General features: G+C 37.7%; 25 protein-coding genes and 1 pseudogene across 41 annotated transcripts; 11 read left to right on the top strand and 15 right to left on the bottom strand.

The window, feature by feature from the left end:
* Positions 1 to 6,452: 6,452 nt before the first annotated feature.
* On the bottom strand, positions 6,453 to 8,732 carry LOC6556741 (protein commissureless 2). The gene is made up of 2 exons (XM_001985447.3): positions 8,070 to 8,732; positions 6,453 to 7,395 (listed from the first exon to the last, which is right to left on the bottom strand). The coding sequence occupies exons 1-2, from the start codon at positions 8,533 to 8,535 to the stop codon at positions 6,845 to 6,847; spliced, it is 1,017 nt and encodes a 338-aa protein (XP_001985483.2). The 5' UTR covers positions 8,536 to 8,732; the 3' UTR covers positions 6,453 to 6,844.
* Positions 8,733 to 26,503: 17,771 nt separating this feature from the next.
* LOC6556705 lies at positions 26,504 to 28,495 on the top strand. The gene is made up of 5 exons (XM_001985448.3): positions 26,504 to 26,718; positions 26,782 to 26,926; positions 26,991 to 27,122; positions 27,183 to 27,338; positions 27,402 to 28,495. The coding sequence occupies exons 1-5, from the start codon at positions 26,591 to 26,593 to the stop codon at positions 28,344 to 28,346; spliced, it is 1,506 nt and encodes a 501-aa protein (XP_001985484.2). The 5' UTR covers positions 26,504 to 26,590; the 3' UTR covers positions 28,347 to 28,495.
* Positions 28,496 to 30,843: 2,348 nt separating this feature from the next.
* LOC6556760 (protein commissureless 1) lies at positions 30,844 to 37,964 on the bottom strand. The gene is made up of 2 exons (XM_001985450.3): positions 37,194 to 37,964; positions 30,844 to 31,921 (listed from the first exon to the last, which is right to left on the bottom strand). The coding sequence occupies exons 1-2, from the start codon at positions 37,729 to 37,731 to the stop codon at positions 31,263 to 31,265; spliced, it is 1,197 nt and encodes a 398-aa protein (XP_001985486.2). The 5' UTR covers positions 37,732 to 37,964; the 3' UTR covers positions 30,844 to 31,262.
* An 84,493-nt stretch (positions 37,965 to 122,457) lies between these two features.
* Positions 122,458 to 122,876, top strand: LOC122322615 (prostatic spermine-binding protein). Its single transcript, XM_043215553.1, has 2 exons — positions 122,458 to 122,507; positions 122,579 to 122,876. Exons 1-2 carry the CDS (start codon positions 122,474 to 122,476, stop codon positions 122,815 to 122,817), a joined length of 273 nt encoding a protein of 90 aa, XP_043071488.1. The 5' UTR covers positions 122,458 to 122,473; the 3' UTR covers positions 122,818 to 122,876.
* Positions 122,877 to 122,975: 99 nt separating this feature from the next.
* Positions 122,976 to 129,759, bottom strand: LOC6556781 (calcium channel flower). 2 transcript variants are annotated; one of them, XM_032741393.2, is made up of 5 exons: positions 129,651 to 129,759; positions 129,276 to 129,396; positions 126,814 to 127,021; positions 126,616 to 126,723; positions 122,976 to 123,774 (listed from the first exon to the last, which is right to left on the bottom strand). In XM_032741393.2, the coding sequence occupies exons 1-5, from the start codon at positions 129,651 to 129,653 to the stop codon at positions 123,624 to 123,626; spliced, it is 591 nt and encodes a 196-aa protein (XP_032597284.1). In that variant the 5' UTR covers positions 129,654 to 129,759; the 3' UTR covers positions 122,976 to 123,623. The 2 variants fall into 2 exon arrangements, with proteins under 2 accessions (XP_032597284.1, XP_032597291.1); XM_032741400.2 differs by lacking the exon at positions 122,976 to 123,774 and adding an exon at positions 126,070 to 126,308 and having other exon boundaries at positions 129,651 to 129,747.
* A 2,940-nt stretch (positions 129,760 to 132,699) lies between these two features.
* LOC6556736 lies at positions 132,700 to 138,102 on the bottom strand. Of its 2 annotated transcripts, none has more exons than XM_032736930.1 (5): positions 137,097 to 138,102; positions 135,134 to 135,939; positions 134,847 to 135,065; positions 133,885 to 134,751; positions 132,700 to 133,836 (listed from the first exon to the last, which is right to left on the bottom strand). In XM_032736930.1, the coding sequence occupies exons 1-5, from the start codon at positions 137,281 to 137,283 to the stop codon at positions 133,126 to 133,128; spliced, it is 2,790 nt and encodes a 929-aa protein (XP_032592821.1). In that variant the 5' UTR covers positions 137,284 to 138,102; the 3' UTR covers positions 132,700 to 133,125. The 2 variants fall into 2 exon arrangements, with proteins under 2 accessions (XP_032592821.1, XP_001985489.1); XM_001985453.2 differs by having other exon boundaries at positions 132,700 to 133,827.
* A 357-nt stretch (positions 138,103 to 138,459) lies between these two features.
* Positions 138,460 to 142,249, top strand: LOC6556773 (kelch-like protein diablo). 2 transcript variants are annotated; one of them, XM_001985454.3, is made up of 6 exons: positions 138,460 to 138,805; positions 139,135 to 139,959; positions 140,029 to 140,720; positions 140,794 to 140,983; positions 141,054 to 141,241; positions 141,381 to 142,249. In XM_001985454.3, exons 2-6 carry the CDS (start codon positions 139,189 to 139,191, stop codon positions 141,403 to 141,405), a joined length of 1,866 nt encoding a protein of 621 aa, XP_001985490.2. In that variant the 5' UTR covers positions 138,460 to 138,805; positions 139,135 to 139,188; the 3' UTR covers positions 141,406 to 142,249. The 2 variants fall into 2 exon arrangements, with proteins under 2 accessions (XP_001985490.2, XP_032597301.1); XM_032741410.2 differs by having other exon boundaries at positions 138,461 to 138,805; positions 141,054 to 141,599.
* Positions 142,250 to 143,382: 1,133 nt separating this feature from the next.
* Positions 143,383 to 145,151, top strand: LOC6556791 (zinc finger protein 1 homolog). The gene has a single exon (XM_001985455.2). It carries the CDS (start codon positions 143,480 to 143,482, stop codon positions 144,812 to 144,814), a length of 1,335 nt encoding a protein of 444 aa, XP_001985491.1. The 5' UTR covers positions 143,383 to 143,479; the 3' UTR covers positions 144,815 to 145,151.
* A 156-nt stretch (positions 145,152 to 145,307) lies between these two features.
* LOC6556702 (probable ATP-dependent RNA helicase DDX52) lies at positions 145,308 to 147,318 on the bottom strand. Of its 2 annotated transcripts, none has more exons than XM_032742607.2 (3): positions 147,208 to 147,318; positions 145,767 to 147,154; positions 145,308 to 145,709 (listed from the first exon to the last, which is right to left on the bottom strand). In XM_032742607.2, exons 1-3 carry the CDS (start codon positions 147,268 to 147,270, stop codon positions 145,346 to 145,348), a joined length of 1,815 nt encoding a protein of 604 aa, XP_032598498.1. In that variant the 5' UTR covers positions 147,271 to 147,318; the 3' UTR covers positions 145,308 to 145,345. The 2 variants fall into 2 exon arrangements, with proteins under 2 accessions (XP_032598498.1, XP_001985492.1); XM_001985456.3 differs by having other exon boundaries at positions 145,767 to 147,151; positions 147,208 to 147,317.
* A 150-nt stretch (positions 147,319 to 147,468) lies between these two features.
* Positions 147,469 to 148,904, bottom strand: LOC6556665. The gene is made up of 2 exons (XM_001985457.3): positions 148,473 to 148,904; positions 147,469 to 148,419 (listed from the first exon to the last, which is right to left on the bottom strand). The coding sequence occupies exons 1-2, from the start codon at positions 148,854 to 148,856 to the stop codon at positions 147,520 to 147,522; spliced, it is 1,284 nt and encodes a 427-aa protein (XP_001985493.2). The 5' UTR covers positions 148,857 to 148,904; the 3' UTR covers positions 147,469 to 147,519.
* Positions 148,905 to 149,117: 213 nt separating this feature from the next.
* Positions 149,118 to 151,948, bottom strand: LOC6556733 (arylsulfatase B). Its single transcript, XM_001985458.3, has 5 exons — positions 151,805 to 151,948; positions 151,555 to 151,714; positions 151,013 to 151,501; positions 149,530 to 150,426; positions 149,118 to 149,472 (listed from the first exon to the last, which is right to left on the bottom strand). The coding sequence occupies exons 1-5, from the start codon at positions 151,931 to 151,933 to the stop codon at positions 149,285 to 149,287; spliced, it is 1,863 nt and encodes a 620-aa protein (XP_001985494.2). The 5' UTR covers positions 151,934 to 151,948; the 3' UTR covers positions 149,118 to 149,284.
* A 651-nt stretch (positions 151,949 to 152,599) lies between these two features.
* Positions 152,600 to 155,523, bottom strand: LOC6556762 (arylsulfatase B). The gene is made up of 5 exons (XM_001985459.3): positions 155,333 to 155,523; positions 155,084 to 155,243; positions 154,542 to 155,030; positions 153,026 to 153,922; positions 152,600 to 152,957 (listed from the first exon to the last, which is right to left on the bottom strand). Exons 1-5 carry the CDS (start codon positions 155,459 to 155,461, stop codon positions 152,773 to 152,775), a joined length of 1,860 nt encoding a protein of 619 aa, XP_001985495.1. The 5' UTR covers positions 155,462 to 155,523; the 3' UTR covers positions 152,600 to 152,772.
* Positions 155,524 to 156,030: 507 nt separating this feature from the next.
* On the top strand, positions 156,031 to 157,155 carry LOC116806482 (annotated as a pseudogene).
* A 236-nt stretch (positions 157,156 to 157,391) lies between these two features.
* LOC6557831 (battenin) lies at positions 157,392 to 163,685 on the bottom strand. Of its 2 annotated transcripts, none has more exons than XM_032742522.1 (6): positions 163,609 to 163,685; positions 159,601 to 159,824; positions 159,407 to 159,543; positions 158,672 to 158,830; positions 158,276 to 158,609; positions 157,392 to 158,213 (listed from the first exon to the last, which is right to left on the bottom strand). In XM_032742522.1, the coding sequence occupies exons 2-6, from the start codon at positions 159,808 to 159,810 to the stop codon at positions 157,779 to 157,781; spliced, it is 1,275 nt and encodes a 424-aa protein (XP_032598413.1). In that variant the 5' UTR covers positions 159,811 to 159,824; positions 163,609 to 163,685; the 3' UTR covers positions 157,392 to 157,778. The 2 variants fall into 2 exon arrangements, with proteins under 2 accessions (XP_032598413.1, XP_032598410.1); XM_032742519.1 differs by lacking the exon at positions 163,609 to 163,685 and adding an exon at positions 162,500 to 162,646.
* A 2,220-nt stretch (positions 163,686 to 165,905) lies between these two features.
* Positions 165,906 to 176,077, bottom strand: LOC6558150. Its single transcript, XM_043215311.1, has 18 exons — positions 176,068 to 176,077; positions 175,580 to 175,758; positions 175,162 to 175,518; positions 174,456 to 174,592; positions 173,796 to 174,402; positions 173,242 to 173,741; positions 173,050 to 173,087; positions 172,386 to 172,480; positions 171,981 to 172,322; positions 170,456 to 170,592; positions 169,779 to 170,385; positions 169,197 to 169,480; positions 168,991 to 169,145; positions 168,426 to 168,604; positions 167,720 to 168,213; positions 166,995 to 167,610; positions 166,269 to 166,549; positions 165,906 to 166,199 (listed from the first exon to the last, which is right to left on the bottom strand). Exons 1-18 carry the CDS (start codon positions 176,075 to 176,077, stop codon positions 165,992 to 165,994), a joined length of 5,226 nt encoding a protein of 1,741 aa, XP_043071246.1. The 3' UTR covers positions 165,906 to 165,991.
* LOC122322364 (ionotropic receptor 75a) lies at positions 168,891 to 170,483 on the bottom strand. Its single transcript, XM_043215590.1, has 4 exons — positions 170,456 to 170,483; positions 169,779 to 170,404; positions 169,197 to 169,480; positions 168,891 to 169,145 (listed from the first exon to the last, which is right to left on the bottom strand). Exons 2-4 carry the CDS (start codon positions 170,397 to 170,399, stop codon positions 168,926 to 168,928), a joined length of 1,125 nt encoding a protein of 374 aa, XP_043071525.1. The 5' UTR covers positions 170,400 to 170,404; positions 170,456 to 170,483; the 3' UTR covers positions 168,891 to 168,925.
* A 5,752-nt stretch (positions 176,078 to 181,829) lies between the features above and the next one.
* LOC6559018 (gamma-aminobutyric acid receptor alpha-like) lies at positions 181,830 to 191,050 on the top strand. 2 transcript variants are annotated; one of them, XM_032736867.2, is made up of 7 exons: positions 181,830 to 182,470; positions 182,588 to 182,651; positions 182,870 to 183,629; positions 185,926 to 185,993; positions 186,184 to 186,487; positions 188,955 to 189,335; positions 189,408 to 191,050. In XM_032736867.2, exons 3-7 carry the CDS (start codon positions 183,167 to 183,169, stop codon positions 190,367 to 190,369), a joined length of 2,178 nt encoding a protein of 725 aa, XP_032592758.1. In that variant the 5' UTR covers positions 181,830 to 182,470; positions 182,588 to 182,651; positions 182,870 to 183,166; the 3' UTR covers positions 190,370 to 191,050. The 2 variants fall into 2 exon arrangements, with proteins under 2 accessions (XP_032592758.1, XP_001985499.2); XM_001985463.3 differs by lacking the exon at positions 182,588 to 182,651 and having other exon boundaries at positions 182,695 to 183,629.
* An 88-nt stretch (positions 191,051 to 191,138) lies between these two features.
* LOC6558989 (glycerol-3-phosphate phosphatase) lies at positions 191,139 to 192,426 on the bottom strand. Its single transcript, XM_001985464.3, has 3 exons — positions 192,330 to 192,426; positions 191,450 to 192,140; positions 191,139 to 191,382 (listed from the first exon to the last, which is right to left on the bottom strand). Exons 1-3 carry the CDS (start codon positions 192,424 to 192,426, stop codon positions 191,226 to 191,228), a joined length of 945 nt encoding a protein of 314 aa, XP_001985500.1. The 3' UTR covers positions 191,139 to 191,225.
* A 201-nt stretch (positions 192,427 to 192,627) lies between these two features.
* On the bottom strand, positions 192,628 to 194,545 carry LOC6558967 (glycerol-3-phosphate phosphatase). Its single transcript, XM_001985465.2, has 2 exons — positions 194,302 to 194,545; positions 192,628 to 193,633 (listed from the first exon to the last, which is right to left on the bottom strand). The coding sequence occupies exons 1-2, from the start codon at positions 194,396 to 194,398 to the stop codon at positions 192,780 to 192,782; spliced, it is 951 nt and encodes a 316-aa protein (XP_001985501.1). The 5' UTR covers positions 194,399 to 194,545; the 3' UTR covers positions 192,628 to 192,779.
* Positions 194,546 to 194,708: 163 nt separating this feature from the next.
* LOC6558923 (mediator of RNA polymerase II transcription subunit 19) lies at positions 194,709 to 196,813 on the bottom strand. Its single transcript, XM_001985466.2, has 3 exons — positions 196,002 to 196,813; positions 195,819 to 195,936; positions 194,709 to 195,762 (listed from the first exon to the last, which is right to left on the bottom strand). Exons 1-3 carry the CDS (start codon positions 196,437 to 196,439, stop codon positions 195,296 to 195,298), a joined length of 1,023 nt encoding a protein of 340 aa, XP_001985502.1. The 5' UTR covers positions 196,440 to 196,813; the 3' UTR covers positions 194,709 to 195,295.
* Positions 196,814 to 196,869: 56 nt separating this feature from the next.
* LOC6558017 (dihydrolipoyl dehydrogenase, mitochondrial) lies at positions 196,870 to 199,117 on the top strand. Its single transcript, XM_001985467.2, has 4 exons — positions 196,870 to 197,102; positions 197,400 to 197,927; positions 197,983 to 198,861; positions 198,930 to 199,117. The coding sequence occupies exons 1-4, from the start codon at positions 197,061 to 197,063 to the stop codon at positions 198,993 to 198,995; spliced, it is 1,515 nt and encodes a 504-aa protein (XP_001985503.1). The 5' UTR covers positions 196,870 to 197,060; the 3' UTR covers positions 198,996 to 199,117.
* A 173-nt stretch (positions 199,118 to 199,290) lies between these two features.
* LOC6557638 lies at positions 199,291 to 202,294 on the top strand. The gene is made up of 3 exons (XM_001985468.3): positions 199,291 to 199,630; positions 199,745 to 200,172; positions 200,813 to 202,294. Exons 1-3 carry the CDS (start codon positions 199,424 to 199,426, stop codon positions 202,227 to 202,229), a joined length of 2,052 nt encoding a protein of 683 aa, XP_001985504.1. The 5' UTR covers positions 199,291 to 199,423; the 3' UTR covers positions 202,230 to 202,294.
* A 641-nt stretch (positions 202,295 to 202,935) lies between these two features.
* Positions 202,936 to 256,418, top strand: LOC6558055 (rab11 family-interacting protein 4B). Of its 11 annotated transcripts, none has more exons than XM_032743427.2 (12): positions 202,936 to 203,022; positions 216,857 to 217,007; positions 217,090 to 217,417; positions 217,498 to 217,566; positions 219,064 to 219,108; positions 231,370 to 231,408; positions 231,879 to 231,993; positions 253,283 to 253,417; positions 253,502 to 253,958; positions 254,036 to 254,184; positions 254,432 to 254,470; positions 254,821 to 256,418. In XM_032743427.2, exons 2-12 carry the CDS (start codon positions 216,875 to 216,877, stop codon positions 254,947 to 254,949), a joined length of 1,638 nt encoding a protein of 545 aa, XP_032599318.1. In that variant the 5' UTR covers positions 202,936 to 203,022; positions 216,857 to 216,874; the 3' UTR covers positions 254,950 to 256,418. The 11 variants fall into 11 exon arrangements, with proteins under 11 accessions (XP_032599318.1, XP_032599321.1, XP_032599320.1 ...); XM_043215673.1 differs by lacking the exon at positions 202,936 to 203,022 and adding an exon at positions 209,930 to 209,954; XM_032743430.2 differs by lacking the exon at positions 219,064 to 219,108.
* LOC116806532 lies at positions 220,621 to 221,281 on the bottom strand. Its single transcript, XM_032743436.2, has 2 exons — positions 221,005 to 221,281; positions 220,621 to 220,947 (listed from the first exon to the last, which is right to left on the bottom strand). Exons 1-2 carry the CDS (start codon positions 221,242 to 221,244, stop codon positions 220,678 to 220,680), a joined length of 510 nt encoding a protein of 169 aa, XP_032599327.1. The 5' UTR covers positions 221,245 to 221,281; the 3' UTR covers positions 220,621 to 220,677.
* Positions 256,419 to 256,502: 84 nt separating the features above from the next.
* Positions 256,503 to 258,017, top strand: LOC6558016 (ejaculatory bulb-specific protein 1). Its single transcript, XM_001985470.3, has 2 exons — positions 256,503 to 256,691; positions 256,756 to 258,017. The coding sequence occupies exons 1-2, from the start codon at positions 256,661 to 256,663 to the stop codon at positions 257,634 to 257,636; spliced, it is 912 nt and encodes a 303-aa protein (XP_001985506.2). The 5' UTR covers positions 256,503 to 256,660; the 3' UTR covers positions 257,637 to 258,017.
* A 1,806-nt stretch (positions 258,018 to 259,823) lies between these two features.
* LOC6558567 lies at positions 259,824 to 261,052 on the top strand. Its single transcript, XM_001985471.2, has 3 exons — positions 259,824 to 259,869; positions 260,005 to 260,778; positions 260,847 to 261,052. The coding sequence occupies exons 1-3, from the start codon at positions 259,848 to 259,850 to the stop codon at positions 260,912 to 260,914; spliced, it is 864 nt and encodes a 287-aa protein (XP_001985507.1). The 5' UTR covers positions 259,824 to 259,847; the 3' UTR covers positions 260,915 to 261,052.
* Positions 261,053 to 285,186: the final 24,134 nt, after the last annotated feature.

Raw genomic sequence — 285,186 nt, 5'->3', positions numbered from 1 at the left:
CGAGCTAGCACCATGTTAATCTTGAGACGCGAAGCTTATCAGTAAAACAAACCTGCAAGCAACCTACTTTATATGTGAATGTATCTCAATCTGTAGCTGTAGCTGTAGCTGTATCTTTTGCCGCGTCTGCATCTGCGTCTGCATTCGTATCTGTATCTGTGGCTGCTGTGGCTGCTCCCAGTTTTGAAAAACCCTTCGCCCCTTATCCAACTGCTGCGCTTTGATGTCTTCTGATGCAAGCGCCCAGATAGGAACAGTTAACAGTTAGTAAGGCAGTTAACCCTCTCCCTTCGACCATCTCTCTGTAACTCTATTTTTTATGAGTTGGGTTCACGTTAAAGTTGGACGGGCATCTTGCGGCATGCCCATAACTTTGACTCTCATGTAACTTTTGTTTGCATTTTTATTCCTCTTTTTAGGTTTCTCAGAACTTTTAATATGCTGCCTGCGGCAACTAATTTTATTTGTTGACTGAAACAAACGTATTCTAAAAATGGCTAAGTAAGCATTAAGTTAGTAATTGCAGCACATTCGCACATTCTTAACAGATTATTAACATGACGAACTTGACCTTATTTGAGACGATAATTGTGCGAACGAACTTTTAAGCCGAAGCCAGTTGCATTCGCAACAACACTTTGCACAATGTCAAGATTGTTGTAAAGCTTGTATGTAACATTGAAAGCTTGAGGCAGTTATGGGTTTGAAATCGGTACAGCTGAAGCTTTAAAGTTTAAGCAAATTGCGAGCGAAAAGACGCATTCATATCTGAAAATTTGTGATTACAAATGCCTCACAGTAAAAATCACATAAAATAGTGAAATGCGTTCTTAATACATCAGTCGTTGTTAATAGTTATTTTTGCATTTTTTTTTTTTTACACAAAATATAAAGTACTCATTACCTAACAATTAACTAACAAGCTTGTAATAATGAGACATAAAGCAAGTAAACTGTTATTCACATTTGCATAAGTCATTTGAATAATAGTAATTACTGATTCTTCGTAATAAAGCCATTTGCATGATATCGATATAACATTCAGGTATACTTTTCCATTGAGTAGTTCTGGGCTATCTGCAGTTGCAACTTACTTACTTTAAAGAAAAGTTCTCAAAAGCTTTTAGTACAATAAATAATAATTGTTAAATATTTATTCATGCGACACATTCGCCTCCACATGTTAGATAAGCAAACAAATCAAATCAAATGGCAAAATCTTTGCCATTTATTTCTGTTTGTCTGTTTGTCTGTTTGTGTTTTTGTATTTGTTTTTATCTAAACCTTTCATTCACATTTTTTAGGTCATAAAATACGTGGAAGTTAAATAAATGACATGTAAATTCAGCAATGTCAAGTTGTATTCTAAAAATGTTTGCTCAACTTGAAAGGGAAGAGATAAACATTTTAATGCTGAATATTTAAGCGTATTAACCTAAGACTTTTCAAAAAATCCCGGTGCGATATAAAAACATTTGGGGAGAGTGTCACATTAAATGTGAATGCAAATAAAATTGTTTAAAGAGTTTAGTTAAATGATACCTAGGTAGGCACATATAAATATCTACTAAAATGTGTAATTTCTCAAAATACTTTCTGGTTGAATACATTAAGCCTTGTATAAAAAAATGTGTGCACAATTTTTTGTCGATTATTTTTTAATTTTTTAATATTTATGACTTGTGTTATAAGTACTTTTTATTACTTTTAGTTTTTCTTTAAACAGCCAATTTAATTTCAGCTTCTAGTTATTTAATTCTCTGGACTTTGCTCGAATTTAAAATTTATATATCTTGCGCAATTTTTGAGCGAGTTTCCCCATTTAATTATACACTAAACGATGTATATTAATGGTAGTATTTGCACATATATATATATATTATTTTTTAATTTTTTTTAAATTTATATATAAATTTGCAAATATGCTATAAAACTATGTTTGTAGAATGTTTATTTATGAGCTCGCTTTTGGCAAATAATGTGAACAGTTTGAAAAACTGGCTTGCCAATTTTTTTTGTATATTTCTCTTCTTTTTTTTTGCACCACCTATAAAAAAGTGGGTCAAATGTTGCGTATGACGTCGTCCAATTCGGATTCAGATTCGAATACGTCGCTCGACCGGTTTTCACTTTCAAAAGTCGGCGGCGTGGCGTCTGCAGCTTTGATTCCCGTGCTGCGTTCAACGAATTTGGCGCTTAATTGAAAATTCATTCAACTAAATGCCGCTGCCGTAGGACGGGCTTAAGCCAAGTTTAGTGTTTGCTCTAAGCCGTGGGTTAATGTGCATTTTATTAATAAATTGTTCGTTTCATTAGGCTGGCCAACAGATACTCCACAGGGCAACTTTCTCTCCATCTGCATTTCGTGTATGGCTTTTTAATAAATTGTTTGCCCTTTGGTTGCGCTTTCTTTCATTCGCCTGCTCATCAACTGAAGCTGCCTCTGCATTTGTATTTGAATTTGTTCATTTTATTTGAATTGTAAGCTAATTATGTTGTTTATGTTGTATAATATTTTGATATGCTGTCCGAACAACACATGTTTTGTTGCTCTTGCAACAAACTTCGAGGCGTGCCATATCAAATGCAAATGAGAACTCTTCAGATGATATTTCGATACGAGTAGATTTCACAGTCAGCCTCAAAGCGTGACTTAGGTATTAATATTTAAAGCTATAACCTTAATATACCTGGTAGCTCTTACATCAACTATTACGCTACAAATCCATTAGTTGAGCAATTAGTTTGTATAAACAAAAACTCATTAGCAACAATCTTAAGTACGCACTTAACATGTGCGCTTATTGATTGTTATTGAGCAAACGGCTAGAAATATCGAAGGAATTTGCGACTTTCATAAGGGTTGGTATATATCATTTTCGCAGTTATTAATATACTGAAATTATAAGTTCAGTCATTGCAAAACATTTAAAAGCAATCAGTCTACAATCAGTGAATGTGAATGCAGTTCGTTAACTGTTCGTCTTTTGAGCTTATTATTATTTATTCTTAGAAAAAAAATGTTTATTCATAAAAAAAAAATGGAAATTTGAAAGCATTTGATATCAAAGAAATTCAACTTGTTAGTTACTTGCTGACTGCTATTTCCAATATTAAAGTATTTCAAAAATATCAAAATAAGACTATAATAGCCGGATTCCACTATACTCAACACTTCTTACATTCTTTCAAAACCTCCGTTGACGTGGGAGTGGCAAAATTACTGCTGGAATTAAATAAAACAGCTAATCAGCGAACTGTATAATAAAACAATTAATTAAAAATTAGGACAGGTAAAACTACTTTTCTGCAAAAAAACCAAATAAATAAAACAAATAAGAATGCTGTAGTTGACTGAGCTCGACTACGAAATACCCAGCTGTTAAATATATTTTAGAACTTCCCCTTTAAGTATTTTGAGTGGGATTGCTCTCATTTCTTATGGCAGGCACATGTACTGAAGAGTAAGAATATCTTTGTCGGTCGGAGATCGGAGATGATTCCTTCAGCTTGTAACAAACAATAAACCCTTATACCCTGTTCACAAATTTGCATTCATTATAAAAACAAATATCAAAACTACTCGTATTTTATTTCTTTTTTGCTTTCAGCATTAAATTATAATAAATTATAAAAAATAAATAACATTAATTAAATTCTAATAATAACAATCGCTTAATTTCGTGCAAATTCAACTTTTTATGACAGTTAATTTATTTTATAATAGTATTAACAATAAACGCCTGAAAAGATGTCATGTTTTGGTCGATCCACATGAACTTTAAATAAGTTTAACAAATTAGTTATGTAACATATAAAATTGTAGAGCTGGAGTAAAATTAAAAATGTCATTTGTCATTTGTTCAGATTTAAGACAATATCTGCTTTATTACTTGCTATAACTATACACTTATTATTATTATTATGTTCATGTCGCAATATCTTATCAGATAAGTCATAAACAAAGATTAATAAATATTGTATTAATTTTTATATATTAATTAAATTGATGTTTATTAAATAAAATTATAATTTTAGCTATGTGAATACCCAAGGATTCATAATTCAATCACATCAAAATATTCAATAATTTTGCTAAAAAATTATTTAGCACAAAATACGTCGCACTGCCAATCTTTTTTTCACTTCCTGGTAGTAGACTCCATAAGCACACAGCATAGATAAAATAAGAAAATTTATTCAGAACATGATAACTTATGTTGAATTAGTATAAAGATTTTTTGTTCTAGCCGAGAATATTATTAACATATAAAAATAATAGAGAATACCGCTGTTCGTATTTGTTTGCGAACGGAAAACACAATCAATTTTGGAACGCAAATTGAGGCTACGTGAGTGGATTTATTATACATATGTTCATATGTGTATATAGAGTTTATAATAGGAACTCAGTCTGGGCACGCTTTGATTTGGCACGCGCATGCGCAACATTTTTGGAATGTGTTTTGCGTTGCTTGATTTCGATGTCTCGGGTAATCAAATAATTTGCACACAATGTGAATGCTAGTTTTCTTTACTTTTGTTTATTTATTTTTTGGTCAGCAAAGTGTTCTGTGAAAACAGAAAGCTAACGCAAGTCGGACTTTGTGGTGAGTCATTGCTTCACTTCAATCCCAACTCAGGGGGCCCACTTAGAATGCATTGAAAATATCATAAAGTGTCAAATAAAGTAGCGACTGTCATAAATTGCAATTACAATTAAAATATATTATTTGCACGACTGCAAAATGTGCAACCATATGCAAATTGCAGTTGGCACCTTTTCGCACATGCATATCAAGTGGATCCCCCTCCAATTGAATGATTAATGTTGAGTGAAATAATTTTTATTATCCACTTTATAGTTGTGCAAAGTAATTGGCTTTGCGCTCACCTGACCTGCCCCATAAGTTTAGTTGACAACGTTTTTATATAAATGTTTCGCTATTCTGCAGATAATTTGTTATTGTCACAAACAATAATCGCAAAGTGGATTGCACAGATAAGCTTACAAATCGCAATTGCCCAACTAAAAATGCGATAGTGAAAAAACAAATAAACAGACAAATGCAATAAATGCAAACGGCAATCGAATGCGCTTTGCAATCGAATAAACTTTGCATACTAACGCTCTCAATGGCAATGACATTCTTGATAGAGATAATCTTAGTAACTATCTGCTACACTCAGAAACTGGCAAATGTTCTTGATCTTAGAAATAATTTCGAAATATACGAAAAAAACATTTTTTTAAATTTCAAAGGGGTTTTGTTTCTGTTTTTCAAAAACATATGTCTTAATCATTAGAATTATAAAAAGTAGAAATGTTAAGCCTTATTATACCTCTAGAAGAAAGCTTTTCTGAAATTTTGCAAATCGTAATGAAAGTTGGTCTCTCATCTGTGATCCTTCTTCAACGAAGGATTTTGGGTTCAAACTTGCCTGAAATCATTTGTATTTTAAAATCATATTAAATGAATTTATAAACTATCAAAATGTTTGTATGTGTGAAATTAAAAATCACTAACAATTAATAATAATATGAGCAAATAAAAAGCACCTTGTTCTTTAGAACAAAGACTATAGATATACATATACATATACCTCTATATCTATCAGCAGCTTTTGATACAATCGTCCATTTTAGAAATATACTTACTGCAGAATAAGGCAACTTACCATTTGCGCAAAAAAAAAAAAAATGGAGAATTTCTAAAATGTAGTTAAATTTTTTCTGAGTGTAGCTAGAGCAAATGTATTAAAAGGTATATTTTCATTTTGCTCACGGTTGAAATAGATATGGAGTCTGTCGCTGTCGAACTGTTGCCAACTCAATATTTTAATTTATCTTAGAAACTAAGTCAAACTGGTTAGCGAATTTATTTAGATATAAATCTAGTCGCTTTATAACATAAAAACACATTTTATTTTTCTTTGCTGGACGTTTTGCAGCGTTTAACTGCCTTTTTGTATTTACGAGTATTATATTTCAACATCATTATTTATGTGCAGTTTAAGTTTAACAGATCACAACTAAACAGATTTACATAGCTGGACTCAGCTCAGGGGATTTAGTGATACAAATGAGTAGAAAAAATGCCACTGCAAGCTTAGTTTACAATAGTGTCTAGCACAATTCCACAATATTTTTATATGCAGCTACTCACGTGGCACGTACTTCTGCTCAATGTCAAAGTCAAACTGTCTTCATCTGTCTGTCTAACTGTCTACTACAAGTATCTCAATCTAGTTGGACACAGCTACTCAATTTATAAAGCTCTACAAAAGAAACGCTGGGAAAGCCTTTCATGGCATCCAATGCAGACTGCGATTAGACTCATGCCACAAATACTTATTGGTGTCAATCACATCAGTTGCAACTATGTGAAAATCTCTAATCGATAGTCATATAATATAAATGCGAATGCAAATCAGCCACTTACATCATCAGGTTAAAGTTTTCAAATGTATTTAATCAGACTTAAAAGTGTTTAGTATAATATTTGTTTGTTTGTTTTTTGTTTTTAATTCATTAAATTGGTGTCTACTTAGAAGCTAACAACAATTAAGCATTAATCGAATCGAATTTATATCGAGCGTTTAAGTATTCATAAGTACAGGTAATGGTATATATCATTTCTTACGAGGTGTCTATATGTTTTTTCTTTCTTTTCTTTTTCTATAATCACAGCGCTTAGTTGATTCTAAGTACAAAAGTATCATTTTGTTAGGGAAACTGGGCAGCCCAACAGCAGCAATTATCACAGAGCACATTTTGGTTGGTGTCGTCCGAGAGCTCAAACTGAGAGCTGATTTCAGATCTCGCTCCCTGGATAGCCATTTCTTACCATTTATCGCTATGGCCTTTTGTCTGGTTTTGGTGTTGGCTTTGGCAGCTCAAAGATTTCTTCTTCTCGTCGACGGTCTTAAAGCCAAATACCTCAGCATAACTGGGCACAAAATTGGGCTTAATGGTTTCGCATGTGGGTGTGGATATTGCTGCTGCTGCTGTTGTGGCTATTGTTGTTGCTATTGTTGGCAACAGTGGAGTTGATGCCTCACACAACGACAACGTCTGTGGCAGCGTTGCTGTCGCGGATTCCACAACGTCTGTTATGGCTGTGGATGTTGTCGCCGTTGTTGCTGCTGCTGTTGTTGCTGTTGCTGTTGCTGTGTTGGGTCTCTCATGCTTATTGAACACATTAAACACGCTCGGATAGACAATCAAGCACGACGATTGCGGCGTTTTGTGCAACAACTCCAAGGCAGCCTCATAGCTGGGCAGGCCGGAGACCAGTGTGTATTCCGGAACCGGATCTTCCAAGTCGGGCTGCAATTTCAATGCCTCAACATCAATAATTGTGCACTGCGATGAGCTGTTGGCATTATTATGATCTGCACAAGAGAATAAGAAAAGAAAATTTGTTGATTAGTGTTTGCTTTTATTTTGTAATACTTCTTTCGAGCTGCTTAAGCATTTCAGTGATTTGTTTTCATGTGTGATTTTTTTTTCTCATAAAGTTTATTCACTTGTTGCTTGCGTTGCAAAAAAACAGCAATTAAAGAAAATTGTGAAAGCAAGAAGAAACCAAGGCAATGGTTTTGTGCTAATTCTTTTGAAGGTCAAAGCAGTTTAAAAAAAAGTAGAACAACACGTAAGGTCTTGAAGAGCAGTCTAACTGTGGATGCAACATAATACTCTTATTGAAATAAATCACCAAGTCTAATTAAATTAACATTCAGACTAGAGTTAGCTGGCTCAGATCTAACAATTATTTGGAATTAATCCCAATTGAATTACTGGTGTAAAATGAATAATGATAATAATGATAATTCTCATTCTGATTGTTTCACAATCTTAAGACACATCTGTGATTCATTCAAAAGATATGGGTGGCGGGTGGGTCACTTTAGTTAGTATTGCTCAGCAATTTATCAGGTAGACCTCATTCGAAACACTAATCACAAATATGCGCAATTAAATGCCGAAAAATAACTAACTGCTCTGATAAGAACTAATCGAGGTTTGACAAAAGCTATCTTTGAAATACTGATATGTTTTTACTTACAATTGCGTTTCCAGGTGCGAAACTGGTGGTAGAGGAAGCAGGAGCAGATGCAGAAGACCATCGAGATCAAGATTAGCGTGAAGACAATGCCAATCCACACCTCGTTCATGAACTTGTCGTACTCCAGCTGCTGCTGCAGTTGGTCCACACTGCTGCTGTCCAGCACCACACGATTGGCTGCGAAATCGAAGTCCATGGACATTTCGCTGGAATTCCGTGCGTAGTTGGCTTCGTTTATTTTCTGATGCTTTAGCTGTATCGAGTTGAAGATGGTTTCCCCAATCTTTTGCAGGAAATCACTATTGGTCAGCACATCCAGTGTGCTGATGGTTGGCGTTGAGGCTTCGGCGGCTTGTACGGCAACGTTCTTGCCGTTATCCAAAATCTGTTGTGCGGCGCCGCCGAAATGATCGAAATGCAAATCGTGCGACAGCTCGTAGTTTAATGCGCGTGGCAAGTCGTCCATTGCTTTTTATGTATTTGTCGTTCTCGGATTCAATTACGAATATTACACGCTACACGGTATCGCGTATCTTTTGTTGTGCGGCTCACTTTCACTTTATCCGTAACTGTATCTCTTTTTCCCTATCTGTTTTCGTATCTGTAGCTGTGTTCTGCTGAATTTCTGTGCTCTCAGCGCTGCACACACGTTCAGCGCTGACGACGTCTGCAAACAAACTGATTAGCGCTCAGCACGTAAAACAGCCGATGGCAACTCGGCTCGATCGTCAAGCGCGTTGTCAACTCCACTCAAGAGAGGAGTGTAGAGAGCCCGAGAGCGCAACGGATCGAGAGAGTGAGAGAGAGAGCGCGCTACCTGGCTAAAGATGCGCTCAATTGTGCTCAATGTGTTCAGCCAGCAAGCGGCTTTTGCTCATTTGCCGCTTCGTTACGCATCGCTAAGACCAGAGACTGTGTGTATGTGTGTGAGATTGGGAAATGATCTTCTTCTTCTTCGTTTTCTTCGGGTTTCGTGTAATGCTCGCTCTCAGTTCGTCTTTTGTGCGCCAGACAACAATGCCTTCAAATTATGGGCCCATAATTGGCGTTACAAAGCGGCGCACATGTTGCCTGCCTGACTGCCAGCCAAACTGCCTGACTGCCTGCCCAGTTCCAGTCGCAGTTCCAGTTCTTGTCCCAGTCGAACTGTTATGGAGCATCGATCTTCATTTCTGTTCTGTTCTGTTCGGTTCTGTTCTGTTTGGTTGTGTTTAGCTGTGTTCTTCGATTTCGCTTTGCCTGGCAAATGACATATCTCTACATTTGTATTGTTCGCCCGCCTGCCTGAGAAAAGAAATTATTGCTGTGTAGGATAATGCTATGTGTGTGTGTGTTGTATGCGTGTGTGTGTGTTTGTAGGTGTGTGTTGCTTTTACGGGGCATGAGACCATTTCTCGTTTTGTTGCTGCTTTTTTTTTTTAGTTTTTTTTTTACATTTTTTGGTGGGGTTTTAAATTACAGCTACGTGCAGATATCTTATTTCGGGACTCGAGAGCAATTTGTGGGCGCACAGCGGAATCTTTACTTATTATGCATTCACCTGGTGGAAGATGAATTTGATGTTGGCGTCAGGTAGGAGACTGAAATTGGTACAGCACACCGAGTTGCAGGAGTTGCTCAGATTGGGATTGGTTGGATTTGATTGTAATTGTATGAAGATGAGTTAAGTGAATACGAGAAAGTTGCATTTAAAGATAATAGTAAATAATCGCACTGTGTATATATATTTAAGCTGTGGTAAATTTGTAATTTCTTTTTATTTAGGAGCCGACTTAATCAAAATGCGGTATTTCAGCGAATACATAAAAATTTAACATTATAGCAAATAGTAGAAAAGAGTACGGAAAACAAAGTGTAAGAAAGTAATAAACATTTACATAGTTTTTTCATCTTCTTTGTCTAGTTTTAAGTTGAGGTATTCTCATAAATTGGAATTTCCACTACAAATGCTGTCCATAAATCAACAGTGATCATTGGCCCATTAGACGACTCTCTCAGTTGCCATTTTTCATTAAGATTGCGATAAGAAATCACATACATAGTTATGCAGGCAACGCAGGCACTCAAAACAAAGCCGGATAAGATCAGATTCTTTTAGGCCATAGACATAGATAGAGAGAAGCACACTGCAAGTAATGAAATTGCTTTTCAACGAGGTTCGTCTATGATAAATTCCAATGCAATTTATAAAGGGTTGTTCGCTTGATGAGCTCATCGACTGCACAAAAGAACATTCTTATCATGATCGGCTAATCTCTCTTCGCAACGAGCGAAATGAATCAGCACAAGAGACGGGGATGAGGATAAGAATGAGGATGATGATGAGGATGTTGATGATGATGATGAGACTCTTTTGCCTGGACTCAGATCATCTATTAAGAGGGACAGATTAGCAAATTTTGTTGGTTGGGTTGCATCTTCTGTCACAGTTGATGACGATTTTTTTCAATTTCTTTAATTGTGGAATTTGCGACAGTTGCGGGTAACCGAATAAATAGAGACCTGGCCAGGTAGCCGTCGCTTATACGTAGTTCCCTAGACCTATTGCAATAATTTCTGCCCAACTGTCACACACAGTAAGACAATTGCCATCTAATTAGGTGAACCCGGTTGCCAAGTTGCCGCTTCCCTGCCCGGTAGTTGGTCTGTGGCGAGACGTGTCTTTGCAGCCGCTTCTGCTGCTGCTTTCTTTTGGCTTCTCGCTGACCCTTTGGGGCCTGGTTGACCGAGTTGCGTTTGCTGGCTTGTTGGTAGCCCCCAAGTAGCTTTAATTTAAGACCCTAATGAGCCATTTAGGCATTCTGCATTCTGGCTTTGTATTCAATGCCGACTACTGTGCTGAGCCCCACAAAAATTAATGAGTCCACGGCCAGCTCGACACCGAATCCGCTGCCTTTGGCTCTGTCTTTGGCTTTGGGTCTGGCTTCTTGTGGCTTCGCATGCGGGTGATGGCACTGATAAAGCCGCTTAATTTTTCACTGGCTATGGGGTCCAAGTCCGAGTCCAATTCCAAGTCGATGCGCTGCTTTGCATAATGCACCAAACGATCCAAAACTTAACATAGTTTATTAATTTTATTTTCGTTGTTGTTGTTTCGCTTTTTTGTTTTGTTTTTTTTTACATTTTTTTTTTTAGATATTTTTTGTTTTCCATTTGAGCTGGTCATTCAGCTATTGGCTGGGGGCTTGTCAAGCGCTTCTGACATTCATAAATCGGCTTAAATTTGATCTTGAGCAACGTATTTCATTTCTAGGCCCAAAGCTCAACGCTCTCAGCTGCACTGATTGTGTGTTGACCTTATATGTAATATGTATATATATGTGTGTGCTTGGCTATATGTATGTGTCTCGGTGTATGTGTTTCACTCTGCTCTAAATTAGTACTCCACTTAAAAGCTACTTTTGTAGTTATCGCAAGAATGCTGCCGTAATAAATGTAAAACAGTTACGTATATTATTCATTGCAAACGGGTAATTAATCTTTTTTTTTAATCGACGGCAACGATTTATTAAGAGGCTTTAATTGCATTTAAAACAGCTGCTGGTATGCAAATAATAATATACAAGGCATTGATCACAATCTACATTGTATCTAACAATTAACTTGACGATTGCTTTAATAACATAGGAAAATTATGAAAACTTTCATTATTTGTTGCGCCCCTAAGAAAATGAAAAAATGTTTCTGGATTGGCAATTTATTTATTATATTGCACTAAATATGTTACACAATTTAAAAAAAAAAAAAAAAAAGTGAACAAATTGAATTAAATTAAAGATTTAATTTATTCTGGCGGAATTAAAATGTTAAATGGTCCAGCATTTATTGTAATAATTGAGAAACCCAATCAGTTAAAGTTTGTAATGCAATAAGGAATAATCTAAATAGTTTTTTTTATTAATTAATTTATTTATGATAAAGTGCTAAAATTGTAATTAAATTCAAAATGTAAAAATATAAAATAAATCAAAAGTATGTAATACATCTGGGGGTTATCGTATTATTTAATATTTAATACTATGTTTTTGAGTTATATAACCTGAAACATGTTCGGCTCGAGATAAATAAGTTTATTGATTTTATTTCGTCATATTTTTGTTACATTTTTATTACTTCGCGAGCCTTGTTACATGCTACTTTGGGTTCCATTACAGTTGCACAGCTGCACATCACTTTTGAGCTCAGCGGGAATTCCTTTTCACTTAGCATATGTAATTTGTGTTTTTTTTTTCGAACGGATGCGGAATTGAGTCGTCAATCGAGTTGTTTTGCACATGTGAAAATCTTTTCACAATTTCCGCATAATTACATGCAACAAAAGTGCATTTCTCACACCCTAATTGAGTAATCAGCTGCAGCATCGATTTAGGCCGGAAAAAAAGAGAAGGAGGGAGAAGGGTAGGTATCGGAAAAAAGTAGATTTAGGTACACTTGACACAGCCAGCATCGCAATAACTCCTGTGGTGGACTGTGCGCCATAAAGTCAGAGAGACCGATTACCCCAAACGTCTCTCGACATCCTGCCAGGCCATGTTAACTGGAAGCACTTGTTCCCTGACCCCGGCAAAGTCAGCAAACAAGGCACTGCTCGGAGGCGCAGCAAGACGCAGCGGACGACCAACTGAGCTGTGACGCCGGGAGGGATCTAAAGAATAACAATAATCATAATAACAGCAACAGCAGCAGCAACAGCAACAAATGCAGCAACAACTCCAACAACAACAACGAACAAGGCAGGTAATTGTTGCAGTCGAAACGCACTGATGTGAAACATTTGTCATAGGCCGGGAGCTGCCCTGGGAAAGTAGTCGTTGTCAGCGTCTTCGGAGTCGTGCTGCCTGGTCTGGCCTGGCCTATGTCTCTAAGCTGTGATATAGGTCATGCAACCCTCAAGGTTCCGCGTAGTACCGTGTGCGCCCCCTCTTGCCGCATGCCGCATGCCGTTGCATTGTCTTTGGCTTTTGAATTCGTAGAAATTACGCGCGAGCATGCAGCACTCTGCAGCAACTGCAACAGAAAGTAGCCTCATCTCAGCTCGTCCTGTGACTAGTCATAGTCTCTTATTATGTTGCTGCATGATGATTGCCACTGTGTGTCTGTGTGCAACTAACAAGTGCATTTTGAGTGCCGCTTTCATTGCATGCACAATTAAAAACGCAGTTGCTCAACAGCAAAAACAAAAGCAAAACAAAACAGAAACCCCAACCCGAGCTATACAACAACCCCAACTGTCAACCCATTCAATGTCAATGAACCGCAGCTGTCAACTCAGATACACAGATACACAGACACACACACACAGACTATGTTGCAGGCAGTTGTCAGTTGGATTGAATTTTATTCCTTATTTGTTTATGGTTTTGCCCGCCTCAGATAATCTTGGGGCGCGTTAGCTTCAAGTTCGTTGCGCTTGGCCAGTTAACTCCTAAAGCCCATACTCGTAAGTATGTATCTATATCTACATGTCTATATCTGTATCTGTATATAGCTATAGCCATGCAGTACTTACGATGTCATTTCCATTTATTGTTGTTGTTGTTGTCGCGTTCTTCGTTCTTGTCACCGTCTTCTATCATAGTTTATACCAATTTTGTTTTGTTTCTTTTTTATCGCTTCAAAGGTTCTTCTATACTATAACAATTCATTGAACATTATTAGCACTCAAGCATAAATTTTTTCGACATTCTAGTCAGCCAAGTGGCTTTATATGGCAGTTGATGTGTGTTTTTTCCTTCTTCTGTTTTTTATAGGTGCAGCTAAGCTTTGCACCCCTCTCTTATTGAGGTGGGAAAGGGCTACAACATAGGTCTTAAAAAAGCTGTTGAGATATTGATTGCTTAGGAAATTTGTGTAATCGTTTTGTGGCATAGGTGAAAATGTTGTTATGCTACATTAAGCACTACTGAAACTTATCAAATTTGAACACTAATCTTTAGTTAGCCCCTTTTGTACATAGCTGTGCAATCCAACAATTTGATTTTGAACTTAATCTCAACAAAGATAGACCTAAATATTTAACAAATATTGCTTAAGCATTTTGTTTATTTGTCTGATAATACTTTATTACTCATGAGTGAGATAAATTTACTTTGGTTATATGCAGAATTATAAATAAATAGGGAACAGACCAATTTTAGTTCAGGGTTAGAAATGTTATTATGTTTTTGTTCGTTTAAAACAAATTTAATTAATATGTTAACTGTTTAACGACTGGATGTGTAATTAAAATTCTTTTCTTATCAATAACAATTATTTCAGGCGTTGACTAAACCAATTTACAAACATTCCATTCTGTGCCTCAATAATAGTAAAGTAAAACATTTAATAAATCAAGTGAGAACGTTGCAGTTGAGCGTAACAGACTGCGAAATACTCTGATCCCATAGGTAATATCTGATGGCAATTGCCTTTGAAGGAAATTTCTAGTAAAATTGTATGAGATATGTGGCTTAATCGATTTGCGATTGTCGATTTAATCGATTTCCTAGTCACCTAGTGGACGTAGCATTCCAATTCATGAACTGTATCTGACTCGGGCACATACCAGTATATGTGTCTCTATCTTTAAGGGTGTCGAAAATAAAAATTGGTTCATACAGACCAATATACCATGGTATCAGAGTATAAAAAAAGACACATAAAACTAATCTGAATACTGAGTAAGCAGAAATGTATTTGTTAATAACAATAGGTTCAAGTTTAGATCAAAGATTAATTCGTTATTTTAACGTCGCGACACTTCCAATGAATTCAGAACTTGAATCATCGTGTGCAAAAAGTTAAATAAGGAAAAAATACCACAAGATCTATTTTTACATATATCTCAATAATTGATGAATAATTGATCGATGCCATTTGCAACTCTGCTTATGCAACAGTAGCTAGTGGAATTGATAATTCATACCCGAGAAGCATATTTACGATATGAGCGAATATAAATAACAAGACATATAATAAGCGAGTTTTAAAGCTATGCAAATAGCTACACGATTAATTACAAATTTGAACAGCAGTCGTGCTATAAATCAAAACAATAAACAATATGGATATTGTTTGATTATATACTATTAAGTATGCAAAGCGATTTAACTATTGTTCATAAGAATAGGATGCAACTGGTTTTCGCGTCACACTTGATTGCCTATCTGCAAATGTTTTCAACAATTTTTCCAGCCAACTTGTGTGTTAATTATAGTTTTGGACAACGTGTGAGTTTTGCATGTCGTTGAACTTTAACGAACGGAACGAGTTTCCCGAAACGACTCTTGCAAGACGAACCCGTGCTGTCCATTAGAACCTCAATGTGCAATCAAAGTGTTAATAGTTTTCATATCCAGTTTCTTTTAGTAGTCTTGTGAAAGCTCTTGGGTAATATCTACTGGATATGTGTGTTGAAAATATCTCAATTAACCCTAATTTCGCACTTGGCGCCAAACCCCACCGACCGACCGACCGACTGCTCGGACGACCTCAATTAACGTCTTGGGATTTTACTGTTTTACTGTACAGTAAAAACGGACAAAAAACAAGCGTTGTGACTGGGCCCATCAATAAATGCATTTTATGATTGATTCCAGCGCTGTGCTTGCATTGGGAAATCAGACAGAGTGGCTTATCGGCACCGGTCTTATCGCTATGTTGAGGTACCGTAAAATGATATGCAAGGTGCTTGGACTTGGCTATCTGGATGTATAGTTGGGCAATTCATCAAAATCCATCAGCTATAAACTTTCAATTTCGAGAACTACCCGACGCCCTGTCGGGCATGTCATTATTGACATTACAAATGTTATTGATTGTACTCAGAAATGCGTACTATATTGTGGAGCGGGCACTGCACAAGTGTGTAGTTGTGGCTCCATTTCGTTTTACTTTTCGACGGGCTTCTTTTCTTTTTGTTACTTTTTCATTTCTTAGGCTCAGCAAGCCTCAAGTCACGAAATCGAAAGTACATGTTAATTATTTCCACATACAAGCAACAATCACCTGCATTCATTGTGGAGGCCCGATCAATTTTCACTGATAAGCGCATTAGTTTTCGAGTGTTACTTGTACACAAATAATTTTCCCGCTCGCTGTACATCTTGGTGTCAATCAATTCTCATTTGAGTCCCAGTCTGAGTTTTTTCTTCTTTGTTGACATTTCTTTCTGCCTCGTCAACGTTGCATGCAAACAATGAAATAGGTTTTTATTTTTCTATTTTTTTTCTTTCTATTTTTTTTTTTTTTTTTTTTTTGGAGCACAAGGTAGCGGGGGCAACATCATCAGACTGGCGACAGTAGCATTACAAGGCGTTTGCTTTTGGCTTTGTGGGTTAGCAATTCTCGGTAAGTGACACAGCCGTGCTTTGTTTTGCTCTGTAAGTGATATGGCCAAATGATATTGGAATGGGGTAAATGGGGCAAAGAAAGACTTCAATTTCGAGTCTCCTACAAATACAACCAATACTGCAAGTAATTCAACAACGGTCTAATCAAAAATGTAATAGAATACCAGAGAAAGTAATGAGACTAAAATTATTGGAATCAACTCTTTATGTTTAGCTCAAGTTTTATATGGAGAGAGTTTAGACTTTGTTAAATTTCAACGGAATTTTTGTAAAATTTTCTTATATTTTTCTCTTCTTTTTAATTCGCAAATAATTTGCATTCCTAATGAGGTTAACAGCCGTCAGTTGATTCTAACACTTGGAATATACCCACCACTGCTCTAATTACATGACTTGGTCTCCTTTCGGGCTCGCAACGACAGCTAACACCCAACCATTCATACATAAGTACATTTAGCTATCCACCCAACCATCCATTCATCCATTTGCCCATCTGTCCATTACAGTTGCTGTAGTTGGAAGCATGACAACCTACAATTAATTGCATGCCGAGTTGTTGATGCTACCTTATGAAAATTAGTATATGGAGAGATTGCCTCAGGCACACAATAGCAGGAGTGGCAACAACAACCAGTTGCTGGTGTCGTCGCAATGAGGCAGTCGCGTATTTAAAGTCCAATCTGCAACAATTCAATTAAGCCAATAACAAAACCAATTTGTAATGCGCTGAAGCTTTTTAGCTACTGCCACAGAGAGTGCCAAATGGCGATGATGACGATGGCTACAAAACCCTCGAACGACTAGGGGAAGTAAGAAGGACAGAGAGGGAAGCAAATGGCAAAGCTAATGTCATAGAGAAAGACAAAAGCCACGCGTCAGCGGGGCAAATCCAATTAAAGCGGTGACAACGATGTTGCAGCTAAAAAAGGGGAACGCTCTGGAGTGGAGGGTGGCGGGTGGAGGGTGAAGGAGGTGCTGGTGCTCATAAAAATTGAATAAAGCGCAATTTGAAATGGCTCTGTGGACCACGAAACACGGAACACGGACCGCGGACCACGGATCGCGTACGTAAAGACCATGGAGCAATGCCACCTGCTGTTGGTTTACATTTGCCAAAGTCGACTTCAAAGCAATTGCGACATAATTAAGTTGACAACAACAGCAACAGCAACAGCAGAAACAGCAGCAACAATAACAACAAGTAGAGCCAGCACAACAGCAGTTAACGATTGACACCAGTGACCCAGTTAAACGGGCCGGATAAAACTGGACGTGGCTCGGGCCTCGGCTCTGTCTCTGTCTCCGACTCTGACTCTGACTCCAACTCTGTCCCTGGCTCCTTCTGTGACTGGAATAGACGCCGTCGTCATCGTCATCGTCGTCGTCGCTGTTGATGTCGTCCGTCGCTCTTAAAATTGAAAATTAAAATTGTTAGACAGCGTGTCGCGCTGTCGCCTGTCACTAACATTTGTTCAACATATAATGTATACGTATACGCTGCTCTGCTCTGGACTTTAGAAATTGCCTTGAGGCACTGTAAACTTAATTCTCTGGGGAACAAAATGTATAAAGTTAGTTAGCTTCACAGTTGGATATCAGTTTTCAAATAACCATATTATGGAATTTCTAACTAATTTTATACATGTACTAAATAAATTAGTATTCCCCCAAATATCTTATTGTTTATTCTATCATTTTACATTTTAACTTAAGCCATTCTATTTGTAAGTATAATTTTAATTTTAATATTGCCTATTGTATATTTATATTTTCATTTTATGTTCTACGATTTCATATGAGTTCCAAAATAAAAATTATACTGGAATTTTAACTAATTTTCTTTTATTCATAAAAATAGATCAGTATACTCCTTATATTATATTTAAATTTATTAAATTATTTTTTTGACTTTGATTTGAATTGCCCTTTCATTTTATATTTTATTAAAAAATATGAAAAGCTTTTTGAAAATTGTGTTAACATAAAATAAATAAAATTAAATTTTATTAATCCATTTTATAATAAATAAGACATTTATATATTTAATCATAAATGCATAAATTTTATTTATTTATTCTTAGCAAAAAATAAAATATATATTAATATTGTGTTTTGCATTTCTACAATCTTAAATTCAGTATTTTCTATCATAAGTGTATTTTAATTTCATTTTATTTTTCAAATTATTTTATTAACCAGGTGCAGCGAATATTGCAGTTCATGAGGCTGATCTTTCCACAAGTTGCGCATTTTTTGGGTGCTATTTTAACGGGTTTTTTCAGCTGCCTGCTTGTCTGTCCGACTGTCTGACTGTCTGGTTGGTTTTTAGTTGGTGACTGCTTTTTAACTTCACACCAACGCCGCCAACTGGCGAATGCTTTTGCGGTGCTTTTAATGCTTGTGCTGGCAGCTATGACGACAAAATCCAATTAAAGAAATTATATTTACACAAACATAAGTGTAAGAAACCTGGTCACATTTGCGGCAAATTGTTATTAAAACCATTACAAAACAACTGACAGCAGGGGCAGGCAGAGGGAGGCCGGACAGAGCACTTAAAACGTTGACGCCTCAACCGCTTGCAAGTATTTTTTTCAGGCAAGTGGTTTGCCAAGGATCTGTGATTGTTTTCAGAGGATGTGCTGCTAAAAGCAGGAATAGCATGCGGCTACATAAATCCACGTCCACACATGCTTAACTTGAGAGATTCTCAACAAATTTTGTAGTGTAATTCCTACGAAAACACACATACAGCATCGACAAATAGTTTTCCAGAGTATGAGACACCAGATACAAGATACAAGATACTATTCACTGGCCGCTGGCCTCATATTGTATAAGGCAGAATGTTGCCAGCACAGTGCAATTTATGAAAACAAATTGCTCAAATTACAAGAGGTTCTCCATTTTCCACCATCTCTTTTATACTTTTTACTATATGTTTGAATGTACTTGTATATTTTTTTGTGTTCTGAAGGTGCATGTGGGAGGAGAACTGCTGCTTAAGTGCATTTTGGTATGGATTACGCCTTGAGCCAAAGGACAATTGCATGCAGCACGAGGAATTTATATTTAATGGTTTTTTTCTTTGCAAGAAAAACTAAATTGTAATTTACTTGTTTTAGCACATTCTAACCATTTGAAATGTTAAAAACTTTAAATTTATTTTGTGGAGCTTTTATGAGCTGCCCGATCTAAGATAACTTTATCTCAATATGATTCATATCAAACATGCGGCTGAATTAGTATTTGTGTGAAATTAATACTGAAGCAAAGGAATGATTCATATTATCTAAATAAGACTTAGATAAGGATTACAAAACGCATGTCATCTGCAGACGTAATTGGATGAGTAATGTAAGTTAAATATCATGCAAATACAGTTATTTCCAACAGAAATTAATATTTACCAATGTGAAATACATCCATTAAATATAATATTTATACTACTAAAATAGATACATTTATTCTATACAAAAAGCGGACTTCAATAAATTATACTTAACTATAAATTCATTATAGTCATTTAAGAAATCTGTAAATTCAATTCGCTGTCAAAGCTTTGTAATTGCTTTGAATATTCCGCACATAAATTGTTTCTCTAATTACCATTTACCATTTGATTTTTACCGACTCCTTGTCCGCACCCTTCGACCGCCATAAAATTTTAAAATCTCCAAAAGCGCATAAATCTAATTTGGCTCTTTGGGTCTTTTATGATGCCCACGCAGCAGATCATTTCAAACACAGAATTGCAAAATGCTGCTGGTGCTAACGCTGATGATTTTGTTACTGTTGATGATGATGATGATGATGACAATGAGCTATCTAAGCGCCCAAAACAGAATACTCCAAATCCATTTACACACCTTCGCGTAAAATAACAAGCGAGAAAGGAAACATCCAACAATGGTCAGCTATAAAATACCCTGAAAATAGTTCAAATATAATTGCAGCAACGGCTTTATTTTATTTTATTTATTTAAAATTAGTCGTCATACAAAAATAAATAATTATGTTCAATTGAAAAACAATTAATATTTATAAAAAGTATAAATGAAATTTAAAAAATATGCAATTTCTGATGTTGTATAGAAAAGAAAAGAAAAGATAAAATTGAAAGAAGTAATTGGAGAGTCTAAATAAAATACAACAATTTTGTTGTCTCATTAATGCAACAGCGTTCATAATTTCGTAGCTTTACTATAAGCGTAACTACTACCGATTGGCTAGCACATTGCATATACACTTCAATACTGGAGTTGGCAGGGTATCAACTGAAAGTTAAAAGCCATTCAACTTTGCCCGCAATAAAACGGCAAATGCGAACGCGAAAATTTTCAACGCGCACACCAAAATTATTTTATGATGCTTTTAAACTAATTTTCTGGAAAAAAACAACGTGCGAAGATACTTGAAATTGGCAGTGAAAACAAAAAGAAAAACGGACTGTTGACGGGACGCGTGGGCACGTACAAATTGTATTTACCTGCAACCAAATTGCTGGTCGGCGCGTGTGGCAGTCGCGAGTTGAGCAGTCGTCGTGGCAAGCCAATTTAATGTCCACATGCGGCGGGCGTAACAGGTTAGCATATGGACTCGACTTGACTCTCTGGTAGTTCTAGCACCGTTATTTTGGCCACAGTTAGTACGCTTTGTGGCCTCTCGTAGTTGCAGTCACGAACTAGCCATAAAATTAGCAAAAAGGTTCAGTTGCTCGAAGGACTGTGCAAATTTACTCGCCTATTTTTCCACACTTTCGCTCGCCCATCTGAAGGGCAATCAATCTAAATTACAGTGCGAGGCATTAAATTTGAGACGATATCAAAATTTGTAAGCCTCTTTTGGCTTTTACTTTGCAGCATAAATAAAAATGTTTTTATGCCTTGACATTAAGACGACAAATTGATTTATCTGTGCTGATTTCGTTTGATAGATCTGTGAATTGTGCTTGAGTTGCCGCAGGAAGTGAGCAGTTGCAACATTTTGGCTCAGCACCAATCCAAAAAAAATTGACAATTACAGCATAATGAAGCGATCAATGGCAGGCACTGGCAAAAGACACAACAGGCCAAAGAGCTCAACCTACGCCTATTCATAAATTCTCCATTTTCCTGCTGATTTGTCAGCACCAGGACTAGCCAGCCTTTGACATTGACATTGTCCTCAGATGAGTCGGAGTACTAGGATAACCAAGGACAACTGAGTTGTGGGACTCAGGTAGCAACTAACTCGCATTCTACCTATTCATCTTGCCCCATCCCAAGTCTGGGCTTTGTTTTGCTCCTTTTGCGTGTGTCTTGTGTTTGCTTTTGCAATTGACAGCCAGACAGTAAATTGCAAGCGTGAGCATAATTATACTCTTCAATCTATTCCCGGAATTTTTCAGCAACTCAATTCAACTCCCACACACTGTGCGGAATATTAGGGTTTTGTGCGTAGTTACTAAGAAATTTTCCTGCTGCTCTGCAAGGCATTCAAAATTTGTTGATGTCATAAATCTGACCTGAAGTCTCTCTCAAGTCGATATAGCTGCTGCTCCTGCGGCGCAGAAAATGAGTCCTTGAGGTGTAATGCTTTACTGGTTGTTTTGGCTATCAATGAACAGCCGTTGAAACCCTAAAATTGCCTCTCATCATTTAACTCACTTTCATTTAATGTGGGGTATATATTAATTCAGAAAATGAACAACCATTTATATTCATAGTTGGCTAACCTTTTTCATATTATTTACCCAACAGTAGCCTGTCAATGACATATCATATCTCAGGTTTGTTTTTTACGACTCATGCCAACGCATTTCCTTAGCAAACAAGAATGTAATTTCCTTTATTATTTATTTACTTTTAAGTACTCGCTTGATATACAAACATCAATAATATTCCCGGACTGCTCCTTGAAAAACTGGCGCATCATGCTGTAGAAAATGTCCTGACAACAAACTCATTCATAAATCAAGGCAACAGCGATTGTTAATTTTCGATATATTCCTGCCATGTTTTTATTTTTTTTAGGGGAAACTTCTCAAGTGTTGCTAGTTAAAAAAAGAAACTGCTTCCTCATGGTTATTTCAGTATTGATGTATTGGAAATATGATAGCACATTACTTCGAGCTACAGACAGCTGACGAACAACTGAGAACTCCTAGTGCTTCCTGTAGTTGTATTTTTTCACTGTATCTCAAGAGAACATTTAGAATTTAATTGTTGATAGTTAAATTCAATTTCCTATGGACGGTTTTAGTTGTTATTTCTAAAGTTCTGTTCAACTATAAAATACAAATAAAACGCCTATCTGTATATTCTACTGACTCACTTTTCAACCTATAAAATCTTTTGCTAGATCAATTACTAATAAAAGTTGAAATGGAAATCGTAGTTTTGTTTCGAAAATTTACAGAGAAAAGTTCTTAAAACGTGGTGCAGCCATAAATATCAATTAACTTAGATAAAAAGACCGAGGCGAGACACGGTCAACGATTCAAATATGGGAAAGCAAGCTAATTGCAGTTAGCCGGTGGTCCGGAGTCGGGGAAAGAGAGCTCCGAGTGCTCCAAGTGCCGAAGTGCCAGCCAAAGGAAGTCGTAAAATTGATAAGGACAAAGCATGAAAATGCGCTGCAGGAAAAACTAAGTGATTAGGGAATGTCAGCAAAGTGCCAGGTCACGTTCCATTTTCGACTGAGGCTGAGATGACGCACACAGCTCAGTGTTCACAGGTCTCTGCGCTTATCAGCTGACACAGAGAATGCCGGCGAGTCGCCTCCGACTCCCGTTAATAACCAGCAACAAATTTGATGACGCAAGCGTCGACGACATCCACGTCCCATCTAGCCTAATCCCAGAGCATTTCTTGGTAGTTGCTGCCTCTAATTTGTTGCTCACTTTGTTTGATGATGTGACGACGCTGTCATCGTCGGCTCTTTGAACTTGCCCAGCGGCATTTTATCTCCTCTGTTCTCTACTCTACTCTACTCTACTCCACCCTACTCTCTGCCCTATCACGTCGCGCTAGCCTGGCCGGTGTGGTCCTTATCTGAGCATCGTGTGCCTAACTCGGAGGTGGGCTCAACTCATATTTGCATTTGACTTAGTCAAACAACTAGTTGGCATGACTGGCTTCAGCATTTGTCTGAAACTGTGACAAAGGCAACAATGGTGTTTATCTAGCAGCAACCCGACCCTGACCTAAGTCACGTTTTCTACATAGTTCAGATATGCGATATCTCTGTGAAATCTAATGTAGATCACACTTGTCTCGTATCTATTTAGATCATTGTCATAATGCATGATATAATCGTGTTGCTTTAGATAACATCTGCTGTTGTAACATCTGCAAATTAAATAACACATTTTATGAATAAAGATTCTAATTATTTTCAATTTTGCTTTATGTTTAGTATTTAGATTAAAATATCAAAATCTCTCTCAAAATTCATGGTCTTTTTATAATAAAAATTTAACATTTTCATTACCAACATTGTACAGAAGACAAAGACAAATAAATCAGTTTACTTAAGAATTGTTATTAAATAATTAGTATAAGGCATAAGTAGCTGATATTCATTTCATGCATTCTTCTATTAATGGGAGCAACTTTGTTAAGAGTTCTCATGCTTTTGGAGTTGTTTGTATTTCATATCTGAGCTTTATTCCCTTCAATTTGGCCATACTTCATATAGATTTACTTATCAAATGCTTGCAGCAGGAGCAGCCTCAATTTTACGGCCAAATCATAAACACAAAGCAGGGCTGATTAAAATTTCATTTCGCACTTTCGACTGGGTCGCTGTGATTGTGAATTTGGGTGCTTGGGTGCAAAGTGCACCCTTTTGTTGTGGCAGGGCGGGCAGCCCAGTGTTGCAGCAGTCGCAAAAGTATTGCTCGTAAAAAGTGCAGCAAAGAACCGCAACACTGCAATGCAGCACCAAAAATGTCAGCGCTGTTCCAAGTTTTATGGCCTTCTGCCGCAAATGGCTGTGAGAATGTATCTAAACTGAGGCCTGGTCTGGCACTGGCTCTGGGTCTGGGTCGGGGTCCGAGACCGCGACTCTGTCATTCTGCTTCTAAATTCGGTTAGGGCTAAAACGTAAAAGTTTTATGGTTGGCGCAGCGCGCGTGGAAGAAGCTCAGCAAAAGGCAGCGACAGCAACAACAACAGCAATAACAACGACAAATCCAACATCAACGTCAGCATCGTAAATAAATTTTGCTCGTAATTAATTTTGCATGCAAGTCAGATAGAGACAGCGAGATGGAGACCGAATCGACCGTGCCTATATAGTAACAGGTATATATAGTATATACACTCAAAAAAAAAGAGAAGTTAAGACGCTCTGAAATTTAGAATATTGCCTTAAAATAAAATGACACCTGGCCATTTTTCTGGTTCTTTGAATATATTTCAAAATAGACGAACAAATTTCTAAAAGTTTGAGTCGATTTTTTAAATTAATAAAAAGTAGAAATGCTAATTAATTTTCAGAAAAAATTCTGTCTGAAATTAAAAAAATAAAGTATATTTGCTGTCTCGACAGAGGATTACGAGTTCGAATGGCTCTTAAATCGCATAAATTTTTTAAACTTTTTTAACTTAACTGCTAAAATTTTGTGAATTTATAAATTATGTAAAATGTTTGAAATTTAAAATTCTAAAGCTGAATTAATTTAGTAAGTAACTAAAAGGGCAAAAACACGCAGAAATGTAGAAGTTTTTTTTTTGTTGTAAGCCCTGTTTTTATAAAAATACTGAATTACATTGGCGCTAAGTGTATGAAAATGTTCTAAATTTGTGGGTAATTTTTTTCTGAGTGCATGTATTTAGTGCGTAGTCAGTTGGCTGTACGTCAGTTTTGGAAGTTAATAAACGACGCACACGGCAGCTGATTTTGAATGCCGCATGACGTTTAATGATGGACCCGGCCATCCAATTTTGTTATGCCAAATGTGTCGCTAAATGTTTCTTTTTTCTGTCTGTTGACTGCCTCCCCACGCCGACAACATCCCCACCCACTCTGTCCCTCGCACTGTTTGTCCGTCTCTCTGTCTGTCCGTCTGTCTATCTGGGTTGCGCATACGTCCCGTGTGACAACGCAGCTTTCGACTGGCATTAGCTTTTGAGTTGGCTCCGTTTCGGTTTTTGTATGCAAATTGAGTTTCAATGAGGGAGGGGGGTGCTGCTGCTGGTGGTGCTTGGCTTGTTTGCATACGCCTCATGCAAAACTTTGTCTCTGACAGATCGAGAACTGTGAACGACGTTCAAGTTTTGAGTTTGCATTGCATTTTCAAGGCAACTCATTAGTGTGCTTGTTTGTTGTTGTCTTCATTCTTGTTGCTCGAGCATTATTTATTTGACATTTTTAACACTTGCCGCTGACGATTATGCCGTGTTCTCTGACTTCACATTAGTCACATTATGTTCTCAAATTTGCCAAAAGGCGTAAATCAGTTTCCTGCATTGAGCTTAACTTGTTGTTGTTATTATTTTTGTTTGCTTTGCATCTGCAGTTAATTTTTGTTGACTTTACGTGTTAGCCGCTTGCTTCCCTGTCTGTCTGTGCCCCTGTCGCTTTGTTTGACAATAGGTTCAGTTGCAATATTCACAGTAAAGTCTCGCAGCTGTGCTTTGACAGCTGACGACTTCACAAATAGCTTAGATCAGCAGATGCGCCTAGGTTAAGGTTAATGAAACTTTTTGAAAACGGCTGGGAAATATTTTTATAGCGCATTAACAGCATTATCGGCTGACTGATTATATGAAATTAATCTGAAATAAAGCAATATTATATAACATTACATTACGTAATATTGAACTGATCTGAGTATATTTTACATTATTTATTACACACTAGAAACAATAAATTTGTAGAAGATGTCTCATTCAAATATACCAACTACTAATTACGGGGAATACGGTTAAAGGTATAATGTAATTAAAGAAAGTAACTTTATAAGAGTGTCCGACTATTTATACTGAAAGTATATAAAATTATGAATTATTTAAAGGTTTATTTTAAAGAATTTTCTCAATAATTGGTTTGTTGAGTTATATTTGCTTCCAGCTTTTGTTTGTTTTGAGATCAATGTCAGATATATTGTGAATAAGTATTGTTAAATTTGCTGTTGATTTTGATTTAATTGCCAAATTCGCAGTAAGTTAGTTCAGTTAGGTTCTGTCCGATAAATGGTGCATCATGGAATCCGCTTACGACAGTTATATTCGATACAAAAATGCTCGGAACGTGTTTGCTCTCAAGACCTATGTAATATTGTTTGTCTGGCTAATTTTGGCTCTGATACAGTGGTCCATCATATGCCTCGTGTAAGTCGCAGATTAAAATACTGATAAGTATTTAATCATGGAAGAATTATTTTTTACTTTCAGCGAAGAAGCCAGGGATGTATTCCAGAATCACTATTATATCAGCTTTGTGACTTTCTCTCTAGCGGTTCTGCTTTTTGGTGTCTTCATATTTTTTGAGAGCCTGCGTTACATCAACTTTTTAAACTTTCTTATCAGCTTTATAATTGTGAGTTCCTGATTAAGTCTATCATGTCAATAGTGTTGCTAGCAATTTTCTGGTTTTTCTCAAGGTTGAGCTGCAAATTATTTCAGTGTTCGCGGTTGTCGTTTACTGTCATTGGACCGAAGTACTTTCGTTCTATGGAATGTGTTTTGTGCTCCTCTGGGTGTTTATTTTGATTGGTACATTTCTTCCCAAAGAGGTAAGTTTGCTAAGTTGTAATCACTTTTAATTTGCTTCTTATTTTCAAAATGACTTTCAGATTGACTTAACCTTGGATGTGGCTGTACTTTTTATTTTGGGTTTCATTTTCCTGATTATCGCCGTCTACTTTGTCATGATTAGATTCGTGTTAGTCTCCGATGAGATATATCCATATATTATTATTGAGATCGCCATTAGTATCATTATTCTATTTGTAAGTATGAACTAAATAACCGAAGGATAAATATGTGCATTTCTCCTTTCCCCTTTCCTTTAGTTTGTCATGTATCATGCACAAACTATCATCGGCAGTCGATTTGCAGAGATGCGTCTAAATGATGCCCTTCTAGGATCGTTAATTCTATTCCATGACTTCCTCATCCTATATTGGCTGACTTTCTACTGGCAAATCTTGGAGAGACCCATCACGCCAGATTCTTGGCTAATGACGTCGACGTCAACGGAGGATACAATGCAAACACGACACCCTAATATGAGACACGTGCGATATGAAGATTACGAAGAATATGAAAATAAAGATCCTGATCTCATCGACTCAGAAGTAGAACAAGGAGGAGGACATCCATCCAAAAGTAGAACAAGCAATGCACCTACATATCAAAGACGGGATCATGATGAAGAATATGGAAGCACTGGTGGATGGGATTCTCGGGGCGCTGGTAGAGGCCGTCACAGAAACCCGGAAGGCTCGTCTGCTGGGCATAGGGAGAATGCAGCTGAATACCCCAGAGAAAAACCAGAGAAAAATGAAGCTGTTGACGCAGGAACTGACTTAAGTAGAGGGGATTTTGGTAGAGGCTCTGGTAGACATACCGATAGCTTCAGTGAAAGTGCCGATAATAGAGTAAATTCCAGGCTAAGGCCAGGAGTTTCTAGACCAGGTGACGAACGAGTTTTATCAGGCATAGACAATAGTGAAGACTCAGAAAGATATGACAGTAGTAGAAGCGCAGCTAGAGATGCTGAAGGTGGTGAAACCGTTTCAAGAAATGCAGGTGGAGTACACAATCCTGGTGAAGATGTCAGAGACGATGCAGCATCAGGAGGAATCCTTTACGGAGGCATTAGTGATAACCGAGCTGACGAAGTCCCCGTACGCCATGAAGGGATGCAGAATATTCGTGTAGGAGGAGACGAATCTGGCGGGAAAGTCCCGAAAGAAGTCCTGGAAGAAATCCCTGAGGCTAGTCCAACCGTGTAAAAAGTCTATGTGTTATGGTGTTATGAGAGATGTGTCCTCTTTGGTCAACCAGAGTATCTGTTCACAAGCACTGTGCGTGTACATCAGAGCATGTGAGCAGTTACTCTTGGTTGTTGGCTTATAATTGTCAATATAATCAGTTAATAGCACTCACCTTAACAATTTGGCTGTCATTTAACTAGCAGGTGACTTACGAATGATTGCTCCAAAGATTTATCACTCGAAAGTCAAATCACAACAACCTGTTCAACGAACCCCAGCCGAAAACAAAAGAAAACCGTTCTCTCAATTACGACAAGAACACGTGCAGACCCCATAAAAACGTACTCGTACTACATAGATATATGTATGTATATATATATATATATATATAAATACCGTAACACATACTTGAACGTACTTACTTGAGCTTGCTTATCTTTGAGCTGGCTGAAATGTCATCAGCTGTTGGAAGTTTATCATCCAAATACCTTATAAAAGTGTTGTGAATATAATGATAAAATAATAATTTTCTGATGATCTTTCGTCCATTTCTAGCCAGGCAAAATTCAATGAATTTCGTAAATTACAAGTACCAAAATTACCTCTGTATATATATTAAAGATTTTGCTTACCATTTAATATTTAAACACTAACTTGTTAAACTAAAAAGTTTGTATTATTAAGCGAAGTTTTAAGCCAAATTAATTGCAATTTTTTAAATGTGAAATTTAATCTAAGCTTGAAAATCTTTTCGTAAAGCACAAGTGCCAAAACTTCCGTCAAATAAAGAAAAAAGTTTATATACAAAATTAAACTACAAAACTGTTTCAAATCGTTGCTAATCTGCACGGAAAAACTGAATTGAAAAACTTGTATTGATCATTTTCCAATTTTTGTAAGCCAAGTAAATTGCAGTTGCTTGCATTCAGCTTGGCATGTTTTATGACGGAGTAGCTAACTTAATTTTAGTTGATGCAACTAAATGAATTTTTATAAGGGTATTCAGCTGTCGACTTCTAAAAAATTGGTTCGGTTTCTTTCTGGTTTTTGCTGTGCATAAAGCAAATCATGAACAAGAACGCAAAACACGACCGCGACACAAACCCAACAATGACTGCAACTGCTGCTGGTGTTGATGTCAGTACCAGGTTCCAGGCCCTTTCCCACCGAACCGCCACCCCCTGGCCTAGCAGCCAGTTTAGCTGGCAGTCACTCATGACTGTGACCTGAACCAGATACACGATGCACGATAATATAATTTATGGCCCTGTTTTTGGTGTTTGTTGTCTCCGATGCGCGTTATGGTATGTTTGATGTGGCGTGCTACGACGTCCGTTCCGTCAGTTAGTCAGTTAGTCAGTCCGTCTGTCAGTTAGTGAGTGCAAGAGTCGAACTGTCTCTCGTCGACTCATCAACAAATCGTACATTTGAATACAAATTGCAGCATTACGAGCTGAGGCGCAAAAGGCTTTAACAAAAGTGTCAAATTTGACATGAAATTATTTATGCTTGCACGAGAACTTTACCTGGTTATATATTCCATTTGTTGCTGTTGCTGTTGCACGTGCCCCAGACAGCGAGCCAACCAAATAACAGTTAGGCGAGTTTTCTTTAGGTTTTCATACTTTTTCGTTTTATATATTTGCATACATATTTAAGTTGCTTGCATTTCTGTTACCATAGTTGACAATATTTATTTGATTTAGTTAATTAAGTATTTTGTTTTAGATTTCGAGTTTCTCTCAGTGTAAATACTATGTAATTAGTTTCTGTAATTGTTTATTCACTACTTATGCACGTAGTCTTAGTAACTGCAACATTTTATGAACTAAGTGTGCTTAATCAAGAGGTGCCACTGTATTTGAAACCAAATTACAACAATTTTATTGCTTTTCCCAACAAAAAAAAGTTTAAATAATTACAATTCAAGAAATACAGCTGCTAAGAATATATAATATGAAGTGCTGTTGGAATTTAAAAATGTTGAAAAATGTCTGAATTCATTGTCAAATGTCTGAAGTAGGATTTTCATGCTGCAGAGTTTTAGTAATAAAAATATTTAATAAAGCAAGGTCTTCGAAGGTCATCTTCAGTGATGAAAGTCCACAGCAAGACAAAGTTTGGGCCAAAACCCTTGGGAATAACAAGAAAAAAAATTATTACGCTGCTTATTTGGTTATTTGTTTGTTTGTTGATGTGATAGCATTAACCTGTTCAAATATGCTTATCCAATTCACAAATCTTGAATATCTTGACCAGCTATTGTTTCTGGTAAGATTAACTGGCTGTTGGAAAAACAAGCAAATACTTTGGGCCGCACACGTGTTGGCTTGTGGGTTCAAGCCAAACGGCACGTACGCAATTTTGGGGAAAACAACAAGCAAACGAAATGCAAATATTCCAGTTATTTTGAAGGAACTTGGAAGAATTTTGAAGAACGTGGCAGCTGGTGCTGACAAACTAAAACAAAAAGTTACAAGTTAAAAGTAAACAAAATAAAAAACGTGTAATTTATATGATGATTGCTTGAATGGTTTTTCAAGCGTGGATTTTAATATTTTTTTTTCGTTATTTAATTTTTTGTAACATTTAGGCTTAATCGATAGGCAATTCGTTTAAATTACTTTATAGATACAATAAATAATACTCAGTCTTGCATAATACATGATATATATATATAACAAATAACTAAAACGAAATCAAATCATTTACAAGGGAGCATCTAAATAGGATCTGTTGTTGCTCTATAGGACTCTACACAGATAGACCCAAATAGCTGGGCAGCTGGATGGATGCGGCTATTTACAAGTGACTAAGCAAGTGACTATGATCTCTACCCCTCCCCTTTCCCATCCCCATCCCCATCCCCCTTCCACTTATAGCCTATACCCATGCCCCTGCAACACACCCACACCCAATTTAGTTGCTGGGCAATCACGCGGCAACAACAACAACCAATGAGGCGCAATCGTCGTCAGCTGCCGCAGCTGGCAGCAAAGTTTGTGTCGCATCTGTCGTCGCGACAGTGGATGCCACATTTCGAGGCTGCCTCTCATTCTGCATCTCCTGCTCAGCCGGCATGTTAATGCAAATGGCTGGCAAGGCTTTGTCCTCCAACTGCAACTGCGCCCTCGTCTGCTCTTCTGTTGCTGACAGTTTGCACTTTTGCAGCTTATTTGAACGTTGCTGCTGCCGTTGCCGTTGCTGTTGTTGTTGTTGCTGCACTGCGTCCTTCTCCCAGTTTGTGATGCACGCACGCTGATTGCTGTGATGATGATGATGATGATGCACCGCCGCCAGGCTGGGATACACAAACTTCATGCCGCAGGCAAAGTGACGCGGCTGATGATGCAACGCCTCATCGTAGCTGGGCAGCCCGGTGGCAATTGTGTAACAGGGCGGCGATTCAATTTGATAGAAGCCTGCCTCATTGCCCCCGGCTGCTGCCGCTGCTGCTGTTGCAGCATTATTGCTGCCACTGGCAGGCAGCTGCTGCAGCAATCGGCTGGCATCGCAGCTGATCAGGTGATGACTGGCCCCATGCGAGGAGTACGAGTCATTGGCCGCATGGATCTGAGCGCGTATATCCTTGTCTGCAAATAAAAAAAGAGGTAAAGAAAAATAAAGTTGGTTAGTTGTTTTTCAGTTTTTATTTATTCTTCTTTTTTTTTGCGAATTGTTGGTCAGCGCTCAAACTTTGACTTTGACTTTGACAGACGTCTCATTAGTTTGTTTGTTGGCCCACACACAAAGCACACTTGTTGTATCCGATGGGTGGGTGTCGGTGAGGGGGCGCGGCAGAGTTGGGCATTAAATTCAATTTAGCGTAAAGGCGCAAACGCTTGAACTTTGTGAATGGCAGGACATGAACAGGAACCTCAGGTTCTTTTATTGAGAAGACACAAAAAATGCGAAAACAAAACAAAAAACAAAATCACGAAAGAAAATAAGTTTTTTTTTTTGTGCCGACCGGAAATGCCTGCGAGTTTGACCGGACAGGAAAAGTTTCCCATTCGCAACAAGCTTCCGACCGACCGAATGGCTGGCTGCCTGACTCTCCGTCTGCCTGTCTGCCTGACAGACAACAAAAGCAACAAGAACAACAACAACAAGTAGGCAATAACATGGCGGAAGTGCGCGCGTGGCACAAACGAAACGAAATACCAAAAAAAGGGGGTAGAAATAAATATTGCAGAAGATGCAGCAATGCAGAGGGAAAGGGTTCCGAAAAGTATGCAACAGCAAATGTTTCATTTTTATATAATATATATGCTTGTATTTTAAAGAAATTTTTGGCAAGCATAAACACTTTTAAGCCTAAAGAATCCCATAGACAATCTATTAAGCTGGCTTAAAATCAAAATAAAACGAAATAAATCCATTAAGTAAAAGTTGTATGCAAAAATATGTAACAGATAGAAGCAGGCATCTCCGACACAATAAAGTATATTTATTGTCGATCAGGCTCGACAGCTTTGCTCAGTGCCGGGCCTGCCATAAGAAATGAGAGCACTTCCACGCATGCTTACATTTAAGTGTGCAAAACCTTTAAAGGGAAATTCGGCAATAAAACTAGAATATGTTTTTAACAGCTGGATTCAGGGTATGTCGCAGTCAAGCTCACCCGACCACAGCATTCTTGCTGGTTTAGTTATTTTATGGCTTAATTTTTTTTCTTTTACCAATTTACAGTAATTTTTATTGGTATCAAATTGTTGGGTTTTTATTAAATGCGATTTAAGCGGCATTTTTTGAATGAAAGTCGTCATGTGCCTTGTGCAATTGAATATTGCGATTTTAAAACTCTGAACAACATTTTTAATTGTTAGCGCAACAATTTGAGTATTTTTTTTTTTATGTTATGAGTTTTAATTGCTTTTTTTTCGTATGTGTATTTTGTGTTTTCCATTATGTTGCTGTTATGCTAGAATTTCGCATGTGTAAATATTTTGGCCAAATGGTTTTCCATTAAAGCGAATTGGGCTTTTGCTGTGCGGGTGTTCTTTTTGTACTTTTGTTGAAGTCGTGGCAAAACAAAAAGAAAAAAATTGTGCGCATTACAATATTAAAACACAACCAAAGAGTCACACAGCCGGAGTATCCGCACTGGTACACATACTGGCAGCAGTCAGTGTGCTGCTGGCAGCAGTTGTTGATTTATTGTTATAACTGTAGCACCAGCAGTTCGCATATATTCTTTGGGTGCTGTTGGACGAGAGCCATTTGACTTTTGTTTCGTTTTTTGATAGACAGACGGCAAATACGGCCACAGTGGGCGGGGCACTCACTCACTCACTCACACACACACACACACATACTACGGGGGGGTTCATATTTTATGCAAGTGTTGGGGCATGCTCTGGCAGCATGCAACAACTGCAGAGTAGTGCTGAGTATCCCTTGGGCACCCTGAGGGGAGGCCAGGCAGATGGCAGCTGCAGTGGCTGGGTAAAAAAATTAGCACGCCATTTGTTTTTGGCTTTTGTTACAGTTGGCAGTTTGGCGGCTCCATTTTTTGTTTTACTGGCTGCTGCGCCCAAATGTATGCAACAATTTAAATTCATTGCAATGAGCTGACGAACGCTGAAGCACCAACAATTGAGCTCAACTGGCTGTCGCAACTTTTTTTTTAATATATTTATATATATGTTTGTGTTTGTGTGTGTGAATTGTTTTTCATAAATGTCTGTTAATTTTTTAACACGCTTGCGGGTTGGGGGAGGAGGGCTGTCTTTTTGGGGGATTGGCTCAGCATTTTTATTACATTTAATCGCTCTCGCAGGTGATATCAATGCAAACCGTGTGTTCAGTGCGGCTCAAATTAAATTTATGCGGCTTGGTTTGCAGTTAATCACAAGTTATACGGCATTAAACACATAAGCCAAGTTCAAGCTGCGACTGCAGGAAAACTGCTCAAATATTAGCAAGCAAAACACTTTGCCAGATACAACTAAACGTTGCTCGGCAACACAACAATTTGCTTAATTAGAGCACTCAATTTGGCGTTGGCTAACTGAAAACCAAAAGGCAAACAACACACAAAAAAAAGTGTACAAATACACACACACACACACACTCACATATATATATATAGTTAACAGTTGCTAGTTTTTGTGGCAGCCACAAAAGCTATTAAAAATTGAAAGGACTGCGACGAGCTGTGGGGGCAAGAAGTTTTTGGGACAGGGCAGGGGAAAATTTGTGTGCCATGCTTAATTACATTTTTAACGCAACTATATTATGCACAACCTATACAACATAATAAACAGTGGCAACGGCATGTCCTGCTTCGTCCAGTTTCGTCCTGTGCCTTAATTTACAAGTGCCAGCGAGCAACGCTGCCTGTTGTCATGTTAATAAATTCAGTTGTGTGTGCCGCTCTAATTGATAACAAGCCAAAACTTGTGTGCAAGTGTGTGTGTGTGTGTGTGTGTGTGTGTGTGTGTATCCTTGCTTAATAAATAAACTCTAAGACCAGGCAGTGGCTGTTCAGCATCTCAGGCTCGTTAAGTATTTATAAGGTAAGAACACTGTGTGCATATGTGTGTGTGTGTGTGAGTGGCAGCAACAAAGGCAGCAGCGGGTGAGGGGTGGTGGGGGAGGTATTGGGTAAGCACACGTAGCCAGCATTAAACGCAGAAAAGCGTGCTACGAAAATCGAGCAGACTTAAGCCAAAGTTGCTTAATTATAAATGACACACGTGTGTTTTCGTGTGTGTGTGTGTGTGTGTGTGTGTATGTTGCAACGTTACCACAGCTAGCACTACATCTATGTATATTTATATCTAGGCACCGTCTATCTATCTATGTAGGCCAGTCTAACACGTAACACAAAAAAAACAAAAAACAAAACAAAACCAGGCTAAAAGTAAAACCAACACGACACTAACGAAACTAATTAGACGCACAGACGCCCAAAAGCTGGCAATGCACACACACACACACACCCACTCGCACACACACACACACACACGCATCGCTCAAATTGATATTTTACGTAGTGACCCCCCCTACTCCACTCCGCTCCTCGACTCTCCTCGCTCGCCCTTCTCCCTCGTTATTGTGGAGCGCAAAGTTTTTAAGGCTCGTTAGCACGAAATTGACAGTTTGACAGTTGAGTTGGCCATACTTTAATGCCACGGCCTTTGCCACTCTGCGCCCCGTTTCTCCATCTCTCTCTCTCTCTCTCTCTTCTTCACTTGCCCCTCTCTAAAGTTTAGTGCTCGCAACTCTCATCTGGTTTGCTGTCGCTGGCCTAAATAAATCATTTGGCTAAATTGGTCTGCAAAAAGTTTGACACTTGAGTTGAGACTTGTTTAGTTTCGTACTTTCATAGTTGGCCCAGGTTGTGTGTGCATGTGTGTGTGTGTGTGTGTGTGTGTGTGCACAGCTCGTTTACTTCCAATTATGTGTAAAGTGCCTAAGCATATGATTTACTTTTCTGTATTTGTTTACATCACTTAAGCAACAGGTTTTTTTTCCCTCAGAACTGGATTTTAATTATTGTTGTTCGTTATAATTTATGACTAAATTTAGCATAGATATTTATATATGCCAAAAGTTTCCATTTGTAACATTTTTAATGCACTGGGAACTAAACTTTATCTTTCTAAAATAACTATTTTTTCTTTTGCTTTTAAAAAGCATTTATTAATCGATTTTTGAAACTTTCAAAGTGCAGATTTTGAGTATTTATATAATTTGTTATATGTAGAAATTGTAGAAAATACTTTTGTCATGTTTAGTGCTCTGCGAACTAAAACTTTTCACATGTTCAATCGAAATTTGAAATTATAATATTATTCATATATTTAAGATCTTTAACAATTATTTGTAGAAACTGCAGAAAATACATTTGTCATATTTTGTGCACTAGAAATTGAAATCTACTGAAACTCTATTTATTTATTTTATTTTTCTTTGAATTATTCTATTATACATATATCGAACTCGATAAGATTGGCCAAAACTCTATTTAAAAAATCAACACTTCAATTTTATTTTATAATTCTTTTATATAAGGCTTGCGAAAACTCTATTTCTTTCTTAATTTATTTTTTAATCAAATTTGTGTTTTATTTTAATTATTATTAATTTATTTTGTGTTTTTGACTAACTAAACCTTTTTAAGAAAGAATCTTAAGCTGAGCTCTTTACGCCCATTTCTCTCGCGCTAAGGTCTTAGTTTTGTGGCATTAATATGTTCGTGGCTGTTGCAGCAGCAGAGATAAGTGAGAATGGCCACATTATCATAATGCCCATATACTATTACTCATCTGACTGTTTATCAGTGTCCACTCCACGGGAACAACACACAAAAATTTCACGCCTTTTTCGCCCAGTCACAAAAAGACAAAACAACAACAACAAATTGTACAAATGGCAACAAAAACAAATTTCGCACAGCTTCCACATAATCAAGCTCGTAAATGGGGGCGTGCAGATAGACGGGGGCAGAGGGCTGGGTCAATTTAATATTATAAATATGCTGCACATATATTTTGTGGCATCATAAACTTGTGTTGTATCTAAAATTACGAAGAGCAACAGCAAACCACGGGAATGCAAAGAACGCCTGACAATTTCGAAGCGCGCCAAAATTTATGAGACTGTCGGCCATAACCAGTGGGTGTAAGTGGAGGTGGGGGTGGGTGGTTGGTTGAGTGGGTGGGGGATGGTGCGATGTATTCTGCATTTTATATTGTTTAGCCTGGCAGGCAAAACAGCTGAATAAATGGCCCGCTGATAAGGGCGAACCCAAAAAATAACATTTTGATTACAGCAGCCACAAAGTCAAAGCGAACATAAAAAAAAAGGAAGCGAATTTGAAAGGGGGCGGGTTGGGTGGGGGGTGGAAATACTTACTGCACTTTTTCCATGTGCGAAACTTGCGATAGAAATAGCAGCTGAAGACTATAAAGATGAGGGAGAGCACCACCAGCGAGGTGACGACACCGATCCACAAATAGTTGACAATCGCATGCATGTCAGCATCGCCAAAGATCTGTTCCCACCACGACCAGGAGGAGTCGATGGCATCCTCGGCATCGGTGTGCTCCCGCAGATCGGCCAGATCGAGCACCACCGAATTGGAGAGCTGTTCGGTGCTGATGCTGCCGGCCGGTGGCAGGGAATCGTAGCCGATGCGTTGCAGCAGCGTGTTGAACGAGTGCAGTGCATCGATGTGGCGCAGATCGTGCGCCGTGGGTATCTCGAATGTGATTTGATTCTGTTGCATGTGCTCCGCAATGGCAGCGGGACTCATGCTGCTTGCCGGTGCCGAAATGAATTCCGCATACAACTCCGACCCGCTGCCAGTTGCTAAAGGGGCAGCCGTTGTTGTCTCCGTCAGCGAATAATCCATTGGTGTTGTTGCTGTTGTTGTTGTTATTGCTGGAGACATCTTTGCCCAATTTGTTCTCTTTTCTTTATTTTGTCGTTTATCACTGATTTCGCTGTTGTTGTTGCTGCTGCTGTTGCTGTTATTTAGTTTTGTTGTTGCCACACACACGCGTCACGACACGTAAACAAAACGCAGTCTATAAATAGTCATTGGTCGAATTTGAATAGTTCGTTAGCTCGAAACACGTTATTTGGCGTGCGCACTGCGTCCGTTCGCTGGAGCGGCTCGTTGTTGACTGAATTGGTCTCTCGGGCGGCGAGCGTAAGGTAAACGTTCCCACTTTCCAAATGCACTCGTTGAGCGTGGCGGCTGCACTCAGTGCGCTCTCTCTCTCTCTCTCTCTTTCGGTAGAAATGTTTGCTTCGGGGGACATTTTGTGACTCACTCAATTGCCGGCTCACTCACAATGTTGAGTGCAACTTGCGAGTCCTTGTCTTTAAGAAGTGTTTTTTTGCAAATTTTGGCCGCATGTTATTTTTTATATAAAATGTTCAGTTGACCCAGTTTGAAGCGGTTCACAAAAGCAAAAGTCGTCAACGCCGCTTTGACTAAAGAAAACTTCGCTCCGGTCACGTTCGTGGCAGCTTTTGTGGCGTTTAAAGTTCTCAAGTTTTTTGAAGCAAATAGCAAAAACTTCTCTAAAAAGACAAGACTCCAGGGGCAAAGGGGAATGAGGCAAGGGGGCGTGGAAGGAGTATTAGCTAAGCTTGAGCTTGGTTTAGGATTTATGAGCCAGGATCTCGTTTACAAAGTTTGCAGCTGTTCATCAGTTGCTAAAGCACACATAAATTGAACGAGCTCAGTTTTGATAAAAATATAAATCTGAAGATTTTCGACTTGCTTTGTGGTAACAATCAGAAAAGTTGGCAATGCTTAAATTTCAGCTCTAACTAATAATAGTCTTTAAAAATCTCAATTAAATTTGTTACAGTATAAATTATATTAATTAATCAAAAAATTGTAGGAAATTTTAGACTTTGTGGTGAAGAATGGCTCAAATCTTAACTCTGACTAATAGCAATCTTTTATGACAAGAGTTAATTTAATTTAACTATATATTCTGCCACTTCAATAGATTAATTACTCATTAACAAATAGTAATTAATTATTGAAAAAAAATTCCATCATTTACTTAAATTATGACATTTTTGATCTATTTTGTGGTGAAAAGTTTATCAGTGCGCAAATCTCAGCTCTGACGTAATACCAATTTTTATTAAATTAATTTAAGTTGATTTAACTATATATATTCTTCATCCTTAGTAAATTTACTTATTAGTTAGTTATTTATTAAAAATAATTATTAACCAATCACTTCTTTTAACATTCAACCAGGCACGAGCAATCATTAAATGGCCCACATATAAAAATTATGTAGTTAAATAGAGTGTTAAGATTGTTAATTAGCATGTAAATATCGTTTGGATCAAATATATATTTTGTTCAAAATTGATTATATTTTTTAAATACGTTTTTATGAATATTATTTACAGGAAATAAAATTATTAATCCTAGTTTATGCTTACAAATCCGACCCTTCCTTTGTGATTTGAATAAATATTGATTGCAACACTTTGCCGTTATATTTATTTCAGTCTTAAGCATTGATTAATAATAAAATAACAATTAATTATTAAAAATTATTCAATGTCCTTCAGCATTCACTTCATTTACGACGCAGCCAGGCGCAAACGAACTTTAAGTGGCCCAAAATATAAAAAGTACTTTATAGTTGAATAGACTTGAAATCTCGGCCATTATGTGTCCCTTGGGCGAAGGGTTGCGCATTGCTTCCTGGCCGAAAGTTGTTTTGCTTGGTGACCATTGCAATCAGGACGTGAACGTGAATGTCCTGCAACTCAGACTCAAATTGACCAAAAGCCGCACTCAACCCAGACTCAATGCACAAAGGCATCTTCGTGATATGTTGGCCAAAAAAAAATACGTGCTCAGAAAGTGGAACAAATGCACACCAACTTCTCCCTTGCCATTCCGTCTACACGCTCTCTCACTCAAGCCAAACCGAAACTCAACAGTTTGAGTGTCACTCGAATACCGGTTTGGCGTGGCGCATGAGCGCACTCCCTGAGAGTAAATTCAGTGAATTGAGTAAAATTTCCCTCGGCTCGCCTGCTCACGAAAAGAGCGCAAACCTAGAGTCGAATTGCTAGCATTCGCCTTTGAACTGCGCCCGGCTAAAGGTCAGACCGTGTGGGCGCTTCGTCTATACGCACGTAAATAAAAAATAAGTACGTAAAACTTACAACCAGCAACTGGTTTTGGGCCAATTTTGGGCAATTTTGGTCAGGCAAGGGGCAAGGAAACGAGTGCGGTGTTGTAAAAGCTTGTAATTGCTGCAGGAAATTGAAATAGATGCCCGATAATATGCACTTAGTTGCTGCTGCTGCTGCTGTTGGCAAATTCATTCGATAAATGCATTAAAACTTTTCGAATGCTGCAGCAAAACTTGGGCCTGTCTCTGTGTGTGTTGCTGCTGCAGCCTTAGGCAACAGCCAAACGCTTATCGTTAATTAGCTTTCGACTAATTTTCGAACTTTAACATAAGTTGAACGGCGAGCGACTTAACGTAGATTGCCGCTGAGATTTATGTCCACACGATAAGGGAAATTGCTAGCGCGAAAGAGAGACAGAGAGAGTGAGAGAGACGGAATCCTTAGTTAAGACTTAACTGTGAAATTGAGTTAATTTGAAATAACTGCAAAATTGAAGACCCGAAATTGTCAAAGTAGGTAGAATAGTTATTTCGAAAACACAAACTTATTTGTTAGTATAAATTCGTTGAATACATATATCTTTTGGATCACATATACATTTATTTTTTGATTTACATTGTTAATATTATTTATTGCTTTAATATGTAATATGTAGTTAAAAACTACCAAAACTAAATTATTGTTTGCTCTTATTAGAAGAAAAATACGATTTTATATAAATTTAATTTCGATATTCAGCTTTCAACACTTTGCCGTTATATATCTTTCATTCTTCTTTCGACAAGACAATTAATTTTAAAATGAAGAAAATCAAATTAACAACGGAACTTGCTAAATATGATATTTAAATAGTTTGAATCACAAATAAATGTTCATCAAAGTTGATTAAATATTTGGTTGATGATTATATGCATTATATTGACAATATTATTCACTGCAAGTGATTAAAAACTATGACAAATCTATTTAACCCAGCTTAGACTTAAAACCTGCACCGTTCTCATCTACTGAGTCATTTAGAAATTAAATAAGCTACAACTGCTTTGTGATAAGAAAAATACAATTTTATTTGAATTGAATTTACCTATTGTGCTTTCAACAATTTGCCGTTATATTTCATTCATTCTTCTTTTGTTTTAATCTAATTCCAAGCGAATGGGAATTAAATTCACAGCACTTGACTTGCCGCATTCAATTTGCAACTTTGCTGCCTACGCCCCTGGATCAGCCCCCTCAACAGCCCTAGCCATGACTGGCATTTAGCACACTCAGGTACACACACATACACAGATACACACATACATACATGCATACATGTCACTATAGATGCTCCGTCATGTCCTATCCTGTGCATCGTTGCCAGTCTGCCTGCAATACATTGGGTTGGCGGAGGGGGGTGGTGTTGCTGATGGTGGTATTCGTGGCTAGTGAGGCAGAAGAAGTTAAGTTTTATAAACAAATTTACACCTTTCATTTTGTGCACGTTTTTAATATATATTTTCTAAGAAAATATGAAAGCTGTCAGTGCTTATGAAGCCCAGGCAGCATTCATGCCATGTATTCCATGCATGCAGATGCAGATGCTCTGTGACACCGAACTAAAAGTAAATTCATTAAAAATTCCATCATAAAGAATACCTGCACACACAGAGACATGAAAAGATGATGAGAAATAGAGAAATAGAGAAAGAGAGAGAGAGAGAGAGAGAGAGAGAGAGTGAGTGAGACAGAGAGAGAGAGAGAGATAGCGAAAAAGTTATGTATATATTTTTTGCTAACTAACTAAAAAGTAAACCATAGAAGCTGACAAGTCAAAGCCGAGAAAGATGGCAGCCAGATACTCATATCTACAGCCTGCTAACTGTGTCTATCTCACGCTTTCCTGTGTGCTACTCGTTGCACTTCGCAAAATTTGAGTGTTCTTAAGTAACACCAAAATCCTACAAATGTCAAAACGAAATGAATAAAATTCACAGTTTAAGACGTGTATTTTTTTAGTTCTGAATGTGCGAACTAAAGTAAAATTCTTAAAAAAATTAGCTATAGTTTCCACAGTTCAAGAATTTAATTTAATATATTCAGCAGCTTAACTCAGTAAATAAAGCTCTTAAGTCAAGAAATTCTTACATTTTTTTTATATATATCAAATTTTAAGTTGTAGTAACTTGAACTTGTTTAATAAATTCTTGTTAATGCAAAATAATAATTGGACGAATTTGAAATTAATAGGGACTTAGGGAAAGTTCTAAAGCAAAGTAAATTAAAAAAAAAAAAAACACAGTTTTATTGTAATGTAGCACTTAGATATTCTCTGAGTGTACTCGATGGTTGTGCAACAGCCAGCTTCCATCACACTTCACTTACAGGCTCTTTAGCATGTCAACATGACAAAAGCTCGCCGACTCTCTTCCATGCCACCCACTCACTTACTGTCTGGCTCCTTCTCAGTGACTGGAAGAGAGTGGCTGTGTGGTGACATAGTGACATAATAAAATGTTACTTTACTTGAGCTTAGACACATGAAATATGCAGAGCGTAAGTAAATTTCGGAGCAGTTCTTAACCAAAACTACAGTTGGAATTGCCTGGAGCAGACAAGGCCAGCATTCATAATCACATTAATGAAATATGCAATTGGCATGCCTTTAACTTTTGTGTGAATTTGCATAATTGCCAGAGGCTTAAGGATTAGCATGAATCAATCAAATGGAAACCCAACGAATCTCAGTACATTTCAGAAAGATAGACAGAGTGAAGGCGAATTGTGTGTGAAATTATGCAGAAGGGCAACGGTTGAAAGAAATGCAAAGAATGCAGTACAAAGGATGCAAGGAACCCGGCCTGAGGCAGCAGAGTTTGCTGCCTGGCTAAACAAATACAATTGCATAAGTCCTGCCTTTGTCTGCACACATGTGCATGTACACTCTTACATAAATATGGAGTTGTGTGTTTATCATATGTGCGCTTGATTAGCGCTGACAACACATGCAGGCTGGCAGCTAGGCAGGAAACTAGCCAGGCCACAAAAGGACTGCACAGGACAAACTATTGACAAACAAACAAGTGCTCATTTTTGTGTGTGTGTGTGTGTGTGTATGTTTTTTTCATCTCTGCTTTTTTACTCCTTGTTTTCTTTTGATGCCGAGCTGCATATTTTCTTTTGGGATACTGGCACAACAAATATGGCTGAGCTGCTTGTTTGTCCTTGTTGCTGTTTGTGGCATGTTGCATCAGGACAAAACAAAAGACAAACTGCATCAGAGCAGTTTAAAAGGATTTGTTGCCTGATCTATGTATGTTCAGTACATTCCTTAAGATACTTAGCCACAAACCAATGCTTATGCACATTATGTAAATAGGAAAGACGCCTGCGAAAAGCACAATTTCAAAGCGCAAAAAGAAAACATTTTTTTAATTGCTTTGCATTTATATCAAAAGGTTAATTTGTATATATAGTATACCTAACTTAATTTGAGTTGAATCTGTACTTTCCAATCATTTTCTTAATTTATTTATGACCCATTCAATATAAATATTTGTTTCCAATAACCATCGATAATCCATTTACTTTATTCGAGCAAATCTTCTCTTCCTATAGTTTTTCTCAATTTTTATTCGGTTTTAGTATATTTTTATATAAAAAAATAAAACATATTATATATTTTTGTATTTTTTAATTGTAACCTTTTTTTGCTTTATATATATTTGTACTTAATCAGATCAACACAATATTAAAGTAAAATACATATATACTTGATTGTTTCCTCCTGCAAAATGCTTTCAAAGTTATAACTAATTTCCATAACTTGATTTGAAATGAACTTATTTGTCAGGAGCTTATGCTACCATTTTGGATAATATATCAGTCCAAAATTTCATATGCAAAATAAATAGCTTCAGCTGGCTCACAGGCTCAACTAGGGCAGCTGCAGGGGCTGCGGCGAGGGCGATGTGGGGAGACCTAACCATCTTTCAGGGCCCAAGTGGAACTACTTGTAATTAATCTATTTCAGTTTCAGTCGCATGCCTTGCCATTTCGACCTACATTAATTTTGTATTCATTGCTGACTGGCTTGCAGCATCAGCTGTTCTGCACAACACTGCGCTACCCCCACCCCTCCTACCCCTCCCACTCCCTGTTAGCCCCAACCCCTTGCTTTGTGAAGCTCCCCTGGCCTATCGCGTGCCATTCGCGCATATTTTGCGCACTTGAAAAGTTTCTGTGCCGTTGCTTATTAAGAGGCAGCGAGAAGAAAACAAACCGACAACAAACCGAAAGGCAAAAAAAATTTTCAGCCATAATTCAAGTGCGGCTCACAAATACCAAAGCGAATACTAAAGAAAATACAAATACAAATAGGAATAGGAATATCCAAAGCCGTGACATAGCCGTGGCTGTCTCCGGTGCGGTGCGGGGGGAATTTTGTGAGCCTTTCGCTAACCGGAAACTGGCTGCATGCTTCCGTTTTGTGCCTTGAAATTAATGAGCTGACAGGGGCACTGGGGGCAGCGTGGCGGCGTGGCAGCGCCGGAGTTGCCACACTTTTCGCAACTAATTCCGAGCAAGTTGTTACAGGCGAGCAAAACTTTTGGCACGACCGGAGGCAGGACGACCTTCGTGCCAGTTCCTGCCGGCGCATCACGCCGCACGTATCCGCATCCGTATCTCTTTTCCCATCCAACCAACAAGAACATCAACATTAACAACAACAACAACAACAACAGCAGCAACGGGCAACTAGACCAACAAAAAAATGTAGAAAGCCAACATTATTTGCGCAAAATGTTCGCTTCAAAGTTTGCTTATTGTTTACGTGCGTTGCTTCATTAAGAACTGACGCACGGGCGAGGAGCGAGGAGCGAGAAGAACGAGAAGAAAGAGAAGAGACTGCCTCAGCGCTGCAGGGGCGTCACTTTTTGCCGCGAGGGTTACTTGACTACAGTCACACATTGCTACAGACTTGAATTGGGTCAGACAGTCGACCAAATGAGTGTTGCAGTTGTCGTTGCTGCTACTTGTAAACTCTTCTGGGTCTTCTAGTCGGCGAGGGGAGAGGAGGCGAGTGTACGTGGCCAGTATAGGGTTACTTTCAAGAGGCGCGTGTTTATTTGCTTTTGATATAGATTGGATTGTTTAATAAGTGTGCAGGCAGATTATTTGTGGTTAAAGTTATGAACTGTGTTCAATTTAGCTCGAGCGAGTTTAATGGGAAACTCTCATATTGTGGGAAAGAAGAAATAGCGTCTGTCTGCATAGTAGATAAACCTGGAGTAATTAGAAACGGAGTAGATATTTATATACCCATGCAGATCGCAGTCAAAATTATTACAAGCTTAATAGTTTATTTTTATCAGATATAGACAGTTTCTTTATAATGTTAGCTTCCTGATTTGGTTTTAGAATTGCTGATATCTGTTAATTAGAGGCATTAAAAAATCAGAACTTGTCTTGTGACCTTCCCTTCCTGTTAATATGGCAATTCAATAGTGATAACTTTGCCAACAGTACTGATGTATTTCAAGCTTAATCAATAATACATAACACGAATATATATAAACTATATTTAAATCAGATATTCTAGTATGTTAGAACACACTCTGTTTTTAATCAGGTCTTAAAGATCTGTTAGCATTTAAGTCAATTAACTTTCAACTAGCAATCGTTGCGATATTGAACGGTCTAAACTAATTTCGAGGTTTTTTCAATGCCAATAAAAGAACTTCCCCCACTCAATGCCATTTTATTTAAAAATGAAAAAGCCAATCGAGAGGAATCGTTACGCTCAACAAAAAACACAAAATCAAGAGGCGGAAATTGAATAAACAACTGAAGCAAAAAAAAAAAAAAAATATGAGAGAAAACAACAGCAACAAAAGCGTTCAAAGAAAAGCATTAAATAAAAGCCAAATGCGAGAAATGTGCAAATGGGCAAATGGGAAGGGGAAAAACTGACGCCTGCCATTCAAAACAAAATCATTCAAATCAGTGAAGCTCGGAATCAACAGAAATCGGTAGAAATTAGCGCAACGGCAGTCAAAAGTCCAGAAATTAACATTTCCACCAGAGTCAACAAACAGCAGCGAAGCCAAAGCACCGAAAACAAAACCCCCAACATAAAAATGGGAAAAAATAAAAAACTGCTTTTGCAAATTGGTTTGTGGGCTGAGGGTTGAACTTGTGGCGGGAGGGGGGAGGGGGGGTTGGAGGTAAATGATCAGCCCACAAGATATGCAGAGAGAGAGAGAGAGTGAGCGAACTTCTCTAACAATATACGAGTATTAAACAAATTTATTCGATATAATTAGAAAACTTGGCGACTTCTGAAGTAATTCGCTTAATTACTTTAAGTGCGCAAACGACGACGACGACGAAGAAGTGACTCAGTAACCAGCCCACAAGGGGCTGTTCCAGCTTCAGCAGCAGCAGCAGCAGCAGCATCAGTTCTGCCAGCAGCTGGTGCTGGTGCCTGGTGACAACACAAAAGGCGCCACAAGCCAATAAAAGTTGCGCCAACTAAATCGCAAAATTTGCTCTCAAGTGCTGAGTTTGACGTGAATAATGTGCAGCACGAACAATTCTAAGAGCAGTGTGAAATTAATTGAGGCCTGGAAGCTTAATGGCAATCGTGTTATGAAGTGAGCAACCATGGCGATAAAGTCTGTTACACAACTAGCGCTTAAGATATTATTGAGTATTGTTGACTGACTGTCATGGTTTGGTTTTTAGCATACATTTTCATTGCTTGGCCAGCAAACGGTGTCTACATATATAAAATATATATTTGCATATATTTAATATTTTGTATTTTCTTTTCGACACTAAATAAATAAATTTAAACTTGTTTTTTATTTTAATATACCCCGATTTTTAAAAAATCCTCTTCCGTTTGTGGAGTTTGAAACTGATCGTAAATAAATTATTAGATATATAAATGTATTTTTATGTTATGTTTTTTTAACCAACGCGAAATGTTCGTAAGCCACCTAAGAGCATAGGATTAAATATAACTAAAATAAATAAATATAACTAAAATAAAATAAAAGTAGCTATGCTGGTTATTCTTATTCAGCAACATTTTGAATTATGTGAGACTTTGCCGAAAACTGTGGGAAACATGTCAGTAAGCCTAACCACTCTGTCAAACATGGATATATTCGACTAGAAATCTGTAGAATCAGGCTTACACTTATACGAACAGCAGGGCGAATATCACACAAAACTCATCTACTATTTTTCTCTCAGTCTTAGAATACAAACAAACCCAGTAAAAATCTTGAGTTTAATTCCATACGTCAAAGCATTGCAATAAAATATCAATTATAGCTAAGCCAGCCTAAATCTAAAAGGAACCATGCTGAAACCTGACCTTTCGCCATGCTACAGCCAAAACACAACCGAACCGTAACCCAGTCATGATATTAACAACAGAAGTCGGGAAGCGCGAGTGTTCCGGTACAAACTTGAAAACATAATCCCACATCCGGTAGCCACAATTTCCGGCAATATGAAAAAGCCACAATAAGTGTAACACCAACACCAACACCAACAACAGCAACAACAACAACAACAACAGCAGCACCAACAACAACAATGATAAGCACAAAAACAAAGCTCTCTGCCACGTTGAGCGCTGGCAAAAACCATGTCCTTTGGCTGGGCCGGACTTGAGCAGAAATTTGTGTAAATTTGATGGCAGGATTTGCGTGGACAGGCGGCAGGAAAGCGCGTCTCTAATAAAGCTGAACGAGCAAAAATGAAGATGCGATGGCAATAAGGATAAGAAGGCAAAGGATAAGAAGCCAGCTACTTATGTCCCTTGTATACATTCGGTAAATGGTTGAGGCTGCATTAGGCATGCGGCCAGCTAAGCATCCAAACGACGGCAATGAAATGGCTAAAAGCAAAGGCGTTAAAAGCCAACAGACAGCAGACAGGACAGCACAGCACAGCACACCATAGCACAGCACAGCACAGCATTGACTCTGTCAGGATACGCTGACTCCTGTCCAGGAGAGGGATGCCCGATAATGATGTTATTAACATAGAAATTCACATTATAAGCCACAGGCAGAAAATCCAGCTGGAATGGGACAGTGGGTAGGTTGTGTATGGCTGTATGCAGCTTAATAAAAATTAATGTTTATTTCGCGCTTTTGCTTTTAATTAAAAACTGTGACGCAAGCAAATTGAAAATTAAATTTTCTGCAGTCCACAGTTGACCCAAAAAATGTGTCACGATTTTCGTCGAAAAGTTTTTGCGATCATATTTCGCTTACATAACTGAGACGGCTTCTTGACTGGTGTCGTCCTTATAGCTTCAAGTGTTTTTGGGCCATAATGCAAAGCTTTTAGCATTAGCTTTGCTTTGCTGTGGCTGCCACACCCATCGACTACACTCTATGGCCCCCATCCATTCCCTGCATTGTTTCTTGTCTAGCACTGTCGCAAATGGCAAAAGTTTCAGCTTTAAATAATTGGCGAGCCAGGGAAGCCAGGGCAGGAGGAGGTAGTTGGGGCAGCAGAGTCCAGGCGTTAGTTTTAAATATTGTTGCTAATTTGCCACATTGTGCGTGAACAGCAGGCGGCAGCTGGGGGCTTTGGGCTCAAAACTTTGGGCAGCGGAGCATGGGGGCTAAGAGCTGGATTAAAATTATGAGCTTGCCATATTTTTGAAGTGAGCGCGACAAAAACGTCCGACGATGATGATGGAAGGCTGACAGGGACGAAGAACAGGCGACAATTGCGGAGCCATGGCAAAAGTTTCCTTCAAGTGGACAGAAAATGACGAGCAGAGGCTGCCAAGTGGGAGAATTTACTATAACTGCCTTTTGTCTCTGTATCCCTCTTACTAAATTAACTTGAAAGATAGCTTACAGTCACAGCAGAGCCGTTGAGAGGATAAAATATTCTCCAGAATTAAAAGATACAGAGCTAAAACAATTAATTGTACAAGGTATTTAATTATCTATGATAATCAATTAATTCAAGTTTGTAATGTCGTTGTTTTAATATTCATACAAAATACGCAAAATTATTGCCAATTCAGATGTGTCCCACATTTCCTGATAAAATATGATTTTTTTAAATTCCGATTTGTGTAGACCAGATACGTTAAAATAATCTACAATAAATCAAATGACAAAAAAAAATGAAATAGTTTTTATAAATAAAATATTCTATTTTACAGTTATTTGAAAGATACGAGTAAAACGCAAAAGGACACAAAATTATTTATTTGTATCTTGACTATTTTATTTATTTATTACTTTATTGACAGAAGTTAAATTTGTATAAATGTTTAAAAAAATGTAAATCTAATTTCAGAATTAATGTCATGAATTAATGATTCATTATTTAAAATTGAAACTGAAAAGTTCAATAAAATAAAATAAAAAATATAGAGCATATACAAATAAATAAATTTGAATGCACATTTTTAATACATTTTTTTAAATATATCAACTCATTTATTTATTTTTGTTGTTGCAGTTGTTAAATAACCAACTTACACAAAACTCATTTACTAAGAACTGTTAAAGTTAAATGACTTAGAGAAATTGTGTAAGTGCTAACGTTAAAATGAGATCCAGTTAGAGGCTCTTAAGAAAGTTGCAAAGCACAGCAAACAAGAATAAAAAATTCAAAATTAATAAATGTTCATTAAAATAAGATAAGAATATAAGAAGCAATTTCATTACTATTTTCTGAATTTCAGAAAGGGTTTTTCTGAATATAAAATCTTGCATATTTAGAAATAATTGCTTTTAAGAAATTAATTAATGACAAAACGATAAAAAAAAAACATATTTTTCGTATATCTAGAAACTATTACTGAAAACTAGAACAACTTTCTAGTTTTGAGTGCAATTTTCTAAATTTCAGGTTGAATTTGCAACTAACTTTAGATAAATAACATAATTATATATGAATCATTTTCTTTAAAACCGCATAGCTTATCTCCAAGTGCAGTAAAGCGTTCCTTAAAGCTCCGTTCGTCTGTTCAACCTTTAACACACATACTCTATTTGGCTACTGAGGTCTGCAAATCTAAGTAGCCTTCCTGCAATGCAAATTGACCACATGCAGTGCTGTGAGTTCATACTCGAGTACCTCAATGGAGCGGACCAAAAGCTCAACTCACACATTTTTAGGTTGGCGTCCTGTTAAGCTATTGTTTACACAGCCTGTTGTTATCCTGTGGCCTGGGGCTGCTAGCTGTTGGCCAGGCCAAAACCGCACAACTGTTTTGGCATCTTATTATGGCCAGTTGACAGGTGCATGACATTTTGTGGCTGCACGCACCGAATGGACAGCTCCGACAGCTGGCGACGCATGCTATCCACTTCCTTCCTTCCCCCTCCCCTTAGCTAGCTCTGATTCTGTATATCTGTGTGTGTGTGTGTGTCCTTGTCAGAGGCGTCAACGCGCGAAAAACAACCCAACCGCAATGAGCAAGGACAACACGTATTCTTTTGGTCATGTTGACTATGCTATCAATTGCCTTCGGCGTCCATCAAATAACATTATGGCACAGTAAATACCAATGCTGAATTTAATATGTATATTTGCATATACATAAATAAATATATATTTTTTTAATCATAAATATATGCATTTTTTTAACCAAAAACGATTATTAAAATTGGCAAACACTTTGTCAGCTCCTCACCTGCCATATTATTCTTTCTTCTTTTTTTTGGCTGAGCGCCATTTCGCGAATTGTTGACAGCTGTCATGGGAAAGGGAAAAAAGAGGAAGCCCTCGGCATGTGAGGCATGACTGGGCTCCTCTTTACGTACAGTGTTAAGCGCTTTAGTCCTATGTGAAAACTACATTTCAACGTGGCACCTGAAAACGTGGCGTGAAAATAAATTAAATTCCAAATTTAAGTTTGATGTGTGGTCGACTGCGGAATTACCTTTACCTTAATTAATATAGGTAGAGAAAAACAATCATTCATTTACTACTCGGGATATGAATGCTCTACTCTCTCATTTCGCTCTACTCTGTCAATAGCAGCAGCAAGAGCAAGCATATTTCCATTCTGCTATTCGAATTTGGGTAACATTACGCAAAATAATATTTTTTGAATTCGATCGAGAAACGTTCATCAAGATTCAGAATCCAATTTTATCTTTTCATATTTTTCTTTATTTGCATAAAATATGTCGCATTTGAATTTGTAGGTTTTCAAGCATATGCGTGTAATCTACTTAAACATAGATTTATGGATAACTTTAATGGGTTTCCAGCTGAGGCTATTCCATAGTTACCCTTAAAAGTGAGGCAACCACTTTTTTTTCATATTGCAGAGCAAAATTTGTGCTGTCGTGCAAATAATTTCAAGTTCAAAATTCAGACTGTCATTTGGCTGACAGCCTTTCAGCTCAGCCATCCTGGCAGTCTGTCGTCCTTATTTGATTTCTCACCACTGCCAAAAAGTTCATACACGATATGCAACCGGTTCCAAATCCAAAACCAAACCCACAACCAAACCCAAACCTTTGGGCTGTTATCTAGAGTCAGTCGTCTGTCGTCTGTTGTCTGACGTCTGCACTGTCTATCTTCATTTGGGTAGAGTCGATTTGCTGGCGAAAACGCGACCGCTACGTCGTATTGACATAAGTCAACGGATTTCATATTGGTCACGTAGTGCGCCATCTGCCACAGCCACGTCTACAGCGAGTCTCGTCGGAGCTGAGATGCCGCGATTCCAAGAGGCCGCCATCCACACAAATGTGTTGTGCTGTGTATGTTTTGGCATATATGAATTTGAATTTTTTGTAAAAACTTAGACGGTTTGATATGTGTGTGCAACACCCAATTAAAAAGTTTTTTATCACCCCATGCATATATGACAGTTGCTGGCTGCCCACAGTATTTGGGGCCTGGAAATGATCGCCTATAAACACATCAGCTCACAACTCAACGCATAAATATGCAAATTTTATGGGTTTTTAAATAATTTTCTTGTTTCGAGGCGTTTTTCCGGTCGCCTCATTGCCAGCCCACGCCGACAGCAGCGTTTTGATTTCTAATTTTGGATTCGATTCTAAACGGGTTAAAAGTTTAATGTGATCATCGATCAGCTTAAATATATTTTCTGGTTGCTATTTAGAAGAAAGTTTTTGTGTGTGTTTTTGGAAAGTTTTCCAAATGTTTGTGCTGCTCTTATGGCATTTAGATTGGGCGTTTATGTGTGCATGATTTGAGATATGTTTATGATACGATTGCGATAAACAAATCTAATCAACAAAACATGATTCAGATCGCTTACATTTCTCGCAAGATTTATAGCATGTTAAATGTTAAAAAATATTTAAATATGCGCCGAATAGATATTTTAAAAATGAATAAACTAATAAAAACCACCATATAAAAGAGTTATCAAAGCTATAAACAATTTTTAAGATACAAAATGTAAATAACTTTTAAATTTACAGTGGAAACACGTAAACTTCAACAAAAAATTGACCGTTAAGCTAAGCTTTATGGCAAACGAGTATTATCCTTAGAACCCTCAAACCGCAATAGGCGATTTTACGAGTATTATTTTATTTTTATTACGAAACACTTAAATGAATTACATCCGCATGTAAATGTTTCTTTTGTTGCTCTTTCACATATTCAAGGGGTATGCATTAAATTAATTTTATTTTCATGATGACGCCACCACAATGGGCAAAGTTTTTGCCAACAGCCAACAGCCAAAACCAAACCCTTTTTTTTTTTGTCGAGTTCTTCCTTTAATCAGGCAGCTGGAACCAACGGAACGCATTCAAAGTGCGTACTTTCAGCCAACACATAATTAAGCTTAATAAATTTCTAATTATCAGATGGCCGAGTATTGGGCGGCTAAGTGAATAAAAAAAGGGTCTAAGGACTCACTCAGCAACAGGAATAGGGACAGGGACAGAGAAAATTTGGTAGCACATGGTCGGCCCTCGTGCAAATTAACCCTTTCTTTTTTTTTTCTTGGTAGGTTGTGCGGGTCTTCGGACAATTAAAAGTACGCTCATAAAATGCCAGTTTTATGTTCATCCGCAGACTGCAGTTGAAATTTGAATAAATTGTACAAAACTGCGACGAGGAGGAGCTACTGCCTCCTCATCGACTGCTGGCAACAATGCTTCCCACGTCCACCTTTTACGACCTGACCAGAAATTAAAAGTTTATCTTGATTTCCCTCTAAACAGTTTGATGAACAAAGACAAAGGCGTTGACGAGACAAAACGAGACGAGACGAAACTAAACGAATCGAAAACTGTGGAAAGGGAGAGGAGTCAAGCTGCATAATTAGACACCCGTTGGGCTCATCGAATGTCCCAACTTCAACGTGTCCAGCTATATATGCAAATGGATCTCTCTCTCTCTCTCTCTCTGCCGTTGTCTCTGTCTCTATCTCTATCTGGCTGTCCAACAATTGTTCACGCTTAGTTGACCACCTGTGAGCGGCATGAGACAGCTTTGATAGCTTTGCTCGTTACGGTAAAAAAGAAAAACAGAAGAAAAAAAAACACAGCAAAAGAGAAAAATAAAATAAATAAATAAATACTGAGAGCTGGCGATTGTCGTCGACTTCATCGCGTTAAGAAAATTAACATAATTGAATTAAGCATTGATAAGCTCGTCGCTCATTTCTCTTCGCTCTGCAGCGCGCTCTGATATCATTAGCTGCTGCCGTTGCTGCTGCTGCTGCTGTTGGTGTCCCCAGAGTGGGAAACACACACGCGGAGGCAGGTTGTGTCACTCGATGCTCATGTTTCAACTTCATTAATTTAACATTTGATAAGCCCAAAACCAACAACTGCCATTTGGCAGCCGTCTAGTGTCAACATGCTCGTAGGTTGTGGTCGGTGAGGGGTGGGGATGGGAGGGGGAAAGGGTTGCATGCAAGTGGCGCCGTAATTGCCAAAATGTCAATAAACGTTTTACATTTTTGAGCCCTTTCAGTGACTGGCACATCAAAAGCACCGCATAGAATTGATTAGCCAGAGTTGTCAAGCAGCTTACTGTGGGATGTGGCTTAAGTACAAATAATAATTGATATAAATTAAATATGAAGGAAGGAACCCAAAAAGCCAGTGCTTAAAAGGTACTTAATTCTCGTTGTAGGCTTTCCCCGCAAATCCATTGATTATATTAAATTCTTAATTCATCATTATAAAATATGAAACAATAAATTAAATCTAAATTTAATAACAATTGTTACTTGAAGTACGTTGAGTGCCAATCTGCAATGGAAACCGAAAGAGTAACAAAACTAATTGGCAAGTATTGCATACATGTAATTTGAATCAAGGATTCATTTGTATTTTGCATTTAAGATTATCCTAAAGAGCACAAGATCTGACGTCTTTCATTGCAACAGCTGACCACTCCACCTCGTTTCATCTGCTTTCAGAAGGCTTAACAAATACTCCTGGCAACCCTACAATGCCAATTCAGATGATTAGCACACACCCTATCCAACCCAGAACGAACCAGTTGGCTTACAAGTGCACAGCCTTGTCTCAAGTCACACAGACAGAGAGACAAACAGACAGACGGACAGACGGACAGCCAGACAAATATTTGATATTTAATCTTATGAAATAAGTAAGCCAAACAGAGCAGGAAAGACTCATGAAAAGCAGCGGGGCTGACGGAGGAACGACGATGTCTGCTCGAATTAAACAGTCAGCGCATAAAATTGTAATTAATTAAATTTAAAGTCAACTCTTGCAGGCATTGTTGGCGGTGGTGGCGCTGGGAGGCGGGCGTGAGGCGGTACGAGCAAAAGGATTAACAAATTCGAAAACAATGGGCAACAATTTGACGCTTAAACTGTTCCCAAAACCGAATACAAAATGCAAACAAAAACAGAAGCAACTGACAGCAAAACATGTATGTGCCGGGGGAGGGGAGTTTGTAGGTGGTGAGGGGCCTGGCTGGGGCCCCAAAGTGCTTTTAACCTACTTTCTGTTTACACGACAACTCAAAGCACACACACACACACATACATCTATATGCATAAATAAACTTAACCTCCTTCGCCCACCTCCAACCACTCACAAGCGAGCACTTTGAATATCTGTGGAAAAAAGTGTGGACCGCACTTTGTTGCCGCCGCTCGCGTTGCTTTCAACAGAATTTAATCTCATTTACACACCAACACACACACACAGGCACACACACACACACTTTAGTCCGTAATCCTTTAAATGAGTTTAGCGTCACGTTCGCACTTATGCATTTAACACGTGTTTTTGCCCGGCATTATCCTTGCCTAGCACACAGCACACAACAAACTGAGACACACACACACAACACACACACACACACACTCGTCTGCCCACTCCCCGTGCGTTATGCAACGCTTTTTTGCACTCTACTACTGCACAATTCAAAATGTCAATTGAGGCATGCGGCCATGTGGCAGTCCAACAGCCCTTGAGTGCCACATCAGCCCTACCCCAAACCCAACTGCCCTGCTTCCTTATGTACCCCTGATGTTGGACCAGACCCTGATGATGCAAATGCTGCACGTCAAACATCCAACGACAAGCGCCGCGAGCCGGCTTCAGTTTAGTTCACGTCGTTGCACCTACAACAACTGTCGTGTCGGGGGGCGTGGCCGAGGCGGCACTCAGTGCGCTACGTTGGCTCATTAAAGTGGCATATTTCACACATAGCCCCATAGTAGCAACAACTGCCAAACCCCAAAACAACTACATTTACACTCTGCATACAGCAATTCTTATACCCTGTAAATTCAGACTTGTCAGTTATCGGTCCAATAATATGTTATACCTGTCTATGTATGCTAAAAATAAAATATGTTTAAGATCGCAGTTTTATAGACCAAATTGGACAGTCAACAAATATTATATCTTATTTAAGCCAATTGTTTTTATTTTTTCATTTGTCTTTGTAAATTGAAAAGTCAAAGATTATTTAATGGACACAATTTCTTTTGATACACTCTCTAGGCTAGGGTGTCTATTATATCTACACAAAAGTAGTGCAGCTTTTACCAGCTGCTGTTGACGTCAACCATCTAGGCCAGGCATTTGGTTAGCCATGTTCTGAGCCAAGTTCTTGCCTGAAAGTACAGTTGGACACTGTCAGCGTTAAGTGCTGGCAATTTGAGCCTTTTGTAAAAACTTTGTTGCTGCTGCTGCTGCCTCTTATTGTACATAGTGCATTGCGTCGGGGGACGTGGAGAGTATGTGGCAAATTATTTTAATTGTTTGGCAAGTGCTTAGAATGCCGCCAACTTAATGGAGTTTTTGAGGCAAGCGCACAGTCAATGGAAGAGGAGGGTAAGCGGCTGTGAGGGGTCTGGGTGCGTTCGCTGAGGGGTAAATTAATATCAAGGGAGTTACACTTTTGGGTTAGATTAATATTCTTTGTTTAGTTAATTTTCGAAAGAGGTTTTAAGGGCGTCGCACGTAATGCGGTTGTGTCTAATTTAATTGGTTAGGCACCTGAAAAGCCAGTGCTGCAAATGAACTTAATGATATAATCAGTCGACAGGCACTTAGCCATCGTTATCGGTTTTTTTTTTTTTTGCTCGCCAAAATCTATTGATTAAATTAAATTCTTAATTGAGCGCAGCGAACGTCGTTTTACATTTTATTACTATGCATACAGAATTCACAAAAAGCAATTTGAAGTTTACAGAAAATTAATTCCGCGACACCATTGAAAGAGTCCTGAAAAATATTAAATGGTAAAATAATTAAACATATTTAAGATTGGGAGACATGCAGCATAATAATAATAAATAACGCGTCAGCGAGGCGAAATCAATATTAAACGCATTGAAGCGTGTCATTACTGAATGTGGGCGTTTCACAAGGGGCGTAGCAGCAACAAAATAACCGCATGACGTCAATCGCTACAAGATTGTTAGTGGCTGTGTGTGTGTGCTTGTGTGTGTGTGCTTGTGTGGGTGGCAATGCACAACATACAACGAGGCATATCAACAACTTGCCGCAGTGTTGGTTAACACTTCAATAATTCGATAAACGCATCAAACAGAAAAGCTGCTGCATAATTATCGACGCACAGGCGGCACTTTAATTAAATTGCTGGCGTATCTGTATTAGTGATGCATTTTCCCTCCATCTCTCTCTCTCTCTCTCTCTCTCTCTCTGTCTCTGTCGCTTTTTCGCTCGCCGCCAGGCATTAATCATAAAAGTTGCAATCAATTGGCAAAAATTTAAATGGCAGCCAGTTGGCTCACATTCCACATGATTTTAAGTTCATTTGCATTGGGTACTTTAACTATAAGCAACAATGTAGCTTAATTTAAATACAAAATAAGTTGGTCGAACTGAGACTCCAGAATAAACTGTTCACATATTAATTAAATTAATATCACATATAAATTTGGCGTTAATTTCTATATATATTACTTGTAGCACTTCTATGATAAAATGATTCATATAAATAAATTAGTAAATAAAATGCATGCTGCTTGCAGTCATTTCAAAACTATGATCGTGGGTAGAAGAATTCGAAACCAGAATCTGTTTATATCCAATCACACTAAGAACATTTAAATGTCGGCTTGCCTGTTTGCCATTCCAAGTGAATGGGCACATCAGTCAACGTTGATGTGGTTGATGATGACGACGATGATGATGCAGTTGGATAAGGAATACCGCAGTCAGGTAAACTGTACAGCCAAATGAAAATTAAGTTGGCAAAGCGTTCAACTGCAAAGAACGCCCCTACACACACACCCACTTACACACACACACACACACATAACCGCAAACACCCCGCTGCTCTTTGGTGTTGTTAACTGAAGTTGCTGCACGTGACCGACAAACGTTCGCCTCGTGCTTGTGCCAGTTCCAATCCGGATCGCAATCCCCAACGTAATCCCAATCCGAGGCAGAAGTTGCAGCTGCCACGTGTCGTCAGCGTCAGCGTCAGCGTTGGAGCACTTGTCAGCATATGTCGAACGGGTTCGAGTGCCACTGGAACTGCAAGTGGCACAGTAACTGCCGTTGCTGCAGCAACTATGTGATGGCTTTTATGGGGCCACCAGTGGGTGTCATTAAAAAGATAGCGTACAACTAAGCCAGCTAACGGTGCATTCTGTAATTATACCCTGCCAGCTATGCTTTCATTAGTTGTCCTTTCTGCTGTTAATATCATTTGCAAGTTTCCCTTACACATTTTCTCTCTACTTATTTTTTGCTTGCGAATTTTGTTTATCACTCAGTTTGTTTGTTTGTTGGTTTGTTTGTTTTTGTTGGGTGCTTGGATTATTTAATGCTGTTAAATGCATTGCCATTTTTATCTGTTTTGAAGTTTTTCCCTCGGCTACGTGATGTTGGCGCTTTGCATTTGAAGCCGGACTTGCATATCCGGTCGCATATCCTGAATGCCAACCAACGTGCCATCCCAGGTCCTGCTCCTGTCCCATTCCGTTATCTGCTGGTTTTTTATATCAAGCTGAGAATTTTCTCATTAATTTCAACGTTTTTGCTGTTTGCCGCTGCTTCTGCCAGTGCCACTGCCGTTGATGTGTTTTGTGGTTGTGGACAGTTGTCGGTCTCTGTGGCAACGTCCTGTGCCACAAGCCTCGTAAATGAGTGTACGATGTGGCACAGACAAAACTATTCACATTTAATGATATGTAAGCCCTGCCACCAGATATGTTGGACAAGAATTTCGCTCCATTTAGAATGGAATTGCAAATTGTTGACAGAGAAGGGGTTTAGTGATATCTAGCAATTATATCTGACAGTCTCTTATGCTAACACAATTATTGGATACGATCGAAATACATTTTATATTAAATGCAACTCTTGATTTATCCACTTGCCATTTTTTGTACTAACAAATACCATATTTAAGTTCAATTTGCTGCTATGATGTATGCTACCGACGAAATAAGAATTGGAAATTGGTTCTCTTCTAATTTCAGTTGCCTATGAAAGTCAGTTTTGATTTCGGCAACTTTTTGTAGATCGTGTTAATACTGTTATTAATCGGTTTAATCTATTACTACAAAAATGTATTTGAATTGGCATTGATTTGCCGACATTAAATTACAACATAAACACAGCACAATTAGCACCATTTTTCATAGAATATAATTTACAATTTTTGTTCCAACTATTGCCCCGTAATCTATACCCTTCATGTTAGTATTTAAGATGTAAATTGTTCCTAGCAAAAGTGTAAAAAGTACTTGAAGACTGTTTTTTAATATTTCTCACGCCACATTTCTGATGAGCAATCGCACTAGGAAAGTATTTCCTAAAAGTCAAGGAAGTTCACACAAATTAGTGCAGAGGTCATGATAGGAAGATCGAGAGAAGAAGAGCTAGAGAATAAGTGCAAGACAAACACCAATTAAATGCACATAATGATAATGTTGTGCCGAAAAGTCATTTGGAGCTAACTAAATTACAACTTCCACTTTATATTACATGGTACGACAGCGGAACCTCAAAGACGACCCCGGCCCCGTCCCCGACTCCAGACCCAACCTCAACCTCAGCCGCAACTGCAGACGACGACCTCGACCTCGCCCAAGAGCTCGCGCATCGTTGTGTGAAACGGAACTGGAAATCCACACAAATTAAAAGTCTGCGGCAGTTGCAAGTAAGAACAGATGGCTACTGCAACCTAATGAAAACACACACTTCCACAGCAACAACAACAGAAAGAACAACAACTGCAAGAACTAAAAAGAAAACTCGTGTCTAAACTGTAGCTGAAGCCATTTTCAAGTTGGTTTTTCGGCTTGGCTGACTGGCCGAAGTTCAATGGACAAGTTCATGAACTTGGAACTTGCAAAGGGTTTACGGGTCGCTCCACTGACTGCTGACAGAGCAGTTTATAATTAGAAAGGTGGCAAGAAGCAGAAGCAGAATGGGACAGAACCGAACAGAACACAGCTCAAAGACCGACGGTTTGACTTGCTCAAGTATCTGACAAAAAGTCAAGTGGATTTCGCCGGCGAAACTTGCATCGCCTTCGACGCTCAAGAGTCTTATCAGCTCTCTCTCTCTCTCTCACTCACTCCTCCATCCCTATCCATCTATCTATAGCGTAAGGCACAGCTCCCTCTCTCTCTCTGGGTTACGTAAGCCCACGTCCCAGACCGTAGTTGATGATGATGATGATGACGACAAGTGCGCATTGCTCCTGCGATATTGACAGAAAACAAAAGCAAACAAATTGTCGGTGTGTAGTCGCGTATGTAAATAAAAGACAAGAAACCAACTCTAAGAAATGAAACTTGTGTACGAATGTGTACGAAAATGAAATACCCTTTTCATTTACACTAGTGTAATAATAGCACTGCGTAACTAAACAAAATCAATAACAATATAAATATCATTTCATATAATGTTTACACAACACACATGAAAGTACATTTTGGGGATTTTAAAATATTCTATTAATTAAATTGATAGTTGCTTCATATTTACTTTTAAATATAAAAATACTTTTAAATTATAAATTAAAATATATCTTTAAAATGTTTGTTGTATTTCTCAACTGAATTATTTCTTTTACTTATACATATATAAATTGTTAAACTTAAAAATATTTAATATCATGTTACAAAGAAACATTGACTTAAAAATGTACGTAATTTATTTAGAATTCTGAATGTTTGAAATCTGAAACATACAAAACACTAAATACTTAATATAAATTATAAACAGTAAACAAAAAAATTTTAAAAATAATATGTATCTATCACTTAAAACTTAAATGCGTACATCCTTCAAAACAATTAAATCTGAAACTTATTTTAAATATTGCTATTTGTTAGAAAATTATGTATGTTTGTCGAATATGCGGACTTTTTATAGTTTATATTAAGCCTTTAAGCTTGCTTCTATCTTTCAATTTAAAAAATTTATATATATATATATAAATTTATCTATATATTAATATTTGTATATATATATATCGTTAGAAATTTAATTTTTTAAAGTATGTTCGAACCACATCTAAATCATTTTAAATTCATATCTAAAACTTATGTTAAGCGTGAGTAAATTTCTCTGGATGGCTTATAGTTCTCATAAAGACACTGAATTTGTATTTTTATTTTTGTTTTATAATTTTGACTTCACATCTTCGACATGCTTCACACAATTATAGTGTATAAGGAAGTACCAAACAGTACTTGGAACTTATCAACGCTGAAATTAAAATCCGTTTAAGAATAAAAACCACTAAAACAGAAAAAAGGAAGCGCGAGAGACTGTTTTCCATTATAAAGAGGTGAGCGCCTTTTGTTATTGTGTTCAGCAGCTTAAGCAATGTTTAATATTTAACAAAAATAAAGCCGAAACAACAGAACAGAGCCAACAATAACAATAGCAAAGAGAGCATTCCAATTTCAACAGTAATGTAAATACATACGTATATGTGTAGATAGCGACGTGTATGTGTACTTATGTGAAGCACTGTGGACTGAAACCGAACCTTATTTCGTTATTTCGTTTGCCGTGCCCCGTGCGCTTTTGGTTAATCTTTTAAGTGTGCCGAGCTCCTACCCACCCCTCCCCTCTCTATCCAAACTCTGTGTGTCTGCATTGCATATGTTTATATTTCGATTTAAAATTTTGTGCACGCGCGCTGCATTATATTTTCTATATATATCGAAATTCTGATACTCAACGGCCTGTCGCCTGTTTGTTTGCTTTTTCATACGTGTATGCAAATAAATACAAAATATGTATAACGATTATCGTATAAAATGTACAATGGCAAACAATGCTTTTAAAAATAAATACAGTGCAAATATCCCCACATTTCATACTACACCCCCTCTCCATAGCCACTTCTGTTTCCATTGCTGTGTGGTCAATTGATAAGCAGACCGAACCGAAATCGACCTCAGGCAAAATGCATAGCAATAAATTACAGGAAATGCATTAAAAAACGTTTGTTTTTTTCGTCATAAGCTGTCATTTTTGGCATTTGACTGTCCAATAAATAAAAATGCAATAAACAAAGGGAGAACCTCAAATTATGCACAAAAAATTGAAAATCATTGAGGTAGGCAGTTAAATGCAGTGTAAAACGGATCAATAAAACTAAACTAATAATAATAACTATAGATATGATTTGTGTTATTTATTTTTTCTACTTACTTATTACATTGTTTACTTTGCTTCTATTACTTTGCAATTACAAATACCTCTATTCTGTATATTCCTGAAATGTTATAAATTTAAGTACTTATGCATTTTATGCAGTTAAAGTTTAGCTTAGCGTATATTGAAATAGTCAAGATTTTCATAATGAAATTGATATTCGAGTGCATCTCATCGAATTTGTACAATCAAATTATTAACGGAAAGGACTTTTTTCAGCAGTTTCCCTGTTTTTTGAAAAAACCCAAAATAATTATACAATTGTTAGCTGGTTAAAATGCAACAAGGATATTAACAACGGACAATTGTAAGCGCCTCTTTGTTCGTTTTCTAAACTGTTGTGAACATTCTGGCCATAATGCTTGCTAATATTTCTATCCTATGTGTCGACTTGGACTATTACTAAGACAAACATCGGGGCTATAAATCCTTCGAAGCGGCTATCTGCATAATGCATTTCTACGCAGACCAAAAACAAGACCAGCCAGAGCTTCATTTATCACATTTATCGCTGCAGGCAGCTCAGCACAGACCAAATGCAATGCAAAAATTCTATTACAAACCAACAGACCGAGTGCTGCCTCAGCTTCCTTCCTTCAAGTCCCCCACCTCCCCCTGCATCCTGCAGCCAGGAGGCATGACCTGCAGGAAGCGACGCCGGCAGACCATTAAAAATTACAATGGCAACAGAGACAGTCGAGAATCTGGCATATCATGTGAGACTTGCGACATATGCGATAAATTTCCCGAAGAAGCAGAAAACTGCCGAGCAAAAAGGCACTGCATCATTTTCCATTGTGCACAAAGCAACAAGAAATACAAAAGCTAAAGAAAAAATCAGATTATAATGCACATGTCGAGAGAGTTTCTTGAGATTCAAAGATTTTTTCCTCTCGCTGCACTTTGTTACAATTTATCAATGTCCTGGAATTGCATTTAAGCCGCGTCCATAAGGATCAATAAGGATAATACGAATATATGTCGTCATGTCGTGTAGGTAAACGGCGATTGTAATTATCGTTTATGCCGCAACGTGGCACGTTTCGAATATGGTTTGGATTTAAGATTGAAATTGGAATTGGAATTGGAATCGGGTATGGGATTGGGCTTAGAATTGGTGTTAGTATTTGTGTTGGGGGAGTTGTCTTTAATTTGTCATGCCTTTTAGCTACACATGTGTGTAGAGTGTGTGCTGCTAGAGTGTTTTTGTATTAGTGTTTGCGATGTGATAAGCACATGTTATGGTTTTTCACACTCACCCATGCTAAGAGGGGGAGTTGATTGGGGGAATCGGATTTACGTGCTATCGATTTTGCCTTTTCGAATTTCAGTTGCCATTGCGGTCGTGTTGCAACATGTTTTGTGCTATCAGAATTATGATTAATTGAATGCCTAGCATTTCAGCATTTCAGCAGCTATCGGGCCAAGCAGGGAAGGGCGCTGCAGGAGGTCACGCCCCTGCAATTTGGGGCGGTTCACTAGTTGCGGTCAACGCACTGCATCCCCATTTCCCACTCTACCCCTGTCATATGGAAAGTGGGAGCATTTCCAGGGAAAAGCATTTAAAAGAATTCTGACACTTGCCACAGCCTCCGCCTATGTGTCTGCCTCCGCATCCTACTCCAACGATGACAAACAGCTGGAGGCCGCTGACGTTGCATCAACAACAGTCAACAGCAAATGTGCAGCTGAATTGACAGCAATAACCAAATATAAGCAACGTTTAATTGGCACTTGAAAGCCAAGCAATAATGAGCACAAATTAGACGAAGCCTGAATACCCTTCAATTATTGCAACAAGCACGAGATGGAACGCACACAGAGGAAATAGACTTTCCTTACATTAAAATCATTCAAAATTGAATTTAAATAATATTAAAATAAAAATGAGTTTTAATCAGAATGTGAAATATATTGTAAAAACACAAAACAAAATAAAATTATTTAGAATTTGATATCATGAACGATTTTTATAACTCAAAACATTTACTATCTCAATAAATATTAAATTGGAATTTTGAGAAAATATAAAGCAAACTATTAAGAAACTTTAACTTAAGGATACTGTCATTTCTATAAACATTTAGTTTGGTGTATTTAATAAAATTGCGATTTTTATATGGTCTAAATCTTGAAACATAAGATTCGGAATATTATTTGACAGCTAAGTAAGATTTTGATAGTAATTTTTGCTTATAAGATATTGCCAAAGCCAAAGGACCCCATTAAGAAATATATGCAGGCAGTGAGGCAGTGGGAGGTTGGGGAGACTGGGGGCTGAGTCTGCGGTTGTGGCTGCCACAAGTGCGCTGTGCAATCATTTAAATAGTTATTGCACTTTTCTTCCAACACACTCACTTACACAAATACACACACGTCAATGCAATTAGTTTAAAAGGCCAAAAAGAGAGCGGCGAAAAATGGAGGAGGAAAAGAACGGAGAATCTTGACAGCCTGACAGCACAACAAACATGCCAGCAGGAAAAACGAGAGCTACGAGCTACATGGAAAAATGTCAAAGTAGAAATAAAGCCATTAAATGAACGACAAAAGTTGCTTCCCAAAGAAAAAGAAAAAAAGAAAAAGAAAAATGAAGAACAGAAGCAGCAAAAGGAGGCAACTGCACCCAGTGCCGGTGGCAATACATTTCTCACCCGCAGAACCGTTGCCAGTTTGGCGGGTGTCAGAAGAGGACCCACAATGTTTGACTGGTTCAAACGTCATCGTCATCGCGGCAGTCCGCAGTCCACAGTCCGCATCATCATCTTCCTCGTCATCATCAGAATCTGAGTTGGAGCTGAAGTCGGAGATGAAAATGGGAATGGAGGCGGGGTCTCGTCTGCATCGTAAACGTCAACATCTTTCACGTGTGTACGGCTTGAATGTTCGCCCCCTCTCGATGTTGATGGCAAGAGTGCGGAATACAAAAAAAATTTTGGTCCAGGAATAGTAAGTACGAAAAGCTAAAATAGGGTTGTGGCTGAGTCGAAATTTTAATGGGCTACTGCAAATTGTGGTTAGTGCATTAAGTGCAGGCGGCAGTGTTTAATGTGGGTCCGGCTACAGGTGACGACTGCTAATGTAATAAGTGGTAATAATCCAACGACATCAGAAACTAAAGAAAGCAGCTAAAACACCACTGCCCGTAATTAAAAAATTGTTAAATCGAGCAAATCTTTAATTGAATTGGTAAAACTCAGTCAAGCTCGAGGTCAGTATTAAAAGTATGCTTATAAATACTTTAGACAATACTGATTCTAAGCATTTAGACTGTATAGGTATACTAAATTTCAACTATCATCAGTAGACTTTGTTATCGACTACAGCACAGTAGGTTTCTTAACTTCCAACTGTTGCTTGGCAAAGAGCATACTTTTGCCTTACCTACAACTATTTTCCATTCGTCTGATTCAATTAACTTTCATATGCACAAGGACGGCTTCCAATCAACAATACCTAAAGTCTAACAATCTAACAATATGTAGTTAAATGCTTGCTGGGCTACGCAAGTTGAGCATCTCTTTGTTAGGTAATTAGCTTCAGCAATTAATTAACAGGTAGCAGCCGACAGCCGTTTACTGCATAAAGCCCTAAACTTAACAATAAGTAGGTTATGCTATCAATTTCCATATTCCAAATTGCATGGGCCCGTTTTTCGGAGGGAGTAGCGCAACGACAACTTTGCCAAACAGCAGCATGCCAACAAAACAAACTATTTCTGCATTGCCGGATGGGGTGGGGTAGTTGGAGCGGACAGGACGGGTGGAAGGCTCTGAATCTGTACAGGCTGCGGGCGCACAGAACACGTGAGGTTCTGCAACATTTTTGCAAAGTAATTGCTCATTTTGACAGCTCGTGCAACGCCCTTGTTTGCAGTTGCAGGGCTTTGCCAAGCATCGGCTTGTTGCTTCCTGCCACCAGCAGCAGCAACAGCAGTAGCAGCAGCAGTGGCAGCAGTGGCAGCAGTGGCTGAAGCCCGCAGCAACCTGCAGCATCAACTTCGCGTAGTTCTTTACATGCGAGAAAGCAATAAAATCTTATGGTTTGTTTTTGTTCTCTACTACTGCTGCTGCACATGTGGCAACCCAACACCAACAACAACAGCAACTTATAACGGTGACAACGACGACAATGACGACACTGACTACAGACTGTGCCCTGTCAGTGACAGGCTGTCAGTTGACAGCGAAGAGAGCGAGTCCGAGGTGTCCCCCACTTGTTGTCAACTCTGAGGCTCCTTTGCTCCATTGCTTTCCATACCCTGCAATTTAATGTAAGTGCCGTGGAAAAGCACATGGAATGCACGACAACGTTTAGAATCTACAAAATATCAATCAACACAGACTGCAAGCAATCTAAAGATAATCACACCAATGGAATGCTAAATATCAATTAAACATTATATTTATATTTATTTAACTATTCACTTTAAATTTTATATCATCCACCTTTAATTTTAAATTCTAATTAATTTAAATATTTATTTTTTAAACCTTTTTTAAACCTGTTGAGCACTGTTGCAGTCCAATTCAATTTAATAAAAAATAAATTAATTAAAGGCTCAGATTTCTGACTTTATGATAATTCAATTTAATATATTGTTATTGTTACAATTATTAAGGATTATATTAATTTACAAAACTATGTCCGACATTCATTATGACCTATTAATAATTATAAAATAGTGTTTAACAATTTATCATGTAATCAATTTGGATAACTGCTTGCTAATGTATACTTACTCTTTTTTAGTAGGAATCCCGAGAAACGTTATAATCTTTTTAATTTGTATTTTCATTCAAAATGCATTTTAAACATTTTTGGTTAAATTTCATTAATTTTTTTATAGTTTTCTGTGGCGACTGACATTGGTCCACAATGAATAATTAAATAATGTGGCTAAGTAACTAAGTCTGACTCGCAAGTAAATTTAAAATTTAACTATTAACTTAAGCTACAAAATATGTGCAATTGCGTAGGGTATGTGGTAGTCGCCTACTTCCTAAAGCGCCTTTAGTCAATGCATGCTATTGTTGTCGCTTGCATTGTTGCAGGGCTTAAGTGCAGCTATTAAATGCGTTTCACAATAGTTGTCGATGGATTTGTTATTGTTAGCAATAAAATTAATATGCATGCTGGGACAACAGTTTTGATGACAGTCCGAACTGCGAAACATCAGCAAACATGCAACGACACATTGCGACATCTGTTTTGCATATTATCAGCAGCGCAATCGAACGGTAGCAGCAACATCAGAAGCCGCAGCAGCAGCAGCACCAGCAGCTTTTTTGCGTCTTCCATGGTGCAATAGCTGCTAGATTTGCGCCATGTAAACAGAATGTATTACTTTTTGTTTGAAAGACATTGTCTAGCAGAGGATGCGGCCAGACAGCAGCACTCGTTGACGGGACGTTCAATTTTTTCTCTCAATTTAAACGCATGACACGACACAAAAGTGTCAGTCAGGCGTAGATGCAGCGGATAGCGGGGGGAAGGAGCGGCGAGTTGAGGGGGTTGAGCACTTCATAGCAATCTGTCACAATCAATTAATTGCCATAGAAATATCAACAGAGCACATCAAACAGAAACTGAAGGCAAGGTAAACGGCATGCGGCACGGCGCAGATGCCTATCCGTCAGATACAAGATACTCACACAAGATACAAGATACGCAACGACTGTGACTGCCTTTGGCTTTTATCAGCACGCACGATCACTTCAAAGGAGGCAAACAGAACCAGTGAAACGGAAGTGATTGCATTCACACCACTCAGCTGGCCCAATTGGGGCAAACCACAGAGCCCACCACTCTTACCACTCGTAGCAGTGTATTGTAGATCTGGCGGCACTTCATTTGATCAACAGTCGATCGCATTTAGCAGATACTTTCCAAGGAACATGTCAGGCCGATAATTTGATCATGTGTGTCAGCTTTATGCGCAGGTATTTACACACACATATATATATATATATATACATTTTAGAGATGTCATGTTGAGGTTAACTGGAATTCCCCGGCGACACGCTTTGCGGTTTGTGCTCTGAGGCGTGTTCGATATGTGATTCTACTAATTGATAGCAACATATTTTTTCGGGACTACAGCAATAAATTCGTATGATCTAGAAATTAACTGACTGGAAATACAAAGCTTGAGAAGAGTTGAGAGTTTTCTTGAGATGGGTATTAAAGTTGAGTTATGACACGAGAATATATAAACAATTTCAGAGCCTGCCTTAAGTTATTTAAAAAACCATAACTTTCAACTGAAGTTGAAGTTTCCTATGGTTGCACTGAGCAAGCAAACAAAGAATTGCATATGAAATTCACTTTGGTAGAAGCAATAAAAAACTTGTGCTATTTCTTGACAGTTGCTTGCATAAACTACTCTCGAGTTAAGTTTTCGCCTTGTCTCTGCAAAACTATAATATTCGTTTGTTCTGTAAGATAGAGTCTCAAATTGGGTAATGGAAAGCGAAGTTGCCACTTGTTTCGGTAGCTCTCCAAATTTTGTTGACATAAATTATACTCAAGTTGCAGTATTTTTGGTTCGTGGAAAAATGTTTTCATATATGGTCGGCATATAAGATAAAAGTTTGGTAATGAATTTACTTTTTCATTTCGTATCAAGTTGTTTGCTTAAAATATAGTAAAACTTTACTGCACTTTGCACTTTCAAGTGTTTTGTGTGGCTTCAATTGCAGGAAGCAGTAAAGATGAAGTGACTGCAGTTTGTGTTTAAACATTTTTTAACTCATTTGATGCGGCGTGGCTGTATTGAAGCAAGCCACATTTACAAATTTGTCCTCTGGGAATTAATGCATACAAATCAATCGTTAAAAATTTGAAACTGTAACTGAAATGAATTTTCACTCATAAATAATGCGTTGACAGTTTGTAATTTTCGAAAGTAATCAAGCAAAGCTAATTAATAACAGCAGCACCAGCAGAGTCAACTCGCAGAAGGTGCATACTTCAAATAGGGGCGTGGCAAGCAGCTAACGATGCGCCCTAGTAAATGCGATGAGAAATGGAAAACTGAGTAGGAAGTAGGGAGTAGGGAGTAGGGAGCAGGGCGATGCCAATGAACATACATATAGAGAAAGTCCAAAGACTGACCCGCCAGCAGCGAGCACTAATGAGAAAAATATGACACAATTGTAATTATCTTTGTAGTAAGGTTGACGTTAGCTGCTCTTAACATTTAATACCAATATGACAGACCAAGGGCCATAGAGCCAGTGGCACTGACAGTGGCGGTGGCAGTGGCAGTGGCAGTGGCAGTTGCAGTATGTGTAAGATGAATGAGCATGAATTATAAACACATAAAAAACAACAACAGCACACAATGCGAACAACTCGGTGTTGGCCAGTGAAAATAGTTGTTATTGCTGTTGTTGGAACTGCAGCTGACATTTCAGTTAATTTTGATGTATGTGCCTGGGTCTGTACCAGGAGGGGGAGGCGTTGCCAACATACACGGAATAGTAGAATAGAGGATGTAACTGTGGCTATGTGTGGGTTCCCTACTACCGAGCAACTAGCAACTCGCAACTAGCAACAACGATGCCCGAAGCTGTTGTTAAACCAAACGGATTTGCCCTTGCTGCCTGGATGAGAGGGGCTGAAATGAACGCTTGAAATAACAATAACAACAATGAACAGGAATGATATGTGGGCTCGTAAATGTTCACGTGCAAGCAGCTACACCTGCCGCTTAATTGCGAACAGGTAAGCGAGGCGCCTGGCGAACACACAATGTTCGCTAACTCTAAAGTAGGCGCCATAAAGTTTCATTAAGCGTGACGTGTTTTATAATTTTTGTAATCCAAACCGCCCCCGTAGAACCAACTATCAAAGAGCCATAACTGATTAACTAAATGCACATAAACATGAGAAACAACATGAAAGCGAAAGGAAAACAAGAAAGGGAGAGTGCACAGGACAAGCCACGTAGGACATGCCACGCACGACTAGCAGCATCCCAGCAGCGGCAACCCCTATTAAAAATGATCTACTGCTGACTCCCAAATTGTGAAAAATATTAGTAAATTTTTGGCTTGTTTTCATGGGAAAATTGTTTTTCGAGGTGGTCTCTCTCCCACTAACAGTCTGTGGGTGGTAATATCCTTTGGGCATTACTTGCTATTTTTGGAGGGTTTTGGGCATACAACAAATTGTTGTGTCATTGCAGCGGCATTCGAGCGTATGCTCTAGGATCTGTCAGGATCATTTAGTTGGGTGAGAATGCAACAAACCAAACTACTGTTCGTAACTTGAGTCATGAGAAACAATGCACAGATGAGATCTTTATCAGTGAACTGTGACCAAAACTCAAAAGAAATTATTTGCTCACAGTCCGCAGCTCCCAGTTTTGTTACAAAATCGAACTTAAACTAAAACTACAAATATCTTCAAATTTTTGATTGAATGAGAGCAAACAAACTCAAATTTTGTTGACCCAAATATCAGGAATATGTTCATAAATAAGCAAAAAAAAAATGTGTTCACAACATTCTGTTGCCTAACAAATTTCGCAGACATATTTATGAATGTAAATCTGGAATTGAATCAGAAACAGCAACAGAAACAGAATCTGTGATGTGTTTACACAAGAGACGTACACGAAAATCGAAATGTGGAGTGAAAATTCAAAATACGAAATTTACGAGGCAGCCATCCAACGATTTCTCACACTGTTTATCATAAAAAAAAAAGAAGAATCAGATTCGAAAGGAGAGCCAAAAATCAGTGAGAAAACTGGGCAAATGTTTACACAAATTGCATTTCCCTGATCCACCTCAGCTGCCCCTCACCAACCCCACTCTTTAGCCGGTTGACTGTTGGCATATTTGAGCGGCTACCGTATTGGAAAATAAACCAATTGGCTGGTGCATCTGATAGATACAGAGATACATAGATACATATACACAAATGCACAGACAGGACGTGGGAAACGCGCAAACATGCCAAGGCTGACAAACAGTGTATGTCAGGCGATAATATTTTTACAACATGGCCAGTCATATAACACAAGCACATATGTACTTGAATATATTTAAATGTATCTACGTGAGTGCTTGTATCTATGTATAACATATATCTATTGGTACGTACTACGTAGCAAAGGGAAGGGTAAAGCGGACTGAAGGTGTTAAATGGGCATGAAACAGCTGCATTGCGACGAGGACGAAAGGACAATCACCAAATAAACATGCACACAACGTTAGCATATATACAGAGGTCCTGCCGTCCTGTCTGCCTCGCTGCCTGGCTGCTTGACTATGGAAAAGCTCAAAGGACATGTACAAAATTTCCCAATTGGTAATGCAGGCGGGGCACATTGATCGGTGCTGTAACGACATCGTGCAACGGGACATATGTAAATACCAATTTACGCTACGAAACGTCAACAACTACGATTACAACAACAACAACAACAGCAACGATAACAGCAACAACAACGAGGGTTGTAACGAGACCCAGGGGCCATCTTAACCCTTCATGTTTATGCACACAATGCGTAGGCAGCTCGTCCTATGTTTAATTTTAATTTCGTCTTTTTCTGCTCTGTTTGTGCATATTAATTTCCATATCGATCAGCAGCAACTGACCGAAGAGACCTGATTCTCACATACACATACATTTTTTTTTGTTTTGGCCCATCGGCCACACCCCTGCCACACCCCTTCGTGGGCAGCCGTGACCCAAATGCAACTAATTGAGCATGACGTAATTAGTCAAGTATTGAAAATTATTCGCAGGGTTGCTGATGTTGTTTTGCTTTATTATGAAATGACCATGGGAAATATTATTTAGCTTATGGGAAATGCATTCAAATACCCAACCACAAACTGCGAGCATGATGGAAAACCTCAGTGCACTGCTGACTTTTTCAATTTGTAATGCCTTGGGGCAATAATTTGCACAAAATGATTTTCGCATACTCTTTGAACTCAATTACTGGCTAATTGTGAAAATTTGAAAGTGTGAGAAATTATATGTCGAATGGAAGGATGTGGAAACAACTATCAAATTGGTGTTAGCAAATTTGTACAGCGGAAATAAACATTTGCACAATTAGACATTTTGACATCCTTTATTCAACTGCATTGCAAATGAAATTCAAAACAAATGAATTTAATTAATAATAATTTTATATAAAAATAATTCAATATTTAAACAAATTAAACAACGCATATAAGCAACAAAACCCACATTAAGAATTTAATTAATGTCTTTTAAGTATAAATCAGATAATTAAGCTGCAATTGGATTATACATTTTAAAAATCACATATGTTTGTTGATTCTGTTATGCAATTGCAATTGCAACAGGAAAGCAAATTATAAAATTGTACACAATTTATAATTGAAATTAATTTCAGCTCAGCTTTGGACCTCATCATTCAGTTGACTCGCTCCCAATGCCGCTGGCAGCTGTTGCTTATTAAATGCAGAGCTGAGCTAACCAGAGAAAACTCATTTGTTACGGACAACAAGCAGCTACAAATCTTTTAAACCGAAAAGCAACACCCACAACAGGAAAGAACCACAAAAAAAAGTGGCAAAAAACGACACAGATGAAGCCAAGGAAAACCCCATTACCGAAATGAATTTATGCACATTTCAAAAAGAGCAAACAAACAACAAGCTCAGAGCTGTGAGCTGTGTGCTGAGAACTGAGATAGTGTGACCAGGACCAGGATGACGACGTTGCGGATGTGCTGCAGATGATGATGTTGATGGGTTGCTGCTGCTGCTGCTTGTGCTGGAAAACTGCAAAGATAAAACACTGCAGAAATACACAAACAGTGGTGCATGCTGTGAGCTCTATTTCTCTGAGTCTCTGAATCTCTGTTTGTTTTTGCTGTTGTCGGGAATTGAATAACAAATTGTCGGAGAAAACTAACTAGACCAAATATTTATTTTTTAACACGTTAATCTCTCAAATCCCACAGAAGTGCAGCAAAAACAACAGCAACAACAAACCACACACAGTTGTCTGTGTAAACAATGTGACACCAGATACGCACCACAGCCGCAATGAGTTCGAGTTTTTCAAAACTTTTTATACAGATTTGTAAATCATCGTCGTGTCAAGCATAGTTTTTGACTGGACGCAGGAGTCTAAGCAAACAGTAGCCCAGGCACAAGTACTGTCGGCAAGTGCTGGCCATAATCAGCCGCAGGCCCTAACAGAACCAGACCTGTCACCACTTGAGTTCCCCTGACTCTAGTGCCATCCCATCCCGTCCCGTTCTGTCCTGTCCTGTCCCGTCACCAACTCCGACTCCCAACTCCAACCGCACATTTTCTCATGAAATGTGACGCAGGCGTCGCGGCCTGCTGACAAAAATGTCGCGACCATAGAAAAAAAGAAATATCAAATCTGTATTTTACTTTTCTCACCACGAAGATGGAATACCTTTGGAACGCCATGCTGCGATACACATATATGATTTATGTGACCCCCTTTAGAGTTAGAGCTCATCCATCAATTTCGTCGGTTTTCCAGATATTTGAATTCAAATATGGAATACTTTAACTTAGTTACAACTGACTGCATATTTTTTACAGAATTATTTGGCTCACAATATTTAAAAAATTTAGCAAGTAGCAGACTTAATCAGTAGTCGACAATATTATATATCTAGTGAGGGCATAGTCTGAATTATTACTGTAAATTCAATTTTGTCTGAAAGGCAACAGAAAAGGCAAAGACAAAGTATAAATTCCTCTTTTTTTTAGCCACTCGACGTAGTCGCCTCTTCGGGCCTGTTCAACTCAACTGTCAGGCGAGGACGTTGAGTTTTTTCTATGTGTATATGTATGTGTGTGTGGTCCGCTCTTGACGCGGTTCAAGTGCCCGAGCCTCATTGTGTTTGCAGTGGGGCCCCAAACGGCAACAACGGAAGAAACTCAATGGGTGGGCCTCACTGAGATTTGTGGGCGGGAATCTCTCTATCCAATTGTGTGCTGGGTTCTGGTCAATGCGAGAGCTTGTTAATTATGATAACCGGGCGGCAGTGGAGCGGTTAGGTCAACACAGTGGCCAACACGATGTAAATGCAGAACAGTTGCCTAATTAGCTTGCCACTAAAAGCCTGTTCCTAATTTACAAGCTCTTAAGATCTCCAACGGCGACTCGGACACAAGCTACTTCATTAGCGCCCATTAGCGAAAACTAAATTTCCGTTTTGCTGATGAAGATGAAACACATGCCAAAAACAAAAGCAAAAAAAAAAAAAAAGTATCCACAAAAGTGAGCAGTACAAGCGGAAACCCATCGAAACGCCGCAGGTGATTTAAGTTTCATTGCAAAGAACAACAAAAGCCAAACCCACCCGGCAAAAAAAATAAAAACAATAAACAATAAACAAAAAACAAAAAAGAGAAAACAGAAAAGAACAGAAAACCTCCAACAAAACACGCAGCAATATAATTAAGAGCCTCAAGTGTATTTAAATCAACCAAAAAATAAAGAAACGAAAAAAAACTTTAAGACGCGTCATAAAGGAATTGGGTCTGAGTCTGAAATGATTCGATTTGCAGGCAGCTGTTGCTTTGGGTTCGCCTTTGTTTTGCGCTTAAGAAAAAAATAAATAAACCGCTTGGATCCCGAGATCCACTCGAAACTGAAAGGGAATCTTTGAAATTTCGGCAAGCTGCAAAATTTTCAATGCGCTGCACAACAAACGAAAAGGCATTTTTTTAGTTCAAAGTGAATTATGGAAATAAGTTTATTGGAGCATTCGTTATATACAACATTTATTGAGTAAGTAATACTTAATAACACAGCGCATACATATTTAAAAAAATAAAAGAATATTTAAATGTAAAAATAAATTTAAATATAAATTTCTAAACCTTTTGAAAAAATGATTTTAAGCTTTCAACTGCATAAACAACCAATAAAAAGAAAACATGTTATAAGATTGACAAACAAATTTGTTACGATTATGAATGTTTTCTGACTAAAATACTTTTAAGAATAAATATTTTTTTTTAAGGTAAGAACTATTTAAAGGAAATGCTTTTATTTTAATTTTACTTTTTCAAGTAAAATATATTTACTTACTTTTAAATAAACAGATTATGAATGAGAAAAACACATAAACAAATTTGTTAAGTCTCGGCTTTTGCAGTGCTAATTTTATGGCATATTTAAAAAAACATAATTTTCATTATAATCCAAATGATTCATTCACAATTCCTTTGGAAATTGTAAAATACGTATGAACACATATATCACATGAAGTCGTCTGCAAACGAGCCCACATAACGATGATAGCCCACTATTTGTAGCGCCCCAGGTTATGTTGATGGGCGACTTTAGCTGTAAATATCGAAGAAAAATGATGGCAGAAAGTTTACGCAGCGGGAACTGGTGTGTTTTGGGGACTGGCAGCGAGACTATACCATGGGGCACACCTACCCAGAGTGCACTATGTTATCCCCCAGCCAATATGGAAATATGCCAGATACGCACACGCGAATAACTCGCATTCACATTGTCCATATCCCCTCACACCGCACCATCCGTAACACCGAGCCCCAAACCCCTGTTGGGGCCGAGCGTTGCGTGTGATGTGCGTGAAATGCAACTAAATCATGCCGCGAAATATTTCAGGGATTTCAGAAACGCATACAAAAGAAATGAGGCAAGAGCTGAAAACTGAAGGGCATACATTGAGCATACACACAAGAACGTGCCCCGCCAGGCGGCAGATGGCCCGAGTGGACGGACGGCGAGTTGTGCTCTTGTTGTTGTTTTTGTTGTTGTTGTTGTTGATAACTTAAATGCCACATTTAGATACAAAATTTCAGTAAAGGCGGCGCATAAATCAAGCGGCAAGATCACCAGAGGCTGCCCCCAGACTCAAAGCTCAGCGGAAGCAAGGGGGCGTTGCTGGAGCCGAAGACGAAGTCGAAGAAGACGTCGAGAAGCTGTGCAGATGAGCATGGAAACTGGAAATAGTAATGGGACTGCAACTGCAACTGCAATATGATCGCCAATGGGCGGGGGCGCTGCGGCAAGACGGAAGTGGACAAAGGGGACGCTGAGGAAACTCGTTAAAAGAAAGAAGTGCCATTTGAATGTGTCCCGTGCGTTTAATTATTGTCATTTTTTTTTGTCGTCTTTGGGAGGCGCAAAGGGGTGCTTAGTCACAGCTCTTTATCATCATTCGTCGCCCTCGTCGACGTCATTGGACACTTTTCTGACATTTTTATCATTTAAGTCGCATTCAGTATTTGTTTATTCTCAATCAGACAAACAAAGAACCGACATACAGCACCCTTCATTTAGCTGGCTTATGACAGCATTTCAGTGCCCCCAACTACAACAACAAATAAAGATATTTTATTGTTGCCCAATTCAGTTTTATATTTTGTATTTGGTATTTTGTATTTGGTATCTATGCCTTAATGAAAGTGTTGAGTTTTAGTTTTCGTTGCGCTTTTTTAATTGTTTGTTTATAGTCAACGCATTCGGAGCGCGCTCGTTAAGAGCCCCATGATAAATTGCCAGACGTGAAATGAAAAGCCATTCAAAATACGCCATAAAAAATTGTTGTAAAATCTTTTACTTTCCGACTGTGTGCACTACTCAAATTGATTTAAGTTGCCAGCTCTTTGTTGAAACACGAAAATCTATAAAAACGTACAGTTACCTTAAACAACTCTATTAAAATGTACAAGGGGAATGGGAATGAAAATGGGAATACTCAAAGAGTACCTACATCAAACATTTCAAAACACATTTCCTCAATGAGTTCTTTTTTTAAATTCTAGTATTGACTAAAATGCACGAAAAGAAGCGAGCAAACAGAGACATATAATAGATTTCCACTTCAGTATATATAATAAGTGAACTTAAATAAATAAAATAGTTGATTATATATAGGCAAACCAAGAGTTCCAAGAGTTAACCTGAGGCATTTGCATTTTCTGGTCAACATAAATTTACAACAAGCCCAAACTAATTTATAACATTTATTACATTTATCCAAAGCTTCTGTTCACCTATATATTTATTTATTTACCTAAATGCACTTAGTTTGCCTTCAAGTCGTTGCATTCTAAATTGATTTCAGTATTCAATAATGGTTCTTAGAAAGCCACCACCAGCGCAAACTGCAACAAATTATACGTTCTTATAAATCAAATAGACTAACAACATGGCCACTATAATTATGGGAAATTTATAAAAAATTACATAATATTTACAAGATGTTATCGGGGCTAAGTATAGGCCAGCCAGACATAGCCAGACAGCTGCAGCCAGAGTTAGCCGAGTTAATTTGTCTATTAAGCGCCCTTGGGTCGGGCATTTCTCCAAGAGAGAGTCTCCTGGTCTCCCTCTCTCCCTGTTAGCCAGTTTATCGGTCAGTTGAAAAACGGCAGCCAAACGCAGTCAGACAAAAATTTGTAAATGAGTCTAATCAGTCAGGCAAAAGGGTAAGCCTATAATTTGGTAATTACGATCACTGCGAGGAGCAAAAAAAAGAAGAAGGAATTAACATCGGGACGACGAATAATGAAGGCAATAAGTCAAAAGTGGTTGCATGTAATGCATAATTTTTGGTATTTATATGATCTCAAGTATATTCCCAAGCAGCTCAGCCTGCAGATATAATTAGCAGTTCCAAATGGGCTGCCTGCTGTTCAGAGTCAACATTTTGGTGGTTGCTTACCTGAGGTTTTGAGTTAAGATAAGGTTGCGCCAAACAGTAGCCAGTTTCCGTTCTAGTTGCAACCTTTATAGAGACATCAACAGCTGTATTCCTTTTGACATTTTGATTTGTGGTTTGATGATGATGAACATGTTTATGATTGCGCCATATGTCTGACTCCATCGAAGACCAGACCTAAAAGCAGCTAAAATCCTAAATACAAAAAAAAAGCAATAAGAAATTGTTTAGAAATATTCTAGAGACCGCAACATGTAATTATTAAACAGATGACAGCAGCAGTTGCAACCGCAAAAATCAGTTTTCTTTTATATGTATTTAAACGAGACGTAAGCTTGTACATATCGCAATGCCAAAGTTCAGAAGCACCTCCCAAGGGACACACTTGACCAACCGAAACATGTCCTCCTTTTATCTATGTCTCTTTTGTGGAACCTTTTCACTTTTTATTTATTTTTTATTTTTAAAGCTCACGCGCCTACGCTTTGTCGAGGGACATGCTCACGCACTTTGACGCTTTATCTAAAAAAATATTTACTTGTCGAACCAAATTTGTAAACCATTTTTAAAAATACAAGCTCCCCCGCACCAACCACCGAGGAGCATTTCTCTCTCTCTCTTTTTTCCACTCAACTCCCCACATATGCTGTTGTCGTCTATGTCAAATTACTGTTTAACTTTTATGGTGTTTTGTCGTATTGTGTCGCATAGCTATTTATATACATATATTTCGATTTTTTCCTATTTTTTTGTAGCTTTTGCAGCTTATTTCTTTGGCATTTTTCGGCTGTTCGGCATGTGACGCAAATGTGACATAAAATTTTAGGGTAGAACATCCCTCATTCCACCCAAAACAATATGGCGCTTCTCCGACAAAGTTGTTGTTGTTGATGTTCTAGTTGTTGTTGCATGGCATGTTGCGTAATTGCTGCAATCTGTGGAACTCTCATTGGAGGTGGTATGTGTGGTGTAGCTGAGATATTGGGGCCTTGGCACATGTTGTCGCAACAGCTTTTAAATTGTTATTGATTGGCAAAGCGGAGTCGAACAAGCCAGTGAGTGAGTGTGTGACATGTTTTGGGCCACATAAGAAGTGGCAACGAAAGCGAAAACAAACAAATTAATATGTACAGTATATATGTACTTATTGGAAATTGGGTTACGATAATAAGTGCTCATGTATCTAAGGGATATAACGACGTTGGGTATGTTTATAAACCACACGAATTTTTAGAGTCGGAAATTAAATTAGTACACACAACAATTTTCATTTGCTCTAATTAGAGACAATTATCAAAGTAAGTCGGGTTATATTATAGTTGTCATTAAGAAAACTTATGAGACAATTTGCAGTAATATCTTATTGAAGACATGCATATATGGATAGATGAATTGAATGCGTCGATTTTTGTGACAAAATTAAGAAAGCAGGAATGTCACTTTGGCAATTGGCAGTGAAGTACGAAGTAGAATAAATTTGTTAAAACTGTGTATGAAAATAAAACATATTATAAAAATAATTAGTGTAATTTTAGATGATGAACGTATCTGTAGCCCTCTAAAATGTTAAAGATAGTTATTAATTTGTTTCTTTCTCAGTGATAAGAGTAATAAGAATCCTCAATTTTTGAAAAGTTTATTCAAAAAATAAAAATCTTAAATTACAATTAAAGCTCCAAATTAAAAAAAAAAAAAAAATGCCGGAATTAAATAAAAATTTTATATTAAAAAAAATTAGGTTGTGAATGATGATCTATAAATGCTTAACTACAATTTAATATAATGTTTCTATTTAAATAATTTATGTCTTTCCCTTAAAATGTGCATTTAGTAGAACTGCCACTGCCAACAGTTTTAAATTATGAGGAATGCAATTCCTAAGTAATTAGAACAGTAGAATATTCCGGAAACTGTTGGTTGCTTAGCTGTCGGTAATATTTTAATTTAATATTCACACAAACAATAATAACATAAATTCATATCAAATCTTAAATTCAACACAGCTATTTAATCAGCGAATGAGTAATGCACATTTTAATGTTTATAATGGTTATTTGCACTACAATAAATTCACTATGAAACCATCTTTCTTACGATTATTAAACAAATAATAGCAATTTTCGCTATCGGCCAGCTGCAGTGCATATTACACATGTCATATGCACGTGTCTGATGCGAAGAAGAAAAATGAACTGAGCCTGGGAGAGGAAAAGCGCCCAAAGCGCCCGAACATGGCCACTGCAATGCACTTTTCTTATCTAATTGCATTTAAAGTCAATAAATTAATAAATAGCAAGCAATAAATTTAGTAAAAACAAGCCATTAATAACACTTTGGTTGACACAACCAACTCGACTCGCTGGTAATGTTGGTGGCTTTGCCACTGGCTGTGGCTGTGGCAGTGGCTGTGACTGGGATCGTTTGGGTCAGGTCAGCCAGGCGGAGCCAATAAGTCGCCAAAAGGTCGAGACGCGTCCGACGGTGCTGAAAAGTTGAAAAATTAAGCGCACAGTGTTTTTGTCACCAGCGGAAATTCTAAGAAATATGGTCGAATGCGAGTAGTCAGTCTAATGCAAGCAGCAAATTCGTTGCACTTCGTTGAGTTGCCACATTCAGTAATTTAACAACAAATAAAAATGGTATAGGTGTGGGCGATTTGTGTCTGACAATGTGTGGCAATTACATTTTAAAACTATTTAAATCTGCGCCGCTAACAATTGAAATTTGTATTGTGAATTAAATTTGATGGGCCAGCACAGCCCGCATACCGGTATCAATCCTCAAAGCCCAAATGCCGGAGCTGAACGCGTGCCACTTCCCATTTTTAATACCAAACACAACGCCAACTGTTTCGGATAATTTGTTTAATTGAAAAATCGTAAAATGCCATTTCATTTTATATATTTTCAAATGCCTTTTTATGACACACGCAATTGACAATTACGGATATATCGGAAATTTACGATGCACTCGTGCTAAGCCTTTTATTATTATACTTTGTGAAAAGGGAAAAGTACTTAAACATTGCCACTGGCTGAAGTTTCGAAATAATGTGTGAAAATTCATGTATATACATAATTCATGTGTGCTACTTGGGTAAAGTCAAAATCTAAGGTCATGAGCTCACCCAGTACAGCCAATTAAATCAGCGGATCTCCCAGCTGCTCACTCCCACTTCAGGTCGGGGCTATTAGCCAACGTCACGTAGCACATTTTACTAGACAGAGATGGGGACTCAGCTTCCAAGCACTTCGGCCAGAGTGCGTAGGCAATCGGCCTCCACAGTGTAGGATAACTTGGGAGACCACCGGCAAACCACAAAAATGCACGCAACTTCAAATTGTATGTTGTGTGTGTGTGTGTGTGTGTGTGTGTGGGAAATGGCAGAAAAAGTAGGAAAAGTGGTGAAATGCTGGCTGAAACGTGTGTGTCTATCTAACTTGCTGACTGACATGCCGACTGTCCAACTGACTGACAGACAGACGGACTGTCAAACTAACGACCAACGAACTGCGCTCCAGAGACAACAAATAGCATTTGGACACGCAATGGGAAATTTATGTTGGATAATGCTCGACTGCCTCGTGCTAGTGTGTCTCTGTGTGTGTGTGTGGTGCCGATCTGGAGATAAAGTTTCAAATTAGTTTTGTGGCTGGTAATTAAATTTAATTTTTATATTAAGGCCAACCAGATAGAACAATGGCATCAGAGTTGATACGGCTTAAATAGCTGCTACCGATTTATAAGATTAAAATAAAAGTTATGCTTGAAATTCTGAAACGAATTTAAAATAAAAAGAAATAAGTATATTTTTGTAGTTTTAGTCAATTAGTTTAATGTTTTTTATATACTACGATATGCATAAAATTTCCTCTTCCATGGCGCCCGTCCATGCAGTTTGAAACTAATAAAGTATTTTTAAAAATAAACTCAACAGAACAAAACACAATGATTCAAAATATTTAACAAAATTCAAATGCGAAGCTACAGTAACGAAATTGACAAGACTAAACTAATAGAAATATATCTAGAACCATTTATCATACAACATGCTGAGATGCTGAGCATATCTTAATGACAAAGCTTTTTACTTAAGTATTGTAATCACAATTTTCACAATCACAAGTTTAAGTTGAACGTTGGCCACATTTCCAATTTAACTTATTTGCATACCCTAAAAGCATTTGGCTGTAGTTGGCAGCATGGAGACGCCTCAATTTGATTACCATTTGATTCGTGAGCTTGCAACTTGGTTGTCAGTATGGTTGACTTGATGACTCGTATCGACTGCTTGATAGATTGATTGATGACTTAAGGATGTGTAGGCAGCGGAACTGCCAGATGCCATTTGCGAGTCAACTTTAAGCAGAGCTCCTAAAGAGGGATTTAAAGGTTGAATGCCGGCAGCCGTTCGAAAACTTTAGCAAGAGCAACCTGTTAACCCAGAAATCTTGCTGCCAAGGAGTGTGCTAAGTGAAAAGTTCCTGTGTATTATTGTAACCGAAATTTCTGACAGCAACACGAAAAACTTCCAGCCAGGTAAACGCGTAAACAATCCAAGCGGCTAAAACAATATCGGAAAGGCGAAAACGAAAAATAAGTAACGAAAAAATATGCAGCTGGGGCTGCGAGTGAGAGAAGGCACCAAATAAAGTAGCAAACAAATTGGAGCACATACATATCAGAGAGACAAGACATAATCCAAGAGCAGGGCCTGGGTGCCTCGGTTGCTTATGATAAAGTGCGAGAAATTCCTGAGGTTGTCTCCTTAAGGAAAGTGCCGCCAGTAATTGAAATAAGCGTGGAAATTTATAAGGCTCAAAAAAGTTGGTGGAAAAAGCTTTTTACCTTGTTGTTTATTTTCTTGTTATTTTCGTTCATTCCTTCTCTGAAATGTATGCGTGTCTATTAATTATGATTTTGGGTCAGGATGGAAGCCCAACTGAGCGCCCACCTGTGCTGGAGGCCTGGATAATAAATTCAATTTAAATGAAGCGTAAAATTCAATCAGGTCGTGGTCGAGGTTCAGGTCGAGATTGGAGTTTGAATTTGAGTTCAACTTTGAGGTTGAGGTTTGGTGGTTTGAGGGTTGAGGTTGAGGCTACTGCGGCTGCGTCTGTGGCTTCTTAGGTGGTAAATTGTTTTGGTCGAGCTAGGAGCCCTCGACAAATTCTGCGAAATTAAGGGCAACGCAACGCAACAATAAAGAAGTCAATTTATATAAATTTTCCACTCGCCAGGTCTCAAGACTCGGCATCGCACTGCGGTCTGTAGCTGAAATGCAATTTACGAACTGCCTTACTATTGTTTTTTTTATTTTTATTTTTTTCGTTTTTCTTCTTTTCCTTAAGTCATGTTCTGTGTGTGTGTTTTCAAGTGGCTTTTCTTTTGTTTGCCTGTCTGTTTTTCTTACATTTCCTTTTGTGTAATATAATTTGAAATTAGGTAGCATATGTTTTGCGGTCTAGAGTCTAGAGAGAGGGCCGCAACTGGGACAGTATTCAATCAAAATGATGTTGTTTTAATTTCAGAACGGATTTGCGTAGAGAATTTTTAATAAATGCTTTTTTATGGGTCTTTGAGCGTTTGAGCTACCATAAAGAATGGCCTGCGGTTGCCAGCTTGCCTCTATCCTATTAAATTCTATGCTGTTCTGTTCTGTAATGTTCAGTAATGTTCTGTACTGTTATGTCCTGTGCTCTAATTTTATTGATGGCGTTTCATGTGCAGTGAATTGTACAGACATTTGTAAACTGTAATTGCAGTTGGGTTCCGCACTCAGTGTGCTCGACTTTGGACAAGACGCAGATGTAGTTGAATACTATAAATGCATATGTTTTGCAGGCTCGACTAACTTTGGCACAAGGCAACCAAGCAAGAGGCAGCTGGGCAGACGGAGCGGGAGTGCGAGTGAGAGAGACTGGGTTGCGAGAACAACTGCAAAGGGAAATGTGTTGAAAGCTGACGGGGATTAGATAAATTAAACTAGGTCTTAACTACAACTGTGCCAAGAAATGAACTTTGAAATGAATGGGCTTAACGTGCGTTTTCGATTGCTGCATCGCTTAAAGTAAGCTTGAATATTTTAATAAAAACCGGTAAATTAAGGATTGAGTGTGAGCATGTGATTAAGTAGTTATGCGACTAGTTACTATGTATAACACTAAGGAAAGGTAAGCTGCTAGCAGGCTTTATAAGCCCCATACTTGAGAGCCGTACAACCCACCGGCTTTACACAAAGGCACAACAATCTAATGGCTACAAAGCTTAAGCTTCAATTTGATAAACCTAAATTCAACAAAAGGAAACTCAGTTACCATTTTGTGGTAGCGAACCCTCAAAAGAGGGCGCCGTTGGCGACGTTTAGGCAACCCTCATCCTCAATCACCCGCCAGGTGAAGCGATAGAAATGCGAAATCAAAAAGGTGTCCCTAAGCAAACAAACACATACGCACAAAGACACCTATGTATGTTATATAATGTTTGCTCTGCCTCGCATTGATTTGAACATTTTCCTCGTACGGTTTGCTTACTTAACCCCTGTGGGTGGACGGATTGTCGTTGTGGGGGGTTTTTGACTAGGAGAATCCGCAACTATTTAGAAAATTGAGACACCTACGGCTAGAGCAGCCGCCAAGTCTATTAGAAGGCTGTGTTTAGAAGCTGTAAAACAAAATATTTACACGCGTTTCAACATAAAAGCAACTCAGCACGCAAAGGCAGCTGCGACACAGAGTAAGCACCGCAGCCAGAGCCAGAGCCAGAGCCATAGCCAGTGCCAGTGCCGGAACCAGGACACCCACAGGACATGCGAACGAGACATTAAAGCCAAAGGCACCCAACAAAACACTTGCCACGGCACAAGAGCAGAAAGACATGAGAGCCGAGAACAATTTTTGCCTCGAACGCTAAACATTAAACTGACAGGCGGGGCATGTCCCGCGCCAGCTATCCCACTCCCCCTTCTGCTCCTACAACTCAGCCACGTCACGTCTGCTCGACGCTTTTAGTCTAAATAAAGGCATTTAAAAGATTTAGAGCAAATGAACCTAACCTCAAACATTCGCCGTCTGCCATTTCTCGTCAAGCTTAATGTTGTGGAGGGGGCTGTGGGGGCGTGGCGCATAAAAACAAAAGACACGCATGTCCTTGTCCGTCTCAGACCTCTCTTCGCAATGTGTGTGACACTTTTATGGCAAATTTAAGACACGCAACTTCTTTGCTCTCCTCTACTATAAATACATATATATATACATATATATATATAAATAGATATATTTTGCTTTATTTTTTTCGTTTTGTAATTTGTCAGATGTCTCTTTAATTTCTTGGAGTCTCTGTGCCAGTTTGTTGTGTGGTCTCATGATGACAAAACGACTCAAATAAAATGCTGCTGTGCATTTCCTGATGCCTTCTTGACGTCTGAGTATATCCTGTGTATCTGCGTGCATGTAATTGCTTAATTTTTTATGTCTCTCTTGCGATATCATTTTTATTTATTTCGCTCTTTCGACGCACTTTTATTGGATTCGGCTGCAGATTTCCTGTTAATTTTTGCGCTTGATTTTTATCTCTGCCCCGTTGAAGTTAATTAAGTTATTAAGCGTCCCTTGAGCAGTTCCGTCCGCGCAGTATATTATTATATGTATGTATATGGCCTATACATATACATTTTTATGGCACCTAGATCAAGTTGAAAGATATTAAACCCCATTGGGTATTAAATACCATCTGCTGCCAAGGCTTTTTAGCTAATTAAACGGGCACCTCCTAGTGATGCAGTTAATATATATAATTAAATATTTTTTGCATCTGAGATATTTATAATGTGCTCATAAATTTTGTATTCAATTTTTGCATAATTTATGGCATATTGAGAAGCTAAAATGATGTTCAGCTTTTATTTGATAACATCAGTATGTAGAAACTATTTAGGTGGCCACTCCTGGTCTAAAAAAGGTTGAAAATACTATTGCTTACACCGAAAATCTTTGCTTAATATTAAATCAGTTTTCCACTCAACTTTATAGGTGTATTTACTATATTTGAAGACCAAGATAAGTTTCATAAGCCAAGTCTTAGTCTAGTTTTCATATTGTAAGCCCAACACCTACACAACTTTTAGCCAAAACTTGTGATGCAAATGAACATTAGCATTTTATATGCTCTCTTCCTAGACAATGGCATAACATTAAGATGCTCTGAGAGCTTCTCCATTGTTATGCATGAAACTCCAGCGTAGACCAAGCCAAGACGCTATGCATAATTCAGAATGGTCGTCTAGTTGTCATAAAATGCAATAGCAACAAAGAAACTGAGCAAAAATTAGCTACCCAAAAAGGAAGCAACCAAAATTTGGCTCAAAAAAAACTAATGATATGCAAGAAAATGAGAGAACAGCTAAAGAGCTGACTGAGTGACTAGCTGATTGACTGAGTGAGCGACTGACTGAATGACTGACTGACTGACTGACTGACTGCCCGTGGCACTCAGCTACAGATTCAACATTCAACTTATTGCAAATGTAAATATTTTGTTTTAATTTCCGAAATGATAAAGACAACTTTCATGCGGGTCTCCATTCTCTCTTGAGCAGACACAACTGATAGCATCAGCCAAATATGAAACATTTTCAGAGTTTCAAATATTTTGAGAAGTGACGGAAACATGAGAGCTCTCTAACGCAGTGATATAAAATTATGAGAACTAATTATAGGGGTGCATACACATGCATGCATGTATATACATATCTACTGTATTCGTCGGGTTAGTTTCGTTAGGGATGTGCATGAGGTGTGTCTTCCATACGGTAGCTCTCACTATCTATCCGTGTGCCGTGGCACGCAAACGTTCAAGATAATTAACCACTTATGTTTAAACAAATTTTAAGTGGTACGCCAGCCCAGGGGCAACCCGGAACCAACGTGGGAATAATCACAAGAGAAACAATAAACTCGAAGTGCAATGATGTTGACGAATATCAAATACCCCAGCAAAATCAGTTGCAAAGTGTGAAAAGAAAAATGTCATTTTTTCTCTGCAACAGCTAATAAAATTAAAAGAGGTATTAAATATATTAAAATAAACCTCTCAAATATTTTCACTGGTAGTATAGTATTATTAAATTTATAACAATAACATATTTTGGAATGAGTCAGTATAAAATATGATTCTATGATGCCTTCTGCTGTGTAGCATGGCAATTTTTGTAAGCTCTCGCATATAAAGAGTGTATAATAAGCAGGCAAAGGCATTGCAGGACTCTGGGCTTACTGCAGCAATGCGGCGAAGTTTAAGTGAAAAACTTTTTGTTTTTGCCGCAAAGTTTTACAGCATAGCGCAGCAAATTTCAGCGGCTGCTATTACAGCAACAGGGAAAATCGCTGTAGAATACTAGAGAGAAGGTGGAAGTGCGGTAGGAAACGGAACCAAGGAATGTTAACCAAAAACAAACAGCAAACAACGCAGTGACATTGATTTTTACGTGCCCCCCTTCTATAGTCCACCAAGGAGCAGGAAACGGGTCCGGGATCAGGCCACAAATAGCAGTTCAAGTAATCATTAACACGCACCGCCCTTTGAGCCATGCCCACTTGGAGCCGAATTTAAGCAGCTTAACGCAGTTGCATGCAAACGGAAGCACATTGTGGCTGCAGGACCTTAAAAGGACATTACACCCAGGACACATCAGCAACGGGCCAAAAACTACAATGTACTCAGACACGCAGACTTTCAGACAGTTGAACAGTTAAACAGTTGAATAGTTGATACTTGGATAGTTGCAATTAAAACCAAAGTAGTTTCGCCTTTTTAAATAGTTTCCTTTTTGGCAATAGCCTTACGAATCTGAGAGCCTCTTTGCCCAACTCCCTACTCCGCCTTCGCTCCTTCGTCAATCTGCCATCTTCTTTGTCTCGTCCTCTCAAGGGCAAAGGCTAACGCAAGTGCCAAAAATGTAGCAATTACTTTAATTATTGGCGGCAGGAAACGGGTTGACAGACAGAACAGCAACAGAGCTGCAGGACCAAGCAGAGGGGGAGAGTGCGAAAGTGGAGCAGTCTCAGCATAGATAGCGAGAACAATCGGGAAACGGCGAGGGGTGTGTGAAGACTTAATGCAATATATTAATTGGGATTAGCAGCAAATTAAAGTTTTAAATTAAAATTAAAAAAGCTAATCAAAATTTAAAAAATAAGAAGAAAAATGTAATAACTAAATGGAAGTAGAAATAATATTGCAGATTATAACGTTTAATTTCTTGTAATATTGTTTTCTTTGTAATGTTTTTAATAACATTTTCATAAACGATTAAATAACTCTCTCTTTCTTTCAATACATTTCAATACTTTACTTATGTTATAGGTTTAGAGATTTGCCTATATCTTATTTATTTTCTCTCTCACTCTTTATCTTTCTCTCTCTCTCTCTCAACGTTTTACTGTCCTTATTACTACTGAGAGCCTGATTTTTTCTAGATTTCTAAAATCCTTCTAATACATCTAGGCTTATATCCCTAAGTTTAATTAAAAAAAAAAACATTTCTTAAACGAATTTTTAAAAAACATTTTTACAAATTGCAGACTGTTTTTTGGTCTAAAAAGCATTCCCACACCTCATAACGGCTCTAACATAATACATATTCATTACTATATCTTATCATATTTATCGCAAATGTGGAGAATCCGATGAACATTCATCACCTTCCACACCTGCGTAGTCCGGATAAAATTTCGTTTGGGGGTAATAACAGCAATTATACTGATCAAACTATATCTCTCTGATTTGCTTCAGCTTTTCGCTTAAAATACCAAGTTCTTATACAACCCTATTCTTGCTTCTGCTTGGTATTCTTGCAATTTGCACGTTTCACTACCACCCACCACTGCCCCTGCCTTTCAGTTACATCGGCAAATAGGAAGAAGATAAGGGAGCAAGGGTGGGAGGGGAGGGGGCAATCTGGCAATCGCATTCGCAAGAGCAACTACTACAAAAGAACATTTCTTTGATTTTTGTCTGGCATTACATACTTTTTGGCGCCTTGGTCTGATTTTCGCGATGTTCTCTGTTTTTTTTCTTCTTATTTCCTTCGCAGCTGATGTAAGCGTCACGTAAAAAATTAGTGACCACCCGCTGTTTGTTCTCTTTTTCTGATTTCTTTTTTATTCATTATTTTTTTGTGATACCACCCAAGGTGTCTGTTCAGTGTGCGTTGTTGGCACGCCCTGAAATGGAATTCTTTTCATTGGATCACACTTCTGCTATTCTTGGGCAAATTGTTTGCACACGTTCTATGCAAACTTTAATCATGATAAATGAATGTGCATGATTTTGTTCACTGACTAGTGTTGTTGTTGCAGTTGCTGTTGTCGCTGTCAGGCAATTAACTTCGCCTTCTCACAGAAATTTTTTATTGAAATGCATTTTCAACCACCGCGCACGCGACTCGCACGGAACCCAACCCAACTGAACCGATCCTGCGCTCTGAAAAATCTCATAAATAAAGCAGTCAACGATGATAGGGATTGTTAGGTAGCTGATAAATAAGCAAGCCCGCATCCCTCAAAAACTGGACACAGTAGCTGCATTTTGATTTTTTCATTTATTTTTTTATTTTTTGTTGACAGCTTGCACAAAAAACTGAAAAAATTGAGTCATAATCGATAGTTCGATATGACAGCACCTAGAAACTAACGCATATTATGGGTATTATTTGAGTTTTTTTTTTTTTTTTTTGTTTCTCCCGCTGACAGGCACCACCATAAATTGTCAATCAAAGTGGTAATTCTTTATAATTTCCAGACATACACCAAACATACGTACGTATAAGTCAAAGCCCGGTTAAATCCAATCAATAGCTTTGACGTTTGCATTGTCGTCTTTACAATTTCGGAGCCAAGACCGAGTTCTGCAGCCAATTTGTCGGGATTTTGGGTACCAGATAAGCGGCTTACTTAGTTTATAAATGGAAATTGCAGCCAAGGCGCGTTCCTGTTTATGATGATGATGATGATGATAATGATGATGATGACGATGACGATGGCGATGATGATGATGCCGAACATTGTCCGTCGTCTTGATGACGTTGCATGCAAGCGATTTGAAAAATCAGATTAATAACTTCGATTGCACGCGGTTGCAAGACGAATAAAGTAAAGGAAAACATGAGAAGAGGAAGACAAGTGTCGACAAAAGCAAACCAAGCTTCAAATATTTTCTCTACCTCTCTGCCCGATAATTGGCTCACGTTCCAGGTAAATACTCAGAGCATATGCGTTGCAGGGGATTTGGGTTTGCTGCGCTTTTGCTTTGTGCCCCTCTGGGTGTGTCTGTGGATTTTAATTAAAATCTTTCACTGCGCTTTGCTATTTGATTTGAGAAAGGCCAAAAGTGCAAATAGAGTATCAAGAAATAAATGATTACTATCGTTTATTATGATAAAAAAAAGGAAGAAAAAATACAATATGAATAAAAAGTATTTGAATCAATTTAAACTTATTATAAAATATATAAAGAAAAATTCTACACACATTTTTTCCAATAGATGTGTAAAACTTTATTTAAAAATTCAAAAAGCTGCGATAATAATTGAATTAAATATCTAAATTTACAGTATTGGTAAACATGTATGCATATAAATATAGAAATGTACAAATCTTAGATTCACAAAGGAAATGTCAAAGCACCGTATAAAGATAAACAAACCAAATTAATACAGTAATTGATATTATGTAATATGCAGAATATACAAACTCATCTGCTTATGCTAAAAAAAGATTATACTTTTTATCTGAACTCATTTAATAATTTAATTAAATCAAATAGCAAATCAATAAACAAACAAAGGGTTCATTTCAATGAGTCTGAAAACACAACTATTTAAAGGAAACCGAATTTTGGTATTTGGTATAAACGATATCTGAATAGTGAATATTGGCTAAATTATGGTAAACATTAAATTTATTGTTATTGAACATTCTGCGTTGAACAACAATTTTGGTCAAAAATCAAATTAAATTCTACATTTATTTTAACATTCCATTCTGCTAGTTTTGTAAAATATATTTACTGTATGTACATTCATTTATATGTATGTAAGTATGTATATATGTCTGCTAAACGTATTTCTTTTATATACGGTATTAACGAATCAAACAATTTTCGTAATTAAACATTATCGAAACTAATCCACTTTGGCTGCTTATCCATCACAGCTGGCCAGTGAAATAAATAGAAACGCTGGTCATTTCGTTTAAACAAAATTAAAGTTTTATTACCAACTTGGGAGCCGTCACACACACACACACACTCGCTGAAAACCCAATGAATGAGCACCAGCATCGATCCAAGCCTAACACACTGAAAAACTCAATGACCAATGACCAGATAAACAGACTCGGCTAAATTAAGAAATTAGTACCAAATAGAAAACAAATTAGGAAAGGGTCCACTCGATAGACCAGTGCCCAGCGTCTAGTGCCAAGTTGACTCCAGACCAGGCAGCGCTATAAATGGCAGACACGCACGTAGCCGGGGACCATGAAATGAAAATCAAAGTGATGGTCAGTTTATGATGGTCCAGTGATGGTCCCTTGGCTGGTGCAGCCCGCACGTCAAGGGACTGATAAGACAGCAAACTCAATACCCGATACTCGATACAGCTGCCATAAAAACTGACCACTGTCCGTGGCGTGCAGGAAATAAAGAAAATTTGATGCTTGATTGCTAAACCATCGTGTCGCCTGCAAAACTCCAACCACAGCCAAATCTAACGCCCAACGCCCAACTGTCAATTGTCAATCACGATGATTTCTTTCTAGCGATAATTTAACTATAGATATCGCTCTCCTCTATATATATATATATATACTCATATCGATAATGAAGCGTTCATATGTCGTGTAGTTTTTTCAAGTTTCTGGCTGGCGAGGCAAAAAATCAAATGTGCTTTGCTGATTGCTTGGGGACCTCGATTGTGGGGTGTGTACTCATGTCGGTGTGGTATGTACGTGTGTGTGTGGCAATGACTAAGCCAAATTTTGTGCTGATGCTGCATGTAATTTCATTGATTAACTTTCTATGCTGGTATTCTGCATAATTTCGTGTGCGACAAGTTGTCAAAAATTGGGTTAGGCATGCGTAGAATTTCCTGGGGGACTTACAAAAGGTAAAAGAGCTTTATGAAACTAGCACTTAATTTAACATAAAACATAAGGAATTTAACAAGAAGTTTACTTAAATATCGAAATTCAATTTATTTAAGCAGATACTCAATACCAAAATATAACTTTGACATTACATTTGATTGTGTCTTTGGGTTCTTTTTCAATCAATAGGCTTTATGAACCTTTAAACATTAAATGCTTAACTCATATTCGAGTTATTTAACTTTATGATTCCTAATAAAGTCATAATTATGCCATAAAATAGTCCAAGCGATAACACAATGCCTTAAGAATTATTCAACCCCAGTTTGTGATCTTAACGGGCATTGATTTGATTAGCTATATTAATATCCAGCATAAAAGGAAACTGTGTTCATATTCATATATGTGAACGCAACTTGAGGCCAATGATTAATTTTCGACGACAAAAGAAATGTCATAATAAATCTTTATCAAATGCCAGGGAAAATATGACAAATTATGAGCCAAGTCCAAGGCATAATAAATCATCAAATCAAATGTGCGGCTGAGCCGATGAGAAATTTGCCTGACAGCAATTAGAAATCATTTAATTGCAGCAACAAAGTCATAAAAAAGAATTTAATTATGCCAGAAGGGGAGAGGAGGAAGGGAGAAGCGGCAAGCACGCAATAGTTCATCAATATCAATCATCAAGTTTGATGTTTAGTGAAATTTACATGATTTGGCCATAAATTAATGGTGAAACCATTTGCATAGGGGCATTCACATTAATTGGGGCGTCAATTTGAATTTGATTGCTCAAAGTTACGGTGTCGAAGACTTAAAGAACTTTAATGCTGTGAAAGGCTAAAAATCAATAGGCAACAGAAGTTGCCCAGTATCAGAATGCAATTTGCTAAACCAACACCTTTCTCAAATTTTCCATCTCACTCTCTTTCTCTCTCTCTCTCTCTCTGTCTCTCTCTCTCTGTCTCTCTCTCTCTCTATCTGTCTCTCTCTCTCTCTGGTTGATATTCAACAAAATTTCGATGCTCTTGGAAAGCCATATTTCATTCGCTGCCAGTCAAATCGGACAAGTTAACAGACAGATGGACAAACAGTCAGAGCTGGCCATCAGCGCCATCCGAAATTGTGGGAATAACTTCCAATGAAACAACAAAGATTGAAACGCACACTGCATACCCGTATAGATACGAGTATTCATACACTCGCTCACACACACACACACACACACACACAGACACAGACACACACCACCCCCAACGCGCCCATCCAAAAGTAATTTAACTCCACTTCAAAACTCCAACGAGACTCCAAGTACGTGGCAGGCAGCGGCGCTTGGCTTCTGTCACTGATTTTCCGCTTCATATTTATATAATATATATCTACCATATATATTTTACATATATATATATATATATATATATTTGCCGCACAAGAATACATATTCAATGCCTCTAGAGAGACAAAAACAGTCGTGAGCTGAGCTGAGCAAAAAGTCGAGAAAAATTGTGTTTATTTTTGTATATACGAGATATAATATAAAGCCGGCAGCCAGGGACAGATTTTTGTTGAATACTCCACATGTATGTAAATTTATTTATTTTCCATCTTTTTTTTCCACTGCCACTGCCACTGCCACTGCTGCTGCAACCAAATGAGGCAAGGCTGGGAATTTTCTTCTTCTTTTGGATGGCCTGTGTCTGCTTTATGTTATCTGCGTGCGGGATTTGTAGTTGACGTGAAAATTGTCAAAGGGCGCTTAAAGTCTTTGGCTCGCCTGTTATTCTTGTTCAAATTAAAGAAAATGTTATTTTTAGGCTTGACAACCAAAGGATTGAAGTGGAGATTTGCTCTACATGGCACCTCAGTACGAGGGGGTTGGCGTTGGATTTGACATGCTAATGGTTTGTTGGGGTGCCACGGAAAATGCAGTGAAAATTGTCGAGCAACGCCCTCGTCTACAGTTACGGCGTAGTTGGTTCTCACGCCCAGACAGATGATTTACAGGGACCAAGCGAAAGTTGAATAATGATTTTATAAAACGTCCAGAGGGAGTTTAACATGAGACAAATTGTGATATATTAAAAATTTGAAATGTATTCCGTTACCTATGTAGCTCTCTGTTAAGTTAACAAATTGAACACAAACTTTATATTAACTTCTATAGCATAATATTTTTGCATCACAAATTTTATATCAAATTTAAGTTTCTAGAAAAAATAGAAACAATTAAAATGTATAATAAAGGATATCTGAGTGATGAATAGGTTTACTGGTCCTACCACACAAAAGAATAGCAAATATGTTGTGCGGCGAGTGTGTGTGAGTGTTTCAGTAAAAGTAGTCACAGCACATTCACATTTCGCTGATTTCGATGTCTTGCTTTTATGAGTATTTTCAACATTCCGCACACCCCTCACCAACACGCACTTGTTTTATCGTTTGTACTATCACATTCCTTTCTTTCATAACAATGGCCCAGTCGCGCAGTCCAACACATTTCGGTGATTTACATTGATAAAGTTAATGGAATGGAATGCGTGTGCGCTTGCTGACTCGACTTCAATTCCGATTCACAACTCCGGCGACGGCGACGGATACGGCTGCGGCTCCGACGATGACTACGACTACGAGTGGAGTATGTGCAGAAATTTGCATTTCTTGCCAGAGTCACACGCCAAACGGAAGTTGTATACAAAGAGTTGCACTTAAAAGCTACCCAGAAAATGTTCCAATTCATGGCCAGAGTTCGCTTCTTACATGCACACATGCAATTTTTATGGCTTGTAAGCTGGCTGCCATTTCAGCCATCGAAAATGGCCATGTTAAAAGCTGCCTCCCATTACCAACCGACCCAACCACACCAGATGATATGGCCAAAAGTGTTATATTTTTGTCGTGCCGTTTTTTCTTCCTTTTTTTTTTTGGTTACTCTAGAGCGGAAATGAAATGCGCCTAATCTAACAAAATTTCGTGCCAATTTGGGTCAAATGCGGATTTGCATAAATTTGCCGGTTACCGTTGCTGATGGCTGTTGCCACCTTATCAGAGTCCATTAGAGTCGGCTCGACATAATTTGTTGTTGGAACAACAACAACAACAGCAGCAGCAGCAACAAAAATTATTTTCTCGGCATTTAAGTCATACTGACACATGACAAATTCCACATGAAAGTGCCGCCCCCCTCCAAACAGGCTCCAACATCGCGTGGGGGCCGATGCCAGCAGTCATTAGCCTAAACACCCAACACTTGTGCCAAAACGGCTGGCCAAATGGAATTTTGTCATAAATGTTGTTGTTGCTAATGCTATTTATCTTATTGTTGTTGTTGCTGGCTTTACTGACATAATTTCGAGCAAAAAGTTCACGCTTATGCATATTTAAATCAGACAACAAACATATATGAAGAAATGCCATTAAAATGGTAAGGCAGAAATACCCTAAAATATGCACTACTTATTTATTTATTTATTTAATGTGAACTAAATACAGTCCAATTGAACAAATAATATTAAAAAATAAAAATTGTAAATTAAAAGAAAAGTTACAAAGGCTAAAATTTAAAATTAGAAAAATATAAACGATGTAATAAATCTGGGGGTATTAAAATGCTAAGCGGTCCAATATTTATGGCAAGGATTGGGGAAACCAAACAGACGACTTATAAAAGTCAAATAAAGAAATATTTATTGGTTAAAATTGTTGTTTTTTGGTATGAGACAATCACAAGAAGGTATTCTGAGACCAAAAGCATACAGAAATTCGCACCTTAGTCAACTAATTAAAGTAATTAAAACGGATGTGTAAGTACTTAAAGAGTATATTCAATTTCAATGAATACCAGTCACGTTGTTACTTATTACAATTAGTACTTAAATAATATTTTTAAGCTGATTGAAAATTATTTACAGTTGTAACTATATATATTTTATATATATATACATATATAAAAGATGTTAATATGAATTACACGCACAAATATAATATAATATATATATTATTTTTAAATATTTTTATCTGTAGATAAACAAAAATATTTATAAAGTGAAGAAAAAATTAAATGTTTGAATCGATATATTATCAATTAACATACAATATTGTAAAATATCCAAGAGTTTTATTTTTTTATTTTTATATACTCCGATATATTTCAAATAAAAATAAAAATAATTGCATATAAAATATTAAAAAATAGGAGGTATATTTAGAGATTAATTAATACAAAAACCCAATTTAAATCAATCCAATTACTATGCATAAAATATGTATCTTTTTATTTAAAACACACATAAACATTTAATATACCCGCTTCCAGGGTATTAGGAACATTTTCGCTGCCTGTGTCTGCTGTGCTATCAGTGTGGCTTTCGCCTGAAATGCGCTCACAAAATAAGACCCCATATTAAATATTACCCTAGGATAGCAAACACGAATCAAAATCCCTTAACAGCTGATAACGTTGGCTTTTTAAGCATTTTTTGCACTTTGCAGCTGTCCAGAGTGCACATCAATCAAATGTCATGGAGCATTTAAAGCAAGTATTTTCCTAGGTTATTATTTGACTCGAATATTTTTGGGGCGTGTCTCTGCCACGCTCCCCAACCGATACAGCGAGTGCTGCTTACAGAACTAAGTGGAGAGTTGCGTGCCAGGCGTGCAGCACACACGCCTTGTTCGGTGCGAACGCCTCGCCTCAAAGGTGTAAAAAGGGGCGTGGCCATTGACTCGAGTCCCGACTTTGACGCCATGGGGCGTCCAGTCGGCAATTTGGTTTAAATTGTTGCCATTTGTTTGGCATGGCGCTAAGCACAACACAAAGTTGCATAATAATTCTTTTGTTTAAACTGCTTTCATGTATTGTACAAATTATGGAAATTGCTAGAGGACCAATTTGTGTTGCTGCGGATATAATTATTGCTATATTTAAATGCATTTGAATGATTGAAGCACGAACACAAAAGAGTCGTTAACAAATTAAGACGACCGTGATTCCAATTCGCTTATACTTTATATAAATAAATTGAAAAATAAAAAGTATTCGTATATATAATTCTCAGTAATTCCATTCTGTGTTTCTTTGAATCATTCATTCGTAAAGGCTATCAGAGAATCAATGTATATATAAGGTCATGCTTGCATATGTGCCAATTTTAATGGTTATTTTTTCAATTTATTATTTATCAATAACTTTTCTTTCAGTGCAGCGAATGTTTCATTTAAGCCGCGCTTTTATCATCAGTTGAATGCACCCATTTATGGGAAGTTAACCTCGACTGACCTGGCGGCCGGTTTGGCATTGGTTTCGAAGTACGGTTTGTGACCTACTGCAAAGAGCTCAAATGCAATTTCCTTTCTCAATATTTTATATGCACATTAAGCGTCTTTTTACATTTCAATTTCCAGGGCAAAGGCAAACCAACGTGCCACCTGCGCTGTAAGCATATAAAAATTAATATTTTACAAGTAGCCCAAAAATGCCGGGCTAAAGAATCCAACTGCAGCCGAGACGAGGTCGCTGGCTTTGTTATGATGCTGGGGCTAAAGAAGCTAGGGGAGCTCGAGGAGCTGGAGAAACTGAAAGAGCACTCAGTGCAAATCCAAATGTGTGCTTAAAAATGCATGAGAATTCAGTGAGCTGGAAAACTGGGTGAAAGCGACCCCAAAAATGCTCTAGAAAAAACGAGTTTATTTTAATTTAAGTTGTACATTATATAAGAGCCTTTTAGTTTTGCTTTATTTTCATGTGGCACCTACTGGCGCCAGTCACAACAGCCCGCCCACTGTGCCGCTGTCATTGCCCCAGCTACATTTTTGCAATTGTCTCGAAAGAAGCCACAAACAGAAATTACTTTGTGCCAGGCACAACGCACAAAGAAAAAAAGAAAAAATAAAAAATAAACCAAATCAAAAAAAGACCAAAGTGAAAATCACATAAATTGAGTCAAGAAAAGTTCTCACGCATCGCATATAGATTTCTCGATTTATATGCACATACACCTGTGGTTAGACTCACCTCTCCGCAATGCTCTAACAATAGGAGTTGCCCCTAAAACGTGGGTCACACTCGCACAACAATAGGCAGCAGACACTCAGACGTCTCGCGGTGCAGCTTCAGCTGCACACAATAGGAAAAACAAACGACAAAAACAAGCAAAGAAGAGTATAAAAAAAAAAAAATAATATCTCGTTTTCCATTTCTATTCTTTTATAACTACAAGTTGTACGCTGCTTGCTTTGTGTTTGTTGCCACTTCTGCTTAAAAATGGGTTTGACATTGTCTATGCCCTAAAGTGTTGGGCCACATGGCCACAAAAGAACCACGCAACTCACAAAACTATCGCGTTAAACACACGTCGATCTTTTGTAAGGATCGTGTTCTAAAATTGATTACACGCACATGTCGAAGACAAAGAACCAGCTATATATAAAATTTATTATATGATTTCTATGAATATCAAAACAGTCCAAACATGCCAGACTTGAGCGGAGTTACTGCGTAGCAAGTTAAGTTACAAACTCCCATTTCCTGCTGGAAAAATGCATTTGTGTTAAGAGGCTGTTGTAGAATGCACATAAACTGAAAACTGCCTCAAACATTAGTTAAAGTGCGTTGCACAACTGTTGCAAATTTGCAACAGCCCCCCTCAGAAGAACAACAATAACAACGGCAGTTTCACAAACTGTGAAATGTTTGGAAATATTCTCGCTGTCTCTGCTTAGTAATTAATCGACAATTTTGCAGCACAAAATGTTAAACGGGAAGAGAGAGAGGGGACTGAATGTTAGTTGGTAGTATGTGACTATAACCATGGCAGGTTGTTAACTCGGACAACACATTTGGACAAATCCGTTTTGCGTCTAAGGACAACAAACAAACAACTTGTATACCAGTACATGCTGAACAAGTCCCGTGCCGGTTCAACATCGAAAACACATGCTACGAAAAATGCTCTGAAAATTAGGTCAGTTCCAACAGGGCCAACAGTACAGCACAGACCCAAATGCATCAGTTGTAATCGTTAGAAAATTCGAACATATTTGACAGAGCGCAAAAGTAAACAGGATTTTTGGCAGGCAGACAGGCAGCCAGGGAGAAAGGGAGAAAGGGGGGTTGATTGGTCCTCTACACTATCGTCAGTCAGCAGGCGTCGAGTGAGAAATGAGCAGAGCAGAGCAGAGCAGAGCAGAGCAGAGCAGAGCAAAGCAGAGCAGATCCCAAACAGGCAACACATCCAACAGCTTGTTGAGCGATAAAGCAATTAGAAGCAAAATGGGATTTTGCATTTGAAATGCAGCTACAATAGCAACCAGGCGGGGGTGGTAAGAGTCTGAGGGGCGTGATGTGTGTGTTTATGTGTGTTATATGCATGTGTAACTGCACAACATTGTTTACACAAAAAGGATTTCAGCGCGCTCTTTAAGTTCCAACAATGACAGACGAGATAAGGCGAAACTCCCTTAACTGACCTACTTCAGCAGCTTTGGCTTTTGTGTTGTGCAGGATGCAGAATGCAGAATGCAGAATGCTGGATTGCAGGATTGAGGTTTCGTCAAGGAGCTGCATTTTCATGCATTTGGCGCAGCTTGAAGTGTTAAGCCGCATCCTGAGGACAATATGTGATATACGTCGAGAGTTGAAGATGTGAGATTGCCTTGCATAAAGATAGAAAAATTCGCTTCGTTGCCACTGAAAGTTTTCATATTTGTTTGCCTCGTCGAACTTTGAGATTTTCTGCTTGTGCGTGACAGCCAATTTCTGGTATAGACGATAGTGTGATAAGCCATAAAAAGAAATGAGACTCTTCTGGCTTAATGCTGCAGCTAAGGGAGAACAACAACAACAACAGAAGCAAAAATACTATTCTAAAACACTTGTGCGATAAGGGAGTTGAAATTATGAACTTGAAACTCGAGTGAAGAAAAATACATATTTCAGATAGGAAACCAAGAAAATTCTTCACAGCAGCTAGTTTGGTTAAGATGTGCACGAATAGTGGTAGTCAAACCTTGCCACATTTTCGCTCGCTGTACTTCAATTTCGAACTCCAATAAGCTGAGATTGTGGACACCAAATCAATGTGCGACAATCACGACACCAAAGAGCAAGTTCAATATATTAAGTTAGCCTGGGGAGCAAAATTTTGATATGCTTGTGTTGCTTAGAAGTTTTATATAGTTTCATTAAAAGTCACAAACTGTCAAACTTACTATTAAAATAAAATCACTAACAAATAAGACTTCTCAACATTCGTAGTCTGGATGTAGTCTGGATCGAAGCTGCTGTAGAACCTATTACATATTTAGTATTAAAAAACAATAATTTAATAATAATCGTTCAAGACAAATATATTTCTTATGACCCTAATTCAGGTTTGGTTATTAAATGAATATTCTACTTTTGGATATTTATATCATAGCAAGTAAAAACAATTTTTTAATACAAGAACAAATCTTTTTACCGATTGTTCCTATGAAGACTATTTAATATATTTTTCCGATCTGATGACCTCTGATGCCATGAGTAACATAATACTGGCCAACATATATTTATAAACCAAACCAAGAGGGAGATCATAATAGACTAATAAAGTCGGACAGACGGACATAGCTATACCGACTCGCCTAGTGAAGCTAATCAGGAATATAAATACTTAATCAATCTATAATACCCTCTAAAGGTTATAACATTTATTTAAGTAATATATTTAATAATGAAAATTGAAATAAAGAACTCATACGATTGTAAGAACTTTAATGTAACATTTAAGAAAATGAGTTAGGAACTGTTTAAGCCTCAGCAGTGATTTATAATATTTACTTTCCTTATTTACTAACACAACTAAAAGTTCTCTCCATGAGAAACCAAATAACTTACCACAGCTTCAAGTTGTTTGTTTTTTGGGAATGCTGGCTGGCAGTCCAGCTCTTGCTCGTCAAAATGCAGATGTATTTGGGGTCAAGTCATGGCTAATTCATATAACCCACTACCAGGTCTCAACTGCAGCCACTCAACAACTGTAATTTTTACTTGGCTCCAACTAACAAACAAAACAACAGTCAGCCAACCAAACAACCAGTCAGCCAGCCAGCCAGACAACCAACTAACAAAGATCCCTAATCTCGAGTAAATCCAGCATCGGGTTCAGAGGCTGCTGCTGCAGACATTGTTGTTGGATGCTAAATTATTCGCACATATGCAAAGTTGGCAAAAAGTGCGGATGGCGAGTGCTGGTCAAAGACACGGACATGGACATGGACATGGACAGCAGTAAGAGCAGCAATAGCAAATGGAAGGATATACACAGACACAATACAGTCGAGGTCTGGAGGGAGGGGATGTACAGCCATCCGACAATGACTGTGCAAATTTGGTGCAGATAAGCAGAGTCCGAGAACTGCCAGCAGGCCAAAACTAATGCGCGTTGACATGCAAAAAAAAAGGGTAAATGAGTGACAGAACACAGGAGCAGGCTCGTTTCCCGAGTATTGTACAGAATCCCTGCCAAACAACAAAGAGCTAGCCATTCCCTCTCTCTCTCTCTCTCTCTGTCTCTCTCTCTTTCTCTCTCGCTGTAGTTATCTCGCTTTATTTCGCTCAGTCTCTTGCACTCTGCTCGTGTTAAATGCTTTGACAATTGCTATAATTGTCAACTGTCAAATGGCATTAACAATTTTTTGTCTGTTGCTTTTTGCACTTGCCCGCTCGCTCAATTGTGTGCGTAGGTGTGGAAATTTGTAAATGGCAGTGCACAATGCCATCGTGGATAAGGGAAATCGGGGCAAATAAAAGGGGAATGAACAAGGAAGGGAGGGCTTAAGTCCAGCTGGTTAGACATTTGCTGTTTTGATTTTGTCAATGAGATTAAAGAGCAGCTTTAAATTAGCAAACAACGCGCTCTCCTTTTCTCTGCACCCGTTATCCTATATCCTGTGTGTCTGGTCTAAGTGCGAACTAAGCAGGCAAACGCTATTTGAGTCGTATATAGCATTTTTATACAGTATATATAAAATATAAATAGCATTGCTAAATTTAATTTTGAAATTAAATTCTAAGACTAATTGAGATTCCTTTATCTCCAAGAAATCTCCGAGCGTGCTTAACTGTGGTAAACTTACTCTTACTCCTCAGGATTAGAAATTTGCCAATCTCTTCTTTATTTTCTCTCCCACTTCTTATTTCTCTCCATTCTTAACGTTTTACTTTACTTATTAATCAGCTACTAGAGTTTACAAATTTTTTGGTCTGACTGGGTTTTCTGGGTTTCCATGATCCTTGCAGTCAATTTCGGAACATTTTACATTTTAATAAACCCAGATATAATACATACTATATTTAATTCCAATTATTTTTTAAAATCTATATTTAATTTTCCCTTTTAATTTTTTATCGTTTACTTTGTAACTGTAATTTCAATTTTAAATTTATTTTTCTTTTAAACGTTTTCCAAAACTTGGGATTACTTTGAGACCACAGTATGTAAATGAATAAATCAAATAAGATATCTAACTTATAACTACATTTATTAGTTTACTATTATAAATTCGGCATTCAAAAAATTAAGAATTAATATTTCCAGACTCTGCATTAAATTTCGTTATTCACTCTGTTATTTCTGGATATTAAAATTTAAAATGTTTTCAAACCAATAGCTCCAGGAAACCTTCTGCGTAGAATCGACAGCTATCCGCTCGCTAGAAACCTCGTCTAACTAAATATTGCAGCTACTCAGTCTTGACTACAAGTACTATGTACAATTTTGATCAAATCTCTACACAAACTATGCAACTTGCAGCTTATAGCTGAACTTTTATGTAATTCCAAACCGAGCAATCATCGTCAAGTTCCCAGCGCGTGATGACAGTTTTTGCCAGCCACTAAATGTCAAAACTTTGTGCCATATTTGAGGCAAAGAGAGCAGCAGCAACTATAATAGCACACCATGAAAACTTTATATATATATAGATATACGTACATAGCTCCTGACATATCTCGACTCATATATGACATTCAAGTGTCATCAAAAAATGAGCGCGCTGGTTTGCATTTTTATGAGAATGACAAAGAGAAGCTCTACAATGACTTGAGTGATTTTTTTGGGGGCAAAAAAAAAAATAAAGGAAAGCGTTTTGAAAGATTTTGCATAATTAAATTTGGTATTGGCATTGGAGGCAAACTGGAAAAGTTGTTGTTAGCAAAAGCTTCTAACAGATACACGAATGCACAGATACAAAAGATCTGCGGCGCCGACAAATCAGCATAAAATAATTGAAAATGTGTGCGCTCGGATCTATTTGAATAAACGCAATTTGAATGCAGAAGCACGAAGTGCAAACAAGTCAAATGAGAAATGGGTAACAGGACACGGCACAGAGGACACAGAACCCAGAACACAGGCCCTGATGTCTGCTTTTGATGGATGGAATGAGACTGAGGAAGGCGCTAATGTAGAGGATGCCAAAAGGGTTGTAGTTAAAGGTGTCAACGGAATGTGTTTAATAATTCACAACTACGTAAAGAAAAAAAACTACGTTAAATGGATTGATTTTCGCTTTAATACAACGCGGAAATTAATGTTAAACTCTAAGACTTCGCAGATGGAATGGAAATTTGTGTCACGATTACCATTCCGATTTGTGGTTATTTGCTAAATCCATTAGGCACCCATATATGTCAACTCTCCACAAGCCAAAACATGAGGCCAATAATTGAAATGTCAAATCCGTGCTAATGACAAATGTAAAAGCACACAACAGTCGAAACAAAAACCAAACCAAAATTAATAAATGACTCAGATTTTAGCACTTTAGTTGGAGGGGAAAAAAAGGAGAAAAAAACAAACGGGCACTCAAGAGACAAAACTGTTATAAAAACACAAGTGACAAGTGTGGCAGACACATGTGAATGCAAAGGGGCGAAGGGAGTAAATTTGGAATGGGATTCCCATACGTTGTATGCATATATGGAACACAACCCGCACAAGCCGCAGACATACAAATCTCAGACGTGGTAGGCAAACGGGAATCAACCACACACTGGAATTTTGACACATTTGACAGGCGAGAACCGAGAGGCACTTGGTAAGCAGCCATTTGATAGCCTCATTAGTGACGAGCCACTGCAGCAGCAGGAAGCGTATGAACAGCGATGAATAAGCAAAAGAGTAGCTGTCAAAGTGCTTAAGAGGCTGTTTGGGCTCCTTGGGTTCCTCAGCGTGGGCAGCTTGCGTAACTGAAAACCAAAAGGATATCGACCGTAACGCATGAGAATTTGACACTTGCTCCGCACAGCAATGGGCCTCCCGCACATGTCCACAAAAATTCCTATAAATACACATGGCAGGCCACAAAAAATTAAATATATATATATATATATAAGAGGCGTTCTCCAAACAACGAAACACGCTCTGTGTTAATGCCACAAACTGGGATGGTCCCAGAACCAACTTGGTTCTGCCCCGAAGCATTTAGTCATATTGAAACATTAAAAAAGTCAACACCCACATGGTAAAACTAACAAAAACTTGACCGTATGGTTATATATGGAGATATATGTATATTCATCCAAGCATAATAAACTAGTCAAGGGGGTAGTCAGAAACAGAGTCAAACAAATGATAGACAACCAAATTGGGCAAAAATCATAAAATGTTATGGACTAATCGAATTTGTGAATACGCTACGGAATCGGTTATATAACACATTTCAAATATTATAAAACAAACTATAGATTTAGATATAAATCAGAATAAAATTATACAGATTTAATTAAAAGTGTCATTTTATTATGTGATTTATTATTAAATATATAATCTTTACCAACAGTTAATATAATGACGAATGTATCTTGTAGGCGACAACTAACGATTTATATAATTTTTACTGTCAATCAACAGATGTTCGTACAATTTATAGCAATTTATAAAAGTATAAATTGAAAACAGTTTAATTTTTTGTAGTCCTTTTTAAATATATAAAATAGAATTGAAAGTGGAAAATGTATTAAAAGCTCTAGAGATCAATAAAATTACGGATTTTAGATGAAAAATATATAAATATAAACCTTATCTAACGATTTAAATCATTTTCACTATCACTGAACAAATGTTTTGGTCATTTATTCAAGGAATTAATAATTTTAAATAACACAATGTTGGTTGCATTGATAAATATTTATATCTCTGATATACCAAGATAAAATTACAGACATGTAACTCTGTGGGCCAGGCTGTCGTAATACGATCACTGTTATCAATACTTTGAATATTCTTGTCTCTTGCTGTATTCCTTCTTGAATCCTTCACAATCTGTGGAGTACATCACAATCTTAACTGCTCCCGCTAGCGTGCGTAGCGCACCAATGCCCCAAAGCAACCATAAAAATGTCAAAAAATTTCTATGTATTCATAAACACATGTGAGTCGAGTCGTTGAGTGGAAGACCCAGGCGGACCAAAGACAGAAACCCAAACACGCCACCGCAATGTAACCACAAAGTCAATGCTCCTCCTCCCCCTCCTCCCTCTGCTCCCTTGGACTCCCCACCGCACACACATCAGTTTTCAGTCTGTCTATATGAATTGTGGACATAGTTTATATGGGCAGTACATAACTTAAACATCGCAAGCCCAAGTAGTGTCCTCGCATATGTTCATATGTGCATTTAACATGCAAACTACGAGCCAAGGAAGGACCCTGATGGCCTGTAAACGCTTATGTGAACGACAGAGGGGGTGTGAGAATGGGAGTAGCGTTCAAATTTCCGGTCAAGCGAATGAATCCTTATAAAGCAAACGACGAACGGTTCATATTTTTTGGTTTCTTTTGCTTAACGCCCACAAAATTTCTGCTAAATTAAATTATAAATACGACAAAAAGTCGCTGGGAATAGCGCAACACAAATAAAGTGGCCAAAGGCGGTCTGAGACTGAACGGGTAGGGAAGAAGAGGCAATGTTTCGTCTGAAAGGACGATACCATTATGATTCATGACAACGTCTGGACGCGCCCTTCACCTCGCATTCCCCTTGAAATATCCTCATTGGTGTTGTTGCTGTTGTCAGTTAAAGCTGGGCAGCTTTCTGTCTGTGCCTTCGTTGGGTATCTGCTTACAAAATGCGTGTCAAATTCAAAAGAGAGTTATTCAATCCTTTTATATAGTGCATAGTTTTCGTTGTCAGTGGGCGGCATTGGGCTGTGATATCCCTAATATCCTGTAGTTCAAGCATATTTTATTGTTAGCATATTTGGACTTTTTCGGACAGATTTGGGTTAGCGATAGGCGCGTCATGTGCTTAGAAAAAGATCAGATATTTTGAAATGCTTTTGATTGATGAGGGTTCGAGTTTGTCGGCAACTTTCAGATATTTAATAAGCGAATTCAGAGAATGTGTGTAGTCGGTAATCCTAATCAATTTCTAAAACGAATTCCCAGCTAAAAAAATACTTTTCATACGCCATTTTATTTATTTATTTAAAGCAGATGACATAAAGTTCACACAAAGCTAAAATAAACATTTAACAATTAACTAATTTTAAATAAATTAAATAAAACTATAAATTTAATTTAGTAATTTTCATTTAATTAGGACTGTAGAATATTATAATACAAAATTAGAATCTAGAATTTAATTTCTAATACAAAATTAGAAAAAACAAGTTATTAAATGCAACATGTGCTGCAAAGCTCAGTCAGACCAAATATATAAATTTTAAATAAATTAAAAACAACTATAAAATAGAATTACTAATTATAGAAATTGAAAATATCTAGATAGTAAGTCAGACGAAATATTTAAGTATATATACATTCAAAATAAATCAAGATCAACTAAATATTGCAATAACAAATAATATAGAAATTGATTTTTAAATATCAAGTTAGAATATTACGTTCATAAAATTAGATGAAATATAAATTATTAAGTCTATCACGTGCTGCAAGGGTCAATCCGAACAAATAAATACATTTGCTTTCAATGACCTTTCAAAAGGTTTAGTTTATGGAAGGGTGACCCCATCGTTTGATTCTCACTCAAAATCCAAGTAATGATTTCAGCATGTTGAAACCATTCACAAGCGATTATAGCCAAGGTCACATACCAGTTATGTCCTGCCTCACGTAACTGTATCAAATGACCAGCGGCAAACCAATAAACGCAGAAATAACAAAAACCAAATCCGAATCCTTAACTGTGGTTAACATCTACGAAATCCATTAACTGGCACACTTGAAGCGTGAAAAGGAAGCCAAAGCGAAATGAAATAAAAGAAAACAGAGCAATGCGAGCGCGGGCGGTCGAGCCAAGGAGCCAAAGAACCGATGAGCTGGGGCTGAGCTAGCGGACCACATCATTTCATAACACTTCCAGTTCATATAATCTATTTAACCCAAATTTAAACGTGCCGTGCGTTAGTTCAGTGTTTAATCAGTTGTAAAGCAATTTTCGCAATGTTTTTTCTTTAAACGACAGCACCGAGCAGCGGTTCGAGCAAGGAATGGGATTGGATTTGGATTTGGGATGGGCTTGGGGTTCTCTCTGCAACTCCTACGTATAGTCGAATATCCTTGCTCGGTGTTTTTTTTTTTTTTGTTTTGCTTTTCGCTTGCCTTGGTGCCCATCTATCTAACGACTTCTGCACCATTACAATGGCAACTGTTTCACAGCTGATAAAAATTGGCAGCGAAGCAACTGGAAGTGGCAGAGGAGCTCACAGGCGAGGCGAGGGTGTATGCATGTAGGTACGGGATTTTAGCGGTGTGCCTAATCGCCTGGGTAATTGTCCTGCGTGCTCTGCGTGAGTCTTGATCCTATTTTTGATCCCAATGCATTCTTGCATTCATTGCACTCGGTGCGCTAAAGAGCATGCCACAAATATTTTTGCAGCTGCTGGAAGGTCACTTAGACACAAGGCAACCGCCCCTCATCCCCACACAATGTATAACCGCAAAATTTTCAATTAACTCTGTTAGAGGTTAACCTTTCCTTGTTTAATTTGATTAATTGCTTCGAAAATTGCTCGTGTGGGTGAAAAGCTGATGCGAATGTGGTATTTCTAGGTGACATTTAAATTTTGATATTGTTGAAGGATTATGGCTTAAAGGTGGGCATGTGGTAAGCCTCTTTGTCAAAATATTTCTTCATGAGTGCTGAACGAAATTGTTGATTGGATAAAATGAGAGCATCGAAACTCTCATATATATTCCATTTAATGCTCTTTGTATACACACATATATACATTTTGAATAAAATGCGATACAATAATAAAATACGCGTATAGAACAAAGTGGGATTTTTTAAACAATTCAGTGAAATTTCAACCATTTTTTTTTTATTAGCAGAGAACAAATTTTACGATAATTCAAAAAATGTGAACTTATAAAGTATTTATTAGAGAAAATAGAGCTTATAAATTGCTACGCCATATTTTTCACACTCAGAAAAAAATGCCGAGAATTTTAGAAAATCATTATAAAATGAAAAACTAAAAAATTGTTCTGGTATTTAGAAATAATTTTTTTTATGAATACTAACTCTGTTTCTTATTTTAGACATGATTTCCATTAATGATTTCAGCCATCAATAATATGAAATGGAAAATTCAATTTTTTTAAAGTATTGAAACAAACTTATGTCGTAATAAAAATAAAATAACACTTAATATATAATATAAATCCAAATGAAAATGATTATGCTGGATATCTTAAAAAAAAGAAATCTGAACAATTTAACAGATCAATCTATACTCTCTTAAGTGCCTTAAAAACTCATACACACGAACATAATCGTGTCATTTTGCACATATTACCCAAACGGAATCATATGCCTTCTGCCAATAGCCCTACCTTCAAGCCCATTAAAAACAGACCCTCTGAAAAGGACGGCAGAGACTGAAATGGACTATGGCAAATGTGTTCACTTTTGACTTCTTGGGTTCTGGTTAGCGCACAAAGGCGAATGCCTAATTGAATTGTAGCAAAAGTGGAAATAGACGCAAAAATTGGAAGCAAGAGCGGACACTTAAAATCTTTTGAAGAGGGGACAGTGGAACTGACTGGACTCGGGACAATGGTGCTTTGTACGAGCCACAAACGGATGTTATATTCAGTCTAAATGAAAAGGAAGCAATAAAATAATTTTTTACAACTGCAAGCAGACAATTTGTAGCGCTTCCGGGGCCAAAAGGAAGCTGCTGCAACCAGCTAAAATAAATGCCTGTGCCGGAGACAGTTTCCCCATCTTCAGTTTCAGCACCAACACTAACACCAACTTCACCCGCAGCTATTGCGTCCTGCAGCCTGCGTCCTGCGAAGCCAACAACAACATGCCACATTAAGACAAACTATAAAATGCAATCGATCTAAACGATATAAACCGGAAAAGAAAAATGTGGCATTATACCATAATGGAAATGGGTTTTTCTATTTTCTTTCTTGTTTGTTTTTTTAATGTTTTGTTTTTGGTTTTTTTTTTTTTTTTGCAGACTTTGTTGTGCGGATGAAAATTGCACATTAAAAAAATAAATAGTGCAGGAAATAAAAGAAAATAATACGATTGAAAGACGACGAAGAATAAAATGAAAAACTGTGATATTGATAAATGTGATATTAATGGCAAAACGTTGAGGGAATTTAAAAGTTTTGGCTTCACTTTGTTTGCTTAACGCGGAAAAATGAGCTCGGTTTACGCTCGATTTACATCATCATTAATCATATGAGTACAGATTGAATTGGATTTTGAGAAAAGAGAAAACGTATTGAAAATGTTACTCAAAATGTTGCATCTGATTCCTTAAAAGCTTCGTGCATACGGATTGCAACCTGAGTTGTTATTAAATTAATAATATATGTTATAAATTCTATTTGGAAACAATGACAGAGTCTTAGACGAATGAGCTCAACTATATTTTAAACTGTTATGTTGACATTAAGTGTTACTATAGTAGATTATAAACTGCTAAGAAATTTAAATATCGAATTTTCCAAACCATTATTTTCAAATTAAGGCTGATAATACATGAACAGAAAAATATGTATTTTCCATATACTTTTCTATATATTTATATATATAAATCTTTTTTATATCAAATAAATTGTTAAATATTTTATTTAAAAGGAGAGAATTAACTTTTTTCTTTCCTAATGACAATAATTTTTAATAATCAAGAGGCAAAAATTTGTCTCTAATCTCTCTTCTTCGATTCAAGGTAATGACTACAGGATATATATATTAAAAATATGAAAATGTATTGAGAAGGTAGCTAAATAATGTTAAGTTATATATGGTATGTACTTAACATATTAAAATTAAAAATAATATAATTAAAGTAAATTTGTAACATTCTTTAACACAGAGTTCTCTTCGCTTGAATAATATGGCCATATGTTTATGTTCTGGCATGCCTAAGTTCATAGATAAAGTGAACTTTAACCTCTCAATTTGCCCAACAACTATTTTAATCCAGCACTTATATGTCATAAGTGATTTTCCACAAGGCAATCTCTGACTTTTTCTCTTAGGATTATGCCCAAAAAGATGGCAGCAAAAAGATAACAACTTTCATGCCTCAACTTTCAGTTTTGTTATCGTTGCCATTACTCAAACCACCATCCAGCCGAATGTCCTTTACCATTGCCATCATATTTTGTCATATCTGTTAAAGGCATTAAATAAGCAAATCTCTTTGACATTGCTCGTATGTCTCACAAACTTAACTACCCAAATACTAAACGCACCACAGGAAAAGATGGGAGATTGGGACAAAAAAAAACGCCAACTAAGTAAATCTCGGCGCTTGCTAACAATAATCTGACATAATGTTTCAATTATGCGTCGTTTAGCTTTATGGATGCTATGTGAATGGCCCCCGCCAACCCACAGACCCACATCCGAACAAAACCACAGAACGAGCGGGGATGGCAATCAGGTTTGGGAGACCACCGCTCAACGCCCATCGCCCCCTAGACATTAGGCGCAAAACAGACGCAACATTTGGAGAGCTAAGCAAATCTTAGTAAAATAAACATTTTAGCATTAAATTTACATAAGACGCGACAATGAGCGGACGCAGGGGGCCACTAAGCATGGGGATGTGGCTGAGCATAGCAGAACCATCTACTCACCACGTTTTTTCATAAACAGCAACAGTCGACTTCATATAAATATGAGTAGTATACCAACTCCAACTCCAACTGCTACTCTTGATGTGCTCTTGCGTATTTGCATAAACATTAGCAAAACAAATTTGCACATTTACCCACACCCAACTCAAACGTCAGCCTCCAATTCCGCTCCCAACATATGCAAACAAACCACAATAACATAACACTAAGTAACAAAGCGACAGCACCAAAAGATACCCTGTGATAGACAAAAACAGAAGAAAACAAGCCTATTTCGAAAAGAAACAAGCTTATTTTAAACCAAAAGTCCTCTTTGAACCAAGGGTAACTCACCTTATAATTCAGAAAGTATTTTACTAAATGGGAATTGATAAATTTGTAACATTTTTTGTAGTTTTCAGAGCGATTTTCATTTTAGGGAAATATTTTCTGAATATACCCCTAGCTCAGCACTCTAATAGTAGGTATTGCAGAACTGTCAAGTTGAAGGCGTACAAAAAAAATGAGATGAAAATGAAGTTAGAGCACCGCTGAAAGCGGAAGTCTTTAGACCAACGTCAAACCAAAAAGGCGGAAGCGGAAGTGCGTGCCAATCAGAGAGAAAGAGCTCGAGAATTGTAAGAGCCAAAAATATGCTAAATCAGCGAAAAATGCTTATAATCATTTCGAGATAATATATATGATGATTGTGATGATGATGATGATGATGTTGACGACGCTGACAATGATGTTGGGAGTTGGTAGATGGGATATAAAAACATTTCAACTTGTCTGCTTTGCCGTCTGTTTTTTGTCTGTGCTTTCTTAGCAACTTTAGCGCCATTTTCGTCGCCTTTCCTGCAAACTCCAGCAGAATTTTGTGGTACTTTGGCGCCCAAAACTCGGAACAAATGACAGCAAATATGCGTTTTATTGAATTTTATGTGCTCGACGCGCTGCCTTGGCAAGCTTCTACTTCGATCCAAGTTAAGACTTAGCCAACATCTTGGCAATGGCAGTAGCCATTTTTGTCCTGGCGGCAAAGTGAGCGTGAAATAAGCCAACAACTAGTTGTTAGCTTAACAGAGCCTTGAACCTCATTGAAACTACATTTGTTTGATATTGAACTTGACAACGACAGTGCATAGAAATAATGTATGAATCTGGCACAAAAACGATTTGCGCATATTTTATAACAGATAAATAAATGCATTATTCAGAAAACTGTCTTGTTAAAACTGCTGAAGCTCGAACTAAAGTTTATTTGCCTATACTATCTGATTCATATCTGCTGTGTCAATAATACAATAATTAATAGGTTTTATTTAATATAATACATTTGGAATCTTAATTTTCTCCAGGGAGCTAATAACGCTTCACATAATTTATGGTTAATGATTCGCACAATATTATAAAGTCATTCAATTGCCTTGAAGCTTAAATAACTCAACTCACCTCAAATGTAATGAAACCACAAAAACTAATTAGTAGAGATGAAAATCCAACGGAGTTATAATCCACATAGAATTCATTGCAAATGTGTTGGCAATATGGGAATGCCAGTGCATATAAATGAAATCAATTAATCAACGCCTATGAGAACCCAAAGGAGAAAAATAATTTCGAATCCTTACGACAGCTGACCGCACAGAGCAAATGCCGTAGAGCAAATGCCGCAGAGCAAATGCCGCAGAGCCTAAACCAAAAGCAACAACAACAATAACAAAATAATAATAACAACAAACTATACGAAAATGCATAAAATTTCAAATTTCTCTAGCGTAAACAACAAAATATCGAGGGAAATACGCAGGGCAAGGCAGAAATGAAATCAAATCAAAGCCTTAGGCGAAATTTAATTGCGTTTAACCTAAAATGAAATTTTCACAAGTCTGCCAAAAAGGATGCTGGTCTTAAGATTCAATCAACGTTCAGGCAAAAAACAGGACGAACAGCAGCAGCAGCAGTAGCAGCAGCAGCATCAACAGCAGCAGCAGCACAAACAACAACAAATCAAAGGACTCATGTTTATCTTAATATAAAATTTCTTTCCCACACATTCGGCAAAAGGATAATAAAATTATTGCCAGGCAACCCCCAGTGGCAACTAAGTAAACAACAACATGCCCGACTGGCTGCATCCTTGAGAGACAGATAGTTCGGGACGAAACGAAAAGGCTCAGACAAGTTTTGTGTTGCAATGATTTTGATTGTGGCATTGATTTCAGTTTTACCCAGCTGTCTATCAGCAGCGCTCGAATCGTTTAACACAATCAGGCACTGGCCTGTACCTTTTATTATTTACTTTTATTTTGATTACTTTTTGGCTTTCCGCAAAGTTTTTTAGCACTGCCCAGAAATTCACACTTCATCGGCATAGAAATCGGCCCCAAGGGATAAGGCTCCCAACAATATGGCGCCCAACGCCTCAAAACATTTTTGTCTGTGTTTTGTAGGACCTTTGAACCCTTTTGGCTAACTAAATCATCGACTAATTTGCTTGAGACAAATACATACCGGAATATTTTTTTCTGGTTGTGTGTTTTTTTATGGGCACACAAAAAATTAGCCGCCTTATCAACAGGTGTGGACCAGACCTAAACAGCTGTAAACCAAACCCAAACACAAAGTGAAACCTTTATTTGTCATATTTTTGTTGTTTCAGGTAAAATATATACATAAAAATTGAATTCCATGTATTTTTGTTATTACTACCCTTTATGGAGCCGATGCTTATCAGATTGAATTCTTTCCTAGATGTGCCTTTTCAAGCATTTTAAGGAATATAATAAAATTTTATTAATAAACGCACGACTGTCAAAATCTAATGGATTTTTTTGGTATGCTGAGATAAAAATCTGTGGACTGACAACTTGTGGGTAGTTTATGGAGGGTTGGTACGCATCTAAACTATGACTCAGACTACAACTATAACCGTGAGTCACAATGCAAAGCAGCTGGAGAATGTGCAGGTGATGGGCATTGAGACAAAGCTTCATAGCTTGTGATTAGGGAGAGATCTGGCCTTCATTTAGCTGCAAATGCACCACAAATTAAAATGCAGACACACAAATCAAGCGCACACTATTCTATCCCGCCCTACTCTGATCAAAGCTGGCAGAACCAATTAAAATTCATTTTATTCAATTGAAACCAAATCCCAGTTGGGACTTCACTTATTCTTTTGTGCTTATTGACGTCGTTTCGCTTAAGGAGCGATTATTTAATTTCAGCTATTAATGCTGCGACTCCCCAGTTGGCTGTCAGAGGAGCAGTTGCCAGGTTCCTTGCTCGCAGCATACCAGTTAGTCAATGCTTATTGATGTTTAGTTGCTGTTGTCGTTGTTATTGTTGTTGTTGTTGTTGTTGTTGTTGTTGTTGTTGTTGCCGATGTTCTTGTTGAGCTCCGTGCAGCTCTGCGGCATTATTTCACTTGCGTTTCCGCTCTTAGCTTTGTTTACTTTTACGCTTCCCACACAAAAGCCCCAAAAGCCCCAGAACCATAAGCAAACCCCAGCCACAGACAGACGTACCGCAGAACCCACATACCATCGAACAAGCCGCACTATGTTTTGGTATTTGTATTTTGTCTTTATGCCCTGTACTGAATTATTGCAGGGTGAATAAGACTATAAGAACGCAAATCCATTCGCTTAACATTATTACTTTAGTAGGCATGAAAGACTATCAGGTTGTCAGTACTTGATATTTAATAGCTAAATAAAAGTAATGATGATGATCAAAGGGGTTGGATAAAAAAGATCCCTTGATAATCACGAACTAAATAAAAGTTGTCCGTAATTAATACAATTTTGCAGGGTTGAGATACAAATTTCCACATTTGCCTTTATTATGATGCACGTGCTAAGTGAAAGCAATTTAATCAATTACCTGAAAACGATAAATGCAGCTCTTTAAAAGGGTTTACGAAATTAGGTAAATTAAGTAAGATTTGGGAAACATTTTCCATTATGATTTCTACATCTAAAGCTTAAAAATTATTGTGATGCATTACACAAATCATTTATGAAAATATTTATATACTTAAGACATGCCTTTCAAAATCTACAAAAATTAATCTGGCCACCTTTGGAGGAGGAGCATTTAAAACGAAGAACGAACTTGTAAAGTAATTGAAGCTATGTCAAAGTAGTTTACAGGGTATTTTACCATCGAATGCTATTAGTGACGACTCGCCAGCTTGTTTGGTATTTGTATTTGGTGTTTTTCTTATGCCTTTTACTTTTTCTTTCATTTTTTTTGCCTCCGCTCTGCTTCGAATCCCTTGACAATGCAATAAATTGCGCAAAAATTGGAAAAATAGAATTTTAGCCGCACCAACGCAACGCTAGTAACGACAACAACAACAACGACAATATCAACAAATAACAACAGCAACGAGTCCTTTGGCTTTTTTGGGTGGCACACGCAATCCGCCCAGCTTGCTGCTCTGCTCCTCCTGCTCCACTAACTGCCTTGCCCCTTCGGCGGTATCCCGAACATAACAACACAACGGAAATCAAGTGCTAAGCTTCCCACAACGCAATCAATTGATTTCTATTGTTTTGTTAAAATGTCGTGCCGGGTCCCCAACCAATATAGCCCCCATCCGCCCATCCAATATTTGGTTCTATTTGACGTCTGTTGTCGTTGTTTTCCCTCTCACTCCACATTGCCCCTTCCACTTTCGCCCCATTCTATGTGGCATTTTATATAAATTGCTTTGTTGTGGTCTTTATTGAAATTTTTGAGGTTACTTTTGTGATTGTTGCTTTTGGCCAGCTTCCAGCACTCATCTACCAAACCCACCAAAAAAAAACGAAGTGACAAAAAAACCTGCTGCTAAATAAAACTGTGCATTATTTTTGTTTATTTGTTGTTGGTTGTTTTTTTTTTTTTTTGTTAACATCGACGGTTGTCGCACATTTTGCATTTTATTTTTATAGCCTTTAGTTTTTTATTTATTTTTTTTTTTTTTTTTGCTGAAATATTCACGAGTTACGTTTTCAGTAAATGAAAAACATTTATTGGGGATTTATTCTACAGTTTCTCTCCGGACCCATGATAATTTATAGTTTCACTCTTCCAGGATATCTATATAGATTGTCAGATACATATATTTGTATCTGACTATATTTAATGACATAAATGGCAATGAAACTTTAAATATGTGAAAGACTTGGATTAAATACGAATTAATATAGAATAGAATAGAATATATTCTATTCTATTTTAATAGAAAGAACAGAGAGTTTCTTTTTCATTTATCGATCACAAATCAAATGAGATTATTTAAATGTATTGCATATATTGTTTTGTATTTATATAAATTACTTTTTTCTATAGATTAAAAATAAATGAAACAATATAAATAATGAAGTTAATGCTTCTCCTAAGATAGAGATCAAACTCAGCAGATTTTGGAGATCACGATCAGCAATCAAATAGACACACAAAATATACTCATCCATTTACACTCGTACTCCCACTCTCTGATTGTTCAGTTCTGTTTAGCTAACTCGCATAAAGACGCAACATTACAACGATTATGTTATAAAAAAATGTCTGCAACTATTCAGGAGAAACCAGCGAGACAAAATGCTCAAAGGACAAAGCGAAGAGTGCCTACAAAAACGTCATGATTATGGCAAATTTTCGGATCCTTTTGTGGGTAGTTAGGATTGCGCTTTTCACGACCTGTACAACAACCAATAGACAAAAGATGTCCCTATAGAATTGAGAGACAATGTCCAGCATTCGAAATCATCGACTGCAAAATCTCAAATGTCATGGCAAGAAGGAGGATGCTCCTTTGTGATTGTCCTCAGTCTCAGGGATGTGACGGCGACTGCCCGTCGCTTTCTAAACTGTAGGCAAGTATCAGCAAATTAGAGGCTGCCTGGCATGAACCAAAACTGGCAGCGTTCGCCAGGGGCGGTCCCAGGTTTTAGGTCCGACGTGCGTTTTATCTGACTGGCTAGTTTTATGGTTGACGCGAGCATCTTGCGACTTTGACTTACCCGGATTGTTCTGACGGCAGCTGCGTTTGATATTTGTCCTACGACTTTGTCCTGCCGCCTGATGTCTTACTCTCGTTTCCCATTCGTATTCGGAGTGACAGCTTCCCTGGTAGCATTTCTGTTGAATTCAAAGAGGAGGATAAAAACCTTTTTGCGCAATGTTTGTTTGTCTAATGCTGCTACGTGTCTTTGCTGTAGGTGGTTACTAATTGGGTTATTGTCAATATTTGATAAGATTAGTTTCTCCCAATTTGCAGCTGCCTCTGCCACTGACAACACACCCAGGCACCTACTTAGTAGTTGAATGCCTCTTTCCAATATGCTCCACAACCAACTCGAACTCGAACTGAAAATTTATAGTTCCACGGAAGCGCCATAGCGCTTGTTATCCTTCCTGTGCCCAAACATTATTTAAATCGTTAAGCAGACACACACAAAATCCCAACTCCAATCCCAATGCACAAATGCCACCAACAGGTCTGGCGCCAGGAAGCCAGGCACCGAGTTGTGTCGAGCCGAGCTCCTCCTTGTCATAATTTAAATCGCGGCCACGCGTAAGCCCAGGCAAAAATATGGAAAACTATGCCCGGGCAATTTGTGGCCGCTTTGCCTGCCAGCCATAATTTTCCCGGGAAAACGCATGAAAATAAGCATTAGACAAAAAGGGGTTTCATCCATTTTAACGATTATGCAATGTGCCTGCTCCGTTGCTCTGTTGCTCCGTTGCCCCTGCCACTGCCAATGCTCCCTCCAACGCATATCAAATCGGCTTTTTACCTGTTGATGTTATGGAGCAGAGAGGGGAACCTGGGGCTGCCGGAAGGTTGCGACAATGTTATACGCTAATTGAGCACAAACACATTTTTGCCCTCAGCGCGTTTATCGGTTTTATGGAAATGTTATTACACCGAGCAACAAAGTTGGGCTGCACATGAATACGAATTGTACTTAATACAGAAAAGTCGCCATACAATGAATGAATAATGTCAAGAAGTCTGTTCAGTAGGGAAAGTTAATAATAATAATTTGCTCAGAAACAAATTTGACACAACTTGCTTAAGGCAAGGAAACTGACTACGGTTCCAGATGGATGAATATAATCAAATATAAAATAAATTAATAAAATCAAAGTAAAAATCGTAAACTAATATGCCTTACGCATAATAAAATAGCTACTTTAAATGAATTCCAACAATTGCATATGTCTTTAAAATTTAATGGCATGTTTTTATGTCTCTAAAAACCGTGTAGCATAGTGAATTGCTCCAGTACACTGTATATACATTGTTTCTTGGCACACGTGCCGCTGCTACGAATATAAAATGACAAACTTGTTAAATATTCTTTATACCAACTAGTTTAGCTCCTCACATTTTCACCGCCTTATGACAGTTTTATAGGGCTTCGCTTTTTGCCCCTCTCGCCATGCTAGTTTTGTTTAAATGCCAGCAACAAAAAATTATAATTATGCATAATTTAATTTTATTATAATATGCATTTTCCAAATACCATTTTCCACTCTCAAAATTCTTGGAAGGTGCTCCGCACGACCAAGCGGAAGCCGCTGGCGACAGACGTCCCAATCCCCAAACTCTGCAGACTGCATCTGTGTGTTGTGCGTGTGTAAGTGTGTGTGTGTGTGTGTGTGTTTGTGTGTATGGTTGTCATTTTACAAAAATTTATGCATTCTTCTTTTTTAGTGGTAATTTGATTTTGATTTGGGAATTTTAATTAATAATCATGTTTTGGGCGCCGCGTCGCATTGCATTCTTGATGAAATATTGTTATGAGTGGAGGCGGAGTTCGAGCTGAAGCTGTACACAGAGCTGGAGCGAGGGGCAGCGGGACAGCGGGGCAGCACGAAATGGACATTGAATATAAAATCCGAATCAGCCCACAAACAAATATTCCACATAATAATTTTATGGTATTTAAAATATCTAATTGGCCAGAAAGAACCACAATTTTTATGTCTGTTCGAAAAGCTTTTTCGAATATTTGCGTTTGCGTGAAGGGGGTGTGGCTGAGATCCCTCAGGTGTGGCCTGTGATGAGGCCCCGAGTATTGTTAATGACCTGTGTGATGATGTGGGTTATATGGAGCCTATAATTGACAAGTAACTGTTTAGATTTTTATTGACAAAATGTGGCAACCACTATAATAAAAATGTTGCTCAATAATTATCAGCTATAAAATGAACTATTCACCTCATTTATTCTCGACAATTAAAATCTGGTTAATAATGGAATTATTGTTCAACCTACTGAAAGGCTATAAAATATTAATTCGATAGAGAAACTAAAAATAAATATGACTATTTCTAATTAATATGTTCTGAAATGTTCTTTATTTTACTCTGGTCAGATATTCCAGAAAACTCCGAAAAGAAAACGGAACTCACGTCTTGTGTTACAGTAACTTCATCTGCAGACATGAAAAACTCAATTAGGGGCACACATAAAGAAAAAAATAAGACAGAAGCCTGGCTACTGCAGGAATTTTGCAAAGAGAAAAGATCAATTTTCTGCGAAGGGACACACTTTAACAGGATAAGATGTATTTAAGCAAATGAACACACAAAGAAGCAGCAAAGTAACAAAGTGTAGCAGAATTTAGCAAAAAGGAGCAGCAAATGCATTCAGCACATGTCGGCGGCACATTGAAGTAGGCCAAACAAAAGCCGAGCGAGCACTTGGCCAACGGCAAATCGTCAACTGGCCAAATGAACCACAAAAGGCAAGCGGCCAACGGCAAGCGGCAGCTGGCGAAAAGAAACAAAAAAGAGATGCTTGGCAAGAGATTAATAAAAGTGATGGGCTCAAATGAGCAACGAAGCAGGCTGCGATTAATGCAAGGCGGAAGACGGAAGATGGAGGGCGGAAGGAGCGTCTTACGCATCTCGTTCAACTAGCCTGATGAAATTTTAAGCCCATTTAGCGAATAATATCAAATCGATGGGATTTCTGGTTTGTATTCAAAAGCGTTGCGAATGCAATAAATGTGCAGCACAGCTGCAAACCAAAATGTATATCCTGTTGTGAGAAGTCCTGGCTGCCGCCTGCCGCCTGCTGTCAGTGTCAACTTTTTGGCAAAAGTATTTTATAGTCAGCAATTTCAGGGCAGGCACAAAATGTTCACAGCACCGTTTTTCGCTTTGCTAGTCGCCGACTGTTGACATTTTCAGCTGTCCTGCGAAACACCACCCGCTGCCCAGCGATGTCCTGGTGCTAATATGTTAAGCAGCAGGTTGTCTAAAAGTCATGCTGCTTAGTGAGCTGTCATCAGAGTGCTCTGAGTTTTGTTTTACAATTTTTCACTTCTACAACGCTTTAGCCAGAAAAAATCGACATGCGGCGGCATCAAACACAACTCTGAGAAAGCCTCTGAGCAGTGATCCTTAAGTTCTGCATCTACATCGTTAAAACGCAAACACTTGACCCATATATCCAACGATATCAACACCAATCTAAATTCCCTGCCTTCCAATCGAATTGCGCAGCCTGTAATTGATACTTTGACGGGATCAGTTGAGGATCGTTCACTATGGACAGACGATTTTATGCTACATTGAATACTATAAAAAGCGAAACCCGAACTCAAATAAAAGCATTAGATAATAGCCATCTGCCACGACCCTCAACAGATGTGGGCCCAATCAATTGAGTTTGCTTGTGGTTTCGATATCAAGAATCTTTTTTGAATAAAGGATCTTGCAGACATTTGCTTACTAAGAAAAATACTTGGGAAATATGTAGATTTAGAACAACAAACAGAGAATGGATATTTTAGGAACGTCGAAATTATTTACGATTATTTACCCTAGCACTATATTTCAGTATATATTAAAATAACAAAAAAAAGGCTATATGATATTGTAGTCCAATTTTAATATTTAAAAAAAAGGCGGGAATAATATTAGACTGGAAATTTTGGTAAGCACTAAGTTTAATCACACAAGAACTTATGTTTCAACTGATCTTTCCCATGCCAGCTATATGAAATCGTGAAATTGAACAAAAATCACAAATTAAATTTCCAAGATTATTGTTAGCCCACAATGTGATGTAATTTCAAGGGCGTTGTCTCTTGTCGTCGAGCAAATCTGAAATATAAAATTTATCGAATTGGCATTTGCTGAAGCAAGTACACAATACTTAAATTAGGTGGCATTATTGAGAGTTTAACAATTATTTTTTATCGTTACCTCATCTTTATTTAAACATTTAAGCTTGTCTTTCCATTTTGATGCAATCATAATAAAGCTACTTTTGCCGCATATTAAAAAGAAAGTAATTTGTTTTGAATTTTTAAACCTCAAAAATAGTTTGCAACTATGGACAAATTTATTCTCTATTTTCCTACGGCTCCTCGAAAGTATGCAATGTTGCAGTTGTTTGATTTGAAGTTGTAATAGTTTCCTGATCTGCCTAAAGATATGCTGTATTTAGCATAGATGACAGAGTTGCATCCTTTAACCTGGCTTTTAGTTCAATCTAAAAACAAGGCTTATATAAATTAAAAAAATGTTTACAAAAATCAAACTGTCAAAAAAAGAACAGACGAATTGACTACTACAAAATTAAAATACCTCCCGCATGTCTAAAACAAAAGAAGAGCACCTTACAAGAAGGATACAAGATTGGCTAAAATATGGCATGGAATGTGTGTAGAGATGTTAAATTGTCTAGCAAAGACCAATAGGGTAACTGTCTATTGACTCCTGTGGACTGCGACCAGGCCATGTCAATCATATCATATGACTAGAAACGAGGGAGAGCAAGAGAATATAATTAATAGAAAGCAATGACAAGAAACCAACTGATGATTGTTAAAACATGAATAAAAACTTTCATTGACTTTATGACGGTAAACTGCAAGTTTTGCAAATACAACCCAAATGCAGAGACTGCAAAAACCCTTCTGGTGGATTGTCCGGCAATTAACGAACTGAGACTGCCCAAGCTAGGGGCCTACACTTACAGAAATGAGAACTGTAATTAGATTCTTGCACATAATACTGGACTGGAAAATGGGCATTTATCACAAAGAGACGTAGTGGATGCTAGTCGTCGCAGACTTAATCAATAATAGTAATTAACATATAAAGGAACAAATGCATTATGATTCATGTTGTCTGGGGAAATTTAAATCGTACATTTTCTATACTTTTTTAATTTACTTTTCAACACCTTGAGAACTTGAAACATTGAGGTCATTCGAAGTCAAGCTAATTTTATGACATCAATTTTATATTAAAATAATTGGCACAAATTTAAAATACAATTTTTTATTTGCACAGTTGTTGCAAATCAAATAGTTTTTTATTTGTGCGCAAAAAAAAACACTTGCCAATATTTTACTATAAAAGGAGCAGCGAATACTTCAGTCAGCATCGAAATCTATTAACAAGCACGTCAAACAATATGCTATCGAACAAGTTTCTGATTATGAGCTTTGGTAAGTAAATTTTAAATAAAGTAATTTTAAGGAGCCGAAACCATATTTGAATGTCAATTCTCAAATTGTAGCTCTCTTTGCTGTGATCATTGTGGTGTCTGCCGAGGGTAGCGAAGAACAAATAAGCGATCGCCGATTCCGTTGGCCAGGCTCCGATGAGCAGGAGGCGGAGGACCCAAATGAGGACAATGACAATGCGGAGGAAGAGGACGATAGTGCGGACGATAAGCCAACAGAAGATGATAACGACGACGACAATGAAGATGATTCTAAAGAATCCGACAATGAATCCAAACAGGAGAACGAGTAGATAATTCTCCATTTTAAAGTTTTAAATATTTTTCCGTTAAATGTTATGTACAATTTATAATTTTGCCTGAAAAAATAGTATAAAAATACTTTTAAAGTATTTATGAATTTTGTAACAACAACAAGTACCAATAAACATTTTAAAAAAACAGGAGAAAAATTGACTGTATGTATAATTAATTTTATTTAACATAATTTAAAGTATGTATAATTGAATTTTAATATGGTTTACATACATTTAATTATTTATATCGATATTTATTTGTATTATGCATTTAAATATATTTTATGTATATTTAAACTATGACTAAATATAAATTTCACACAATTATGCCATCGCTCAATAATTTAATTTAATTATGGTCAGTAATATTTGTATTTTCACTAAATTTTAAATAAGTATTTTGCGTTAGCTTTGAAACCAAAATTGGAATTGGAATGATACACAGGCAATAAACAGAAATATTTTAAACAGAAAATACCAGAATACAAAAATTTAACACAAATACTATTTTCAATTACTATGCGTTTTATTTGAAGAGGTTCCTTGAGGTTTCCATCAGCAGCTCACTTTTATAAACATTGTATTCAACTCTACACCGAGAGAGATCCTTTTCATGCGTGGCGATCCGGTTGGAAGTCTATCGCCAACAGTAAATTGCACACGTTAATTAGATAATTGCCTGTTGCTGTTCTTTGATAGTAGTTGTTTTTTGCAGTTTGCCCATAATGCTTTGCGTTTTGAGTCTTGTTTTCTCACCGCACACCCCACCAGCCACGATCCCAGTGCTCCACGACCCGAAGTCATCACACATTGCTGTCCGTGCCGACGGCGCCGGTGAAGGAGAAAGGCTGCGCATTATTTACAATGCCTGCCCGATCGTTAGTCGTAGATGTCGTTGCATTTCCGCCGTATCCCGATTGCTGGGCAGCGGCTCGCATATCCGTAGCGGAGGCTCTGAGACGAGTTAAGAAATCGACAATTTAGATAGATGTACAAAAACTTGCATGTATAAAACATAAATACTAATGGCAAACAGGCCAAATAAATAGAGACGCTAATTGGATTGTGTGTTGAACTGAGGGCTCGTGCATTGCATTAAAATCGCTTACGTATGCTATTAGGATAGTTATAGTCATGATAACTTATGTGTTATCAATTCATTTAAATAAAAACTTAATTATAAGTGAAATCGCAAAATACATAGCAGCAAATAAAACAAAATACAATCATGCTACGAAAATGTTCAACAACATTAGCCAAAAATAAACATATTTTAACAACTTAGAAATCTACATCTTGAAATAATATTCACATTTCGTTTTTTTTCGCAATTTTTTGTTCACAATCAAATGCCCAAATCTTTAGTTACAATAATACATAATTGTCAATTGTACATTTCAAAATTATATGTTGAGTAGAAAGGGAAAAGCAAGCAAAATGTGTCTTATGTTCATATAATAAAGCTAAGATGTACGTTCGATTTAAATAATGTAGAAAATAGGAAACAAATTGAGCTTATAGGAACCGTGCCCGATTATTCGAATCGATAACTACAAACTACGGCGCAAATCCAAACAGATCGAATAACAAAATATGTACATATTTTCAAGAGCGACACAGTGCAATTGAAAGGAATAACAAAGTCCAAAATTAAAGTGACTAGGGAATTGACTAAACTACATTCGAACTACTTAGTTGAGTTGCCTTGACGTTAACATACTTCTTGCTGCTGTTGTTGTTGTTGTGGTAGTTCTTTTAGTTGGTTTGCTGCAGGCTGCAAATTGGCATTAACTGGTCTGTTCTGGGGCAGTTTGACATGTACAATTGTTTTGCATAGTATACATACACATATATAATTGCAGTTTCAGTTAAGACATAATATTTTACTTGAATCATTTTTAGTGTTGCGTTCGTAAAACATATTCAATTTATTTGCTAATTTTAACTAGCTGATAGGTATTTTAAGCTAGGACTCTGCTCAGGCTGATTGCGAGAAAATGTTTTGTTACAAGTAATCATTGAGTATGTTTATTTTGGGAAAGCCACATTGGATGCCAATATGGATCCATTAGGATGTTTTTTTTTTCATATATAAATATATATATATATATATATATATATATATATATTTGGTAATGTTCGCGAGTATTATTATTTGTGTGAGTTACTAGTTATGCTTAGCAAACGATTATTAATTATAAACAATTAATGTCTAAGTATAAGCATAACAGACTAAATAAGAAATATAAGGGAATGTTATTTGTAATAAGTATGGAAATACTGAAGTAAAAATAAGTAATAATAAATTAATCTTTGATAACAATTTGGAAAAAATACTAAACAATTAATAAATAATCAATTATATATCAATTTCACGACAGGCATAAATCTTTTCAAATTAATCACATATTTTTCTTAGTGAAAAACTTCGAAAGCTGAATAAAGAAGCACATAAATCCCCTTAATCTTTTCTATTAATTTGCAGTATTTTACATTTAATTATCGTTTGCAACCTTTGTTTAATAAATTATGAACAATTCTGGTATTTTGTGGTATATATGATATTTTGTTACTATATCTTGCGACAAAAAGAAACAAAACAAAAGCTTTTGCTTATCTCAATCAACATTTAACATTTCAAATAGTTTTTTGATTCTTTTTGTTTTTGTTTTTTTTCTTTGTGTCTGAGTTGTACATATTGCTCTACGATTCTTGAATTGATTTCCTTATGTTGCAGGTAATTTGTGTACTTTGCCGTGTGGAAGCTGTCGCTTGTTAGTTTTTATCTTAGCCATTTGTAGCTAGCGTGTTTTGTTATTCATATATATTTTCTCACTAAAAATAAATTGTATATAATATATATATATTTAAATATATATTTATATGTATATGTACTTTTCAAAAACACCTCGTTCTACAACGGACATTTAGTAATGCGGAAATGCAACTACATGCAAAGGACGACAAATGACCAAAAATAGTGAAAATGCATTTGCGCAACAATTTGTCAACATTATTTTGTTTAGTAACAATTATGAAAAGTTTCTTTGTTTATCAATTGGTGGGGTGTTTTTTTCTGTAATTCTGCTATTCTGTTTTCTGGCTACTCTTAATGATCTCTGCGCGGCCCTACAAGTTTTTTTCTTTCATTATTATTTATATTACTTTCAATTGGAACGAACACTAAAAACTATGCGCCGTAAAATATTTGTTACTCAATATTTCATGATGATATTTTTCCTTTTCTAATTGTTAATGTTTAAGTGTGTGTGTGTGTGTGTATCTGTGTGTGAAGGAGGTGTCGTGTTTTATGCTGTTTTTTGGCAGTTTATGCTTTTGCTTAGCACATTTATGTTGGACGCCAAACATCGGGATCTTCCATGAGCGTAATATGTTGGTCTCCGCCCATTTGCATTTGGCCACCCGCCTGGCCGCCAGCCATTTGTGTGGGCGATGTGGCCGCAGCGGCCATGTCCTCACGTGAAGCTCTAATGTGGTTTTTTTTTTGTTTTTTGTTTGTTATTTTTATTGATTATTGGGTTAGATAACATTGGTTATAGTGGTGGTTGTTGTTGTTGCCGATGTTTATTTTTTGTTCAAGTTGAATAACATTATTTTTAATTGTAAGCGTAATCACAGCGCAAGCAGTTCAAGGAATAGAGAGAACATTGTTTCGATTAGCATTTTGTGCCTTCAGTATTTGATTCTCCGCTCCGCAAACAGACTAAGAGTTAACTAGCAATATCTAACTGGATATATATGAGCCAAAGGCCACAACTTCCAGTCAATACTCACTTTTTGCCTAACGCCATCATGCCGTAGACTGCGCCGGTGGCAAAGATCAAACCACTGCCAAAGAGACTCGCCAGGCCGAAGCACATAAAAATGGGCGGCACCGCCATGCTAAAAGAGGAAAACCACATAGAATTAGAATGATTCTTGTTTTTTTGTTGTATTTTTTTTTGGATACTGTATTTAATTTTTGGCACTCACGCGCAGTAGAGACCCGCTCGGAAATACATCGGCTTGGCATCCACCTTATCGGCCACTGAGCCGACCTGTTCGATACACACAAAGCAACAAGGTGCCTCCAGGGCCATCACCACAAATCCAGCTAACATCTGTATTATGCCCGCGACGAGGCATGAGACGCTCAAGCCAATGATTGATAGAACATTCCACAGGCCAAAGAGTATGGCAACTGAAAAGGATACAGAATTAGTAAAGGCTCCAACAAGAATTCAGTTATGAGAATTTTAATCTGAATCTAAATGCAGATTTTAACAAGCATGTTACCTGGTAAAGATAAGTAAGAAATTGCTAAGTAGAAGATAGTTAAACAAAAAGCGTTTCATATCTGCGTAAATAAAGGGCGTTTCGTAAACAAAAGCATTAACTTTATCTAGCTGATGATGGTTTAGTTCGGCTCTAACCGAAATTTAATTTATTGCATCAACCTACGCCTCCAAATTTTGACCCCATTATCACTTTCGCTACAAATAATATGTATAAAAAAAAAAAAAAAAATATATATATATATATATATATAGCTGATTATGGTTTAGTTCGGCTCTAACCGAAATTAATTTTTTATTGCATCAACCTACACCTCCAAACTTTAGCTCCATTATCACTTTCGCTACAAATAATATATATAAAAAAAATAAATTTAAAAATATATATATACATATATATATATATATATGTATATCGTTAGAGCATTTCAAGCGTAATCTAATCAAGAAACCTGACTCATCCAACTGCTAAATTAACGACAAGGTTTCATTCTTTTATTATAAATAAAACACATAAAATGAAAATAAAGCGCCACATACACGCAGACAGAGGAAGAGAGAGATAGAGAGAGAGAGAGATATAGAGAAAGGCAGAGAAAGATAGAGACAGAGATAGAGACAGAGAGAGAGCACAGAAGCGTGACAAAAATGCAAACAACAAAACAGTTGTTGAAATTGGAACATTTCTTGGTTTGGAAACTGGTAAATGAAGGCTGAATAGACAGATGCTGTGAGGGCTCCATAAACTGATGCTAAATATAGAAACGAAACTACAAACGAATGCATTAAGTGTGAGAGTGTACAGAATTTAAATAAAGATAACTAAACTGAATTCCAAGGCATTTACTTTCGAACAATATAATTATCTAAGAGGCTCGTGATAAGAGTCTGTGGAGCAGGTAAACAGATGTTTAAATGTGTGAATTGAGCCAAGCCAGTCTCAGCTGAATAAATAAATGGTTGCTAGTTAAGCCTAAAAAGAGTGCTGATGAAATTGGCACAGAACTAAATAGACAACCAGTATTTTTTCTGTAAGCTGATCTCAATTCTGAGGTCAGTGCGGTACAGACTTGAATGAACTCTCAGCTACAATAACGTTAGCGTAGCAACAATAAACAAAAGTTGTAAGTATTAATTAAAAGGCGCTGTTTTTTTTTTTTTTTGTTTCTTTTTTTATGAAACCGGTTCATGGAAGCCGCACGAATGAATTTTCATTTATTAAAATAACTGTACGAGTTAATCATCAGTCACATTTATGGCTTGCTGGTTGCTCAACATAAAATAAATGAGCAAATATATTTATTTACTAAATAAAGTATTTCATTAGTTAATTTTCAAACGAATTTAAACAGCTCCCTTTCAGCCAGCTAAACATAAACCAATTAAAGCTAAGCTCTCTTTCGGTTCGACTAATAGTTTTTGCAGGCAACTTGTGTCATTGAACCTCAGAGTGCTTCACAGGCAGACGTAAAAAGGGAACTTCATACATACATATAAACATTTGTGTATATTTGCATTCGTATTGGAAAAGTCGCGTGGAATTGTGGAAGGGAAAGCCATCAAATGGCGAGGAGTTCAATGTCATCGCAAGCAACTGCGGAAACGAAGAACAATAGATATTAATGTCTGTCTGCGTGTTTATTACGCAAAACAACAAACGACGCAAGAGAGTGAGAGACCCAAAGAGAGCGTGTAAACTTTACTGATAAAAATAAGAAGAAGAAAGCAATAATTTGATTGCAATTAATTGACTCAAAATGACTCTCTGAAGAACATTTTGATAGGAAAATGCACTTCAAACGACCTGAAATATTGACATAGAAAGCGATAAAAAAAAAATACGGGCACACACAAAAACACACACTGAGGCAAATATTTCTGTATCCTTTATGGCATATTTCTCTGCTGTTGTTGTTGCTTTTGCTGTTGCCTTTATCAATGTCAGGCCAAAGAGTCAGAGCGAGAGAGCGTGCGTGCCGTGAGTATTGTGGGTGGGTTAGACTCACTCACACGCATACAACTAGTGGGAGGAGGAGTAGAAGGAAGGAAATAGAATAGAGATAAGCAGTGTAACAATGAAATTTACATGCATAACATAAGAATGAAAATCGATGCAAATGTTTTCGTTCTGTGGTTGTTGTTGTTGCTGTTATTACTTACAGAATGCGGCAACGATGCCCAGCACACGACTGCCATATTTGAGATACCAGGGCGCTTCGGGGCCACCAGCTGGATCCTGATTCGGACGCGCCAGCAGTCCCGTTATCTTTTCCGCAAACGACTGCACATTAAAAATCAATTATATTATTTAATCATCAAATAGTTATTTATTGGAAAATCGAACTGCGTTTGCAACAAAATATCTGTCATGCAATTTGTGACACGGCTGCTTTTAAAACATACACGCAGTCACACACATACATGGAGTACACATTCACAAAATTCACGTCACCAAAAACTTCTACCGCGTTTAGTTAGTCCAAACAATTTTCTGCATTGCAGTTCATTTTGCAGCTTTGACACAGTTCTACGTACCATTTTGTTAAGCAAACTATTTAAAATTAAGCTAATTTTTTATAGCCCAAATCTAACAATTCTATGCACTTTACACCGACGAAAAAAAACGCAGAACAGAAAGAAGTGCAGAATAATACCGATAACACGGGCCAATCGATTTTTTTTGACATTGGCGCTGCCAGATTGTTTCAATTAACAGAATTGCGAATGCTGTTAACAGAATTTCCTGCCGTTTCAAATTATTATGTTCTTTAAATCCCGAAGTTGAGAAACTATTATTGTCTTAATTATAAAAATAATAGAAATAACAATAATTAAATTTTATCAGCCGTGGAGTTATTGTTTGAGTTTGATTGTTAGCATACACTTAACATGAGCTACTGAAGCAATTGTTTAGATTGTTCCAAATCCAGATCAGTCGTCAAGACTATCCAAGTCGATAAGAATAAAAGAATTAAAATTGAAAGTAATGAATTCGGACATTGAATTAAATTACGTGGAGATGAACAAGATAAAGGTAGAAGCAATGCTGATGCAGGTTACGAAGCAAACTCGATGTGCAATTAATATTTATATTAATTATGATGTATTTTTATAAGCTGCCATCAAGCAAAGATAACTTTGCCATCAGCCACTCAAGCCGGCAAGAATGTAAGCTAAAGTAAAAAAATAGGGAAAAGTTTTTCAATACATTTACTATTTTCTCAGATATTATTGACCGTAAATATGTCATTAGTTCCCAACTGAGAAGGTGATCAGGATTCGTAGCACAGATTTGATCCAGTTATACTTTTGTGTAACTATAATAATCGTAAATTTTATAGATAATAAATAAAACAAGGTTTTTTTTGCGGGTTTCGGGAGTTGAAAATAAAATTGTAAATACAGTTTTTATTGCCTGAATTATTTTTTGAAAATATTGCCATTTTTGGTTGCACATAAAAAAGGGGAAGGGGCGAGAGTTGTACGTGTAATTTGTATCGTTGTTCTAATTGATTGATTGAAATGGGCGTTAAATTTACATATTCTGGTTCGGCTTCCGCTTAAAGTCGACAAATTGCAATTTTTGATATATATTTTTGTTGGACGTTTTACAGTTGAAAACTATTCAAATGCCATGCACAGGGTTCTCAATTTCAGTTTCGTTTCATACTTGAGCAGTAAGTTCAAAAATATATTTAAGATTTAAGTCTACGGCAAGTGTAGAGTTTTAAGGGTGGCAATTGTTTTTGCACGATTCTCAATTGTTGAACTGAATTGTTGTTTGACTCTATACTACGAGTATTGTCGAATGATTATTGAAATCGTGCGCCCAAGTATATTTTCGATTGTTTTTCTTAAAGATTAACTTAAATGTTGTCGGTTGGTTGTGTTGGGGTTTGTTTTGTTTTTTTCTCTTTTTTCTCGGGGTTATGTGTTCGTCCAGCAGCCCGTTACTAAAGTTAATTATTTGCTATGTCTATTGATTTGTGAAACATAAACTATTTGTAAATTATTGGTAGTTATACTCGCAGTATTGTAAAAAGCATTCGCTTTTCGTGTTGCACATTACAGAACAAACATAAAATGATCCTCTTTCTATTGTACTTGATGTTTTTGTTGCGTATTCATAAAAAGTTGTTCATACAATTCTTGATTTGATATATATTTTTTTGGTTTTAAACATTAGTTGGAAATTTACTTTTTTTACTAAAAACAAATTTGGATTCAATTTAACAATGTTATTGTTGCTATTGTTTATAATTTGATATTCATTGCAATTTATTGAGGTTGTTGATTTTGAAAAGTTTCTTGTTGTTATCTTTTCAGTTTCTTTGCTGGCGCAAACAAATGCACAGTGAAATTTCGAAAATAGAACATTTAAAATAATAATCGAAAAAAAAGGAAGATTGAATTATTGTTGTCAATTTCATTGCACATTTGTCTGACGCTTTGAACACTTGCGTTCAAAATGTTTAAATCATAGAGAAAATCATACAAAATGATGAAATTTGGAAAAGTTAAAAGAAATTCAAGATTTCTTGTACAAAATACAAAATTAATATGGCTTTTCAAAAAGCTTTAAAAGTCAATTATAAAAAATGTAGTGAAAATGTTAGAAAAATGTTTTGAAGAACAGTTTTAAAGGCCAGCTTATGGGCAGCATTGTGTTTACAATTTTACACAGTTTGAGTTGTCAGCATTAAATTTTTAAACTAATTTGTTTTCAGTTCGTTAAACTTATCCAGAGGATGTCACAAAGTTGTTGCCATGGATATTGCCTGCTGATATTGTCTCGGCTGGCCTCACTCTCTTCTTTCTCTCTAATTGTAGTTTTAGGTGGGTTTCTGTGTGTGTGTTAATGGTCAAGTTAAGACGATTGTAGCATCATTTGATTTATATTAAAATTTATTATAAAACAATTGTTCGGTTCGTATGGATGTGTGTGTGTGTGTGTGTGTAGGTGTGTGTGTTCTTGTGTATGCGTATGTAATAGTAGTTGTAGTAATCGTAGTAGCTAGCCGTTTTGTTAAGATCACAATTGTGCTAAGAAATACTATATCACAATTAATTATTTACACTCGTTATTATTTGTATTTTTTGCTCTTCGCATTACATCTTAGGTGGTGGTGGTGGGGCGGGGTCGGCAAAACGACCCAGAAAGTCATGCAAATAACATTTTGCACTTTAGTTGTTTGCCTCTTTGTCACATTTGTTTTTGTTTTTGTTGTTGCTGTTGTTTGTTGTATAAAATGCTCATTGCGCTTAATTAAGAAAAGTATAGAAAACAAAATCTTAAGCAGAATTTTGGGCATTTAAAGCTATGCTTTCTTTTCTTTATCTTTTTCATTTTCTTCTCTTTTCTATATTATGTGTTCACTTCTATTCTCAAATCTCTTCTCGTCATACACTTTTCACTTTACTCTTAAAAAATACACGCACACGGCTTGGCTGGAACTCTTATTAGAAGGATATTTGTTTCGCTCACTTTATCGCTTACAAGAAATAAAAACAATATAATAAAAATAATTATTAATATAATCGTGTCATATTGTACATAAAAAGTGTTTTTGTTTTTTTTTTTTTGCATTATAATTGCACAACTTTACCTTGCTAGCTTTCTTTTATGTATATAAAAATTTTGCCTGGCAATTTTTTTTTTACAAAATGACGTGTGCTGGAGCGGAAGACTCACGTTTTCATTTATCTTAAGATTTTTTTGCGTTTTTGGTATGAAAATGTTTTTTTTTTTTTGTTACGTTAATTACAAAATGTTTTGTACAATCTTGCCGTCTATATACAATTGAATGTCGAAAATGTACTTGTTGAAAAATGCATGTGCCCAAAAGTCGATGAAATCATCTTTCTCTTTCTGAAAGATCCATGAGAAACACCTAAAACTTAATGTGTGTAACGCTATTGCTGCCTATAAGCTGGCCCTGCGACTTAAAAATGCATAGTGTGAAAAATTACAGTAGTAGAAAAGAAGGGGGGAAAAGTCAAAACAGTTGACTTAGCAAAAGACGTTTGCTATAAAATTTTTGGTGAATGAGAAATTCGTCCACGAATTAAAACTGGGCGTAAAATTAAGAGGCCCTTGCTGCTGCAGATGCTGATGTTGTTGTAGTTGCTGCTGCTGATGCTGCTGCATCTGATGTTGCATCTGCATCTGCTGCTGATGATTATGATAATGATGTTGAGGCAGCGGCTGTTGCGATTGCGCGCGCTGTAAAATGCGCAAATTGGTGCCGGATGCCATGCGCTGCAGCTTGTGCAAGGTTTGCGCATCTGGTGTTGTGCTGCTGCTGTTGCTGCTAGATGCTCCTGCAAAACTGGATGCTGGCGAATTGAGCGATACCGAAGCGGGACGTGGACGCTGTTGTTGTTGTTGCAGTTGCTCCGGTTGTTTTGGTGTATTTTGCGCTGCGGCTGCTGCAGTCAACATGGCCAGCAAATTCATGCCAGTTGTTGGCGTTGTTTGTTGCCGCTGCTGTTGTTGCTGCTGCTGCTGCTGCTGCAACTGTTGTTGTTGTTGTATATACTTTTTGTTCAAAATGCTTTTGACTACCAGCTGTTGTTGCTGCTGCTGTTGATTGCTTTGCTTATCACTTTGTGATTTGGGGCGAGTGCGTTGCGGCTGCTGTTGCTTTTGAGCCTTGGCAGTCTTCAGTTGCTGCTGCTTTTCCTTGCGTATCAAATCAAACGAGCTGACAATCTGAAATTGCTTCGGTTTAGCTGTAGACGCATTTGTTGCAATCTTATCGCTGCTTACCTTCTCGTTGCTTGCCGGCTGTTGGGCATCATTTTGACTTTGGCTATGAAACAGTTGACGTTTGCTTGTTGATGTTGCAGTTGTAGTTGGTGTTGCGGCTGCTACTGCAGTTGCAACAGTTGCTGCCACTGCCTGAATATTTGCTGTTGGCGTATTTGTTGTTGATGATGTGGTTGTTGTTGTTGTTACTGTTATTGGTGTATTGCTGCCCGCAGCCACATTCAGTTGCTTGTTGTTATTGTTGTTGCTATTGCTGTTGCGCTTGATATTGCTATTGCAAATGTTGCTGGCAGTGAGACCACCATTGCCACCGACGCCACCATTACATGCACCTCCACCGTTAACCGCCTTCCCATTGAGATTATTTAGCTTAACACCATCCAAATCACCCATTGATTTGTGCCGCTGACGACGCGACGCAGCACGTTGCTGATCCTTTTTGCAGCTGCTGTTGTTGATGTTGTTGTTGTTTGTAGGCGATGCTGATGTTGCACCATTCATGATGGCCTTAGGACTCTGCTGGCCCGAGCATTTGCGACGACGTTGCGTCGATGATGACTCAATGTCAGAGCGACGATCATTCACCCACTTCTTGAGCCGCTTCACAAACGGCATAATCATAAAGAATGAAGCTGAACCTTTGCCCAGTTTTGCCTTCGATACGGCATCGTTCTTATTAACCGGCAATGCATCAATACGAAACCATTCACAACATTTGATCTCCATGCGCGTCCGCGGCGCAAACTGCGTATCCAACGGTATATTGCGTACAATATACAATCGTATACATTGATAATTGATAAAAGCCTCAATGTAATCATCCGCATCAATGGCGTTTGTTATGTCAAAGCCTGTCTCCTCATAGACCTACAGCAATAAATATAAAACGATTAGACCATTTTGCAATTTGAAGCAATTTGATATTAGCTAAAAATTCTCTTTTCTTTTGTTTTGTTACTTGCCTCCCTGGTGGCACAGTGTGCGGGATCCTCGTTTTCGTTGATTTTACCCTTGGGGAAGCCCCAAGAGTTTCGAGCAAAAAATGATTGCACCAGCAGACAGTGATTGAGATCCTCCGATACGAGTATGGCGCCACATGTCGGCACTGATAGCTTATAATTTTTCCATTCCAACAATATCTGATCCACAGTGCCAAAATGCTTGTTCAAAAAGGGAATGTGCTGTAAAAAAAAGCAATATGTATCAATGTATAATTAAATGTTAATGACGTTAAGCACTTGTTGCTCACCTGAAAGAGTTGCATGGCGAACTGTTTGATGCCAACGGCTGGCAGTCGGCGTTGCTGCTGTTTCTGTTCTGGTGTCGTTTGATCGGAATCCTCGGGCGCGCAGAAGAAGTCCAAGTAGAACCAATGCGCCTGCTCAATTTGAAAGCAAATGCGTATTAAATTATTTAGCTCCATGTCCGGCACATTGATTATGAAACGACTGGCCAGATCGTCGAGTATATCGGACGGAATTTTCGATTTCTCTGGCAATTTGATGCTGGACGACTTTGTTGTTGTTGTTGTTGCTGCTGCTGATGATGATGCGTTGTCTGTTGCCGTTGGATCTTCCGTGGAGGAACAGGAGCTGCCATAGCTATTGGCCGTTAAGGAGTTGCTTGATGTGCTTGAGTTGGTCGATGATATGGATGAGTTGAGGCGTTGCTTTTGTGCGCTACTGTTGTGCGCCTGCTGCAATTGCTTCTGCTGTGTCTTACACTCAATGGCAATTGGTGCACTACTGATGCCTGTCGATGCGACAGCAACAGTTGCCGCTGCGGTCGATGTTGTTGTTGTTGTGAATACCGCGCCCGTTTTTAGCAATTGATTTAATACATCATTCTCAGTTTCGTTATCAGAGTGTCGTCGTTGTTGTTGATGTTGTTGTTCCTGTTTAATTGCTGCGGTTGTTTTAGTAACTGTCGACAATTGTTGATAAGACGGGCCATTGTTGTTGTTGATGTGGTTGTGGTTATTGTTGTTGTTGTTAATGTTGTTGATGTTGAGCACCTTTTGCAACGTCAGCGATGCGAGCAACGCCAAGTTATTAACTTGAAACAAACACAAATCCAAAAACATTAAAAATCGTATGGCATTGCTTGAGTAATATTCCGATTTCGTAACCTGTGTACATTAAGTTATTGATTAGAAATGGCGATGAGAACACACACAACAGATAACCGATTGCCTAATCGCTGATAACAATTTTTAAAAATGATTATATTCTTGTGGATGTGTTGGGGAGGTGTGAGTTTTAAAAATATATTCAGTAATTAACCTTTAAATAAGGTGACTCAAGTTTGGAAAATATATAGTCTTTTAGCTCTCTCTCTCTCTCTTGAATTAATTCTTTGTTGATTTTAGTTCTTAAGTTGTGACAGATTAGAGACTTTTTGGCTGTTTTCTTAAATAGCTTATCTAACAATATACCCTATATAAGTTTGGTGAAGACACATTTGGTTAAATTATTACAAAGCAGCTGATTTTGCAATTTTATGTGGTCAAAAATTTCACTGCTAGTAAAGTCCCCTTAATAAGTAAATACAGCCAAGTATTTAATTCGCGTTGACAACAAATCGCTGGGGCGTTGCCAATTAATCGACAGAGCGTTGCCACAAAATCGCATACATTTTGTAAATTTGCCAATTTGCTATGAAGTTAACACAAATGTCTTGCAAATTTACCTTTTGATAGCCATGAACTTCATAATTAATCACAGTCTAGTTAAATAATTAAAATAAAAACTATAGGTGACCTTCAAATGTTACTTTCTGCAGTATCTGTTTTCAAACGATCAACAAATAGCAACTTGGAAAAATGCTGAATAATCATTATTGCTATGTATGTGTTTTTGTATATTCACATAATGATCAAACAGCTGGGCCATTGATCTACAAATTGCGCAACAACAACTACAACTAGTCACACAATTACCAACGCTAATCGTATTTTAGCCTCTAAAATCGTGTCGCAAGATGAGAGAAGAGTGGGGGTCTCAGCTCAGTTCAGCGACCTGCCTTCGAGTGTTGCAAGCGACTGCAAATGCGCGCGTGGAAAACTACTGAGACGGAGAGATAAAAATACTCATAAATAGTAAGCAGCGAAAGTGTGTGCAATGGAGATAGAGATAGATATGCAGTTGCCTCTACTATTTTTATTGCAAAATTTGATGCATTTATTAACACTATTGTTTTATTCACTAATTTACCGTTATCATTTTGAGTGTTGTTCAATGGTTTGCCTGCTGCTGCTGTTGTTGTTGTCAAAACTGCTGCTGCTGCTACAGCGGAGCGCCTCTGTCGCTGCTTGGACTGAGACGTCGACGTAGATGCGGTGGTGGCAGCGGCGGCGGTTGCGACGACGGCGGCGGTATTAAATATTGGGGCAATTTCCATAATATTTCGTATTAGTTTTTATTTATTTTTATGTAATACACTTAGTTTAGGATATTCTTTCGTTTTTGTTTTTGATTTTTACAGTTTGTGTGTTTGTTTGGTTTATTTTATCATTCACGCTAATTTCATGCTCAGTCTTCGTCTTCCTCTTCTCGAATTTTTTGTCACGTATCTTTGCAATATCGTGGATCGAGTTTTTTCTGATTCTGCTGCTGATGTTGTAGTTGTGAATATGGCTGCCAGTCGTCGAAAATCGTTGTTGTTAGCTGCTGCTTCTGTCGCACAAATTTCAATTTCCAATGCAATTGGTGTAGTTGATAGTTTCGATTGCTGTTGTTATTTGCAGTTCTTGCTGCTGTTGTTGTTGTTGCTGTTGTTGTGTTGCAATCAACATTATCTGCATTTCTTTTTGTGTTGCTTTCGTTTGTGTTGTAAGCCATCCACAATTAATTGTGTCGCTAAACAAAAACTGAAACAGAAACAAAAAGTCTCCGCTACTCTCCACTCGGCATACGTACGCACACAACCAAACTTGTTTTTCTTCACGTACTTTCTAAAAAAAAATTGAGGCTGCCTGTGTGTGTTGTGTGTATGTATGTAGTTTTTGCGTCACTGTTATTTGCTGCTTGAGAATGGCTTACACGCTGATAGTTATATGCATGCGTTATTTATAATTATTTTATTAATACGTTGCACTTATATTTATGAAATATTTTGCACTATTTAATAGCTTTTTTAAGTTTTGGAAAATGCTTCCTCGTCGCACATATACATATGAAAGTCGCTGTTATAAGACCACTTCTGAGCATCAAGAAAATACCACTAATACCAAATGCCAGCAGCATGCGGTTACACTGCTTGGCCCAGGGTTGATTTATGTTGAACGTCAATGTTCATTATCTATCAATATATGTTAAATATAATATTCAATATCTTTTAAGCTCTTAAGGAATGGCAAACCATAGATGATCTTAGTATTATTTTAATTTATTTATTTTATTAAATAAGCGACAAAAACCTATATTAAATATATCGATAGCTGTGTTATACCATTTCTGATAGGTTCAAATCAGCTCGTTCTATCGATAGAATGAACGATACTACAATACTCGAAAAAGGCCTGCCTCTATCTGTCTCAGCGAGAAGCTTCTGATGAAAATATTGTGAAAATTTGTGTTTGTTGTGCAAATGAAAAAATGTGCAAACGCATTATTAAATAATGCTAGATGTGTTTTTACAATGCCCAGCACTGGCAGCAATTAGTTAACTGTCAAGCATATTGTATTGAAACGTCAAAAACTCCGTGCTTTTTGATTGTTCGATTTTTCCCCAAACCACAAAGTCTGGGCAAGTGCAAAAACGGGTGATTTGCGAATGCATCTGCAAGGTGAAAACGCGCACGACCAATAATTCAGCACAAATGTCGCATTAAGCAAGCACCAAAATTGCATTTTCGAACATTTCCGCCTGCACCTGGTTTCCGTGGACGTGCTTTGGATCCGTGGATAACAGAGACGCAAAGGTATTGGGAGAGACTACAAGCTATTACGATTAGAGATGAGCGCGTGACTAGTCTTGCTCACGCCCACAATTAAATATCCATTTCAAGTTAAATTCAAAGCACGAATATTGTGTGCATATAAAATGTGCACTAATAAATGCACTTAACCTAATTTAAGATCTTTTAAGTTTCCATTCGTTATAATTGTGGCGTAGAGCACATCTCTAATAGACAGTTGAATTTCTTTGTTTTTTATGCGTGGGCAAAGACTGATAATTGAGTTATTTTTATTACCCCTTCCTCCTACTGACTTAACTTAATTTTCGGATTTTTTGTTTTTGCCAATTTAGATAGACGCCGTGTGGGGTTGGGCTTCCGCCCCGCTGCGCTTAGCGGCGAACAGAATGGGCGATCCTTTACTGCCGGGCTCCACCGGCCTGGGCAGTGGTTCTGCCACCGCCGCCACTGGTGGCTCGGTCACAGCGGGCAGTGGCCTGGGCAACGGTGGCACCGGTGGTGCCGAACGTCCGCCGTCACCGGCCCGTCTCACCCACACCTCGGAGAAGCATCCGAAGGTTACGCTCACCGAGCTCAACATGTTACGGCGCCATCGCGAGCTCTGCGACGTCGTCCTCAACGTAGGCGGACGCAAAATCTTTGCACATCGCGTCATTTTGAGCGCGTGCAGCTCGTATTTCTGTGCCATGTTCACCGGCGAGCTGGAGGAGTCTCGCCAAACCGAGGTCACCATACGCGACATCGATGAAAATGCGATGGAGCTGCTAATTGATTTCTGCTACACTGCGCACATCATTGTGGAGGAGTCGAATGTGCAAACACTGCTGCCAGCCGCCTGCCTGCTGCAGTTGGTCGAAATTCAGGATATATGCTGTGAGTTCCTCAAGCGCCAGCTCGACCCGACAAACTGCCTGGGCATCCGGGCCTTCGCCGACACGCACTCCTGTCGCGAACTCCTGCGCATCGCCGACAAATTTACGCAGCACAATTTCCAGGAGGTCATGGAGAGCGAAGAGTTTCTGCTGCTGCCCGTAGGCCAGCTGGTGGACATCATTTGCAGCGACGAGCTCAACGTTCGCAGCGAGGAGCAGGTCTTCAATGCGGTCATGTCCTGGCTGAAGTACAACGTCGCCGATCGGCGACAGCATTTGGCACAGGTAAATTTTACATACTCCATGTTCATCTAATCCACTCCTGACCATGTCTAATTGCCAATTGTTCCACAGGTTTTGCAGCATGTACGCTTGCCGCTACTCTCGCCCAAGTTCCTGGTCGGAACTGTGGGCTCTGATCTCCTGGTTCGCTCGGACGAGGCCTGTCGCGATCTTGTCGACGAGGCCAAAAATTATCTATTGCTGCCGCAGGAGCGTCCATTGATGCAGGGTCCACGCACCCGTCCGCGCAAACCCACGCGTCGAGGCGAGGTGCTGTTCGCCGTGGGCGGCTGGTGCTCGGGCGATGCTATTGCGTCCGTCGAACGTTTCGATCCGCAGACCAACGACTGGAAAATGGTCGCACCGATGAGCAAGCGACGCTGCGGCGTTGGCGTTGCCGTTCTCAATGATCTGCTCTATGCTGTCGGCGGCCACGATGGCCAGAGCTATTTGAATAGCATTGAGCGCTATGATCCGCAGACGAATCAATGGTCCTGCGATGTTGCCCCAACCACTTCGTGCCGCACAAGTGTCGGCGTCGCCGTGCTGGATGGCTTCCTCTATGCGGTGGGCGGCCAGGATGGTGTACAATGCTTGAATCATGTCGAACGCTACGATCCCAAGGAGAACAAATGGTCCAAGGTGGCGCCGATGACCACACGCCGTTTGGGCGTTGCCGTTGCCGTCCTTAGTGGCCATCTCTATGCCATTGGTGGCTCCGATGGCCAATGCCCGCTCAATACTGTCGAACGCTACGATCCTCGGTGAGTTGGACTAAAGATTAAACGTATGAATTAAACAAATCCTAATTGAACTCTGTCTTCATCCGAAACTCAGACAAAACAAATGGGTGGCTGTCAATCCAATGTCCACGCGTCGCAAGCATCTCGGCTGTGCCGTATTTAATAATTATATTTATGCCGTTGGCGGTCGCGATGATTGCATGGAGCTGTCCTCGGCTGAGCGTTACAATCCCCTCACCAACACCTGGAGCCCCATTGTGGCTATGACCTCGCGGCGCAGCGGCGTAAGAGACAGCTCTAAATATGATCAATAACAACGTATTATATTTGTTTGTTCTATTTTTCTTATTGTAGGTCGGTCTGGCCGTGGTCAATGGACAGTTGTATGCTGTGGGCGGGTTTGATGGCTCAGCATATTTGAAGACCATTGAGGTGTACGATCCGGAGACGAATCAATGGCGCCTGTGCGGCTGCATGAACTATCGCCGACTGGGCGGCGGCGTTGGTGTTATGCGTGCACCCCAGACTGAGAATTATATGTGGTGCGATAACAGTTTTAGACAGCATAACCTATAAAGCGAACCACTCATAAACCACATAATGACATCTTTTCTGTATTCATCTTGTACTTTTAACACTTAAAACACACACACACAAACACACATCTATGCTAACACACAGGATACGCAAGGATTCTGTCGTCTGATGGGAGCCGAAGCCGACGACGTCAGCGCAAACGTTGCCGCCGCCGCATTTTTACTGAAAAATAACAACAGGAGCAACAAAAAATAAACAGAACGACAGATAACTGCAACAAATCGAAGCCAAATTTTTTCCAGCGTTTTAAGGTTGATGAACATGATAAACGTAAATTGTATAATTAATTGTTAATTGTTTCTCATTTGGTAGTGCGTTAAATCAAAACAAATATGCATAGTGTTAGACAAACACACACAGATCTACACAATTATACATAAACATAATTATATATATATATAAATATATATATATATATAGATAAACATATATGCATATGCTAATTATGAACGTTCAACTAACCAATCCAAAATGTTCTTTGTAAAACACAGAAACACAGTTGGTTCAAATTTCATGGAAATTTCTAACATGCCTTTTCCCCATAAATTACTCTTAAATTGATGTGAAATTCTCGATATACAAAAAAAAACAAGCATTAAAAATCAAATATATATATATTAATTAAATACTATAAATTAAATGATCGTGCTAATTGTAAAATGCTTATACCAACTATTAACCGATCGCGTACATAATACTAGCGTCTCTAGGACTTATACAACGGATAAACGAATTTGTAAATGATTTATGCACGCGATGTGCGTAAGGAATAACATGAAAAGTAAATCTTACCAATACTATTTATTAAAGTTTTAATTAAGCGCCAGCAACAGCTTCCTATCAGGCTTAAAAAAGGATGAAAAATACAATGAAAATTAGCTCTAACATAGTACATAACATTTCAATAGAACAATTAACGAGTAAATACATATTTCTAACTGATAAGCTTAACAAAAAAAAAAAACTCAAAAATTAAATCGATTTTTTGACTTGTGGCAGCTGCGACTGCTGAGAATGAAAATGTTGTTAAGAAACTAAATCGAAATAACAAAATGAAAAACGCTACTATATTTTTAAAGTGGGCGCCCATGCATTTTATTTATTATATATAATTTGTTTCGTTGTTGCCTTTTAAAATCATTTACACACACACATTTATTCACAAATTATACATCAATATTTATTAATTATTATTTTTTCTCATTGCTCACATTATTATTATTATTAGTAGGTTATTCGTATACATATGTTTATTATTTGAAATGTTGTTAACTTGGCAAACGAATTGAATGTTTGCTTCCAAATAAAATTTAAGAATAGCATTTAACAGGAAAAAAAGAACACTAATTTATATATTAGAAATAAGGAAACAACACTCACACAAATGCAAAAATTAACAATAAAATACAAATAAATAAATGCACACAAAAAAGAATCATGAAAACGTACTAAATATAAGATTATACAAAACAGTACAATAAATATATCAAAACTGCATGACTAAAAGTTATTAAATTTAATTTACTTTATATACCCTGTTACAAATGGGTAATGAGCACTATGAAGTATTTATATTATTGATCAGCATTAAGTGCAGAGTCGATCTACCCAACAAAAGGATCTCAGAGACTGAGGGCCAGAGACCTCAAATTTTGAATATATTACTTTTCGTATACCACGCGCATATCAAGTTCAATTTATTTTAACGATAATTCGTGAATATTGATATAAATCGATTACCGATAGCCAAACAGATGTCTTTTTAAAAGACTCCCCGGTGTTTAATTGAGCAAATGTAAAAGTTTTATTTAGATCGGATTAGAAACACTACAGTTATAGCCCAGAACGTATTATACTATTAAACTCATTACTATTAAAAAGTGCAAGAATTTACTGCATACATAAGTATGTGTGTGAAAAGCGGACAGCATAAAAATCGTGAATATATTGTGTATTCTACAGCTTTAACATATGCAATGGGTGCAGGGTATCTCGCCAAAGGCATTCTGACTTGGTTTAAATTGCACGTTTCGATAGAAAAGGCCTGAAATGATATCGACCGCAATCTTTATGTTTCGATAAATGGAATATGGTCATCCATGACAACAAACTCATATAAAATTGCATATAAAGTTTGAGAAGCCTTTAACAGTTTTTTGCATTGGTCTTGCTTGCTGTAAGACATGGAGAAAATATGCCGCTTTTGCTTAAGCGACACCGAAACACTTGTCGATATATTCGACGATCGAGAGAAGTCCGCGGAGGAGCCAAGCTTGGCAGAAATGCTGAACGAGTGCGTCGAGAGCAAAGTGAAGAGCGAAGATAAACTGCCCAAGAAGATATGCTTGCCATGCCGCTCGGATGCACGGACAGCGTTCAATTTCAAGCGCAGATGCGAGCACAGCAACAAGTTGCTCACTCTCAAGGTGGAGAAGGAGGATGTGGATGTAGATTTCAAGCGCAGATGCGAGCACAGCAACAAGTTGCTCACTCTCAATGCGGAGAAGGGGGATTTGGATGTAGATTTCGATGCGTTCTTTGATATGCTCGTGGATGAAGAATGGGAACTGCCAAAGAGAATATTAGACGAGAATTGCATCAAAATCGATCCCGATGCGAGTCCGAAGCCGGACGGCGGCAGTAACGAAGAGAGTAAAGTGTCGAAGAATCTGGAGCCCAACAAGACGCATACTGAGGATCAAGAGTTGGAGAGTGTTTACTCTGCGGATAGCTTGGAGCAGGCAGATCAGTCACCGCATAATGAGAACAATAATTCGATATCAAATCGATACCCAACTCGGCAGTCCAAACGAAAGAGCTACATAGAGCTTGTACCGCAATCGGACACGGACAGCAACTGGTCTGAAGACATGTCAGCATATACCAATTCGGAAGCAGGTGAATCGCAGAAGGAGACACAACAGGGGCAGGGGGAACTAAGCAAGCCAAGCAAAATGAAAGACCCCAAAGATCGTCCACATGAGTGTCCGGAATGCCACAACTCCTTTAGGCGGCTTTCGACCCTGCAGACACATCAGCGCACTCACACCGGGGAGCGTCCGTTCAAGTGTCCGCACTGTCCGCGGGTGTTTGCCCATAGCTACCACATCAAGGATCACTTGAATATCCATTCGGGCGAACGGCCACACAAGTGCCCCCATTGCCCGAAGGCGTTTAGCCAAAAATCGAATTTAAGAGCACATATTTACACACACGCCGACGGCAAACTGCGTCCGCACAAATGCGGCTATTGCACGAAAACTTTCGTCCGGAATTATGATGTCAAGGTGCATCAGCACCTGCACACCGGCGAACGTCCATATAAGTGCAGCCACTGCTCGAAAGGCTTCAATCGTCGCCGGGATCTGTCGCGTCACGTTCGCATTCACACGGGCGAACATCCATTTAAGTGTCCACAGTGTACCTTGGAATTCTCCAGGAGCGACCTACTGAAAATCCACCTACGTCGACACACCGACAATATTGGCCAAGGCGCCAAAAAGGCGGGAAAGACTTAAATTAAATATTATAAATGAGTAATTTGCTAACGTCTATAAAACGTAGAATGAAATCAATAGTTGGTTATCTATTTATGAAATGTTTTGTATTAAGCAAATATTTGATTTCAACATTTTGTAAATACCTATGGAACATCATTCACTTTCGAATATATTTAGGTTTATTTAAAATATATTTATACATGCATATATAATTTTTAAATAACAATAATTTAAGCTTTTTGAAATGGAAAGTTCTTTTTGAGATATTGCCGTTAACTGGTTTATTGACATAATAGGAATATGATGTACATATAGAAATTAAATAATGGAAAATTAAATTGCATTTCGGATATATACATACAATATTTAAATATGTACGTAAATTATATTTAAATTAATGTTTTTTTTTATGGAAAACGAAAATTAAAAAGACGCCTTTGGTTATTAGAATCATATTTTCAATCCATAAATCAAGAATATATTTTCATTTAAAAAATTATAAAATTCTAGATAATATATAACATTTGATTGTTTAAAATTAATATATTGTTAGGCGTGATTTTTGGCCTTTTTCGATTTACTTTTTGTTGGCACTTTGCTCTTGATTTGCTCCTTAATTTTGGCCAGTTTTTTTACTTTGCGAGAGGGAACTGAATCCGAACTCTTGGCTGAATTATTATCCTGATTCATGTTTTTCTTTGCCTTTGCCTGTTGTTTGAGTACCTTTTCGGTTTTCTCAACTTTTTGCAGTTGAACGAAGTTTTTGGGAATTTCCGGTCGTATTTTGGTTGATATATCTTCTCGTTCCAGCGGCTTCTTGGCACGCACTTTCGCCTCCGATTTGCGCACTTTCTTCATTTGCAGCATGTACTCCGGCACCTTGCCACCCGAGTTCCTAATTATCTGTGCAACGCTGCCAAATGGGAGATATATTAAGCGCGCTTCTAAATTGTATGACATCTTCACTTACCTTCTCAAATTGGCCGTGTCGTCCTGGGTAAAGAAGGTAATGGCACGTCCCGGACGCCCAGCGCGACCCGTACGACCAATGCGATGAATGTAGGAGATGGTCGTTGGCGGAAAATCATAGTTGATGACCAGATTGACGCCCTTAAAGTCAATGCCGCGTCCCATCAGCTCCGTACAGATGAGCACCCAAATGTGCCCCTCACGAAAAGCGCGCACACAATTGTCGCGCTGATGCTGCGTACGCTCAGCATGGATGACATCCACGTTGATGCCATCGTAGAGCAGCTCCTCGAACAGCTGCTTGGCACGCTCCTTGCTCTGCACAAAGACCAGCACTGGCGGCTGGAGTCCATTGCGTACCATCTCACGCACCGCTAGCAGTTTACCGCTCTCGGAGCCCACAAAGAGCAGCTCCTGTTGCACTGTATCCGTGGCACTGTTCTGCACTCCGATCGTTATGCGCACCAGATTCTTGAGATGACGCAACGCCCATTTGGCCACGGGCACCGTGTACGTTGCACTGAAGAAGGCGACACGTTTCTGGGCGTGCGTACATGCCGCATAGATGTCGTCCAGCTGCTCCTTGAAGTTGTTTTGGCCCTCTTCCATGAGGCGATCAGCCTCGTCCAGCACAAACCACTCGATACCCTTCAAGTCCAGCAGCGGTGGCTGCTGCTGCAACATGAATCGCACTCGGTTCGGCGTCGATATCAATATATCATACTTTTGCTTGCACTCGGGACCATGCTGTTGTCGCGCCTCGCTTACCTTGCTGATGAAGTGCGTCCGTAAGCCAGTCGATCGGGTTAGTTCGCCGCATTCGCGATATATTTGCTGGGCGAGCTCACGCGTGGGCGCCAGCACTAGAGCACGCAATCCTGTTGTCTTGTGGCTGCGCAGACTGTTAATGATGGGCGTGAGAAAGGCTAACGTCTTGCCAGACCCCGTCGGTGCACAGGCCATCAGTGCTCTATTGGCCAGCAGGACGGGCAACGCCTGCATTTGTATAGCTGTGGGCTGGGCGAAGCCATACGACAATAGATTCTCTTGCAGACGTGGCAGTAGATTGTAGTGTGGCGAGTTCAGTTCGTCAAAGCTGCTTATGGGCGCTGGCACATCCTTGCCCAGTACTGTTATGCTATTCTCCTTGCGCAGTGCACTGATCTGCTCGGCTCGCTGCAGTTGCTCCAACTGTTCCGGCGACAATTGCTTTTTTGCCTTCTTACGCCTGGGCTCATTTGACGTAGCGCTTGAGTTGTCCGCAAGTAAACGAAATTCGGCAGTTGCTGTGCATTCCTCTGATAGCTTCTCTTCCTTGACTGGCTTACAAACTGGTTGCTTTTGCTCCTTTGAGATTTGTTGAGTGCATGGTTTGATTGATGGAGCCTGCTGAGTATATGCTAAAGTTAGTGTCTGTCCTTAATTTATTAGCTTCTACATACCGTACGCTTCTTGGTGAATCGCACACCAGCTGTTAATTGTCTAAATATGTCATGCGTATCCATTATTTTGTGCCAAATAACTCAAGTAAATTAAATCGAATTTGACGCACGTGCATTTGTTTTGTTATTGCTGCAGTGTTGCCAGATGTTCGGCAGATGACCGGTAAACAACTATCGGACTGAACTGTTATCGATAGTACGGTATTTTCGAATGAGTCAAGTTTATTCTCCGTGCTGACTAACAATGTTAACGGACGAATTCATGCTTTTATTTATTACATCTTTTTATTTAAAGTATACATATACTTAATTCTATTCCCCATCATCAGTTTTGACCAATGCATCGAGCAGTTCCATCCGTCGACGAAGTCCTTTTATATCCTTCTCGCTACCTCGACGCACTGGCAGCTCTCCGCCCCAGTTGAATTTATTCTGATCACTCACATCCGTTCCAAGGTAATTGTCGAGGAAATCCACACATAGATTGTGCAACGCACAAATGCTTTCCACAACAAGCCGCACCTCATTCAAGTCCCGCGCCTCCAACGCATACAAAGTGTGAAAGCGACGCGCCAAAGTGTCATTAACATTGTCGGCCAGTTGGAATGCCGGCTCCAGCAGGCCATTGAAGACGATGTCCTTTCGAAAGCACTCGGCCTCAATGGGTCGCACCAGGTAAGATTTCAGTGGAAAACTGTTGCTGCCAATCAGATAGCTGCCTGCTGGCATCGTGCGCGGATTTAGTGCCAATGTTTGTCCAATGGGCGACTCCTCGAAGCTGTACTCCTGCTCCAGCTCCACATAGCAGTCGATGATCTTGCGCTCCGCATTGCAAATTAGCTGTAGTACTACGGCCACCTCAGCATGCTCACACTCCAGGAAGATGTCCAGGCGCTTCAGGGATATGATGCCGAACAGTTCGTGGAAGCAACTCAGCTGCGGCACACTCTGAAAGCCTTGCAATGTGTTCTGTTGTGCCTCCAAGGAGTTGGGCCACTTGATGAAGCTCTCGTAGTTGTCCGAGATAATGTGCCAGAAGCTGCGCACCACCTGCTGACACAGCGACCAGGGAAACTGAAACTTGCGCGCAATCTCCTCGAAATGCTCGTCCGTTGCCAGTTTCCACAAGGCCAGCGAGAAAGTTGTCTGCGGCGCTGGCGAGCCGGGCACAGCATGCCGCAGCAGCATCCCCTCCAGCGACTGCTGGATTTTCTGCAAGGCGATTGGAATTAAGGGTAGCTGCTTTTTTGGAGAACCATACTCACCAGATAGGTCAGTTTACGCATATGCAAATAGGATTCGAACTGTGCATCCACATAGCGATGCAACAAATTCAGCTCAGAGTATTTCCACTCCAATTTTGCCACTTTGCTAGATGCTCTTGCCGCCATTGCAGGCTCCACGAAATGTGACCGCTTCAGTTTTCCCTTGGCCGGTACTCGTTTTTGCTGCATTAGCGCAAAGATTTCCGCCTCATCGTCACTGGCTTCGAGCAGCGGATAATTGGTGGAAAAGAAGCTGGCATTGCTGCTGCGACTGGAAGGCTCATCGATGAGCAGATCCTTTGTAATAATTGTGGCTATATTTGCCAAGACAGCTCGCTCTTCCATGTTGGTATCTTTCACGTCTGCCTTTCTGGCATCCCCCATTAAAGGGGCTGCGGATTTGCTTTCTTTTCCACCCTTATTATTATTATAGTGGAACAGCTGTTAATATTGCGCGCCAAGTTTGCGCATTTCAATTTCATTGCACTTCAAATAAAATTAATATCATTTAAATATACAAAAACTACATAATTACATAATTCTAATAACAATAATCACCAAATATTACCAAATATTACATTTAAATTCAAATATCTGCAACGTTGCCATTATATTCGATAGTTAAACTCTCCAAGCTGGCAGCCGTTATCGAATCTCAGAGAAGTTCCCATTTATTCTTCTACTGTATTTATGAACGTTAAAAAATTAAAATTACAATAACAACATTTGCGATAATATACAATTGAATTGATAGATCTTCAATGCTGTCATCGATTTGTTATCGAAATAAACGGCCAAGCCACAAGTGAAACTCAACTAAATGAAAAGCGCTTCAAGGTAGAAGCTGCCAAGGAGAAAACAGCTGATCTGGCGACGTTTCTTGTCACGGCGGCGGCGCAAGTGCAACTTTGGCCACAACTTGCAGCGTTTTTCGTCGGAGGAAGCGTTGTTTGACTATCGGCGCCGCAAGGAATTCCATTTAAATCACACTCCAGAGGATCTGCCAACGTTTATTTAATAAAATAATAACATATTTATTTAAATAGGTGCTACTTACCTGCACAAGGCGCCTTCACACCAAAGTTATCCCATGTGCACTCATGCAAGCTGGGATCTGCATCCCTTTCGTTTGGGCGATTTCCTGGTGCCACCGCTCCAGAACGCAGCTGCTGAACACGCTGCCTCATGATTGCCAGAATTTCCGAGTGCTGCTTCGAATAAGCTAGATTATTTTGCTCGCATGGATCGGTGCTGAGATCGTACAGACACTCCTCCAATAGGGCATTGCAACCACGTTGCATGTCAGAGCAGATGACAGCTGCAGAACGGCTAAGAATATCGATGCGATCTTGTGTAATCTGCTGTATATCGAAGGATGCGAGCTCCTTGGAGACAGCTGAATTACGCACCGCCATCCCATAAATGGAGGCACGCGGATCCAGGTCGTCCAGCTTGCGATAGGTGAGCAATTGATCGTACTGACCCTTCGAGGTGGTGCCATTCACATACTTATACTGACCCAGGAGCAGTGATTGCATTCTACCGACATCATCCAACTGGTGAAGAATCTCTCGCGGAACATGCGGAGCATCTTTTGGTCCCGACAACTGCGGCCACAAGTCAATGCCATCGAGATGCAGGGAGGAGTCCAGTTCAATGCCGGCAGCATGCGCCAACGTGGGGAGGAAATCACCAACATAGATGGGCTGCGTAAACAGATTGCCACGCGCCTTCAGCAATGGACTCCAAATGGCGCCGGCAACACGCAGGCCACCTTCCCACGGCGAATCCTTCTGACCTTTTAGTGGCCAATTCGAACCTGTGTTGGCAAAAATGCCCACAGACGGGGCTCCATTGTCCGAGTAGAATATCACAATGCTGTTCTCCAGTTGATCTGTGCGTGCCAATGCGGTTATTACTCGGCCCACGCTTTCATCCAGTTTGGAAACCATGGCTATAAAAATAATATTGTAATAAACAATTAAGAATGCTTTATTGCGAATTGTGAATGTCCAATGAATAGATTAGGGTATCTACTATTTTTACGCCCGACTACTAGATATCCTTTATCAAAATAATCTTAATAGACATTCGAAAAAAAATATATATAATTATAATAATATCTATAAAATACAGTTGAACTTCTGTGCAAAGTTGTAATTGAAAAATGATACACTACCCCAATTATCATTCCTTGATAGTAAAGTTTTGCTCCTTTCTTGATGCCACACTTTAGAAATGTTATCTTAAAATACTTTTAACTATTTGAGAATATACCACGAAGAATAATTTTCATAACAATTTTCAAAAAAAATTTCGGTAGCTCATTAACTCAATATGATATGCTCAAGATAGGAAGGTTGGAAATTAAAATGTATCTATGTGTTGCGAAAAAGAGAGTTTGAACGAACATCAATTCCAGATTTACATAGTCTTGAAGTGGGCAGATATTCAGAGATTATTGCTTTTGCCGCATATGTAGATCAATTTGCGATTTTAAATGAGTATACTTAATCAAAAGTACTGCTTATTAAATTCACCTGCATATAATCTCCGGTTTGGATCGTTGATGTGGACAAATTTTTGGAGCTCCTCCTCCGGTGCCTGCAACGGATCAATTTCATTGCCCGTGTGGGGGGCCAAATGGCTGAGTATTAGGAATAGGGGCTGCTCCTTGGCCGGCTGCTCTCGTATTATGCGCTCCGCTTCGTTGGTCAACAAATCCGTGACGTAGACGCCTCGATCTGTGCACTCCACCTGCATGTTGCGTCGAAAATCATAGCCCATAGAATAATTGTCTGATGGCATTTGGGAGCGACGCTGATAGTAGTCGATGTAACCACCCCAATAGCCATAATGATAGTCAAATCCCCGATATGTGGGTGTATACTCCGGCCGGACGAATCCCAAATGCCATTTGCCAACCAGATTGGTTGAATAGCCCGCATCCCGAAAGATCTCCGGCATCAGTGTAGCATTCAACGCCAGACCCCAGGGCTCCTCGTTAAGAATCACACTATGCTGTGTGCCTGTGCAATATATCTGTTTTACTAAAAGTAACAATAACTTGAGATAAGTTTACCTGTATGTATGGGATATTTGCCGCTTAGAAGCGCTCCACGAGATGGGGTGCACATGGACGGTGCATAGAGACGGTCCAGGAGGCGTCCATGGTAGGCCAGTGCATCAATGTTGGGCGTTAGGAATTCACGTGCTCCGCGAATGCTAATGTCATCGAACCCCTTTTAGGTAGGACGTTTTATTATTATTTTTTATTTATTTATTACGAAATGGCTTTGACTCAAAACCTGATTGCGGTTTATTTGACTCACCATATCATCAGCCATTACAATAATTATATTGGGCAATTTGCTGGCAGTTCTAGTCTCATTTTTCTCGCTCGCCTCAACCCAGCTGAGATTGGGCAAAAGTAAAAGGACTGATAAGATGACGAAGCGCATTTTCGTAAATATTGAAACCGCTCCAGACGGCAGCTAAAAAACGACTGAGACGCGCATTTGCACAAGATATAAGAGTTATCTTAGGCACGACGAATATAACACCTGTGCCAACATGCTGACTTCGTAATTGCACTATAAATTACAACTAGCTATATACTATTGTGGTCCGTTTGTTTTGTGTAAATGTGGGGAGTATAATAAGGTTAACTAGATAATATGATCCCAATATAATATATATATTCATCATTTGACCGATTCTTCCAACTGTATTATATAACTGTATTATTTACAACTGAATTATATAGTGATCGCATCCTGGCGGCAACAAAGTAGTAATATTTACTTTATAGGGTCGGAGACGTCTTTTAATACGTAACAGCTTTACGACAAAATGATACCGCGGGAAGGGTATACATATCTGGCCAGCTCGAATGCTCTCCAGCAATTAGCACACAATAATAAAGTTTAGCAACTGTCACAAATATGTTTAAGCACATATGGTCGAATGTGGGATATAATAACAATAATTGCAACAAAACAGGTATTCAATAATTAATTTAAATTGAATGATCTGCCACGCAGCCAGTCAATGCTTCCACATATTCGATAATAAAACTCTCCAAGGTAGCAGTCGTTATCGAAATTAACGGCCAACCGATCGCATTTTGAATTCATTGTATTTCATATTTATTATTCTACTGCATTTATATACAAATGTACGTTGAAAAGTTTCAATTACAATAAAAGTGATTGCAACAATTGTAAAGAATTGTATTAAAATATGATCATCATAGCCAGCGATTTCTTATCGAAATAAACGGCCAAGCCTCAAGTTAAGCTCAAGAAAATGAAAAGCGCTTTAAGGTAGAAGCCGCGAAAGAAAAAACAGCTGATTTGGCCACTTTGTTCGCCACGGCGGCGGTGTAAATGCAACTTTGGCCACAGCTTGCAGCGTTTCTGGTCGGAGGCGTCATTTGGCTATCGGCGCCACAAGGAGTTCCATGGAAATCGCACTCCAGAGGCACTGAAAACATTTATTTCAAAATAAGAATTTAGTGATAATATTAAATTATTTAAACAGGTGTTACTTACCTGAGCCACGAGCCTTAACCCCAAAGTTATCCCATGTGCACTCGTGCAAGCTGGGATCTGCATCCCTTTCGCTTGGACGATTATTCGGAGCCATAGCTCCAGCACGCAGCTGCTGAACACGCTGCCTCATGGATGTCAGAATTTCTGAGTGCTGCTTCGAATAAGCTAGATTATTTTGCTCGCATGGATCGGTGCTGAGATCGTACAGACACTCCTCCAATAAGGCATTGCAACCACGTTGCATGTCAGAGCAGATGACAGCTGCAGAACGGCTAATTGTATTGATGCGAGCTTGTGTAATCCGCTGGAGATCGTAGCGTGCAAGCGCCCTAGAGGCAGGTGAGTTACGAACTTCCACCACATAGCGGGAGGCACGCGGATCCAGGTCGTCCAGCTCACGATAGGTGAGTACTTGATCAAATTGGCCAGCCAAGGTTGTGCCATTCACATACTTATACTGACCTTGGAACAACGATTGTACTCGCCACACATCGTCCAGCTGGTGCAGAATCTCTCGCGGCACATGCGGAGCATCTTTTGGCCCCGACAACTGCGGCCACAAGTCAATGCCATCGAGATGCAGGGAGGAGTCCAGCTCAATGCCGGCAGCATGCGCCAACGTGGGGAGGAAATCACCAACATAGATGGGCTGCGTAAACAGATTGCCACGCGCCTTCAGCAATGGACTCCAAATGGCGCCGGCAACACGCAGGCCACCTTCCCATGGCGAATTCTTTTGACCTTTTAGTGGCCAATTCGAACCCGTGTTGGAAAACATGCCCACAGACGGGGCTCCATTGTCCGAGTAGAATATCACAATGCTGTTCTCCAGTTGATCTGTGCGTGCCAATGCGGTTATTACTCGGCCCACGCTTTCATCCAGTTTGGAAACCATGGCTATAAAAATAATTTCGGTTAACAGGTATGAACAAGCTTATAATTGGGGTGAATGGCCGCCTAGTAGATAAGATTAGCTACTGTATTTACGACTGACTAGTGGGTACCCTATATTAAAGATTTATGATCACAAAAAATATTTATAAATTGCAAGGATGTTTTTCTTGTAAATATGAATCGTTTTCGTTTTTATATTTATATAATGAAGTGCATTTCTGGTAAAGTTCGAGTTCATTGTACTTTTACTCACTACGCTGCAAGCTGCTTTTATTCAAAATTGATCAAACAAATATGCACCAAAAATAAGTTTCTGTAGCTCTTCAATTACCGTTTATGTTCGAACCCCTCTTTTGGATTCAATATTCATACATCTTTTGGGAAACAGATAGAGTCAAAGACAGAAAATTTGCTTCTGCCTATGATATTCAAGAACCTGAACTCCAGATTTAGGTCGTCTGTAAATCAACTCTGAATCAATTCTCATCTGACGACGCTGATTGAGCTGATGCATGAGTATATGTACTCAATGGGGTCAGAGATGCTTGTTTTGCTTTTATTTTTACAGCTAACTAAAAGTATTGCTTATTAAGATAGCTACTAAAACTCGATCAGAACTCACCTGCATACAATCTCCGGTTTGGATCTTTGATGTGGGTAAATTTGCGCAGCTCTTCCTCTGGGGCCTGCAATGGTTTATTAGTATTGCCTGTGTGGGGGGCCAAATGGCTGAGTATTAGGAATAGGGGCTGCTCCTTGGCCGGCTGCTCTCGTATTATGCGCTCCGCTTCGTTGGTCAACAAATCCGTGACGTAGACGCCTCGATCTGTGCACTCCACCTGCATGTTGCGTCGAAAATCATAGCCCACGGAATAATTGCCTAATGGCATTTGGGAGCGACGCTGATAGTAGTCGATGTAGGCACCCCAATAGCCATAATGATTATCAAAGCCCCGATGTGTGGGTGTATATTCCGGCCGTGAGAATCCCAAATGCCATTTTCCAACTAGATTGGTTGAGTAACCTGCCTCACGGAAAATTTCCGGCATCAGAGTAGTATTCAACGCCAGACCCCAGGGCTCCTCATTTCCGATCACATAATGTTGTGTGCCTGTGCGATACATCTGTTATAATAATACTAATCATTACTTTTGATATGCTCACCTGTATGAATAGGATATTTGCCGCTTAAGAGTGCTCCGCGAGATGGGGTGCACATGGACGGTGCATAGAGGCGATCCAAGAGGCGCCCATGGTAGGCCAATGCATCAATGTTGGGCGTTAGAAATTCGCGTGCTCCGCGAATGCTAATGTCATCGAAACCCTTATAGATTATACGACTTATGATTATTTTTGTTTATGTATTACGAACTGTTGTTGATTCAAAAACTGATTGTGATTTAGTTTACCCACCATATCATCAGCCATTACAATAATTATATTGGGCAGTTTGTTTGCAGTTCTAGTCTCATTTTTCTCGCTCGCCTTAACCCAGCTGAGATCGAGCAAAAGTAAAAGTGCTGATAAGATGACGACGCGCATTTTCGTAAATATTAAAATTTTCGAATGCCGCTCGAATACCGCTCCATGCGGCAGTTACAAACCGACTGAGCAGCGCATTGGAAAAAATCTTGCCAGACACTCGAGCGCTGCTCAGCGATTAGCAGACAGCACTAAAGTTACGTATAAGCTCGACTATATGGCAAAAGCAACAACCGCTGTTTGAATAAGCACTAAAATAGACAATTGTTCATTGACGGCTCTGTTTAAAAATAAAATCAAATCGTAAATGCAATTGCGGTTTATGTGGCGCACTTTTAGGGCTCAATGTCGAATATTGAATTAATTGATCTTCTTATTAGAATTATATTAATCCTTTTATTATAATTGTTATTGTTTATAATTTAATTATTTATTATTATTATTTTTTTATTATTAATTATATTTTATTATTATTATTAAATGATTTATTATTATTTTATATTATTTATTAACTCTGATATAACCGAAGTTTTCTGATAAAAAACTTGATGCTTAGAAAAAGTTTTGAGTCTTTGGCAAAAAAAAATTATGAATGATATAATTTACTTGTTTTTGTTTTGACAACTGCGATGTGTGGTAAATAAAGGTTTCAGTATTCTTGTTTATATAACAAATGATAACACACCTTAAATCTTTAAAAACGGTTTTATTTAAAATAATATCCCATTATATCCACTTGCCCCTTCTCTTTACCACTGTCTTTAGTATAACGAGTGTTTATCAGAGTAGTCCGCTAATTTCCCGTTTAGTAATTTTAGACATTTTCTTTTTACTCGAAGCATTGTTGTTATTGTTGTTTGCTATCTGACTTTCTAGAAAGGCTTTAAATCGTGCTTAAAATGTTGAAGAAATATTTTCGTGATTTTATTTTACTAGCTTTTTTAAACTCATTGAGTTTGCTGAACATAATGATGGCAATCGTGATGAATTAATAATACAGCAGCACCGTAAAATAGAAAAAGAGGTGAGAGGGGGGCCAATATTTTTATGGCTAACCTGTAACCATAATTTTTTATTTGCTTTACGTTTTACATCATAGTACAGGGAATTTCATGTTTGGGTATATTAATTAAATATTTATTGGTTGTAGATCAGTGATTCGACTCCATTGGTTAATGATAATAATAAATTCCATTAACCTGTTTGACGGCAGAATATCAAGGCGACGTCGTTTTTACAGCCAAAATTCAAGATTTAGCTGGTAAATATCAATTTATACGACGTACACGATATACAGCTAACAGGGCAACTGTTTTTTTTACTCTTACAACTTGGCTTTCCCGGATTTTCATGAAACTGTAAGTCGAAGCATTTCGCTAATAGAATATTATCGTTTACTTGTCCAACTAGTTTATGGATGTTATAAATAGAGTCGGAGGAACTGTGGCTATGCTATGGCGAGCTGCATAATATCTTCAACGAAAAGGGTTACTCCAAATATGTGATTGTTTATCTGCCCTTGGTAAAATCGGCACAACTACAGAAGGATGCCGAATTCCAGCACTTCATCAATGGTGATCTCACCGTTGAACAGTTGTGTCATCAAGAAGTCGGCCCATGTTTAATGAACCCGATCACATAGCGATACATGTCATAGCATTGTATGCAGCCCTGAGCGCAGGTGTGCATGTTGAATACCTGTACAGGGCTGAGAGGCTCTGAGCCCATGGTGTATCTTATCTACAGACCCGGTCATTATGGTACATTATATTCAAAGTCTCCTTAACTGGGTTAAATTTGTCTATTAAGGTTTTTAATATTGCTTGGTTTTCTATTATCAACTAATTTACTTATCTAGTTGGCGTTTAACGACGTAAAAGAATAATTGCTGCCATATAAACTGATTATCGCTTTGTTACAACAACTTGGGGTTATTATTACAATGCTGCGGGCATTTTGGCTCGTTATCTCGAATTAAATAAAAGCAGCATTTGAGTTTATGGTCTGACGGCTGGTTGATAACCTTAATCACACCTGGCGATCATGCCATTGTGTTTAAAGTATTTTCCCAGCTGATTATGTTTTTATTGAAATATAATTATTATTATTTTTTGTTTTAAAGTGTAAAATATTTATCTCTAGAGTACACTTCATTTGTGGTCAAGTATTCTTTTAAACTATTTGCTAAGTGACTAAATAATAAACACAGAAATTAACTAAAAAGCTTTCGCCTCAGTTAGGCACACACACACACACTTATTAACACACATTTAGATAATACTAATTATTAATACACACACGCACAATCATTAGCTAGTTTAAAGGCATAATCAATAGCTCAGTATGAGCGCTTTTTATGTTCCTATGTCCTGTAATTTCACCAAACAACGCTACGCACCGCAGCTGGCAATCCACATATCGCATTGTGCACGGGTATGGCCAGGAATCCGGCGAGGGCGATGCCGTAGGAATCCGATTGGACGACCATGGACATGGCGAACTGCTGGCGACCCGGTGGTATTTCCTTGGACATGCGGTAGAAGGTATTTACATAGGCACCGCCACCCAGCAGTCCCTCCCACAGCACAATGACGAACACAATCCAAATGGTGGGCGTGTAGAACCAAATGACTTCCGTGAGGAAGTAGATAACGTTAATGAACTGAAACACGGACATCAACCATATCTTGTCCAGTTGGAATAGGTTGACGGATGAGCGCGATATGAAGACGCCTATCTGATAATCCACATTGAGCCAGCGATACTGAGCAGCCATATCCAGGAAGATGTTTTCAAAGTATACCAGCTCAAACTGTAAAGGAACAATACTCCAATTATACGCATGTAAAAATATCATTAAAAGCAATGACTGACCAGGCCTTGATTGATGAAGTACTCAAAGAAGTAAACCAAGCACAACGGCAGCATATATTTGAGCAGATGCTTTATGTAGGACATCTTCTCCTTGAAGCCCACCAGTGGTTTATCATCGCTAATGAGTTCCTCGGTGGATTCCACTGTGGTCACAGGCAAAACCTGTGGGCGACGCAATAACAGCCAGAAGGCAACGGCTTCGATAGCGGGGAAGATCAGCATGATTAGCATCGTATCGCGTGGACTTAAGTCCAGAGATCGCAGCGTGGCATAGCTTAGTGAACCAATGACTCCAGCACCGCCAGTGCCCGATGACCATGTCGATATGACATTTCTGTAAGAAAAATATGCAGTTAAAATCGTGTTAAGATCTAAAAATTTAACTGAAAAGCTTACTTGTTAAAGCGCGAAGAGTACGCCAGAAATGTAGCCTCTCCAATGCCACTGCTAGCTGATGTAATGACCACGCCCAGCAACGCCATCCATTCGGCATTTGCTAAGCCAACCAGCAGAAATCCAGCCGCCGAGAACAAAATCGCAGTGCCAATGCGTACACTGTACGAAAAATATATCAGATTGTTTAAAAATGTTGGTAAGATTCTCATTCTCAAAATGAATATATTTATTATAGTAATATTTATAGCAAATTTAGTAAAGTATATATAGTATGATAGTACAGCATGCATGCTCGTTAAATAAATTTAAAAACATTGTTTTTTTGTTTCGACTTTATTTAATGTACTTGTCCTTGCAAAGGGTAATTTAATTTTTGAATAAAACGTTTAAGAACTGGTTTTATTATTATTTATTACTTATTTCTTTTTAATCATCTGTCTATTAAAATTAAAAATAATCTCCCTTTTTAAGTTATCGTGATAATTTATTAATTTTTCAGCAGGAATTTTAAGGCACTATATTATATGACAGATATCAGTTAAAAGATGAGAACTTATGTGAAACAAAGTATCTTGACCAAACTCTCAAATGATGTGGTTTTTTAGTATTTTTCTTTAGAATGCTTCCCAAAAGTACTATTCTTTCTTGCAAAACATTATTCAGAATCAATTTATTGATATCAGAATTCAAGCGATTGGATAACTAGCAAATAAGAATAAATGAATACAAACTCACTTAACCCAAAAGGGGGCGAAGGGCATCAGTATCTTGACAAACAGCGAGGGCAAAACATCCGCCAATAAAATGGCACCTGTGGATACCAAATGGCATTGGCGTTCATTATCAGCAACATCATTGGGATCTTTCTCTGGCTAAAATGGAGTATCAGTTAGTTTATTTATAAGAACATTTGTCATGATTATTCTTACCTTCTCATTAAACTGATCAATGATATCATGGGCAGCACTCAGCATTACCACGTAGCCATAATTGTTACACAGACCCAGTATCCAATAGGCTGTCAAATCTCGCCACAAACTGCGATCATTTCGTATGCTGTGTGTGGCACCTGCCGTAGTGACCACCACCTGAGGATCGTGTTCGCTTTCGTCCGCCTCTTGCTGCTTGCTGGGCGACATTTTGGTCAGAACCACTGAAATGAAAACAAAAAACTTTTTTTAATAAGCATTGCGTGGTTGTAATCTATTCAGCTCTATCCAGTCTGAAAACGATGTATGTAGACATGTTTTCTAAAGATGTTATATGGCTAAATATATTTGTAGAGAGCTTAACTTTACACCTGTGCCTCAGTTTGTATTTAACTTTACACCTGTGCCTCAGTTTGTGCAGGTGTTGAATATAATATGCAAATTAAACATTTTTAAAAAGCTTTCATGAGCTCTTAAATGCATAAAGTTCAAAAGCTTTGCTTATTTTAGTAACTCAATTATTTTGTATTATTTAATTTATTAAGCTAAACATGTTTGCCTGCGGTCTTGAAGTTGACATTGTTTTTTTTCGTTAAGCAAGTTCCTAGAACAAATTTTGCCGACCTACATGGCGAATACGTGATTTAAATGCCAACAACCTAAAACAGCTGCAACTTTTTAGTATCAGTTAAGTGTACTTAGGAAAAGTATTTTTTGTTGCATAACCCAGAACTTAAGTGAACCTAGGTGAGTAAAAATAATATAAAGAAACTCAAGTGTTTTATAACTGAACTGAACTGAAGTAAAGATAACAAAGGCAGCACGCTAATTTTAAATGTTTAACAATTAAGTTATTCTTTGCACAGAGTACTTCCTAAACAGTATAGTGCGTTGTAAAAGTGAACTAATTTTCTAGATAATTCTTTAAAAACTATTTCTTATATTTATATTGAGGCAAGGTGTTTAATAATTACAAAGAGTAAGAAGTCACTTAATATTTACAAAGTTTATTGATGCGTTAAACTGTTCTTTATTGCTGTTCAATTTTATTTTTACTTTAATTTGCCGACATGTACAGAAGCCAAGCTTTATTCTACATGCGTCATTCAGTTAAAATATATATATTTTTGTTGCCTTAGCACACGATTAGATATTGCTATTGTCACAACCATGTTTTGAAAAATGCCTGTATTTCACAAAATAAATAATTGGGCTATACAAAATGTAAATGCACAATTATATATATATATATATATACATATTTAATTACTCTTTGGAATTCAGGCTGCTAATGTTTTTGTGTCATTATAATAGAATTTGTTTATCAACCATTCAATGCAACGCAAGGGGAACAAAACTAGATCCGGATGTGGATGTCGATGATATCGGAATCTGTCCATTTATTGGCAAAGCTTTTCGTATGAGCAAAGTACAAAATGTTCGATTTGTTCGCAATCCCTAGAACTTGTGATTTGATAGAGAAACAGAACAATAGCTAAGTGAAAGAATCAGTAGTAAAAAAAGTACATTTCAATTGACTGCCAGAAATATTGAGAGTGAGAGAGAAAGAGGGAGAGAGGTTCCGCTAGATCATTAGTATCCAATCAAGTTATCTCAACGATTCGCTCAGATGCCGCTGCAACTATGTGACCTTGTCAATTCTTTAGATTAGCTACTGAACAGCTAAATAGACGCCTGTGCAACCCACGTGAGAACTTACAGAGTGGCAATAATTAAACCAATAACAAATCCATTTGTTACACACGTAACAACAGGTCAAGTTCTCGATAAGATGCATGTCTATAAATATTTCAAATTGTCGATAACAATCTTTACGCTGACTCATTCAGGTGCTATACACAGCCATGTTGTTGGCCTAGTTTGTAAGACTATCTCAGCTTAGTTGTCACTTTCGTTTGGCATAGCCGGCAATAAACCTGACACCGGTCCGTCAAAATGCATTTGCAATTATAACCGATAACGTAAACTGACCCGACAAGTTTGCGCCATTTGCCTCGGTTCATTTCTGTTTTTATTTATTGCACAGCACAATTTGTCTAAATCACATGACATTTAGTTTTGCTGGCTTCAATACAAGTTCAAATTGTATATTGGAAGCTTTAGTTTTGTTGGTTGTTATATGGGAGTACCGGGAGAACTGGTTCAAGATATAGAGTCGTTATACCCTAGCTATTGACTTTCGTTTAACCAAGTGCTTTGAGTTAAGAACTAATATTTATGATTTCATATTCTGATTAATAGAGAATTTTAATAATATTATAGGATATTTTCGTATCGATTTAAGATACATATTTATTATATATTACTTAACTATTTACTTAAGTTAAGCATAGTTGTTGTTAGAAGATTGAATATTTGTATATGCTTTTTCTGGGTAATAAATTATTTTAATGGGTTGAGAGACGCTATATAAAATTACCGGCTATATAAAATATCGGCTTAAGATAAGTTGTTCAACAGTAGCATGAGAGCAAACACAAACGAAGTTGTTTATTTTGAAAATAGGTTAATTAAAAATGCTTAAACAGACTTTGAGTTGTTTATATGTCCAACATCAATAAGTAAAATAAAACAGTAAACTCAAAAAGTTTAAGGCTCAACAAGCAAATATATGTGAATCATTTCAAGAACTGCTCTAAACTTTAACACTTAAAAGAAGTTTTAGATATCTTCATTTAATAATTGTATTGTATTATAAATATGTAAAACATAATATACATTAAAAATTATGTATATATATTTTAAAAATGCTTTTTTTTATTGTGTTAATATTAGGTTGTATTAATTGAAGAATTATTAGTACTATAAATATTTTGTATTTTTTTATAATAACTGTATTGTACCATAAAAAAATAAAAAATTGTATATACGTAAGCACCTTTTGTAAATCTTTATCTTTTATGGTCAAAGGTTTTTGATTGTTTTAATATTTGATTGTATTTGGAAGACTTAGAGAACAGTTTCCGAAAATTTCAGATAACGTCGCCGGCTCGACAATGTTTTGCGCGTTTTAACGTTCCACGACCGACTGAATCTGAATGAACCGCCCTCAAAATGAGACCCACAACGTCGCTGACGCTGACAATATAGACGGCAGCAGCAGCAGCAGTAGCAGCAATAGCAGCAGCAGCAGCGGCAACGATGAACGTCAAAGACCCCAAGTGCTTAAGGCACGCGAGTTGCGAGCGGCAGCATAAAAAAGTCAAAGTAAAAAGCTAGCAAAACAACAACCAAAAGGCAACAAGTGCCAAATTGTCGATCAAGCAGGTAACTGCACGAGTATATAAACAATGTTTCAAACAAATATATATATGAATGGGCAACACTGTAGCTGCAATGGCGAATACCTTTGCTTTGGGTGCAATAGTGAGGGGCTTTGGGCGTTAGGCCGCTGAGACACGTCACGTTTATTTATTTATTTTTATTTTTTATTTCTGCCTGCACTCTTGTTTCGGCTGGCCTTACTTGGCCTCTGCTAATGAAGCGTTAAAATATTTCATTGGCGTTTGCCAAATTCATTTTGAATGCCAGTCGGTGGTGTTGTTATTGTTATTTGTATTGTTTATTGTTTCGAGCTTAGCCGAAATAGCTTAGATATTGTCATCAACGTTTCGTATGCGCGATGCCGGCACAGCACCTAATAAAGTAGGCTAAACATAATTTAAATCGGCTCGAATGCAAAGATATGATTTGAGATATGTATATAGAATGCGGAATGAAATAAGCAATGAATTGATGCAGATAACTTTTAATTTCAACTTTACTTTCAATGATGCAAACTGGAAATGTAAATCATGTTCGGAAGGATATATTTATAAATATATAAATAAACTTGACTGGCTGCCTCATTAAAGTTCGTTTTGCTTCAATCACATTAAATGCACGTTTATTTAATGTTAAACGAAAAGATTCGCAGGGACTTTTATTGGTAATCAAGTGACTCAAGTGCCAGCTTAAATTCGCTTTAAAACCTTATCGCTTACGCACATTTCTTTTATAACCCTTCAAGCACTTGGAGACCGGCCGCCTTGTGAATTAACGCGTTCGAACAATGAAAAACAACTGAACGTGTCAAATTCAAGCTGAAATACTTGAGACCTATTGACAATATTATCTTTATCTTTATCTTAGTACAGAGTAATTCCCGGGCATAGATTAAAGCACAGTTGCAAGCAATAACAATCCGATAAGATGTACACATTAACACACACATTTATAAAACACCAGCAGTATAAATCTCAAGATATCAGTTAAGACAACACAATTGGTAACAAAGGCGTTCGTATACTAGCTATAAATCTATATAACCAAACGAATTTCAGTCTCTAGTGACCAAATAAAAAATATGTATTTACATATGTATGCGAGTGCAATTAAGAATGAAATTGTCAGACTCGCTTTAAAATAAAACCATTTGCGCTCTTGTTTAGTATGTACACAAACCGCTGAAAACGATTTTACACCGCAGCCGCAAAGTATGCAACCAAAAAGGTAAAAGGTGTGAAATACCCTTTTCCGAATTATATAAAACGTTTTGTACATAATCTATGAATTATTTATTTTAATGTTTTATATTTCACTCCGTAAATTATATATCTGCTGTTGGCCTTAACAATTATCCAATATTCCAATAATTGTTCCAAACAATTGTTGGCCTGATTGGGTTTTTTATGCTTTTCGCCAAATGTTGCAATAAATGTTGGACAATTTTACTGATTTATTTTATTTATTATATTATTTATTTGTTATCTTTTAATTTCAATATTCACTTACATTTTATATTTTAATTTGTAACTATAATTTTAATAATAATTAAATTTTTATTTATTTTTTTAAATCTCTTTTAAAAATTGCGATATGTTCTTTAGTTCACATCAAATATTTAAATAAATAATTAAAAGAAACCGAGTTTTTTCCACTGCCGCTTAAGCAAAGTAAAGCAAATCTCTACTCTACAGTATAGGGTATTAAAAGTAAAAGTGCAAATGTAAATGCAGTGAGTGGTAAAGAAAAATATAAGGATGAGGATGAAAAATACAGAAAAATGTTGTTGACAAACTACAATTTCCAATACGACAAGCGGCGGGAACTACAAGAGATGGACGAGAGTACATGGCTGGTTGCGGTTTGGTCTGGTTTCTGTGCAGCTCGATAAGGACAAGTAAGTGTAGTGAATAATTTAAAATTGGTTGTCAACTCGTCGCTTAATGTGATGTGTGCAGTGAATAGCAGAAACCTTGTATTACAAGAGTGGGAATAAGTTAAATTGCCCGTTGACAGCAGAATTGAGATGCCAATTTGTCAGCGATACGGCAATTTGTCATATATGAGATTTGTCAGGCAAACGCCTGAGGTTCCATTTTGGCAGTTGGAACACTGTCAAGGCAAAGTTTAAGCAACTAGAATTATCTAACGATTGATAAACAAACACAACTAATTAGTGTTCTATTTTTTATTGAAAATTCTCTGAAAATATATTAACATAAAAGGAAATGTGTGAGTTATAAATAAACTTTAAATATTTGTATGTAGCAAAAAGGTTTTAATAATATATTTAATTTTGTATTTCTTAAACTAAATACGCAGCATGTTGAATATAATTTATTTTTGCTTATTGATTAAATATTTTCACTTATAAGAACAGTTTTCCATAATTACTGTCAAGAATGTGCCACAATTTTCTGATTGTGCAAACTGAGGCCGCAGGCCTTCATCATCAGTCGAACGGTTCACAGTGTCTACATTAATCATGCGGATAAGTGAGAACTAAATAAGAAATGATTGATTACTTAAGCGGCGATAATCAACTCACTACATAACAGAAATGAGGGGAAGGCTCTTAATATAATATATATATATATTTTAAAGGTTAGTTGCGCCAAACAATTGCCAACTTCAGTAATTGTTAAAAAGTTAGGCTTACGCTTATCGCGGCACTGGAAAATGCACACGGAATGGTTCAGGTTCAGCTGCGGGGCATAAAATGCAAATAGAATGAGGCGCTGTTGAAATAAAAAATCATAGCCCCAAATACGGCAAACAGGAAACTTTTTAATGCAAATACGAAAATCGCATGAAAACATGAAAACGTGGTCCAGTCAACGAGGCGACCGGCAATTGCGCGGCTGCAGCTGACAACAGGAAGTGAAGGGACGACAAAATGGCAAGGAATGGGATGGATGGTAGTGTTGCATGCTGCATAATTTCACAGTCGTTGAATGTGGCGAAAAGTTAACGTAAAGTGCTGTTTTTTTTTTTAATATTTTTTTTATTTGTTTTTTATTTTTTTATTAAGTTGCATAACAGTTTAAAGCGCTTGGTGCAGCTGAGGCTCTAAGGCGTGCAAGATGCAGAAATTTAAGGCAAATTATTAACGCTTTGAATATCGGTGCCAGGCGAGCTCCAGCAGCAGCAAGATCAGCACCAGAATGTAGCCACAGATCAGTATGAAGAAGAGCGGAGCCACGTACTCCATGCCAACGGTAATGACAAAGCTATCCGAAAAGCAATGCAACTTCATGTGGGCCCACTGACTACGATGCTTGCGATAAACACCGGTTTCCAGCACTCGTAGCATTCTGTGAAATGTAATAAATGATGGGTGCTTGTTGTGTATTGCTTAGCTAAAATGTATTTCAACTGTGTACCTCAAGCGAATGAGTTCCTTGTAGGTGGAATTGCGTTGCAGCAGCGTGTAAGCCAACAGCTCGGGTCGAAACAGTATTTCATTGAGATCACAGATCTCCTGCTGTGTATAGTGGCGCTCCACATATGCATAACCAGCCGATGTCTCAAAGATGTAAACATATCCGGGATTATCACGAACACGCAGAATGCCCTCCTCAGTGGGCAACCAGAGATCCTTATTGTTAGCCTGTGTGTTGACTTTGCGCTTTTTAAACAGAGCAATATCTGCACGTAACGAGTACTGTGAATAAATGCATTTTACCTATATTAATAAAGCAGTTTTGATTGACTGCTAGACTGACTTTTACCTATGCTAAGATTCAAATCAAATTAAGAAAACCAATACACTTACAACCTTTTTTCGTATTTGAATAAAATCAATTTGGAAATTTTAATATTTTAAATTTTATACCTTTAAATTCAATAAAAATGTTAAGCTTTTAAATTTCCGAATTTAAATTTTGTGTGGTATGTACAAGCCTACATTTAATAATAAATAAATATATAATAATAATAGCAAAAATAAAGGTAAAAATAATTATAATATTATAATATTAATAATAATAATAATGCGCAGACATTATTCTCCATTAGCAACTTATGTTTTTTGAAATTGGTGAAAATCCATTTTATCAATATTTATTTAAAGTAAGTTATTTAAAATGTGGACAACAGTTTACACTCACGTTTAGATAGCTCTTGGTAAAGGAAAGGGGTTCCAAGCCAACTGTCAGCGAACTCTCAGCAAGCTGCTGCATGGTTTTGATATCCGATTTGACTGGTGAACTCAGCAGCGAGGACACCACCACAGATGTGTAATAGTTGTACATAATAAAGGTAGTCAAAAGTAGTATTAAATACGCCAGACGTCCGCCCATGGAGCGTGGAACTAGCTGCGAGCTTTGAATGCAGGCCGCACCAAAGCTGTATAATAAGGTTGTCAGCAGCGAGGGCACAAAGCTGAGACGCCAACTTCGCCGCATGCGCTTGCACTCCATGTAGAAGGTCAGCCAAAGGAACATGCCAATCATCAGCAGAATGCCGCCAAAGAAATACCACACCAGAGCACTAAATGGCCGGATGAAAACATCGCTGCGTATGCCGGCGTTGTGGGGTGTGCGAAAGAGGCAAATGGAACGAAAGTAACCCGACTCAATGATTGCCGTTATGTGTGTCTTCAGTCGGACCGAAGTTGCCAATCCAGGCGCGGACATAATGTCGGCTGACCGATTCGCCAGAGCACCAACAGCACCGCCATAAATCTCGGTGATGCTCCAACTATTGTGGAATGTAAAATTCATGCTGGCAGAAAAAAAACTTTGATTCAAACGAGTATAGCCCCAAATACGAATCGATGCGGCTTGGCTTGGCTTGGCCAAATAAAGAAATTACTATTATCTTTAGCGCTTACCCGCACTGCAACATATCCTTGAGTATTTGGCACATTCGAAAACCAAGGCGTGCTATTCCATCGACGAGGGTGTTGTTGTCCTGTGTCAAATATCGGAGCAGCTGCTCCTTCGGCCAGTCAATGGGTCGCGATATCGTCACAGTCGCCACACGCAGCACCACATCCGTTAGCTGCTCTCGATGGCGATATTTGGAGCGCAAGTGAAGCGAGCTGAGATGGCGACTCAAATTACAGTTACTTTGATTGCAGCTGACTTCATAGTTGCCGGTTATATTGAGCTGGCCGCCCTGCATTTTGCCATTGTTGTAAACATCGTAGTTTCTGTAGAAGACAGCTCCATCGCCTCTATTGTCTGCCATTTGCTGCTCAACATAACTAACGTCAGCATCTACGGATATGTTCATCGGTTCGAAGAAATCATAAAAGTTGAAGACCTCCGAGCTGTCGTGCAGAAGCCAATGATAATGCTGATTAAAGAGCTCCGTGCGACTCGCCTGAAAGCAGACAAATAAACTAGGTGTTAAGTACATGTTTATATGATGGCAGTGAGTTATGTCTATGCAAGAATATTGAATTAATATTTGACAAATGTGATCAATTCACCAAAAATTGGGGTTGATTTATCTGACAACTCGGCTACTGATGCTGATGAAGCATATATGTAATTCATGGATCTCTATCTGCAAGAGTTTAAAAAATTACTCACTTCTGCCAATAAATGTCTGGCACGCATACATTTCAAGTCCACATAAATGGCCAGCGTGGGCTGCATATGATCCAAATAACGCTCCTCAAATTGGCCCCAGGTCCATTGATTCAAATGCACAAATTGATGATAGATGAGTTGATGATGATGATTGTAGATTTGTTGGGCAAATTGAAAAGCTGCGGAGTATTCAGTAATTTATTAAATTATTACAGGTATTAGTAAATTTTTAAATTTGCCGGAATCGAACGCACTTTCATTTCTAGCCCAGCAATGAAAGAACACTATGAAACTGATGCGAGATTGCAATAAATTGTGCAACACGAAGTTGGCCAATTGTATAAGTGCATTTTGTTAAGTCAATAGACTTCAGTCTTGGATAGCTCTTTTATAGACGCTGCAGGGCCAATTTAACTGTCATCTGCCGATTGTCAACTGTCAATTTGTTTGTTTAAATTGCACAATTTCAAATATATGATTGGCGATTAGAAGCACTTGCCTTAATGACGTGCAGCGCTTAGCTGTCGTCGGTGCCACAATATTTCCAAGCCCAAAACAAATAGACACATTGTATAGGCAAAGATTAGCAGTAGAAACAGTGGTCCTGCCGAATCCATGCCCACAACAACGGTTCTGTTGCTCTGATAACAATGCAACTTGCTGTGTATCCAATAGCGATAGTATTTCGCATGTACTCCAGTCTCCATCATTCGCAGAAAACTGTAAATTATTTCAACATTTGCGTTCATATTAATGATATGCATGACTTACTTAAGTTTTAGAACCTCCGCATAGCTGGAATTTTTTACGACCATTGTGTGAGCGGCAGTCTCTTGACGCAGAAGAATCTCATTTAGTTCACAGATCTCATGAGGCAGATAATGTTTCCTCACAAACCCATAAGCGCCAGCTGCATCCGCAATGAAAACAAAGCCGGGCTTATTCCGCACCATCAGGACACCCTCCTCCGCAGGCAACCAAATGCGTTGTGGTTCTCTCTTGCTGTTCACAATTTTGTTGATATACAAACTTCGCACATCGGGATAATCAGAGGTCTGTCATATATATATAGTTAGATGATTAGAATTGAAGTTTGTGCTAACTTAGTGGGCATTGTTAAGGCTAATCGGAAAATAACTAAATATGTATGTAATAATGCAAATTTAGTAACAATGACATAATTAAAAAATTAATTAATTAATTAAATAGATATATATAATAACATGTTTAACTAAATGTTTAATGCTTAAAACATTCAGAGATGAAATTAAAATAGTTGTAAGATTATTACGATCTGAAGTATGTTTTTAAAACTAAAAAAAACTTCTACTAGTACAATATTTAAGGACCTACCTCTACATAGACTTTTGTATATATTATTGCCTCGACGGACACCTCGAGATTGCTATCTGCGAGTTGTTGGATGGTTCGAATGTTCGATTTGGGCACTGCATCCAGCAGGCTGGATACCACAATTGATGTATAATAATTATATATCAGAAAACAGCTCAACATAATGGCGTAGAATACCATACGACCGCCGGTGGAGTTCGGCAATATCCAGGCGCCTTGAATGCATGCGGCCCCAAAGGACAGAAGGCAGCTGGTCAGCAACGACGGCGTCATGCTGACATGCCCAAATCTGCCCTCCAGTCGAAATGTCAGCCAGAGCAGAAATCCAGCCAACAGCAGCAGGCTGCCGAAAATTAACCAAACCGTCCAACTGAATGGCTTCAGGAACTCCCCTATGTGAAGCTCGCTGGCGGCCGCCGTGGGATTGAGAAACATGCAAATGGAGCGAAAGGAGCAATACCAAGACAAGATCTTTAAGTATTTTGCACGTCCGCTTGTGTAGAGGAAACCGGTCGCAGCTATATCGACGGTGTTATTGCGCATATCCCCAATAAGGCCTCCTGTTACTTCCGAATCCGTCCAGCGGTCGCGAAAGATGAACTTAAAGCTGTCGAGCGTCATAAGGGCTAAGATTAACTTTCTTCAAAATAAACATAATTTTATTTGTGTGCTCCTACTTGCAATCCAGCATATCCCTAAGTATCCGATACGTTTGGTAGCCAAACCTGGCAAAAGTATCTTTATGTATATCGTCCTCACGGCTTAGAAACTCCGTAATCTGCGTTTCTGGTGTGCTAATCGGTAAGGCGGTGATCTGTAAATAAAATGAGTGAACATGAGAAAGTATCCATAAAAAATAGAGATGTGATCAGAATAACAGCAATGCACAAATATGTTTAGGACAACTTATGAAAACCCCTATGAAATATTCAAAGCACTTTTTTAACACACACATACTGAAGAAAAATAAATATTGTCTATAACATAATTAATCAACCAAATTAAGGGATTAAAAATTATTAAAAATGAGCCAGTAAATATAATAGCAGTGAGGCTTTGTTAGCTTTCCCTTTTCTAAAAACTTGATATGATGTGCTGAATGTGTTACTCCGATTAGGATTTGGTTGCAGAACAGTCGTTGGAAATAACCGAAACACAGAGTTAGTGTATGGAGACCATAAAGTTTTGGCCTATTTCTAGAGAAAATTATCTCAATCGAAACACAATTTTCAACGTCTCACTAATAATTCTCAATCGGGTTGAGATTAAAAGACAGAACCGGCCTTTCCATATCCATGATTCGCTTGGTTTCCAACCATTCTAAAGAGACTCCTTTTCTTGGTTTTTTGTACTTCTGGTACTTCTGGTATGCCAACATTTTAAGCACTTAATTTTTATTAATACTAGTAGCAGGCAACCCAGGCAAACTATGACCCACCACCCGAACCCACCCAACGAGGGACGTGCCGCACAACTTGCGGTGACGAATATCGCGAATTGCTAGACAGATAACATAACACAACAATTTTAATAGAAGAAAAAGAAGAAGTACAACTTATTAATGGAAAGAAGACATAAATTGGCATTTATCACAATTTAGCAGACGGAAGGTCATTTGTAGGCAACTTGAATAACAAGGGGCCAAGGTGACTGCCTTACGGTACTCAGGAAGTTACTTGAACAGTCCTAGTTACAGCGCCTCTAAAATAAACTTTCTGTTTTCTAAGAGTTAAATATTTTGAGATCCAACTAATTAGGTAATTCGGAAACCCCAGATATTAAGTTTGTGAATTAGCAAAGGATTTACAGAGTCAAGAGTCTTACTCAAGTCAGTGTAAATAATATCCGATTACATTTTGTTAACAACAATTGAAGTCAATTATAAAATGGTCAACAGATATTTTTGGGCATGTCCACAGAAAATGCTTGAGCTTATTAACTATATAGCTAAAGTTGGAAAAAATTCACCAGATGACTTTTTACACAACTTTTTGTTTTCCGAGATTTTCGAATATCTAAACGAAACAAAAAGCAATTTTCAAAATACAAAAAATTAAAAAAAGTGTACTAACTTCTTCAACTAGCTTCAATTTGAACAATCGGTTGCCAACAGAGTTGTTGTTAAATAAATATTTGAAAAGCGGACTCAGGTTTGCCAGGGTGTGTAATCTTTGCCATATTATTAGCCTCTATTAAACTTACCACTGCATTTATTCTAAAAGTGAAGCCAGTAAGAAATTTACGATGTTGTAGTCGACTTCGCTTATGAAGATCACTCAGAAAACGATACACTCGACATTCTTTCTCATCGCAGTTAATTTGCTGATCAATTGTGATATTGAGTTTGCCACCCAAATGTTTTGCCTTGTTGTATAAATCATAGAGTATGAAACTGGTCAGTTTTGAATTGGGCCTGGCATAGGTCAGCTCGGTATTCATATAAAGTTGGGCTTCTGCAAACCGATGTTGCAGCAGTGTGGAGTTCTCATCCTGATCATAGATAAGCCAGTGAAAGCGATCAATGAAGAGGCGTTCGTCATTAGCCTGCAAGTGAAAGTAAAGTTCAGTTGATATAAGACATATCTCTATAAATTTAATTCGCCTTACAATATTCAAAACTTCATCACTCTGAGCACAATTGATGTCCATGAAAATGCCGAGCTTGACGAGATTGTGATTGATCAGTTGACCTTGCAAGTGCTCTAAAAGACGATATGTCCCATTTAAGTTTAAATATTGCGTGAACCGTGATTCTTTGCCAGCGATATGTGCAAAGCGAAGCAGTGCTGTAAAGAAAGAAAATGAATAATTCCATTAATTAAGATTGCGAAAAAAGTTCAGACCCTTATCAACTCACAATCTGCTGTCCAACAATGCAACAAAAGTATGTTATTTAACTTTGCAATATGCACAAAATAATATATTATAAATTGGTAAAGAAACATGTTGCTAGAGACAAACAATTAAACACTAGTTAATCTAATGACACAATTGCTGAGAATTCCGTGCTTTTATATGAGTTCAACAAGATGCATAATAAAATACATACAGCGGTGTTCGTGAAAATAGTACTGCCCTACAAAAATCCGAAATTATATTTTAGCGCGAAATTTATTAAAATAATAATTTAATTAGCCATTTTGAGAAAATATCTTCTTTTTTTGTGGTTATATTTGAGGTTTGAATGCTTTGGGCTGTGGCACACCTATTTTCATGGACACAACTGTGTAAATAGACATATATCCATGCATACATTATAAATATCAATCACTTTCTCGTACAACCACAATTGACATATCAATGGACATACTGACAGGTAAGTGAAAACCTGTCAAAAGGATTTTCGAATTGTGACTTCAACTAATTGACCAATTATTGGCTCGTAAGGGTCTGCCTTGTGCGGTGTTTAAGAATTTACTTACCTAACTTAATATTTATGCTTTTTACTTTGCATTCGTCTTACTTCATAATGTTTAAATGCCGCCTGCTCAATCGAGCCCAGCTTATTTCGAGCATTAAAATGAACAATGACACGAAATAGGCGATAAGCAGAGCTATAAAAAGGGGCGCGGCATATTCCATGCCCACACTGATGACATAATTGCTTTCGTAACAGTACAGTTTGCTCTTGCTATAGAAGAGCTTATGCTTCTGCGTAATACCGGTCTCCAACAGGCGCACCTGTGTCTGCTTCAATAGCTCCCTGTACGTGGAGTTAATGTGCACAATTGTGTTGAGTGAGTTTTCCGAACGGAACATGATCTCATTCAGTTCGCATATCTCATGGGGCCGATAATATTTCTCCACAAAGCTATAGAAATATGAAGCCTCTGAGACGAAAACGAAACCGGGCTGATCGCGTACTTTAATCACACCTTCCTCGGCGGTCGTAAAGACGTTGATGGGATTACGCCCATCCACTTTGCGCTTAACTAGCTGCCGTATGTCGGAACGTGGAGAGTTCTGCAAAAGGAAATACTTGGCTTGGTGTCTTTCATTGATTTTCATTGAACTCACATTTAAATAAGCTGTTACAAAGGGTATTGCTTCAAAGCTCACATCCAATGGGCTGTCGGCCAGCTGTTGTATGGATTTAATATCGGAACGAACGGGTGAACCCAATAGAGTGGATACCACAATCGATGTGTAATAGTTATACATGATAAATGAGGTCAACATGAGTGCTATGAAAACCAGACGTCCGCCAATCGAGTTCGGTACTAGATGAGAGCCCTGAATGCAGGCAGCGCCAAAACTCATAAGGCAGGTGGTCAGAAGCGAGGGTATATACTTGAGACAGCTTCGCATCCAGCGACGCTCCAATCGAAACGTTAGCCCAAGCAACAGGCCACAGATTATAAGTAAAGCCCCAAAGACCAGCCAAACATTTGCCTCGAAGGGTTCCAGAAACACAGCAGAATTCATCCCAGAATTGTGTGGCGTGCGAAAGATGCAAATGGAGCGAAACTCGCTAATCTCCGTCGTCGAAAAGACGTTCCTTATTCGAGCAGGTGATAGAACAAACGGTGTTGTCGACAAGTCGGCTTTTTGGTTGACCATTTCGCCCATCGCACCGCCTTTGATATCATAGATGCTCCACAGATTCCGCCAAATGTGAGTCACACTGGAATGCGTGAGCAATTACATTAGGTCTTATTAAATGACATTTAAACTTACTTGAACCTCAGCATCTCCTGCAAGAGTAAATTATTGCGGTAACCCATACGAGACATCCAATCCAAGTGAACGGATTCTTCACTATTCAAAAATGCCAGCATCTTATCCTCGCTTGCATTCAGGGGCACATAAGTGATCTACAAAGGCAATACGAATATATGAAATTTAATAATATTAACAAAAATTGAACAAATCATTTGCGAAAAGTTGATAAAATTCTACGCTTACATTCCATTGATAGGCACGAGTCTAAATGTTTTATTGTTGCTCCTTTGAATTATTAATTGATTTTAAATTAACAAATAAAATTTCATATTAAAATAATTTAATTTTATCATTTTCACTGAAACTTCCCGTCTGTAACTCAAGTCAGAACTAAGGAAACGAATGCCGAAAACAATTGTGTATTGAGCCTTTTCGATTCTGACTCAATCAGTTGTATAAATTGAGTTTTTTTTTGGAAATGTACAGTTTATTTGACAAATTATGAATCAACGATAGTTCAAGTTTAGTTAAAATCTAACTAACTTTCGAGAATATATTCAAAGCAGAGCTTCATAAGGCAGACTGCATTTTGGTACAACTGGCTAATAGCAATATTGGTCACAAAGAATACTTGGAAAAAACTCTGGGACACAGCGCATATTAGACTTACCTTAAGTTTATATTAAAATAATAGTCTTTAGGCTAAAAATAGCAGACCTACCACTGTAACCTGTTTGAAGATAATTCCACTTAAATTGTTGCGATGTTTCAGCTTAGTTCTCTTGTGGAGATCACTCAGATATTGTTGGACCTCACAAATGGTCTGATTACAGTAGATACTTTGATCAATGGTTATGTTAAGTATGCCACCCAGATGGCTACCCTTGTTATAGATATCATAGAGTGTAAACAGACTATCTGTCTTCGACCTTTTTTCTGGCTGTTGTGTTACAAAGGTGACATCTGCGCTGATGCTAAGATTAGCTCCTTGAAAAAGTTCAACTAATCGATCCATGTTGCCAGTTTCATCGAAGAGTAGCCAGTGAAAGTGATGTGTGTACAGAAGCGATTGACTGGACTGTAAATTGCGGAGTATTATTATAATTGGCACAAGGAATGCAGCCTACTTAAAAATTTACCTGATTAGTTATTAAGTGGCTCTGATCGCAATTCACGTCCAAAAAGACGCCAAGTTTGGTTAGTTCAATGTCCAAATAATCCTTTTGCAAATTAGCTAAGGACTCATTAGCCCGTTTAATGTTTATGTATTGACAAAATATGTAGTTACGAGAGAACAGCTCTGTCAATAGCAGTAGATCTGTGTACAACAATTATAATTAGTGATTGTAGAGTATGAAATATGGGTATCCTTTCTTTGTAATTTAAAAAAGGGGGTGCGTAACAGTGTTGCCAAATAATCGGCAAAAGACTTTGTTAACAACAACAGAAAAGTAATTCGATTATTTAAAGTTTTTGCTTGCAGAACTGCGTCCATTTGCTCACATCTAAATTAAATTATTAATCTATAATACGTTTTGTGTTTTAAATATTGTTTAAAAATTGTGTTTTGGTGGATAAAAAATTTGTTCATATAAAAACTCATATTTTATATGACAGCTGTATTTACAGTGATACATTCCAAGCTTCATAAATATATTGAGAGTCTAGTTTTCTAATAATAGATATTGTCAATCAAATTGTCAACATAAAATTTGCATATCTGCAATGGATGTTTGTTTGTGGCGTGCGAACATAATTATATAAAAGTTTAACTCTAATCGCACAAATCACGAACGATTTATTTGTATTTGTTGCACATCTATTTCGCAATACAAAATAAGTTGTCATCAAATAAAGAGGAAGAGAAATGTAAAGATAACTCATAGACTTTCCACACTTCACAATAGTTAAGTGTAATTCTTAAATATGAAAAACATTTTAATTCTTTGAACCAAAAAACCAACACAGTTTTTATGTGTTTCACCACCAGGAAGCGGAAGTAATCTAATGGAAACATCAGCAAAATGGCAAGACTGATGCGCATTATTATTCATTTGATTTCTTGCTCTACTTAACTGTACCTGGCTGCTGCCTACAATGAAAAACGACCACATTTCTTAAATTTATCTGCAACAAGTTGTACACAATGAAATTGTATAATGCTAGATTAGCCATTTTGAACTTGACTGCAGAAATCATGCAGTTCACAATCCCTTTTATAGCTGGGCGAACTCAAATTTTGGTTAGCCAAATTATGCAATTAAGTTATTAGTCTAAAATTGCAGCTGTCATCAAAATTTGTAACGTGATTGACGTTTTGACTGCACACAATTTAGCCAAATTTTATGGAACAGCAACAGGTTGAAATCTTGGCGCGTCATAACAAAAAGCACATGGCCTGAACAGAGTACGCAACGCGCCTGCGCAGAAGCTCAAACGTAAACAAGCCCAAGTCACATTTATGAATGAATCAGCCGTCGTTCCCCTCATCGGGCAGTGTTAATGGATTTCTGCTATGACTTAGCCTGCTATGCTGCTGGCAGGGCGTCACTGATTTTGCGCCTTCTGCATGTCCGCCCAACCACCTCGCTCTCTGAATGTGTGAGTGTGTGTGTGTGTGTGGGTGTGTGAGTGTGTGTGTGTGTGTGTGCGTACGTGTGTTTTATGTTGTCGGCATGTTCCCAGTTGCACAATTGAATCTTGGCCAACGGTTAGGACTTAATGTCGTTTCAGTTGGCGTTGCGCGCTTGGCGCGTCTCGACGTATTTCTCGAAACCAAATTTTCTAAGCGGGCAGCGCATTTAGCACTCGTTTTTTATTTCCATTTCCATTTCGATTCCAATATCTGTTTGCTTGCTTGTTTGTTACTATTGTTATTATTGTGGCTGAATTTTTTGGCCGGCGGCGATGGAAAAAATATCTGTTTGTTGTGTTTGGTTATTAGAAGTGGACTTGTAAAAACGACAGCAGCGATTGATTGAGGAAAAATAATTGGAAAATGCTAAAAATAGTTTGAATTCCATCTTAACAAATCGAATTCAAGTGCTGAAGGTTAATTGAATTAAGGCTAACCAAATAAAATTAATATATTACACGTAATATAGCCTTGAGTGGTATTCTTAATTATTGCGAACTGTGCTTGCTGTGTATATATAATAATAACATATTAACTGCATAAGAAAAACATAAATTTAGCTGCAAATAATGAGAACAATTATCAAATATGAAACATTGCTTAACTCTTAGTGGCTTAACTCTAATTAATAAAATGGCTTAAGAGAATTGAAAGTTTTTTTTTAATTTGTAAACATTTAATATATATATATATAAATATATACGTATAAAATCTGTGCTTATGAAAGACAGTCAAAAATATGAAATTTTAATACACTTATCTAAATTAACTCATCAGCAATATACAATTTTTTTGTGAGCCAATTAAACTGTCGAAATCAGCAACCGCATAAGCTGCTAATTTAAAATTTAAGACTATTGACTCGCTCATCAAATGGGAACAGTCCAATTAAAATTATTTACGACACTAAAAAGCCCAACGTACAAAAAATCAATTGATCTGCGGTCGACCCGCACATGAACTAAATAATAAATGCAAATACCACAAATGTGACAAGCATTAAGTAAAGGACAAACAAAATCGAATTATCACAGAATATGAATGGCACATTAGAGAATTATAAATCTGAAAGAAAAAAACAAACAAATCAGTAAATTCGTTCGAAATATGCTGCAAATAAAACCACCAGCGATTTTGGTCAACCGAGCAAATCATTAACAAAACTATTAACTTTACCAAAGGGATTTTGGCCAACTGCAATTTAGGGTTAGTTAGGGGAAGTAGCTTATGTTATTTATGAGTGTGATAAAGTAAAAATGTATTTCAATGCAAATTAGTGCATAAGGAATAACTTTAAGGGGTCTGCCACAAAGTGCAAGTAGTGAATATAAAAATGTTTCAAGTATGGGCTTTCAAATGTATCTACATTGAGTTTAAATATCCTATCGCATTGCATTCTGACAACATCAGCGCTTCGGGTATTCTCATCTTTCACAAACTCTCAGCTTTCATTTTATTTATTTACCTTTTTTGTTACAGACAGACAACGCTTCGCGTTGCAATATAGACGAATACAAAGCAGATACGAGCTTAAAATAGATAAAAAAATAAAAAAAAACAGCTGGGCATCGCACTCTTGAGATTTACATTGTATAGTGATGCGTTTATTTGTGTCCAAAAAGAACACCTACTTACATACATACAAGCTGCATTTGAATGTATGTATTCTATGGTACGATATAGCGGCCCAGCAAAAACTGCATCTAAATTAATTGAATTTAGAGATTTTTTTGTTGGGTTCGTGGGCTGCCTGCTGCCGGCCCATCTTCTGACTACACCCTGTGGCCTATTGCTTTTATTGAATTGGTTTTGGGATTTGGTAGTTGAGCCGCAAGTCAAGTCGGAGTCCCAGCCACATCAAGCTTACTTAAGGGTCACCTCTCCATTTCCTATGCATTTTGAGTGTCATTATGTTGTGGGCCCCAGCATTCTCTTTTCTCCTGCATGCATCTCTTTTTGCGTCTTCTTTTATCTGCATTTGGATTCATTAAAATTGCACGTGGACTAAAATGTTTTTGTTTACATTTGGAATGCGTTTTTGCCCTTACTTGTAGTAAACTGAATGCCGCCCAAATATATATGAAGCATATCCCTTTTGTGTAGCTATTTATTTGTCATATGTTACAAATACAAGAAGTGTGTAGGATGTATGATTTTTTATAAACTCACTTAATGCACACAATTGAGTCAATTTCAATCAAACTTTCGACACCAGTCTAACTAATTTGCTCGAAACTTTGCACATATAAAATCAGTTTTTAGAAAAAGACTAAAACAACCCATTTGTGTTTTCTTCTGTTTATTATAATTTTTTAAGCTGCTCATTAAATAACAGAAAAATTATTAAACATAAGTAAAAACTGTCAATCTAGAAATAAGTGTTGAAGAGTATTGTGAAGAAACTGATTTAATAATTTCTATACTTTACAGATATATTCTTATAACATATATTTTTACAGTAATCATTTCGAAGCATTCAACCATGTACCATGTATTTAAATTGATAGTTCGATAGAGTATAATGCTTACTTTCCTTTATAACTTAGTGTCTCCAGTACAGAGGAATGCACTTAGCTGAGACAAATGCATTTTCCTGGATTTTGCACTCTACAACTCAATTGTTAAACAGTAGAACGTGAGATTGGATCCACCGAGCAGCATGTGCTACAGTTCTAGTCTAAAATAATTACAATTGCATTACTTTACGGCTGAAAAAGACAGGCCACAGAATTGTTGTAGGGAAAAAACTGTGGCTGAAATCTCGACCTGTTTTAATTAAATTCGGATTTTAAAAGCTACTTAGTTTAACTAGAAAACTTGTGACATAACTTTTTTAATTGCGCTCTGACTGTACAATTTCATACGTAGCTTAAAAAACGACACTATATGTACGATATATATGCATATATATACTGACATTTACTTATATAAGCTGCTTGCAATTGAAATGCACAAGTCATTTGAAAACGCAGGCACAAAAAGCGTCCAAATAATGCCAGACCCAGGATTGGGTTCGGGTCTAGGTCCGGGTCCATAGAAACCACCTGCTGCACCCACACAAGCTGACAAAAACCCCCAAAGGGACATAATGCAAACAAGTTTATATGGAACAGATGGTTAGAGAAACTGGCTAGAAAAAGATGCACATGGCAAACCACAGATAAAATACCCTATGTGCACTTCGATTAGGTTCGAATATTAACTAGAAGAAAATACTTTAAAATTGTATTATAAACTTCTCAATTATTTGTTTAATTAGCGAATATATTATCTTTATCTTTATCTACATATATTATTTACAGATATAAAATATCAATTTGAAATAATTATTGAGCACTAAAGTAATGTAAAAGCTATTTATTTTGTAATAAAAATGTAATGAAATGTTTATGGAAGTAAATATATATATTTATTAACCGAATTCTATACTTAATAACAATCGCAACTATATCAAATAATTATATAGCATAGTTTATTGTTTGGTGGCCTCTTTTAATAATTTACATATGTATTTTGTATTTTTTATATTCCGATATATTTTGAGTCCGGTTGGCTGTGCAGTTTAAATCTCCGTTTCCTAAAAAAAACATGTTCATATTATATAGAGTAGCAGAACTGAATAGTTAGATATTCTTGCTAGCGTTAGTAACTCAAGATATATATATATATATATATATATATATATACCCTGCAAGGGCACATGTGCATCATACTTGCTGATAACAACAATGCAGCCGGCAGCACCGAAAAAAGGCGTAATATTCTATAGAGCCTGAGCACAGTGGCTGTGGGAGAAAAAGAATGGAACAAGTAAAGAACGGAAGCAGCCAGCGATGAGGAGAGCAGCCTTCAAAAATTGAGTGCAATTTAGACGACGTTGATGAGAAAATGCGTTGAACGTGCTCAAGTTGTGCTCTGCGTTTGTGGCCGGGCCCACATTTAACCCTTTCGCCAGTTAACAAAGGCAAAAGGCGTTGCGACGCGACGCGACAGCCAAAGCAAGAAATTAGAAGTAAAAAGCTGATGCCTCGGAAGCGGGGCTTCTTGGATGGATGGATGGCTGTTTACTGTTTGTTTGACGAAACGGCGAGCGAAAAAGAAATTGTTATTAAAATAAGGAAGTGTGTGGCTCAGATTACGGCATACAATTTATGATCATCTGAAAGCCAATAGTATAGCACAGGCTTGAGTTAGGTTCGTAGCCGACAAGTAACTAATGCATTATAATTAAAGAAACTCATGTTTCAAGTGTTCACTTTCTTAAATAAGCACAAAAAAAAACGAAAAAAAAAATAAAAAAGGATCTTGATTGTGGATTTTCAAAGTTATTCCATAATTACTACGGGTTTCATAAGTAATAAGTAAGAGATTAAACATGATAGTTAATTAGAAATTGGTTGAAGGCCAAATAAAAATAACAAGAAAGGTGCAAATTAAAGATTGATAAACTTTTTAATTGCTATAGTTATATACATTGCCCAGTGATAAATAAATAAAATACTCTCGCAGAAAGAGTTTTTTGCTTTCAAATATATTTAATTTGTTTTAATGAGACCACACAATTAAATGAAGTTAATGTTTTTTTAATATTATTTTTTACACTATTCATTAAGCAAAATTCTCTCTCAGCCAGAGTCTTAAATTTTTAAATATATTTCATTTATTTTAATAAAATTCCACATAATATCAAGCTCTTAGAAGACTAAATTTTGTTTCTAATATTTTAAGTTTTGTAAATTTAATTATGTCTTCAATGAATTTTAAATTTATTTAATTCACGCTGCGGTTAAAAGTGGCTTAAGAAAATGAGACATGTGACAACTGAACATAATGCATATATCCCTGCTGATTTAAAGACCTCATAAGCTGACTTAAACTCAGCCACATACCCAATTAGCAAACACAGCGACTAATCAAGTGCCAAGTAGCATTGAGGAACAATGATGAGATGAGATGCATTGGCTGAGATGCTATCGGATGTCCCGACTTGCAGGCAAGGTGCACCCAACGGAACCCCACTTAGTATTGATAATAGTTAGTGTCACCCGATGCCACCTCAGACACACACACCCCCACACACACACACACAAAGGCACACTCACACAATTAGGTTAGTGGGTGAGACGTATAATCAACTTATGGGTCGCATTGTATTTTGCATAATTAGATGGCTTGCCATCGCCTTGACGGCTTCGAACTGACCAAGTATGAGGACTTATTTAAGGACAGACTTTCTTATGCAATGCTTGCCACCACGGCTGGTTACCTGATTGCCTGCCTGCCTGCCTCTCTGCCTGATGGCACTTGATTTTTCATTAACGACTTGTGGTCCGGGCTGGTTGGGTTATTCGACTGCATTGCGCTCGTGTTGATTCCATTTAATAACTCGCCATCAGTAAGTTTAAGGTTTGACAAGATTAATACGTAAATATTATTTATAAAAAATATGTTTGTGTGTACACTTAACGTGAGCTTTGTGTGCATTAATCTTGCTCGTTTCCCAAATGTGCAGTTTAAAAATGCAAATTACACATACGCCGCGTGTGCGTGCGAATCACTTGAAAATAAAGCAAAAGGTAAATGAAAGATAAAGTGTACAGATTTTTATAAATCAACTAGGAAGAATGCAAATCGAAGTTACCACTTGAACAAAAAACTAGTTAAACTGCCAACAGCCAACTAATTTCTTAACTCTTGGCTAATTGTCCAATCAAATCTGTTAATAATCAAACTGCCAACAGCAGTCGACAGTGACCAGTTCAAACAATTAAAATCATAAAACTCATCCGAAAAGCGGGCAAAGTGCACTGAAATACACAAGGACAAAAGATTGACGACGAGATAAACGGAACTAATGCGAGTCAAGAAAGTGGATGAGCTTAAGAAATTAGGAAAAAGTCTCGGAATGCAGCCAGTGGCAAGTGCAACTTCCGGTGCATAAATGAAAATAAACAGCACTGGCAAACAAACCAGAAAACGAGAACTGTCAGCAGCAGTAGATGGTCAGCCTGTTTACTGGCTCGAGCGGCAAATGTTTGGGAAACGGATGTGTAGATTAGGCCAGAACTGTTGTTCGTCAGACGTCTAAACAATGGACTCAACAACAGCAACACAACGAACAACAACAATTACAAAATTCCGCAATATGTGCAAAAGTAACAAAGCAACAACAAGTGCGACAAGAACAACATCCGGCAGTGCGTCGGTTGACCTCATCGACAGGAGCAGCAGGAGCAGCAGGAACAGCAGGAGTTGTCATCCGTCTTTGCGGGCGCAAGGACAACACTTAAATGTGCGCATATTTAAACTTCTGATTAGCAGCTGCGCTCTAATGTGCTGCATTTATACAAATGCCTGGCAAGTGTCCATTGGCCAACTTGGTGTCATGGCCGGCAGCATCAAGGGACGCGGCGATACGCATCGCCTGGATGAGATTGCTGCCGGCTCACTGACTCGCTCCTGGCTAACGCAGAGCAATAATCATGCAAATATCTCCGAATTGCTCGACAATTTGCTGCGTGGCTATGACAATAGTATTCGACCCGATTTCGGTGGTAAGTTTCCCAAAAATATATATTCAAATAAATTGCTAAGATATGCAACAAATATGAGCCAAAAATTTCTATATGTACCAAGATATTCCACAGTTATGCAAATTACTCAGAAATAGCTATAAGATATATATATATATATATACGAGTATATATATTAGAATTATACAAACAACTTTATCTAGATCTATCTCTGAAGAAAAATATATTTAAGGTTGACGAATAATTGGCAAACTAAAATTAAGTAGATGTAGAAAGGTTTCAGAATAATTTTCTAAAACCACTTGAAAGAAATTCAAAGTCAAGGTTATATTTTTTAGAAAGGCATAGAATATTATTTATCGCTCGTTTGGTATGTTCTTTTAAATTATTGCTAAGTAAAAATACTTAAAATTTGATCTACATATTTATTTATATTAAACATATATTATTTAATAATTATATTAATTAAAAGAGATTTATTGAATAGTTTCAAATGTTTTATGCTTAATATGGGATGTAGTTTACCGATATGATTAGTTTTAGTCCATTATTAAATAAATATCTACATTAAATCAATATGTATATTATAGATTTACAGTTAAATATTAAAACTATTATCCCTACACTTTTATATAATATTAATTCTAGAATAGATCTTAGGTTTAAAAATAATATCACTAAAGTCAGTAATACTATTTTTTAATATTAATTTTTCTATGGATCTTATCTTAATGATAAATAAAACATGTTAGTAATATTACTTTCCTTAAATGATCAAATATCAAAATGGAAAAGTAATGAAATAATAAAAACTTCAAATATGTTAATAATATGTTTCAATATCTCTCTGGCAGTGTGTGAGTATTTCTCGTTGATATCCGGTCTGTGGTTCCAGTTTCGTTTATACCTTGTTGGCTGTTTACCCTTTGCTGTTGATTGATTCCTGTAATCAGCATTCAAGTACATGTGCAGATTTGCCCCTTTGGCGGAAGTGTTTAATGAAGCGGAAATCGCTGTAAGGCGAAAATCACGGCTCCACGGCGACAATAATGATGACGATTATGATGTTGATGATGTGACAGCTGCCTTGGCAAATAGTTAGTGTCAAAATCGACAAATATTTACATACAATTCGATTGCGTTTTCCGTCATTTCTCTGTTTATTTGCAGTGTACGCATTTGCCAAGCACGCCTCCCATCAGCAGCCCTGCACTGCGAATTGATAAGCTTTTTCAATTTTCCAAATGGTCTGCCCCATAAAAATTTAAATATTTTCGAAATATAAAAGCCTCCCGGCTGGCACTCAATGAAGCTTAGCGCGCATTTCCCCAACAATCCTAAAAGTTTGCGTTTACCCAACTTAAGCCCAAATTACATTGTTTTAAACACTTCATTAAGAATGGGCTCGGCCGCTAAGTGCTTCGCACTGCAATGCGATGAGCGTGCAGGATATAAGGATATGTGGCATGCAGGATGCATAACGCTTGTTTGCCAAGCTCAGCGCCAAAGTCATTAAAAACTGTTCGCATAGGCAAAAAAAGCAAACAAAAAAAAAAAAAAAACTGCACATTAGCGCAAAATACATGAGCATCGGAGGCTGATAGATGATACGAATTTGCAAGTGTAATGGCAATGGGGAGGGGCGAGGGACAACGCACTAAGGGGGTAGTCACTATGGAATGGGACTGTCTGCCAAGCGGCTTAAGTGTCATTGTTCAGAGAGACAACATTTAAATTCTGTTTCATGTGAAGGACGTCTATGAATAATTCATATGGTGGAATTATGTCGAATATGTATATATATATATATATATATAGGAATATAGACTCTACAAGGGTTTTCCATTTATTACAATTCTAAGGCGTCTGCATATTTTTTAAGGCATTTTTCAAGCACATTTCATAAAATATATAAATATTAAGGCGTGTAATAATAATAATATATTATATATATATATTCTTACCACTTTTTATCAGAAATTTTAAAAAGGGAAAGAAAATTATAATATTAAACATATATAATCAATTTTATATAGTAAAGAAGTTGGGATAATATGTGAGTCGCACTAAGTTTCTAAATTTTTTATTATTTAATTAGTCATTTAAGATTATTTTAAATATAAAAAAGTACAATATATTTTTAATTACTCGCCACCTGTCTGCTTCTGGATAATATCTAAATATACATTTGCATCACACAGTATATTATTAATAAGTAAGAGCTTATATTTAGAAAATATCCAGATTTTATAAGCCATTTAAAAGTATAATCTTTTTCATGCTGCACCTTCGATAACCTGAACAAATTTCTTTACAGGCCCACCCGCCACCATTGAGGTGGACATAATGGTGCGCAGTATGGGTCCAATATCAGAAGTGGACATGGTAAGCTATAAGAAACTAACACCATCAGCCATACATCATACACACTTCACACACACACACACATATGCATAAGAGATTTGCACACACAAAAGTCAAGAGCCAGAGCCCATTTTCCACACATTTTCCATGAGACACACATTCAAAAGGAAACTGCATTCAGCCATCAGCTCGCTTATTATGTCGTTTACAGACCTACTCGATGGACTGTTACTTTCGGCAATCCTGGGTGGATAAACGTCTCGCGTTCGAAGGTGCACAGGATACGCTGGCATTGTCAGTGTCAATGTTGGCGCGCATTTGGAAGCCGGATACGTATTTTTACAATGGCAAACAGAGCTATTTGCATACGATAACCACCCCGAATAAGTTTGTGCGCATCTATCAGAATGGCCGCGTCCTCTACTCCAGCCGGCTGACAATAAAGGCAGGCTGTCCCATGAATCTCGCGGATTTTCCCATGGATATACAGAAATGTCCGCTGAAATTTGGATCATGTGAGTGTAATAACAACAAATAAAACGAGCTGAACATTGAATATGCTAACAAGACCAATTGAGGGTCTGTGTGCTTGCATAATTATGCATAATTGGTGCTTAGAGCGCTTTGATGCGATTCGCCTTTTGTCAGCTACATGTATGTTAATGGCTTGTCCGTGGCTACCACTTGTTGCAAGAACAACAAAGCGTGTGACTGTGTGTATGTGCAGGATTCAAGCTTGGATTTATACTACACTGAATGTCATGGCATTGCATGCTTGCTGTGAGAGAGCAGGAATGGTTAAGTAAAAGGACTTTGTGTGAAGTAAAATCTGCTGGCAAAAAATGCACAGCTGGCAAAAGTGGAATAATCAAATAACAACCTAGAAAAAGTCTGACTACAAGTAGATAAAATTCTTTAGGCTTAACTAAGTCAATGCGTAATTAATCATATTTTAAAGACAACATTTATATTTATAGCCTTGCACAGAGTATTATAATACTTGACAACATTATTTATATAGAATCTTGATCATGTCCTTTTGTCTGCCTGTCTGTCCGTTTGTCTATTTCTATGTTAAGTTATCGTCAGGGTGTGGGGGAGGGCATCCCCTGCAGCTACATCTCTAATTTATATGGACGCAACGTACATTGGTTTAAAATTATAATTATTATTATTATTATATTCATATATATATTATGAAGTTGTGGAAAAGAATGTAACAATCAATCTAGCCTTGCGCGTTACGTATATCTCAGAGACTTTAAGAGTCACATATTTAAAATCATATTTCATATACCACAAGCAGATTATAAGCGATATTTCTTTTCGAGTCCAGAAAATCTATAAGAAATGTATCCAATAGAAATGTTGTCAACTAAAGCATATTTTCATATTGAACCAACTATTTAGCAGCAGTATTTCAATTGGCAAGCGACGCGACCAGAAATATATTTATGTATGAGTATTTTGAGTAATAAATAATAAAAATACGCACAAGGATTTTTTTACACAGATTTGAGTGTAAAATGCGGAATGTGGGAATAAAACTAGAATATTAATATAATAATTTAATATAATATATTATTCAATTTAATATATTTAAGAAAAGGGTTACAAAAATTAAGATGAGAGCAAGTGGACTTCCGATGGTTTTTTGTTATTTTAAATATGTTTGATTCAGTAGATTTTATCAAATTTATTTAAAACGTATCTTTATACACTATTTTGCGAATCTTTTCGTTATTACAACGCATCAGATATGCAGTTGACATTTCAATTATTTCTGCTAGGTGAACCCGTTTACAAACTCCAGACGTAAATGCATTTCCATCACAAATGAAAAGCTAACAAGGTTTTTGTCCAACATTTGAATAAAATTTGTGAATATATTTAAAGATACATGCTACGTTTGGCAACAATTTACGAACCTAGCTAACTGCTCTTATGCCTTATCGCAGACCAAAATTAACAGACGACACCTGGCAGAGTTGCTCTCGTGTATTATTGCTTCCGATTCGTAGTGAATAATGTTGCATGCAGTCAAGAATTCAATTACCCCTCAACTGCCCCCGCTTCGTTTGTCGCTGTTATTGCCTGCCACTTAATGTTGACAATTTCCCATTTGATGCGACGCGTCGCAACGTCGACTCACTGAAAATATTGCCAAAGTCAGCGAATGGCGCATAGAGAACCCAACCAAAAAAAAAAGGAATAAGGTAAACCAATCCACATCCATACATGTCGCAATGTTTGGCAATTTGTGCAGCGGGGCGACATCAACACAACAGAACACAACACAACAAAATAAAATAAAATATCTGTACGTGTGTTCATAGCAAGCATTTGCTGAGGAGAACTAGTGAAGTATTCAGCAAAAATTGGGTAAGCGAATAGCGATGAAAATATGATAAACTGTGAATGACCCAGTCACTGAGACTGATTGAGTGAGCACTCAGTAGTCACAACATTTGGAAACTTGTGATTCCTTGAATAAGCAACTAAAAGCACACAGAACTCCATTAAAAAGAGACGTCGTAATAAAAATCGGCTTAGGGGTAAATCTTGCTTGCAAGTAGGGTTTTCTATAAGCAAAATTGAGGTTCTTAATAAAGATCTTACGAAAATATAAAATAGATAATACTAAATCAAATTATTGAAAAGTACAAATTTAAATTTAAATCGAATTTAAATTTATCATTCTTTTTTTTATTAAAAATAATATTTTAATATTAATACTCGTATAAATACCTATATTAAATCATTAATTGTGTGTAATAATATTTAAGTATTAATACCTGTATTAACAACTGTATTTCTACTAACCGAAAGACGGTTTTTATCGCAGCACAAAAAGTTTATATTCCATCTATTTACCTAAAAATAATGTCAACACTGGTTAGATTATCCGTTTTAATAGTCAATATTTAGAATAAGAAATCTGACATATTGTAATCATTGTTTCCACCTTCAATTTGTGCACAGTTGGCTATACCACGTCGGATGTTATTTATCGATGGAACAAAGAGCGTCCTGCAGTGGCCATTGCGGAGGACATGAAACTGTCACAATTCGATTTGGTCGATTGTCCGGCTGGTAATATAACGGACATTGTTTACAAGGCTGCCGCTCCAATGCCGCAGCAATACAACAACAAGGACACACTGTCACCCAAACTGCCACCGAACAGCAACAACAACAAGGCGATGACAACATTCGCGGGCCCGGGGGCCAAGAATCAACATGTTCGTGGCACTGGCTTAAAGCTGGACAAGGGTGCGTTTGGTTCGGGACGCGGCATTGCCGGTGGCGGTGGTCTTGTCACGAATCTGGCGGGCAGCATCAGCTTGGAAACGCATCATCCATGTAAGCGTGTAAAATTATTATTAATGCGCTCATATTAGTGGCTCATCTAACCTGTGCTCCTCCCCATTGTAGCGGAGTACTCGATGCTGATGGTTAATTTCCATCTGCAGCGTCACATGGGCAACTTTCTGATTCAGGTCTATGGACCCTGTTGCCTGCTGGTGGTGCTCAGCTGGGTATCCTTTTGGCTGAACCGTGAGGCGACAGCAGATCGCGTTTCTCTGGGCATTACCACAGTGCTAACCATGACTTTCTTGGGGTTGGAGGCGCGCACAGATCTGCCCAAGGTGTCGTATCCCACCGCTCTAGACTTCTTTGTGTTCCTCTCGTTTGGCTTCATCTTTGCAACCATTCTGCAATTCGCCGTCGTCCATTACTTTACTAAATATGGCTCCGGGGAGTGTTATTTTATTATCGAGGAGCTTGAATCGGATTCCGGCGAATCTGAGACGGATGTTGATGCCAGCGGGCAATCGGATTTTCGTGGCAGCAGTGAGTCCAAGATCTACGAGGTCATTCCGCTATCCATGTGTGCCATCAATATGCCACCGTCCAGTGGCAGTCGTCTGGGTATGCTCCACTCCAGACGCACCACACGCAATCGTCGCCATGGACTTACACGCTTCAGTTTCTGGCGCTGCCTGGAATGGTGCAGCTGGAGTCGGCGACGGCGTCAGCCCCGCAAAGCAACCTGCTCCGATGAGGATGAGGAGGACGACGAACAGACCCAACTCCGTGCAGATGACACACCCTGCACCTCGGCAGCAGCAGCTGCGGCGGTAGCAGCAGCAGCAAAATCTGCTCAAACCCCATCGCCCGTTGGGGGACGCAGGCGGATGTCCTTCTACAGGCGAGAGGAGCTGGAGGCGCGTCGCAAAGGGAAACGGACACCACAATACAATTCCGTGTCGAAGATTGATCGAGCCTCAAGGATTGTGTTCCCACTGCTGTTCTTTCTGATCAATGTGTTCTACTGGTATGGCTATTTGTCGAGGAGCTCGCGCATTCTGGCCAATGCGCCGACGAGCACCTGATGTTACCTTTTAGCAATTTAGACACAGTCCTAAAAAGAAATCAAAACGCGTTCCACAAGGGAGAGCAGCGGCAAGGATAAACAGATGTGCGGTCTGTTTTGGATAAACTATGTAATTCAATTGAATCTTTCGTCTTCAGTTGTTATTTGCTCTTAACCTGATTTGCTTAAACAGCTATGAACGCTTTATGGGATTTCTTTTACGCGCTAAATTGCTAAACACTAAATGCAAAACTTACATATCACAGGACTACAAATTGTACATATGTATGTACATACATATATCGATATATAAGCCATAACGGTCTAGACAGTATGTATGTATAACATTTACTTAAATATTATTTGTACAGTGAGCCCTCAAGTTGACTCTTCTCTGAGCCTTTAAATGCTAAGTTATAACCAATACTATAAATGCTAATTTGAATAAGTTCTTATAACAACTATTTGTTGAGTTTGCCAAAGATCTGTAATGAAATTGTTAGAAATTTGCCGTGGCGCCATTTGAAAATGTGTTGCCAAATCGATTAAACTGGCAGCCATAAGATACGGCAAACAGTTGGTTACTAGTAAAATAAACTCAATTGAATAAACTATTGAGATTGTTAATGCACAACACACTAACATAACTTTAAGCATAATTAACATACTGATTAATGAGCATGCCAGCATTAAATGTAATAAATAATTATATGTGTATATATCTATATGCATACATATGTATCTGCATTTTTTATACAGCTCAGTCGCAAAGATAAAAAACTTTATACGATACGTAGATAAGATATATATTTGGTGCTTATGATATGGTAACATTTTGTAGTTTAGTCCGATCGCTTTATTGATATGCAACAATCCTAAATATATGGCAAAAGACTGCCTAATGTCGGTAAATAAAAGTCTGGCATGGGCAGATGGGGGTTTTCACGCAACGTTTCCAGTTGATAGCTACCCGTTCCCACCAGCAGCGATTGCAGATTACAGTTTCTGGCAAAGGTGACGTCAATTTTGCAGCTACAATGTAAAGGAATGACATGGCTAACACAGCTGAGTGACATACAAAGATTGAACATCTGCTTACCAATCCCCAATCATAAGCGTCCGAATCGGCTGCAAGACATCAGCATCGAGCAACGGTTGCAGCACTAATGGATTTGGCTTGCCCATTTCCGTAGCCATGCGCTCCGCACAAGCCTCAATGCTTGCAACAAAGGCGCCTGTGCCGGGAATACAAACGTTTGGATATTTGTGGACCGCATCCTTGTTTGTAACGAGAAAGGCGCAGTCCGGATTGCTACACAGAATGTGACAGGCTCTCGCAATTTTGCAATAGCTGAAATACTCGTCCCAGCCAACAACAACGGCGCCCACATTGGCAACAGCAGCTGCGGACTGGCCAAACTCCCTCTGCACAAACTCTTCCCACCTGTCGTCCTGTTCAAGCTTCTCCGCTTTACCCGCGCCAAAACTCTTGATGCCTGCTTCGTTCAGTTCCCTGGCAATAGCCGCATTGCCGACCACATAAACGCTGTGTCGTGTGCTGTCGAATGTCTTGAGCTGCCTCAGATAATCCACAATTGTCTGCGTTGGCGATATGATGTGCGTCTCATCGGGTAACTGGAAGTTTAGGCGTTCGGCTCGCTGTAATAATTCGTGACGCGTCTTCAGGCCATTGTTTGTAATTAGATAGACCCGTTTGCCGGCGCGCGTTTGCAATGCATTCAGCACATCAGCGGCGCCCTCAATGGCCGTGTCATCGTGCCACAGCGTAGCTGTGGTCGTAATTTATAAGTACAATTAATTTTTAAGCAATTGCAAATAGATCGCACTTTTATCTCGATAGGTAGCAATCAGCGATTAATATTGATATCGATAAACGCAACCTGTTGTCAGCACTGTCGCAGCTGGGTTCCCTTTCACACACACACACATATATATATTGATATATGTTTTCCACTTACCGTCACAGTCGCTGATAATTGTGTCAAAGCTTTGCAGCCAGCTGTTTACCTGCTCAGCCTGAAGATCTAGTATATTAATGGCGCTTGCTTTAAGCATATTTGTTATAATCACGGACTGATTGAGGAACTGCTGTCTGCTTTCGCAGTTGCTTGCGCTTCAACTGATCGCTTGTTGAGTAAGCACAAACTCATCGTGATTATTAACTGTGTGTTGCTATCTCCCTCCCGCCAAGCACTTGGCAGCTGATCTGCGCTACAATTGAAACGAAGGGTCGGGCATATCGATAGGCACGGTCAGTTTACAAAATTATTGTTGTTTTATTGTAAATTGTACTATTTAAACTTATTGCAATGCTTTTTCTTTAAAATAAATTCCCATCTATTGTTAATTTTAATGGCCTCCCTGAGCGGAATACATAAGACGAATAACATTTGAATTGTAAACTAAAATCAATTATTTTCCACCACCATTGCGTCCATAATGAATGGCAGCAGATCACCCAATTTCGGCAAATAAACATCGGGTATTAATTTCTTGTCCTCGGGATTAGTGCTATCCTGCCACTGCTGCACATCGGACAACTGATGGATGCCCGTGCCGACGAGCAGTGTCTGAAATCCGCAATTGTACCCCAGCAGCACATCCGTATTGGCACGATCCCCAATCATCAGAGTGCGCTCGGGAATTATTCTCTTCTGCTTGATGAGGAACTCACAAATGGCCGGATTTGGTTTGCCAATCACAATGGGTTCACGTTCCGCACACGTTTTGATGGCGGCCACAAAGCTGCCGCTGCCAGGCACAACCAGCGAAGGCATCGGAAACCGCTCATCGGTGTTGGTGGCGATGAACAGGCATTTGGGATCGCTTAAATACGATGCGGCTTTCGTCATTTTGGGAAAACTGAAATGCTCATCGAAGCCGACGACAACGGCGCCAATGTTCGGCTCCAGCTTTAAATGCTTCGACATAAATTCGCCCAGATTGCCCTGCATAACATCCGGTCCTGTGCTGGTGTGATCTATGCCAACCGCGTCCAATTCCTGTGTAATGCCCTCGGAGCCAATCACATAGACCCGTTTACTAAAGTGACGCCTCTGCAGATAGGCGGCCGTTGCATGGGCAGTCGATATAATACTGTCCTCGGTGATGTGGAAACCCAGATCCACACCTTTTGCCAAGAGTTCGCCGCGAGTTTTTGTCGAATTGTTTGTGCAAAAGTAAATGCTTTTGCCCAATTTCTTCAATTGGTTCATTGTATTCACGGAGCCGGCAATCGGCTTTCCATATACCCATAGAACACCTGCATAATGCAATTAAATCAAGACATTTTCATTAACAAATTAAATTAATTGATCGGTTATTAAGATTATTAACACTTTAAAAATAAGATGCACCTATATATAAATTCATAACGCATTGTGACATATTCATTTATAAATGGAGTTAATTGTGGATATTATCGATTAACTTTATAAAACTTAAGTGTCCTATAAAAAGCACAAAACACTAAAATCAAATGTACGCATATATATTTAAATAAACACATCAGCTTATAATACATACTTAAATATTCATTATCAAATGAAATTAATTGTAGATATTATCGATTATTAGCTATATAAACTTTAAGCTGATAACAAGTTTTAATAGTAAAATTGATTTCAGTTTTCATCAATTACAGCGGATGCGAAATGTCGAGCTTGCCGCCCCCCTTTGGTATTGCATTGTGACATTGAAATTTGCGCGGCCACACACATACACACACACACATGCTGCATATTAATTATGACTGTCACTATTCACTTACATCAAACTTACAATAAGAAAAAATATGTGCATTTCAAATAATATTATTAATTTTTAATTTATTTTTTCTTATTGTAAGTTTGATCTAAGTTATGGATATATACATATATATATATATATTGACGTAGTAGCTTTTTTTTAAAGGTAAGTTCACAAACTCACCATCGCAATCAGATATAACGGAATCGAAACTATTTAGCCAATCGTTGACCTCTACTCGTGAAAGGTCTAGCAAGTTGGTGCACGTCTGTTTATACATTCTGTATTTTATTGCTATATTCGTTGCAGGGTCGTTCAAAATGAGCCGCTCCAATGTCAATTTATTACTGCAGGCTATCAATTAATTACAACATTTCATTCACTCCTAATTTATATATGCACATCCATTGAGGGATGCCCTATCGACAGTCTGGCAGCACCGCGTCGAATCAGCTGGTAGTATGCGAAATCAGCTGGTAGTATGCGAAATCAGCTGGTCAATTTTTGACAACTGTTGGATCAACTGTCAACTGTCAGTTGCGCGCAATTCGAACGTTTATATTTGAAAATGAATTAAAATCTTATAAACATTACACTTTAATGCCGTTTATTATTACTGAATTTGGCGCTTACATATACAATTACTTATAGTACAGGTTTTTGTTTTGTTGAATCTCAGCTTTCTTTCATTTCCTTATTTTTTTTTTTAATTTTTACAAACATGCTGGAAGAACAAATCATTGCAAACGAGGTAAAATACTGTAACTACATCAAATAATAATTTGGATGATTAAAAGTTTAAACTACCAGCGAGTAAAGTATGATAAAGGATGATATTGTTGCGGTTCTTGGGATGAAGGGGAACTATTAAATTGGAATCTAGCGAGAAAATTTTGTTTTTGCATTTGTACCATAATTTGCATTTAAAATAAATCTCATTAAGCTAGCAAATGTAAAACGAACGAAAAGTTTGCTAATTACAATATAAACTATTTTACAGTAATCATAATTATAAATTAAGAACTAGATACGAAACTTTATCGAGAAATTGCAGTTAGTGTGCAGATTTTTTTTTAAACACACCTGTGTGTCTCTGTGTGTGTGTGGGTTATATATCTGAGTGTGTGTGTGCGGTGAGAGAGGTAATGAGCCAAGTATATTAACTAATGGATTTCGGCTAAAAGTGTGACATTAGCAAGCTGCCTGGACCGCCACCGCCAGCGCTCCCTCCAGCACCGCCACCGCCGCCACTGGTGCCCAGCACCGAGCCCAGGAGAGCTCCACTTGGCATCTGTTGCTGCTGATGCTGCATGGGCAGCTGTTGCTGCATTTGCAGTGATGTCGGAAAACTGTTGAGGCCCATACCGCCGGGATTAAGGCCTACGCCGACGCCAACGCCGCCAGTGGCCATGGGATTGGACAGGCCAGCGGTTGCGCCCATAACGGGACCACCCATGCCGGCGGCAACAGCCCCACCTCCTCCTCCTCCGCTGGGCAGGCCAATGCCCAGCGCGGCGCCTGGCTCGGGGCTTTGATTCTTCTTTTTGCGTTTCTTCTCCTTTTTGCGCTTCTTACGCTCCTTGTCATCTTCGTGACGCTTCTGTTTCTTGTGCTTCTTCTCGTACGTCTCCAGGCCAGCGGAATCTGAAGAAGCACATGATGCAATATGAATTTATATGGATTAAAGTCAGGTGACTTACCCAGCAGCGTTGATTCGGGGCCACCCGTCGTGATGCCGTCTTTGTGTTTGTGCTTTTTGTGCTTGTTTTTGTGTTTACGCGCAGGTGTTGCATATGTGGTGCGATACTGTTCGGGCAGCTGCAAAACAAACCGAAATGTTGAGCATGAAAATGAGCATAGCACACATGGACGATCATACTCACCGGTCCCGGATGCAAACGGAAGCCGGCCAACTGCACGGCAGTCAGCGGGAGCAGCTCCTTGCCACCAATCGGGGGCTTCTCGATGACGCTGCGCAATGTGCTGTTCTCGACGGGATGCGTGATGAGGTCATTGATGCCGGGTATATTGAGTAGAAATGATGCCAAAGATTCCTTGAATTTTTTCTCCTTGAATTTAGTCAGTGTGTGATGCAGTCCATATTCGGTCATGAGATCCTTGTCGCCCGTCAGCTCTGCTTTTGCCGGTGGCTCCTTCATCGAGTAGAATGGACCCGTATGTATTATTGTCGGCGTCTTACCCAGCGATATTGTGGTCTTCAGCGTACCCGACGAATCCTGGCGTGCCACAACCGGCGAGCGACCGCCGTGGGGCGAGGATCTTGGCGAATCCATCATTATATTCCCGTAATTGTTCATCATTTTCAGGCAGGTGCAAGGGGGCAGGTGGGACGCGACACAGGCGCTGCTGGGATCAGTCAGTCAACCAGTCCGTCCGTCAATCACACACACACACAGCAGCAGCAACAACAACAACAAGAAAGCAGCAACAGCTACAACAACAACAACAAGGCCAGACGTTGCAGCAACTTTCGCAACTCGCTTGCAGATGCTGCTGCCGCATACACAAAACGCGAGCAATACGCGCTCAGTTTGTTGTGCGGCCGCCCAAAACACTTTGATGTAGGTTTTAGCAATTAATTTGCACGTTTATTGCGTTTTTAATGGTGTTCAATTTGCAGACGAGACTCTCGCCATCTTGTTGTGTTCGCGTACAAGTGTGCACAGCTAGACACAAACTAAAAAATGCCGTGCAAGTAATAGGGCTTAATACCATAAAAATACTGAAAATGACTGGCGCGATTTATCATGTAGTCGGCGTGTAATCGATGCGCATCGATAAATTGGCCCGTCATCATCTGCAGTTTGCCGTGTTCTAGCCGTAGGCGCACCGTATAATTTGTATTGGAACGTTGAAATTCACGTCAGTCTGGTGTTTTTTTATTGGCCTTAAAGTGAACGTATATTACCAATTGACCAGCGATGCAGTCGACATTACGCAGAACAGTGACAGCTGTAGCCAAGGTACAAAGGCAATCAAAATAAAATTCACTTCTCATTTTTGGGGGGGTTATGCAATTCTAACCTAAATAGGTCATAACTTTGCCATTAAATGCAATCGTGTTGTCCAAAATTGTTTGTGTATGTGTGTAAATGTCAAGGCCATTGATTAGACCACTTAACAGCTGATGCGACTGAATTAGGCTAAATGAACAAGCAAAACTGTTAATTGCCACCGATTAACATAAACAAATCAGAAATAAAAATAACCTAGTGTGACCAAAGTCAACTACAATAGAAATCATTATTTCTCTCCTGTAGTCGCAGCTGCGAAGCAATGCTGCAATCTTGGGTGCATTAAATACCCGCTGCTATTCTAGCACACACGAAGCGGATGTTGTGGTGATTGGCTCCGGACCTGGTGGCTATGTGGCTGCCATTAAAGCGGCCCAAATGGGCATGAAGGCCATCAGTGTGGAGAAGGAGGCAACGCTGGGCGGCACCTGTCTCAATGTCGGCTGCATTCCATCGAAGGCGCTGCTCAATAACTCACATTATTATCACATGGCGCACTCTGGGGATTTGGCTGCACGTGGTATCAACTGTGGCAGTGTCTCGCTCGATCTGGAGAAGCTGATGGGACAGAAGACGACAGCGGTAAAGGCTCTGACTGGCGGCATTGCGATGCTCTTCAAGAAGAACAAAGTCACACAGCTGACGGGCTTCGGCAGCATCGTTGGGCCCAACGAGGTGCAGGTGAAGAAGGATGATGGCTCCACCGAAACGATTAAGGCCAAGAACATAGTGATTGCCACCGGCTCGGAGGTTACCCCCTTCCCAGGCATTACGGTAAGTGAATAGAATCCCTAATGGACTCAGTAATCAGACTTAATCTCCTTTGTAGATCGACGAGGAGGTCATTGTGAGCAGCACAGGTGCCCTGAAGCTGGCCCAAGTGCCCAAGCAGATGGTTGTCATTGGTGCTGGTGTCATTGGCTTGGAACTGGGTTCGGTTTGGTCACGTTTGGGCGCCGAGGTGACTGCTGTGGAGTTCATGGACACCATTGGTGGCGTTGGCATCGACAACGAGGTCTCCAAGAGCTTCCAAAAGATTCTCGCCAAGCAGGGACTCAAATTCAAGCTGGGCACCAAAGTGATGGCGGCGACACGCAACGGCGACAGCGTCACCGTCTCCGTGGAGAATGCCAAATCTGGTGAAAAGGAGGAGCTGCAATGTGATGCACTCTTGGTTAGTGTGGGACGACGCCCGTACACCGAGGGTCTTGGCCTGGAGTCGGTGGGCATTGTGAAGGATGATCGTGGCCGGATTCCGGTCAATGCCACGTTCCAAACAGTAGTGCCGAGTATTTATGCCATTGGCGATTGCATCCATGGACCAATGTTGGCGCACAAGGCCGAGGATGAGGGTCTGATTACCATCGAGGGCATCAACGGTGGCCACGTGCACATCGATTACAATTGTGTGCCCAGCGTGGTCTACACGCACCCCGAGGTCGCGTGGGTGGGCAAAACGGAGGAGGTCCTTAAGCAGGAAGGCGTCGCCTACAAGATGGGCAAGTTCCCCTTTTTGGCCAATTCGCGTGCCAAGACGAACAACGACACGGATGGCTTCGTCAAAGTGCTTGCCGACCAGGCCACGGATCGTGTCCTGGGCACCCATATCATTGGCCCGGCTGCCGGCGAACTCATCAACGAGGCTGTTCTGGCCATGGAATACGGCGCCTCGGCGGAGGATATCGCCCGTGTCTGTCATGCGCATCCGGTAAGTTTCTAAAAATTATTCTGCTCCGCACACATGCTAATCTCTTGTGATCTTGTGACCCCTTGCAGACCTGTGCCGAAGCTTTGCGCGAGGCCAACGTGGCGGCCGCATTTGGAAAACCAATAAATTTTTAGAGAGAACGCCTTCTGCTGGACAATTCGATATACTAGCGTCAACACTTTGTTTGAAATTCTCAATGTGCAACTGTAACGAAACATCTCCGATCAATATATAAATTGCAAAATACTGCAATATATTTGATTAACTGTTTAAATAAGTTTTAGAAATAAAAAAGAATCGCGTTTAGAAAGTTTGGCGCCTTTTATTTCTACCTATCGATGAGTATCGTGCGATGTGCGATTGTCGACTATCATCGATATATGCGATATGTGTCGTATGCGTATGGTCACATCTAAAAGCATATGTTTCACTTTTGAAGATTTGTTGTCAAAATCAAACATCAAACTTGTTTCGGTTTTGTTTGTTTAATGTTAATCGTTATTTTTCCGAATTTTGAATAAATCCCCGAATCAGACGAAGTACAAAATTAATAGCACTTGCAATGTTTCGCGTTGGCAAATTCACATACAATCGCGGCGAACGCCTGCCGCAAATCACTCAACAATTATTCCTGGCCAACCGGCAATTGTACGACACTTTGACCAGGGGACGAGCGTCGGCATCGCCAACGGCACAGCTGCAATCGGCTGCTGGCAAACCACCACAGAAGAAGTCCAACACCAGCGACCAGCAGGACAAGAACTCTCTGGTGAGTGTTGCCTCTTATGATGTAACAAAATCCAATTGGCTTTCCCCCTCTCTCTCTTTATATATATAAATACTCTCTCTCTCTCTCTCTTTCTCTCTCTCTGTCTATGTGCAGCATAATCAACGCTGGTCACGAAAAATCTTTAGCGGCATTCAGCCAACTGGCTCCTTGCACTTGGGCAACTATTTGGGCGCGGTGCGCAAATGGACACATCTGCAAAAGGCACGCGAAAATGTGACGCTCTGCATCGTGGACATGCACTCGATAACCATGCCCCACAATCCGCCCATGCTGCGCGAGAACATCTTTATGATGGCAGCCACGCTGCTCGCCTGTGGTGTTGATCCTGCGCAGAGCACACTCTTCGTGCAGTCGGGCGTGATGGAGCACGCGGAGCTCAACTGGATACTCAGCTCGCTGACGACGATGCCGCGTCTGGCGCAGTTGCCCCAATTCAAGGAGAAGTCGCGCAGGGTGAAGGATGTCCCGCTCGGCTTGTATGTGTATCCAGTGCTGCAGGCTGCCGACATAATGCTGTACAAGTAAGTGCTTAGGATGAGTGGTAGACATTAGAGTATAAAGTATAAATATGATTAGGATTATGGCTAGAAAATGATTTTGAACAACAATTTTGTTTGTTAAAAATGCTGTTAAAAAATCATTTTCTACAATTTATTTAATTATTAATTTTAAGAATGTCTTAAAAACCCATCAAAATTATTCATTTTGATAAAGCTACAAAATTGGTATTCATAAATTTTTTTTATAAAAAGTCTTTGTATATAAAAAAGTTGATCTCAAATCGAATTCAAGCTGCAATTTTCAAAGACGGAAAAAATAAAGAAATTGCTGAAAATTTTTGATTAATTTTCCAGTTCAGGTGTACAAATGTCTTTTAGCCAGTTAAAGTTAAATTATTTAATTATAAAAATAATTTTATTGTTTTATATGTATTATTTTTATGATTATTAATGTTTGTATTTTGTGTAAGAAACGTTTAGGAAACCAATATTGAAAGATTTATTTTTTTACTGATACTGATACAAAATTTGGTTACATTTCGTTAGCTATAAAAAATTGTACAGATTTAAATGTTAGCTTATTGGTCAACTAGATTTTGTCACACTGTGCAGCCTGCAGTTGTAGTTATTTTATTGTAATTCCCTCCTCACTTCTCCGCAGAGCCACCCATGTGCCGGTTGGAGCGGATCAGCTGCAGCATATACAATTAGCCCAGCATTTGATTCGAGCCTTTAACACACGCTATGGCGAAATGTTCCCGGAGTGCAGTCCCATGATTGAGGAGAACGATGCATCTCGGGTGCTGTCGTTGCGTGAGCCATCCAAGAAGATGTCCAAATCGGACCAGGATCCACGTGGCACCATCAATCTGAGCGATTCGCCCGAGCTAATCCGGGAGAAGATCAAGAAGGCCGTCACCGACTTCACATCGGACATCACATACAGCCCGAGCATGCGTCCTGGTGTCAGTAATCTGGTCAACATTCATTCCCATGTCACGGATGAGAGCATCGCCACTGTGGTGGAGGAGGCCAAGCTGCTGGACACGGCCAAGTATAAGGAGCGAGTCGCCGACGCTGTCATTGAGCATTTGCGTCCCATACGCGAAAAGATCAACATGCACCTGGCCAACGAGAGGGAGCTGTGCTACGTGCTGGAGATGGGCGCAGAGAAAGCACGGAAGGTGGCCCAGCACACGATGAGCGAGGTGAAACAGCGTCTGGGACTGGGCATCAGTGGCCCGCTGCCGGCCAGCGTCTCTGTCGCACCTCTGCTGCCCGATCATGCCAAGCTGACGGCCAGCCAACGTCTGGCCAAGGGTGTACTCCATCCGGATGCCAATTCGCACAGTCTGCCGCACTTTGAGCAGCGCTGTGAACCGGGCCACGGCACGCTCGCCTCACTCGTTGGCGGCAATGCGGGTCAATCAGTCACCGGAGGAGGAGGAAATTTCTCTCCCAACCAGACGCTACACCGAACTGTGCCCGTGCAGACGATGCGCGTGGAGAAGTCCAAGAATTTAATGCCGTCGCGGCACATCTTCAAAATGGACCAATTCAATGTACCGAAAATGGCATTCCGGGATCCGGGCGTGGTATACGCCGGTAAACGACCCGATCAGCGAGAACGACGAACTGCTGTCCTTGGTTTCTCGGCCGCGGAATATTTGGCTACGGATAATAGCAGCCGCTTGGCGGGTGCCTCGTATGCGGGCAATGCAAATCACAGTGCTTTGGCTGCCGTCACCAGCCAGGTGAATGCGGCCGTCAAGGACCAGGAGAGGTTCAGCAGCCTGGCGAACAGTGCCTTTTATAAAACTGCTGCTAGCTCCTTCAACAACACCAATCCCAGTGTCGTCAATGTCGCCGCCAGCACCATGCAAAATCACTGCAACAATAGCACTAGCACCAGCACCACTTCCACCTTCAGCTCCTCCGCCGACTCCAGCGAGACCAGCAAACCCAAATCCTCCACAATTTTTGTGGATGAGGCGGAAAATGAGAGCGAGGAGCGTGAGGAAGACGAAGAGAACTACGCTGGCGATGCGCCCGATAGCAAAATAGAGAAATTAAATTAGCTCAATGTGATTAACGTCTGCAATTGTTTTTAGTATAGTCTAATATACATATATATATTCTCAAATCGCTTGTTAAACCCATTATAATGAAACGTACGAATCTGACTTGCTTGAATTGAGCGCCAATTGTATTTTGTCTACTACATATCGATTACTCAAATCAATAGCAATGTTTAGTATTTATTATTTTACATCGGCTTATCGGCTGTATCGATTAGTCGAGGATTTTGCTGCTTGTCAGCTCCGGTCACACTGCACAGGCCGCTTAGTATTTTCGTAGTATATTCTGTGCGGTTCGGACGTACGCGCGGGAATTTCGTAGTTGCGTCTCGTTTTGTTCGCCTGTGTGTTTGCCTATGTGTGTGTTGTGTTTGTGTAACAACAAAAAAATAAATCACGAGCTAATAGTATGCAAATGCGTTGCCAGCGTTACGCACGCGTACGAATACAAAAGCCAAGTGTATGAAAAAAAACCGCAAAGTGTAACAATATATCAACAGCAACGCCCGCGCTCAACGAGTGAAAGTGCAACAGACAAAAAAATAATAAAAACTTAAAAATCGGCTCAACTTTTTGGCCAACTCACGCAGCTTGTACGTTTCGGCCTTGGCTTCACAATATTTAATCATATCAAAATTGAAAACGCGGAAATTATCTAAAAATACCACAAATTAATTTAATAAAAATAATAATAATAAACAAACATAAAAAAAAAAATATAATTGCTCAACTACCTGTTCTTCAAAGTTCGTCGGACGCAGCAGCAGCCAAAGCAGCAGCAGATCAAGAAGAGGTGCGCAACACAACAAGAAAACTAACTGTTGCGTCTGCATGTGTGCGTATGTGTGTGCAAATGCATATGCGTATGTGTGTGTGTGTGCGTGCGTAAAGTGCATACTCTGTTCTAAAATACATTTGATTGTGCTATGCTCAACGGTTATTTTGCTACATAGTTAAATATTGCGCCCAACGCGTTTTAACAGGTGCGCATTTTGTCTTTTGTTTGCGCTTTAACTGTTTTATAACAGCAGCTGCCCACGTCTGTTGTTCTATTTAGGCTTGCTTATTGGTTTAGATCTCATTTGCCAGCATTTAAGAGTTTGGCATGCGTTCCGCTGTTAAAAGTTTAACATGCGTCGCGTTGTCAAACTTTTTATTTGGCAATGCAAAAGAGAAGGAAAACTTTAAAAAAAGGACCCATTTTTTATTTATACAATACTGTAGAAAAAAGAAATCTATAAAAAAATTTAAAAAAAACACAGCAAATATTATAATTTTATTATACGTATTAAATGTTTTACCATTAACATTAAAGATTACAATATTGGAAAAAAAGAGATCAAGCAAGTTAAAAAAACGCAGCTTAAATTAATTTGTATTTAATGTTCCACTATTAATAATAACAATATTATTAAATTACCAGGCATTTATAATTTATTACTTATCGTTTTGGTTTTTTCCTCCGTTTATTTGACACGCAAAGCGCTCACCGTTATTGATTCTCAAACTGTAAGCGGTTGGGGCTGCATTGGTTGTCTAAGCATTTGATTTCGTCGTCGTCGCACTTAGCTAAATGACTTGTTTTAGTTTCAGTTGTGTCTGAGATAGTTGTAACATTTGCACAAATGTGAAATTCGCATTTGTAGTTATTTTTTTGTTTTGTGTTTGCCATTTTATTACCGGTGTTGTATTTTTTTGTTGTTGCTGTTATTTAAGCCATGTTGTGCCAGTTGGCGCCATCGCTCCACGTTTTTTTTATTTGGTTTATTGTTTTCTTTGGTTTGGTTTGGTTAGGTTTTTATTTTTATTTTTTGCCGTTTCCCGTTTGGTGTGCTTTTCACGCTGAGGAAGAAGTTTCGTTTTCCTCGATACCCTGTATAAAGGGTATAATAGAGTTGAGCTATCGCTAAATATTTGGTCGCCCAACTTTGCTTTGTGTCTGTTTTAAACGATGGAAGAAGAGAAAACGAAACAAAAAATCATAAATTGATTGAAGCTGAAAATCTATATCTGTCGCTTTTCTTTGCCCTCTGTAACGGTAATAAGAAGTTCTCTCTGCGCTAATAAATTAGAAACCATGAAATAAAGTCATTTTGTTAGCTTAAAAATTCACTCTCAATTATTATTGAGTTTTAATGAGTTCTTTACAGATGGTAACGATCTGTTCAATCATCAATCAATTGACGAAATGAAAACTCTGAAAACAAATTTCTTTTTTAGTTTGGGCACATTTAAAATGTGCGCTGCTGCTGTGCACAAAACAGCTGTTAACAATAAATGACTTTGTCATCATTTAGCAAATTGACGCTAAATTCATGGTGAATTTTTCGTTTGGTATTCATGAATTAAGCCAAATTTGTGAAAATGTTGCAAATTAAGCAAAAATGTGTGTATTTTATTTTTGCTAAACGTTTACAATTAAATTACCTTAAAGTTGAGTCATTAAATACGAGCATTTAAAATGCTGAGCAAAACTTTTGGTTTCTCGAAGTTTTATCTTGGAATTTGCCAAAATGTGGGTCTAAATACAGAGTATCTCTCAGTCGATCAGTTTTGCCTGAGTTGATGTTGCTTTTAATTAATTTGATGTAATTGCAACTAAGCCAACAGGCAACAAATTCTGTTAGGGGAGCCGGTGCCAGTGGGAAAAACGGTGCTTAGAATGAGATCAGCACTGAGAGGAATAGTTTCCTTCTTGGCACAAGTACTTCCTGCTATGTGTGTCTGCTGTTTTAAGTACAGCTGTGATCACCTGCCCAGCAGCAGGAAGTAGATGAGGCAAACAGGACATTGAGACACTTGAGGCAGGGGCTGTGGCAGTGTTTTTTTTTTGGTAATGCGAAACCCACTCGAAAGATGCAGCAGCAGCTGCACTTATCTATAAATTCTGCTTTTTTTCTGCTTAGTTTACTTTGCATTACGTCACACGTTGCGTAGTTTGTTTCCTCTTCTGCTTCTGCGTTCATTATGCATTGTAACATGATAGTTTTTTTTTTACGTTTCCCTCAAGTCCATTTGGCCCCTATTAACATTGCTTGGCGCTCTAAAATTACAGTTGCCACTCCCCCAACTATCCCACCCCCTCCCCCTCCTCCTCTCATTTTGCATTTTCTTGCTAGTTTTGAGTGTCTAACGGTTCTGCTTTGCAGTGCACTTTGCATATTGTACTGCCCAAAAGTGTTCAATGTTGTTTTTTGTTTTTTTTTTTGTTGCCAGGCCTTGGCACAGTTATGCGGCTTGGCCACCTCTTTGTACATGTTGTTGTTGTTTACCTTTTCTTCTTTTGTTTTGTGTTAACTTGTTGTTTGTCTTATGACTTATGGCTTTTGGCGAGTTGTTCTGCATTTGCAGTTTAGCGTTTCTTTAAGCTTGACCTGCTGTCAGTTTCCAGCCCGTATCAAGCTAACCATTTGCAAAGGCAACAAAGACCGCTTAACTCTCGAGGGTGTCGTATATTTAAAAATAAAGAAACCAGGAGACATATATATATATATATACGTCAGAAATATATATATTTGTGAGTCACACCGTGATGTTTATATACGAGACATAGCTGATATATACACATGTTATGCAGTAGATCGCTGTTGTTAACTTTTTTTTTTAAAGGTTGAAGAATAATAAGGCTCATGTTGATTTTTGGTCAAAATATATATTCCTGGGGGTGGTCGACAAAACACGTTTGGAACACGTTTCTAGTCATCTACCATTCAAGCTTGGCTTTATCGATTTGCAATTATTGAATTAATATATTTCCTAGCAAACGCAATGCCGCAATTTGAACACCTTGTTCAGTGTTATATTTTAGTATTTTATATATTTTTTATAATACTTATATTATTTTATATTTTTTGTTTTAATAAATAACCTTGCTTATAGATAATTACATTTAAAAAAAGCCCCTTTTCTAATTCAATACACATTACCTCTTAATTACTTAATTGTATTCCTTACAAAGATATCTACATCTATTTATAACTTTTTATTGTATCTTGCTTATGCAAAAGTTTAACAAATGCATTAATTAAAAACGAAAATAAAGAAAGAGAGAAAAAATCAGCTGAAATTATAATTACACATTCTGCCGCATTTGAACTTCAAATCACAGCGATTCAAGGCAAACGAGTCGAAAAGACTTTTTTATTGTGTTTATTTTTTTCAGCTTGTTTATAAACCAGGCAAAGCGAGAACTCGTGCCAGTTGTTGTTGTTATTGTCGTTGCCAAAAAATAAAAATAACAAAACAACAAAATAAAATAAAGTAAAATGCCCCGCCGAGAAAAAGCGTGTCAATAGCAGCAACAAAAACTGTGTAAGCCTTAAAAGCTCAAAAAGGCAATAAACAAAAGATAACGAAAGACAAGAGAAGCCAGAAGACTGAAGACTGAAGACAGAAGACAGCATTAGAAGTTGGCCATAAACAGCATAGACAGACAGACGATGACATCTTCAATTGACTTGAAGTTGGCTGGCAATCCACTTGGAAATGGAAAAATGCAGTCAACGCCAAAGTGGGTCAAATGCATGCACCACCTGCGCACCACCCAGTTCAATGCACCAGCAATGTAAATGGTCTGGGAAATTGGGAATTGGAGTTGCTAATGACTGGTGCTGCACATGTTAAGTAATTAGTCAGGGCAGCGCAGGAGAAACCAACCCAGAAATGAGCATGTCTAATGTCAACTCGGCTATTTCAGACACGCCGCTCGACAAAGTCAGTTTTCAGTTCTTTTCGAAAAGACACCTAAATAAATAATTACGGTGACTGCCGTGCAAACACAACACATGAAAAATAGGTGTCTTAGACGTACCGAATATTAGATACCCTTGCAACACTATAAAAAATTTCTAAATATAAAAAGATATTCTTTAAATGAAAAAAGTTTTTTTTCTGTCGTCTTTTAGAAATGTATTCTATTAGAAAGAAATAAATCACGAAACAAATGAAAACCCTTGCTTACAAGAAATAGTGTCAAAAATGCAGAAAGATTAATCAAATTTGCTCTCTCGACTGCTATGTTAGATTAGTATTAAATTAGACACTGAAATAACTTTGTAAACTGTCCAAAATGTTTGGTTAAATCTTAGCAAATTACTCTTAATAATAATAATTTCCGTAACGAAAATACGAATGTATCAATTTTGAAGGCGTGTTCATCTGGAATCTGCTACGAATTCAATATACACTATTTGTATGTCTAATATGAGTTGGCACGAGTGACTATATATGATGATGATATATATATATTTGCCTTATGGGATCGAAGACGTCTCCTTCAATGCGTTACAAACCTGAAAACAACATTATAATACTCTCTTCAAGGGTATTATGTGCTGAAAGAACTGCAACGTCTTTAAACAGGTGTCGACTATTCTGTCATTGTTCTTGTCTTATTATTTTTTCTTCTTTCTTTTTGTTCGGTCATGTGTTGCGGCTTGTAGTTTTGGATGCATCTCATGGATGCAAGTACGTGGCTGATAGCCGCATCCACTTTTAGCTCCCTACATTTATGTGTGAATGAATGCGATCCTAAACAAATTTAAAGTCTTTTCACTTCACAACTTGCACATAACTCAACCAATATCCATATAAGTTTCCCGAGAGATTGATTCCATTTATTTATTCTCGAATAAAACTAGATGTGAATATATTTTCTGCTTCTCTATTCTTATTCGAGCTAGTATCTTATAGCTGTCTTTATCCAATAAGTTTCCCGAGAGATTGATTCCATTTATTTATTCTCGAATAAAATTAGATGTGAATATATTCTCTGTCTCTCTGTTCTTATTCGAGCTAGTATCTTATAGCTGTCTTTATAGAACTTGGCTATATATTCCAGTTGACTGCATTGAACCACCATATATAATATAGTGGCAATAAAAACGATCTATCCGGTAAAAAACTCAGTTAATTTATAACATATTAGAGCTAAATATTCTCGATTATATGGATATCCGTACCAATAACTCATCCATTCTTAGTTTGATTATGTTACAAACATTCTTTGATTGAAATAATATAATAATATTGAACTATAACGAATTCAAATTAAACCATCGCTATGTGCCAGATATATTTATATATAATTTCTATATACAACACTGCAATTATATTTAATTTTTCGCCTCTTTCCAGTTTTTTTGTTGGCAACAATTTTCTGGATTTTAGTAATCTGGTCTCGTTAGCTCAACATCGCTGCCTCAAAGCAAAAATTAACTTATGCTCAACTGGATTGATGCTACATCTTGAGTTTGATTTGCTTAAATTCTTTTCGCATTTTGGTTTTCCAATCTGTTGACTTAATAAGCACCTAAATCGCAGTCGCTGTAAATTGGAATTCTGCCTGCCCCAACAACGACTGCCTCATTATTCATTCAGGAAAGCAGTTGTCCAAGTTTTTTTTTCTTGTTTTTGGCTTCTCTTTGGTTTCCGCTTCGGTGTACGCCCCAAGAATTTTAAACCTGCTGCACGTCTGTGGAGAGGAGGCTACAAATTAGCGGGAACTGCCAGTGTGGCATCCACGATCCGAAATAGAGCGACTCTTGCACAAGAGAGGTGCAGACAGTTTGAGGCGCATAAAAATAAAATATGTCAAAGCAACGCAAATGGGACTTTTGTATTTCGATTGTAGAAGGCGGCGAATTTTAACAGTCGGCCCAACCAGATGCAGCTTTTTAATTAAAATCCAGAAATGTTTTCGTTTATTTTTGGTTCATTTCTATCGCTCCATTAGTCAAACAGTCATCAAGTCCATTTTGTATTTTCATTCCATTTGTTGGCTGTTCAAAACAATTTTCAACTTCACTTGCAACTGATTTTTCAAGTTGCCAAAGCTTTTAGAAATGTGTTTTTTTTACGACATTTATTTCACAGTTGTTGCTCTTTGCATTGTCATTCGTTTTGTGCATTTTCCACACGTTTTCCTATGCCCAGTGACCCAATTTTCAATTTTCATCTGATTCTTCACTTCGAGTGTCGCAATTTCCACATTTCATTCTGTCGTTTTGTTTTTTGTTCGGCGTGTGTGTGTGTGTAATTAATCAATACTGTTTTCAATCTTTTGTTTGTCTGATTTGGTTATTTTGTTTTGTGGGGCGTTTAATTCACTTATTTTGTGTGTGTGTTTTATTTGGGGGCGTATTCTTCTGAGATCAGCTTTGTAAGGCGTTTATATGACAGCACTGAAGGTCAATCTAAACAACTCCAAAATTATTTAATATTATTTATATTTTATTTTATTGTTATTATTGTTAGACTCGGCGATCACTCGAATGCATTGTGCTTCTCTGATAAATAAGTTTAGCCTTTTTAAATTTTGTGCATGAATACAATGATTGATCCTGATCTTAGAGTCCTCATTATGGGTTAGTTTTATCCTGCTCAACATCTTTAACATGTTTTGGCCTGGGTAGATGTCGGTTTTTGTTATATTCATACAATAGTCAGTTGATTATTATAGTTGCCTCGTAGTATCTTGCCTCGTCTTGCTGCCAGTGCTGCTCACTATCTCTGCTCTTCTTCGAGTCGAGTAGCATTTATTTATGTCTAGGGGATGACCACAGACAAGTTTATACGTCTTGTTCACAGCTTCGCAAAGTGGAAGGCATTTTTAATGGTCAAAACAACTCTGGAAACTGCCCGCAAAGTTTCCCAACGATGCGTTATGCCTCAGTCTGGGGCAACACATAAGCCAGCTTCAGCTAACGGAGGAACACGGTTTATTGCGTAAAACAAATGAAATTTATGTTCATCAGCCCCCCCTTTCCAATTCCAGCTTCAAGTTTAACCTTTGATCTATTGTTAATGAAGCTTGCACTGTGAATAATTTCCTAGAACTTCTCCAATTATTTATAAGCTATAAATGAACACTTTGGCATTAATCAGGCAATATCGAGTCTCAAACTTTTTGTATAAATTTATACAAATATTTTCAGAATATGCACGTAACCAGAAAAATTGCACTGCAGTTAAATACATGGCTTATGCATTTAAGCGCAAAACACGTTTTGCCACACAGAAAGAGAGAGGTGGGTGACAGATACTTTAACTTTTGAGTGGGTAATTAGTTTTAGCAATTGCGCAAATGTTGCTAAATTTGTATGAGAACTGAGCTCTGACTTAGATGTAAGCGGGGCGTTTTAGTTATTCGTTTTCATACATACTTATTGAGAGGTGATTTATGTGCATTATTATTCAAGACATTATTATTCATCTCTCTTATCTAATTTTATAGACCAGCTGCTGAGTGCTAAGTAAATCTCATTATCGCTTGCTCAAATCTGGCATCTGTTTGCAATACTTTTCGAGTTTATCTCGAATTGCGTTTTTGCTGGCAGGTAGCAAATTCGACACTTGTGAAAAGGTTCTCTCTGAAATCCCTTCATGCTCGACGCCAGCAGCCACTTTAATTGAGCATTTCAATAGAATTCTCACTGGTGCAGAATTTATGAGTCTCTGTGAGCCGAATTGTTTCACTTGAATTATTCACAATATTTTTGACTATGCTCGCTGCTCAAGTGAAAAAACACTGGGAAAAATATGCACAAAAATATAGAAAGTGTTCATAATTTATATTTTCCAAAGGCTCCTAAACTACGAGGGACATTTTTCTGAATTTTCTTTAAAATGAGAATGCACAGTAAATAATTGTTTCGATTCAATTTATTTTAAATTTAATAAATATTTTGCAAATAAATTCTAAAAAAAGCAGATATTTTGTATCGTTCTCAGTTTACAGCAAGCGTTTCTTTTTTCCAGAAATTGATATGTTAGTTTCGTTTTAAAATTGTAACAATAATTCCTGGTTTCAAAGGATATATGAATTTAAATTTCTTAATTCAAAGGCCTCCTTTTCGTTGAGTGTATGCTAACCCAAACCAAACCGAAATAATGCAAGTCGCTTGTGCTGCGGCAAGCGACCAATAGAGATGAGTAGCTGCCACATGTTGTTGCTGCTGCTTCGTCTTCTTCTTCTTCTGGGCCACTTGAGTTACATGCCCAAACAAGTTTTGTTGTGGTTGTTGTTGTTGTGTTGTGTTTGTTGTCGGACACAGTCGGAGTTCGTGTGGTTTCATAATGCTGGCGCATTACTCGCATTATGAGAATGGAATGGGGCACCTATGCCATGTGCTTGATCAAAGTATGGTCTCATAGACTCATTAAAATGCCAGACCAACCAGCTGACAGATACTTGAAGACATTGTTTGCCACACTGGGCTTATTAGGCAGCATGAGAGGGGTGATTAAATAGTTGGGAAATCCGCTCCAAACACACTAAATTAGCATTGACACACACACTAGAGATAGTTGAGCATAGAAGAATTATATTTCAAATATAAACTACTTTAAAGAAACTTAAAGTTACTTTGCTTATTGTTTCCAATATATTTTATATGAATTGAATAGTTAGTTAATTTAAAATGATGTCTTATTCGCAAACCTTTTGCCTTTCTCAGTGTTTTTCTTCGTTATGCAAAATAACACTTCCTCTTCCATTTCGCGTTGTCGACAAGTTTTGAAGAGCCATTAAACATTTTTAGGTTTTAGGTAATCCACAACTTGTGTACTTTTATTATGCAATCACATTCGTTCTCGCTACATTACAATACATCTGTAATCCCCAAATCCCTTCCGGGCTCCCCTGCCCGCCCCCGCTCAGCTCAAAATCACACACAATTTACAGCTGTTCGCACTGTCATCACGAAATGGGAACAATAAGATATCGCTCAGCGGCTGAGTTGATTAGTAAATTGAAACGTTTACCCATCGTCAATTTGACATCATCCACGCACTCGGCCGAACGAATGGACGAGTATTTTAAACATATATCTGGGCATTTATTGTTTGCGGGGCAAGTTCAAGTTTGTGACTCATGTCAAAGTCAATGGGGGGGCAGCTGCTTTTACTTTGCTGCAGCCACAACGAGTCTGGCCTGTGGTCAGTAGCCGCCCACTTGGCTGGCTCCTAGAGTCTTGGATAACATCTAATAAAATAGCAAAGGCAACCCAAAAGCGAACCGTTTGTGCTATTATTAAACGTACATTGAGTTCGTATATAGCATATGTTCTGTGATCTGTAGCATATGGGAAATGGTTTACTTGTGGACTGCATACATTATTCATTATCGGATGGGATTAGAGAGAATGAAACAACATACGAAAACTCAATTTATGAACAATACTCTAAAGAAAGCTTTTAAAGCAACCAATTTATTCTTAAGGTTGGACGAGATTAAATATTCCACAAATTTGTACTGATATTATACTAATAATAATTGGAAATATATGGCTAGAAATAAGACATCAACTGCGAATCGCAATCAATTTATTTAATAGATATTTAATGTGAGATTAGCCTGAAAACACCTACGAGATATTCTATATAGACATATGACGAATCCGAATAAATTCAAATTTGCGAATTTTAATTCAATCTAGTCTTTTAATAAATTGTAAAAGTTCAGTTATTGGATCAGTATGAATGTTTAAAATGTTTAAGAAATTTTTTTTCCAACTGAAAATCACTTTAGGCCTTTCTTATAGATAAAGTTGATGATTACCAACAGTTATTTAATTATACTTTTGGCTTTTGCACACGATAATAATCACGCTATTCTCACAGCTGTTGCCTCTTTCTGTTCTCATTGTTTTTTTGTTTATTTCTTTTTTCAAAAAAATTTCACACAGTTCTTTATGTGTATTGTGCATATCAGGTGCTCTGTTGATGTTGTTTAAGTTTGAGTAGACAATGGAAAAATGTTCATGGGAAAATCGCTAACAATTATAGAGTCTCCGACTCGACAACATGCATGAAAAAGTGCATTACAAATCACTGAATCGCAGAAGCGCAATCAACAACAACAACAACACCAAAAAGCAAACTGTAAAAGCAATAACAAGTAACGTCACACAGTTTTGATTCTGAGAATCGCTGCGAGGCATCACAGATAAATCTAACTATAGAGAGAGGCTTATGGGTCCTCCCCCCTGGCGATTTTCCCTCTGCCTACCAGCATCTGTGTAGCTAAATAACTGTATGAGAAACGGTCGACAGGTTTTAGTATTTGTAGTTGTTGTAGCCATTACACAAGTTGCAATAACAGCGAATTTGGTTTTGCGGCCAAAACCAGACGGCAATAAATTTGTTTGACATTATTATTAGCTGGCATACAACAATTGAAATGGGCCAAAATTGAGCATATTGAATCATCATTTGTTAATCCACTTGGGGAAAATAATTAGTTTTTAATTGCTAAAATATAATGAAAGGTTTCTCTGCTCATCTACTAATTCTAATTTTTGTTATTAAATTTGGTTGCCATTAATTGCATTAATTGATTTTATATAATTACATGACTTATTAACTTTGCCTTTAGTTCAAATTTTCCATAATTGTTTTGTTATCGCTCGAATTAAAATTCACAATCAATTTGAATCTCTGGAATTATAATATTTTTATTACAAAACGTAAAATTAATAATCAATTAATATTAACATGATTTATTTGATCACTGTTTAAAAATTAATTATAAAACGTGTTTTTGTAATGGGAAAAAATAAGCGCAGATGTCTAAATATTAATATATGTACGTAGTCAAGCATCAGGTAATTTGGTTATACGGGGAAACACTCAACTTGAACTTGTGCAGAGTATTTGTAGCTGCAAAATAACAAACTCTTATTGTCAGAGGATTTTGAAAATAAACTTAATAAATAGAACCCTAAACCAACACAGAACAAAATGCTTATTATAGAATTTTTGGATTTATTAGAAAAGGTTTCATAAATAAAAATTATAGTAAGGAAAATATTGAGCTTTGAGTCCTAGCTAACAATAACAGCAGCCCTTCGGCGTTATTAGACTATGTCTTCGAATCTTTTTTCGGAATCCAGATACGTTGACTCCTCCTAATCTGTAGTTCAGGAGTTTGTCAGACATTTTCTTTCTAAGTTCAGTACAAGAATTCTCGCTGGTGTTTCGATGCAGCGATTGTGCCGTAGATTCTCTGATGACCAGTAAAGTATCCTTGAGCAATATTTCAACGTGATGTATATTTTCACCCAATGTATCCCACCCATTACAAAATACCATTATACTTCAACGTTTGATTGTGGAAATCTTGCATTCGGCGGTCGTCTTTTCCAACACAGAAATCAAGAAAGCCAAGCTTAGACAACTAGGACAGCAGACATGTGCTTAGCCATGAATCGAGAATGGAGATATTTCTTTTGCCAGCATTGTATAAGGGACAGGTGAGTGCTGAGGTGTCATAGCTGTCATTTTCGTGGCTGATGGGCTCACACGCCCTCATTTCTTTGATTATGCATAGAAAAGGCAATTGCATAAGTGACTTTTTTGAAATTTTACTTGTTTCTTGCCAACTTTGGTAAGTTTCGTGAATCGATTTTTCACTGCAGTTGTTGGCACGTCGCTAAGTCGGTTTCGTGTCGACACTCCACAGTTCATTGCACCCTAAATGTAGCTCTTTCTTTAACTTTGGCATTTTGCTGTTTGTTTTTGTTTTTTTTTTTGTCGTTGGTCAAAAGCATATAAAAATAAACATTTGTTGGCTTTGACTCTTTGCTTAGTTGGTTGTTGGTTACTGTATGTTTTTATTATTATTATTATGGTTTCTTGGCTTTGGTTTGCTTTCGTTTCGAACTTCTGCCATGTAATAATCATTGTGCATTATTGCGCATTTTTCCAGTTGAAAACGTTTTGAGTAATTTGCTAGATAATCAATATTTAATCACAGGTCTTTATGTTGCCTCATTATGACAAATATAATTGTAATGCAATTGCTTCCATTATTTTACCGCGTATATATTTAAAGTGAAAAGAGTCATGCGATGAAGTTCAGGTTGGGGTTGAGGTTGTTGTTGTTGTTGATGTTGATGATGTTGAGATGTTGAGGGGGTTCCACTTGGATACTGTCAAATAAGAAAGTTATTTTTGTAAAGAAGAAATCGTTGCCAAAGACTGAATAAGGAAAGCAACATTTTGTGTATCAAATGTTAGTAAAAAGTAGTCTTTACTTTGGGCGTGAATAACTTCACATACGATAAGTAAAATTCTTTAATTTACCGAATTATTATTGCTTACTCGACAAATATTTGAATGCTTAGTTAAGGTCGTTGAAGTCAGTAAACAATAATTACTACTTCTATATCCAAATAAATAGCGGGCTTATCAAATGGGAATTATCTTTTTGTGCCCCAAAAATGAGGCTGACCTAATTCCTAAAACCAACGGCCCTGACATTTCAATCAACCAGTAAAATTGTCATATTGTCCTCAATATGTGTTTATAGATTTTACTCCAAAGTATATTTTTCGTTTGCTTTCAAAACAACGAAAACGTGTAACCCAAAAAATAAAAAAAAAACTAGGTAAAGTTATCCCTCCCTCACTGAGTGACGGGGAGAATAAGTAACCAACAACAATTATAAAGTAATTAGGCTGGCTTATTTCTGTCTACAAACGGTTCTCCAGAAATGTTGCCTGACGTTTGACAAACTAAGTGCGGGAATTGGCGGGGGGAATGGAATGCCTTCGTCAAATGTAATAATGGCGTTATTACAAAGGGAAGCGAGCGGAGACCACAACAAACCTCGACCCATTTGGATTACTTGTTACGCTTTTGACTGACCACTTCCGGACTAACGTCTTTTTATGGTCTACCAGTGTCGCCAATGCAACGAGTGTTGCACCTGTTGCAGGTTGGGTTTTTTCTTTTAGCTTAGATTGGAAATTGTCGATTGCATAAAATATAATTTCGAAAATGACAGTTGATATTGTGGTTTGGGTTTTCATAATATTTGTATATAATTTAAAAGCTGACACTGGCTTAAAAAAATATAACTTTTAAATTAAATTAAATTAAATTTGTATTAAATGTAAATTTATGTTAGTACTTGGCTTGGCCTTTTTAAATTATTAAAATTCAAGGCTACTTAAAGTTAAGAATTAACAAAACTAAGTGATTAATATGAGTACAGCTTATTAAAAATTTCTAAGTATGCTTTTCGTGTCAATATTTGCTCTTCGAAGCAGGTCAATGCTGGATTGATGACAAGGCAGATTTAAAATCAGTTTCAGTAGCTTACTTTGAGGTAATTGAAGCTCAATAGTTTGACAACAAGCTACATCCGCATTAAGGGGACACAGTGATAGTTTGAAAGATCGACCTAAGCAGAACAAGTGTGAATTCCTATTTAATAATGGGATATCAATTTCTGTCGGTTTATATATATTATATATTTATACATATATTTATTCAGTTAGCTATTAATACTATACAAGTTTGGCTGTTTAAATTTGAATATGAAGTCTAAGGATGAGCATTAAGTCATCGCTGGCAAAAGCAAAATTTTGAACCACAATCGAAAGCCTTTCAAAAAGCAATTGAATGTAGTAAATGAAAGCAAAGGAAGCCTTTCACTTCAGACACGCTTTTCTTTCCAGTTTAGAGTTGAAAATGCAATCATTGCGCTGCACTTTTGTGTCTTCCTCGATGGCGTGTCGAAGCTCAATTAGCTGCCCTATTGACCTGTTTGCAAGTTTATGTTTAACAATTCGAGTAACTTACGATTTTTTACATTTATTATGTTTTTTTTTTCTTTCTTTTAGATTTAGCGCTTCGGCAGAATGGCGCCCATGCCACGCATTCAGTTGGCCAACAGCAATGCTGCCATCAAAGCCAACACTAATAATTTTCTCTATGCCGAGACAATTTCCGGCGACAGCAGCCCAACGCCCAGCAGTCCACCCTCCAGCACAGGTAAGCTTGTCCCAAAACATATTGCAGACTTCCACAAAACCCCGTTTTTATTTTGTTTTTAATCTCTCTTTTAATCCTAAAGCGGGCGTGGCCAAATCACAATGCTCCTCGCTGTCTGATGGCGAATCCTTCGAGGGCTACGGAGAGAACGAGTACGGGGCACAGCAGAATCGGGAGACGGGCAGTTCTCCGGGCAACAGACATGGCAACATCAATAACAACAACAACAACAATGGCAACAGCAGTAACATGAACAACGGCAATAACAATCACAGTGTGAGCAACGGCAATGGCATCAACTCCTCGCACGACCACAGTGGACACTCGAATGACGGCAATAACAATTTGAGTGACAGCGCTGGCATTGAACTCGACCTGGCGCCACATGTTGTCTCATCCTCGCCCAAGGAGTATGTGCTTCTGTTATTTATATACTCAGTGGACTGCATCTGATTTTTATTAACCTATTGTTTGTCTATTGTTGTTGCAGCGATGAGGAGCTCAGCATTATGCCCCGCGACAACTGGGCCAGACGCAGTCTGAGACGCACGCCTACAAGGTAACTGCAAAAAGTGGGCTTGTAGTCGATTCAAGTCGAGTCTCAGTCACCTGCCATATAAGGCCAGACGATCAGCAATTAGATATGGAAAGCGCGACTGCGAATGCAGTAGAAATCTATGCTGTCTTCATCAATTTGCACACATAATCGCCATAACTTTGACGTAATGCCCATAAAATGACCAGTTTGTCCGTCCAAGTGCGAGTATCAGTAACGCATCTGTTCAACGCCATCAGCCAGCAAAGATGATCGAGCAGCAGCAGCCTGTGGTTTTGTCTGTCTGACTGTGGTTTTTTAGTCTTGCTTGTACAACTATTTGAATATTTAACCTTTTTCTTTTGTACATCTCTGCTGCTTGTATGCATGAAATTATGTATGTATGCATTGTATTGTATACAAAATGTACATACACATAAAACCACATGCACACATACGGGTTGAAAAACCAGTTTGTCTAAGCCCAGTGTTTGTCTCGTTGTTTTGGGCCGTGATTCATGCGTTCCTCAAGTTGAAATCGCAGTTGCGCTCAGAGAGCGTTTATTGCTTCCGCTTAATGTTCAACACACCATGTTAAGAGAGACAGAGGCACAGAGAGAGAAGAGAAAGATTCGCTTGAATTAAGAGAATTCATGCTCTCTTAAATTTTACAATAATTTGTTTGTCATTTGTCAGGGCTGCATAAACATAAATTATGCTAGGCAACAAAACTGATTTGCATATTTCTTGTGCATTTTTATTCTCAAATTAAGAAAATAGTTGCTACTTTTCTAAAATGGTTTGTTAACTGATTACTCTTAAGTGAAAATGGACAAAGAAGCTGATCATCTACTGTGGCTATAATTTCCGTCTGAACTTTGATTTTGCCAACCAATTAGAATTTGAAATTTCATTAAAGTGTAGCAGAAAATCACAATTTCTGAAATAACCAATTGAAGAATTCCTTTAGGCAGATGGAATAAGTATAGAATTGAAATTTTTTATGTCCGTTTATTTAGTTAATATAAATGCTTTAAAATATTTTCGGACAACTTTTTTGAAAGTGAAAAATTTATTTATTTAAATCGGAAAATGTGTATTTGACAGCATTCGAGTTTAAAAATCCCAATATAAACCAAATTACGTATTATCTGTTAATCAATCTCCCTGTCTCCAACTTATCGTAAGATATAAAAGAATTTATAAGGTCGACTTATGGAATATGTTAAAGAGTCTACTAGTTAAAGCATGCAAATATTAGCCTTAAGTGAGCATTGAAATGACGACATTTCGCTAGTCCTTCAACGATAAATAGATTTGTTCTCCTGAATTTATGGTGCAAATTGTTGAAATTCCAAAAAGCTTTTCCTCTGTTCGTAGCAAAACTCCAACCATGTTTATAGAGTACCCAATATTATTTTATTTTATTTATATCACAACTATAACATGGAAAAACAATCTGAGAAACACTCATTTTTTTAATTGAAACTCATAAAATATATCATATCATATTCTTTACAGCAATGCCGACAATTTATCCCAGCGTCGTTGGGGCTCCATGAGACAGTAAGCAAATATTGATTTTATTGCCATGCTTACGAGAATACTTTTCATTTTGGTTGCTTTGGGTATTCATATAGAGTTTCACATTATTCTAACAATTTCATACAAATTGTTGTCCATTTGGTTATGGTGTCTAATTTGCATTACTTATGTATATTATTAATATAAAATGACTCTAAGTTAATGTTAATATCAGCACCGAATCTCCTAATTATACTATGCAACATTTCTCCTATATGGATATTTATACATATCGTATCTTATTTAATCTTATCACAATAATAACTGAGTTGTATTTATATGTATATCATTCAGTCCAAATCTCTCTCAGCTTATCTTTATCTTGCTGCGCAGTTCTATTCAATTTTTCAAGTACACTCTTTACATATACACACATATGAGGTAATTTCATAAAATTCACAAATTTATTTTCTGCTTGGACCTACAAAAATGTTTGTTTTTGCTTTGGCTGTCATGCGTAGAAAATTGCTTATTTTTCCTAGTACTTAATAGTCTGGTTCGCGGCAGCAAATTAACTTAGCAGATTAAGTGTCAAAGATTAGGGATTAGAGTTGTATAATTTGTAGGATTCTCATTCAGTTTTGTGTACTGAATTTTCTCTTTGTTGGTACTTGGCTTGGCTTCCTGTTTCTCATGCTGCCTGCATTGCCAGTTAACTTACAAACTTGCTGGCTGTTTTTGTCACTGCTCGTTGTCAGCCCTCATACTCACGTATGTATTGTGTATATGTACGTGGCTAAAGTTGTTCATCTGCTTTTGGATGCGGTGCTTGTGCCCTGTTCCAAGTGAAAAGGTTGAAGGTAGTAAGTAGTTGGCAACAACGAGCCGCGACTTGGTCTTCAACTCTTCGGTCTCTTCCAGTTCGGCTTGACTTGGCTTACAAGTTTGTGCTGACTTTTTTTTGCATTATTGCCGGGGTTGTCATGCCATTGGAATGCGCACAGCGGGCAACGGAGAGAAACAACTGCGTTGTTGAGGAGCAGAGAGAAACGGGTTTTTGCTTGCGGCAATTCTGTTAACTCTTCGTTTTCATCTCCTCAGAACAGAATTTAGGCCGCAATACATTTTGTCAAGCTTCAATTGACCCAAAAGTTAAACCAAAAATTGTCATCCACAGCCGCAGTTGTGGCATGGTCAGTGGCACGATTTGAGCTGCAATTAGCCGTGCAAAATCTTTGCTAATTAGATGCACAGTGTCTGCCATCAGTTAACGTTAACCTTGATGCAAATGCCTCATAAATTGCTGGCTACGTTTTAACTTTCCGGCCGTTGCATCCAATTATTCCCAGCAGTTAGGCCAACTCTTACCCAGCGTGAATTTGTCATGCAAATGTCTTTGTTTCTTTTCCCTTCTCTGTCTGGGAAAAAATGAATATTTCAAGTGCACTAAAAACTGAAGTGATGTTGAACTTGTACTAAGGAACTATTGTCTGTATACAGGGGAAAGTACATAGGAACGGATGTCATACAACAATTTTGAATTATTTATTTAACAATCTAACAATTTAACAATAACCAAAGCAAATCAAATCCAATCAGCTCTATCAAAGATCACCAACGCCAAATTGGTATCTGGTTGACTTTGTACGAATCAGATTTTTGGTGTTTAGCCTCAATGTAGGCCTGAAGTTTTTTCGACGCTTCCATCACCGGCGACAGACTTGTCTTCGAACTTTTCTTGTGGGTGTGATGATTGGTAAGACTAACTTCCGAATTTGATGAGCCAGATAAGAGCTCCTCCGATCCTAATGGGCTACCTTTATTGGATACGGATGCTGTTAAGTCAGTGGCTTCTTCGCTCATTGATTCCATTGTTGTGCGCTGTAAATTCCGAGCTGCTCACAGCCAAAAAACCATTTTCTTATCAATATCACTTACCTTAGTCATAACTTTCAACTTTAGCATCAATAAAAAAATTATTATTATTGGCGTCGAAACAACAACGGTTATCCAAAATGTTGCTTTCTGGTCCACTGCAAAATATTTGTATATAGCAAACGCCTTGAGCATAAACCAGCAAAGCGTCTGCCACTTGCGGCAACTGGGTGACATCTTTATGGCTTCCTCGGTGCTGATTTCTTCAGAGTAATCACCGTGCAGCATCCACATTAGGCTCATTTTTAAAAAATAAAATTAAAGGAAGATTGTCCTTTGACATAAAATGAAAAAAACTATGCAAAATAGCTTAGAAAATGTGTAAGAAATATAAAATCAATAGGGCGATGTCGATGCGTACTGAGAATTGTGAATGCTTTTTATTAAAACTGTTATTGTTTCAAAATCCCTTTCTTTATCTGTCAATTTCATTTGACTGGACTAAATTACATATAACCACTAATAATCGGTAAAAAGGATAAAACGAAGTTGTGTAAAATATAATATACAATATATTCTTGAAGCGTCATAGATAAGCTAATGACTTGGGTTAAGAGTATATTCAAGTCGAGCTTTCTCCACTGATGCACTATTTATCATTGCTTAAGTTGTTATACAGTATAGATACATATTTTATATACTTTCCAAGTCGAGCTCTCTCGACTGGAGTATGTTTTATTATCATTTAAATTATACAGTATTTTGTATACATATTTTTTTTGGCATTTTTAATTTGGCTTTTCGCACATATCAAGAGCATAGGTAATTGTAGAGATTGTGATTTCTAAGTTCCGCCAATTGGACTGTAGTTAGTTGATTAATTACGGCTAAAAAGTCAACTGCATTCGTTGCTAATTGGCAGCTTCAGTTGAAGTAATTGGCCCACGTTTTACAGTTTTTGGCAACTCATTCTTTAGCGTTGGCAATGTGTCAGCGATTATTTTGGCAGTCAAAGTTACTGGAAATTATTCAACGTATGAAACTCAGACTGCCTCGTTTTGTTGCAATGTTTGTCTTGGCCAGGTTTTTAGCTGCTGCCTGCAAACATGTTGTCTGCACACATGTTGCAAGTGTAGGGTAACAGTTTTGTTTGACTGCAGACTGCTGGAATGTTAGTTGTTAGTTGTTCAGAGTGCTGTCCAAAGAGGAACTAAAGTTGCAGTTATGTGCGGGGTTCATTTTTCAGTTTGAATGCATTTATTTCTATATATTTCAATTAATTTCATTTTGCCTATCTATGCATATCAAAATGTTTTTTCTTTCTACATTGCTTACAATTTTTTTATTGTTGCTAATTTATAGCCAACATAAAAATATTAAAATATCTAGCAACATTCTGAGGGTAAAGAAATATTTAAAAATGTATTTATGTTTGTATTAAAAAAGGACTATAAATTTAAAATTATTTTCACAAAGTCAGTTGATTATAAATGGATTTTAAAATTAGAAGAAGAATTAGAAGGAACTTTGAATGTTTCTAGCCTTAATAATTTTTGACAGCAACTAAACTAAAACTAGGCTCAGTTGGTAAATAAAAAAGGCTTAAGAATGAACTATGATAATATGCATTAAATATTATTAAAATTGAATTAAAAAATTTTAAAGAAACAAATGCTTACAAAATATTAAATTACAATGAAAATGAAATAAATAAGCTTAAGCATTATCTCAGCTCAACCGATAAATAACTGCAAGGAAGCTAGTTGCCAGCCCAATTCGCCGCCTTGTAAACCATCTGGCAACGCTCATTTTCGCTGCAAACCAAATGGTTGCTGGCGCTGTTCTCTTTCAATCGCTTTTTCTCTTTTTGACACATGGTCAACGTTTTGTTTGCATCCCTCTCTCGCTCTCGCTCTCACTGTTTCTGTTTGCGTATTGTTGTTGCTTTTGGTTGCGTCGAACCTGTTTGTTAGCCGCGTTTAGATCGCCTCTGCGGCATTTTGCGTTGATTTTCAGTTCGAAACCTGCTGCAAGCGCGTGCGGTTCGCATTTTTCAAATATCGTCGGCACTCTTAAAATTTCACCTCTTTTTGCGGATTTCAGTGTGCGTTGTTGTTTAACATCCGAATCGCATCCGTCGTCACACTCGGTTCCGGTGCGGCATTATAAAAATCTACACAAAATTCCGCAGCCGCATAGAAAAAAGTATGTGAAAGTCTTGCAACAGACGGGCTGGACGGTCAGACAGAGAGTAGACAACGCGGCGTATGCGAAACATTTGTTTGTAAAGTTTTACTGTTGATGAGTGCAAAAAACTGGGGTGCAAAATTATATTTTAAGATTTTGTTGGTCATAAATTTCGCTTTCCATGGGTGTAGAAAACGCAGCGCATCTAGCTGTTATTATATTGTTGTTGTTGTTGCTATTGTTGTTGTTGTTGCTTTGTAGTTTTAACTCTACTGTGGCTTATTGCTTTTAAGTAGTTGTTTTGTTTTTTTCGCCTGTTTCTGTTGTAGTTTACACTTTGGTAATTTACGGCGTCACGCATTAATGATTGCACCAAGCGTCATCAACTGACGAACTGACGAACTGATGAACAGGCCAGCCAAGAGTCTATGTTGCACATGCCCCACGCATACACATACACGTACACATGTCTGACATGTCTTGTCTGTCTACACACTCGCACACACATACACACACACCCGATGCATTGCCCACGCCCTTTTCTAACAGAATCAGAGACGAAATCAGAATATAAGCAAACGAGTGCTTTTTACCTTGCTCTTCTCATTATGGCCGTGTTCTTAGAGACAAAAACCAAACAACAAAAAAAAAAAAACGATGGCAGGGCTAAAAAGAAACTAAGACAAATAAAAAAAATATTTATATGTATAGCTGGCCCACCCCTTTGAAATGACGCGCGATGCATCAATCAAAATCAAATCGCTTTATAGCCTTAATTACACTTAAGCAGCCATAAAAGTCGGTTAACAGTTGGTGCACAATTTCTCATTGCAAGTTGCATTAGTTGGTCAGCAGCGTGCACGAGAAAGAAGAGGGTGGAGGACATTGAGAGTGGGCTAAGCGCATTTGGATTTTCATTTTGATTTTGATTTCGAATTCGTTTTCGCTTTCCGAGACGCTATTTAACGACGTTATCAGAGCTAGGAAAAGCTCAAAATGAAAAGCGCGTGTCTGTGAAATATTAACCAAGCAATTGCAATTGCACTTGTTGTTGTTGTTTTGTTTTGTTTATTGTTATTGTTGAAACAATTTGTAATGAAAAGTGAAGTGTGGCTAGTCGGTGATCGCCAAGTTGCGAAAGTGTGTCCAAAACTAAATTATGGCCTGAGCTGCTTCTCTTCAATCGTGAAAAATGTGCACTTCACTTGAAATCAAAGTGCTGCAAAAATGTTAACGAAAATCATCAAAACATCATCGCCATTCAAAATCCAGTTTAAAAAGTAAAAATAATACATATCTTATGACTTGTGAATGACTTAAAAGAAAAACGTGTGTTGTGCAGGCTTGTTGTTCTACGGCAAATATAAACAAGAGTGATTCAATAACGTTGCTTTGTGAACAACCTATATGCACTTGAAGGCAATTAACGCTTAACCGGTTTTTATCTTATCAAAGCTTAAACAACTCGAAGTTGAAGCCACTTTCAATGAAGGGCAATGCGGCCTACGGCCCAACGATAAGCTAATGAGTTAACTGTAAACCTACTAATCGCATATACAAACATAACAAATCTACAAAAACAAAACAAAAATAAATAAAACCAAGAAGCAATCTTCATATGGATGATGAATACTATGAATATTTTCCCTATGACCGCCGTCATTTGAGAAAAATGTGCGTATACCCAACGATTTTTGGTTGCCTGCTTGTTGTCTTGTCGTTTGTTAATTGCTGTTGCACCTAATTGTCATGTATATAGCATTATTAAGTGTTAAATGTATTAATTCTTAAGAAAGAAACCCACAATGGCACACGCCCACAGACAACACCCACACAACAATAAGCACTTTCGCCTCTGCAACCAATCGGCAAACAATGTGACTCAGCTTTATTTTCAATATATACCTGGAGCCTACCTACATAATATGTGTATATGTATACATATGTACATATTTCTTTAGAAATCGCACAATCGCAACACTGTCTTGACCCGCTCATTTTGTTGACTCTTATTGCCATAAAATGTTTTCAAATTCAATTGATTTATTACCTATCGCATTAAGTGAAGTATGACCCAATCTTGTCGGTCGTGCATAAAACTAAACAATGGATATTTATAGGTAGGGTAAGGGAAGCGCAGAGAATAATAATAAAAATAAATGTTTCATATTTTTACTACTTTTTCATTCAATTAATTAAAATAATAAAAATAAATGTTTAATATTTTGTGCAGTTTACTACTTTTTAGTACAACTAAAGTCGTATTTGAGTTGTTTTTATATAATAAATTGCCATGGTAATTTATGCATTTATTCAATTGATAGTGCAAATAAATTATATCAAATTAAAAGGAAGTAATTGGCTTAGAATATAATATATTTATCGCCTATTTTATTATTCAATTTATTTGTTTAAAATATATTTGTAGTTTATTATTTAGATATTTAGCGACTTGGCTTGGAGCCAGCCAAATACCAATTCATAAATAAATAATTTTAAACAAATAAATTATTGGCAGTCCTAAATTATTTATTTATTTTCCTGCAGTTTCTTAATGGTATTTAGCTTATATTTTTCTACCAATCAATTGGTTATTTGCGCATCATCAAGTTTATTAGGGTTCAGGCAACTACCAAACAGCTATCCACATATCCATATGCTATACATAACAATATTCTGTCTTTCTATTTTCTGACACAAAGTCGAATTTTGAATTTGATCATCAACTAGCTTATTAATACATTTATTTTTTATTTTTTTATTGGATACATAATTGAAGAATATGGAAAGAGGTCACCAAACACAACGCTATTTATCTGCTAGTCATTTAATTTTCCATCCATAAATTTATCTCATTATTTAGTATCTGTATCCATTTTTGCTTTCTGGTTCGCATCCATTATGATTCTCGTAGAAAACCTCTTGCATTGTGCCACAAGGTATTCCTAAATCATTGCTGTGACCAAGCCAAATGCGTCATGTGCGTCATTTTAACAGCAAACTGTTAATTAAAACCTTGTTTCAGTCAGTTGACAAGGGGTCGCATTTCACAAAAACCTTTCGTTGCCTCTAGTTCCCTACTCGCTTCTCTGTGTACATGTGCTTGTATTATAACCTGTTTGCCGCACTTGTTATTACCTGTTGCCCCGTGCAAATCAAGTAAAAGTTCAAGCAGTCAAAATGTGCGACCAACAGACGAAAGTTTTAACGATTCGGCTAAACAACGAATACTTCTTCTTCAGCTATAAAGCTTATTGAGTTTATTGAGCGAAGGGAGGGGAAAAGGTAGCAGAGGAGTCAGGTAGGGACAAACAAAATTAAATAATCAGCTAAAGTCGCGAGTTTCTTGAACTGCGTTGCGGTTGTCTGCTTAAAATTCAAAGCAGACAATGGAACTTTTACAGAGCTGCCTGCTTATTTTATAGCAGATATTTCATTTAATATCTTACGACGAGTATGAATGAGCGTATATATATAGATATATATATATGTATATAGCTATACCTTATATTTATCACCTTGACGCTGCTGCTGCCCATCCCCAAGTCAATCAATCAACTAGCGAATTATGCAAAGCCAGACACCTGACTAACTGTCGAATGTGGGCTTTGAGTGGCTGCCACAACCCGTGGTAGATTGACCCACATTCACTCTAATAACATTTGCCACTCAGCAAATGCCAAATCGGAAGTTTTTATAATCCAAAATAGGTGCAAAGTCGTTCGTAATGAAGAAACGCCTCAATGCCTCAAGTGCTACAGTTTCTGTTACTTTTTGGCTGCAATCCGTGGTTGCAGTAACTGCGATGATTGCCAAAGGATGGGCAGTCTAACTACACCGTTCAAGTCTTGAGAAGTAGTTCATTAAATTGCCTGGGAAACTTGGCTATTTTAATGGCATTATGGCATCTTTAATACCCGTTTTTTGTTTAAATAATAAGTAATAAGTAAGTTGGAAAGCGCATTTTACTGCGCTCATTGTTGTCTTTTCTTTGCATTTCAAATGTTAACTGGAGAAGTCAGTTTACATTAAAAGCTTTCACATTTTGAAGGCGTGGTTCTCCCTAAGCCAGAAGAAATGTTAGTATAATTAATGCCCTCAGCCATATCCTTAATCAACTGCAAGAGAGTGAAGAAATCGGTTAGCGAAATTTGTACTATTTTGTATTTTGTCTCTCGTCTGAGTCTCTTGATCTTTAGATTCTTAAATCTTGATTTATTTTCTTTATTGTCTCAGATTTATTTATTTGATAAGGTCACACAAAGATTTCAAACAATAGTTGTTTTAGTTGAATGCACTAAGACAAACCGTTTAGCGAAATTTATTTACTTATTTTCATTTTTTATTCTGTCTCTCGACTCATCTTTCAAATGGCTTTTGATTTATTTTTTTTTTATTATGTTACCAAAGATTGCAGACAATAGTTTTAGTTTTAGCTTTACAAAAGCTTATTTTTAAGCAATTTATTACAATTCTATTCTATTATATTTCAACGGAGCAATGAACTAACTTTATTATAAAATATTCTATGCATATTTAAATAGAAGTTTTCGTTATGCCATCAAACCAACAAAATAAAAATTCTAAATTTATATAAGCCTTATCTCAAAATATATTTAAATCATTTACAAATTAACTGTTGTATGTACATCCTACCCTCTGCCCCATGCTCTCTGCCCTCCCATTGCCCTTCATATTTAATACAAACAAAATTCTCAGCTGCAAGCCATGCGGAACACAACGAGGAAAAGCGGAAAAAGCGGCGCTATTCGCAATCAGAATATATATATATATATATTTATATTTGTGTGGCATGAGCAAGTCTGAGGAGTGAGGAGGTAAGCTTCAACAGGTGTGTGGCATGTGTCTAACAAGTTGACAGTTCGTCATTGTGTCGCTCTGCGTGAATTCTCTTATGTAATCATTTTTGACGAGTTCCAAAAATGTTTTGAGGACAGCAATTTTATGAGGTTATAGATGTGGAATAATCTAGGCAGAAAGGAATATGGTTTGTTTACCAGCAATAATATATTTTACTAATCAGTTTGCTCCTCTGTATTTGATGTGGTTGTTTTTTTGTATGTGGCTACAGGAAATTTTATTAACACTGATAGGTTGATTTAGATACAAGGCCATAAGGATAATAGGATTAGGATAGGAAGGCTATAAGGATTAATAATATTTAATATAATAAATAATTTTTATAATTTAATAATAACATTTTGGCTATAATTAGAAAATAAACGTTTACCACGTTCGATTTACTAATAATAGTTTCTAGTTATTTGGTCTCTAAAACAACCAATCAGTATTCATTGTATTTTCTTAGATTCACATCCAAAGCAATATTTTCTCTTGAGCCCCATTCAAAGTAACCGGATATTAAACTGAATATGTTTGGCATTTTTTGCCAATTTTTAAAGTTAATATAATTCGTTTTGCTTATACATATATGAGGGCATATGTTGTTTTCATAAGTTGAAACCGCAGACAAAGAGACAAAGAGACTTATGAGGGTAAATTTGCTTAATTCGAAACATAAAAAGCCGCTTCCATTTACCTAACCTAACCTTACCCAACCTGATGTTTCACTTACTTAAAGACAATCAAACTTGGGGGTGTTCCAAACTTTTTTGTTTTGTTTTTTTGTTTTTTATTGAGGAATCAAGGTTACCTACTTTGCTGCACAGCTGCCCAAATATTATCGCACACTTGAAATGATTCCGAATCGCACTCAAACAAAATGCTGAAAATATAATAATAATAATAACAGTAATAAAACAGCAAATGCGACCTTAATCATATTTTATTTAAACCGTTTTTTAAGCTTTGTTGCTGTTGAGTTTTTGTATTTTTTTTTGTTTTTGTTGATTACATGTCATTACCTTGATCGTTTTTATAATTAACTGTCAGTTCAGTTTATATATTTATATACATATATTTTTTAAAACTTGCTTTGAAGCGAATTAGATGATTTTTATTTGCATGGCTGCTGCAAGTTTTGAGTATCTAAATTATGGTAGACATTTTGGCAACACATTTGTTGCAGCTGCTTCAAGTTGCATGTGTTGCAGTAGCCTTATGACAACATGCAACATTCTAATGCCACAAAAACGTTGATTTACACCTGCAGCTGCCACATTTGACTATAATTTCTGTTGCGACTTAATGCCAATTTCAATTTGCATCAATAAAAAAATCCACTGAACCAAAACTCAAAGCCAACCGCACAGCTTTAATGTGTTTTTGATTTAGCTTGAGAGTTGACTGTTGTTTTTAATATACCCTGCTGTGGCAAATGTGTCATGGTTGAATTATAATAAATTTCAATAAAGTCCATAGAAATTGTAAAATAAATATAACCTAATTATATATTTATTTTTATTTTTAAGCAGAGGTTTCGATATCAAACATTCTAAGTAATTGTACAGATTAATATTAAGTTATAAAAATATTCAAATATATTGTATATTTCTTCTTTGGGGTTACTTCCTTAAATGGTTTGCCCTTCAAGCTTAAAATATTGAAAATATTTTTAAAATCATTCAATCCGCTTGTTGACTTCATGTGCATACTTTCAAAGCTCTCAATTTGAAAGGGTATCTAATTTCCGCATACTCGAAATCCTTTTTCCACGCCAGTTTTTTTCCACGGTTTATACTGAAATTTGCTGTTAAAATTGCGCAACTTTGTAGTATTTTAAAATTGTTGGTCTACCCAAAAACACTTTGGATAATTTTCCCCATGCCAATTTTGCGCATACAAATTACTGCTAACACATACTTGTATCTCTCTTTTTTATTACTTGTCATTTTTTTATTGGCACGCAACTTGTGGGATCTTTATGTAACCGAATCAATCTTGTATTTGGGTGGCTTAGAAAACACTTTGCCAATTTACATTGCAAATTTGGTTTGGGTTTGAAGTTGTTGCTGCTCTTGCGTTTTATGGCCTCGGTTAAAATAGCTCATAAACCAGATGAGACAGTTTTTATTTCTAGCGCAACTGCAAAGTGGGTTAATGAGTTCAGTTTTCTAAGGGGGCTGCTGCAGTACACTTCGCGCAGTCGAGGCTGAGACCAAGCCCCATAAAAACAGATCAACTTAATATGTGTCTTGTTTTCTGTATTTGCTATGTATTTTATTTTTAAATGTTGTTGTTTTAGTTTCGGCACACAGCTTGCCTTCAATTTCTTACTACTCGTAATTCAATTAGACTGGAAAGCTGGCTAAAAACCGCTTGAGGTTTGCTTATCAACAAATTCACGAGCGTAAAAGCAAAAAAAGTTTCCATGTGCTGTCAGTTTCAGCAAACCGCAAAACAAATCTGCAGTTTTTGCAATTGAAACAGTTTTAGAGTCGTTGGTTAGCATTAACTTTTCCTGTGGCCTTCGAAAGCAAACACATTTCATTTACATTATTTATTATCTTTTTAGAACTGTTTTCATCAAATATGTACATTTTCTAAAGATAATACAAAATATGAATTATTTTTTTAAAGCGATTTTTCTAACAGTTTCCATAAAATATGTAAATTGTCTCAAACTTCTTCTGTTTTATATTAGGACTTATATTTCAAAAGAAATTGAAAAATGTTTTCGCTTTTAAGCAATTAGCTGCACCCATTTTACACTTGACAAGTTTTCCACATGCACCTGCAAATGCAAAATATTTCCACATTTGACACATTTTCTCTAAATGCACTTTACACATTTTCCATTTTCTGTGTTTATTTGTTTTTGTTTTTTTTTTTTGTCCACTGTTACAACTTAATTTTAGTTATTTTCGTCGCAATTATTTCGTCTTTGACGTTTGTTTGCTTTTCTTGTTGCTGCTGTTACAGTTTCTTGGCTGCATTTTCTTTCCATTGTTGTTTTGTTGTTTTTGTTGTTGTCGTTGTCTTTTTACCTGTTTCTCTTCGACGTTGTATTTTGTTGGCGTCAATCTTTTATGTGGGTGGCCATTGTTTTCCTATTTGGTTGTCGTTGTTGTTGTTTAGTTTTCCTTTTCTTTATCACGTGTTTGATTTTTTTTGTGTGGCCGCGTTCGTTTCTTTGGCTATTTATTCAATGCCAGATAGTTTTATTGCATATTCTTCAAAGTGCAATCAATTAGAGCCTTAAGTGCACTTGCTAATTAAAATATAATTAGATTAAACTTTCATTGGTTTGGCATTTATTTAAATCAACACATTTTACGTTTTAATACTAAATTTCTAAAATGTTCTCAATTTTGTTTTCAGTTCCGGCCGCAGGCAAATAAGTTCCAATGCCTTAGCCAGGTAAGTGTTGATATTACATATTATAATAATCTATGCCTCACAATTAATTAAAGAATGGAAGTACACAATAAATTTAATTAACGTATACAAAATAAGCATTGAATTCGCTATTAACGCACACAGTTTGACAGCAACAATATTACAGTCACAGTTTGGCGGCCAGAGAGCGAAATGTATTTGTCAGTGTCTTGGCTAAACACAGTTAGGTACGCACTGCTTTTTACAGTTTAAGATCCGTTGTGTTACGGTTTGTGGCCGCACTAAGCGTTGCACTCCAAAGCTCCGGCATAGCGAAGCTCCATTGCCTTAGTGCGGACACAAACCACATTTGCTTCCACATATTCACAATAGCAAAAGTAAGAGTAAAAATGTTAGTTCAAAATTTTTGATTTTATTCATATTTTAGAAGCTGTAAAAATACATTGAATTTGAATTCAAATTGTGACTTACGCGTTTCAATTTAATTGCAGCCAACTCTACAGATCATCGAGTTTCAACTCATCAGGTCGTAGCTCCAACTGTGATACAACTGAAGATATGTACAGCGATATAAGCTTGGATAATCGTCATGATTACGATTATAGGGTAAGTCCAAAAATTTATTGTTTGCTACAATAATAAAAAAAATCAAACTATTTGAGTTTTATGAAAAGGGTATTATTGATGTGAAAATATGTTGATATATAAATACGTACAAGTCACTTAAGTATTTATGAAACTTTCGTTTCGTAAATCAACCTTTGAATTCTTTTGCAATTTTGTTGCACAGACCGTTACAAAGAGAGTTAAATCCGTTCCACACAACTCTCAAAATGTGCAACATCACAAATCCCCAACAATCTCTCTCTCTCTCTCTCTGTTTCCTCTCATGATGTGGCACTATCTTTGGGGGGCTTCGGTGACTTTTAATGTCTCTTTGAAATCGATCGCTGATCGGTTTTGCACAACGAAACCCTCGCTGACACGCTGATTTTGCACTTGACCAGCGATGACAAAACCGTTGACATATTGGCAGTAGTTTTGGCTATTCATTGATGCCATATTCCAATTCAGTCGACGTCGTGTCGCATCGTTTCATGTCTTTTTCCCAGTTAACGTGTAGCTGGAAAAGTGACTTTGACTGCCACTTTTCACTTGAATTCGCCCGCTACAAATTCACAAACGTGTTTTCCCTTGTCTTTGATTGTTTTAGCTGCCAGACAGGTGAAATTTTTTTTATATATACATATATATATTTTTTTTTTTGGCTTTTGTCTGCCTTTTGCTGCTTGTTGTTATATAAAGTGATGCAGCTAAATTGCCCTCGACTGGAAAAGAGATTCAGAGTGAGTGCAACGTTGCCTCAAGGTCATTGAAATTGACTCGAAATCGCATTTGGCCATTTTGTGAAATTTTGTATTAATACTATGTGCTCGATGTACTTGCCAATTTGGTAGACCGTTGGCCAGTCGGTTGGGCATAGTGCCAATGAGGTCGGCAGCACTTTGCCAACCTTTTTACTTCACTCCATTACTGGCTGCATCTGAGTTTCCTCTTCCGGCACTGAACATCTTAAAATTAGTTGCCTATTCATTGAACGATCAATTTTCTGTATTCACAGATTATTTACTGATTCGTTGTTCGTGCTGGGAGCTTTGCTCAAGGATCAATAGCCAATCCTTTAAATATTCGAATTGTAATCTATCAGTTTATATTGACTATCAATTTATGCTGTTGCAATTTTATTTGATGCTTTAAAATATATTTTCTAAATTTATGTGTTTGCTTAGTTAAACATTTTTAACTACAAAAAAAATTGCCCGATTTTTTGTTTTATACTCTGAACACTTTAAAAATGGATAAAATGGATAAAATAAGTTGTGCAAAAGTATGTTAAGAATATCTACAACCTGATATACATATAATAAATTAAATCGTGTATATTATAAATATTCCTGATCTTCATCTGTGTGTAAGAATAAGCCAATCTCCAACAGCTACAGCTTAAATTGATAAAACAACAATAATTGTCTGTATGCAAATACTTGCACATAATGGTTCCAGGGTATCTCGAAGTCGAACTCTGTCGACTGGAACTTTCTTTTTGGTATTATTATTTATTTATGATAACATTTCATAGTGATCTGTCTTGGTAATATAACATGCAAATGTTAATCACAATTGGTTAACATGTATCGGTTATTGTTAGTACGCCACAGCTGCTAAATATATATTTAGGGTTGTCTGTTAATGGGTTTTACAGTGTTTAGCTATTTATGTTAGCAATACTGTAATTTCATAACTGAAATAAGTCAAGTCAGTCAAGTAACACTCATCAATTTACAACTCGCAGCAACTTTAGCACTACAAATTAGTAATTATTTAAGCTTTGCTCACAAAAATTAAATATAAGCCATAACATTTTTATCATTTTTATCTGAAATCAGTTGTGCTAATTGGTTACATATATTTAAGTCAAACAGTCAATTTATTCATATCTACTTCCCAATATGTGTGCTATTAGAGAGTCAATAATTTATGCATTTTAAATACTTATTGATTCCGTAGAATTAACTAACAGTTAAATTTGGTTGACTCTGGTTCGCAGTGCTCAACAGGTGTATACAATTAATTAATACAAAAGACATAATCAACTCGCTGAGTTACCAAAAATAAATATAATTCATCAGAAATGCACTTCAGATATATCCGGCAGAGTCGCTTAATTTGTTGAGCATGGGGCAAAGAGTAAAAATATTAATTCTTTTGCTATGCAAATCGTTGAGTTGGTTAAACGACAGGTGTAAATTGCAAATTGTTTTTACCTGTCGCTTGGCTGACGGCTGATGGCTGCTGCTGTTGCTCGTAATTATTTGTAAATTTACCAAACGCAAACAAACGGAGTAAAGACAAAAGCAATAACAACAAAGTAACGATATAACCAGAGACCAGAGACTGTGAATGGAAAATGAAAGGTGTGCACCACATGAAATGAAAAGAAGACGAATTCCGAACGAGACCTGAAGTGTCTCGAACGCAGGAAAAAACAAAAGCCAAGAGAGAAAATGGCAAAAATTTTGCAGAAAAATATCACGTACAAATCATTTGAAGACCTTTGATTGTTCTTTTATGCAACAGGCCAAACGGGAAACGGAAACGCCGCAGCAGGCATTCAACAGGAGCTAAGGGGGTGGGACGAGGTGGGGTGCGGTGCGATGTGGTGTGGAGTCGGGGGAAACAGCAGATCATTTGCAATGCGAAATGGACGCCATTGAAGGGCGTCGTTGATTGTTGTGTGAAACTTGGCGTTGCATACAAAATGAGCGAAAAGGTATTAATTGATAGAAAAATAAAGAAATTCACAACAACAATTGACAGCGCAGCAAATGAGAGGAAACCAGTTGAAATTTAATTGCAACGAAAATGGGAACAATGTGTCTATGACAAGAACTAGGTCGACACTCTAAACTAAACTAGAAACTAGAAATTCTCAAATTATCTTCACATTTGCCACTAACCCTTCATAGCGAAGACACAAACCATAAACAATAGAGCAACAGATGCATTCAATTTCTAGTCCAGAAGCCTTGTTGGATTGGCGTGCAACTAACAGTTTGTTAAGCACAAATCATTCAGAGATATCTTCGAGCTCGCAGAATATATTTATTCATTTTTATTTTATTTTATTTATTTATTTATTTAACGTGGACTAAAAAAAAAAAGAGAAGAAAAATAAATATTTCGTTTTCAAATATAACTTAAGCAATCTCAAATAGTACTTAATTAATAATGAACTTCATTTCACAAGGGCATTTCCCATCTGCTCTTTCTTTTCAAAAATCGAATATGGCTTATCATAAATATGCGTCTTACATTTCCGATTATATCATTTCCCTGATGGATTTGCTGTAATAAAGTCTTAATTGTCACTTGTCCGACTGGCATGTGAAATCTTTTGAAAAGCGTAACATTTTTATCTTATCGACAGATTGTGAATTTAAATTAGATTATTAGTTAATCTGGAATACTTAATAACTGAAGGCACTTTATTCGATTTGGCTGTGGCAACTTGAAGATGAGTGAAGTGTCGTCATCGGTTGCAACAAGACAACGAGGCATACTCCACTTAAATGCCAAAAAGATCTCTTGACAATTGAACAAATTGCAATTGCCATTGTTTGCTGCTGCTTCATCTTGTATTTTACATACTCGAATGCCTACAACAGTTATAATTGCATAAGTGCGTCCCCACTCACACACACACACATACACACACACACATACACACACGCAGACTTAGGCAGACACAGAAGAGTGTGACATAGATTGCCATCTGGCGACGGGTCTTTGAAAGAGTTGTGGGAGCAGATCTTGCAGATACTCGAGTCACAGTTGATTTAGGAGCCAGCGGGAAAGCGAGGGGAGCCTTATGCAATTGGACATGTTATAAAAGCCACTTGTTTAGCTTCTTCCGCATTTGATAAACAACAAGAGACCCAAACACATTCACAACCCCAAACCCAAACCCAACTGACCTTAGCTAATTAAATGGTTGCTTCCACACACCTTTCTGGTGTTCTTTTGTTTGCTTCACTTTTTCGTTTCGTGCTTTGCTTTTCACTTTTCACTTGCTGCGACAGGCCAAACAGAGCATTGACAATTAGCCAGAAGAGGCGTTAAAGCCAACAAAATAAGAAAAAAGGGTCAAAAACTGTTGTCCATTCCCATGGAAACCTTTGACCACTTTGTGATCGGGTTCGGTTCGCTGCTGTTGGGCACTGGGCCAAGGTGAAATGTGTGAAAAGTTTTCATTTTAGAGCTTCTGTTTTACGGTGTTTTATGACCTTTTGAAAGTCTTATAGTGTGAGTACCAAAACAGAAAATCGAAAGAATCATTAGAAAAATGGAAAGAATATACAATTGAATTCGACGAATAAATGGCCAATGAGAATTGAAAATGCTCTGCCTGGTTTGATTCTTATTAATTTTGACAGTCCCAAAAAAAGGGGGCAGAGAAAATTAATATCGATTCTTTAAGATTGATTATACCTTATAATCTGTGTAGAAAAATAGTCTTTTTTTTTAGTAAAGTATGTTGTGTGTGAAAAAAGCATTTTTCACCTGCCACCATGTCTTGAGTAATCCCCTTTAACCTAAAACAAAGCATCGAGCGATACATTTACTAAAAGGTTTTGTTGTTATAATAGGACAACAACAAATTGCTTGGTCTTCCATCATATCGATTAAACAATTTTCTGGCACCTGCCCACACAACCCACATATCTCAGACACACTCGTCGCACACACTCAAAGTCGGCACAACATAAAGAGCATAAGGCAAAAGTGAGAAACACAAATGTGAGATAGACAAAAAAAAACCAAAACAGTAAAATCATAAACGAAAATCGATTTTTAACCCAAATTAAACGTTGACCCAAAAAAGCGGAAACACTGAGAAACTGAGAAACCCACGCGATGTAAAACGCAACGAATTCAAGCATAAAATGTTGCAATTATTGTAATTAATGTAAATGCGATCAGAACAAAAGGTATTATCATAGAACGGCTTACAGATATTTAAGAAACGTTTAAGTTAAATGCGGAAAATTGTTGTAGGGAACACAAAACAGAAAAATCCATAACTGCATATCCAACACAAATGTGTCTTTGTGACAGGTTGTCTGACTGTCTTAACAAATCGAATATTAGAGTTAGAAGCACTATGAAAATATATTTCATTCGATTATATCCGCAGTCTGCAAAAAAATTATAGATTTGCATTTTATAAGTTTGTTATTGCTAAATTATTAATTATATTATAATTATATAATTAATTGTCAGAATAGTTGTGGTAGCTATAATGTTAATTAATTACCATTTATGCATTGAATTAAAATTATAAACAAAATTGATTTTGATTCAACTTGCAAAATACTTATTCAATATTTTGTTTATCAAATTGTAAAAAAAATAAATACAATTATTTGGAATACTATATTTAATATAATAATATAATATTTATGGACATAATCAATCGATTTTTTGCCCTTAGTTTACTTTGATAAGTTTGGAGTTTTCCATGTCACCCCAAGATCTCAATCATTTTTTGTTGACTTTGCCTTGTGAGACACGTACATGGATATATTATTATTACATATATTAAATACTAATCTAATGTCCGCTCTTCTGTTTTAATTTGTGGTAAGCAACATTACACTCAGCATACACTTACTTACAAGTACATATATCACCCGAGTTTATTATCTAACTTTGCGGCTGGGTGTAAGTGTCAGACAATGAGCTCAACACCTGCGAACCCACGGGCCCAAAGAACGGTGTTTGGCTATCAGAGCCAAAACATCGCAAAAAGAATTGGCCATAAAATGTTAACGTTGCCAGGTTGTTGTTGCTTTTGATTTTCCACACGAGGCGCCTCTGAAGCGAGGGCGTGGCACTCGACTCGTTGGCGAACAATATCAGCAGCAGTAACAACAATAAAAACAACAACAGCGCTACAAATCCTACGCCTTATGTCAGTTTGTCCGTCCGCCCGTCCGTCCGTCCGTCCGTTTTGCTGGCTTATTACGTCATGCTTGGACTGTGACTTGTGTTTGTAGTTGCTTTTAAGCCTCTTTTGGTGATTTTTTTTGTTTTTGCAAGGTTGTACAAGGCAAACGGGCGTTACAATAATAGTCAACTAGTTTGCGCACTTGCCACACCAAAACTCGCCAACTTTTCTCATTGTTGTTGTTGTTGTTGTTGTTGCTGTGCACCAATTTATTATAAATAATGAGACATTTACTATCAGACAGCCAGGGAGAGTCAGCAATTATTGCCTACGTGCGACTGAAATCGCGTTGAACTCTTAACATTTACAATTAAAGGAAGTGATCACAAGATATGATTAATTTCATATACCCTGTCTGCTTACCAATATTTCTCTTTGAATGTGGCTGTTGAAAACGATTGCATCATATGATAAAGTGAAAAGTTAAATACTCTAAAGATTTTATTTATTGTTGATTGTTAATATTTATTATTGCTACAAGTGTTTTGGTTATTATGGATTAATTACATCAAACAAACTAGTTCGCAAAGAACTAAGATAATGTGTCTGTTCATCATCGAATTTCATAATATTCCTGTTTTAAATCATTATTGAAAAACTGAATATCCTTCAGATGCGATTGATTATTTATATGAATATGAATTATTACTTTTTTTTTACTAAATTACACTCAACGATCTAGTTCGCAAACACTTCTCTAAAAGAAAGAACTAGTTCCGCAACACTGTACCAACTTATATAATGTGGCTCTTGAAAATTGCTTCACTGAATTTTATAACATTTCTGTTTCAAATCACTTTTAAAATGGATTATAAATAATTATTCTAACAACAAACTAGTTCGGAAAAACTTATAAGCAAATACAAAGAACTAATTCTGCAACACTTTGCCAACCTTTATCATTTCCTTATCTAATTATTTGTGTTTCTAGTGACTCACACACACATGCACACGTACATGAATAAGCTGTATATTTATATATATATACATGCTTAGGATGCATAACACCTCTGCAAGTCCATTCAGCAAATTAAATATTTAGCAGTATTATGATATTTGATTCGCTGTGTTACTTAGAAGTTTTATTGCCAGCCAGTGTCGGCAGTTGTTCCAAAGCTAGCTTAGAGTTGTTTACACTGATTAGTTGAACATTTGTGTACATTGTTTAATAAATAGCAAACAAATAACGCCGCCTGAACCCAGAGGCCTACCTTACCGAGCAATAAGAGGCAGTCGCAATCCGCATTTGCAATTGCATTCGCATGCTGTCATTTATTTGCATTTCATTTATTTTTGTTTCTGTGTATACAAAATGTAGTTTGTTGGGCTTGTTGCTGTGACTACGCTCAAAGACAGACCAGACCAGACCAGACCCCCTGATAGGGTACCAATATGTACTTACCATGTAGTGATAGGCAACCGAGAAATTGCAGCACGCAAGGGAGTCTTGGCAACCGGTTTCCTAACTAGCGTAGGCAAAAACAATGCGAATTCATAGTTTTTATTTACATTAATCTGCTGTACTATTTAATACATAAAGATTTGTGGAAGTCATTAAATTTATATCTGTCGTTTCTTACACAAAAACTATATATTTTTATTTGTATTTATTTATTTATTTGTAAAATACATTAATCAGTTTGCTTTCATACGATCAATAAGTTTTTTTTTTGGTTTACTTAGTCTCAAGTATTTAATTTGCGCTATTTCGTTTAGCTTAACAGGCATATAACAGATCTAATAACAGCTACGTTTTGCATTTACGACGCCGCCCACCTCTTCTGTCTGTTCCTTACCTTTGTCGTATTCTTATGTCTTTTGCTGTACTTTGCAACACTTTCCCACTACAAATTTCTATTGCTAAGTCGCATTAGTCGCATTTTCGGCTGTACATAGTACAGCAGCGAAGCGACTGCGAGGGTAATGGCGACGGCGACGGCGACGGCGACGGCGACGGCGACGGCGACGGCGACGGCGACGGCGACGTTAGCGGCGGCACCCCAACAAGTTAGCTTAGTTAGTGAACGCGCCAGCGTTGCTGCTGCTGGCGTCGACGCCAATGTCTTCTATGATACGCTTCGCCCGCTCAACGTACTCTGTGCGCTCAGATTGCATTTAACTCTTGCCGCGTGCACAACGAAACGGACGAAGCGATAACAACGGAAAAACGGCCGCCTCGCGTTGGCTGGGGAGTTCCGCTCTCTTGCTCTCCCTCTCTTCGTCTCTTACTCTCTCTCTGTCTCTGTTAGCGCTCGCGTGTTTAACATTTTGTATTGTGTTGTTTTGTTTTTGGTGGAAAATGCAAAAGACGCCAATTGCAGCTGCAGTTGCTGTTGCCGCATTTTCTTCTCATTTGTGGTGGGTGCTAAATAATTTGACAACGATTTTGCTGCAAAATGAAAAAGTGCCAGATGTAAATGAAATTCGCTTCAACAAAAAAGCTGACAATCTTTTATCGATTGACGGTTGCCAAACGTTTATAGCGAGCGTTTATCAGTTATAAGCGTTTGTCAGGTGCCTTGACTCGGTGCATGTGTATTAAAGTGTGTATGTATTTTTGTGAGTATGTGTGTGTCGTTGTGTGTTCGGCTCATTAAACGATTATTCAATGCAAAATTGAGACGCTAATTGCGACGTTTGATGTAAAAACCTTACGTGTCTCGGTCCATAAATCGATCAACGATGATTACTCAGCCGGCTAATGGAAAGCAACGCTCAAATATTGCTTGGTTGATCTCGAATTGAAGTTTGTGGTTGCATAAAAAGGCTGAAAAATCCATTGAACGAAGTAAAGCGAAAAAACATCTGTGCTTTAAATCAATATAGTTTTATCAATGACAAACTATAATATTATTGATACATATATAATAAAATAAAATACATACAATATGTACCACCCATAATAATAATAGTTAAATCAAGGCTTTAGAGTGACCTACAAAATACTTTGGACAACTAGAGTGTACTAGTTTTTTTTTTGTGTTAAAATTGTTTAAATTACGTTTTGTACTCTCTTCAGCTTTAGGTATCAGCTGCTAAACGGAAGTTTGCGGCATTAACTAGCCTTTTTTTTTTTTAAATAAGAACATGCTATAAAAAGCGTATAAAATAAATGAAGAACATTCACGCACAATTTCAAGTTCACTTAAAATAGATTTTCTTTTTATTTTTATTTCGGTTTCTGTTTTTTTTTTATTTGTGTTTGGTCTCGTGTGTCTGCTCGAGCCGTTTCCTTACCGTTAATTTTGGTAGAAATTTTCATTAGGCAGGCAATTAGTAGTCAGTATTATAACGGAACATGACCGGCAGACAAACACAGAGAACCGGAATCAGAAGCAAAAACATGTACCCAATAAGCAATAAGGTCTTTGATGTTAAGGGGAAATCTCTAGCTTCTCGTCATGACATCAACTCAATGACACACCCAGTTTACGCTGAGGGGGGAGGCAGGGACGCCTGTCGGCCTTCGTATTTTCTTCCGATGACGCGTGACCATCGTTGGACCGGCATGCGTGTCCCGCTCCCCTTCCTTCTTCTTGCTTGCTGCTAGCGACCGACTCACTTGGTTCGTGTCCGCGCTTATTCACTTGCGCTTTTATTAGTCGCTTTAGGCGCGGGGGGTTTGTGCCTGAAATTCCTCATAATTATGCGTTGTCGCTGCCGCAAGAGTCAGTAAGCGAGGGAGGCTCCATAAGTAGTCCAAAGTGCCAGAAAACAGTCATATTGAATATAAATAGTGTTGGATATTGATTGGTATTATTTATCTTCTTTTCTTTAATTTGTTTCTGCAAAAATTATGTTTATATTATTTATATTTTGAACAGATCCTAATTAGCACTAGTTGCATTTACTCCAACTCACTGAACTGACCTCGTAACAATGTTGTGCCAGATGTGGAGAGTATTTTCACGAGCACCCCGACAACCCCGATTTGATGGCGCACATATGGCAAATTGTTGATTGAAAAGCCAGTTCTCCCTCCCTTCCGCACCCCTCTCAGGAGAACAGAACCAAAGCGCGTGCAGAACCGAGGCGACGTTAATTTCTTTGTTGTTTTGTGCATTATTTGTTTGCCTATTTTTAAGATCTTCTCGAATTGCCGGTGGGGTTGAGGGAGAAGAGACTCTCATTGCCCTCTCTCTCTCTCTCTCCTGCTCTCTTGCTCTCTCTGGCACTCTCACTAGCCTTATCTGTGGCTCTCTCAGTTTAAATTTGCTATAATTTACTTTATAAAATGCCCGTGAATCTTTGCATTCAGTTCGTCTTTCGCGCTTCGCGTGTTTTAGTCGAATTTTTGTGTTATTTCGGGATTTGTTTATTTGGGTAGGTTGGCGTGTATTCGTAATCAAATAATAAATCGTAAATCTGTTGTACAAATATTTATTAAATTCGTGATCAGTTGAGCAATTGTTGTCCATCATTGAATTTAATTTAATTTAGTTGCCAGTGTTCAGAGTTTCCACATAATTAATTATGTTCAATTTATTTCAAAGTATGCCCTCAACTGAATTCATTTGGAAATCTTTTAATCTTTGGTGATTGATATGAAAATTGCAAACTTTATTCAATTTGACGTCTGCTTTTCCTGCGTCCACTTGACATGCAAATTAAAATACCATCCCATTGAAATGAAAACGCGAAAATCTGATAAGCAAAGAAAGAAAGAAAATAAATTGATTTATAAAATATTTGAGGCTCTTTTGTTCAACATACACAAAAAATATGCTCAATACAATACAATGTTGTTGCTGCTGTTGTTGTACACCATATTTGCATTTAATGAGCTGCTTGCTGTTTATTTATGTAGCCGCAGTCCCCACCTACACCTGAAGCTTCCGTCCTCCGTCCACCAGCCTCTGCACTCTGCCAGAGAGGCCAATTCTCCAACCACCTACACAGCAAGTTCGTATGGGGCAATTGTATGTAAATGTGCAGTGAAAATCATGCTGAAAAGCTAATGATAAATTTTTCGTTTCGTTTTTGCCGCTACTGTTTGCTGTTATTGACTTAAAGATGGGGAGCAAATTATTAAAAAAAAACTCGTAAAAATTCCAACTAACGAAAGTTTAGTTGGCGATTTAATAAAGGCGTGATTTTATTATATTTTATTAGTGTGATAAATGCAAATTTGAATACATTTAACAGCATAGTGATTTAATTCCACTTGTTTTGCTTAGTTTCAAGTAATTTTTATACACTTATTTGGAAAATACTTCTTTGGTATGAGCTGCTTTTGTTTGAAGTGCTAATGTGTGGTGTGTTCTGGCTTAAAAAACCTGTATACTTGCACAATTTTGAATTATTTATTTCAAATCTACATATTTACTTAACAGTAATCCATCTTATACTTCCTCTGCACCGGTCTAGAAGCATGGCATTTTATTCCACATTTTTCTATGAACAGCTCAATGTACATGGAATACATAGTCCACCCCAGCAAAACAAAACAAACCGAATTCTAAACCATTATCAATCATTCCCCGGCTGCGTTGGCCCCTTGACACCGTCTAAAATTGACCTTAGATGGCACAAGGGCGTTTTACCTATAAAGTCGACCACTGATAAGCTGCTGAAATGTTTGTGAGCGTTGCCTTTTTTGTTTGCTGTTTGCTGTTTATTTTTTATTTTTCTCTTTTGATTTCGAGTAGCTAAGTAGACTTAACAATGTTATTTCCATGGTTGGCGAGCAGCGGAGCATTGCATTTGGCGTAATTAGAAACTAGTTGGGGATATGCCAAGCTACGAATGGAATAACAAAACAGCGCTGCTGGACATGCAAAATAATAAAGCAAACTGCTTTCATTACACTCAAAGAAAAAAATAAATAAATAAAAAGAAAAAGAAAAAATAGCTCGCCGCTTAGAAGTTGGTTGGAATATTCTAATTGTCTTTGGCACAAAAATCATTTAACGCTCTGCTGACTCTTCAAACATGCAGCTTATATAATGTAAATGAAAGAGGCACAAACAGCCAGTAAACTTTAGCAGTTGCTGCCACTTCTATGATTACTAAACAGTTAAGAGTTGTTTTTGTTGTCGTTGTTGTTGTTGTTGCTCACCCTGCAATTGCATTGAGAAATTATGCAAAAGACAAGGTGAGAGATCAGTGTGACAGCAAACAGCTGTTGTGTCTGACTCCCTGACAGCCCTCACATTTAGAAACGAGGTTAGCCAAGTTGTTGTCGCTGTCTCTCTGTGTGTGTGTGTGTGTGTGTGTGTGTTGGCCAAGTTCTGAAAGGGCTTGTCGTGTGGGCGTCGGAAAGGCTTTTGTAATGGACATGGCAAAAATGTGTTCTGCACTCATACAATGAGGTTAGAAACTGGCGCAAATGCTCCACTAAATTGCATATGGTTCTTTTTTTTTTGCTTTCTTCTTCTTCATTGAAATAGTGTTAGTCCTAAACTTGTTAGGCCTTAATGCTGTTAAATTGCTTTCCTCGAAGAGTTGCTGTTCGAAAGTAGAACAGCAGTCAGTGGATTATGACAGTGCCTTCCAATTGTAACAATTGCTAACTATCCATTATGTGAAAGCTTTACTCAGCGATTCAATTGCTTTTTATACCGGACCCAACTGACATTTGTAATTCCAGGGAATGAGAGCCATACTTCCAGAACATGTGCTGATTAAAATTATTTCAGTGATGAGTTTAAATTTACGTTTCCACAATGTTATCCTAATAATTTTATAAATGATTTAGTAATTTATGTATTTATTTACAAACATTTTTAAAAGTACTTAAGTTGAGTCAAGTAAAGAGAATATTGTTGTAATTTTGTGAACTTAATTTTTCGATTTTATTATGATTTTAATTTTCATATATAGTACGATCAATTTCGAACAGTTCACCAAAAAATAAACTATATTATAAAGGAAAGTAATACATACTATTAGTATCTATTATCATTATTGGTCAGGCTTTCTATTTGTTAATATTTATGTACAAGAGAGAAAAAGAAACAATGTAATAAACCTTGAAGTGAGGGTCTTGGTTACATTAAATGCCATGTCTTAACAGACACTGGAATTTCTATAAGTCCGATAAATGATGTTAATTTAATATGCAACTCCTAAGCAAAAGTTGCCCATAAATTTGGACCAAGTGGTCCAAAATATCTTTTATCATTTGTGTGGGCAGCAAACGCGAAAACAATAAAACATAGTCAAACAAAGTCGCATCATTATTATGATAATTTTGTGTAATACCATTTTCATTTTCACGTCGAATCGCTGCACGTTGTGTAGGTGCGTCATTAACTTAATTTCCATTGTCTTAAAACGTGAGCGCCCGCAACTTTGGCTACAACTGCAACTACATCAATACCAACAACAATAACAGCAAGAGCAACTGCATCTGCATCTGCAACGCGTCAAGTGGCAGCCACAAATCAATGTACATGAGAGGATCATAAAAATGTCTGCAGTTCATTTCGCAGGGGCGTTGGAATATCACGCATACGCCACCGATTTATCGATTATCCCATGTTTATAAATGGCCGGCCATAAAAGTCGCAGCTGAGTGCAGCATCCGATGAAAAACAAAGGCCAAAGCACGTCTTTTTTTCTTCTTTTTTTTAATACAATTTAATGCGCTTTTCTGGAGAAAAATGTAAAACCAGTGAAATAACTTTGGCTAAGAAATGTGCGACAGACTTTAAATTGTTGCGATTGCTGTTGCGGCTGGTCAAGACTGGTGAAAGTTGTTGTTGCTGTTGTTTTTGTTTTTGTTTGTGTTTGTTTACTGCTGCTCCTGTAATGGTCCATTGACAAAAACTACATAAATCAATGAATTTTGTGGTTTAGTTGCAGTCGACTTGCGGTTGCCAAGTGGGGTCAAAGCACTCCATTCTGTGTTAAACTTATAATAGATCTTAGTGTTCAATCAGCTGTAAATTACGAAATCGAGCTGCAATTTAATATGAAAATACTTTACTTTTTTAAAGATTTGTTTTCAAATTATTCTTGCAGTAGTTTTTGATGTAATTGGAATCCGTTGACTATTTGTGTAAAATGTGTTTTGCATTGTGTTTTACACACTAGGCGTGTTCAAAGAACCAAAGTTCCGAGAATATACTTTTGTACTTAGCACAATTTATGCATCCACAGTCCGAAATTTTTTTTTCAAATTTTGCGCTGAAAATAAATTAAAATTTATTATGGCTGCCACTTAAAACCATTTGACATGCACAATTGTGTGCGATTCTTAAGCCAAAAAGGCTGCGGCGCGCTCTTCATTTCGGCATCTGTGAATCATGTGAATTTATTATAAACAATTTAAGTGGCGGCATCAGAAAATTTAAGACTCATGTGTGCATGACACATTTTCCCTAGTTCTTCGATTGAATCATCATCAACATCGTGGCATTGTTGTTGTTGTTGGGATGTTGGGAAAACAGTTCAGAACTCTGAAATGAACTCTCGGGAAGACGACCCCCCGAAGGCATAGTAAGATTATGCAATGCGAGGCAAAGAATTGCACCATTGCATGCTCCACTAAACAAGCAAGCAGAAGAAGAAGACGAAGAAGAGGAATATGAAGCAGAAGAAGAAGAAGAAGACGTTGCAAAGAGTCTTCTTTATCTGCACGAAGTTCATCAATTCAAGTCGGAAATTAAACACAAAAGACTCTCCAAACAGAGCAAACTCAGTCGTGTAGAAAGAGGCGTGACCAAAACAAAAGTGGTGGTGCAAGCGGGCAGGGGAAGGGGGGGGGGGGAATTGGTTGGGGGTAATGTCAGTAAAGAAAAAGAACTTGGATCTTATGAATTTTGTTTTGTTTGAGCGCTCGCGCATTTCCTGCATGAAATGTTAAAAAAAAAAGAAAGAAAAAAATGCAGTACAGACGAGAAAAACACTGCAGAAATATTCTCGAATCCATTCGCCATTTTCCTTTGTTTGATTATTTGCCTTCTGCATCATCTTCATATTGTGCACTGCTGGTGTGGGCCCCCGAAGCTGCTTACTGCTTGGAATCCGGAACAGTTGTACCTTTCAATTTGTGTAATAGCCCCGAGCCTGATTTTCATCTTGCAAACTTCATTCCATTAGGCCTGATATCGTTTAAACTCCATCTGCAGAACAAATTAAGAAAAAATAACTCTGGCAATTGTTGTTCGCACTTTGTTTTGATTGCTCTTTGGGTTGAAAGAACTCATTAGGGAAATATGCGTACGCATTGCTTTATAATGTTTTATTGTGCGTGGATTTCTTGAATTTAGTGCCAGAAAGATGCCCAGAGGAGTCTAATTGCTGTGAGAGTCAACTAACACAGAATTGTTGGGCGGGCTTCTTCTGTAGGAAATTAAAAAAAAAAATTATTTCTCTGGAAAAATTTTGCAAATCCAACATTGAAATTAAATATTTTTCTCACACTTTATGTCAGTGACTTATAATTGAAGATATCTCTAAATGCGAACTTAGTAACTATTTATAAATATATCAAAGGTTTCCAAACAATTAAAAATTAATACAGTTTAGAAAAATAGTATAAGAAATAATTTCTAGAGTTGAATTGCATTAAAAATTTATATTTATTATGTAGTGTGCAACAATGCATAGAAAAGTGCCCAACAAATTATATAAAATATAAACGACAAAGACTAAATATCAAACTAATTTAAAAATGTGCCTTAAATGTTAAAAATAAACACAAATTAAAGAACAACACAAAGTGTCTTCCGCTTGCAACAAACAACAACATCAACACAGATAAAACTAACACAGCAAGTGTGAATACTCAACACCCAGTGCCACGCCCCCAAACTGAATACAAAACAAAGCCAAAAAAAAAAAAACACAGAACTACAAACCACAAAACACATCGAAAAGAAAAGTGTAACAGAAATCGACGGGGGGAAAAAATAAAACACAAATCATGAGTAGTCAACCTGCCAGCCAGCCCGATAGCATTGACTTAGCCTATGATATGTGGGCGGGTCAATTCGAATTTGTCGGCCCAACAGTGAATGCAGCAACCAGCACCAGCACGACGGCAATTAATCACAAGAACAACGCGCTCAACAACAACAACAACAATAACAACTGCGTGAAATTTGGTAGTGATCGGAACGCTAGTCAAAGTATTTCCTCAGCGGAAAGTTTGGAGGATTTGAATTTGAATTTCAATACCAGTTCCACACAAAATCCCCTGAGCAACGCCTACAGTCTGGGTGTGGGCGTGGCTGGACAATATCCAGGATTTGGCAAGCAGCCGATACTGATCGATCAGGAGACATTTCTGAGCCTAAATCCGGCTGATTTTGAGGATATTGTGCCATCGGATTCGGAGCCCAGTTCCCTGGTCTTTATCGAGAATAAACTTGAAGCGAACAACAATAACAACAGCCTGGAATCGAACAACAATAATAATAATAATAAAGTATACAATTTGGAAACGTTGACAAGTAAATTCAACAATAAAACGAACAATACCAATACCAACGGCTTCAAATTGGAAAATCTAAAGAACTTCAAAAACAAATTGCTGTGCGATTTTGAGGAAAACAGCGGAACAGCCAACGGAACAAACGGCAAAATGAACGGAGCCCTCAGTGCCGAGATATGCGATAATTTCAACGAGCAAGTAAGCAAGCCACAATCCACCATCCACAATCCACCATCCACAATTCACAATCTAACCTGAACATCTTCTTTAATATTACATGATATGGTCGAAGCAATTGCATTAATAGCCTTTCTCTCTCTCCCTTCATCAATTGGCCAATTTTGTTGTGTATTTTTTTTTTGTTTTTTGAAAAGTTCAGGGTTGACACTGTTTAGTTAGTTAGTCGACCCCCCTTTGTATACTATGCACTCGTGTCTCTAGTATAGCATGTCAATAATGTCAATTCACTGTATAAAAGCACTGCTTCTATGTCAGCTGGTTTAGTCGAACTCTGACCTGTTTCTGGCAACAACAGAACAACATTTGTTGCTTATTTTTCTGAATTGATAAATCAACCGATTTTTGTGAAAAAATATCTTAAAATTGAATTGAAATGCTGGAAACAAACGATGTGAGTGTTGAAGGGATGCATAATAAGCAACAATCATCATGTTGTGTGTTGGTTAGGTGTAAATTTAATATTTGCATAGTGAACATCTTAAATCTTTTGATAAATGTGCAGAAAATGGGAGATATATCAGTGGACAGTGTTGTTAAGGGCAGAAAATATATTTGCATAAGAAATAACTTAAGTCTTGTTATAAAAGTGCAGAACAGGTGCAAAACAGTGTTGATAAACGCGCAAAAAATATATATCTGGAAGTCGTTAACATTCCATACGCAAATATATTTTTCTTTCTTTGTGCTCACTTTATCTCTAATGCTTCCCATAATGTTTATGCGATTCCTTGACATATTTACTTTTGCAAGGAAGAAAACAGTAAAATTTAAACAAACAAAGATTTTAGAATATTTTTGTGTAAATGGCAAACATCTGGTCGAAAATAAACCAAGAACACATCAATTATCTGGCGAAGCATTCGAGAAATGCGTCAAATGAGATCAGCTGCCAAAAAAAAGAAAAATATATTAAAAAAAATAAATAAAAAAATAGAGACACTCAGATGAGTAATGAATGAGCGCTGAAATGAATGAATGAGTTCAAACTTAACCATACGAATGATTAGTGTGTAAAAATGTGTCAACGAAAGTAACAGAGAGATTAGAAATGGGAACAGAAGCGCCTTCTGGGGTCTTAAGTTTCTAAAAGATTAATTTGCCTCAGAGCGAGAGCGCTAATGCGATTGCAACAGTTGGCAATTGGAATTGGAATTGGATATAATGGGATAGATGCAACAGACTCCATTCCCACTCTCTCTCTCTCTCTCTCAGCGTACGCTGTGCACCATGGGGCACAACTAGCACTAAAATTCGACATGCAGCTAATTGCATGATGCAATTTTCCAGTTTTATGCATGAGTACTGCAGCTGGGCCTATTGGGGTCTGCTAATTGGGCGTACAAGTGGGAAGGCGGGCGAGCGTGTGATTAAACGAGATCAACACTTTTGCTGTTCTTTCAAAACTCTTCAAAACACCCAATCACTGTGGAGGTCACTGGTAGACCGATAAGACAACATAAACGGCTGCTGCCAAGCATTCACTTGTCCGGTTTTGCATTTGCTTACAATACACGTCTTGTGCCTGATATATATGTATGGTAATGGGAACGGACTCCAGTTTGATAAATGTAACAAATGGGATCATTGTATCGCCAGCGGAAAGTGTTGCAAGTATTGTTTTATTTTATTTTGTGTTGTTTTGTTTTGTTTGATGTTGCTTATGGAATCTTTTGAGGTCAAAGCTAATGTTGATTATAATGGGATGTGATCGTGAGTTTTTCAACTGCATTTGTAATTTATGAGCTGCTAATGTGTCAATATATGACTCAACTGATTCAGTTTCTTCTAATTTAAATCAATAAAATCTCAATTGGATTTATTTAAAATTTGACATTAAAAAATAATATTTTATATATATATAAAGTTCACTCTTTAAGAACTTAAATTTCGTTAATTTTGATTTTAGATATTTATTGATGGAACAGAAAACATCAGTGTTGATAATGCTAATTGTTCTGAGTGCAAATCAATAAAATCTTTATTAATTCGATTGATTTTAAATTGTTATTTAAAAAGAAAACGGTGTTGAGTCTTTGAAACATAAATTCTTTTAAAAATTGCTCTTTTATTATTATTGATTCCATTCAAAGGACAGTGTTCAGTGTTAAGCAAAACAAAGACCTGTCGAACGAGCAGTGTTGGTAATCGATTTCTTAGCACAACGCTTTGAATTGTCATCAGATTAATCTATCTCTTGCCTAATGCTTTTTCCTAACACTTGTTAGCTGCATTTGTCTTTCCTCATTATGTCATCTGTCACACAGTCAAAAACTTTCCAGTTCCCATTTCCTCCCTTTAGCAACTGGTGTCAAAAGGTAACAAAATTTCATAGAGTGTTTCCCGATGTTTACACGCACCTTAATGGAAGCGACGGCAGACCGCAATGACCCTGGAACTAATTCAGCTGACATTTTGATGATGGTCTTCAAGCGAAGTGACAAGAAAAAGTGAAGCATTAAGAAATTGCTCTCTGCACTTCCCCAAACCTATTATTTCCTTTCTTTTGCTGTCACTGTCTCTCTCTCTCTCTCTCTCTCTCTCTCTCTCTCTCTCTGTCTGACTCTTTCTCTTTCGCACTCTCCTTTCCCGTTTAGCAACGGCAATTGTTACTCAATGTCTCTGCTTGAATTTTAATTATTTTCTTTACGTGTTGCGTCTTTTATAGTTTGTAGTTTTTGTTTATTTTAGCCAACGGTTTTTTTTGTTTTTTTTCTTTTTTTGAGTACATATGTTTTTTCGTTAGAAGTAGATTCTTGTTTTGTGTATGGCATGTACTATAATTTTGTATTTTTTGGCATGGTTCATTGTGCACATACAAAAATATGAGCACACAGACTTTGATAGAGAGCCCCCCTCTCCATATGGCACTATAGACTTTGACTTGGCGGGTCTCTCTCGATCTCTCAGCCACGTTTATATATACAATAGTTTACATGTCATTTTCGGGGCCCCATTCCTAGGTCTATTCAGTTGCTGCCGTGCCGCGCGTCGCGTTGTTTGTCCACGTTCCTCACATTGTGCTCGATAATACACATAAGTGTATATATTTTTATTGTATAGCCGCAATATAGCCACTCTCTCATTCTCTCTCCCTCTCTCTCTCTCTCACTCTCTGTCTCTCCCGCTGTCGTGTATTTATCATTTTGACGTCAAATTGTTTTGTGTTCGGCTGCTGCTGATTTGATTTTGTTGCTGTTTACATTGTGCTATTATTCACCCTCCACCCTCCATCCTCCCCCTCGCTTGCAAATTGCAGTTAATTAAGCTTAATTGAAGCCTTTGACCACAGTTTGAGAGTCACTACAGTCCAAGCCACCCACAATTTGTTGGGCAAATGCTGCGCATTTAATTCAATTGAGCTTTTGACTTGACTGTTTGTAGACCAAACAAGAAAAAAACAAAAGTGAGCTAATCAAAAGATGTTTACGAATAGGGATGAGAAGGCGACTAATTAAGTTGCTTATGAATTTAATATTCTAATTGTGTTTCAAATTTTAAATTAAAAGCTTTTATTTTCTATTAAAATTCAATTTCACAGGATTGTGTTTCCAACTCTAATTTCTAAATAATTTTAATTCATTTGCCAACACTATAAGTCAAAGTTGGGTTATCATTTTAATAATGTGCAACACTAATTTACTGCTGGCTTACAATGTAAAGGAAGTGCAACAGTAATCATTTCTTGACTATCAGTTACCATAGTAGTGTATTCCATTTGCAACACCAGATCACATCCGCCTGAGCAAATTTCTTATCGGCAGCTGAGCACACAATAGTCGAGTGATTTCATATATGCATTGTATATATATATATATATACATGTGTCGATAATTACACTGAACAGCAGCTTGAGCAAACTGAGATGAGTGCAGTCAACAATTTGGTTTCACATGTCTACCAAAAATAGTTAATGAATGCGATGCCAACATTTGTGGGGGCCTATTCCACAGTTGTCTGTGCTTTTGCCATGCACATTGGGCGTATACTCAATATTTATGAAATTTATTTGGGCTGGGCATGTCTAATAACACTGTGCAACAGCAATCGATTTGTGTTTGATATTAATGTTCACTAAGACTATTAATTTGTTTCATTCTCCTAAGGAGAGGTTCGATTTACTGAGTTAAATCTGCTTAAAAATACATTTTATTATGGTGATCAATAATAAGTTTTGCTCAATAATTAAGAAAAGTATCAAATGCCAATCGTTCCTTTGATTATTCGCTTATTGGTTGTGTAATAAATAATATTCCACAAAATTGTTGCCCAGTGTAATTAAGTGTGGCCTGCCCACAGACTGGCGTCGTTTGCCGTCTTCTGTGGCTCTCTGTCGCTGAACAAAAACAAATAACAAATAACAGCCTCCGGCTACGTTTGCAGTCGTTTGGGGCAAGCAAATGAGCAAAGACGACGATGCCGAACCGAAATTTTTGTTGAATTTTTGATGAACACAGAGTGCAACAGGCAGCGGCATATAGACATATAGGCATATATAGAGACCCAGATAATGTATATGCCAGATATATGCAAATGTATTTAAAAAATCACATGGCTGATGTGCGGTTGGTGAATGAGCTGCTCCACGATTTGCGGCACATGAAAAGCGATTGTGTTAGTAGCGAAGCCCAGAATACAAATTGATGAATCCAATGAACTCTTTAAAATACAAACTACAAAAACTGACTTTTACTTTCGTTCACTTTCAGTTGGAGCTGCTGCAGCGCAAGGTGGACGATCTGTCAGATACGCAAAACATAGCCGAGGATCGCACGACGCGCACCAAGACTGAATATGCGGTGCTCCAGGCGCGCTATCACATGCTCGAGGAGCAGTACAGAGAGGTGAGTAATAGTTAACTGCAATAGTTAGTTTGACCAGTCACTAGAGTCACTAGTTAAATCTGTTTTACTGTTTTGTGGTTGCAGTCGGAGTTGCGTGCCGAGGAGCGTTTGGCCGAGGAGCAGAAGCGCCATCGCGAAATTTTGGCCCGTGTGGAACGCGAAGCCTCGCTGCAGAATGAGAACTGCCAGATGAAGATCAAAGCCACAGAAATCGAGGCGAATGCATTGCGCGACGAGGCGCAGCGATTGCGTGTCTTGTGCGATAAGCAGGCCAACGATTTGCATCGCACCGAGGAGCAGCTGGAGCTGGCACGCGATCAGATTGCGGCCCTGCAGCAGGAATACGATGAGCAGCTGCAAACGCTGCGCCAACACGAAAAGGAAAAGAAATCCACCGAGGAGCTAATGCTCGAGCTGAGTCGCGAATTGCAGCGTGCCCGCGAGGAGAACGGGGCACGTGCCATGCCCACCACATCACCGGAGAGCATAAGACTGGAGGAGCTGCACCAAGAGCTCGAGGAGATGCGCCAAAAGAATCGCTGTAAGTGCAATGATCAGTCAGACAAATCTCAGAAAGAATATAAACTAATTTCTGTTTATTTTGTTGTTGTATTTCAGCACTCGAGGAGCAGAACGAGGAGCTGCAGGCAACCATGCTGACGAATCAGGCCACCATGCTGACCAATGGCGTCGAGCAGGGACGTAACCTGCTGAATGGCACTCTGAATAATCTGGCCCAGGAGCTGGAGGAGATGTCACAGGCTCAGGTGTGTGTTGCATTATCCCTCTTACACGTACTCACTGTCGTCCCCGTGCGCTATGCTTGTATGCTATGCTCTATGCTTTTATTTTTGACGCTGCCACGCCCACATTTGTCAACACATTTGTCAAACACACCGCCCACGCACAGTCACGCTTTGTACTTGTCGCACAGTTTGAGAGTTTGAGTCCTGCTGTCTCGCAATTCGTCGTTATTGTACCTCATATATTTATATTGTATTTATTGTATTACAGGATTCTGTGGATTCAGCCACATTAGCATCCTTAAGTCAGGTAATGCTTATCCACCAACAAGAACTCAAAATAAAAGGCAAAAATATCACAAAACACGGTTTTGGAGCCACTGTGCATGTGCTGCAGTTTGATTGCTACTGTCATATGGTTGTGGTTTACGTTAACGTCAATTTAACAAATTCTTTCCGGCACTTGCTCACAAAGTTATTTAAAATGCTCGAAATTGGGTGTGGGCCATATTGGTTATTAACAAAATATTTCAAGATCATCAAACTTCATATCATTAATGTATACGTATAAAAATTAAGATGACATTCATGCCTTACTTTGTGTTAAATGTTCCTTGCTATTAAAGAATATGCTACTAATCGGTTTCCACAAATTTACAGCTGCAACAGGCCTTCCAGGAAAAGGAGGATGAGAATGTGCGTCTCAAGCACTACATTGATACAATCTTACTGAACATCGTGGAGAACTATCCCCAGTTGCTCGAAGTCAAGCCCATTGAGCGCAAGTAAAAGAACAACCGGATGAAACAATAACCCAGACACCTTACAGTCTCTGGACCACCTAAAATAAACTCTAAACGGAAAACTAACTAATTAACTACTTTAAAATACATTTTAAGGCTTTCCCATATATTTATGTATACAATTTAAGTAATAATTTATTTTATAACAATTTATTGTAGTTTTTAAACCGAACAACACAAGAGAACAGAACTACAAATTTATGTGAAGTTAGTTGAAATTGTTAATTATATATTTTTCGTCAACCTTTTCTATTTTAACTAATCGTTTTGTATAAAAGTTTCATTTTTGTAAAATAGGAAAAAATAATATTGTCAAAAGAAAAAACCCCAGCAAATTGTTTATAGTTATTGTAGTGTTGTTGAGCCCTAAAGATATTAAACATAAAAAAAATAGCTCTTAAGATTATACACCTTTTAAAACCAACAATATTTATTAATATATAAAGCAATTGATAGTTACTATGTAAGTATATGATATGTGTATGAGTAGGTGTGCAGAACGGTTGAAAGTATCGTTCAAATGTTTGATAATATATCATTTAAATTCTTAAATATAATTAAGTAAGGGGCAGCGATTAGGATATTTGTAGGAGTTTTATTAAGAAGAACTTATCCCTAACATAAACTTTGTTATATTTTCTCAAATTTCAACTTTCTTTCTACTTCTTTTTTCTTCATCTTATATCTAAATCTATATATATTTCCTCTATTTGCTCTATTTTCTCGACTTACTTTCTTTTATGCTCTTACCAATGCCTTTGCTGCTGCCCATTTACTACATACAGATCGAAGAGAAACCTATCAAAAATTTGCGTTTATGGTATGGACAATCCCCAGGATATATAGTTGATGTTTTTTATTTAGCCTGAATCTATGAAAAATGATAGAAATTGCTTGTCAAGAAATGGTAGACCGAACACAAAAATGAAAATAATACACAAAATATGTATGCAAATATGTAAAACTAATCTTAATTAACTGAACAACGTACTACATATACATAGTATAGAATGTAAACATAGATGATGGACGCAATGTGCAAAGATTTAGGGATCGCTACTGTGGAGAGGCTCTTTGATTACGAGCCATGCAACCGAGCCCTAAACTCAATGAAAACCAGAACAGAAAACAGAACTCAAAGTGGTCAACTATTTTACACATATTTATATATATATATAACGATAACTATCTAAATCAAAACTATGTTTAAAAAATTGCTAATCAAAAGTTTGATGCCTTAAATGATTTTCGAAAGTCGCAAGAAATAATTTTATATGATAGAAGAGTGCTGTAAAAGGCAAGAAATTCAAAGTTTTAAGCTTGTAGATAATACTAAAAAAGTCCATTATATTTTAACAAAATGTACATCTATGCCTAATAACATAGAGTTTTAATGTTAATTTACACAAACGAAGTGTAAGAAATATTACTAAAAATAATAAAAAGAATTTTATAAAGATCAGAAATTGTTTGCTTACTAAAGTTCACAAAACCCACCCAAAAACAATAACCATAACGTTGGATTTATTGAGGAAAGCTTTGTCGCAACCGGTTCTGGAATATGACGAAACCACAACATCTGTTCCCCCGTCGATCACATAACTGGTTGGCTACGGCGGCTACAGTTTCAAATCGTATAAAAGTCAATGCCAAGACCCAGTTCAGGACACAGAAGTCCAAGAAGTTGAAGTCACAAGATGGGCAAGCTCCTTTTCATTTTGGCCACAGGTGAGCACGTCATATTCATAATCTCTGCTTCCAGTCCCGACTAACCTTTGAATACTCCTTGCAGTGCTGCTGTGTTATGATTGCAACGCAGCGCAGGTGATGCCAACTACAGAAATTGGCCGGGTAACGGTTCAAGTGCCATTGCTGGTCAATGGAAAGCCCGTTGTGTCCAAGGATATGGATCAGCATGAGGTGGCTAGTGTGGTGGAGGTAAAGCCAGGAAAGGTGATGACCGAGCAGGTGGTGGTGCCACCCACTGCTAAGGTGCCACTGGCTAAGGTACGAAATATGAGAGCTATCGTACCAACGGCTAATCATGGTATGCCCAATCCTGGAATCCCTACTCCTGGCATGCCCAATCCTGGAGTCCCTACTCCTGGCATGCCCAATCCTGGAATCGAAACTCGTGGCATGCCCAATCCTGGAATCCTTATTCCTGGCATGCCCAATCCTGGAGTCCCCCTTACTGGCATGCCAAACCTTGGAATCGAAACTCGTGGCATGCCCAATCCTGGAATCCCTCTTCCTGGAATGCCCAATCCTGGTATGCCCATACCAGGTATGCCCAATCCTGGCATGCCCAGCCCTGACCACTCAAGTGCCAGCTCAGAAGTTCATCCTGTTGTCGCACCAGCAGAGACCACAACTAGCTCAACCAATCGCATGGCCTCCAAGAACTGTCATCAGTTGCTACTGGCCAGCGTTACGACACCGCTGCCAACTCCGCCTACACCCGTTGAGAAGTGCGATGAGTTATGCACCAAGTTGGAGCTGAATCCCATCTGCGCCTACAATGGCAACTGTATCCATGAGTTTCCCAATCAGTGCGTCATGAATGCCTTCAACTGCAAGCATCGCGATGTGGCCTTCAGTGCAGTGGACGAGGATATCTGTCAAATGGGAGTATGCGCTCATCGCTGCCGAGCCGATGACCTCAATATGTGAATTACTTAAGAAACACCTGAACTAAATATATGTTTACTTGTAAAATTGTATTACTATCATAAATACGTACATATGCTATGAAAAAAAGCAAAAGTTATACAAACCAACACAGCTCACTACAAATAATCGGATAACAAAGCATAAAAAGCAGAGTTGAGAATCTTTAGGTAGTCGTCTTTTGGCAACGAGAGAACAATGTGGAACATGCACCACAACTTTATTTAGTCGAGCAGACAATAGTTGCACATGCTAAATTTATGTATTTGAATCAAACTTTGTGCAACAAGAGAAAATTTTAATACTTTTTTTGTGAATAAAATTGAGCAATAAACCATTGTAAACAATGCACAGAATAAAGTTTATTGTTGAAAATCCACAAAATCGTGCTATGAATGCGCACAAATCAATTTTATCTTGCATGTTTGCACTAATAAATTTAGATATTACAATGTTCTTTGTTTTGAAGTCTACACGTAGCAAAACTTCAAGATTTCTTAGAACTCACATCGAACTAGTTCAAGCATATCAACTTACAAAGAAAACATTTTTACAGCATTTTAACCACATTCAACTATCTGGAATATACCGAATTAAAATGGCCAGGTCATCTAATATGAATTCATTGTTGAACATGTATCTATATAATTAAATTGACTAAGCCAATCAACAATCGAATCGACATTGCTCTATAATTTAAGCTATCATGAAATTTTAACTATAATTTAGCCGTTTGTAAATAAATATAATACTTTTAAGACTGGCTTATATTGCTTTAAGAAACATGTTCATATTCATATAAATCGCTGCTGTTTCCTATTTCTCTACATTTATGATGTGATTCCTTTACTCACATATTTTACTTTTTAGATAGCAATAAAAATATGATTTGTTATAAATATATAAAATGAAATAATTTAATTATTTACTGTAGTTTTATTAAATATATATTTTCTAATTTATCATGATTGTGCAGGCGTAGAAGACAATGGTGGCAGCCTTAGATTCTGTTGTATTATTATAAGCTGAGTTTAATCTGAACACTGGGGAAAATTCCATACATCATAGACAATAAATATCATAGAATATAAATAAATATTTTATATTAATAGTTTAGAATACGATAATTGGCAACACTGACACAAAGTGTTCGCAAAACTTACTTAGGCAGAGCAGTGAACGATTTGTGCCATTTCTCCAGATAATTTGGACTGGGTTCTCGTTGATGTTGTTGTTTTTTGCAGTCTGCAGCAACTGTTCAACTGCTGATTCTGTGAGTTGCCACAAATGTTTTTGTAACTGAATTTTTGTCACATTGGCACTGAAAAACTTTTGACTGGTGGATATCATAATCCTTTATTTCAACACCTGCCAAAAATATGCAAAACTGGATATCATCATCATCATCATCGTACTCGTCATCATTTGGGTTTGTCATTTATTGTCTGCCAGACAAAAATAAAAGCTTTTGTTTTGTGGTGCGAAAGCAGGCGGAGTCCCGCAGGAAATTTGCATATTTTTGTTTCTTTTGTATATGTTACATAAAAGCAGCCGTTTAAAAATCAAAGCAAAAATATGTAGATGAAAATAAAAATTAATTCATTCGAGTATTCGTATTTATTTTAACAAAAATACTGAATTTCAATAGCTAACGAATTCCACTTTATAAAGCATACAATTAGGCAGAGACTATAAATGTGATTCTCGGAATGTGAAATTAAGCACCTAAATGTATGCTTATTGGCCATTTATACTTGTTGATGAGTGAAAATTATTCCACAGTTATTTTTAAGATTATATTTCGACAAAAACATATTCATTTTTTATTATTTCCTGCCAACTTTTTTTGAATATTCAAAACCTAACCAGTACTCACTCCCCAATCAGAAATATACATAAGTGAAAATAAAATATTAATTAATAAGGAAGCGATTAATGCAAATAAATATTTGCTTAAGCAGGCCGAAACCAGTTCCTTCAAAGAGCACGCCGAGATTCTGAGTACAGAGTTTACAGGAGTTTACATTATAATTAAATTATCATAAAAAATGCATTTAAGTAAGCTAAAAATGCGTGTGACAAATCGATTGGTTCGATTCAAACAGCTGACATTTGATCGGATTTGAAATTGTATAAAACCTGCCAACTCAGATCGAAAGCATCACAGATCGCTGTCGAGCGTCTCCAAGTAAAAGTGAACTGAAAAAAAACAATATGATAGCTTTGCTGATATTTGGTGAGTTTTGAGAATGTCTCTGCATATTATAATTTAAAAATTGCTAAATAAATTATAAATAATAATTTACAAAAAACATATAGTAATTAAAATATCTACAATATAAATATAAATATATTTAATCACCTATTGCAGCCTTTCTGACGCTGTCGCAGGCAGTGGAGCTTGAAAAGCCGGAGCAAAAGGTGTCGGAACCTGTCGAGCTGCCCTTGCACGTGGTGAACCTGATAAACAATCACATCAATCAAGTGTTGGAGCAGAAGAAACCCGGTCAGACCACAACCCTAACTGGCCACGTGCCACAGGTTGCAGCTGCCAATGGAAAAGGGAATGCGAATGAAAACGGAGGAAAAGCTGCCGTGCCGCACTTGGATTTGCTGCCACCACATGTTGGGCAGCCGGTGGTGACGCAGGTGATAAATCATCAGGCCACAGCCACATTGCAACAAGCAGCTCCTGCTGCGGGACACAATAAAGTGCTGCCGCAGGTTGTGGTCTCGGTGCCCGGCAAAGCGCCGGTAGACATTAGCGACAAGGTCAATAAGATTCACCAGCAAGTCGTCCACGTGATGCACCAGGCGCAGACGCAAATACCCCTAGTCATCAATCAAGCGATCAAAGAGCGCGAGAAGCAGCAGCAGAATCAACAAAAGCCGAAGCCAAGAAGCAGCCTCACCAGTTCCACAACGGCTACCGGTAAACCAGATCATAAAACAGCCCGCCTGCTGTCATCTAATGAGCCGGTGCCCGTGCTGGTCGAGGGGCAACGCGAGCTGCAGCAGCTGGGCAAGTGCAACTTCCAGTGTCCGCAGCAGGCGCTGCCCGTTTGTGCCACCAACGGAAATTGCATTGTCGAGTTCGCTGGGCAATGCGAGCTGAGTGAATGGAACTGCTTCAATACCAAGAATGGTAAGTAGATCGACTCGCCCTATTTAATCGATTAGCTGTTATTAATTGTATGCATCATCTACTCCTAGTCTTCCGTCAAGTGCAAGATGATGAGTGCAAGAATACCGTCAAGTGCTACGATCGTGATATGATGTAAGCAGCAATAACCACATCAGCAGAGCGAATCTAGAACTAGTTTTGCGATTGCGATTAAGGAAAATAACAATAATAAATGTAACGTAATATAAACAAATAACAGTAATTACAGAGGTGGCTATTCTCTTTTAACACACAATTTATATCACTTTAAGTCTTTCCTTAAGATTCTCATCTTAATTCTTTTTGTAATTCATAAGTTCGAAATAAATTTCTTAATCAAAATATTGTGTTTATTTCAATTTGGTGTAAATGAGTATATCCCCCAATGAAAATCAGATAAAATAGTATTTCTCATATAATTTGAATAGTAAAATAAAATTATTTCTTAAAGAAATACTGAAATATCCCAAATATACCTAAAAGATAAATTGCTCCTTTTTGGGCAGCTGCTTTGAGTTTTTGTTACCAATATCCAAATCGACTTTTCAGTCGCTTCCGCATTCAACTAACTTGGCTGTTATTATATGTCATGCTTAATTTTGGCAAGGTTTTAACATGGATTTACTGTGCAGAGCCATTAAATCTAATGCTAAGTAAATATGGTTTTATGTCTTTGGCGGCAATCGATGAATTAAATGCTGCTCATTACTCTTCAGATCAATTGACAATCGTCAGCATTATCGTTGTTCGCTGGCATCAGACTTTCCACACATTGCTCGCAATTCCAGGCATGAAGACGGCAATCATCCAATTTGTCAAAATGGCTTATTAACGGATTTGGCCAAAGCCCAGAACGCAGAGCGCAAAGCCAAGCCAAGTTGGTTGCCAATGCCAATGCCAATCCCAATGCCAATGCCAATGCCAATGGGACTTGGCGAAGGAATGAGCAATCGACTGTCCCAGCTGCTCGATTCAAATGTGCCTCCATCGTTTATTTTCTCTGCTACTCTCTTATCAAGTGTAGCCGCATGCAAAGACATGCAAAGACTTCGATAAATGACAGACGCCTCCTGGTTGGCCGTCTGTCAGCGTCCATTCTCATTGCAGTAGACAACGCAGCCAGGATTGCGACTTGGCCACAGACCACAGCTGGGAATGATCCGAGACCACTTGGTCCCATTGCAAAGCACTTCATGAATATGCGGCATGCCACAAAGAAATCATTTCTTTTTTGATAGCGAAAGTGCATAGCAGCTTTGACATGCAGGTTGAGACTATTATTTTTAATATGCATTGCATATTTTAAGACTACTAAAAAATACAAGTTTTGATTACCTCTTTCTATAATTTATAAATGAGTAATTGCTTTTAGTTACAAGAACGATATAAATATCATTATTACAATTAATTTAATTGAAACACGAGCAGAACTGGATCCATCAAAAACATATATTAAAGACAAAAATTTCAAATACATATATTAATTGTGTTAATGATTTTAGTGTCGCTTTTGTAATAAAAACCAATACTATTTCAATATAATTTAAATATATATCGAGAACGATTTTTAGGTAATTAATTAATTTAATTTTGCATATTGCATTTAAGTCACACAAGGATTTTTCATTTAAATTAACATTTTTACTCCATTCAAATTTTAAGTATCACAATTATTTTATTTTGTTAATTAAAGTTGTTATGGTCAATTTTACATTTAAATTTGAATACAATATTATTTGCAGAATATTAAATGAATTTATAGTTAAATCAGCATAATTTTGAACTGCGACTAAATTAATCACAAATACATTTTACAGTCTCATTATTGAGGGTGTTTTAAATTTCAGCTTATATATATTATATATTATATATATATATATATATATATATATATATATATATATATATATATATATATAGTTAGTTAGGGTATTTTAAATGCCAGCATTTGACTGTTAAGCTATATCTTTCAGGCGACGTCCACGCGACTTTCGGGACCCATAAATTTCGCATTTGCAGTTAGCCTGGGGAGCTGGCTGTCTACTCTGTGTTCTACAAATATTTGACTTAGTTTCGTTGTATTTCGCTGCCCGCAGAACACGCTCCTGCGGCTGATGTTGCAACTGCTGCTGCTGCTGCTGCGTGTCTGCCACGCATGCGCCATTATTAACCAAGTCTCCCGGGGAGGCAGCAGCACTTGCAGCAAAAAGTGCCGTTAACTCTGCACGTTGCTTATCTCTGAATGTGTTAGCCTTGGTTGGCTGCTTTTACTTCTACGGCAGCTTCTTGGCCCAAAACTGACCGGCAACTGCTTGCGCCTAAGGCCAACTGCGTGAGTTGTGGGCCGTGCCATGGTTGTAGTTTGATAGCCGGCTTTGGCAGTGGCGGAAATGCAATTAACACTTTGGGCATAATTGCGTGCCAAATGCATTTGGCTTGGACTGAACGGGTTCTGCTTCTTGGCCTAGACCCAATCCGCCTCACTCCCCATCACCTCCAGGAAGACGACTGTTTTGATTTGCTTGGCTCATTTGCAAGCAGCGTAGCCATTAATCTACTTGCAAATACCTCGCCGCAAAACTATTTCACTTTGAACGATAAAAATTACGTCGAAAATTCTTTTCTTCGTATTGCAATTAGCTTGAAGCTATTTGCAAATTGTTCTATATGCTAATATATGATTCAGTTCTCTTTACCCAGAAATTTGCATGACATTATTAAATGACTTCAGACTGGGAACTCTCCACTGATGCCATTTAATATGTTGAAAATTGTAAGGATACAAATTGTGTAGTAACATATAATGAAATTCTTTCCATTCACTAATGTTATATGTATATATTGACAATAAATATCATTGAATCTAAACATATCGTGAAATCAATATTATTCAGGCGAATTTGCTCGAATCTGCGAAGCTTTTCACTTTTGTTTTCAAAGCTTCAATTTGCGCAAAAGGGAAAGGTTTCCCCTTTTGAAATCGAAGTCTGGATCATGCTTGAATAAATATTTTTGTCAAAGTTGGAGCGATTATATAGACATGCATGCAGTTAAATATTTAAATAAATTGGATTAAAGTCGACGTTCTTTTCAACCTTAAAATGACTTGCTTTAATTTATTTGCACTGTTGTAAACACCTTTTTCCTATTCCTATTCCGACTTGGCGTTGTTCGCCTTGCTTAATCTCAATTAAGAATAAATTGCCATTGTCCAACATTTAAATGCAAATGCCAAATTAACGACTATTTGCGAGGTCGGATAACCACCTACCTCTGTCTGTGTTCTGTCTGTTTCGGTCCTGGCAAATGTTTCCTGCCGCTGCTGTATAAACTTGAATTGCGCTTCACAATTGGCCGACATTTACGGCAAGAACAGTTTAGTTCTTTCTTGTCTGCGCAGTGTTTTTAATTTAACTGAAATTAATTGAGTAATTTGATGAGAAACGCAGCAAACGCATCCCAAACAATTCCACGGTGCGACAAATGTGTCGACCTCCGAGCGGGGTGGAGAAAGCGGCGCGGGCAGACCGTGGAAATTGTGGCAGATGCAGATTGTATGGCCATTGCTGCCAGGCAACGACAACGACTACGACAGCAACAACAACAACAACAACAATAACAATAACAACAGAAACGATAACAACAATAGCAACAACAAAAGCGAGGCCAGACAACAAATTTAATATAAAGCATATTAACTTTGATGGTAAATGGCCGCGGGGCGAAGACGCCGTGCACCGATGGAGATTTTGTAGTCATCTGTCAGGCGTTGGAGTAACGCGGGACTTTTGAGCGGATGACGGGCGGAGGGGGGCAAGCAGCAGCAGCAACATATGTTTGATGATGTGCGCGCTTTCAAGTCAGAATCGCAGGGGCGACTCATCATGCAGGCAGTTAGCCAACTTCCAAGTGCGCCAATACCAGTTAGAGTCACTAACAGTGCCCGGTAGTCGTGCACTGAAAAAAAAAGAAATACAAACAGACTGAATGCCAAATTAAATGTATCCTGCATGATATAAATGAATAAATAAATATAATGTTTAATTTATATTTAAGTTTAGAGTTCAGGCTTGCGTGTTCTTATCAACTTAATTATGAATATTAATATATAAATACTGGTAGTTGATTAATATGATCTTATAAAATGTCTGTCTTATTTCCCGAGCCTAACCCCTATCAGTTAAATATTTTCTCTAATGGTGCAAGGATGTCAAGGCAGATTTAAAATCAGTTTCAGTTACTTTCAGCTGATCTGAAGCTTTATAGAATGACTAAAATTTATTTAAAAAAATAAATTAATATTTATAAAAGTTGACAACATTGTTGATCTAATCAAATCAACTAAAAGATGAACTCGAAATATATTTTTACTTCAATAGCTGTTATTGTTTTCAGTGTGAGTTGTCTTGGATGCGACTGCCGCATGACAACCGTTTAAAAAGGTTTTATTTACACCGAAGACAGCGCTACGTAGCCGGATTGGGCAACGGGGCAATTGGGTAGCTGTGGTAGCGCTAGTGAGATGCAAGGCAGCTGCCAGCATTGGTCGCGTTGTGCGCAATTAAGTTGCCAACAACTTTGAAATTATGCAATTATGGGTATGAGAAATTGCCTGGAAATTACATGAGGGACCTGACGAACCGCGTCCAGAAGAAGGAGATGCCGAAGACGAAGACGAAGAAAAGCAAAGACGTTGAAATAAGGTCCAAGTCCAAGTGCAAAACGATAGTCAGTCTGCTTGATTATTTATTAAAACGAAAGTTTAACAACGAAAGGAAGCAATTTTTCCATATAAATGCCAGCAAAAGCCCCCGGGCCGTATGCTGCCAAGGTAGCGCTTTCCTTGGCATGTAGTACGAGTATATAGCATCTATGAGATTACATGAATTGCATATCACAGCTCCACAGTTCTATGGCTTCAGACCCTGGCTATGAGAGCCTGTCGCGGAGCACGAAGCGTAATTGCCATGTTTAAAGTGTGATTAATTTGTAATCATCAAAAAGCAAAGCAGCAGGCAACAGGCAGCAGGCAACAGGCAACTGGCATCAGTCAACGGAGCCAACTGAGCCAACATCTTTGCCAGCAGCTTCAGTAATGTTTGCATTTTGAGTAGCTGCAAATCTTGTCGAAATAGCTTTGGGGCACTTGAGGGGTTTTTTTTTTCTCCGGAATAGATGTGTAGTATATAAGTAATTGAGTTTGCTTTTGCCAGCCAAGCATCGCTATATAAGCAGACAATGTGGATTTTAGCGAATAAAATATGAATAATTAGGCTTCGTTATGACTTGTAATGTTCTAATTAGGCTGCGAAGGAAACATTAACTTATTTAAGACCTTTTGTGGAAGCTAAACGCAGCAGGAGTGAATACAGCTTGGATTGTACATTTTTAAGCTCTCGAGCTTAGGCTTCACTATCATATATAAGTAATACAAATATCACCTCAACTATACCCTTTTTAATCCAAGAATTCCTTGGAATTCGAAAGTGTACTTTTCTCAAAGTAAATTAAAGATTACAGATTTTAATCCAATGCAGTTGAATGGTATAAGAAATGTTTGAATTGTTTTATTTATTTATTGTTGCTTTCCATGAACAAACTGTCAAAAACTTTTCCAATTAAAACAAAGTTATAGAAATTTTTCTGACGGCTTTTTTCGCGATCGTGTTTCTTCACATATAAAATCGAATAAAAAATTATGATATATTTAGAACTCACGAGAACACTTCGCTTGTGGCTAGAGAAATGGGAATATTGTGTGTTAAATTTTTTATGTCATTGCAAAACATACATTAAAGCGAAATATTTTTTATCAGCTCGTGGTTCATTAGAAATTTCTCCATTTCTGCACCAATAAAAGAAGCGGCTTGTGATGAAAGCTCTTCCAGCTGTCCTCTGCTCATGACTGAGTATACCCATGCACAGCGGAAATAAAGTAGGATATGCTATAAAATCATTGAAAGTCAGCTTCTTCAGCAATTTCTACTACTGTATCTGAATCTGTCTTTCAATTTTTAAGTCATATTTGGACACCGATTGCTTTGAAATAAACCGTTGGACAAGGTTATGGTATTTTTTAAGTATCATTTAATATCTTATTTTACAATTTAATTAGCGAACAACATTATTATTAGCAATCAAAGGAGAAGACACTGCCTATCCAATAAAATACAACGGTTTCGTTGTGTCTGATTGCACACGAGCCAGAGACAGACAGACAGGCAGACAAATAGGCAACTGGCCAATAAGTATTTTACAGCCATCAAAGCCAATCAGAATGTCCAAACCATCCGCTATTAATTACACCAAAAGTATAAACCTGGCATTGGTCATTGCCAACATTGCCCGAAAGACAAACTAAAGAGAGACTTCCTCCAGTTAGCTGGATGCAGGATGGCCAATTCCAAGTTGACGTCACAGAAGAAGAGGAAGAGGAGACAAGCCGACCGCCTGGCGCGCATGTGCAGCTCTGTCCCAAATTACAAGCTATAAAAATTTATGAGCACCAAAGACAGCACTAAGCGAACAAAGCAAAAAAGTATTTTTTAAGACAGAACGCGCCTGGCCATAAAACAGTCTGCTCAGTATCACAGTAGCTGACCCGTCTCTGTGGCATAGTTGTTGCCACATTGGCCACAAGCTACCGGTTTCCCACTAACAGAACTGGCACTCTTGCTTGCTTCTCTTCTTATCGAAACTATTGAAAATTAAGTTGTGGTGCGAGCGCAGTAAATTGATGGTGTTTGGGATGTGTTATCTATAATCGAGCTTCAATTCGATTTGGCACAAATAACAGAAGCCGTAAAGAGTTAAGATCGGTAAAATGTTTTCTTTTTCATGCCTATTCATTAAATACATAAATTCAAATTAGTTTTAAATAGTTAAGCATAACAGGTTTATTTTAATCATAATTTAAATGATCCATAGTCAATTAAATAGTATTTATCGAACCAGAAAAATCTTTATTTTATATCTTATATTATCTTTCCTTCAGACTCTCACCCAGCTTGGATATAATCTATATTATCTTTCTTTCCAAGCACCCATACATCCTTAGTATAATCTTACCTCAATCGCATTTCACACGCAATTATCGCTTAACCTCGCTGTTCACCTTCTTCTTTGGCTCGTTTGGCACTCTTTTGACCTCCTTTAGCCATAATTCGCATTCCCCACAACACACACACACACACACACACACACACACACTCTTATTGCCATATGTATCTACTTTGTATATGAACTGAAGGCAATATCTTACGGGTACTCATACCTGCGCCTGATGGCTATGCACATCATGTTCTTCCACTTGATTTACGTCTAACTGTAATCGAATAATTTATCAGGCAAAAGGCTCGGGCAAGTTGCAGGCAGATTGCCGGTAGCCGGTAGCAAGTATGTTGGTCAACTATCCGCACCGCCAACGACCAAGCGGCCAACCAAGCGGCCAACCAAGCGGCCGACCAAGCGACCGACCAAGCGACAACGACAGCGACAACCATAGTCAAAAGCTCAGGCATAAAATCAATTACATTGACAAATGAGCAGCTGACAAGACACGCAGCGGATCGGGCATAAGGGAGCGGTGTTGTGGACAGGAGACTGCCAGGGGGGAGCTTGTCTCAAAGTGACCCCAAAAACGTTTCCCTGCAGCATCGCATCGACGGCGATGACACTGCAATCTTTTGAATGTCTTGGTACCAGCACTGGCTGGTATCGGCTACCTCCAAGTGGCTGTCCTCTGTATCGACATGGCCAGCACATGAATTATGTGACTTATTAAAACGTCATTCGAGCTGACAAGTTGTGGTTGCCACCGTCCGCTGCCACCGTCAGTTGCCACTGCCACTGTCCACTGTACGGGCACCTAGACCCGGTCCAGTTGTGGTCGCTGCTTGTCTGCTGGGCTCGATGCTGGGCAGGAAACATCTAATTGCTGTGTTCGGTGGCACCTGCCTTATATCTATTCTTTATCAAGTGGTCGCCAATGTTTATGCTTTCGCATGTGGGTAATCATTGAGCTGTCCTGATTGCTTGTACTCCATCAATATGCATAGATAATTTATTAATTGATTGTGCTCGTCGCCTTCCGAGTTCTATTATGGATGTTGAAATGTTTATAATATTGTTTATCTATCGTTGACAATGCTCAAACTGACTAATCAAAAGAAGCTTAACTAATTATCTTTCTCAATTGTTTAGCTTTCATTTAATATGATTAGCGTAGCTTTAGGTATTGGTTCATTATGATCATTAAGGATTTGGTTAAATTGGCAACTCATTTAAAGATGATGGGACTCTTTCAAAATATACTTGCTAAGCAAACTTAAATATAATTACGATTCTCTCCGCATCTCTTAAATGTATTAATAAAATTATTTATTGTAATGTTTATTATTAACTTTTTTTTAAATATTACATTTCTTGTGTTGTACTTCCAATACTTTATTGAAACCTCTTTTATTTAATGCCCAATCAAATTGCATTTGACTGAATTATGCACCTTTTAATATTCACAAATAATTATGAAGAGTTCTTTTTTAATAGACTTTATCTGTTTAAATTTAACCCACTTGCAACAGGTCACATGCCCATTGCTAAGGTTATTGCTTATATTTCAGACACTTTATTATTGCGGTAAGGGCAAAAACAACATGTCCCAATTATAATTCACCTAATTTTTGAGCGGAAAAATGACAGACGTCGTAAAGAACTTCGGCTTTGCCATTCAGCTGTCATTCTTTATGTACATAATCCAAACACATGTTGGCCAAATTGCTTTCGATGATGTTGTTGTAGCGAACGCACTAATTAAATTTAATTAAAACGTGTCAACTGAGCTTGTCAAAACAAATTCGCTACACATGCGAAATGTGCCGTCGAGAGGCCAACGAGCGCGGATAAGAAGTGTGTGTGGGATGCGGATATTTGTAAGTACTTCCATATATATATATATATATATTATATGTGTAGGGAGAAGTCAACGACAAAGGCGGCAAAATGGCTCATTAAAAACTTTTATGCTGATGAGATGGCGACGCTGTGGAACTCGGCCAAGATGCGGCTAAGGAAATATGTGCGTTTAGTTAATTAGAGGCATAATAATGCGCGTACACACCACACACACACACACACACACACACACACACACACACACATACCTGCACACACATACCCGCACACACATACACACCTGCGACCTACTAAGACACCCAAGCGCAGCAGTAAAGTGACTCTTTCACAGAGTCTACACAGGCACATCCTCATCCTCATCCTCATTTTCAGCCACATTCTCATTATTCTGGGGATATTGCGTGACTGGGTTTATTCTACACGGCAACCAGAGAAGAGAAGCAACAGCAACTCCTTGTTATGTCGACACCTGCCTAGTAGGGGACAGTAATATCAGTGATGAGTGAAACAGTGAATTGCCAACTTGAAATGAACCTAAGAATTCGAATCTATTTGCAAAAGCTACAAATTTATTTTCAAAACTTAACACAAACTCTGAGATAGGCTTACATTTATTTATGAGTAATCTTTTATTGTAGAATATTTTTAAAGTTTTAAATTATGTTTCACACAGAGATACACATTTATTTGACGAGCATTTTTGAAAGTCATTTCAATTTATATTTGAGGTTTCAATATACTTCAATCAGCTCCAAAAAGTATGCTGTGATTTGGTGGTAATATTTAAAGTTTCTGTAATATATTTGTTGAATGCTAACGCTTAAATCTGTAGCCCCCAGCAGTCTAATAATAATAATTTTTGACTTGTTGCTTCCACAGTAAAAAATGTTTGTTGATAGTATGAATAAAAATTAATAAAATCAAATCAAATAATTGCTAGTAAATGTTCGCCGCATATCTGACAGATTAAGCTCTCCGAAACATTTTTAATAGGCGCATCATACGAGATTGGAAATTGGTAATTTTCCTCTGGTAGATTTTACACCGCGATTAAATATATCTTATTTCATGATATTTTTTTCAAAATATTACCTGGAAAATGAGATGTTTTTTTGTTCGTTACTCACACAGCCGGATGCACACAGGCATCACTTCTGCTCCTGCAGCAGCCACTTTCCACCTTTCCACCTTGCCCCCTACGCTGCTCTCTCTTTCTCTTTCTATCTGCAAACACACCCGCGGGTGTCGTTAATTGAAATTATTATACTTGTCTGTGGTATCATAAATGCGACTCGTTAAATTTGTATGTATGCCCGTGTAAAGCGACACTCTCACACATATGCACACACACACACACACACATGCACTCATATATATATATATATATATATATAAATATATACTGTACTGTATATGTATGCAAGCTCATATTCTGCCCCCGCCTGACTGCTCTGCTCGTTGAGTGTCACTTATTTGCATGAGGCGTGCCCCCAAACGACAAAATGGAAATTTGTTGGCACATTGCTCACCACGTTGCCATTGGTGTGCCCCCCATTCACACACACTCACACACACACACACACACACACTCTCTCTCTTTCTCTTTCTCTCTTTCTCTGCCGCTGTCAGTCGTCTGTTTCTCATGTGAGTTCTTGTTGCCGTTTTAATGTGTCAAGTGTTTTATTTGCGCGTGTTACCTACTTTGATTTTATTTGCCCACTCACCAGGCAACAACAGCAACAAGAGCAGCAACAAGAGCAGCAACAACAGCAGCAACAACAGCAGCAACAACAGCAGCAACAACAGCAGCAACAACAGCAGCAACAACAGCAGCAACAACAGCAGTGACAATCACACCAGTGTTGCCCCTGCTTTGAATTTCGAGACGGAGCAAATAGGGGACACAGGAAGCGGGGGCTGTTGTAAGGGTGATTGAAGGTGGGTGGGATGCGTTACGCTGCCGACTTGCTTTTTATGTTTAATTCATGCGCAAATTGTCGCGGAAATCTGGCGTCAAGTGTATTAAACACCGTGCACTGCTTTTGATTTATGGCCCAGTTGGTGCCACTGCCAGATTGGTTGCCCCACCGGCTTCGCCCGTCTCCGTGGAACTGTGCCGTGGAACTTTATTGGGGTCTGGCCGTCAATTTCAATAGCAAAATGAAATTGTTACCGTCGACTAATTTATGTGCGTCACTGAAGTCTATTTCCCCACCTAATGAGCCGATACAGTTTCCAAATTGAAAACTGACTTTAATTGACGAGCGACAAAATGGGTTAAATGCTTTTGGTTTTTAAATACTGCATTTTATTAAATGCACTTTAAAAAAAAGCAAGCATTTTATTTTAATGCAATTAATGAGGTTGACTGTTTAACATTTGCAATGCTAATTGAAATTTTGGTGAATATTCATTTTCGGTTCCAGAAGAGTTAAAGTGTCATCAAAAATATTGCTTAGTTGCAATTTAAATTCACACTCAAGAGATAAAAAAATAAAAAAATATAGGTATGCTCAAAACTCAAAGATTAAATAAACAATTTAATTAAAGGAAGAAACGCTTTTTTTTCACTTTTGACACTAAAACGGATAATAAGATTAAGATTAAATGAACGGAAATCAAATTGAATATGATTTTTCATAACATCTTCCCTCAATTACAAGTACAAGCTCTCACATTCTTGCCATCCGTCAAAGCGGGTTTTAAGTCGCATAGATAGCCGATTTAATCTTGTGCAGTCATTCAACCCAATCAAATAGCTACTGAGCAGCAGCACTCAGCTAATAAAGTGGGACCATTAGCCGCAGCGAGTGAAAATAGTTGAAAAAACTTGAGAAATAACTTTAAGATAACAAAATCAGCACCTTTTCTGCGAGCTGAGCGCAGCGGCATAGCCAGTCAATAATTTTCATAACTGCCTCTAATTGAGACATTACCTATAATTGGCCATAAGTGAGTGTAATACAAGCGACATGAAACATGGTCTGTCGAGCGTTAAAACGGTTGTCAAACAACAGAAGCATTCAGTTTGGATAACAGGGAGGTGGCATCTGTGTTAGCCTAAAGGGAAAACAGGGAAACAAGATTAGAGCTGAGAATATTGTGGAAAACTAAACAACACATATGACGTCCAGTGTCTCCGGGGTGATTGAGCTCAAGGAACAGCTGCCAGTCCACTTGAGCGTGAAATGGACAACTTCCAAATTCAATGGGAGGCAAATCAAAGTGGCCAAATATGCCAATAAATTACGGGACACATTTCGGCTTCGGCTCCCCCTTAAGTGTCGAATTGACTCGCTGCTCAGGTTGCTTGGCCAACAAGGGGTTAAGGCTGACTGTCCAGATTTGTCAGCGCACGTGTTGCTCACGTCAACTGCGTAAATAAGCGCGAAATTGGCAAACCAAAAACAAAAAAAAAAGGTAGCAGAAACAAGAAGTGAAGTCTCGAGCCAAGGAGGAGCGACGAACCATAAAATATACAGCCACAGCTGTGGGCGTTTACCAACACTCACACACACTTACATAATGTGCTTCTTCTCATTTCGAATTTTATTTCTAACTTGTGGCACACTTGGCGTATGAGTGATTTATCGCTGCTGACTTTTGCCCATTGGTCATTGCTCCAAATCAAATAATAAAGTTGAAATTAGTTGTGGTTCCAAATGGAAATTGGAATTTGGAATAGTTTCTTTTATCTACATTTTATTATGTTTTTTTGGGAGCAGTTTTTGTGGTAAACAGTAAAATTGATGAATTGGCCAAGCGATGCAAATTGTTAAAGTATTTGTGGTTTCTGGGTAGAGGATTGTCAACTAATTCAGTCTATCAATAAAGTCCGTATCGAGAGGCCAGGAGAGTCTGTAAAACATTTCAACTCCGCTGCGAGAGTTGGACAACTATTGATTGAAAATTGTATCAACAAGTTTTGACATTATTTATTACGCGTATCAAAAGCAACCAGTTTTTGTTTTTAGATATTGCTAAAAATATCATAAAGTGATTGTGGAAAAAAGCCAATATAATATAATAAGCAGATACTTACATTCACGGAATAAATCTAAAATAAACAAGTGACAACGTTGAAGTCGCGCGTAGACGATTTTGGAAATACTTGGATACTTTACTTGGATAAGTAGTAGCATCTGATGACAGTTGCCGCAGAACAAGGTAAATACCGACTATTGAAGGAGATTGCAAGTAATCTGCCCTCCAAGTTTTCCTTCCTAAAACTGCGGTAAATAAAGGCTTTTCTGAATTTTGTGGGCGGGATTGGAGTGGGCCGAAAAAATGTTGGAGGAGTTTCCTAGTAATCTTCCTTCCTAGTTTTGTAGTACTGCCTTTAAAATTGCTAAGGTCGAAGTTCCTGGGGGCGAAGTGTGTGGGCGTGGTCTCAAAATTTATATTCCGATCTTACCAGAAGGTTACCAGAAAGTTACCATCCAAGTTTGGCAAGTCTATCTTTAAAATTATGGGAGATATGCCGATCTACCGATTTACACTTTCGGAAGTATCGGCTTTGGTGATTATGGGCACACGTGTGGGCGTGGCAATAATATTTATTTAGCGATTCTTACAGGATACCAGTAATATACCTACCTAATTTGATGGGTCTATAGCCATTTAACAAATATTAGCCACAACGGACATTGCAACAAACCAATTTGGGAAAAGGGAAATATGCCTAAGAATTGCAATTATATGTAGTAAAATATGCACAAAAAATTCTCCAAATAGGTTTTTCTTATTATATTCTGATACCGAATGTAGAATTTACGATGCAAAGTCTTAGTCCCTGAGAACATAGACTTTTATTTTGAATTTTAATGGCCCTTACGAAGTGCTGAATTTAATGTGAAGTTCAATATTGCAATATGATAATTAACACATTTCTTGTCTGTTGGTGTTCTTTCTGTTACATAGAATTACTTATTAATCGTTAAGTGGGAGATAATTTCCGTTGGCTTTTCTCTGTACGCCTTCAGCTGATTGCAGCCATCCATCAGAGAAAGCTCATAAAACTTGAGTACTTGTGCGAAGTGAGGAGCACCTTAAAAAGGAGAAGGAGGAGTAGCCCCCTAACTTGTAGAAAAGCCTGTTGTCAGTCATCAGTGTGGACCAGCCCACAAGCGATTCCAGAGTTTACATAATTTCTCAACTAAATCGAAGACACTTTAGAGGCACTTCCCGACACTCCCTCTTCTCTCCCCACTCCCTACTGTTCTCTGTGCTGAGTTATAAAGAACATGTTAATGGTTTTAATCAATTTGCTTCTTTCTTTTCTTTATTTTTTGCTGCGCTGCTTTGCTGTAGCAGATTGCGTAATATGCAATATGTGTAAGGTGGTTGCTGCGATGTAGTTTAATTATACCTTAATTTGTGACAATTAAAACGGTAGAAGCAGCTGCAGTGTATACACCAAAGAGCAACTGTCCACACAGTCCCACACAGTCCCGACTCGGTGATTACGAAATCAGCAAACAGACAACATCACAAACAACAACAACAACAGCAACATAAACAAGCAACGAATCCACTTCTTGGTGGCATGCATAATGATGAAGTCTCGGAGCGATATCCGTTGTTCTCTGCCCGACTCCACTACGATTGTGCGAAGCCACCTGGGTTTTTTGTTGGATGCCCATCCAACCAGCTATGCCCAGACCAGCCAGAGACAAGCTGGTTATCTGAGCAGCATCTGCAACTTGAATTTCTGGCGTTGATATGCAGACGAAGCCTTTCCTGTCTGGACAAGATCATCAATTAATTAATTAATTAACGGAACTATGTGGCTGGGTATGGACTTAAGGCTTAAACTTTCCAATCAAACATAGCCATAGTCAAACCCTTTTTACTTTAATATGGCTTTTACTTTTCAGCCCGTCTGCAAAATTTTCGAACATCAACAAAACTTTTGCACATACAACTTTGACTTCGCGCGGCGAAAATCATACAAAACTTTCATTTAAATGTTCTAAAATAAGTTTGAACTTCTAAGGGAAACCGGTCCAAATCAAGTCTGTTATTGTTTAAGTCCTTTAAATGTGTGTATATTGATATTAAGGTATTTGCTTTATAATTCCACTCTGTCAATTTGATCTATATGTTTTAAATTGGAACCTTATAAAACGGGTAGAGGCAGCAACATAGAATACCTTTATGTATTCCAGCTGATTCGTTAGGTTCTTCTTGTAGAGTATGCATTTAAATTACTGGGAAATTGATTTTAAATTGCCAATGGCAGTACTTTGCTCAAGTTGATTCACTAACAAGCTGTCTGGGCAACTATTTATGTAGTTGATGAGCCGTTTCCATTGACAGGACCCAATTATGAGAAAAGTGCGGACTTTTCCACTTTGGTGGCAAACTTGATATGTGATTTAAGACGTGGTTAGGCCTTAACGAAAAATAATACATGTCCCAAGAGATAATTTGTTTTTAACATCATTTTATCTTTGTACTTTCAGAGCAGAATGTCAAATTGGTTATCAGTAACCCTCTTAACTATTGTCGCTATATTGAATTGATAAATAATAGAAACAAATAATAAAGATAAATAATATGTAGAAACTATGATTAATAGTTATTCCTTAAATTCCTTCATTGATATTCTTAACGTTCGATTATTTCATATCCTATTGTTATTGACCCATAATCTGCATAATATTTCTTTTATTATTTCCTTATATTTCCATAATCCAAATGCTATTTCTTTTATTATTTCCTTATATTTTCATAATCCATATGGTATTTATATTATTATTTCCTTATAAATCAAATTATGTCTACTATTTTCTATCAATAAAATTCGAGTTTGCTTTTAATTTATTTATCTCTGGAGGCGAATTCGCTGGCGAACAACTTCATTAAAGTGGCACTCAATTCATGTTAACTCATCGTCTTAGTGTTCTTGAACAGCTGCGCAACGAGCCTCACGAGCCGCAACTTAGTATGCCAAAAACAAACATTGCTAACAACATTTTACAGGTTTGCTGCAACATGTTCAGCGCATGCTTTCTTTCCACCTGCCCCTCGCTCTGTTTCATGGCTAACGTAAGAGCCGCGGTGATCTATTCAAATTTCATAACATGTGTCAAAGTCAAAGCAAAAGTCTGTTAAATCTGGTTGCCCAACCAGCTTGCCCCCCTCCCGTTTGGTTGCCTGGTAATCTCTGCAGTGGTAATAAGATATGCTCATTGCCTTCGCACATGGCCATAACGAAGACGAGTTTGAGCCGCTCTCTTCACTCTTGGTCTTGGGGCATTGGGATGCCCGCAGTGCAGTGCCGACTACCGTCATTGCTTTTCGGCCAGCTCTGCGCCACTTGACACTTGGTCGAAAATTGTGCGCCTTAAATTTTGGTAGCCACCCATTCGGACGGAGGCTATCTCGATGGTCCGTTATTGTAGCAGCCAACAGCAAAAACCAGTTGGCCCACTCTCGGTATTTCAATCTTGGGCTTAAGGTGCAATGCGTTGCCGGCAACGGGGATTACTTAATTATGAAGCAACCATGGCAGACATGCCACACAGCAGGGACAACGGGAGCAGAGGATGAGACGCCAACTACTACCAACTGCAGCAGGAAATTCAGTTGCTGCACGCTCTGAAAAAAAGTTTATCATTTGCCAGAAAACACTTTTTACTTTTACATTTTGCATACTGTTGAATTTCAGTGGAATGCTGATATTTGTACAGAGTTAAAGCAAGAACTAATCATTCTATTGTAATATATTGTTGAATGCAAATGTAAATTATCTTTAAATGGAATATCAGAAATTGTACAAATAGTTAAAAAATATTTTGTAGATGGTTTTTCACTACTTCAATATTATTTGCGTCTTCTCGTACAGCTGATTAAATATAAAAAAGAGAGTATTAAAATGTTTGTTTATTATGGCAATTTCATTCTCACTATTCTGGTTTGCTTTTGTGCAAATGTTTTATGCTTAGCACAACATGGAACAGAGGAAAAAGTGCTGTAAGCTTCACAAAAATATGACATTGACAGACACTTAAAGCTGCTTAGTGGAAGTTGCGAACAACTGAAAGTTGGTCCTCGCATTTAACTTAATTTTATTTTTATATATTTATTCAGTTTCTACTTGATTTTAATTTTATTCACCTTGTGTTTTTTTCTTTTTGCATTTATAATTTAAAGCTCGTGTAATCCCCAACCGACGTTTCGCTTTAATTAGATAATTTGAGAGGAGTAGCAATACGCCTTGAGGGTGACTGTTGCCCACTTTATCGGATGTTTACTGCACCTGAGCGTCATTTGCATTTGCAGTGCGAAGCATTTGCAAAATTTCCATTATGCAGATATGAAATAATGTCTTGCCACGCCTCATCAGGGCACTACCAACAGCAGGGGACAATTGTAAAAGAAAGAAATAAAAAATGGAAATACAACTAAGCACCATGAAAAGCATCAGAACACTTGACAGAAGCGCTTTTCAAGCTGAAAATTTATGGAAAGCGCTTTATAAATTTGTGCCAAGGGAATTGCACGTTGCACTTCCAGCCTGAAGTTAAAAAAATCTATAAAAATATAAAATAATATTTCACAGAAGAAATTTATATTATTGTGGAGCTAATAAGAACATGAAAAAATATCTCGAAAATATTTTAATTCTATTTTATTATATTTATTGATGATGTGGCTTATTGAATGGTTTGTAGACCAAAATATATTTAATATTTATTTTCGGGTCAGATTTAACTAGTTTTTTTTATTATTAAAATGCCAGTCATTGCAATTTTTTTATTTGATGTATTTAAATATCATAAATGAATACATTTTTAATGTATTTCATAGAGGTATTTTTTGATTGAAAACAGTGAAGAATACAACAGGTGTCAAGTTGATAAATATTATACAAAATAAGAAAATATGGATAAAAATTAAATCACATTTTGTATTGTTTGCGAATTTTCTCATTGAAAAATCGCCACTCTAAAACAAAAGCTGTCAATGGAATTTTAAATTAATTCAATTTCAGTTGGCGCCATTGAAATCACAATCAGCTTTATTATGTGCAGCTCAGTTGGAAGATGCTTACATTAAATAAATAAAGCAAAACACTTTCAATTTAGCGCAAATGCACAAAATGACATGCAATGCATTTTAGTGCTTTTCCACAATTGTGCACTTCTTATCTCCATTTGATTTCGCGCTCTTTTTGCGCCACTTGTTTCGCTTTTGCTGTCCACTCTGATAGTTTTCATACTATAAGTTTCTCTCTCTGTCACGTCCTCTTGTACTCGCTCCTTTTCTTTGCTGGATTTTTATTTAAGTTGGCCTTAAAACAATTTTATGACACCATAAGTACAAAACAAATAAATTCGCTGGTAACTACGCCGTATCCATCTGCTACACCTCACCCAGTCCCAGCACCAGCACCAGCACCAGCAGCAGCAGCAGCACCAACGCCAGCAGCCAAGCGCTTTCTCTAATGCGCACTGCATTCATCATACGCCCCGTTGCTCAGCGCAAGCAACCGAAACAAAAGCAGCAAGAATATGATAAATAAATGCAACGCGAAAAACAAAAGCAAAAAATGAAAAGAACTTAAAAAAACACACACACAGAGAAAAAAGTTCGTTACAATGCGAAGGATGCGAGCAGAATGCAACAGCAGTTGCTCCCACTCTTATTGAAAGGACCATGCAACAAGAAGCGACTTTTCACTTCCGCACGCCGGAACTCAAATACCCTTGTACAATTTATTGTTTATGTTTGTAGTATTTGTTAAGTTTCAAATACAATTTGAATACACCACTTAATGCATCATAAAGTGAACAGAATGCTTTTAAGCTGGAAATGATTGTTTTGACTTATTTGAACATAATGCTATTATGTGAAATAAATAAGGATTAATTAATCTATCAAGAAAGATGTAGATTGCTCATTTATATTTATGAATCTAATTCTAATTCAAATAAAACCAAATTTTAAATTTATTAATTGTAGTAAAGAAACAACTCGCTTCTTGTTTTTTCCACCAGTCTGATTATTTTCCAAAAACAGGAAAACTTTTACATATAAACATTTTCATTTGGATTTGTGGAAATACGTTTTTCCCCCATTTTTCTATCATTTCATCTTCTAGGTCAGGAAAGTATTGCAAAAATTATTGCGCTGATGGGTTACATTGCTTTTCATTCCGTCAATTTGAAAAATCCATTTTAAAGTGGAACGTTATAAGATAAACCATTTTCCTGGGAGTATGCACTTAAATTACTTGCAAATTGATTTATAAATTGATAAATTGACAATGTTAGTATTTTGCTCAAGCTATTCACTAGCCAGTTGTTTGGACCACTATTTATGTAGTTGATGAATAGTTTGCATTCACAAGCCATAATTAAAGAAGATTTGTCAATTGTGGTGGTCAACTTGATATTTGATTTAAGTTGTGGTAAGACTAGAACGAATAATAATATATACTCCAAGAGCCAATCATTCGCTTTTGCATAGTAATTTGAAACCTGTTCTAATTTTAAAACGAGTTAAATAATGTTCTGGTGGTTTGACTCTGATAGCGTAGCTTAATCCAACATAAAACTCATCAAGTGAATTGAACCTTATCATTTTCTGAAATTACACACGTTGCAAGCTTTAAAAATCAAAGTTTCCATTTTCACTTATTCATTATCTATTTTAAATAATAGCATTATGTTCTGAAGATGTAATTTGAAATTTCTGTGCAAGTGAGCACTTCCTGTGAAGCACATTACTTTTTTTCAGAATTGTTGTTAAATAAATGGCTATGGCTCCATAAGTCACAGCAAACACTGAAACATCGCAAATTCGAACTTAAGTGTCTAGTTAATAGAAAGGCAACAGGCTCTAATTAAAAGAGTATCGAAGTACTTGGAGGGCTCAACTTCATAGCGAGCATGGTGCGCACAATAAGTGTATTTGCGCTTGTGTTGATTTATATGGTGTATCCGAGTAGTATATACAATATAGGGGCTTACATATAGCCAGTCACATGCATATATAGCAATGTGCTGCACTCTGTGGCATAGTGGATGCCATACAGATTTCGGTTGCTGTTGTGGCTGCCTTTTGGGTGTATTTTCATTTTCATTTTCATTTTCTTGTCGGTTATTCTATTTTTTTTTGGACTTTGGGCGGCATTTGGTGGAAAACTTTTATTATTACAATGCCAACGCTCTGCGAAAATGCGTTCAACGATTTTGCTCAGCTTCTGTTCTTGCATTTTGCATTTATTCACATTTTTTTTTCGCATTTTGTTTTTTTTTTTTTTTAATAAAACACGCAGCAATAAAATTCCAGCTGTGTTTACGTGATTGGAAAACGATTTTCCATGGTGGCGAGCATGAAAAATTGCTGCCCCGAAACTTATATACATATTTTTTTATTTTTCCTTAAGGTTCGGGTTCAGTATGGTGTGAAAAGCGTTACGCGTACAAAAATGATTATTTTTTTATTGGCCGCATTACAGATTAAAAAATATATTTTTTTCTGCGTGTAATTGTCAACATATGGGTGGCTCCTTGGACTCGAAATGCTCTTGTAACTTTTATGAGCACCCCGAGTAGTCAATAAATTTTCATTACTTTAATGCATGCCTTATGCATGGAATCCATGCCACGTGAAACCTGCAGCTCAAGTGCCAACACAGTCATTGTTCATTTTCTTCGCTTTTCTCTTATTTTTTTTTCTATGCAACAACATTCACTGTGCTTGGTGTTGGTCAATAGCGACTTTTTTCTACTTTGCTGCGTCTCCCGCTCACATGTTAAAGCCCCAAATTTATGATGCTGTGGTCAATTTGGAGCATATGGCGGCTGCCACTCGATGAGCTCCTCTGCTGCTCGATTTGGTTCCCTTTCTGAGTCTTAAACCATAAATTGCTTTCGCTAAAATAATGAAAAAAGGGTTGTGAATTGGTTTTTTTTTTTGGGGCTGAATGGGATGGTCATTGGTATAGGTAATTGGGTTCTAGAGCAGCTGCTCCTTAAAAGTTTTTAAGATAGAATATGTTAGAAATTATTATTAATATTTCTGAGGCCGAAAATAGGAAGCAAATAAATATTATTTTACAAATTCCTCGTCGGTACAAATCGATTAGTCCTACGACCTTCTCACAAAGTCACCACACTTTAACGATATCTTCCGTCTTATAAATATGCCGCCAAAGCCCACTCTCGCTGATATCAGGAACCCCGCTATATAGCAAAGCTAATTGAGAGTATATATTAAATTTGTGTGAACCAGATAGGGGTTTTTTTTATTTAGCTAATGTTGATTAGAAGCGGAACACAAATTTAAAAAAAGAGTAATTTTAAATTAAATTGGAAATTAAAACTAAATTTAAAGGTGAATAATAAAATGAAAGAATCATCTTACATTATTTTATCGCAGTGCATTCAACTAACCTTAAAGCAGACATAAATTTAGTTGTGACTTGAATATTGTAGCAAAGAAACAAAATTTATGACCATGGGCAGTTCGGGGAGACAAAAAACAGATCCGGTTGCGATGTCCAGTTGGTCAGGGAGTATGTCATTTATCATATTTAATACTTTTGAGTGATTATATAAAAAGCAAGCTCAACTAATAACTAAGAATCAGCCTCTAGCGGATGCAATAACTCCGACTATATACATTATTTATAACAAGACACTTTCTTATGTGTCTCCAAAAGCCAGTCGAGCATATTGGTAAGTGGGAAAAGCCAGATAATTTATGACCACAGCAGATATTTAAACTGTGAGCAGGTAGACGAAGAAAAACTACGAGAACAATAAAAGGCCTGGGATATTATTAATGCTCTCAGCTAAAGCACAATGCATGTAAGAGTAGCATCATATTTGTACATATATATTTTTATATATTTATTTTCTGTGCTCGCCTGTCTGCAGTTGCATCTGCAGGGACATCCTTTGCGCATTTAGATACATTGCGCATCATTTCCTCAACAAAATGTGCGCAATTTTATACAGTATTATTACACAACAACAACAATAACAACAACAACAGCAACGGCAAGCAGACAACTGTAATCTTATTGAATTATTCGATTTGCGAATCAATTGGCATACTAATGCGAAAATAGATACGAATTGAAATCTGCATGCAAATGCAAAAAGGATTCAACTAAAAACTCACCTGCTTCAAAGGTATCCGAATGCTGTTCTCAAACTTTACGGCAACAACTTGGCAACTCTTTCAAATAAATCGATAAATGAAATGTAATCCCTTAGCAGATCCAACAGCAACTGCAACTCCAACTGCAACTGGAATGGTAACTGCCAGGACAACTAGGTGTGCGTCGAGTTTAGTATAAATTTTAATGCATCGCCTTACCAAAACAGACTCCTCGTCGCCCACAACCACTCCTCTGGCAAACTTTTAGCCATCAATTCGCTGGGGAAAATAATTTCTACATGCCAAAAGTTTTGTTTACCAAAAATGTTCAGCAACCAAAAACTGACGAGACAAGAAAAGCGCAAAGAATTTGTTGCCCTTTTCAAAGAGCATTTCTCGAAGTGATGATGAAGAATTCTACAAATACCACGGATAACTTTACTTGGGTGCGATGTGTTAATCGGATACTTGTCAGCGAGAAACTATCGCTATTACATGCATCTCATAGTAATTTTGTTTTCTTCGAAAAAACAACAAATTTATAAAATTATAAAATGGTATTAAATGCATCGCAAACTCGATCAACCCGACTCGCTTTATCCACAGAAAGCAAATAGTTGACTGCAAAAAGTATAAAATCCAAAATGTTTAGGTAGGAAATGCGGAACGTGACAACTGCAACTGGAAAAGTTTTCTCGCATCACGCATACGACATGTGGCCTGGGTAAGGAGACAGGGAGGTAAACATTTCCTTTTTGCAGCTGTTTGTTCGTCTATAGAGCTATATATTTTATTTTTATCGCAAATTGGTTGACATGTAGCAGTAGGTGCGGGGAGAGGAGGGGTTTTTTTTGTGCTCTGCGTGCATTAAGGATTTGTGTTTTTATGTGAGTTTTGCTGATGGGCCTGAAAAGCGTCAACATTTTCTACTTGAAGTGACAGCTTTATTTATACATGGGCTATTGACACGAATTAAATGATATAATGGGTTAAGGGATGGCTGGCCTATATATGAGAATGCCTCGAGGGAGATTATAAATAAACAAGGTTAATGTGCTGTATTTATATATATTTGGACTGATCGCATTTTTATGTTCATCCCTATTTATTTATTTAATCTCGACTTTTAGCAGCCGCCTTAGAAAAGTACAAAAATTAAAAATAAATTCAAATTAATAATAAAAATAAAATAAATACATGTATACAAAAGTATATAATATATAAATTATAATATATCACAATTATATTATACAATTTTAATATTTCTATTTCTTATTCGCTTATTAAGTTCGAAAATGTTATTGCGGAGACAATAAGTTTGAAATTCAGTTCTTAATAGGAATTGGGGAATCTTATTTGATTACATGATAAGCTCTTATTCATCTATGAGTACACGAAGTTCAAAATTGATTCTAAATGATAAAAATAGTGGACTAAGAATTGATGACATGATAAAGTCTATTGCAGTCTCTTATCTATCTCTTCGAACTTATTATTGTTTTGGTATCCAAATCTGTGTGTGTCAACATTCATTCCACCCATATCAGTTTGATATCTAATCTATATTACCTCTATCAGCATTCCTGTATCGAAATCGTTGGCATTTAGTGTCATTTACAGCAATGTTTCGGCATTTACCTATATACATGTATATGGATATCGTGGCACACACAAAAGTATCTCTCATCGCACACACGAACACACACACGCACACACACACACACACAGATACAGACACACATTCATGATTGCATGAGCCGCCATTCAAACTGTCAGTCGTCCTGACTGCCTCGCTGCTTGTCCTTGACAGGACTCACGTCGCATTCGACGGCCTTAAGGCGACATACCCTTAGCCTATTTGTAGTCGAACATTTGCCAACACTGGAGGCCATGTCACTGCTAGTTACAGCAATCGCTATCAGAGGCTGTGTGTGTGTGTCTGTGTGTGTGTGTGTATGTCTGGTTGTGTTTGCCTCTGTTTATGTGTATAGATTTTTTCCAATTTTCCTGATGGTATTTTAGGTGACACTGACACAGCCAGCACCAAAGCAGGAGCAGAATGAGCAGTAGGAGGCCGAAACGGAGACGTAGGCGGAGGAGATGGATGAGTGCGTAGAAGGGCGACTGACTCCTTGGAGCTTTGCCTGTTCTTAGCCTTTTTTTTACAGCTTTTTTGCTTCTGCTGTCTGATAAAAATCAGCCGAAGAGGCGGCAAAAATTGATGGCACATTAAATTGGAGCCCCGCTACCTGCTCAGCCTGCTCAGGCTGTCCGGACGTGCAATGGGCGAGTCTATCAATGCACGTGGAGCATATCGAGTGGCTCCTTGGATGACTATGGCTCAATGGCTCAATATGT

This window comes from Drosophila grimshawi, unplaced genomic scaffold (assembly GCF_018153295.1).
Source record: "Drosophila grimshawi isolate 15287-2541.00 unplaced genomic scaffold, ASM1815329v1 contig_44, whole genome shotgun sequence".
NCBI classification, from domain to species: Eukaryota; Metazoa; Arthropoda; class Insecta; order Diptera; family Drosophilidae; genus Drosophila; species Drosophila grimshawi.
Note: the sequence above shows the minus strand (reverse complement) of the source record. Positions and strands in the feature narration are given on the sequence as shown.

What these genes read in the sequence shown, in the direction of transcription:
- LOC6556741 (XM_001985447.3), bottom strand. Translation starts at nt 8,535, where the DNA reads ATGGACGACTTGCCACGCGCATTAAACTACGAGCTGTCGCACGATTTG. An exon ending in TCGCACCTGGAAACGCAATT is followed by an intron (nt 7,396 to 8,069) that starts GTAAGTAAAAAC and finishes TCTCTTGTGCAG; the next exon opens with ATCATAATAATGCCAACAGC.
- LOC6556705 (XM_001985448.3), top strand. Translation starts at nt 26,591, where the DNA reads ATGGAATCCGCTTACGACAGTTATATTCGATACAAAAATGCTCGGAAC. An exon ending in TTCTTATCAGCTTTATAATT is followed by an intron (nt 26,927 to 26,990) that starts GTGAGTTCCTGA and finishes GTTTTTCTCAAG; the next exon opens with GTTGAGCTGCAAATTATTTC. An exon ending in GTACATTTCTTCCCAAAGAG is followed by an intron (nt 27,123 to 27,182) that starts GTAAGTTTGCTA and finishes AATGACTTTCAG; the next exon opens with ATTGACTTAACCTTGGATGT.
- LOC6556760 (XM_001985450.3), bottom strand. Translation starts at nt 37,731, where the DNA reads ATGTCTCCAGCAATAACAACAACAACAGCAACAACACCAATGGATTAT. An exon ending in TCGCACATGGAAAAAGTGCA is followed by an intron (nt 31,922 to 37,193) that starts GTAAGTATTTCC and finishes TTTTATTTGCAG; the next exon opens with ACAAGGATATACGCGCTCAG.
- LOC122322615 (XM_043215553.1), top strand. Translation starts at nt 122,474, where the DNA reads ATGCTATCGAACAAGTTTCTGATTATGAGCTTTG. An exon ending in GTTTCTGATTATGAGCTTTG is followed by an intron (nt 122,508 to 122,578) that starts GTAAGTAAATTT and finishes CTCAAATTGTAG; the next exon opens with CTCTCTTTGCTGTGATCATT.
- LOC6556781 (XM_032741393.2), bottom strand. An exon ending in GGGCATCGTTGCCGCATTCT is followed by an intron (nt 127,022 to 129,275) that starts GTAAGTAATAAC and finishes TATCCTTTTCAG; the next exon opens with TTGCCATACTCTTTGGCCTG. An exon ending in CGAGCGGGTCTCTACTGCGC is followed by an intron (nt 126,724 to 126,813) that starts GTGAGTGCCAAA and finishes TTCCTCTTTTAG; the next exon opens with CATGGCGGTGCCGCCCATTT.
- LOC6556736 (XM_032736930.1), bottom strand. Translation starts at nt 137,283, where the DNA reads ATGGAAATTGCCCCAATATTTAATACCGCCGCCGTCGTCGCAACCGCC. An exon ending in CAACACTCAAAATGATAACG is followed by an intron (nt 135,940 to 137,096) that starts GTAAATTAGTGA and finishes GTTTGTTTCAAG; the next exon opens with TTAATAACTTGGCGTTGCTC. An exon ending in AGCCGGCAAGCAACGAGAAG is followed by an intron (nt 133,837 to 133,884) that starts GTAAGCAGCGAT and finishes GCTAAACCGAAG; the next exon opens with CAATTTCAGATTGTCAGCTC.
- LOC6556773 (XM_032741410.2), top strand. Translation starts at nt 139,189, where the DNA reads ATGGGCGATCCTTTACTGCCGGGCTCCACCGGCCTGGGCAGTGGTTCT. An exon ending in GGCGACAGCATTTGGCACAG is followed by an intron (nt 139,960 to 140,028) that starts GTAAATTTTACA and finishes ATTGTTCCACAG; the next exon opens with GTTTTGCAGCATGTACGCTT. An exon ending in TGACCTCGCGGCGCAGCGGC is followed by an intron (nt 140,984 to 141,053) that starts GTAAGAGACAGC and finishes TTCTTATTGTAG; the next exon opens with GTCGGTCTGGCCGTGGTCAA.
- LOC6556791 (XM_001985455.2), top strand. Translation starts at nt 143,480, where the DNA reads ATGGAGAAAATATGCCGCTTTTGCTTAAGCGACACCGAAACACTTGTC.
- LOC6556702 (XM_032742607.2), bottom strand. Translation starts at nt 147,270, where the DNA reads ATGGATACGCATGACATATTTAGACAATTAACAGCTGGTGTGCGATTC. An exon ending in GATTCACCAAGAAGCGTACG is followed by an intron (nt 147,155 to 147,207) that starts GTATGTAGAAGC and finishes GCATATACTCAG; the next exon opens with CAGGCTCCATCAATCAAACC. An exon ending in GACACGGCCAATTTGAGAAG is followed by an intron (nt 145,710 to 145,766) that starts GTAAGTGAAGAT and finishes CCCATTTGGCAG; the next exon opens with CGTTGCACAGATAATTAGGA.
- LOC6556665 (XM_001985457.3), bottom strand. Translation starts at nt 148,856, where the DNA reads ATGGGGGATGCCAGAAAGGCAGACGTGAAAGATACCAACATGGAAGAG. An exon ending in TGCGTAAACTGACCTATCTG is followed by an intron (nt 148,420 to 148,472) that starts GTGAGTATGGTT and finishes ATCGCCTTGCAG; the next exon opens with AAAATCCAGCAGTCGCTGGA.
- LOC6556733 (XM_001985458.3), bottom strand. Translation starts at nt 151,933, where the DNA reads ATGCGCTTCGTCATCTTATCAGTCCTTTTACTTTTGCCCAATCTCAGC. An exon ending in CAAATATCCCATACATACAG is followed by an intron (nt 151,502 to 151,554) that starts GTAAACTTATCT and finishes TATATTGCACAG; the next exon opens with GCACACAGCATAGTGTGATT. An exon ending in TGTGAAGGCGCCTTGTGCAG is followed by an intron (nt 149,473 to 149,529) that starts GTAAGTAGCACC and finishes AAACGTTGGCAG; the next exon opens with ATCCTCTGGAGTGTGATTTA.
- LOC6556762 (XM_001985459.3), bottom strand. Translation starts at nt 155,461, where the DNA reads ATGCGCGTCGTCATCTTATCAGCACTTTTACTTTTGCTCGATCTCAGC. An exon ending in TTGTAATGGCTGATGATATG is followed by an intron (nt 155,244 to 155,332) that starts GTGGGTAAACTA and finishes ATAATCTATAAG; the next exon opens with GGTTTCGATGACATTAGCAT. An exon ending in CAAATATCCTATTCATACAG is followed by an intron (nt 155,031 to 155,083) that starts GTGAGCATATCA and finishes TGTATCGCACAG; the next exon opens with GCACACAACATTATGTGATC.
- LOC6557831 (XM_032742522.1), bottom strand. Translation starts at nt 159,810, where the DNA reads ATGTCGCCCAGCAAGCAGCAAGAGGCGGACGAAAGCGAACACGATCCT. An exon ending in TTGATCAGTTTAATGAGAAG is followed by an intron (nt 159,544 to 159,600) that starts GTAAGAATAATC and finishes ACTCCATTTTAG; the next exon opens with CCAGAGAAAGATCCCAATGA. An exon ending in TTCGCCCCCTTTTGGGTTAA is followed by an intron (nt 158,831 to 159,406) that starts GTGAGTTTGTAT and finishes TTTTTCGTACAG; the next exon opens with TGTACGCATTGGCACTGCGA.
- LOC122322364 (XM_043215590.1), bottom strand. Translation starts at nt 170,399, where the DNA reads ATGACGCTCGACAGCTTTAAGTTCATCTTTCGCGACCGCTGGACGGAT. An exon ending in ATACAAAAGTCTATGTAGAG is followed by an intron (nt 169,481 to 169,778) that starts GTAGGTCCTTAA and finishes TATATATGACAG; the next exon opens with ACCTCTGATTATCCCGATGT. An exon ending in GCGGAGGTTCTAAAACTTAA is followed by an intron (nt 169,146 to 169,196) that starts GTAAGTCATGCA and finishes AATAATTTACAG; the next exon opens with TTTTCTGCGAATGATGGAGA.
- LOC6558150 (XM_043215311.1), bottom strand. An exon ending in AATTGTGGTTGTACGAGAAA is followed by an intron (nt 172,481 to 173,049) that starts GTGATTGATATT and finishes ATCGTCTTTTAG; the next exon opens with AGCACTTGCAAGGTCAACTG. An exon ending in AATCTTTGCCTATACAATGT is followed by an intron (nt 168,605 to 168,990) that starts GTCTATTTGTTT and finishes AATACTCCGCAG; the next exon opens with CTTTTCAATTTGCCCAACAA.
- LOC6559018 (XM_001985463.3), top strand. Translation starts at nt 183,167, where the DNA reads ATGGACTCAACAACAGCAACACAACGAACAACAACAATTACAAAATTC. An exon ending in TCCGCTGAAATTTGGATCAT is followed by an intron (nt 186,488 to 188,954) that starts GTGAGTGTAATA and finishes ATTTGTGCACAG; the next exon opens with TTGGCTATACCACGTCGGAT. An exon ending in CTTGGAAACGCATCATCCAT is followed by an intron (nt 189,336 to 189,407) that starts GTAAGCGTGTAA and finishes TCCCCATTGTAG; the next exon opens with CGGAGTACTCGATGCTGATG.
- LOC6558989 (XM_001985464.3), bottom strand. Translation starts at nt 192,426, where the DNA reads ATGCTTAAAGCAAGCGCCATTAATATACTAGATCTTCAGGCTGAGCAG. An exon ending in AATTATCAGCGACTGTGACG is followed by an intron (nt 192,141 to 192,329) that starts GTAAGTGGAAAA and finishes TTACGACCACAG; the next exon opens with CTACGCTGTGGCACGATGAC. An exon ending in ACGCTTATGATTGGGGATTG is followed by an intron (nt 191,383 to 191,449) that starts GTAAGCAGATGT and finishes TTTACATTGTAG; the next exon opens with CTGCAAAATTGACGTCACCT.
- LOC6558967 (XM_001985465.2), bottom strand. Translation starts at nt 194,398, where the DNA reads ATGTATAAACAGACGTGCACCAACTTGCTAGACCTTTCACGAGTAGAG. An exon ending in CGTTATATCTGATTGCGATG is followed by an intron (nt 193,634 to 194,301) that starts GTGAGTTTGTGA and finishes TGCATTATGCAG; the next exon opens with GTGTTCTATGGGTATATGGA.
- LOC6558923 (XM_001985466.2), bottom strand. Translation starts at nt 196,439, where the DNA reads ATGATGAACAATTACGGGAATATAATGATGGATTCGCCAAGATCCTCG. An exon ending in TCCGTTTGCATCCGGGACCG is followed by an intron (nt 195,937 to 196,001) that starts GTGAGTATGATC and finishes TTTGTTTTGCAG; the next exon opens with CTGCCCGAACAGTATCGCAC. An exon ending in CCCCGAATCAACGCTGCTGG is followed by an intron (nt 195,763 to 195,818) that starts GTAAGTCACCTG and finishes GTGCTTCTTCAG; the next exon opens with ATTCCGCTGGCCTGGAGACG.
- LOC6558017 (XM_001985467.2), top strand. Translation starts at nt 197,061, where the DNA reads ATGCAGTCGACATTACGCAGAACAGTGACAGCTGTAGCCAAG. An exon ending in CCCCCTTCCCAGGCATTACG is followed by an intron (nt 197,928 to 197,982) that starts GTAAGTGAATAG and finishes TCTCCTTTGTAG; the next exon opens with ATCGACGAGGAGGTCATTGT. An exon ending in GTGTCTGTCATGCGCATCCG is followed by an intron (nt 198,862 to 198,929) that starts GTAAGTTTCTAA and finishes GACCCCTTGCAG; the next exon opens with ACCTGTGCCGAAGCTTTGCG.
- LOC6557638 (XM_001985468.3), top strand. Translation starts at nt 199,424, where the DNA reads ATGTTTCGCGTTGGCAAATTCACATACAATCGCGGCGAACGCCTGCCG. An exon ending in AGCAGGACAAGAACTCTCTG is followed by an intron (nt 199,631 to 199,744) that starts GTGAGTGTTGCC and finishes GTCTATGTGCAG; the next exon opens with CATAATCAACGCTGGTCACG. An exon ending in GCCGACATAATGCTGTACAA is followed by an intron (nt 200,173 to 200,812) that starts GTAAGTGCTTAG and finishes ACTTCTCCGCAG; the next exon opens with AGCCACCCATGTGCCGGTTG.
- LOC6558055 (XM_032743427.2), top strand. Translation starts at nt 216,875, where the DNA reads ATGGCGCCCATGCCACGCATTCAGTTGGCCAACAGCAATGCTGCCATC. An exon ending in CAGTCCACCCTCCAGCACAG is followed by an intron (nt 217,008 to 217,089) that starts GTAAGCTTGTCC and finishes TTAATCCTAAAG; the next exon opens with CGGGCGTGGCCAAATCACAA. An exon ending in CTGAGACGCACGCCTACAAG is followed by an intron (nt 217,567 to 219,063) that starts GTAACTGCAAAA and finishes TATTCTTTACAG; the next exon opens with CAATGCCGACAATTTATCCC.
- LOC116806532 (XM_032743436.2), bottom strand. Translation starts at nt 221,244, where the DNA reads ATGAGCCTAATGTGGATGCTGCACGGTGATTACTCTGAAGAAATCAGC. An exon ending in AGTTGAAAGTTATGACTAAG is followed by an intron (nt 220,948 to 221,004) that starts GTAAGTGATATT and finishes CGGAATTTACAG; the next exon opens with CGCACAACAATGGAATCAAT.
- LOC6558016 (XM_001985470.3), top strand. Translation starts at nt 256,661, where the DNA reads ATGGGCAAGCTCCTTTTCATTTTGGCCACAG. An exon ending in CCTTTTCATTTTGGCCACAG is followed by an intron (nt 256,692 to 256,755) that starts GTGAGCACGTCA and finishes TACTCCTTGCAG; the next exon opens with TGCTGCTGTGTTATGATTGC.
- LOC6558567 (XM_001985471.2), top strand. Translation starts at nt 259,848, where the DNA reads ATGATAGCTTTGCTGATATTTG. An exon ending in GATAGCTTTGCTGATATTTG is followed by an intron (nt 259,870 to 260,004) that starts GTGAGTTTTGAG and finishes CACCTATTGCAG; the next exon opens with CCTTTCTGACGCTGTCGCAG. An exon ending in CTGCTTCAATACCAAGAATG is followed by an intron (nt 260,779 to 260,846) that starts GTAAGTAGATCG and finishes ATCTACTCCTAG; the next exon opens with TCTTCCGTCAAGTGCAAGAT.